We start from the raw sequence: 288,358 nt of genomic DNA on the forward strand, positions 1-288,358 counted from the left end.
AATGTTATCAATTAATAAAAAAAAGTCTCATCAATACTTTATTACTAAATGTTAATTTTTCACATTTCGCATGAACACAGTGCGCCATTTGTCTTAACCTCCTAGCTATGCTGAGGTTTAAACATAAGCCTGAATTTTGCACAAATCAAGGGCAGATTTATTGCAAAGCTGTCAAAAAGGAGTCAAAATGGCGCACCATTTGGAATGATTAATTAATGGATAGATACAACTCATTGTTCTGTAAATTGTTAGAACTGCTTTGGTTCATGATGGGCCTTGTCATATGAAATCAAGAAAGTAATCTCAGAAAACTTGTTAGACTTCTAGTCTATGTGAAGGAAGTCAGGCACAAAAAAGAAATTGAACAACTCTTGGAGGCAGTTTTAAGTAGTTTTCAATGAATTTGTATTTCCTGCATGCAGTGGGATACCAAACTGTTCCTGCTCATTCCTCATATCTATATTCTATGGGTGGGTTTCTCATGTGTAAAATGATCACCCTGGGGCTTACTGGCAAACCAGTTCCTCTTGTTACTTGGAAGGCCACTTGGAAACACTTCTATGTGAATTGAAGCAGTTGGATTGGCTGGATGTAAGCCCTTAGCTCAGGCAGAAGGCAACTCTTATCAGCTGAATCTAAGTGCAGTCCTCCCTGTTCCTGCTAAAGAAAATGGATTAACATCAAGCACCATGTTGGTTAGGCAACCCAAAAGAGAGCTGAAGCTCTGTGATTGCTAAGTATTATTGCTGTCTTCTGGCTGAAGGAACACAAACTCAGTAACATTACGTTATTTCTGCTCCTGACTGGATGACTAAATCTTTGAATGGGTGAGTAATAAACAAAAGAATGACAAAGAGTAAGTCATGCTTTCCAGACTCCATTTTACAAGAATAATCACAGGTCAAAGTTTTGAAATGTTCCCTATTTTGCAAATGTTTTCACATGGAAGTAATGATAACCCCAATAATTTAAGTAAAGGATGTCAGCAGGTGATACAATCTGTCCATGTCTACTTATGGAAAAAATATCACCATGTCTGAATTTATCCATTTTCTGGGTTTGTAGAGGCTGTAAGCTCTAAGCTCTCAGCCACACAGCTCAGGATCTTACCCACTTCATTTAAGTCTAATCAGCCTTTCTCAGAGAGGTTACAGCAGCATTATACAGGGTTCAAAGACAGGTCATGAGAGTAACTAAGGCAGGTAAAAGTCATATACAAAGAGACTGAAAGTTCTTCTGCTTTGTAGTATTTGCTCTTGGGCTTTTCTAAACAGCTTTACTGAAAGAAGGGTGGTAAATATTACAGGGAAATGGTAAAGCCTTTCTGCCTCTATAGGGAAATACATATACCATAGTTTCTGGCTTCTATTCCTTCTCCTTCTTCTCCCCATGTAACAGTGAAGAAGCAAAAATGCAACTTCCATTTGACTTTTTTTTTCTGTCTGCAGGTTTCCCTGGAGGAACTGCAATGGCTTTGACCTGGATACAGTATTAATATATCTATATTTAATTTTTTTACCTGTTTCCCTTTGGAGGAAGTGCTGAACACGATTGTTTCTACTTCACTCAAAGGTTGCTAACGGTAGAATTTTTGTAAGGGAGCGATACAGCTATTTCTGTCTATAAATATCAACAGCAAGCCTAGAAAGCTCTCATTGTTTGCTACATGGCAGGTGATCCGTGTAATCCCTTTCCAGTGCTGGCAGTTTTCCTAATGCACTTTTAGAGGGGAGTGATTTCCAGACACACATGTGTATGCATGTACACATATTTACCCATGTTCACCTCCATCTCACACACGTGTATGCATGTACACCTATTTACCTGTGTCCACCTCCATCTCCACACACACTCACACATACACAATGTGTATACATGCACACATATTTACCCTGTCCATCTCCACACATACACACACACAAACACATGTATACACGCACACATATTTATCCTGTCCATCTCCACACATACATATGTGTATACACGTACACATCTTTACCCTATCCATCTCCACACTCACACACACACGTGTATACACATTTTTACCCTGTCCATCTCTGCAGACACACATGTGTATACATGTACACATATTTACCTGTGTCCATCTCCACACTCTCTCACACACACACGTATAAACACGCACACATATTCACCCTGTCCACCTCCACACATACAAACAACACATTCACCCTGTCCATCTCTGTACACACACTCACACACACAGACGTGTATACATGCAGACTTCTTTACCTTGTCCCTTTCCACACTCACACACACTCACACACGTGTATACATGCACACATATTTACCCTGTCCACCTCCACACTCACACACATGTATAAACACACACATATTTACCTTGTCCATCTCTCTACACTCACACACGTGTATACACGCAGACATCTTTACCCTGTCCATCTCTGTACACTCACACATACGTGCATACACGCACACATATTTATCCTGTCCCTCTGCACACTCACACTCACACACTCGAGCATACATACACACACACATTCACCCTGTCCCTCTCCACACTCACACACACGTGTATACATGCATACATATTTACCCTGTCCATCTCCATCTCCACACTCACACGCTCACACGCTCACACACTCACGCACTCACACACATACGTGTTACACTCACACGCTCACACTCACACACTCACACACTCACACACTCACACACTCACACACTCACGCACTCACACACACACGTGAATACACGTACAAATCTTTGCCCTGTCCCTCTGCGCCCCCCGCTCTACAGGAGCCGCCGCCCTCCCGGTCCCCGCAGCCGCCCCGGCTCGGGGCTGCCCGGCGCGGCCGGCAGGTGGCGCTGCGGGGCCGGGCTGCCCGCGCCGCCCCGCCCGCTCCGGCCGCGCTCCCGGGGCCGCCCCGCCCGGGCAGCGGGGGGAACGGGAGGGAGCGGGAGGGAAGGGAGCAGCTCCCTTTGGTTCTTTTTGCCACTTTGTAAACTCAGCGAACTTCGGTCGGCCGGCCGCGTCCCTCCGGGCTGCCGGCGATGAACGCCCCTTCCCAGTCGGGAAGCAAAACAAAAACCACCTGGAGCCAGGGCAATGCTCACCCTCCCGCCTCTGCCGCGCCTCGGGAGCGATGGGCACCCGGTGCTGCCAGCGCGGCCGGGCGGCAGGAGCGGCTCTGCACCCACTGCCTATCAGACACGGCCGCCGGGGGCCGGGCAGGGCAGGGCAGGGCAGGGCAGGGTGCGGGGCCGGCCCCGCTGCCGGGGCAGGAGCGGGGACTCCGCGCTCCCCAGTGGAGGTGTGGGAGGAGGGAAAGCGGAGGAGGGAGGATCCGCGAGGATCCAGGTAGATCCAGCTTTTACCGCTTACCAAAAGCCACCGGCAGCAGGACCTCCGCCTCCTCCCTCCCTCCCCCTCCATCCCTCCCTCCTCCCCTAACTCCGTCCCTCCCTCCCTCCCCTGCCCCTCCGCGATGAGAGAAGGGCCAAGTCGGTCTCTGCCAGCCAGCAGCGGTCTCTGCCAGGGGCAGACGGATCGCTTTCATGTCGCAGGGTGACTGCTAGCCCTGCGGAGCTCCCCCGGCGGGGCCGGGCCGGGCGGGCCGGGCGGGCCGGCGGCGGGCGGGCAGCTGCCCCGCTCCTGGGTGCCGCCGGCGCGCCCCGCGGGATGCTGGCGGCGGGGGATGCGGAGCCGGCCGCGGAATAACATGGGGGGCGGCCACTCCCACAGGGCGCCCGTCTTCGACGAGAATGAGGACGGTGAGTGCGGAGCTGTCCGCGGTACCGAGCCGCGCCTCTCCCGGGGCCGCGGCGGCTCCGGCCGGCCCGCTCCGTGCAGGAGCCGCGGGCGCGGAGCCTCCCTCGGGCTGCCAGCTGCGGGTGCGCTGCCCGGGAGGCAGCGCGGAGCCCGCCTTTGTCCTGCCATCCGCACCGGGAGAGCGGCAGGCTCGAGTCTAGCACATCGCCAGCTGGGCTTTAAGCACATGGCAGGTGGCTTCAAACCCACGTTTATGAATGGGCATCGTGTGTGAGATGGATGCCCACGCTTTTGGTTTTGTTTCTAGTGTCGCTTTGCCCACCTGCCTGTTTTAAATGGTGATGCCTCTCGTACTCTATACTTATTCCATCACCTTTACTTTCTGAAACTTTTTTTTAGCACGTTCTATTACTCTGAGTTTCTACTCCCTACCTAGATAATGTGTCATAAGAAAGTGTATCTTGTAAAGTTTGTGGAAGGCAATGGAAAAGTTTGCCTAAAATGTGGTGTTTCTTTGCTCTTTATGCATTTCAGTGTAATTTTCCAATGTAGAACGTATTTGATCAGAATTATGTGAATGCATTTCAGTTAAAATAATTTTGGGTCTTAAAGCAGAGAGAACACAGCACTCTTAGAGAGCAGATATTTGTATATTAATGTAGAAATGTTTTTAATGTTACTCATGGGATAGATGTTGCTGCCTATCTAGGCAATCGGTGCTTAATTTTGAGGAACTTCCCCAGAAGTTCCCAATATAATTTGTTAAGAAATGATTGTGCCTTAATAAACTCACGTTGGCTTTCTGGGTTTCATAACAAGTCAAAAACATGTATGTTCTGCCCTGTGTATTCAGGGCACATGGAGATATTTGTATTGTTTTCCTAGTAGGGGGGAAATGTCTTAAATGCATGTAGAGTGCTTGAAAGGGTGGCTACATCTTGCATTTCAGATGAGATTACCATTTCATATTCCTTTGCAAAGCGTAATGAGGTGTGGTTTACAACATTCCATTGTTTGTGTGGGGAATGGGACAGATTGTGTACAATTTGTGTGCTGTGGAGCCATAGCAGCCATTTTCTTGTACTGTTAGAAAATTTCAGACCTTTACCATAGGTCATGCTGTGTAAACACACAAGTGGGAAAGAGCCCCCCTCACCTCCCCCCAGGCAAAGTCTCAGCCATGCTCAGTTGGGGCTGTAAACCTTGAGGAAGCTCACTGAGAAATACTCCAGAGTGAAAGCATAAAAAGTTAATCTTGTCCAGACACCCTAAGGTAAAAAGAGACCATACTCCTGCCTTTGAAGACTTCTAATTGGGCTCTCTTGAGTTAGCAGCTTCCATGAATTATTACCACCTTTATTTTTTTTCCCCATGCTACAAAACTGTGGTCAGTTTTTGAACAAAATGAACAAAGTTCAATAGTAAATTATTGCAGAAATGCCTTCATGGCACTTAGTTCTCTTTCTATCCAGAAAGCATTTCTGCAATGCAGCCATTATTAACAGCTAATGAAAAAAGAGCACATGAAGTATTTATGGATTTCAATTAGGCCATTATTTATTCTTTGCATGGTTTTGTTTTATTCTGAGGTGGTTTTCCCCATTATGAATGTTGCTAACATAATCCTTTATTCCTCTTAATATATTTTGCTTGGCACAACCATCTAGTTCAGAAGAGTCCATTGCTTTTGAAACAATAACCAATTTCCAATAGTACTTACAAAATATTATTCAGGATGGCATTTTCCCAAGTACCCAAACAATATGGGGAAATATCTCCTCTTTGAAAATGTATCTGACAGAATTTAATGCAAAATGAAGCTGTTTTTTCATATTCCCACTGGTAGCTATAAAAGTCACCATTTCCCACAACATTGGACTCAATATATAATTAAAAAAAAAAAGCTAATGAAAAGTATAACAAGAGAAAGTGGATTTGTTTCTTGAGATGATATAATTGCTCAAGAATAACAATCAATTCATAGAGAACTGGAACTGTTAGTGTATGAAGATGTAGGAATATTAGAAACTAATCTATTTAGTGTATTGTGTATCATGTCACAGCTGCCTCTTAAAATTATAAAAATGAACAGAAAAAAAAGTATTGCCATTTTATATCCATGCATGTTTATGATGAGTATGGAATAAAACATGAATTTTGGAAGTAAAGGTTTAAAGCAATTTATCTTCACTCTGGAAATCATAGGAAAAAAGTTACTTACTCAGTGCATTAGTTAATAAATAAATATATGGAAATAGTGTATGAAGAGCACCCAGGTGCTGCCTGAGAAGCTTATGGGGTTTCTGTTCCAGAGTTACCTCCTGCTTTCTGATGAGAAGAGGTGTTGATCCCCTGAGTAGATCTAAAAACTGTACGCTGAATGTAGACTCCCCTCCATGCTCAGGGCAATAGAAAAAATATTCTATAGAACCAGAAGCCCGAGCTACATGCTGTTAGTTCCCAGTTATTACAGCCACTACAACACATCATTATCATACACTAATCTTTTTAAAGGCAGTAATGCATACCATTTTTACTAGCTACATTAGTTCTCTGTGTTACATTTTTATTAGAAGGTTCTTCCAGAACTTCACTCTTTGAATGGTTAGAAACATCTGTTTTCGTGACTGGGTTTCTTAACCTACTTACAAAATTTGTGTTTAATTCAAGTTTTTGTTAGTTTAAAAAGCTCTCCCCCTCCAGGATTATTCTGGGGCCTTTGATAGAGAGCAAAAATGTCCCCTCTCACTCTTTGATTTGCAGGGAAACCTTTTCTATTTTTCTATTATTTCTACTGCTTTCTCATTTCCTGTGCCCTGCATCTGTCTGCATCTGAACCTGTCTTGATTTCACATGGATAACCCAAATTATACACAGAATTGTAGCTGAGTTTTCCCCAGGACCATGTGTTGGAAAGAATACATCCTGTTCTCTACTGGAAGTAAGTTCTAGCACAGTCTATAATTACATATGCCCTTTTCATGGACATACCATGTGAATAGTTCTGTCACCCTGGGGTCAGTGCCCTGCTCAGTAATTTCCACTGATCAACTCCAATCCACATTAGAAGATTTGGTGTTCCTATGTACATGGCCTTTTGGAGGACTGAATTTTGGTCCACTTCTATTATTCATAGTCTCAAAGATGATCACTTACTTCTTTCCTTGCAACAGTCTGATTCTTTTTAATACAATGTTTTAAATTATGACCACACTGACCATGTCAGTTATATAGACCACTGAACACTTGTGTTGAGTATTCAGCTGGATTGTATCCAGATTTAATCTTCTTTGCTTTTAACCCCTGCCAGCCTCATATTTCCCTTTTCTAAATGATATTTTTTCCTTTGTTACTGCCATGGTTTAACCCAAGCAGTAACTCACTCAGCCCCTCACAGCCCACTCCCCCCAGGTGGGATGAGGGAGAGAATCAGAAGAACAAAAGTTACATGGGTGGAGGTAAAGACAGTTTAATAGGGACAGCAAAAGCTGTGCACCCAAACAGTGCAAAACAAGGAATTTATTCACTGCTTCCCAGGGGCAGGCAGTGCTCAGCCATAGCCAGGAGAGCAGGGCCCATCACGTGTGATGGTGACAAATGACATTACACTGAATGTTTCCCCCTTCCTTCACCATCCAACTTTACATACTGAGCATGAAGCCATAGGGTGTGGGATATGGTGTGGGATGTGGGATATGGTGTGGGATATCCCTGGGTCAGCTGTCCTGGCTGTGTCCCCTCCCAGCTCCTTGTGCAGCCCCAGCCTCCTCCCTGCTGGGGTGGGATGATGGACAGGAAAGGCCTTGGCTCTGTGAAAGAGCTGCTCAGCAATAGCTAAAATATCCCTGAGCTCTGTTTCCAGCACAAAGCCCAAACACAGCCCCACACTTGCTGCTCTGAGAAAATTAACTCTATTCCAGCCAAAACCAGCACAGCTGCCCACCTTGCCTTTTGTCAGTTTATCCTCACTTTATTCAGCTTTGCTTGTATTTTCTTACATCTCATTCCACTGAAACTGAGAAAAATTAAATTTAAACCAACTCTATTACCTGCAAAATAAGTTTGTCATCAAAGAAAAATGTCTGGTTACTCATGTGCAAAAAGCTTCCGGTAAAACCCTGTTGTATTTATCTAATTTTCTCTTCTTAGCCTAGGTTAAGGCACAACAACAGCTAGGAATAATCCAGGGAACAGAGCCCTTTGTTTGCCTAGACCTTGTACTCTGCCTAAAGATATAGAAAAACATGTTTCATTTCTTGATTTTTATTGCTGTATAGGTTGGATAGAGAACTACATCTGGTGTTGTGCACCATCACTACCCCTTACCAAAGCAAGACCCTTATATGGTGTGGAACTATAACATTTTTTCAAACATATAAGAGGTGCTTTAAGCAAGGTACTAGCACAAATTGTGCAGTCAATTCAGGTAAAAGGAAAACAGGTTTTTTTTGGTTAATACCACTGAAGCAAAGGAACCTGGTTCTCTTTGCCTTGAATATTTCCTATTCCCATAACAACTACCCTCTCCTGAATATGTATATCCAGTGCTACTACCAGGAGAGCAAAGAAGTAAATTTTTCCTCATGTTCAACTCTTCAAAAACAACAATATTCTCACAAGAATGGCAATAGAAGTGTAAGTCTAATATTCACCATTGGTAAATTCTCCTTGCAAATTCTCAGTAAATATCACAAGTAATGGATATATTAGCAATAACCTAGTAACTCTAAAGAGTGTCTTTCATGCTGGATTTGCTTGACTGTGTTCAGTTAAAATTTCAATCATATTCAAAGTGTGAAAATTAAATAGTCAAAAAGAGTAATTTAGAAAAGAGCTGACTCAGGAGAGATATTACTACTATCAAACAAGAATAATGTATTTGCCTACATTGTGGTGGAAGATACAGAGGAAAGGATAAGAAACAAAGTGTTAGAAGCTAGAAGCTGGTCCTGCCAAGTGATATGGCAGTTGTATTTGATTATCTGGGGCTTAAAAAAAATCAGCTTTGCTACAGTTACTTTTAGAAATAAGTATACTGAACTTTTAAAGAGCTTGTTTTTGGTGTACATGACTTTACATTTAAGGTAAATACGTATTTCCAGAGAACCTTCCACTGAGCATCCTGAAGCTGCAGAGCTGGAGCACCCCTCTGTGGAGGTCATTGTGACAGGCTGTGCCTCAGGAGTGTGGTCTTGTCTGTGGGGAATGAGGCACAGCCTTGGCTTATTCTCCATGGCCAGAACCTGATTCTCTGTAGTGCTTATTTATCTACTTCAAGGAAGTGCTCAAGTCCCACTTCCCTGCCTGAGCCACCAGGCTTTGTTCTGCTGCACTGCCACAACTGCAGAGCTCAATGGAAATCTTATGTACTAGAGAATATAGCATCCATCCTCTGGAGTTAAACTTCCAATTTGAAGTTGTAATTTAAAATTGATTTCTACCTCTCCTCTGCAGAAAAGCCTTCAGCTTAAATGAAGGATTTAAAATTGTTGGTGAGTGTCAGAAAACATCATTATTAAATGGCCAGCTGCTGCAAAGACTTGTACTAAAAGCCTAAAACCCAGATAAAGAGCCTAAGAAAAATGCCTGAAATTGGTATGGATTCAGGTAGCTAAATTCTGAGCATAATGGCTGAATTTATGTATAAGTGCAGTAAAAGCTGAAGAACCATAAAGTGACATAGGGAAAAATGACAAACAAGGGTTTTACTTGGAACCAATTTACAGCAATGGTTAGATGTCAAAGTGAGTCAGATTGAGAACAGAGTATGCAGTGTCCAGCTATTGTCAGTGATCTGATGGTGCTCCTCATCCTGCTGGCACACAGCTGTAATGGACAGTGTCTGAGGCAGTCACAGAGCTGCTGCACAACACTCAGATCATGAGGATAATAACACACTCTTTTCAAACTACTTGTTTCATAAGATGCAGCCCTAAAGAACAGCTAAATAAAGGGTTGGAACCTAAATACCTTCTGCTAGAGAGAGCAGCAAACATCATGTGGGATCAATATTTCTGCTGGATTTTTATTTCTTCATGAAAGTTCTGTGGTGTGTTACATTGCATTTTATTTTTTCCCTTGCAAAGATGAATATTCCAGTTCCCTTTAGAACTGAATTGGATAAGAATACCATAATGTGGTTTAAAAACTGCTCAAAGGCAGTTCTGTTGAAAACCACAGCTGTCAAAGACATTATTTTATGCTGAATATCAGTATTTTGGATAGATTAGATACAGACCACTGGATTTTTTAATACTTTGTTTTATGACCGTGTTGAATTTTATACAATTTTGTTTTGCATTCATTGAACTTTAGACAGTAATTCATCATTATGTGTTGTGAAAAACTTCAGAAACCCTCATACCAGTGTCTGTACAATCACAGAGCAAAATAGATCAGTGTTGAGATTTTTTTACAGCATAATATGAGACAGTGGGAGAATAGAGACAGAAAGGAGAGCACAGAAAAATATGATAATTTCAGGTAGCCACAGAGGTACCAAATGCCAAACTGTTGTTGACAGTTTACATGGTCTGTGTCCAAGGAGGTTCAGAAGGAATATTGTGATATTGCAATCACCATCAGCTCTTATCTTCCCGACTTGGGCTTTGGTACAATGCACACAAATAATGTGGACCTCTTCAGGAACTAAATGATAATTGGAGGTGAAGTTTAATACTATATCAGTTTACCTTTTTTACAGGGAACTCTAAAGATGAATCTGGCACTTTCATTTTAGCTTCTTGCTATCTCAAATGAGCTGCATCTCTGTTCCATTTGAATATCCTAAAAAGGTTGTGCAATATCAGATTTACCTCACACTGTTAGGGTTAGAACAAAGATCCTTTCCAGGGACAGCTAAAGTATTTGTCAGTTGTAGTTAACTTTACATCATCCAGATTCAACAAAATCTCTGCCAGCAATATCTTAGAGATGGTCCAGATCAATTTTCAAGATCCTTCCTAACAATATTTACTACATTTCCAAGATTTAGTTCTTCAATGGAAACATCCTTGTCAGGACATCCATCTTAAACAAAGGCACCATGGAAGTCATTGCTGCTGCTTTTGCAGACTTCCAAAGTTTGCAGAAGTGGTTGGCATGACACCTAACTATAAGAGTGTGAAGGAATTTCTTGTTGGCTTCTTATTGAGGAAGTGCTCAGGAGAGGTAATATTTACCCTTGTTGCAATATGTGTTGTGTGGTGTGCCTGGATATCAAGATAGGCTTTTTGTGAGTAAGTAAGTATAAATAATTCAAAGTTAATCAAGCATTGATCAAGGTAAACTTAGAGACTCCTATTCAAGATCAAGGAAAAATCGGATTGTGAAATAAACTCAGAAAACAAGATTATTGTCTCAATCTCAACACCATTGCTTTTACAATCCTTCCTTCACAAATTCAGACATTGTCTCCCATCCCTGTCCACAGCTGTTGCTTGAAGTGAAAAGGCTTTGCTCCTTCAGCTGTGCTGCTGTTGTTTTCTGTGCCTAAGAGCAGACTTTCAGAGAGCTGTGTTCCTTGAAAAGCTGAATGGTGGAAGGGGTGGCAATCTGAGAAGTAAATGTTTGGTTTTATCCCAGGACAAATGGTTTTCAAATGTACAGAGATATTAAACTGACTCTACTGCTCAATATTGGCTTCACTTCCAGTAGAGTCCAAAAGATCTGACAGCTTCTGACAAAACAAGGGAGAACAGAGCTACTTCACCCCACCTGGCTGCAGTGGGACAGACACTGAGCCCTGGACATGAAAGTGAAAGAGTTCCTTGATGTGGATGTGTGAATGTAGGTTACAAGGCCAGCAGTACCTACTAGGGGGCTTTTTGTGAACCTTAGGTACCATACTGTCCAATGAATGAAGTTTAGCCTAGAATCAAATGTTGTACCTGGCTGAATTAGAAAATGGCCAAGAAAATCTTTGGGAAAGAAACATGGTAAGGAATTATGGTCTTGTTCATGGATCCTCAGAGAGCTGCCTCACCAGAACTGTCTTTGTACAGTATTTTCTGAATGTGGGCATAAATCCAAAGAAGGCAGGGTTTTGTTGGCCAAGCACAAGACTCACTCTTTTCTACATTTCCCATTAAAAAAGCAAGCTTGAGAAGGCAGAAGGTGAAACCATCCTGCAGCAAAACCTAGTGGGCAGTGACACCTGTGACTAAGCACTGAAGGGTGGGATAGAGGAAAGAATGTCAAGTTATTTTGGTGGTTTCACAACATTTTGACGTAGCCAGAGTGAGCTGATGGGAAAGGTGTGGAAGAGAAAAGGTTGCTACTGAGATCAATCAATGCAAAGTAAGAATTCTTAGATAGTATTCAATTAAAAAGGAAAACTTCTAGTTCAATCTGCTAGAGGAGCTCCACAGCATCCTGTCAGGGTAAAACATGTGAGGAGAAGGAACAAGAGGTACAGGACACCCACCAAACTCAGCAGGAAAAGCCTGGACCTTTTGGAGGGGGAAGAGCAGCATAGTGAACAATGTGCACATCAGAGGGTGTGATCTCTCTTGAGCACAGTTCCACTTAGTTTCAGGAGCTAAATTGATTACCTTGAATGATATTACTTACTGCCTAATGTAGGCCTATGCTGAACTGTTCCTGATTTGCTGTTGTACTTTTGAACACTGTGTATGTGTGTACATGTAAGCTTCCCTGCAACAGGAAAAAGATTATTATTAAATAAACATGAAAAAATGAAGAGATCAATAAAAGTTATTTTCTTAACTAAATCATACTCTGAGGTTCCTTGGACTCAATCAAAATCCAGCATGAGTAGCAAATACAGGGTCTTAGAAAAAAATAACAGGCAAATGTCTTTTTTTTTCCCCTGTGGTTAAAGAAGAACAAAGTTGGTTTACTTTCTAGGCTACAGTGTCTAATACATTAAATGTTTTGAAGAATAACACTGGTTTTTATTTGGCTGCACTTGATCCCAGGAAACTATTTTCTTTATCAGAAATGTATGTTCAAACCATGTTGTATCTGCAGATGAGCACTGGTGGGGTCCGAGATGCCTCCACCTTCTCGGTACAAGAGGATGTTGAGCATAAATATCAGGACTTAGACCTGATTCTCTTAATACAGTATTTTATGGAACATCCTTGTATTTCATTTTAGAGCCTTAGAAATTAGCATTATACTGTTTAAATTCTACATTACACGTATACAGTACAGTTTTATAGGTAGGCCAATACATACTATTTATGTACTATACTACAGTACTGTACCTTTATAAAAAACACATTTCTGGAGGAAAGAGGAGAGAAAGAAGGCATCTGTTCACTGGTGAGTACTACCAGGCTTTCCCTTTCAGATTCCTCACTTACTAAAATCTGGCAAATAGAATGAAAGCATCGCATGTGACGTGTGTTCAGCTTGTCCTCAAGAAAACCTGAATGTTATACGTTGGTACATTCCCTTAGGCAGTCAGCATTCGCCTCAATATCCATCAACAAGGGTATGAGTAGGGTTGTACTTTGTATGACAGAAATGAGGCCTTCTTTCCTTTTGCTCCTAAATAACTTATTTTCCACTCCAATAATTAGAAGACCTATTTACACGCAGCTGTCTCTCACATGCTCAGTTGGACCTCATCTTTAACTCCTTAATTTCCGCTTTGACTCTCATCAACCTGTATTTTAATAAGGAAATGAAACAGTCTGAATGGAAAGGCTAGGATTTGTGAAGTCATGGACAGATCTGGTTTTAATCACTGAAAACTGGAACTCTACAAAAAGGTGTTTGTAGAAGTCTTAGTTCATCACCTCTCTTCTAAAGACTATCAGCTTTCTGTATTTTCCACCTTGGCAAGGAAAGCTTACAGGAGATTGGGGCCTTATGGACATGGTTTAGTGGTGGACTTGGCAGTGTTAGGTTTATGGTTGAGCTTAAAGATCTTAAATACCTTTTCCAACATAAAAAATATTTTCTGATTCTTTGGTTTCAGTTTATTTTACTGGTAGTATCTCAAGGTTCTTCTTCCAGTTTTGCATATGATTTATTTCTGCTACAACTAATGGAAGATTCTTTATAATCAGTTTTTCTCCTACACCCTTTTTCTATGATTGCTGTCGCAGGTCTTGACACAAAAGTATCAAACACTGTAATGCTTTTGTTCTTAGAAATGTTGTATTGTATTTTCTGATATGGGCATTAAATACAATGTAGACACCTAAGTTTCATTCATCCTGTAATTAAAACAGAGATGTTTTCCTTTTAAATTGAAGGATGCTTCTTAGAAAGCTTCACCAGGGTTGTTGGCAGCTTATTTAAACAGGTTTTTGAGGCTCTAATGATAACTGAACATGGCTGATGACTCTGAAATTTATTTCTCAAATTTTATATTTCCATAAATATTTTCATTATAATATAACAACATAATATGAAACTTTCTGGTTTATATTTCATTAAACGTTTTCTATTTTGGTCTATTTGGAAAAAAGCTGGTTTAGATATATTCATGAAATCTACCCTAGAGTTTGTTTATTTGACTCAAATGATGAATTAAATCAGTACTTTTACCTTCTATCTGTTAATATTTTATTGATTTTGTGTTTATTCCCACTTTCTTTCTTTCTTTCTTTCTTTCTTTCTTTCTTCTTTCTTTCTTTCTTTCTTTCTTTCTTTCTTTCTTTCTTTCTTTCTTTCTTTCTTTCTTTCTTTCTTTCTTTCTTTCTTTTTCTTTAAGAAATAAATATCAATTCTAATTCTTTGAAATTTAGAAACATTTAGGTAAGTTCTATGCCTGATGTACTTTTCTGCCCTGTCACTTTTTTGCTTGGTATGACCCTGAATAAAAGAGCAGTGATTTCATCATTCTATTGTTAACACTGTTCTGTGTGAGAGGGTGCTGCATTTAGTAAGATAAATACACTACAAGGCAATCTGCTGCAGCGGACAAAAAATACTTTCCTTCTTTTTCCTATTTTTGGAGCGATAAGGGAACACCTTCTGTTCCTTATTTAAGATATAAAAATGCAAACTGAGTTAATCCTTCCAGTAATTACTATTTCCTTTTGAGATTGTTCCACCTCCCTTGCTGAGCAATGAGAACTGTTCTTAGCTACCTTGTTGAAACAAAGACGCAATATAATCACAAAACCACTGTCAGCCTCCTGAGTGTCCTTCACACCTCTCTGAAACTATCTTCCACTTCCCCCTGGACTGCTTTCACATTATTTTAGGAAGATTGACTTTGTGCCTTTTGGGGTGAGGTTTAGATAAATCTTTTTCCAAGCTGTAAAGCCTGCAAATGCTTTTGGGGCAATACCACATCTTAAGGACTGTGAACTGCTACACAGAGCTTGAAGTCAAACAACAAGAGATCATCAAAAGATCACTTTGAGAAGTAGGAAAAGTCATTCTCTTAAGCCCAGATCATATTAGACTGTTTTAGTATGTTGAAACTACAGAAATACAATCTTATGAGTGGGGAATTGCTGTAAAACCAAGTTAGCTTTTATTGAGATTGGTTTGGACATAACACGAGGAACAGATTAGCCAGAAGTTTTATGCAGATTCATGAGATTCTTCTTTGCCCTGCCTTTTAATGTGATTTTTCAGTAACTGCATGCCAATTATACCCTTATTGCCACATCTTTTCCTGCCCAGTGACATGCCTTTGAGATCTCTTGCTGCATGTTTTTGTGCTAAGTTATTAAACTAGAGGTTTTTGTATGGTGCAAATAATAATAGCAGATGAAAAGTACTTTAGAAAGAGAAATATTTTTAGTGTGAAATTCTCCATAAAAATCTCAGTATTGAAAGACTTTCTGGAAGGATTTATTGGCCTTTATTGAACAAAATTGTCAGCACTAAGTGCTGTGCAATTTTGCTGGAAAGGAGTCATACTGTAGTTAACACTTGCTGTCGATCCAAATGCCAGCAGGGCAATAATTTTTCTTTTTCTTTTGGATTTAGTGAGCTCTCTGTTGATAACAGGGGAAGAGAGCAGCTACAATAAAGTTGCCTGGGCAACTTCAAAATAGCAAAAAAAAAAAAAAATTACAATCATCCAGTCTATCTTGTCCTTTTTTTTCTTCTTTTTTTTTTTTTAATCATAGTTTGGGAAAAGGACTGGGCATCAGATTCACAGGTGTTGTCTGTGGCTGTGGGAGGCAGGACATCCAAGTGGAGGCAAATTCCAGCTGTTGCTGGGATAACATCTGCTCTCTGAATGGCTTTCACAAGGCTTTTCTGAGAGTGAGGAGAGGTTCTGTCTGCTCTTTAGAAAAGATTGAGTAGTGTGTGGCAGTGCAGACATCATGTTTTCAGTGGTTTCAAGCACTTAGGCTGAGTGCTGCCTTGACTTCAGGTCCTTGATGCTCCCGAGCCAGGAGCCGTCGGTCTGTCCCAGCGGTGTCGGATGAAGCACAGTCATGGATTGTAAAATGCCATAACAGAAGGCAGCCCTTTCACTGTTGTAGCTGTTCATTTCAGAGAAAAGATTGTGGCATTCAGGTTTCTCACTTGTGAGATGCAGAGAATTTTAAGTGCTTCCCTGAGCATACAAATACGTGAGAGTAATTGCAGGCTGCTCTCAGCCCTCTAACCCTCCTCTGCCAGGTAGTTCATACACATCCTGTGATCCACAGACATATGTGGATCAATGACATCCTGAATTTTTGAATGACAGGATGTCCTGGATATTGTAAAGATCTTCCTGAAGCACTGCATTCCAATTTGGAAAAGAAGAATACACGCCAGCAGATCACCCAAGAAAGATTACTGGCAACTGTTGTATACAAAATGTTTCTTCTAGTCTTTAATGATATGATTTCCAGTCCTTTTCACGACCTGTAAATAAAAAAAATAGCCACAATATTTTTTTGCTATGTTGTAAGCTTTCCATTCTGTACTGTGAAGAAGCCAAGGTTGTTTAATATTATTTTCATATATAGCCAGAAGAAGCTCTGTAACATGATTTGCTACTTTATTCTAGTTAAGAAAATATAATATAAATACACATATATTTTAGAGACTATCTCTCTCTTTCTCCCTCTTTTTCTCTATATATACACAGATTTTTTAAATGTACTTTACTCTCATCAAAACAAACCCAGTGTATGCAGTAGGAAACTCTGGAACTGAGTCACCAATATTCATTATTTTCATCTAACATCTATAATTAAACTTATTTGAGGTTCTATTTCTGTGATTATACAGAACTGGTATGGCACATTTAGTGCCACTGAATGTTTTAGGCACTAAGCCTTCTGCTACATTGAGCAATTTTATCCTCTGCAGCTCACTATTTGTTTGTGCTTTGCACCTAATAACTTCTGTGGTTAAAATTAGAACTTGTGTTCTCTACATTAATATCTATCAGCTCCCCACCCTGCTTGCCAAGTGAATAGTTTTATTTTTGCCTGCTGTGGGATGATATGAGGTAAATCTGAATTGTAGCTTAGAGTCTACTGACCTTCTGCTGTTAATGCCAACACCCAGCCATAACCTGGGAATTGTGGCTGGTCTGAAGTCCTCCTCCTCTCCTTAGTCACCTCTGTACCAGCTCACCTGACGGGGATTTGGTTTGTTTCCCAAGTGTATCTATGTTTGCTTTGCTTGAAGTCTTTAATATTTCACTTCAGTTGTGGTTTTAATCTCAGATGCCAACAAAATACCTCACACCTCCTTGCTCACTGTGCCCCCCTTCTCAGCTGGATAGAGAGGACAATCAGAATAAGGTAAAACATGTGGGTTAAGATAAGAATATAATTGAAATAAAGTAAATTATAATAATGACGATAGCAATAATAATAAACAACACTATAATAAATATAAAGAAGAAAATTAACTCTATTCCAGCTGAAACAAGGACAACTCCTAATCTTAGCAGTGGGCAGATAAGATAAAGTGCCTGCTTTCTTTATTCATATTTACTACTTTCTTCAGTGAACAGTCCTATCAGCTTTGGTGTAATTGCTTGTGGAGTGTAAATAGGCATACTTATAAATAACTTGTAAATAAGTGTACAAGGATTTCCCAGAGGTAAGAAGCACAATGATGAGAGAATAAATCACCAGCACCAAGTAAAAAAACTTCTACAGTTAGATCGTCATTTTCTGTACAGCAGTCAGCCCATTTTTTTGTCTCCATAGAAAAATTACACATTCCATTATCAAATGGAATGTGTAATTATTATTATATTTATTATTATTATATTATATTTATAATTTTAATTATTACTATATTTATCTGTAAACTCTGAGATGAAGAAATATGCCTTGCACTGAAATTATAGAAGTTTTTGTGAATTAAATATAGCTGTTATAATCAGTTTTTTCCCCTAACCTTTCTATACCACCCTGAATAGAAACAACCACAAAAAAGTGATGTATACAAAGGTGTTAATGATGATTAATAGGGCAGGACATCACTTCATCTGAAGCTGGAAAAAATTGATCATATTTGATCAACAATAATTTAGTCTGGAGCATATAGGTAAAAAAAAAAACCTTCTGTGAGACCTGCTTTCCTCCAAAATGGCAGAGAAGGTGGAATGATTCTTATGCAAGTAGATGATTCACACAGAGAAATATTATGAACCCTAGCTAGAATCAAAAAGAAGCCTCTTCCTGGCTCCAGATAACTCTAAAAATCAGAACTGCCAAGATGAGTTCAGGTCAGTGCCTTTACAACCTCAGAGGCTGGGATTTGAGGTTCCACCTCTAAAATAGATTTTATTTTTCTAAGAAATATAACTTAGCCTGAAATACTTGCAACACCTACAAATAAAATGCAACTTGGGCCCTGAAGTACATAGTGAAAGTCATTTAACTGCAGAGGATGGGTAACCTATGGGTAGGCTAACAGATGGAATTAATGGAGGAGGTCAGCCCTCTTAAAAGTGTGCTGTGTCTTTTATTTAAACAGCCAATAGAAATCTGGCCAGTTTAAGAGGTATCTAGTGTCTGCTGGACTCTGAGGTGCTACTCTGTGGTCAGCCAGTAATGGAATAATTGAAATTTTCTTTAATTCTCCTCTACTGGAGATCTGGCCCTTCAATGTACTCACTAGGTGTGCTGTGTATTTAATTAAATACTGCATTTTTCCATGATGAGGAGCAGCTTTTCCTGTTCCCAATCCCCATTGTACCCACAGCTAATGCCTGTGCAACCCCACTGCCTGCAGCTGGATCCCCCAGGCAGGCCCAGGCTGTAGCTGGGATGTGCCACAGCAGCTGGAGCAGGCAGGGACGCTCCAGGCACACCTGCTGCCAGTCACAACTGGTGTTGTTTATTTGAAGCCCACGGTGATGGTTTTGGTGTAAAATCACTAAATGGGAGGCAATCCCAATTGAAATGGGAATAATTCTGATCTTTAGTGTCCTTACCCACCCCAAGTGTTTAATTTGTAGTTGTGGTTAAAAATAGAAGAGATATTTTTTCAATATTCAGCTCTAGAGAGAGACTCCTCATGTCTTGGGTTCTGAATTCATAAGAAAAAGAGAACAACTCATACTGTCTCTGGGTGTTTGAGTAAAATCTTCTTCACATGGGTCCCCAGCCTCCCACTAACACAGCACCAAGACTCATTTTGATCTGCAAGAACAATGCCTTCAGAGCCACTGCCCTGAGGAGCGGAGAGAAAAGAGGTTTATTCACTTCTTCTGGCATGTTTGGAATTACAGAGACCTTTGCATGGATAAGATTGATGGATGTCTCACTGAGGATTTTGTTGTTAACTTAATTTAAAGAATTTTCCTTCACCTGGGGATCATTCTGATAAATTTTATTGCAGGATAAAACAGTTTGGTACACTGATATTTGACATTTTATTCCCATAGCAACTTCCCTCAGAGAGCCTTCCAGTTCAGTTATTAATGAGGTTATTTTCATAGAAACTCTCAGGGAGGAGTGAATATTCCCACTTTCCAGCTGAAAAAGATGCTTCATAGTCCATTATGTGTATCCTGATCTCACAGGGAAGTCTATTACAGTAAAGGGAAATTTAGATTTTCTATATTGTAGCAATAGATTTTCTCAAGGAGTATCTTTTCTGCTGCTTATACCTGTCAACCTGTTTCTCCTTGCAATGATTTCAGAGATTGTTTTTGTCAGCTCATCCATAAGAGAACAACATGGTCGATCAGAATCTCTTTTCTCAACAAAAAAGGTGCTACATTTTATCACTTAACAGGGGTCTTACATTTTATGTTGGAGCAGGTCCTGAAACTTTTCTCCTTAGTTTCAATGTCAATGTCTTTTGAAAGAGCTATGAAAAGCATGGAGACTCTCAGAGGCTTCCCTGCTATTCACTGGCTGTGATAAGGGCCAGGACATCAATCCAGCTGTTCCTTGGCGACTTCTGATGTTTCCAGTGGTGCTGCTAAGTTAACAGCTTCTCTGCACCAAATCCCTGTCCTGTCACAAAACAAAACTGTTTTGATGGCAACAAAAAGGGATCTTTAATTGACACTTTCGCTGGTCTAAAAAATAATTCACTCTTGTGGGTTTATAATAGTAAAATTTTGTAAATTGCTGGTTATAGTAGGATACATGGATGAGAAGTTCCAATTACTTTCCACTGAGCCAAATGAGTCAATGAAAAGAAACCTTTCTACTGGAAAATAGGTTACTTGAATGCTATAGCTAACAGAACACAGAAGCAGCCAAAAGAGCTCTGTTATGACAAGCTAACCTCTGGTCATACTGAAGATTTGACACTGCCTGAGTAAATCCTGTTTGTTTCTGTGTGACAGTGAGGTCAGGGCTATGGACTCTGTTGGCCAATGCATCAAACCTTATTATAACCTAATAATTCCAGTTATTCATGTCACTTAGCTGCAGTGCCAGCCTAAATAGAGAGAGAATCATGTCCTTCATAGAATCATAGAATGGTGTGGCCATTTTCACTGGCCAGCTCCAGTGACCAGTCACACTGAATCCTGTGCACAAGAAGTGAACATACCTGCCATGCTGTGTGCTGCTTACAGCTACTAGCAAATCTTTTCTGACTTCAGAAAAGTGTTAACCAGGCTCTGGTCATTTCCAGACATCAATATCAGTTATTTAGCAAAGGTGAGGATTGTTACCTTATTTCAGTCCATCCAGAGGAACATCTGACCTCTCATGACATTTTTCATAGCACTGAGTTATACACCAATATGTAAAATCCCTGATCAGCTGCTGCAGGCTTTTCACAACAACCTAGTGCTATTTGCTCTTTGCTGAAAAAGAGTCATAGATTTGATACTCCAAATTCCTTTTGCTTTTCTGTTAAATCTAATAGTAAAAGCCTATGTATTTGAAGTCCAATTGTTTTGGGTTTTTTTTAGCTCAACTTATGGATGTTTAACCAGACATCATAACAGAAGATAATGAGATGTTAAAAAGGTCTGCTTTAAAATTACATTTCTGAAGGATTACAGCAAACTGACCCACACAATCAAGATCATCTGGGCTGACAGCCTATCACAAATATTCAAATTCTCATTCTCAGTCCATGGTATCACATTATCAGACTGACCAGATCAGTGACCCTCCACCTTCACTGGCATGGAAGTAATATTAAAAGAGTGTTATTAGTGGTTGCCCTGCACAGGGTCAGCTCTGCACAGATCTCTCTTCTTAGTCACAGTCTGAGTCTTTCCCAATTTGTGCCTTCGCTATATGCTAGTTCTATCCCCTTCTGAACTTGCCTTTCAATTGATGACATCCTGGGACAGGAATTATTATAAATTTAATTGACTTTTTGCAGTGTTATCCTCCATTCATGCTTGCCTCTGTTGTATTTTGTCTCTTTTTCCTTTTAAGCCATCTCAGCTGCTGCTGGTTTAAATCTGAAGTATTTGTCAAGGGAGCTTCACCTTGGTAATTGCCTGTACCATTAGTCATCCTCAGGATTTCTGAAGATCCTGCATTATCCCCCAAAAAAGACAATTAAAACACATCATTGCCTGTGCTAATTTTTTTGCAGCTGACATCATCAGTGGTGACGTTACACAGACAGTCATTCTTTCCTGTTTTGTACTGCACTGCCAATGAAGACATGCTATGAATTTAGGCTTGATTCCTACTAGATTGTCCAGATGACTTTTTGCCATGATAACACATATTTCATGTTCCTTATATCTTCTGCCAAGCCCTGACAGCAATATTTGACCTCCTTTTTGTTGTTGTTTATTAATAAGAAACAATTTAAAATTCATTAAGGATTAACTTTGCCTTCAAATAATAGCAATTGAACTTTATATTAGCTTAAATTTTTCTGGCATAGGATGTTTACTACCATTCTTACTTATTTTCAGGAAATTAATTTGTTGCCTTCCTGGAATTGCCATCAAAGTCAAAAGACATGCTTAGCAGATAGTTTTAAATTTGTCTTTATTGCCTGTGCTCACTTACATGTGAGGGAGAATTGGTGTATATTAACATGGCAGGGATCAGTTTGATCTCTACTTCGATATAAAGCAATTCCTGTTAAAGTAAAATACACAAATTCTGTACTGATAGGCATTATACCTTCCCTGTGGAGGTGACCATGTCATTTCAGTGCCCTTGCAGCCAGACTTGTAACCAAAGCAGCATCACAGGTGTGTCACAGGGTGTCACAATCAGATTAATCTAGTCCAAACACCCATCCTGCCATCAAAAGGGACGTGCTTGTGCTCTCCTCTGTTCCCGCTGCTGCAGCATGCCAGACATGGTGTCTCTCTGATTGCCTCATTTTCTTGCCAGTTTTTCAAAGAACAAGTCTTTTCCTGGATGGTCATGTGCTCCCTTCATAGCATCACATGGAAAGGTTCATAAAGGGCTAAAATACAGTGAGGTGGACTGTGAGAGATCTTTAGTGTGGTGTAGGGCCCAAAGCATATGTTTCTGATGGTGGGAAATATAAATATTTTCTACTTCCGCTCATTATTATGCTGTGTGAAAATAGAAATCTTTCCTGTGAAAAGCTAAAAGCAAATAGAAAAGTAGAATTTCTTCAAATGTTCTCATTTCAGAAAAAAAATCAAAAATGCACTCACTCTAAATGGACACAGACAGCAGTAATAGTGAAGCAGAAATCATCATGAATCAGTACTCAGAAATTTTTCATTTCAACTGAGATCAGTGAAGACCTTTTGATTTTGTGGTTCCTTCTATTCCTTCTCCAATAAAAAAGATGAAAATGGAAACAAGGCACAAAGCAAAATGATGAGAAAGACTCCAAAAACTAGGTAACTTTCTGTTTGCTTTCATTGGAGCTGAAGTCACTCATAGGAACAGAACTTTCATATTGCTTTGTATGCTTCAGACTGAGATTATTTATTTATCATAATAGTTTTATCACTCACCTCCTCCTGGATTTGCTCACACAAACCATCACAGGCAAGAATTGGCTTTTCATTTACTCTACTTTCCCCCCAGCCACCTGAGAGTACTGCTGTATGCCTCTGAAAGAGAGTAACCTGTCTGAAGATGGAGGCAGCACACTAAAACCTCCAATGAGGAATTGTTACGGTAAAAATTTGGACTAGTTTTAAAGAGGCATAAAGATAAAAAAAATAACTTTATTTTTGAATCTACAGAAACACCATGGGAGAGAGATGCAGACACAAGAGCTCTTCTGATCAGTACAACTAATCTTTGCCAGTAAACACCTGTTTGTGCTCAATCCTTCAGAAAGAACAGCCAATTTCACCCTGTCTGTGCTAAAATTCCTGTGGAGCAACGCAGCAGCTAAACATCCCCACACCTTCCACAGAACAAGAAACTTCTGTTTTTCCACTGGATAACAATCACAGCAGCCCCTGGAGTCACTGGTGCTGCTGGTGAAGCCTTCACTGGGCTACCAGGGGTAACCTCTCTTTAGGCAAAACTGATCATTGTGTTCTTAGACCAAAACCCATCGATGCAGGACGGCCCCATCGTGGTGAAAAATGTGCTCTGACTCCATGATTTCAGAAGGCTGAAGAAATGCTTTATTAGCTATATTATATTACACTGACACTATACTGTAACTGCACTAAAGAGATACTGGAGAAAACCCTGTGACTGTCTGGTGACAGCCACGACCCAGCTCTGACCCAGCTCTGAGCCAGCTGGCCAATCAGTCCAAACAAGCCTCACCTTTGGTAAACAATCCCCATAACACATTCCACGTGTGCCAAACAGCAGAAGCAGCAAGCGGAGATAAGAATTGTTTTCTCTTTGCCCTCTGTGCTGCTTTCCCCAGGAAATATCCTGGGAGAGAGAATTATGTCTCTCTCTGTTCAGAGAATGTGAATACCACAAAATCCTACAGCAGTTTATAGCTGTAAGATTCTGTCCTGACTTCAGTGGCTGGCAGACAAATCCTCCCAGTGGCTCACAGAAGCTGACATCCACATCCCTAAAAGCATCAGATGTCTTTTCTTGATTTTTGGTTTGGTGATAGACCTCCAGTTTCCCAGGCAAAGTCTGGAGATTGTGGGATGGCACTCAGGAGTTTCAGTTTAAACTTCCTTCAGAGAAAAGCTGTAACAATTTGCAGTCTCTTCTACTTGTGCAAGGAGAAAACTTTGTTTGACAGGCTTCAGGTAGCTGCCTAATACATTTTTCAGAATAGATGTATTTAATGGCATTATCATTTTAATTTGGCTTATTGGCTTATTTAATAAGCAGCTCTGGAAAGAAATTTTCATTTGATCCTGGGTTCGAACAGATTCTTGTTTACCAAAGACTCACAGTTTCCTTGTGAATGCAAAATCTCATCTTGTCTTTTTTTTTTTTTTTGCAGCTTTTATAGAATAGCACTAGAAATACAATTATGTTCTTTTACAGAATTAAAAAGGAAGAAGAGTTTTGAGAATCAGTACTTAGATCTTTTTTACTTAGCAGCTTGGTTACTTTCAAATGCTAATTTTCTTTAGAATTTCAATTTTACTTCTGGTTGTGGCAACACATGCCTGTTCTGTAACAGTGCAAATTATTAGCTGATTCACCAAATTCTTCCAGTCTGTTTTTATAGCATTTTGAAAAATGGAAGGCTCTTTTAGTTCTTTCCAATATTCATTTTCACTAACACATTCAGAAAATTTCCCAGCCGTTTAGGGAAAACCCCACTCATTTTAATGATGTGATGTGAGGTGGATTTCACTAATTACAGTGTAGAACCCTATGATGCTGACACTGCTTTGGATGAACAAAACATGCATGGTCTAAATATTCTGTGAATTTCATCAAATGTGTACTAAATTGCATGTGAAGTACTGCCTTGTAGGAGGATTGACATAAGGAAATCAGAATGTCTGTAATGCATCACAGCAGATGTTCTTTAGCCCACTCTTTTATCTATGGTATCAGCTATTTATTTATAGAATATAGAAATAAGAGAGGTATAAATAAAATCACATTGCTGCTTTTCCAACACCCTGGTACTGAGAATTTCTCCCCATGTTAATAAGGGAAAAGGTTACTTCCCCTATGTCTTGTTTAAATGTGACATATATGGAAGATAAGAACTCTGTCACCCTGTTTTCTTTTTCCTTTTGAACTGACTTTCCCTCTGAAAACAATTTTAATTGATAATTAAACTTGTTGCCAAATTCAAATGCTGTTACTTTCCCAGATAAAAATTAAGCCTTATGCTGGGAAAACAAAACTGGTTTTGACAGTTTGAATGGAATTCAAGTTTACCTTTTCAGATCTTCTGGCCCAGTTCAAAGCTGGACTGCATTTCTGTGATGTGACACTTCTTCAAAGGTGTTGGGATCTGATCCTTGTATCCCTTGTGCAGAGCCAGCCCCTGTTCACAGCTCCCACAGCCCAGCACCACCAGCCCAGGGGAGCAAAGCCCAGGCCATGCCCAGGACAGCTCTGACAGGGAGATGCAGCCTCAGATCCCAGCCTGCAGGTGCCTTCACAAGGAAAAAAAATACAGAATGAGCTGTTGTGAAAAAGCCACTTTGGATCAGTCAAGAGCTCTGAAATGAAAGTCTTTTGACGGTACAAAAATTTTTCACTTCCACTGAAGAAAGTGAAGTATGCAAACATGATCAGACTGAAATGCATTGCACAATTCAAAACAAAATTAGCTGAATTCTAAATAAAATATGTTTTGCATACAAAGATCTAAAATTCTTTCTAATTGCAAATAAATTCTGAATAATTATAAAAACATATTACCATAATTAGTTTATATTGAGACTAAAACACTTATTAATCATGAAGAATTGAGACATTGTAATGCAATTTAAATACAAAGGCCCTAAATATGATTGGAAACATCATGATTCATCATTAGTGAGATAAAACTTGCTCTTAAAGTTCTTTTTGATTACGTATCTCTATCTAACTAGCAAGTTTCCCAGTCAAATAATGTATAGCAATGTTCAATTTTACTCAGAAACCTGTGGAGCTATGCAGATTTGTACTCTTCCTTCACTTCAAAGGCATGCCTGGCTTTATCATTCTGTCAGCAGAAATTCATTTCTTCCTTAATTTAAGCAGAGTCTTTCTTCACTAATGCTCTTATCATGAACAGAGCATGATGGAATGTGACTCCTTATGACTGCCCAAACCATTTTATGATCCTTAATTTAATTTTTAGTCTCTGTTCATGTTTCTCCTATCTCTGTCCATTCAAGCAGGGGATTTTATTAGTAGTATTGAATATGTATGTCTGTGTATACTTGGTTACTCATCCTATGTATTTTGTGTGGAAGGACAGCAACAATTTTCACAAGATCTGATAGCTGCTGGGATCTACTGATGTTCTGTCAGCACAGCCTGTAGCCCTCCCTGGAAAAAGCTGGAGCATCTGAAAAGTAGACAGACATGGAAAGAGGACTGCAGAACTAGTTTGAAATCCTAACAGCAGAGCTATCCAATGAGTCTCAGGTCAAACCATACAGGCCAAATCTAGAAGGAAATTTGGTTTAGTTATTATTCTGTTTTCCAGATTCACAGTAACAAGAAGCATTAAACCAACCCCAAACAGACCTGCAAGACAGGGGTCAGACTTAAAAAAAAATCTGTTTTCTAGGCTAGTGGCCACATCATATCTCCTTGTTTCTGTTTTCTCTTGAGATCAGTGAGAATGAATCTCAATGTGTTGAAAAGCTCATTGTGTTAAAAATATGGCTTTACTGTACACCTTCTAATGCCTTAGTGCTCATATCTGGTTCTGGCTACTCCCAGACAGTCCAAATAAATCAGTTGGACTCAACCAGAGAAGAAGAATCTGAATTTAGCTTATCAATTTGTTCCAGAAAGGCCCCTACTTCATTTTTAATTCTGCAAAGCATGTGCATGCCAGTGCTTTGGCCACATTCAGTTGGATATTTTCTCTAGGAGAAACAAAGTTCTTTCAGGTAATGGTTATTGAGTGTATTTGGATTAATCACATATACATACAATTAATATTCCTCAGCTGCAGTGAGAAAACAGATGTCAGCTCTACCTAGAATACACTCAATATTGCCTCTTTAGCTAAATGTAATTTACATTTGAACAAATATTGTACATGAGAATATTTTGAACAGTAAAACTGCAAGTGAAAGGGTCAAAATCTTATATTCCTTTGTAAGATCATAAATCAAACACATAATACATAATGGTGTGTTGCTGATGTAACTTTGGGTTTCTTTGGTTCAAGTAAATATAGTATTTGTGAATAATGCAGCAGAGGTGAATGCATATACTTCATTGTTTTAACATATATCATTATGTAGATAGTGCTGATTAAAAAAAAATAATAGACATTTCCACTAAAACTATCCAGTGTTTTTGCAGTGTGGTTGTAAAAACACAAGTCTGTGATGTGAATATTTTCTCCAAAGTATACTTTGTCCTCAGGGAGCAGTGGAGAAGGAAATAAGTATTTTATCTTTCACCAGAAAGTTTGATACCAAATATCTGTTCCATCAGGGCTTGTGCAGTTTGGAGGACATGCAAGAGAAGGTGTGGTGTGAAATGGAAACTGGGTTCTGTTCTCAGCTCTGCCACAACCTCATGTGTGGGGTTTGAGTCAATCTTCTGATCTCTATACCTCTGCTTCCACAGTGGTGTAGACTCCTCACACTTTAAAAATGGCTTTCAGTCTTCATGGTGCTTTTATCACTATTACCTGAATTGGCTTTTACTATTCTCCCAATTACTTGTGTGTCTGAGCTCTAAGGTGCTTTCCATACCTAATTTTACAGCTGCCTGGAGATGTAATAATTCATTTTTCTACAGAGAGCAGCAGAAGATTTTGGAGCACTCACCTGAGGTCACATGAGAAGACTGTGGCAGCAGAGATGCTCCTGTGTATAACTCAGGCACAAACCACAGCACCATCCTTCTAGATAGTCCTGAAAGTTTTTGAGTACACTAATACATTTGACCAATTATCTAAAACAGTTAGGACCCCATTTTTTTGCTTTTCATGGCAAGCAGGATGAAACCTTTAATTCAGTTGTGCATCCTGTTGCCATTATCTGGCTCTTATTTGTTCAAGATCAAACTACTGGAAAATGCTCTACATGGGGCTAATTTGAAAATATCTAATATTCTAATCCAAGTGAGGTATGCTTGCACTAATAGTCATTAATAGAGAGTTGAATTTGTGCAAAGGGATGAATTGAAGGTTTATTTGAGTATGACTAAATGGAAAGAAACAAAATAAAGTATTTATATGTATATGTACAACACATTGCTGAAATTAACAGGCATCCACAGCTCTAATACCATACCATGAAACAGGTGTCATAAATGCTGATCTGTTTTCTCTCTTAGTTAGCAAAATATCTGGTTTATTCTATATTCCTTAGTTTTGAATTAATGGTGACATTTTAAAGGATGAAGGTGGGAGATGAGGGAGTGGAAATTATGATACTTGATTTTTCCAAATTGATGGAAATAAAAAAAAATGGAAATAAACTCTCTCATGGTCTTGTTAATACGTTTAACTGTGGGTTTACTTGCATGAAAAATTACTTGAAAACAATACAAACAAATTTTGTTTTCTGAAAATAGTTCATATTCTTATACTCAAATTCTGAGACAATGTGTAAAACCTCCAAAGTATGGTGTGGGAATAAAATGAAAGAAATGCTCAAAGAGTTGGAAAATATTTTTTTCTCTGTAAAAGAAAGTATTCTCTTGAGAATTGAATTATTTTCTCTTGAGTAAAGAAAGCTATTTTCAAAAGAATAATAGTCATATTACTGACACTGAAGAAAATGTCCTTCTGCCGGCCATACCATTATCTCAGTGGGGCTTTGCACTAGAAAAATGTCATTAGCTACAACACAGAGAAAATGGCAGTGTTTGAACTTGATGGTATTTTCAACATTGGAAAATGACAGAGGTCATGATGAGCTGTAATTCTTCTCAGAGTAAGTGGTGATATTTTGGCATTGAATTTTCACCAGAAAAGACACAAAAAGCACATACAGAACATGAAAAAAAGATTGAGATGAACAAAATTAGCCCAAAATTTTGAGAGTGTGAGATTAAAAACCTCTGAGGAAAACACCTGGGGTGTATGGCTAATGTGGTACCAAGGTGGCAGGGAACTTAGCTCAACCCTTCACTGCTATCAGGGAGGTGCTGCTGTGTCCTAGATGGGAATGTTGCTTGAAGCCCCTTAGTGTTACTCAGTGAATTTGATGAAAACAGTGAATTAGTCTCAGCTGCAAGGTAGCCCACTTTTTATTCTGTCCTAATATTAAAAAGCAGGAACTTCCTCAGTTTGTGAATCTGCAATGTTGGGGGTATGTTTGAATGATCAAAAGAGACTGAATTGTCACACTTCAGTGAATTATCCCTTTCCAGAGAGCCACAGTGGCTGCAAGCCTTGCTCATTTTAGATGCAGGCTCAGGCATGTTTACATATTTCCTCAGTCATTTAAAATTGGCTTTATTTTCTCTTGCAAAAAACGCATTACAATAATTGTACCTTAATTTAAATAATGCTCATGGGACTGTTAGCTATAAAATTTTTTTTTCTTTATGAAGATATGAAAATGTAGCATCTCACTTTTTTTCAAGTTAAACATAACCATTGAGAAAATTTGATCAATTAGTTGCATCTATGATTTTTAACCACTTATTTAGCTTACTAGTAATCCATCTTCAACTCCATGTTCTAGTGCCTCATTTAATAATTTCATTTGTATGGAAGTCTAATTTACAAATAATCTAATTAAAAATTTAAGTTGTTCTAGTCATTCAGAGCAATAAACACAGGAAAGATGGAAGTGCAGAGAAATAGAAGTTGTGTGGACAATAAAAAATATCCTTTACATAGCTACAGATAAATGCTTAAACTTAGTTTTACAAAAACAAAATCATTATTCAAACTGATGTATTTCAAAACATGTCAGATTTCAGAATATAATACAGTCAAGTATTACTGAAATGTGACTTGACTCAAATTGAGATAATTACAGACTGATTCTACAATTTCTCACTTGTTTTGGCAACTGGACTCAGCTGAATGACTGCAAGGTAAAGAACAAATTCAAAATAAGCTTTTTTAACGAATGTGCATGTTAAATACTTAACAAAATAAGCAGAAACATGAGAAAGTTTGAAAACAGAGGAGTGACACAAAAACCACCAGCATGCTGTGCTGAATTTTAGGATTATTTTTTCCCATCAAAGAAATTAATGAGATTTACATGTTGTTTAGGATATTTTCTACACTGTGTTGAATTCCTACCTAAATTAAGGGTCATCTTAGACAGCCCAGTCATGCATTTGGGAGGGATGAGTGGTAGGCACAGGATTTAAGTGGAAGTAAGTTCATGTGGAAGGGGGTTTTGCAAAACTGACTATCTTGTTCATCAGACCAGCAAGAACTACAAGAGATTTTACACTGTAAAATCTCTCAGCAGAGACCCCAGCTGCAGGTTGCTGACAGACAATCCTGCTTCTCAAACATCTGGGCAGCCCCAATTCTCACAGGATACAGCTCAAATTTTTTTTCTTAATTTTCAATTTCCAAGCAGGTTATAAATCCTTTCCAAGGTCATGCATTTTTATTTCAGTATCCAAATTCTAAAGCTGCTTTATTCACCATCTTTGTTTCCTGCAGAACAGAGTCTGCTGCTCTCAGCCCTGTCTGCTCTGGGCTTGATTTGTCTCCAGCAATTACCAGGAAGGTGGTTGCTATGCTGCACTAATGAAAAGAGCAACCATGTTTCCTTGAAGGCAGTATAAGCAAGCATAAATAAACAAATTCTTTGTGGTGTTAATAGTGTAAATGAGATATTATTGCACCAGAGAAAGTAAGATATTAACCCGTTTTAGAGGCCTGATAGCCATCAACCTTTCAACTTTCTATGCAGAGCTTAGCTTGAGATGGATAACTTTTTTTGGCAAATATTTATATTATGAGTTTTATAGAATTTTCTCCTTCATCTTGATGTGTCACATTTTTGTTGTGTTTGTTCTTGTTACCACACTTTTGGGTGGACATGGCCCAGGTTGCCCAGAGAGGCTGTGGCTGCCCCATCCCTGGAGAGCTCAGGGCCAGGCTGGATGGGGCTTTGAGAAACCAGTGCAGGGAAAAGTGGCCCTGCCCATGGCAGGAGGGTTGGAATGAGATAATCTTTAAGGTCCCTTCCAACCCAAACCATTGTATGGTTCTATGACTTTTCCAGTGGTGGTCTGTCTCCACAATTTTGCTAGTTACTGTTACATCAATGACAGGTGCATAGATGAAGGTCCATGGCCAAAGCCGGGAACATAAGTTTTAAATAAAAAAAAAGTCCTGTTATGTTGCACTGAACCTTGTCATCTCTGGTTCACTGAATTTAGCTCTAAGTGTGATTTTTTCTGAGAAGTGACTGTAACTGTATCACACATTGTTGTGTTTGTATTTCGGTGACTTTGCATCAATTTTGTTCAGGATGCTGGAATTTTTTTAAAACTACCAGATATACCAATGAATATTTGAAGGTCATGCTGTGTTTAAACTCATGTAACGCCAATAAAAATGGCATTTCTGAGAAATGAAATCTCATTCACCCTACCAGCAAAGCACTTCAGTATCTAGAGCAGGCTGTGCTATCAGTTTTTCCTGAAGTGCAAGTAAATCCATTCCACTTTCAACCTAAAATGCAATCTCTCAAAACAAACTTATGCTAAAATTACGCAATAGTCTTACAATATTAGCATTATGTATTGCATTAAGGTGGAAAACTTTGGTAATCATACTGCCTCATCAAGTATGCAATCTTCCATCACTGTAACAAAATATGGGAATTATCTTGAAGAATGACTAATGTAAAAATACTAACCATATGTTATTACACATCTGTAGGTAGAGGGTGTTACTTGAATTATTCAGTGTCCTTTTAATAGATCTCAATATTTCTGGAAAATGCTGAGCAATTTTTGCTAATGGCTGCAAGATGCTAACTTTTGTCTTGTTACTTGGTTAGAACACAGATATATTTCTTTTTGGAGATACCAGGCACTGAAGACATTGGTCCAAGATGAATTGATGAACAAAATGAATGCAACATATTTTAAAGCAAACTTCTTTTTTGCTAGCTATTAAGTATATTTGGTGTTTTAAAAGGAAAAATTGAATACCACATTGTAAAAAGACATTAGTTGGACACACCGTAATTTCTTTTCTTATCTGATGTCTGATTCTGACTTAGCACACTACAAACTATTTTCCTTTTCTTCTCTCCTTTATTTTGCAGTTAACTTTGACCACTTTCAAATATTGCGGGCTATTGGGAAAGGGAGTTTTGGAAAGGTAAGAATCAACTTATTCTTAGCAGTTAAATGTCTAATAGGGAATACTTTTGTGTTTTTCTGTCTTGATTATGGTAAAAGAATAGGTTTTGTAGTCTTTTCCTTCATAAGGACATCTGGCCACCAGAATCAACTGTCTCTTCATTAAATTATTTCTATTATAATCTATTCACTAAAATTAATTGAGCCAAAGTTATTATAATAATTGATTATTCCAAATGGAGATTAGCAGAATTTAGAAATCTGTCCTGGAAACAAAAATTAACAAAAAGGTAGGAGCAGACTACTTCTTTAGACAGTCCACCAAAGTGATCTTGTTCTTAACTCTCTGAGCTTATTTGAGTCTTTAAAATAATTGTAGTATTTTAAAGGTACTTTACATAGAATAAATCCTCTTGGCACTGTGTAAACTGACATATAATATAATTATGATCACTGAGTAAATGTTGATTCAATTCAACAGGATTTTTCTGAAACAGAGAAGATTAATGGTTTGTTTACACTTGAGTAGACAACATTTCTTTCCTATAAATAGTGATTATGACAAGGTTTTAAATTTATAATACAAAGCCACATAGCCCCATATAATGCAAATACAAAGCCACAAAGTCAGAGAAAATACTATTTAAAAATGTTAGAAACCACTTCTCACAGGAATAGATCTGAAGGTGAAGTATAACTGATACTTGATCAGGTGACTGATGGAACAACAGCTGTCTAAATCTTGATTTCAATGATTCCTGAGTAAATGCCAGCTCAGTGCTGGTGAGGCACTTCTGTAGCCATGCATTAAGAACACACAAAGGATTTTGCTGGTTCTTGGCCTCCATGCAGAACAATGACTTTAATTTTAGAGAGGCCAGAAATACTTCTTGCAGAACAGCATGGTCCCTCATGGCACAGTCCTTATTCAATTCAGTAGTTTTCAGCAGAAACTGTCTTTGAGGTCAACAGGAGTATATCCTGCTTGGGCAAAAAAGTTCTTAAAAACCCCTTAAAATCAGGGCAGCAGAGATCTGTGATTGTTTATTATCACAGTACAGAGGTGGAATACCAAGTCAAACTAAATGAAGGTCCAAGAGTACAAGTTATGTACAGGAAAAAAAATTAAAGACATATCCAAATCATGTTGACCTTCACAGAGGAAAAGCTACTTAGATCAGAGTTCAGCATTGTTGGTTTCAAGGTGCCTAATTCTGAATTCACTTGGCAAATTTTTAACATACAAACAAAACTTGTTTCATCAGAATTTCTAACCTGCCCTCTTCCAATGTACTCGGAATCACTAGTGACTGGAATATGCTAAGCATAACTAGCGTAAAGGTCTTCCACAAACAAACAAACAAACAAACAAACAACAAACAAATTTTTAATAAAGACCAAAGCATAAGCAAAGAGCTGCCTTCACCTGCTTGGCAAAGCAAGGTCACTGAAGCCAGAAGGCTCCTTTCAGGGTAGTGCCCTGCACGTCACTTGGGTACCACTGATCCCTGCCCTGTGCGCGCCTCTTTGGGAGTGCAGCAGACAATGCACCAGGTCTGTGCCAGGTGTGTCTGCACAGATAATACCCCAGGAAGGTCTGCATGTGCCCAGGAGTGTGGGAACTGCTCCATGAGTGGCCACACACGTTCTGCCACAGCTTGCCCATCACTTGGCTTGAGCAGAAGAACAGCCAGCTCACGCAGCCAGCTCAGCTGTGGCTGAGATGGTCCTAGCAGGCTCAGACCTCACCTCCTTCATCTGCCCCTAGAAAGGACACCTTTGAAATGAGACTGTTTGTTTCCAGAAAAAAGAGCATGCTTGTGGCTTCTCTTCTCTCCACAAGCCTTTCCTACCCTCCTCAAAACTGCTGTGGTGTATTTTTTCCTGAAAAATATTCAACAGTGTCTACGAGACTGCACCTGCTCTTAAGGTGTCCCTAAGAAGGATTGGGTACAGAGGCAGCAGCTGAAAGCAGGTGGCCATTTCTCAGAAAGGACGAGAACTTGAGATACAAAGTATTTGGTACCAAATGGCCTAGGAGTTCCTGTGACAGCAAATGTTGTGACTGTGAATTGAAAAGGCCAAAGGCAAGGCAGGGAGCTGATTTCTGACCAGCTGTGGGGACAGATCCTAGGTGCTGAGGCAGCCAGCCCCAGTGGAGGAGCTGAGGTGCTGAGCATCACCTTGAGCTCTGTGCACACGAGTGAGCTGAGCAGCACGGAGGCTCTGCCATACCAGATACCTCCTGCAGCAATATCCTGCACAGGTTGCTGTGGCAACCAGAGTAATTTAAGAAATGTTGAGAGAGAGAGAGACAGAGATATTGTACCAAGAGCAATAAAATAAAAAAATAGAGCATGTCTTAAAACATCCTATTTCTCTCAGAAAACAGAAAAGGCCACAGAGGAGCCATAAAGGAAGCAGGCAGTTTAGGAAAGCGTGGCGCTGAACATGGTGTTATACACTGCAAGATGCTAGAGCACAGCAGACCCCGAGCAGTAAACACCCTGCAATAGAGATTAACAGTCTTGCATCCTTTTTTGACATTTTCTGCTGCCAGGTACTTCCAGAAGGACAATAATAGGAAAAGTTGCCAGCAACACGGCTTCTAAATGAACAATAAAGGCAGGACTGACTCACAGAGATAGACATTTGAAATGGTGACTGATTTACCATGTTGTGCTTTTGGCTATGTTATAATAGGTCATTTTAAAATGGGCTTCTTTCTTTCCCTTGCCCATGGAAGGAAAAACAAGGTGATTTGTCAGAAGCCTGTACTCATTTGGGAAAAAGAAACCTGTTACACCAAGGACTTTCCTGTTGCATTTGACAACTGCAAAATAAGGATTTAAGTTTAGAGGGAACTCATACTTTAAACTTGTTCTCTCTTATGCAACTCCATTTTCACCAATACAGATTCCCCAAAGCAGGGAACCATACTCATATAAACCTGAACCTTATAAACAAGAACCATACTCATATAAACCTGTAAAAAAATTAGATATTTCTAGAAATGTCATAGAAACATTCACCACTTTCCTGAGTGCCATGCAGAAGAGTAGATCAAAATCAACCAAGCCTTCAAAAAGCAGGCTTGTTTTATTTTCCTGCACGATGTGAAAGGGCGAGGGCTCCTTTGCGAGAGCAGAGACAGTAGAAACAGGGACATAAGATATGTTAGAAGTGCTTATGTCTCCTGCTTAATCTGGCTATCTTTTTTCACTATTGTTATATGTAGAGCTATCACTCTTCTCAAACATAATATTGCAAAAAATTATATATTTGAAGATCATCCAATAAGTACAAAACCAACAAGGATTGAAATACAAGAATTCTCATTGTCCTTTACTGCAACAATAACCACATAATTGCAGGGTTACTGCTGCACAATAATTTGTATTCAGGTGTAACAACTAGTTCTCAGAGATATTATAGTAACAATTTTCTCTGACTTCTCTGTTCTTGGGAGCAGTTATATTAAACAATCTAACATCCTTAAATTGAATTCAAATTAAAATTTCAAGGTACAAACTCTCTCCTGTTTGTCAAAATGCTGAGACACAAGACTTAGTTCTGATTAATTTGGTTGAATAAAACAGTGACTTCCTGTGATGAAGTAAAATTGAAATTACAGTGGTGTAAACCAGATGGGAGCCCAGAATCATGTCTGCACTGATTGAGAGTACTTTAGTAAATAGTATGCAAAATACTTCAGAAAAAAATATGCTTCTACCCTAAAAGCAACATAACACACCACTGCAGAATATTAATATTGTTTGACAGTATTATGACCTGTTTTTTAGCTTCAGTTAATATGAACGGATACTAAGCAGATGCTTTGACTGCTCCAGATGTCATGCTTTGCTCAGGGGAATCTGGGAATGAATCTCCCTATTTAAAGGAAACCCCCTGGCAGCCTAAAGACATCCATTCTCCAGCCTCTTTGAGTAAATCTTGCCAGCCCTGCTTGTAGGCTAAGACTATGAGAACCAATTTTTCAGAGCACAGGGGTAGGACAGACAAGGGAGCAGTATTTCAGGCAGATGCTCAACAGCAGGTTCATCAATTCCCATCTGGAGTGCATCTGATTTCTGTCTTGTAGCCCTCTGTGCTGGGTGAGTGCCACAGCCCCTCTGCTGGGCTGGGGCTCCTCATGGCAGCCAAAGCTGCCCCATCCCATCTATGGTGTGAGATGTAAAATATCCTACAGCAGCATGGGTGAGTGAGCACCCCAGCTTCCAGCTCTCCACCCAGCAGTAGCCTCATGCAGAGGTTCTTCTGGCTGTGGGTTTGCCTCTCTCCTCTTTTATCATCTGTTGTGAAACCCACATCTTGTGGCAGTCTGAGAGGTCTAAGTACTCCTGTGCTAAATTTAGACCAGAATTGACACTAAGTGCACCTTGTTCTTTCCACACCATGCACATAGCAGCTGTAAGTCTCTTCTAGTGAGAAACAGGAAAGATCTGTGTTTTGCAGCAAGTCTGATATTTCAGCCTTCACTGTCTTTTCTCTGGGAAGAACTTTGTGGAAGCTACCCATGGTTGCTCTCTGCCAACACAGCATTGTGCAGCTTCCTTCAGCAAGCTTCTCTGTTTTTTGCATGTGAAATCAGAGGAAATCCAAGAAGGTAGTTTAGAAGTGGGCCACAGCACATGTTGCTCTTGAAAAATGAAGATTAGCCCTGCAGCCATAATGTATTGTCTTCCTTCCCCAGATTCTGCGGGGAAGTGGCCCCAAGTCACTCTCTGGTCAAATTTCTTCTAACCTGATAGGTTTTAAGACAACTCACTGCTACCTTCTACCAGAAATAACAAAGACACCACCCTGTGATAACAACTAAGATACATAAAAAAAACCTTTAGAAAGGGAATATTTTCACAGCAGATTTTTAAAAATAGCACTATACCATTCCAGAGAAAATTAATGGGGCTCATAATGCCTGCCTTTAAACATGTACCACACAGATGCCTATATCCAAACTGGTAATCTACAGCCTGTTTAGGGGACATTAAAGGGAAACCATTCCAGGTACAGAGATAGCCCCCTGTACCTCTTTAGATCCACACCTTATGAAGATGGTTGCTGTCCTTCTCTACTGACTATGAAGCTGGATAGTTGTTGAGTTCAGAACACATATTTGCTCTGAATCATCACACTGTCTGGCCTTTGGTAAATGATATTCACAGAAAAACGGAGAGTGTGAGTGTCACAGGCTTCCATACTGATCCATGTAAATAAGGCAGTTCTGCACAGACTTTCATCATAATGAGTCATCACAGAATTTTTTTGTTGAGGCTCCAGAGCACCTGTTTATCCCTATTTAAAAATTGCTCCTTTGGAACAAAAAAACCCCCAGCTTAAACATTTTCCATTAAGACTGCACATGTGAGAAGGGCTCAAGGGCTTTTCTTTTTTCTTGCTTTAGTGGAAAGTTTCAATCCATTGCTGTCCTGCTCGGGAGAAGAGCTGACAGCCAGCAGGTAGACGTGCCAGGGAGGATCTCCAATACAATCCAGTGCTATCATAGCAATGTCAGGCATTTTTCACAATAATCAACATGGATGCAGGTTGTGTTTCCTGATTTTGAGTAGGAAGTAGCTTCATTATATTCATTAAAATCCTATTGATTTTGTAACTGTGTTAAAGCATTTGTGTAGGTACACATTGCTAGAAAATGTTTACTATCATTCTGCTCTGAAGCGTGTGTTAGGCAAGCTTTTACCAACAACAGAAGGTCTGTTTCAGCTGTGCTGAACACCCTTGTCTTTACTGCCAGGTAAGAGAGCTGAGTGCCTTCTGGAGTCCCAGCAGCATTGCAAAACTGGTTTACATTGCATATTTTGGTGCTACATATGATCTTGGTTTGCCACATTGATCAAACCTGTAATTCTCAAACCCATTCTCTCAGCAGTCTCTCATGTCAATCCTTCAGTAGGGAGGCTTTTAATGCAATGGACTAGGAGGCTTCTGCAAACACCTAACTCTTGGCCAAGTTGTACATGAAAATCATGATGCAAACTAATGCACATGGCTGAATTTCTGGACTTAGGTTCTGAGCTAAAATCCCCAAATGTTGCACTTTATACTGTGACTTGCTAAATTGAACTCTCCACATACTCTAAGACAGGAGTCGGTCAGGATTTGCCCCTGAAAATTCTGCTTATGCTTTTGAAGGACCTGTGGGAGCTTGAAAAATTCATTTTCATCCCCACTTTTCCCACTCTGTTTCAGCTCAATCCCACTTGCTACTTTTTCTTCCTCCAAAAGGCCAAAGACAATTCTCCATTGTTCCACAGCCAGGGTTCTTTCCATATAAATGAGAACCTTTAGTTATCTTAAGAGCATCAACAGTTTTCAGATCTTTAATAAATGTCCAAGGTGAAAAATGTAACAAAACTTCTGTACTCAGCATGGTGCAACAATTAATGGGCTCATAACAAAATGTTACCATCCCTGATTTCCTTAATAGCAGAATATCTCCTGATACTAGGAAAGGTAATTAGAAACACTGCTTAATCATGCCTTATCATTATATGTTAAAGGTACTCTATTAACTCCTCTATTTGGAGTAGATTTGTGCTCAAGGACACACTTTATGAAAATAGAATTTCAGAGAAATAGACATGGTTTGACTTCACTGGCCCTGTTCCTCCCAGTTTCAGCTGTGGGAATTTGCCTTAGTTACTCCTGATTATTCCTGAATATTGGGTGTATAAATTCCTTAAACTTATGTCAGTCACAAAGGATTTCTTTTTGGCTGCCACTCTGTTGTAATCTGATCTCTTAACATGAATTTATGAGGGTGTAGTATAAATTTTTGTGTGTAAAATACGGGAGCATGTATGTGTGCATGTATGTGTATGTATTTAAATATACAAATAAAAAAATAATGCCCACACCAAGTGAATCCAGAATACCTTTGAACTTAGACACTGCAGGCCTGGGATACCTAAATAAGATGTTTCCAGTACATTCAGAACAATTATGCATTTCTCTGCTGCCAAAAATTGTACTTAACCTGATACTTGGTTGTGGTGCTTGTGCCAGTCTCCAGCTCCATTCTCAAGGTAAAATACCATGACAAAAAGAAAGCCAGAATTCCTATGGAAGTTCTCTTGACTAAGATTTTCTTCATGCATTTGCATTATTTGGCTTTTGCCAAAAAAAAAAAGATAAAGTAAAAGCATAGACATTTACTGCCAGAGACTAAATAATTGTAATGCTCTCTTGTGAATTCAGAAATATTATGACGAATACCTGTATAAAAATTCTTTGCCTTTCAACAGTAATTAAGGGAGCTTAATTCTGATATTTAGGTGAAACATTGAGCCTTGGGAACACAGGCAAGGTTTATGATGCAATAATCAAGATGTGAGTATTGACTTGTAGGAATGAGGACAATGACTGAGCATTTTCCTAGGCAGGAGGCAGTAATTTCTCTGAATAATTAAATAGCCTGTGATTTCAGCCATTGCAGCATATTACTCTCAGCTTTACCATGTAGGTTCTGAAAGTTATGATATTTTTCTGGGTCCCCATTTCCTCTTATACAGGGTTGGGTTGGGTTTTTGTTAATTTTTATTTGGAGTCTATTACAAAGGATCTTGCAGAGCTGTGAAGTGAACTTACTGAATGTGTTACTCAGTTGTAATATCCAGATCTGAATTATTGAAATATCATTAAAGACCTCTTTTTTCCAAAGTCACAATTGAATTCACTTTCTCACGGTGTCAAAATTTTTCTTTTACTTTGATTCCAATTAGGTGTGCATTGTGCAGAAGAGAGACACCAAGAAAATGTATGCCATGAAGTATATGAATAAACAGAAATGCATTGAGAGAGATGAAGTCCGCAATGTTTTCCGGGAGCTGCAGATAATGCAAGGCCTGGAACATCCCTTCCTGGTCAATCTGTGGTAAGAAAATCATTCAAATGCTTTCATGGAGCTCTCATCTTCTCCTTGTTGCTGAATCAGTTCAGAATATGGAAGGCTGGAAAGCTGAAAACAACAAAAGATTTTTGGTGACTTCCTGTGTTGAAGGTAGTAGGTTTCACAGGGAGTTTTATTTTTCATTACTATTTTTAAGGTGTCTTTTTTAATTGAAATATTTAAATATCATATTCATCTGTCAATTTCTGCTTTGGTTTCTCTCCAAATTGTTACAACACTGTGTTGAAATGTGTTTCCTGTCCCATTTGTTTTTGACAATACCTGGACTAAACCTCTCTAATAAAGCTGTGGAATATCAAATGTTATAAATGAGTAAATCTGTAGCCAAATTTACAAAAATTTATTACTAGACATTTATTAGATCGAATAACAAAAAAATAGAGAATTTCGAAATCCCACCACAGCCAAGACAGCGTCAGCCCCGGGTGCAGCCGCTGGGTGACCTTGTGCTCCTGCTGACAGAGTGACAGCGTTCCCCCTCAGGTTCACCCCAGTGCTCTTCCCAGCCAGCTTATATACTGTTTATTCTGCCTGAGGCGGAGATGACCACATATTTCTTTGTGTCCCCTTGCATGTAAAGTTGAATCCATACGTGTGCAGAAACAGACAAGACAGTGCCCAAGACCCAGACAAGTGTCTGAGTACCCAGGCAGAAGATGTATTCACATGGAGTAGGTGATGCCAGCTCCTTGAGTACCGTAGATTTAATCAGTCCAGGTGCATGGTCTTGTGAGCTTCTGAGACATTCCATTAATCATCTCCAGGAAGGTCCAGATGATATCTTCCAAATGCTGGTGTCAGAGGAAACCCCCTCTGATAGCTCCAGTCTGTCCTATTCAGGTCTGGTTCCGGAATCGGTTACAATGTGCATAACTCCATTCCCGGTCAGACGTAGCTCATGGCCCAGGGCTTCCCCACTCATACGGTAACAGGTTTGATATTATCTTAACAAGTTTGATATTATCCTAATGGGTAACAGGTTTGATATTATCTTAACAGGTTTGTTATTATCTTGACGGGTAACAGGTTTGATATTATCTTGATGCCGTCTGGGAATTGGTTATAATGTGAATAGAATGCTGTTCCCGGCCAGAGTGGTTACAAATATAGGCTTGATTTTCTCCTAATATTTTATACATACATATATCTATTTCTACAGCATGAATTATCTGTATCATATATAACGTCAAATACAACCATTATTTTCTTTTTTAAAGTTGATTCAGAGAAAATTCAAAACTCAATTACTCTCCAAAAATTACTGTCACAGGACAACAGAAAAGTGCCTTTTTGTCACCTAGAATTTCCCTTATCTTCTCCATGCTAGACACAATCTTTTGGTCACACATGATTGTGAGAAAATGCTGGTCAAGCAATGACTAGCTTCAACTACATCAGCAGCTCAAAATATTTGCTGGCTCTTATGAAGTGTGATAATACTTGCTGCCTTCTGTAGTGATAGTGGTAATGGGATGCAGAGTTTTCCTCCTTATCTAACAACGTGTATCATTCAGAAAATGAAAAGGTGGAGGGGACATAAACCCCATTACAATATGAAAATTATTCAGTCTGGGAATAGCTTGATTGGCTGCAGATGGTTACATTGCACGTTGATCTTGTGGTTTTGAGTTTAGCTGTCTTACTTGAGGTCACTGCCCAACCTACAATGTTCTGCCCCTCCCTTAGCTCACTCTTGGTGCCAGGTTAGCACCTTTTACAAATTAAAAGCCAAATTGTGTTCTGTCTTGAGTGAACACAGCTTTAGTATAATTGCACTCTGATAGAAAGCATTTGAACCCAAAATTGATTCCAAATTAGGTCCAAAAGGACCTAATTATATAAATACATATGTGTTCTTCACTCGATATGAATGATCTGAACTAATCTAATACCTTGTTGAAGGCTTAAAAAAATTACATCATTGTGACTGCAATACAAAACTTTCCCAGTATATTTTCCAAGGTTCCAGTAAGCTGGGATTTCTTTACCAAAGCTATGGTACATATATATCTGTGCTTAGGAGCCTGTGGAGTTCTCTGTTATGCATTTGTCTACCTTTCTTTAAATCCCACAATCTTTTGTTCTTTAATAGGAGGTGTGGAAGTTTCCACTGTGTAACTCGACACTGCACAGAAACAGTCATAGGTTAATGTGATCTGAGAGATAAACATAGCAGTGCTGAAAGACTGAAGATCAAATATTTATTGTGAAAGAAAAAGAATGCTAGATTCCCATTACTGAGTAATACTCAGATGATAAATATTCTTTCACATTTTCTTTTTCCATGCCAAAGATTAAACTTGAAATAAGCAATACCTTAAAATGCACTGGGCATTATGATGCCTTTTATTCTCCTACACTTCTAAGATACCATCACAGGATATCAAGACTCAAATGTAATACTATATGCGTGTATGAGAAATGCAGAAAATGGAAGAGAAATATAGTACTCTAGAGTTACAAAACATTTCAGGCAAACAGGACACTATTCAAGATGCTTCAATGCACTAACAATGTTTTATATTTGATGTCTCTAGCAATGGTTATAGTTGACCAATCCATCTACAAGCACTGATCTCTTCACTCTCCTGACCGGGGACAGGATTTGAGGAAATGTCATGAAGTTGAGGCAGAGAAGGTTTGGGTTGGATATCAGGAAAAGGTTCTTCACCCAGAGGGTGGTTGGGCACTGGAACAGCTCCCCAGGGAGGGGTCACAGCACAGCCTGACAGAGCTCAAGAAGCGTTTGGACAATGCTCTCAGACACATGGTGTGACTCTTGGGGATGTCCTGTGTAGGGCCAGGAGTTAAACTCAATGATCCCTGTGGGTCCCTTTCAACTCAGGGTGTTCAGTGGTTCTGTGATTTTGTATGAGGCTCTACTGACATTCAGGGACTCAAAATAATACAATTGGAATTGTAGAAATTAAAAAAAAATACTTTCATTGACCCTTATTATTTTGACCTGAAGTGCTCACCTCAAACACTTCAATTCAAATGTCTGGTGATTCAAAGATCTGACTCCAGAGCGAGCTCCTGAACTGCTGGAGAACCTGTATTTCACCCTGGGACAACAAAGGGAAATCTTGAACCTCAACCTTCCCAAAATTAATCTAGTCTACCCTGAATAACTCTTTCCTTGTATCAGGCTTAAAATATGTTTCTATAAAAAATTAGCCTTGAACAATCCTAAGTTAATTTAAATTAACTTGTGATATATTTCTGGAGTGTCTACACTTGCAGGCTGCAGTAGAATTTTCCAGACCTCTGACTTCTCTATCTCAAATTTCAGCTGAATTTCAGGATATTCTACACATTATCTTCAAATAATTACTTTTGTTATTGAACTGCAACAAAGGCAAAGAACAAAAATCATAAATGATCCATGAATAATGGTCACATCTGTTCAAGCCATATGAAGCTTTTAAACATATTAATTATATTTCATTTATTTAATATTTGAAACTAAATTTTTATTTCTACCATGGGAAAAGAAACACTGCATGTATGAATGGAATAGTCATTAAATAACTTTGTTCCCAGAAATAATTTCTTAAAATAACATTTTCATTGATTGTTGGTGAACTAGAACTCTGTTTAATGTATTTCTACTTGCAGTTTAGATGCAATAATGATTTGCATCAAATTACATTGTAGTTACAACTTAGATGATTGGCACGAATCCATGACTTTTCCTCCTGAGAGTCAATTCCTGACACACTAATGGAAGGAAACAGTTGAATCTGCATTTCTTCTGTAGTAATTTCAGCTAGGTTAGTTTCATTTTTCAGAGTTGGATTTTGCTGTTTTGTTCATGGCACTGTAAATGTACAGAGGGACTGTAATAGGAACAACTAAGCCTGGATTGTTTCAGGAACTGGAATATCAATCTAACAATGAACAGCAATGTGTATGGGGAATTAGACAACTTCAGCTTGTTTAAATGCCAAAGTTCTTTTGGCCTAGTCTCTCTTTCCAGGCTCTATCACATTCTCTTAGGATTCATATCAGTTTTTTGAAATCCTGTCTGAGGTAAGATTTTGGTGACTAAACTCCTGAAATTAAAATATTTATATTTTTCATAAATATAACTTTCTGTAAGAATAATTTCAGTGTCCTATTTTTTTTTCATTGTGATAAATTGAAATTGAATCCTACATCTTTCAATTTAAAATGTCAAATCCTAAATCAATATTGAAAAGTATATTTGGAGGAAATTCCATCATGATAAGCTTTTCATGAGTTTGTGGTACTTTCCCTGATGTGAGCAGCTGATTTTCAAAAGTTTATCATCTGGATTTCAAAATAAAATTAAAATAGCAATAAATCTCCTAACAACTTCTTGAACATATTAATCTTTCTTTGAGAAATTACATCACCAAAAATAAAAGCTGGCAGTTTAAGAGCAAACATGAATACTGGAAAGTCCTTTAGTTTTTCATCATGACTGAAGAAAGTAATGAGATGTGTGTATACAATCCTTCATCAGTTAAATTCTTGTGGAGAGAAAAAGAAGAGGAAAGAAGGTAAATGTTCTGTGGTGGGTGGTTCTGCTGCATCTATCACTAACCACAGCTTACACAAGAGTACAGAGAAGCTCATATAAAACAAGAGTAGCATCTCAACTCTGAAAGATCTCTATTAAGCCTTTTGAGGCTCATGCATCTTCTCTGAGCTTTATTAAATTTAACTTCACAATCTCAACTTATCACATTATTTCAAGTATGAACTGTCTTTCATAACATCTGACACAGAAGGAATCATTCTTCCGTAAATGCTCATAAAAGCTTGGAGGATAACAGTGTTTTTCAGGAAGGGTTTCGGGTTGATTTATAACCTTCATTTTAGAAATGAAATTGAATAAATGCTTAAAGCCACTTTTATCACCATTAGAGGCATTTCTGATAATAGAGATTCCTTCTTAAAATAAAATGCAGTCCTGTTTTTTATCACACCCTTTTTTTTGTCATGGGTATTTCAAGCATAGATGAAGACGAATGGGCTGTAGAAATGTCAGCTGCCAACTTGGTCCCACCTTGAGTCTGTTCCTCTCTAATATTCAGCACTTTCTCCATGTTCATCCTTCCCCAGATACCTGAGTGTCTCCTGGCCAAGATAAGTGGTGTTTCTGAAAGTATTCATCTTTTAAATACATTTTTTACAACAGGCATTAGGATTGAGCTAAGAGCCAGGTTACTTGCCAGGTAGCAGTGCAGGCAGATTTGGTAATATGTGATTTGTCCTCAGTCATGGAGAGATATTTGAAGCATCCCCTGGCTGCTCTGAAAACAACATGGTTTACCACAATAGACAGATTTTTTTTCTCAAAAAAAATCATGGGTCAAAGTGGTTTCTATGCTGATGAGGAACTGAAAAAAATGAAAAGAATTGGACCATTTCTCAAAAGTTTTGAAACATTGATTTTATTTTTAATAGCCTTGCAAAAATTTTTTAACTTGCCAGAACATTTTCTAAAGCAACAGAGGGAGAGGGACAACCATTTTCTTTTTTCAGCTTATAGGTAATTTTCCTGGTATAGACAAAATAGTATGTTTAATTTATTTAACAAGCCATGAAGAAGTGTTAGCTGCATTCTCTGAGTGGCTATATACTGTGATGTATTTTTCTTCTCACTTATCAGTCTATGGAAATTGCATGTGTTCCATGACAGAAGTACATTACTGTTGCAGCTGCAGTAAGACTAAGTTTCAAATCCAGTGAAAACTGAAGAACACACATTGCAGCAAAAAAGTTCATGGACTTCTAATTTCATCTAATAGCCCAACATGTCTTCAAAAGAAAGAGGAGGTAAAAAAGAGAAAAAAAGGATTCTGGAGACAAGAAATTATTTGTTCAGTCTCATGTGTTGGGTGGGTTGCTCAATGTACACATATATACAGACACACAACTGGAAATTAGCACCTCCCTGTGAAAGGTGCTCTTTCTAGAGTATTTTGGGAGCAAGGTCACCGTGGACTGCCCCATAGCATGGCTTTGCTCTCAGGCTGGTATCAAAATGCACATAAATCTACAAACTTAGGGAAGCAAGAACACCTGACCAAGTGTTTTACTGCTGGGTGGAGATGAAAATGACCAGCCAAAGAGCACCAATTACCTATCAGAGACCAAAGCAAAGAGAAGAGGTGGGTTAGGTCCATCTCAGGTGAGCTTGTTCAGTGGCTGTGATCTTGTGGCTGTTTAACTTGCCTTGATATAGGTGGTCTAATGTAGAATGAAAAGACTTTATGGGGGGAGTCAAAATTTCCTTTCTGACATATGTTGTGACTGGTTTTCTGAGCTTCATGAGACACCACAATAAAGGCTGTGACTAAAGTTCATGATCTAACAGAATAATTGCATTCTGGGTTTGGAAGGGAGCAGTGCGGTTGTGTTGTTTCCTGCTAGGACCCAGGCTGGGTGTTTGTAATTGGCCTGACAGCCCTGTGAGCAGTAAGAAGTTCTGATGAAAAGGAAAGGTAAACTGTACTGATGTCCGTCTGTCCCTGTCATATTTTGTGAAAAATCCCTTCGCCAGGATTTCTTCTCCTGGGAAGATGAGAAGCCTCAGAGAAAAATCAATATTATCTCATTTGCTTCTCCCTGTTTTGCTGCTTTGGAATGTGGCTGGAGATTGTTTACCAACAGGTGCATGCTTGATTGGTTTCATGTAAATTGTTTTTACTTAATGACCAATCACCATCAGCTGTGTTGGGCTCTGAGGAGTCAGGCACGAGTTTTTCATGATCATTCTTGTTAAGCCTTCTGATGTATCATTCCTCTTTCTTTAGTATAATATAATATAATATAAATATAATATAATATAATATAATATAATATAATATAATATAATATAATATAATATAATATAATATAATATAATATATCAACCTTCTAAGAACATGGCGTCAGATCCACTCATCTCTCACCTCGTCCCTGGGGACCTCACAAACTCAACATCTGTCTTCATAGTATGTGGTGGATTCAAAAAATTCCTGACCCACATTTTCAGTTTTCCTTGAGAGTAATGAAGATGCTTAATGATCTTTGCTCTCTGGCTTATGACTTGGAGCAGCTGGGTACAACCAGAGAGCAAAGACTTCAGTGTCATCCTCACTGGCTGTGTCTATACCAGTAACATAAAACTAGGTATCCTCTCTGGGCTCTCAAACCCAATATTTAATATTGCAAAATGTTTCTAGGCTCACTCCCAGCCTCACTGTGGGCTGGGGCATGAGCACCATCCCAGAGGAGCCCAGATGCAGCCAGGCTGTTCCCAGAAGGTAGGAAACCTGCACACCCTGTCCCTGGGTTTGGGAGCTGACCAGGAACAGAATTTTCTGTGCCATTTGGACATTATTGATGCAATGTGTGTTTCTTACTTTTGTGAATTTAGCTGAGGTCATGAATGCCAGGCTTGTGATCCTGGTCCTTTCCAGGTATTTGACAGTGTCTAAGTTTCTTTTCCAGCCAAGAAAAGATTGTAAATCAAGGGAGGAAGATATATTTAGCATCCTGCACAGATCTTAGATGGGTGAATTATTTTTGCTAGAGATGAAACAAAGGGTAAGTAGCTTTCTCAAATAGCTAGATTAATTCATCATTGCATTAATGTTAATCTGAAATAGGTGAAGATATTGAAAAAGACTGAAAATTTTTCTGTTCTCTAGAGACTTAGAAGAGATAATGATGGAGGAAAAAGGGCAGAGAAAGATGATGAGGCAGTAGGAAGGGTAAGATAATTGGAAGAAAAGAGTATAGAATAGATTTGACTTGAGTTGCAAATGTTCAGGATATTATTTCTAGCTGTGGAAATTACATTGGACTCAACACTTCCAGCTGGTGACCTCTGGGTGTTTTTGCTAAATGAATGTTAGTTGTAACATCATGACCAACTGATGAAAGCATGATCCAGCAGTTATTTATTTTTTGTGCTGATTTTAATAACCTAAGATAACAATTGACAGGATTGGGACACAGTCTGGATAAGTGTTATTCTGGTGACTAATTGTTTCCTGTGAGAAATTGCTGTCACCTTGAAATATATATATTTGGGCTCAACTTTAATACATTCCTCTTAAAAGTGAGAATTGGCCTTTGGCACAGTTTAAGTTTTGATCTTTTTTGCATTAGAAACTGCTGCACGAGATATTTCATCTCCTGTGTGTCTCTCTGCATCCTGGGACCCTTAGGAGTGTGCCTTCTGCATCATTCTTACTGGCACACACGCTTTATTTGCTGACCCTGAGAAACTTTTCTCACAGAAAGCTTTCTCTGCAAGAGGAATCTTATTATAAATATTGATAAATATCGAACTGCTGGGAAAAATAATCCCTTCTGTTCTAAAAATTTTCATTTCCAGCCATGTTCCTCTTATGAGTTTGCAATTCTTACCTTGTTTGTCCTTCGCAGTGGGGCAGCTGCTCCCCAAAGCAGACCCTCTTGAGCTTGGAGGGAGTCTTGGCCACATCTCACGTTTGTGGTGCAGAGAGCAGCAGAAATCCTGTGCACATTTATGGCAGGAATGAGTGTTATTCCTTTTAGGCAGATGCAGAGCTCCAGTGCTGTGGCAGGGGTATTCTCAAGAGAGCATGAGAGCAGGGTTTTGGTGCTGTCAATCTAATGCAATGTGAAATAAAGAAGAAAAGCACTTAGATATTGCTTCAGACTCCTCAAATGCCACTTTAGCAAGCAGTGCTTTTTTTTTTTCTTTTTCTTTATTTTTTCCATTCTATGCTTTAAAGGTTATGAATGCCAAACACAATAGCTAGAGTGTGCAATTAGACTGATAGCCAAGGTCCTGTAGGTAAAGTGGTTTTTTGACAGAATGATGAGTACATCATGTAAATCTACAGTATTCAGTCAGGATCAACTCTTACCTATGCTGTGGAAACTGGGACTGCAATCACCCTCTAGTAAAGGCTCTGTTAAATGTAGATTGCACAAGATGTAGCTCAGTGCTGTGTTAACAAAGCCCAGCCCCAGTGGAATGGCCATCAGAGGGTAAAACTGTCTTGGATGCACCTGTAAAATCATCTCAAGTAGGTGGTCACTGCAGAATAGGAATAAGTCCTTAACACTTGCTCTGCAAAACTTTGGTACTGAACAGATCCTACAGATACACAGCTAGTCTGAAAGTGTTACAGCTGTAACATTTATAGAAACTGTAACATTTATAGAAACATTTATAGAAACTATAGAAAACTTGGTTTGATTTTGAATATATTTGTGGTTTTAGTCATGATGCTTTTTTGTTCAAACCAGACAAAACACATAGGGGAATTCCTTTTTATTTATAACAGGCTGAAGTAAAAGTCAGAGTAGTGATACTAAAAACAAAACCAAAGCCCCAGTGGAACTAGCAAGAGATATCAAAATAGTGGTAATTGAATATCTATGTGCTTCAGGTGGTATGTTCTCTCGCCAAGTAATATTTCCTTTTTGTTTCTGCAAGGATGTCAAGGATATTTTTTAAGTTCCAAGTATTAAAAGTTGGGGATGATTTTTGCCAACTGTTCAAAGGACAGAACAGAAGCCAAAAGCTTGCATATAAGGGTAAAAGAGATGTAAATACATGATTAAATAATAATTATAAAGATCCAGAGTGCAAGGCACTTTAAGATGTCCATTGTTAGAATTGTATCAGAGTGAATTAAAAATGGAAAATAGTGCAATTAAACCCAAGCAGGAAATTCTGTAATGCATTAATTTTGCCTGCTTAGGAGAATCTTTGCTTTAACTCATTAAAATTTATCAAAGCTTTTATTAATTTAAAAGTCAACTACAGATTTTTACAGCATAAGTGCACTTTTAATTCCATTTTATTGAACAAAAATTATATTTATTGTACTTGTAAAGTGCAGTGAGAAGCTGATACTAAGACTTGAGAAAATTATTAATGGCATCCTGTTTCAAGATTAATGACAGTTGTGCAGTGTAAAGTTCTAATGAGACGAGGATCACTCTCATGTTTCATAAGTACATGACACATAAGGGAGGATTTAAGGTTCCTTTTCTGTGGTGATGTACATTTTACAAATTAGCATCCAGAACAAAGAAAAGTTATGAAGATGACTACTTAAATTCCTCTGCAAAATGGATACGGCCAGTAGGAAAATTACTTCTGCCCATCAAATTCTCTCTAACTACCTGAACCAGAATTTATTCTGGGTGCAGAGAGTGAATTCTTTCTTGCAAAAGCTGAGATGGTGGGATTGAACCTTGTTGATAAATGAGTAAGTGAAATAGACCTAACAGAGAAAATTCTTCCTCTTGACCGTAGCTTTCAGAGCCTCACCTTTCACCCGGACTGGGAGAAGGACAAGAGAAAATACAGGTGCAACCAAAAATGGCAACGGGCCTGGTGAGAATGTGAACTGTGGGCTGAAAGGAGAAGGCAATTTTCTCCTTCAGTGGTACAAAATCTAACCTAATTAGAAAGTGTAACCAATATCATAAATCAGATTCTTCAAGGTCTGGACTTTCTTTACTGATATTTGAAAATAAGGCAGAGGAGAAAATAAGGTATTGTTTCTTGTCTCTCCAATGAAAGAAATATTAACTGTAGATTTCTGTTCAGTTTGCTCTTTCTGTGGAAGTGGAAAACTCTGAAAATTTTTTTAAAAATAACCAAATATGTTGTAATATTTGTTCATCTTAAACTAGAGCACTTGAAATTCTCTCTTGAGGAAAATGACCTTTATTTGAAGAAAATATTCAAAACCTAGCTATTCCTTCATGGAGAAAATTTGATAATTGGTAAATGATCAAATGATATGATAAGAAGGAATAGGAACTTTCCCATTTAAAAGGAATTTTAGGAGTTAAGCTTCATAACACACTAAAAAAATGTAGAGATATAATTAGAAGTGAAGATATTGACATCAAAGAAGAATAAAATACGTTATGCTGGTCTCAAGTATTATCCTTTTCATTGTTGTTCATTGCTCAGTCAATGGTGACATCTGTAGCCTTGGCAGTAGAGTACTGCATTCCTAAGGGAAGGATGAGCATGGCTTCTTTCCAGTCACTACAACCAGCTCTGTGGAACTGACAGGGAGGACAATTTCCATTTCTTGTACCAGATTTACTGATGATCCAGGTTCATGTGGTGAGCACCTGCATATTTTTGCTGGGTCTGGGAAGTCTGATGCAGCAACACCTTCCATCCCTCTTCAGCCATGGTGGAGTTGTTGCCTGCATTTCTGCAGTCTTTAGCAAATTATGGTTTGGGCCAAGCTACCTGCAGTGGTCCTGTCTCTCCTCTAAAAGTGAGTGGAATAGGGTGTATGACAAAGTCCCTATGAAAGAATAATGACAGAACTCTGATTGTGATCCATATTTAGGATCACTAAATTGCAGAATGGTACTAATGAAGCATAGGGTTTTCTAGCATTTGTTCAAGTGGAAAGTGGAATTATAGTTGTAATGAAAAATTGATACTAGCAATTAGCATAAAAAGATATAAGAATGATAAGGCAGTCTTTTAAAAAGCAGTGACACATGGAAAATACCACTGTGAGTGTCTGGAATCACAGAGCACAGGGTGCCTTTGGGACTAGCTCTGAGGTGACAGCCTCATGCATGTGGTGCTACCAAGAAATGAACAGCCCTCCCTCCAAACAGCAAGTAAAAATCTGTTTGACCATTGTGCACCTCAGCAGCCTGAGGGAGCTAAACAGCACAACAGGATCCATTCAGACTAACAGGGAAAAAAAATACTCTTAGAACTCTCTAATAAAATTCAGTGCTGAAGAAGACTTTGCACTTTTCTGCTGGCACTACATTTTCAGCAAGCTTGTATTTAAGTTTCCTTTGAGCTCTTAAAAGAACTCCACACAGTGTCTGTCTGTTCCTAATCAATCATGATAGGGATTTCCCTGCTTGGCTAGGTCTGTCACTCACTTGTGACATACAGAGAAATAATTGCTCAGATGTATCCCTGTGTTTCCTCTGTGGCTGGAGGAAACACGTATTTTTTATTTATCTCTCTCCTTCTATTTTCCTTTCTGCAGATAATGCAAGAAAATCTTATGACCTTTTCAATAGGGTTTGATATGCCAGCTTCAGGATGGCCCATCAATAAATATAGAGCTGCCTGTGGTTCTTTCTTTAGCTGTCTATTTAGTACAACTGATGCCACGTGCACAGTATCTGCATAACTAGTGGCAATGGTCGATACTCCCAATTCAGAAGAAATTTATTTTAAATTATTATTATCACAACCTTTGACAAGTATAGCCTGCTTTAATGGCATCCTATATTCATTTATCTGTACCTGTTCTAATGAACGGTTTCATTTCACGCTTTTTTTTTCTTTTATCTCTCTAACTTGTGAGACAACTGAAAACTTTTTGTCACCGAGGCTCGTGTGCTCTCCTGGTATGTCTGTGCTCTTTCCCAGGGACAAGAGAAAAAGAAGACCCTCCAGATTGTTGTCCAGCTTCTGTCTAAGTAGGAAATCCTGGCTGAACAATGCCTCTACAGCCTTGCAAGCATGACTTTGTTATAAGCTATGGAGCACAAGAAGCTAAGGTTGCTGTCAGTGGCTTTGGAGTGGTGGGGCTGTCAGACACGATGAGGCTGGGGAGCAGTGCTGAGCACAGGAGGGACCAGGAGTCATGGCTCAGCCTCTCAGCCTGGCTGACAGCATGAGGCAGCTGGAACCAGGGTCCTGTCACTGCCACTGACAGACAACTTGGTGCACATCAGCACAAATCAATATGCTCAAACACTTTTTTCCCTGTTTAATCAGTTGTGTGTGAAGTGATTCAGTTTAACATTGGGCAGAGTCTTTGTTTTATTCATTCATAACTCTCAGAAGAAGAGGATGGATAGTTATAATGAAATTAAATTAGAGTGTCCAATAGGCATCTCCTTCCCTGAGACATGGTGGGTTTTGTTGCAGCCCAGAATCGTGGTAAAGAAAAAATTCTCTAACTATCCATTGTCTAACCTAGGGAAAAAAGTATTATTCTTAATCTCCTGTCTAACCTACTTGCAGAACTTCATTATATAGTAAATAAAAAGTTCCATTTAAGCTTACAGGACTTTCACCCATGCTATCCTCTCGCATATTCTCTGTGAATACTGAATTTGTAGCACGAAGCTGCAGCAGGGTATAAAAGCATTATGTGTGCCATTGTGTTTACAGAGCCTTCTGCAAAGGAAAAGACTGGAAAAGCAAGATGTGGTGGTTTGTACCACTTTAAATACAGAATCTTTGGGGAAAAAATCAGATCTGGAAGTAAAGTACAGAGGTATCACAGTACACAGAAGAATGAAACCTGGCAGGTGACAAAGAGTTTAATGAAGAGAGAGTCTTCCTTCTCAATTATTGCTTTAACACCCTCTTGCCACCATCTTGATGCTGCCTCCCTCTGCCAGCACCCACACCCTGACATCTCTCATGGCAACCTGACAGGCTCTTGCTTCTAACCCAAGGTGATCCTTTATCTTAAAGAGACACTGTCAGGTTGCAGGGTCTGAATGCAAGAGCATTTCAAAGTGGTGTTTCCTCCTCTAAATTTACCCTCAAAATGTATCTGGGGGAAGAGTGGTGGGAGAGACTCTCCTTTATCTATCTTGTACTTCTGACTTATTTCTCTTTTGAAATATTTTAATAGCAAAACGTTTGTTTTGGCAGAAATCCTTTAACTATGCATTTGAAAATCATGTTGTATGTGCTGCCATAATGTAACCAAGTATTGCCCTGTCCATTTTCTGTACAGGAGAATGAGGAGACATTAATTAGGTTCCATTGTTTCTTTGCCTTTAATGCAGGTTTCCATGACAGCAGAGAGAGAGAAATCAGTCAAAGCCAGTAGTTAAAACTGACAATTTGCATTCTGGTCAGTAGTCCTAAAAATGCAATGTACATTTGAATAATTAGATTGTCTGGGTATTTGGTCCCATATTATACTGCTGTGTCTTTATTTACAGAGGTCTTCTGTAAAAATGTAAACTATTATGAGATGCTGATCTGCAATTTTGACTCTCTGCTCTTTGCAGAATAGGCTATTCAAATCCAATAAGGGGTTTTATCCTAACTAATGCAGTAATAAGGGGTAATAAAACCAGGGTAGGAGTTGTTATGCAGTAGGCTAACTACATAGATATATGAAAATCATGCATAGAGATGCCTTAAAATAGTTTTAACAGAAAATGGCATTCCAACTAAAATCTATTTTTTTTTCTTCTTCTAAATGTCTGTCTTCTACTAGAAAAAAAGTCTGAACTCTAGAATCATCTAGATTCTCCAATGTTGGCATTGATTCTACTGCAAAGTGCAGTCTGTTGCATTTGCTTACTGTTTCAACCTAGAGACAAAGATGAGAGGAGTTTAGGCACACACAGCAATCTAATTTGCACACATTGACAAAGGTATTTTTAAGAGAAAGTCTGTATCCTGCTGTAAAAAATGCTTAGGAAAAAAATTCTGGAAATATATATGGTTTCTATGCATGTTCTTAACCATCAATATTATCCTTTAGCACAGGTATTTGAGATAGCTGCAGATTTCCCCATGGAGAACTGCTAAGAGTGAAACTATGAAGTCTTTTCTTAAGTGCTGGTAGACAAGAAATTTGATTTTAATATTCTTTCTGTCAAATGGACCTGATATGGGTCTACGTAATAAATCAGTGTACTCCAAGACATTCAGCTGACTTTGGTGAACAGTGTTTCCCACCTTAAAATTCTCCTTCTTTTGTGTGTGATGGAAAGCACTGGCACATTTTGTTGAAACACACACATAAAATTATTCCTCCTATTTTCAGCTGTCTTTCTGGGGCATCAGGGTGTGAGTACAACTCCAAAAGTTACATCTGTGTTTCATTAGCAAAAGCCAGAGACATTTCCACTTTTTCTAAGAGAAATTTCAAGCAGCAGAACCTTCTAAATACAAAAGCTGGGGTCAGCTACCTGCGGGGCAGTTGTCACATTTTATGACAAGGTAGGCAAAGTGCCCAATTCAACTATTCAATATGCTCAGTAGAAATAAACTTGTTAGCAGCTGGGGAGAGCTGGCTGAAGAGGATGTGACTTCATCAGACCCAGTTCTTGGTGGTATTTAAATTACCAGATTATGAAAATTGTGTGCTCCACCCCCTACCCAAACACCCTCAGCTTCACCCTGGGTCCCTCTAGGTGTCATCTTAGGGATGTCTCTGAAGGCCCAAGCAACTGACTGCATTATTTATAGACTGCAAGATACATTCCCACCCTGCTCCTCCAAAGGGGTAATGTGCTAGGCATTAGAAATCAGATTTTGTACCTTGCATCACTTTCTGCGAATAAGGAAATATTGCATCACAAATGGTAGAAAACGGCACAATTTAAAATACTAAAGGACCAAACAGCTCAAAGATGGACACTCTGGAGGGGGCTTGAGTTGCTTGTTTAATCTGGATTTTTAAAAGGAAAACAAACACTGGAAATAACAGCAGTGGAAGAAAAGACAAACTATGCCAAGGATTTTTGAGACAAATAGTGTCCACAAAAGGTTACCAGGATTGACATTATAAACTTTCATTGAGTAAGAAACAGTGGACTGGAGAAAGTGGTTTCTGTTATTACTTGCCTTTAAGGAAAAATGATTTATATAAATTCTGCTTTTGACAATTACAAGGTTTTCTTTGGCACACCTGTTACTTCTGGTAACATTTTAGAAATGCAAAGCTTGGCTGCTGGAGAAAACAATCCATTTGTAAAGCCCAAGGATGGCTGGTAGCTCTGTAAAAAGAAAACTCTGAAAGTGGTTTGATGTGTAAAGATGTGACGAGAGTGAAAAGGATCACAGTGAACCCCAATTGGAACCTCCTGGTAAGGATGCATTGGAGAATTAGGTCATTACAAAAATGACTGAGTTGAATGGAATCTGATTACAGTGGTGACAGCCTGCCTTCAAAGAGAAGGAATTACAGGGGAGGGTTTGAGATGTTTCTGTGTTTGTGGGGATACTCAAAACCCTCCCCTTTGGCTCATTTTATTTTGGAATAAATCTGCCTCTCCCTCTATGTGCTGCTGATATAATTTGAGTACAGATAAATTAAAAGTAGAAATAATGCCAGTGAGAATGGCAATGGGGTTTCTGGAAAAGGTGAATGTGTTGGATTGACCCTGGCTTCACTGCAGGTGCCAGTCTGTCATTGCCCTCCTCAGCTGGATGGGGGAGAGGAAATAGAATAAAAGGCTCACAGGTCAAGATAAGGAAAGGGGAGATCATTCACTGGTGACCATCACAGGTAAAACAGACTCAACCTGGAGAAATTAGCTTAATTCTCACAGAAGCCACACCTGCAGCAACTGTTACCAAAACCTTGCCACGCTAACCTACTGGAATAAGTTTTGGAGATGAAGGCTGGATTAATGTTTGGCCTGCAAGGGGAAATGAAAAGAGTGTTTGGAATCCTCTTTTGCTGTACTCATGAGACTGATCTGTAGAGGATGTGGTAGTGTGGGTCATCCACAAAATCCCCACAGAGAGCACAAGCGTCAGAGGTAGAAAAAAATGGAATGGGCCTTTTAAAGAAGTAAATACAATTCTAGAAACTTTTAAGTTGTATGAGGCATAGCAGAGCAGTGTTGCAGGGGCTCAGAGAAATGGGAATGGCTCACAATTTAACCAGAAGCATATTTACTATGAGTAATTCTGCTGCAGAAGGAAAGAAGTGCTCCCAAACAGCTGGGAAGCAGCAAATACTTAAACCCCTTGCCCTTGAAAGAGCCCAGATATTACAGTCATTTGAGGACAGGAACAATCATAATTCAAGTAAATGGTATCTTCCCTGCAGTGATGCTGTTTTGGCCTCTGACACAAACCAGTCTAAATATCTCTTAAAGACTGTTTTGTCTCGACTCCTTTCTCTCCGCCAGAGAGAAGGGAGAAAAAAGACAACATAAAATGCTGTGTGATGTGTGCCCATGCCTGCCACCTCAGCAGCTCCTAGTGCTTGAAGAAGCTGTTGGCAAGGAGGGCTCCTGTAACACCACCCTCTGTGGTGGGGCAGGCAGGAGGCAGGGCTGAGAGAAGGACTTGTCTGGAGGAAGAAAGTCAAGTCAGCCTCTTGACTTTGGCTGTATAAATTGAGGGAGCAGGTGGAGCTGAAATCCAAATATGGAGAGAAAACTCAGGCTTCGTGCCAAAAAATGGCTACAGGATGAAATATTTTATTTTTTAAAGCAGCTTTTATCTATAACTTTCTTTTATTGTCCAAGGTATGTTGACAGTCCTGACTTTAATTTCCCATACAAGGTCGACTTATCACAGCATCTCACTAACTCACAGAAGAGCAACACCTTACACAGTTGGTATTGGGGTCAGTTTGGGTAAAATACAGGGAAGACTCCTTTTTTAGGTGGGGTTCTCCTTGGTTTTTTATTTTTATTATAAGATTTTTTGTTTGCTTGTTTTTAAGGGTATTGTTGTAAAGCAAAAGATGCTGTAACTCTTCCTTCTACTTTTCTGAATTCTTAGCCTAATAAGTGTTTTATATTCTGCCTTTTGGAAGACAATATTTTATATCCACATATCCTTCTATACTCAATCAATTTTTTGTTTCATGGCTTTGAGTAAAGTAGTTAGAGCTCTTTCTTGTCTTTTGATTCTGTAGCTGTCTTACCATCTAAGTTGCAGCAAGTTGTTTATCAGATGAGCTTCTTCTAAACCAAGATGTCAACTTAGTTAGCTTCTTTTGCCTAAAAAAAATGTAAAGGGAAATAAATGTCCAGTGTTTGAAACTACTGGAACACCATATTTTTAGTACAGACCTCAAAGATTCAAGGTTTTGGTTTCCCATAGCTCAGTTGGTCTTCTAGAACCTGTGGGCTCTTTAGTTCAGATCTATTTCAATGGAGAATGAACTGTGATAACTCAAACTGGGATGTTTTTGTCTTATTACAGAAAATTAAAATGCTCATGAAGTAGTAAATGAATTTACCCATAGCACAGGACCACGTGTTAGTCCCTCTTGGAGAAAGATGAAAAATTGTTGCAGCCAACCATCAACAGACGAGTGGTGGCTGAAAGGTCTGACTGTGTTTTGTTTTTAGTTCTTTCAGGCTGTGTCTGTAGCAGCCAGGAGCACACTGCTCACCCTCTAGGAATGGATTTCTGGGGTGAAACAGTGGTTGCTGATGTTTGAAGACCCATGCTCAACTCATTTCAGGGTGCTTGGCTTCAGTCTGAGTTTGGGGACTGGGACCATGGTGTTGGACACTGGCACTCTCTCAAACTCCCTGTCAGTGGTTTTTTCTTATGATGGCACGAGCACCCCTTGCAGCCCAGGTGCCCTTGTTGTGTGTTGGCTGGCCAAGCCCTGCAGATCCATCATTAGCTAGTGATTATGGACCATGTTATTTCCAGGGCTGTAAAGTTAGAACCTTCAAGGGCAATGTGAGAAGATAAAGCTATGAGGGCACTCCACAAACTCTATATTGAAGAATCAGGCAAAGGCACATGGGATGGTTTCCCTTCAGGCAGAGCCCTGCCCCAGTGCCTTTGGGGTGTACAGGTAGGGCAGGCAGGATGCTTGCAAATGAAAGGTCCTTCCTCAGTATCACAATAATTTGACCACCATGCAATAAATATTATTTTGGAATTGGTATTCAAGGCCCAGGTTCAGAGCAGTGAAAATCTTTAACCCTCATTAAGGAGTAAGAACCCTTTCATTTTGTAGATAACTCTCTCTGGCATTTCGGACATCCACTACTGATTTAAATGTCATTGTGTTCAGCAAAGTCTCCTGCTAATTGCTGGTCTTAAATATCCATATTATACTGCTTCCAACACTGTAAAGTTATTTGATCAATATTTTATGGTGGTGGCTTCTTTGGAGGCAGAACCATTGATTTTACTAGTTTAAATCAAAGATAGAGGACTGTCACAATTCAACAGCAGTAATTACCTGATAGTAATTAGATTTAGGTATGTAGTGATAAGCAATAATGGAAGAATACAAAAATGATAACTGGAGGCTTTTATAATTAAAATTGCTAATGGTGAGTCATAAACAGCTGCTGAAAGGGAGGAAATGAAAGATGCATTTGTGGAGCACTTTCAACAGCCAGATCTGCTTCTGCTTAAACAGGACGCAGGCAGGTTACTGGAGCAAAGTTAGTTTCAGAGGAATAAATAGCAGAGAAGGAGCTGGTACCTGTCCATCCTTCAGTGAAGCATGTGTCTCTCTAATGAAGCTGCCTACTTCAGATGAAGTTCTCAACCATATAAGAAAAAAGGAAACGTCTGTAATGCCAAACTTATTTACCCCTGGTGTAGACAAAAGATCAGGAGCTGGCTGTGGAGAGAGGAGTCATTATTTACCCTTCATCTTCCTCTTTGAATTTCTTGAGTGTCAGGAGTCTGCAGCTGAGTGCTGTCACACACACTGTCAGTGCATCACTGGCATTTGGCTTTCCTCTAGGTGTGTGCTCTTTGCTGGGGACCCCACACTCCTCCTAAACCTTCTGAGGAGTGTTGCAAGGAAAGCACACCTCAGGAGTTATTTCACCTCAGTTTCTATAACACTGAAGACACATATATATGGAATAAAGATGAAAATTTCTTCCACTTCAGGGAGAGGCACTTGAGATCCAGTGAATTTACTCCTAACAGTTTAAAAATTGTAATTTTTGTCTTCCACTTAAAGTTGCGAACATCCCAGAATGAATTTAAATATGACAGACTTTTTCTGTTTTTGCAGAAGTTTCTGCTGTTTCAAGCTTTATATAAATTCCCATAGAGAATGAGTGTGAAATTATTTCATTCATTCATGACAGCATTTTTATTGCAATTAGCAACATTCATCACTCCATAAGGGAAAGGCTTACAGCAGGTTAAAGGCAAGAAATTACCAGACATAGCTATTACATATTTTGGGGTTTGGTTTTGTTCTAGATATATGGATGAGAAGATTTGCATTAAGTCTGAATTGTATCACCAGTTTTATACATTTTCTGAGTTCATAAGGCCACTGTAATTTTGCTCTTAGCTCAGAATACTTATTCTAATCTCTCTTTCCTTCAGATGAATATCTGAAAGTATAGCTTCTCACAGAGAAAGTATTTCTATGTATTTAAAACCAGTTCTTACAGTTTTCTTCTTCAACATTTCTGGTTGTGATGTTGATCACAAAGCAATTAAAATTTCTTGCTGTGGAAGCAAAGGTTTGACTCAGAATGACAACAGTTCCTGCCACCACAGAGCTCTTCTCCATTTTCAATAGGTTCTGAGACTTTCTGGTTGGGGATTTATGAAATTGAAAGCTGTGGAGGGCACAATTTCTCTTGTGTGCCAGTATCTGGACCAGTTATCAGAGGAGCCTCAGCTGATCCAAGTGTAGCTGGCTCATTCTCTAGACCTGACAATGTTCTGCCTTCTTGTCACCCATATCCTTTCCCTGCCTTATTAATGTACATCTATTTGTATTATTAATGTAATAGCTTCCAGAATAAGGGAAGTATAATCTCCCTTTCCCAAAGCTGCAAAAGTCTTACCACTCATACATCATCCTGTTATGCATATTTCCTATTATATAAGGGACTAAAATTGTTGTATTTAGTCAATAATCAGCTCTGTTGCTAGAAAAGAACCTGCCAAATATTGGTACAAGAAAGACACTTAAATATCTGAGAGATCATTATATCTATTTTTAAGGATCCATCCCTGTTCTTGCTGTTGGTTTCAGCCTGGTGTTGCTGTGGTTGATTCACAGGTACCGTGCACACTCACGGACTCTTGTTTCTGACTGTCCTTGCCTTGCAGCACGTAGCCTCTGACAGCTGCACAACTCTGCCCCTTTCTCTGCCTTCCTCTGCTGAAGCTGTGGCTGTTTTTAAGGGGGGCCCGGCTGAAGGGATTCAGAGAGTCCAGCCACCTTCAGTTACACCGGCACTCCCCTGGCACGAAGCCAGTGGCATGTGCCGACCGTGGGTGGGGCGAGAGGAAACAGTCACCGATATTAAAGAAACCAGGCCGCAGGAGTGAAGAAAAGAGACGGCCCTCCTCTGCTGGGTGAATTAACTTGGTTTAATCCAGGGTAGGGGAAGTACAGGGTGGCCACCCAAACGTGGCGAGCGGAGGAGGAGCCCCAAGCCCCTCCGGGGACCGGGTTTTAAAGGGAAGGGGGTGGGTACACAAGAAACCAATCATAGAACGAAAATTTGGATACATTGAAGACTGATGGGTGGTGTGGATCAATGGGGATAGGTCAGGGGAGGAGCCCAGGCCTACCAGCCAATCACTCGACACCCTAGCTGGAAGATTCTGGAACTTGGGGCAGGGTGCCGGTGACTGGCAGAAGGCCTGGGGAGGGGATACAAGGACAAATAAGGGATAATGAGGGAAAATGAGGAGGGGAAAACCGTGACTGACATAACTGGGGGTTTGAGCCAGACCAACTTGCCAAGATAGGAGAGAGGAGAACGGAACAAACCAAACACAAACCACAACACTCTGCCCCTTTCTCTGCCTTCCTCTGCCTCTTTACAGCTTATTTACAGCCTCAGAGCTTGTCTGTAGGAATATTCAATGCTTCAGTAAAGGTCAGTATTGGAAACCCAGTTTCACAGCTATTATTTCTTTTTTAATTTGGTCAGTTTTATTTTGGCTAAAACTTTCTGAAGACTTTTTTTTCTTATTTAGACTAAGACTAGTGCTGGGACTGTGTCAGCAATGTGCAAATGATCATAACAGACCAAACAGGAGGAGTTTATTTTCTCATGAGTATAAAAGAAATGTGCCCTGTAAGAGGAACATGCAAGGATTCACTGCTACTTAAATGGAAAATGACATCTGAAAAACTTGGTTGAATAAAATAAACAATTAATTAATCAAATTAACTTTGATATTTAGTAACATTCCACTGTAAGCATGAAGGCTTTAAGGCTGTAGAAATATTTCTGGCAATAAAATTTGGTCTTTTGTCTTATGTTGTCCATAACACAGATCACGGAAAATGCATGCAACTTTTTGAAGTGCCTAAATGGTTTGCTTCTAGCAGACTCTACATAGACTTGGATTTTAAAACTGGTACATCTTTGTCAGTAGGTATATGCCATTCTATAGCCAGATGCTCTCTAAAATTTTCAGATGTGTGACTAGTTGGCACTGAATCTTTTTATGAGAAGAATGCATTGACAACACTTCCAATAACAAAATGTTAGGTCACAGTTTATTTGAATTTCCTTCATTGAGACATCATTATTTCCTTGTATTAACACTGCACAAAGAACACAGTGCTGCATTAGAGCAGCTTAATAACTCTGAGTCAGCTCCAAAGTGTAAATGGTGCTCTCTCATGACAAATTAAATTTCTTTTTCCTGAGGGCTACAGCAACGATACTCTTCATTGTTTTCTAGTAAGACCATACTGATTTTGGGACACTTGCAACTATTGTATGCTCAAATCCCTGATTTTTGAAGACTTTGTCATGCTACTGTTTTATTATTTTTGTATTTTTCAGTAATTTTGATATTTATTTAGCAAATATTTCTGTAGGTCTCTTGAACTCCATTGGAAGATGGAAAACAGCATCACTTTAATAAATAGTCATTGTTATTCCTATATAATGAAATATATAATACTACAACATCTAACAGTCTATATCACACAGTTCTCTATAATAACACCTAATATTCTGAAATATTTCATATTCAGTCAAGAAAATGTTTATATAATTATTATAATTTATATAATTGTTTGTTACAATTGTTACAATTTATATAATTGTTTAATATATAACATCACAATAAATACCTGAGTAGAACTGGGTGAGTCAAGTTAATTTTTTCATGACTCTGTAAATATATAGGGAAAATAAAGATAGGAATGGGACAGTACTGCTTTAAGTCCACTGCCCAAGTATTCTGTTTGTTTCAGGAATGCCAGAGGAAAGCTGGTGTCATAATTGCTTTTTCTGCTCTTGTGAAGTTTGCCCTAAAGGGTTTTGTGCTGCTGACAAATATCCATGATGCTGGCAAAGTCACAATGGCCAAATGTGTTAATCCTTTCCAAATTCATGTTCTGGAGTAACTGCTCAAAAGAATTTTTGGGGTCAAGTTGTTTGCATTCATGGTATTTTGGTGTGTGATCTATCCCTGAGCCAGAATCTCTTTGGCATTCAGACAAGTATTGACCTGTGGTGCATGGGTCCTGCATCTGAGAGAGGGAGTCATTCTTCAAGGAGCTCATTTTCTGGTTCCTTTCAGGAAAGGGTCACTATTCTGCAGAAATCTTTTAGTTTTAAGAAACTATAAATCAAATGCCTTTTTTCCTAGTGGAACAGATCTTTCTTTAGTAAGAGTAAAAGAACAGTATTTATGTCTCACTGTGAAACAAATTACTGATATGGATCCTCTTATTTTATTTCCCCCTGTAATTTTGCATCTTGAAAAATGGATAAACTGCCATTAGAAACTGTTTGTTAAACCTTCTTTCAAAAAACCTCTCAGGCCAACAGTAGAATATAAAATATTCTCAAACACCCAGACCCCCTCTACCCTTCTATGAAAAGAAAGCATATGAAAAGAAACCATGTAAATGAAAAAATATGGTAGAATAAAAAGCAGAGAATTAGCAATGCTAATGGTTGTCATTTCATATAAAAATATATTCTCTTTTTACCAGACAGAATCATAATTTTATGTTCTTCAGTCTTTTACTGGAAAACTTAAATATATTTCTTGGGGATAGATATATTTATTTGTCAAAAGAAAAAATATCAGTGAAAAATAAATGAAAATTAAATATGGATGTTTCGTCAGATTTTTCCTAGTTTACAATATATGCAAGTTGTAAAGAAATCCAATAATTTTAATATATTGTGCTACCAGTCAAAATGATTCATATTAGTTTCTTAAAACATCTCACAGAATTCAGAATCCCAAAATCCCAAATAAGGAAAAACTTTTAACAACTTAGGATTGCATTTTAAATGGAAAGCCCATTTTCCAAAAGTAATAGTACTCACTTATTCCTCAGACCACGCTTATTTCTTCTGTCTTTATAATTGTATCCTGGCACCAGCAATTTCAAAATTTGATTTCATCCAGAGAATCCCCCAGCCTGTTTCAAAAACCATTCTGATGCAAGACATGGTTCTAAGCTAACCTGAAAAGGTAAGGTAATCAGGGCTTCTGCTAGGAGCTTGTTGTTTGTTTTCTTGCCATTCAAATACAAACATAAAGGAAACAGGAGCAGAAGTGACTTCATATGAATTTTAATCATAATCCTAGCTCAGTACTATGGCAAGTTTGCTTTTAATAAATGAAAATCTAATGACCCATATAATGAATAAATGAAATGATTTTACTCACTTTGCACATGTTTCCTTACAAAAGTAATCAGAAATGGAGAAGCTTGTTTAGTGTCTTGTTGGAGGGGATGTTTATCAGTCTCCCAAATGTAATATTTGCTGTCAAAGCCTCGGCACAGAACGTGTGCGTGTTTGGCTATCAGCGGAAGTTGTAGTAACTGAGCAGACCCTTAATTAAAGTTCTGTCACATCTCAGGCAATGTTTCTCTGGAAATCAGTTATTGCTATGCAGGGTACAAAGGTGTTTCAGCAAATTTTTTTCAGAAAAGCTGAGAATGTCATATTCTCACTGGGGAGGTGAGTGCCCCACAGACCAGCACTCTCCCTTAGGGGCTGTGGTAGTGGTTTGAAAGATGTCCTTGTCTATTGCTGACATTCCCTTTGCTTAGCAAATACTTTTGTAAGAGTTGAGAGATTTCACTCTGACGTTGAGTGCAAAAACCAGGTGGATGTGTTACTAACTGCTGCTGTTACTGTTACTTCAATCTTTTCAATTCCTTTTCCTCAAGCTGTGTGTCCTTTGGATCATCAGCAGGAAGAGGAGGGTGAAGTGGAATCTTACAGATAAGTCCATCAATGCCGGTATAGACTTCAAAAGCTGAGGGGTTGATCATATAGTCTCATATAGCCTGACCCTTTAGCATACAAAAATATACAGTTACATTGCCTAATGTGGGCACTTTTTATTGCTGTGAAAGTTAGTGATTTTCTGAATGTTTCATATTAGTTACTCACTTATAAGTTTAGGATATCTGATTTTAGCACTTTGCTTTGGTCAGATTGGTCTAAATTTTCTGATGGGAAGCACTTTCAGGAGGATTTGGAGAAAAAAGTTAACTTTAGTCAGAAAATCTTATTGATGTTTTTTGCCATACATACCTAACTTCAGGATAGACCAATTGGGCTGAAATGATCTTTAATTTTTATGTTCTTTTTTAAAAAAATGCATATTGATCACAAAGTGTCACATAATATAAACTATGGTAGCATGGTTTCCTTGAGATCTTCAAATCTACAAAGTCCAGGTAGAGAGAGAATAATGTATTAAAAATTACATTTTCTGGTTTCTTTATAGTATCCAGAATGCAAAAATAAGCATTGGTTTGCTCCTTTTGGCCTTAGATTATCTTGATTAGTTTTCATATTTACTTGTAATAGGTCTGTGTTGTAGTAAAATAGGATATGAGCATTTTTAGGGCAGAATAAACTCCCATGTGTTCAGTTATCACATCTTGTAGCAAAAATCTAATGTCACTGATATTCTAAGAGTGGGATTTTTAAGAAAAAAACCAGCATAAGATGATGGTTTTAATCATCAGGCAAGTACCATGAATTTCTTGCAAGACCTCAGCTTTTAATCATTTTAAACCTGTTTGCACACACATGACAACTTTCTGCCTTCTTTTGTGAATACCAGCTAACGTGTAAACTCAATTTGTTTAAATGCCTTTAAACTAATTTATACAGTCAAATATATAGTCAAATACTGATTATTACTCTTAGTAAATGAAAGCTTGAGTAAAATGCTTCTGACTTATGTTGTGCAGTGGGCGAGTGGAAACAACCCACTGGTTATTTCTAAATCCAAGATACATTCACAGTCCACAAAGAAAATAGGACATACATAATGAATTATGGCAACTATAACAGCAAGAGTAAGAAGCTGGGCATCTAGGATATTCTGTTTTCCCCTTGTGCAGCTCTTTAAATTACAAAGTTGGGAAGTGATTGATCAAAATCAGAATTAATTGAATTCTGAGATTTAATCCCCAAGACATTATGATAATTTTTCTGTATAGAAAACCTATCCATTTTTATTGACTGGGGACTTTAGGATGAAGGGAAATACTTTGTCTTGGAGAAAAATTGAAATGTCTTAATGTCTTGCTCACAAAATTTAAAATACTCCAACAAACATTATGCAGCAAGAAGGACTTGAATCTAGCGTGCAAACGTGAAAAACTAGAATTTCCATTCTGCTTTAAATGCACATCACAGCCCAGCAATAGAAAGCAATCACTGCCAACACTGCTTGTTTGATACTTGCAAATGTTGCAGAAGGGCACAGCAATAGAAATGTAGCAAATTTGTCTGTGCCCTGGGCAGCTGTGGGTGTAAGACCCTGTGCTGGTTTTAGCTGTGGTAGGGTTAATTGTCTGCACAGCCCAGACACAGGGCTGAGCTGGGATTTGGGCTGGAAACAGAGCTGGTGACCCAGGGATTGAGCTGTTGCTGGGCAGTGCTCACACCTTTCTGCTCCTCACCATCCCACCCGTGAGGAGGCTGGGCAGGGACACAGCCAGGGCAGCTGACCCCAGCTGACCCCAGCGATGCCCCAGATCTTATGGATGGAGTCATGCTCAGCACGTGCAGCTGGGGAAGGAGAAGGAGAAGAAGGAAGGGGATAACATTTGGAGTGATGGTGTTTGCCTTCCCAAGTCACTGTGATGTGTGATGGAGCCCTGCTTTCCTGGGGATGGCCGAACCAGCCTGCCCATAGTGAATAAATTCCTTCTTTTGCTTTGCTTGGGCAGGTGCCTTTTTCTTTTCCTATTAAAATCACGTCTCTCAACCCACTTTTCTCATTCTGGTTCTCTCCCCCACCCTGCTGTGGGGGCAGTGAGTGGCTGAGCTGCCAGCTGGAGTTAACCAGGACAGGTACAGTCAGCACTGGCTGCAGGTGCAGTACACATCCTCCACTGAGACAGAGGAATTAGCTCAGCAAAGCTTTTCAGCCAGGAAACCCTGCATTTTTCTCACCATTAAATAATTCAGGGAACTTAAGAGTTTCTGGTAGATTTCCAGCACCTCTGACTGGTCTCAATCTGTGTCTCTGAGTCTGATGTGGTTCTATTGTTCCAGTATCACTGCTCTTCTACAGAAGTATCCTGCTGAGGGATCACCAGCATTGTTTACCAATTACTCTGAAAACACAACACTCCATCCAATCTACAGCAAGAAATTGCCATGAACGAGGGCAAAATGTATTTGGAAATTATTTATTGATGACAAAAGGTCAAAATTATTTAAAAGGGTACTCAAATGTCACCATCCCTGCTAGAAGAACACCCATAAGCATATTAATGTGTGTTAAAGTCTGGAAAGTAACAGTAAAATGACACAATGTCTTGTCTTATCTAGATTTTGCCACTGAAATAACATCAAATGGGTTTGTTAAAATCAGATCTGTAAGATGCAGATAAGTAGGGATTTAAAATTATTCCCATTATAAAGGAAGTCTATTGCAAAATCTTACTGTTGCTGGTGTAATTTCACTTCTCTGAAGGTGAAATATCACTGTTTCTGTCATGGGTTGCAAAGTGTAGGAGTCCAGTAGAGCTCTGTGCTTCCAGGTCTCACCAGGAGCAAGGCTGAGCACATTTTCCCACCAGGCACATGTAAACAAACCCTGCACCACACACATACTTGGGCAGGCACAGGGATTGGCACAGGCAGAGCACACAGCACTCACAAGCACCACCAGTGGCCTTATCCAGGATGACAGTCTCCTGCTGGGAAACAACATACATGTAAATGGGTATACCCAGTGTGGATCCCTTTGGAAGTGGGTGGTCCATCAAGTAGTTGTATTTCCTGTGCTGCAGCTCTGGGAGAGGCCGGGTGAAGGAACAGTTCAGTTCTCCCCTGTCCTGTTGCTCCATTGGGCTCCTTTGGCTCCCTACGTGTGGAGATCACTATGGCTGCAGAATTTCATGGCTTCCTCATCAGTTGAATGGACTTGTAAGAAAAGGTTTGGGTTTTATACTGAATATTAGTTCAAGTCTAGATAAATAGAGCTTGAATTGTGCTTCAAATGTGGGCCATCAGTGACGTTTCAGCCCCAGGATCACTTTCAAAGTGTGTCACTTTGTACTGACTACATTCAGAATGGCTGGGCATAGAGGGGATGCCAGGATCATCCAGCATGCCAGGGGGATTGATGGAAAATCATTAGGACATGGCTAGAATATGGATGAATCCTACTGCTCTATAAGGCTCAAGAACAGGAAAGGTCTTTTGGCATGGTAGCACAGTGCAGGCTGATTTCTATTCTACAGGAAGAGTCAGCACCTGCTTTCCTGACCATTAATGCAAAACAGATGCTGTCTACCCAATGTACACAGCTGCCTACGTTTTGAAATTAAATGCTCCTTTTACTCAATGGACCAGAACCTCATAAATTGCCCTTTCTCTGTATGTTAGATCTCACAGGAAGGTCAAATCTCAAAGTGACAACATCAACAGACAGTGCATGAAGAGCTGGTTTTGGCTTGCTTTTTTTGTTAGTTTGTAGGTTTTATTTTTGTAACAGGTTTTTTTTTGTCTGTTTGTTTCGTGGGGAGGGATTGTCCTTTTTTAAGCACTGACAAGTCTACTCTGAGAACCTTTTTTCAAGAGGGGAATCTTCATCTCTCCTCTTTAAGATAATCCATGCATTTAACAGATTAAGCATGTCTGAAAGTAGCGAAAAAAACAAAGCCAGAAGCAATTTTCCTGCCTTGAGGTAATACTGTATGTACTTGCAGTGTCTGTCATCTCAGGCTTCACTGCCTGTGATGAGGGATGCAAGCATGGTTTGCTGAAGATCAGCTCACACGTGTTCTGTGGCTACCAGTGGCATCTCCAGCTGTTATCTTATTTATAAACTGAGAGATCTGAAGTTCATTTAAATGCATACAAAATGACTTGTTGTGGTGCTGTTCTTGCAAAAGTATTCTCCTTGTGCTCTGGTCTTTGTTTGGGAACATCTTCCATTTGTTGGGAAATTGTTGACTTGTTTCATACATCACTATCTGCCTAGCTTTGACAAATAACTGAAGAATTCCCTGCTGAGAGATTTTTTCCCCCTCACTGCTCTCCCTTTATGTATTTTCATGTGTTTTCCTCTTCAAAGTATTCTTCTAACATATAAATTAATCTTGCTTGCTAGATTTTGTTTTCCAGTCTTCCATAAAAATTGAAAACCGTGTAAATTAACTTCTCTTGTGTATGTTGATTCTGTTGCAGATTGTTAGCTACTACTTTGCCTTTCTCTTGGTGCAAAGATAATACAGCCATTTGTAATTCAAAAGCCAGATTTGAGCTTGAATCACATTCTGCCTCCTGCTACAATTCTATTTCATTCCATTAAGTGAATAGTCAAGTAGAAAGTTCAGAACTAATAGTGCAACTGCTACTCTGAAATGAGGATATACCCCAGAGTTTTATACTTTACTTTGATTCATGTGTGTTTGTCCTCCAAATGGAGGCTTAGGTGTTCAGATTGAAGTCAGAATATGCAGTACTTCATCATACATTTTCCTTGGCAAGTGGAAATCAAGTTTCAGGGGTCAGTGACTGGCAAATTAGACATCTTGACTGCAAAAACTGCATCTATAAAACCAGCAACCACTTCAATCAAATATAGTTCAGGGATATTTCTGGTGGTTTTTAAGTAAAACAATAGAGCCAAGAGACATTTATTGACTGAACAGTGTTTTGGACAAAATACATTTTCACCAGGGGGAACAAACAGTTGAGTGACATGTGTCATTCAGAAGCATTTCTGAACTATCCAAGTGCTTATAGGAGAAGAAATTAAATATTGTGGGAAAAGGGAGAATGAACCCTGATGAAGTATTCATAAAATATGAAAGAATTTTTTTTCCATGCATTGTTTTTATTTATTTATAAAATCCTGCAGTTGAGGAACTGTGGAAAATTGACTCACGTCTGGAGCGCATCACTTAATGTGTGACTATCATGTAGTGGTGAAGAGCTCAAATATACTAATTAAAAGCTTCAAAAAAAGAGAAGTCTGAAAATATTTCTTTGTTTTTAAGATCACAATATTTTTCCTCAAATACAATGGCTCAAAAGCATGAGAGTGTCTCTGGTTTAATCAGTACTGTCAGTATTCCCTACTGCTCAAATTCTACTGTGTCCTCTGTGTGATTAACAGAGAAAAAATACTGCTGATCAATTAATGAAATTAACCCTGGAATTTTTTCTTACTAAATTTTATTCCAATAGTTAAATTCTTTGGTCAGTTTCAAACAGCTTGGTTCTGAGACAGAACAAGTGTGAGTAAAGAGTGAATGTGGTACCATCAACCATCCCTTCTCAAATGTGAAAATGGGACCTTGCAATAATTTATGCTGCAGGAAAGCTCACCTTATTGATTCCTCACAACCAAAATACCTACTTTTGTCTTTGGTGGCCTGAAAATAAGGCATTTTTATATAAATGGGTGATTTAGATCACTTGAATATTTTAGTTAATGGTCTACAGGTGGACTGATGTTTTGTTTCTTTGACAGACTCTCATACACTTTACCCAAAAGTTATACATTTTTTGAAATTTTTACATTAAACTTCCAGGTACTCTCTCTAAATTATGTGAAACATGATGTATATGTCATCATAATGATGGATATTCATCTTAATTGCTTTTTTGTACTGGCTTGGAATAATTTTCCTGAATAAACTTCTATTTTGACAACACTCACTCTGTTTCCCATGCTATAAAATCACTTACAGGTCAGTTGAGTGGTAAGAAGTAGCACAAAGTGTTTGTTCAGCTAAAGGATGTGCCAAGGTTGATCAGCCATGATTCAAAATGAACATCCCAACAACTGCAGAGAATCACATTTGCAGATGCAATAGCCCAGAAACCATTTTGTCAGAACAACATTCACATTTCTATAAGCAGTAGCTGGTAATTATTGACTCCACTGATTAAAATCCAACAACTCATTGAAAACAGCAGCACCTTATTTACATTATTAAATCTAACAAATCTCATTAGACTTTTAAACTCATGTGTTGGCCATATCACCTCTTTCACCAGTGAATTACAAATATCCTGACTCTTATATCTCATCAGTGTTTTAGAAATTTGATACAATATAAACACTAAAAACCACAGTATTACAGCATAGAATCAGATCATCTTTCTGCAATAATTGCCAAAATCTGAAGTTTTGGTCATGAAATTTCCCTTTTTTTCTTTTGTAACCCATGAAATATCAATAAAGAAATTTTCTACCAGATTATTTAAAGAAGAGCTGTGACATACTAATGAGCTGCTGCCTAATTAAAACCAACCATTAGAAAGAAAAGGAATTACAGTTACTGAGTATTTAAAATAATTGAAAGATACACACCAAGACACTGAACATCACTTCATTGCATTTGATGTTAGAGCTGACCTGATCTCTTCTGGCAGTGTTCCCACAGATAGGAATTGAGAAATCCTTTCAATATTGGATTCCACTAACAAGATGAACAGTTCTCAGCAGCTTTAGGTTATCTTATTATTTCAAATGTATTAGTAGAATGGAGACATGAGTGTTACCCATGTAATTCACAGGGATGCTGTGAAACCCATTAAAAGTCACTAATCAGTATTGTACTTGAGGCCTATTAATTCTTTAATTCATATCAATGTGATACTCCTCTTTAAAGCCTTTGAAGATTTCGCCCTTTCCTGCATTAAGATGATTGCTGGGAGGAGACTTGCTTCATACATTTAATTTTAAAAATCTCAGTGTATTTGTGCTGTATCTCATGACTCCTGAGGTACAGGAGCTAAACCCTGGACATAGAAACAGAGGGATAAGCAAGGAGTGGACTTACACAGCAGCTTTTCTGCTGATAGCAACAAGTCCTGCCCTGGAAAAAACAACAACCCTGATAATTCCATATGAATAAACTGCTCCTAACACTGACACAGGTTTCCTCTGTGGGTAGTGTGGGATGTGGAGAGAGGAAAAAAGCAGAGCGAGGAGCTTGCCCATGTGCCTCATCCTAAGGGCATTACTGTGGTTAGCTGACCTTGAACAGAGCAAGGGAAAAGAAGGATATTACTTAAGATGAAAAATCAGTGTTTGGAACCACGCAGATAAGTGTGGGGGAGAGCGGGTAAGAGATGAGAACACTGACAAGAAATGGGTCTGTTCTGGGAGAGGTGACAATTATGATGATTTAATAGACAAGATCAGTGCTAATGAGTTGTGAATACTTCAGTTTCCTTTTAATGAAGGGATTGATTCTCTGAGCTGGCACAGTCCCTGAAACTGGGTGTTCTCATTTGGAGCAGGAGAGGTTGGAAAATGAGATGGGTTCGAAATTGCTTGAATTCATGTCTTTTAAAATTTGGAACTAGTGAAAAGTCACTGGTGTACTGATGTGGTAAAAGCAGTTTATTGTCAACTTAAGGCATTTTGCAAATGGTTTTTCTTACTCATTTGACTTCAGGAAGTAAACTCTCAGTTAACATTATCTCTCTTTCCTCTGCTTCTTACTATGCTTCATTTTGACACTTGTAGGATAGTAATTTATATGACTGATAAAAAAGGAAGAAGTGGAAGGTCCTAGAGAGTTTTACCATTCAGAATTCCCCAAAATTAAAAAATTCAGGGTTTGACCCACTGTCTTGAAATGCAGAAGCTGAGAGAGCAAAAATGAAACAAAACCAATCAATGTCTTCTTGTGAATTACTGGTCAAATACACACAAAATTCTATTAGTAAGCAAATGAATAAATACTCGGTATTCTGTAATTATATATAAGAAAAGTTATAAAAAAGCAAATTGGATATTTACCAATTGTTTAAAAGCATTTTGGTAATTTTTTTGTTGCACAGTGCAATTAAATGCCAAAAACCAAGGCAAATCCACCTGTTGGAGATGAAATTATTAACCATCTAAAACACTTCTTAATTGCCTCCCAAATCTTAGCTCTTGATAGCTATAAAAATTCAATCTGCTTTAGGAGGGAAGAAGGTGCATATTTCAGAATATTTATAAAATTCAAATGTACATGTCAACAGATCTGATAAATGTATGAGCTACATCAATGCTTCAAAGGTTTTGCTACAGAGAATTTAGTTATAACCCTGATGTGGAAAATGGCTGAGGACTTGGAGAAAGTACTGAATGATTTTCCCAGCTGTTGAGCTGTTTTTCTGGAAATATTTAGTTCAAGGTGTCTACTGCCCTTTTTGTGTGCTCTCTGATGAACCCATGGTGCTTCAGAAAACTTCCTTCCTGCCTTTTCAGTATTAATTTCATACACAATTTATGACATTGTCATGGAGACCAAACTTCAATTCTGCTCGTATCTTGATGGCCTCATGCTGCCATCAGCTGATTTTAATTTTCACCCTATTAACATTCCACGAAATGCTGATGTTCTTCTGTTCCCTTTCCAGCTCCCACTAGATCATCCTTCTGAGAATTGTCACCATTTCTGTGCATCAGCAGTGCCAAAAACAAAAGTAGCAAGTTATCATGGTATCAAAGGAACAAACAAATAGTTTATCCTCCCTTATAGATATCTAAATAGGTCTTTTAATTGAACATTTTTTTTACTTCTTTAGTAATTGCTTTGTTTGCTTTTATCCAGTTCTTTGGGGTTTTGTGTGGTGGGTGTGAATGCATATTTTTGTTATTAAATATTTTTCTGCCATATTGTGAGAGAGGACTTGAGGCTGTGAGATAAGGTGATTTACAGTCTGGCATTTGGGAAAATAATTATGTAAAAATGTATTAGCCCTTTTTTATTTTTTATATTATTCTCTTGATTATTCATTTGAGGTGAATTTTTATCTCATACTCTGTTCTTATATTTCTAAGCACAGACCATCATCACATCCACCTCACTATAAATGTTATGTTACAGATGAGACCACTTTTGAGCTTTTCTGATTAAATCGTGTTTTTCTTTCCTCATTTCATAAGTAAGAAAGTGCCAGTCACTTCTATGCAAAAAACTACTGGGCTTCCTTTTGAATGGCCTGCCTCCCAGCAGGTGAGAAGGTTTGCTTAAAGGTTCTGGATCTGCTTTTCTACATGAACTATATGCACTTAATGAGTCAACTTAATCACTGCTCAGTAATTAAGTCAGAGGTGCTTCACTGGAAAGCAATTTGGGTGGATGTGATTTGGCACAGAGCCAAAATGGAAGGGAGATGCTTTAGTACAATGTGAATCTCTAGAAGCAGTGACCTGGGGTGGAGCCCTTGGGACCCAAGTTGAGGACATCAGGGAAACAAAGGGAGAATGTGTAGTCCACAAGCTGGATGTGAAAGAACAGCTGGGCAGTGTCACAGCCCAGACTCCCCCCTCCCTGCTGGCCGAGGGAATCCTTTCTCAGGACCAAAACAGGGATAACCAGGGATAATGACAGTGGTCCATGGGGCACTTGTTCTCTCTCTTCTATGTAATAAGCTGTCATGTAAAGACAAAGAAATTTCATATTGGTTTTCTCATAAGTATCCATTGAAACAGACTGTTTCATCTCTAACCAGTGGAGTCTGGTTGTTCCTGCACTGGGAAGTCAGAGTCAAAAACCTCTGACCTGGGGATCTGGCCAGGCACAACAAAGAGCTGTGCTCCTGTTAAAGTGGGATGCTGTTGACAAAATGCAGGGCAGTGACAGAAGGCAGTGTGTGCCTTGCCCATTGTTAAAAACCTTCCTTTCTTTTAATTTCTGTTTTGCAGAGCAACCAGTCCTACATCTTGCAATACAATTTCCTTTCCTGGGGCAGAATCACAAACCTAGAACAGTGGGCTAACAGCCTCAGTAGGATGTGCAGGATGCTCTGCACTCATCATTTCCTCCTAAGGACAAGTTTGTGAGGGTGCTGAATATTGTCATCATGAGAAAAGTGAAGAGAGATGACAGATTTATCACACTGGTGTAGTGCTCAGGGGTGTGTACAGGTGATTCCATATTTGCCCACAGATGAACGTATAGATACAAAGAATTTCCTGGTTTTTTCCTGCCTTTTTAAAGATGTGGCCTAAGAATTCAGAAGAATGTGAGACCAAGAAAAAAAATAAATGTCCCAGCTAGTTTTGGTTTTGGGCTGTTACCCAACTTCATTCTCAGAATTTCAGTTTTCTTGACTGCTTCCACTGCATTACCATGCGTGTACTCAAGACTGTAGTTAATACATGAATTCAAAAGGAAACATCCTTTTTCTGCAGCTATTTGCCTCCCTCTGTCAGAGGATAAATTTACATCTTCAGTTTACATATTTGAATGCTAAAAGTATCTTCCCACTTTCTGCTATTGTGTGTAAATTGCCATCAGCCTCTGCTAGAAGCTTGGTTAATGTGTTCAACAAAGGGATGTTTCTTTCTTGGTCCCAGTCCCAAATGCAAATGTTTTTCAGTCTCATAGAGCTTATTAAAGGAATATTTTTTTTCCATCGTCCCATTCAATTTAGCTACAGCTGCCAGCCTTAGCACTGAGAGTCAGATCCAGTTCAATTATTGCTTCAAATTAAGACAAATACTACTTGGGGGACAGCTTATAATAATTTTCTCTTCATGTGGAGTAAGATAAATTTGCCATTTGTTTGAAGCTGGCTGAGACTTTTACAGAAAAATGAGAAGAACCTCAATTAAAGCGAGTCAAATGTTCTGAAGACATGTCAATTAAGAAAAAAATTTGTCAGAAACTTTCCCCCTACTTGTCTTGCCTGGAGGACTGTTAGACAGCCAGACTCTTGACTCCTTTGCTAGTGGGTTGTGAAGAAGAAAGAGCTCCCAGGTTGGATTTCTGCCTTCTTCTCCCATATGCAGGCTGCTGGATTGCCTGAGCCAGAAGATCTACACCCACCTCAGTTTCTGGACTGCCCTGCTCTGAAGTTGTCATGTCACCAGGCTGGTGCCTTTCCCAGCTTTTGTAATGTTTGGGCACACGTTAAAAATAAAAATAAAAATCTGATATTTCCATGGACATTTCTAAGTATCAGTGAAACTAATTTTGAAGCACAGTTGCTTAAATTTCCTTTATTTTCTTTATAAGGAAGCGGGTTAAGAGAGATTCAAGGTAAGATCAGGACATAGTTGTGCAGAGGCAGGACAGGTCAGGAGAGAAGCAACATTCCATCCTGTCTGGAGTCCCTGGAAAATGCAACTGCCCAGTCAATGCAGAGAATGGGCTGTAGCTCTTCAGCTGTACATTTGGCCATCCACAGGCATTGCATCCAGTTTATTCCTTGTCTCATCTCCTTAACCAATAGCACAGCCTGTCTCTGGCAGGTGGCCTGCAGTAGTGCAGTCAGGGGAGTCTTCCTGATAGACACCAGTAAGGCCTTTTAAATCTACTGTGTTTAATTAATAACTGCTGCATTTTGTTGCATTCTTAACACAGAAATGGTGGTTCAGGAAGCCCTGTATGTGGAAGCTGAGAAGTAATGCCTGTGAGGCAGATTTAGTATTGCTCCTTCATGTCTGCTTCTGTTTGCATCTGGAAAAAAAGATGTCTGATGACAAAGGCCCTCTGTACAGCCCTGGATTTAGCTCATGATCCCTCCTCAGTGCAATGGTGCTTTTGAAGGTGATGTTCTTTGCACTCATTGGGGTCTCTCCCTTGTTCCTGACAGTTTGTCATGCTCCTCCTCTCTGCACCTCCATTAACCTAAGCAAGGTTACCACAAATAACATGACTCTGACATGTTAAATTTAGAAAAAGAGGAAACACTGCAGACTTGACAGACGATTTTGGAGAATAATTTAAATGTCTGGGGTGAGATAGAATGACAGTAGTTGGCATACAAAGTTGCTTCTTTGTGATTGCTCTGAATCAACTTGATAAACTCAACTATAAATTAGAAAGGCAAGAGTTATCTCAGCTTTGTAACAAATCTTAACATTTATTGTGACTATAATTGGAATTGAAAAAACAAGACGCTGAATCTAAGGGTGGCAGTAAGGTTTGATTATTCATATTCTGAAATAAATTTCTGCAATGACAAAGACATTGCTCTTTGGCAGCAGTTACAATGGATAAAGAAAGTGAATCATTGAGATCCATTCCCAGAAAATTTAAACAAAGAGAATACAGGCAGAACTAGAGTTTGGGTTTGGGGTTTTTTTTCACTTGATGAGATCATAAATTCCCATTTAGCACATCGTCTCTGAAAAATATATTTGTATTCAGAGATTTGCCTAATTAATGGATAAAATAAAGCAGTAAAAGGGCTTCCTTCCTTTTATTTCTTTAGCGCTACAGTTCTAACCATGCTCTAAGAACTGTATTAAACAACTTATCTATCTGCTGAGAGCGTAAAAGAATGTTCCTAACAGTACTACTCACATTTCAGAAAATAAGAAGACCCAAAAAGTCTACCAAGGGAAGATGTCCCACTCCACATGCTGGGAAAAGGAGGGGACATGAAGATGTGGCACACACACAAAATACAAGTGGAAGCCTCATTGCCTCCTGTGGCAGTAACCATGGCATGAGCATGGCAAAGAGCTGCCATGAAACAGGACACCAACAATCATGGGCATGGATTATCTGAGTGCTTATGCTCAAATTAATGAGCACAAGGTGCTGCTGGCTGAGAAATAACCACAGACATGTCCTGGTCTGGATCCTCACACTGCTGTGAGCCAGTGCAGGTCACTTTGGGACCAGCTGTGAAACTGATCACTGCAGTATCTGGAGAAAATCAATTGCTTATCATTATGTGGGAGTAAGATGTGTTAAACAGAGGAGATTTTTGAGCAGCTTTTCTTCCTTTGAGCTTCACTGATATGCTGGGGTTAATGTAGAGACAACAATATTTAAAAAAAAAAGCACAGAAGAATTGCCTATGTTTATTTAATTTACTTATTCCTATAATTGCCTTAAAGAATCTTCTTAATTCAGGATCCCTAACCTGGAGGGCTTCTTACTCTTTCCATGTCTCTTTGCTCTAAATCTTATTAAAGAACAAGGTGCCCTTTACATGAAATTGAACATTAACAAAAAGCTTCTTCAGGTGAGGTTGAGCAACATAGATAGAAAATTAGGGAAATTTTCATTATTTGCCTTTTTTCCTGGCTTATGCATCATAATGTGTTTGCAAGTTAATGACTTTCCTGTCTTTTTAACCTGAATAGATGAAGGTTTATCTTCCTGGAGTTAAATGTAAAATCAATTAAGTGATCAGAAGCAAGGTATGCACCAGTTATGGAAGGAACTCAGAATTTTTTAAGACCAGCATAACTCAGAAAATCTGTCTTATACTTTTCTCTGCTGATCAAACAAAAACCATTTTCTGACAGTCATAATTATCAACCTTTCTGTACCAGTGAAAATGTACATGTGACTGTGATGTGATGCGCTGAGCATATCAGGGACTTCCCAAAAACAAGAAAAAACAATCTCTAGAGAATACTTGAATACTTCCCAGCTTGCTTCAAACATCAGCCTCATCACCTTGGTCTGCCTCTGTAATCAGTGGGAAAAAGAGAAATTCCAGAGGGCAGTTACCACAGCTGTGAGCAGGACCATAGGTGTCCTACTTACTGTGCAGTGACCATAGAGAAACCACTTTTCTAACCCAAAGTACATTAATCATGTACCCAAAGGTAGTCTGGAAAAAACTGGGTCTAAGAAATACAGTTCTAGTAAGCTGTTGAGCACCTGCCCATTTGGATTTTTAAGGTTTCTCCTAGATTTGGTATATGAGTGAGAAACAACAGTAAAAAGAAAAGGTTCTTTTATGTATGCTCATGCTGCTTGAAGGATCACTTAAATCACACTGTTATTTTACATTCCCTCCAGAAGACTTGGAAATTGAATTTTGTAAGGAAATTTTTGTATGAAAGAAATCGTCTTTCAATTTAAACTGAAAACAGCTTTCTGTCCTTGTTTAAAATGACAGAGAAACAATAAGCCTAATTTGTTTTGCACTACATTCTTCACATTACCATTCAGATTTTTGCTTCATCTTTTAAGTTTGGAAAGCTTGCAAAATAACTTGCATGCCAATTAAGAGGGTAAGTCTAAAATGAGCTAGTGAAGATTTGACAGAGTGAGATGTGCTTTGGTCCATCTTGTTTAATTTAACATTTAGAAATACCCACAATTAAGAAATAAGGTATATCATACTAAGAGGAATGTCTGAAAATGTTTGTAGGCATCTACACGTGATTGAAAGCATCATACATCAGCACCACAGCTTTAAATTAACTATTTTATTGACAAAAATTAAGAGAAATTGCTTGAGTGAAACCTTTTGAGTAGCTGGCTTTATTCACCAGGATTATACTGGAGTGGAGGAAATTCTCTGGAAGCTGATTGAAGAGTGTTTGTATATTTTTAACAAAACCAAAACAAGATGAACACTTATTTCAGTAGCAGTGAGAAATTGTCCTTTGCAGTGAAGTCAGGAAGAGAAAAGGGATAATAGGAAATTTGTCCAATTCTAGTGAGTAAACTAACCATAGAAGGTGTATGCATGCAAGGAAAGACTGATCTGCCTTTTCTAGGTTCCATCCTAGGAAAATGAAGAGGTTTGTGTAGCTCAGAGGAAAATCTCGTTCATGCCTAAATAAATGAAAAAGAAAAGCACTATTTTAAGCCTCTCAACCCATGCAGGGTGCCAAGCACACAGAGATACACCTACACAATCAGTGCAGTGTCTAAGGTTACACACAGCAAAAACAAATACCTATTCTTAACTCCAGCATGTGATTTGTTGTTCATTCAATGAATCTTGTGCTGAAGATTAAATTTGTTATGATTGAAGCTTTATGATAAGTGCTGCAATTTTGATGTTTCTTTGCTCCATAAACCTGGAAAAAAAAAAGGACACAAAATTGTCGCTAAGATATTACAGTGTTTTAAGTTAAAAATAGAGAGAGTTTGGAATCGTTTGTGGTAATCTATCACAAGTTTAATTGCTGAACTTTGGATTTCAAGAAAGCCTAAGTCCAGACCTAATAGTTATCTTTCATTAATTTCTGTTGTGCCAGCACAATTTTATTGCTCTGTGCTCCAATTACTTGGGTTATTTCATCAGGTGACATCCTTGTTTAGTAGTTAGCTATTAGCATTGGTAACTAATTTTTTTAAAAACTTTCACTAAATGAAGAACTGTGAACCTCAAATAATGAGGTTGTGAGAAAGAGGGAAGAGAAACAGAGGAAATTTTCTATTGTCTCCAGAGACAAACCTCTGCTCGAATTCTGTTCTTCAATATTCCTTTAATTGTATGTAGTTTAGAAAGCCAGCTAGCTGCTGCGAGGAAAAGGTTGCAGACTGACAGAATTTTTGAGCTTGGGAATGACATCTTGAGCTCACCTGATGCAAACCCTCAGCTCAAGCAGAATCACCTAAGACAAGTTTCCCTGTTGGGATTTTAGTATCTTCTCAAAGGAAGACTCCACAGCCTCTCTGAGCAACCTGTCCAACCAATGTTTGACAATCCTCACAGAATTATTTCCTTGTGCTCACATGGGATTCATGTGTTTTAATTTGTGCTCATTACCTCTTGTCCTGTCACAGAGCACCACAGAGTCTGTCTCCCTCTTCTTCATTTCTGCCCATCAGCTGCTTGTACACATTGATGAGATCCCCCCAAACCTTCTCTTCTCCGCGGTGAACAGTCTCGACTCTCGCAGCCTTTTCTCACATGAAAAATGCTCCAGTCCTTTATCCATCTTTGTGGGCCTGCACTTTACTCTTCATGGACTGGGGAGCCAAGAATGGGATGCAGCAGCCCAGGTCAGCCTTGGCTTTCCTAACCCTATCTGTGCAAGATTAGATAACAACTCTATGTTCCTCCTGGATCACCCACCCCTACTTCTACCTCTTGTACACTTATTTTTACTCTCTGAGTTCAGCTGGATGTCCTTGCTCATCCATGCTGGCTTCCTTCTTCTTGTGCTTGATTTTCTACTTATCAGGGCAGACCATGTCAAGCATTGGAACATGCTCCCCTGGGAAGTGGTAGAGTAACCATCCCTGGAGGTGTTCAAAAGACATGTAGATGTGGATCTTAAGGACACGGTTTAGTGGTAGGCTTAGCAGTCCTGGGTTAATGGTGGGACTTGATCTTGCAGGTCTTTTCCAATCTAAAGGATTCTGTTATTCCATAGTTTATTAATATATCAAGGTCTGCAAGTTACAGACTGAGATCTTGACCTGCATCTCAACTGGGATACAAGTTTTTGGTCCATTATTCCCCATGAGCTTTTTCCTCACCCACAAATTTCTCCGGTATCTATTTTCCTAGGTGAGCAGTTTCCTGTATTGGTAGTGGGCCCTTGTTTGTGTGAGTAGTTTCCCTGAGTTCATCACACAAGCTGTCTGTTGCCTGCTTTAATTGGAAGTGTTTGAGACAAGCCAGAGACAAGAGAGACTCGTTGGCATGCAGACATAATTGCTACTGCTGTAGTGCCACGTGCACATGAAGTGCTATAAATTGGCAGTGATAATAACACAAAGTGGTAATGAAGAACTTGGTGAACATTGGCCAAGTCACAGCACATCTCCAGCACAGCTGAATGGAGTTCAGAGGCTGCATTCAGATGAGAGTATCAACAAATCCCAAGTGCCTTCTATATATATATGTTCTAATTCACTCAAACAAAATAGAGCTCTCATATATAATTGTGATGTATCTATTTTAAAGACTATAAATAGAACACAAGATAGTGGAGACTTTTCTTTATTCCATTCAACAAAAGATAGATGAAAGATAAAACACTTGGAAAACAATTGATGAAGAATGAAGCAGACTTTGGTCTCAGAGAGCAAAACTGAGTGAGCTTGGTGAAAGCTGCCATGCTTTTCATGAGAGCAGAACAATTAAAATGAGCTTTGAGGATATTGCATCCAAGTCTGCTAAAAATCCCAAACAAATAGACTGAGAAATGAGCCTATTTTGCATTCATTTGCAAGTCTTACTTTATCATTGGTCTGATAATATTTGAGAAAACACAGACTTTATCATGAGACTGTGTCATTAAGTCTACAAGTATATGAGCAAATGAGCCAGAAAAGTAATTAATTTTCTCCTGAAAAACAAATTATGAGAAAACACTTTTAGAGACCAGCCTTTTGCAAAAACAGAGCTCTTGATACGTGGGAATAAAAATGTTTCCAGAGTCACAGTAATTGATAGCAGTGTGGTTTTTTTCCTCCGTTTCATTGTTCATAGTGTACCAAAAATTCATCCTATTTGTCTGAAATTTTCTAGGCCTTAAAAAGTGTTCATGAAATTTTCAACTAATGTCACTTATTTTCTCAAAATTTACCTACTGCAGTGGTCTTCCTTGGAGTAAGTTCATCCATCCCTTTTCTACAAGATCTGAGGAAGCATCAGTGTTCTTAGGTTGGAGAGCAGAGCAGGAACGTGACACTGCTGAGCTGAGGGAGGGAACTAATTACAGCCATTGCCCAAAGGTGTGGTGGTGGTGACATGAAGGTGGAGAAAAACTCATGTACACTGAAAGGATGAGTGACACATTTCATGTAAGTGACATAGGTCAGGAAGATAAATCCTAACTGGATATAAGCAAATGTCTCTTTGAGACTGAATGAGTGGCTGGAACATGCTTCCCTGAGAGGCTGTGGAATTCTCATCCTTGGAGAGTTTCAAAACTGCCCTGGATCAGGTCCCAGGAAACCTGACCTAGTTTGAAATTAGCCCTGCTTTGAGGAGGTTGGAATTTGGAATTCCTGACATCTGAAGAGCTTTTCCATCCAAAATGGTTCTGTGTGTCTATTTTAATGTTCAGTGAACATTATTTAATCACAGTGTAAAAGATCTCACATGACCATGGGTCTTATGCAAACCGTGGATCTAAGCTCTTTAGTCCCAGCCTCAAAGGAACAGAAAATTGTAAGAACTCTTCTCATGTAGTAGATGACCACCTACATTTAATCATATGGTTTCTCTCATGGTTTCTCTACCATTTCACCAGGATGAAAGACAAACAAAATACCATATTTTCATAGAATATGAAGGCTAGGGTTGGGAGGGACTTTAAGGATCATCTACTTCCAATGGGTAGGGACACCTCCAACTAGATCAGGCTGCTCAAAGCCCCATCCAACCTGGCCTTTCACACTTCCATGAATGGGCCATGCTCACCTTCTCTGGGCAATGTGTTCCAGTGCCTCTGAGTAAAGAATTTCTTCCTAACATCAAATCTTAGCCTGCCCTTTTTCACAATCTACAATTATTACCATAACCCACATCTCAAATGACCTCTTACTCCCCTAGTATTTGGAAAATCAGAGGCAGAAATAAAGAAGCTTCTTTTAGGTGGAGCAAAACATTCATTGATTAGAACCAGGTAGAGTGAAAGAAAATGTGCTCTAAAACAAACCATCTCAAATAATCAGGACTCAGAAAGAACTGAAACACTTCAAAACAGCATTGATCAATAACTGTAGTTTGTGCATGCAAGAATATAGTAATGAGGTTTATTTCATCAGCTGAAAGCAAAATGCATAGTAATAGAGCAAGCAACAAGTATTTTGCATTTTGCTTTTTCACGTTTAGCTCATTACCCCTTGCTGACTGCCCACGGCATGGTCATGTGAGTTGTGCATCTCAACTGAGCCAAATGTTGACAGTGCACATGGGAATGATCATCAAATCACAGAGAGGCATGGGTTGCAAGGGACCTCCCTCAAGTTTCATCTAGTTCCAGCTGCCCTGGACAGGGATGCCTTTCACTATAGACCAGGTTGATCAGAACCACGCCAGACCTGGCCTTGAACACTTTCTGGGTAGGGGCATCCACAACTTTTCTGGGAAACCTGTTCCACCCTCACAGTAAAGAATTTTTTTCCTAATATCTAATCTAAACTTGTCTTCAGTTTAAAGCTCTTCCTTGTCTTGTCCCTACATGCTTTCTTTCTTGTAGGCTCCCTTCAGGTATTGGAAGGCCTCAGTTAGGTTACCCCAAAGCCTTCTCTCTTCCAGGCTGAGCAATCCCAATTCTCTCAGCATTTCCTCACAGAAGAGGGGCTCCATCCCTCTGATCACCTTGGTGGCCTCCCCTGGGCTTTCTCCAGCAGGTCCCTGTCCTCCCTGTGCTGAGCCCTGCAGGTGGGGTCTCAGGAGAGCAGAGCAGAGGGGCAGAATCCCCTCCCTGGCCCTGCTGCCCACACTGCCTTGGATGCAGCCCAGGACAACTTTGGCTTTCTGGGCTGTGAGTGCACATGGCCAGCTCATGTCCAGATGATGAACAGTTGTTTCCTAGATCAAAGAGGATTTGTGGTCTTCTCAACCTCCTGGAGAGAGAAAATTTTCTTCCTTGTGAGGATAAATACTAAGCTGTCTCTAATTAATAATCCTTGCCTGCATGGGAGATAATGCTAAATATTTACTATGCTAATAAGTCTCTTACTATCTTTGTTGAAACAAATTCTAGCCATCTTTCAACCTAATTTCAGGCTACTTTTTATTTAGGCGTTTTTCTTACCATTTTTTTCTTTGTCACTTCAGCACTAAATAGAATTTGAGAAGGTGTAAGCATGAACAACCAAATTCCTTATAGAAGAAATTCCCTGTTCTCAAAAGTTTTCTTAGAGAATATTGAGATATTTACATATCTTTATAAAGAAATATAAGAAGAATAAAGGAAGTAATCGTCCTTCATTCTTAACAACATTTGTAGAAATTACTCTTGTCCTTCTGAGTTTGGAAACAGGCATATTTCCTTTTCTTTTCAACAATGGACTTCTATTAAAGACTTTGCAAGCACAAATCTCAAATTCCAATAACTAATGTTTATCCATTTGCCAAAATAACAAAGAAATCTATAGAAATGCAAACAAAACAGCCATTATGAAGGAACATTTCCAACATTCCTTCAAAATACTTGCATATTTATATTTACAAAGTGCATAAATCTTGAGGCTTTGACTCTTGAGGCTTGTCCTTGGCTGGCAGAACACACAGACTGCAGCAAAAACATTAATTTGCTTAGCTTGGACACTTCATTTTATGAAAAATGTAATTCAAAGGTAAGTATTTGCTATTTGCAGTCACAGTGGGTGTTTTCAACACACCTTCTCAGCCCAGGGCAGTTTGAAATGATTTGATGTTTGACTGATGAAAGTTGCTATTTTTTGACACCTATATTATATCCTATACTTATACCACCTTATACTGAGTGTGTATTTTATTCCACCATGCCCATACAAGAGAGCTCTGGACTGTCATTTTTCTGCTCTAACTGTTCTTTGGCAAATGTCAAATTATTCAAGCCTTTAAGTGACCTGTTCTTTTTCAATGCAGCAATCTTTGTTAAACCTCTTGCTGCTTTACAGTGGGTGAGGAGTATTCTATAACATAATTACACAACCTGGACTGGTAAGAAAAAAAAAACAAGGTAACCATATCAAGAAATGGCATCTACATCTACACTGGGAAAATCTCCAGTTACTAGTGGGGGGTTTATGTCATTGAAAAAATTACCACATCCCTTTAGTGTTACCAGGAAAACTGGAAAAGAACCCCTCTTTAATTTTGTAGTTAGGAGACACCAAGGATCAATCATTTGTCATATTCAGTGGAAAGCAGAAGTGTTATCTGAATGTATGAACTGTGCATATCTTGCTTTAACTGATTACCTCAAGATTATGAAGTTAGGTTTAGTCTTAATGATGAAATTTTTCTAATCTGTTTCTAATCTTTAATTTAAGTCATATATAAAATATCCATCACTATGTCATTTTCCCCAGGTAATTCATATGAAACAAGATATATGAATACTGGGTGTCTCAACTGGAAGGATTTAAATGAAAAATTACCCTGGTTAACTAAAAAGAAGAAATGAAAGGGGGGGAAATTATCCTAATAATTCATCTGTAATTGCTTTTATGAAGACAGAGTTACAAATAATAAATAAAAATATGATATAAATACAGAAAATTATATATTATTAAAACAAATATACAGATATAAATGTGGAAACAGATACAACTTATTCAAAGAGTACTTTGTTTCCATCAAGGACTATGTTCAATAATAGTTTATCTTCCAGTCTGAAGACAATCAAAAACTCAATTCCCTGTTTGCTATGGGCTTTATTATTTTATCTTAATTTGGAGAAAGATGATTATAATGCAGTCAACCTTTTCTCCAACCAAGTGAAAGCAGAGGCTGGATCTGTATTTAGAACAGTTTTCCTATAACTGGAGAACGACACTACTTAGGAAACAAACAAGAAATATTATTTCATGTCATTTACTCTTTCATTTCAAGGAGGATTAAAATGTTGTCTTTAGTGTAACTAATAATGTGTCATTGGTATTCAATACCAACTGATTTATCTTCAACCTAAGTCACAATGTTACAATTCATTTAGAAGGTATTTCTCAACTACCTGGTTAACATAAAAATCTCAAACAACCCCTGAATTTATTTCAAAAACCAATCAACCCTTTTCTATGTCATTTCCCTTTGAACAGATAAGAAGCTTACAAAAGTAAAATTACAGTGTTTGCTTGAAAACTAATCTCCACTGGTCTGATTTGCCACCAGACCCTCCCCAGCCAGCAGCAACATTTTCAATGATTCTTTCTCCCATGTCCAAAACTTCACTTGTGTATTTCAATTCTTAGACCAATATATCAAAAGCTCTTTTTTCTTAAAATACTGCAATAGAATAAAGAAGATAAAGGTAATATTTCATTTCTTATGTAAAGGCAGGACACTAGATTTGTGTGAGGGAGATAGGCATAGGAATAGATTACTTGTGACCATGACAAACCAAATTTGTCTAAGCTGGTACACAAAGTCCTGTTAGTCCTTAAAGCAGGGTAGGAGGAAAATAACACCATTTGTTACCCAGCTGCACAGCAGGACCTGGAGAAACTCCTGCTCTGCATTCAGTAGCTTAGAGACTGGTAGCTGCAGGATCTGCTTAGTGGAATGCCTGACAGCTCCAGGGACCTTCTCCTGTTTGCCATGCCCAAGTTGTCCTCCAGGTCAAAGACACAGTCTCACTAGGGGAAATTTCTTTACCTTCTAGAAAATGTCTTGGAGTGTTCCTAATCACACTATGGTCTGATCCAGACAGAGAATCACACCCATGAAGGTTTGACCCAGCTGGATCAACTGTGTGGGGAAGACACCACTGCCCATGAGAAGGGGTGTAAGAGGAGCATAATGATGGGTGTCAGGTGTGAGAGAATTTAGAGGGGATGGAAAAACCTGCTGATACCATGCTGAATATGTGCATTCCTTTAAACTGTGCCTGTACAGCTTTTGTCTTAACCGAACCAGTATACACAACACTTCTGGCAGGGTTAGCAGAGTTACCAGAGACACATATCAGTACAAAAGAAAAATAATAACTGAGTGCAAGAGCAGAACATCAGAGAGGATATAGGGAGCTTCACAACCACTGTGTCTTGGTGTACATCATTCTACCTTCAACATCTAAATAAAACTGACTTGTGCTCCCTCCACAGGTCATGAAAGATCACAGAACCATAGAATAAAAGGGTAGAAGGGTCTCAAGGATCATCTGCTCCAACCTTTCTTAGCAAATCATGATCTAGTCAAGATGGCCCAGACAAATCTGAGACGTGTCCTGTGTGGGAAGGCTGCCTAGTGCAAACATTAGCTGTACTTCTGAATGTCTCCCAGTTTAGTTTTGGTGTTGTTGGAGGTTTTTTTTGGTTTTGTTTAGGATTTTGTTTGTTTGGGTTTCGTGATTGGGTTCAAAGTATTTTGTTCTAGAGGTACAGTTACTTCTGGAATGCCTTATAGCTCTGTCCTTAGGGATTGCACTTCATGTGTTTACCTGAGAGGCAAGGCACAGTAGCAGGAGATTGATTCACTGGCAGATCTGACAGCCCCTGGACAAAACCCATCTGTTGTCATCCCAGCCTGGATTCCCAGAGATTCCCTGAGGGTCCTAAGGCAGTGAATGGGTGCAGGTTGGTTGAGCCCTGTAGGAAAGCTTTGTTTGATCTCTCTTTTAAATCATTAATAATTACAAATGCACAAAAGCTTGCCTGGCAGGTGACAAAGAACGACCATTCCCCACTCACAGGCACAGAAAACCAGAGTACATCAGCCTAAAAACATGTTTGGAGTGAAAACCTTGTTCCACAAAGTGTTAGCATTTATCTGGATGTGAAAAAGATTGCACATTCCATGGATGATTCTCATGGGTCTTTTGGCTAGACTGAACTTTCACTTTGAAACATACTCAACATACTCATAATTAAAAAAAAAAAGGGAATAATCATTGGATTTAAAAGCAAGTTCATGGCAGTCATTCTTTACCCTGCTTTCACACTCCGCCCAAAAAAAAAAGACTAAGGACATTTATATCTCAAAACTAGAGGTGCATCAGTACCATTTCTACTGACATGTCACCATATGACTTTAGACACCAAGAGTGCTCTTTAGTCCCAGACAAAACACAGTGTTTCACTTACCATTTAAGTAGAGTTTTCAATCTGCAATTTTTTTCCAAAAATTATTTTAATAATATAAAAAAGAAAGAAACAAAATCTGTACCTTACTTAAGTGGTAACTGAAGAGAAAAATTAACATTTTTCAGAGGATGATGAGGCACTGGAACAGGTTGCCCAGAGCAACTGTGGCTGCCCAGTCCTTGGAAGTGTTCAAGGCTAGGTTGGATGGGGCTTTGAGCAACGTGGTCTAATGTGTGCAAGGTGACCCTACACATGGCAGGGGGCTTGGAAGCAGATGATTTTTAAGACCCCTTCCAACCAAAGCCATGATGATTTTACCACTGCTCAATGCTACAATTTCTGCACCTAAAACAACAAGTGTCAAAAAAGAAAAAAAAGTCTTAAATGTAACTACACTTTTAAGCTTTGCTTCTGCAATTGCTCCAGGCTCAGTAATGCACAATGCTTGGCGGAATTTGAATATATTTGAAGCCTTCTGTTTTGTTATCCTGCTTATATGTTTGTGTGTTACAAAATTCTGCCTCTCTAGAGGTGAGCAGACACCATGTGCCACTTACTTTGCCATTTTGCTTCAGAGGTTTCACTTATTGAGAAGTAAGCTTAATGCAAATAAAATTACTTTCCTCTCCTGGCATTTGGCAGTCACACGGAAACGCAACAGAAGAGCAGAGTATGAGAGAAAGTCACTTCTCAGAACTGTGTTCAGAAAGAATAACAAGCATTAAATTCAAAATGAACCATCTGTGACAACCCCTAAGCAGTGCCTCATTTCAGTAAGTGCAAGCCTGGGAATGAAAGTGAAACTGTACGTAACTGTCAATTAAAATAATCTAATATAGACTTTTCTGCCTCTGGGGGGGAGGTTGTGCACAGATTTTCTGGAAGCCCTCTCTTTTCCATTTTCTTGGCATAAATTTTAAAGTTCAGGAGAACAGAATTACGTCTGTAGCCAACATACATTACAGACCTCACGGGAGGAAAGGTGCTGGAGAGGCACGATTGTTGTGGATCACCTCTCAGCACTCCTTATATATCTGCTGTAAGATAATACAACTTCACATCAAAATTAATTCTAAAAAAATTTATAAAAAAAGAGTGATTTCACATCAGAAATAAGGTATTTACCATTCCCCATTTGGGAAAACTATCTTATACAGTTGCATTTAGAAATGAAACCCAGAGAGTTTCTGTCAGTTCACTCAGATCACAAAAAAACAGAGCAATGGCAGCATAGCCAAGGCAAGTAGAAACACATGGAAATTCCTGCTTGCCCAAACACTATATATGTATATATATACTGTACATTTACTGGCTACACCTTTGGATTTACAGGATTTAAATCACATCAAAATTTGGTCCTCAGAGTGTTCAGCAGGCAGTTCTGGGAAAGAGTCCAGAAGAATTCAGTCAGTAACCATGAAGACTCTGTCATTTTATAAGATATAGGGTGCTGACTGAAAAAAATAGGTATTGTTAGGCAGTAAAATTGCAGTTTTAGTCCTTATTGAATTTGGACCTACACTGCAAGCTGTAAAAAATACTCAGCTAATAGAACATTGTGTATTTTTATTGAATCTGGAAAATACCCCTGAGACAGCAGCTCTCAATGCTGCCAGGATACTCTCCATAAGCACTGAACTAGAGTTGTATGTGTGTAAATACCAAGTGTGTTTCAAGGCCTTCCATTTTACTGGTACTACTTTGTAAGATATTTTGTCACCTGAATGAGTATATGGTTATTTAAGAATGTAAAAATCTTAAAGGTACTTTAAATTCTGTTTTATCAACATTCAGGTGTTAATCCATGTTTAAAATGAGAGAGTAGTATGGCAGTAGCTCAAGCTCTGCTTGCCCTCATGTTCTGGTTTCAGCTGGGATAAAATGAGTTTTGTTCTTACTAGAACAGTGCTGTGTTTTGGATTTGGGATGAGAATAATGTTGATCACTCTGGTGGTGTTCACAGGGGTCTTAGGATGAGGGAAGAGATGAGAATGTTGACTCCATGTTTCAGAAGGCTTGATTTATTATTTTATGATATATATTATATTAAACCTATACTAAAGAATAGAAGAAAGGATTTCATCAGAAGGCTAGCTAAGAATAGAAAAAGGAATGATAACAAAGGCTTGTGACTGACCGAGACAGTCCAGACAGCTGGACTGTGATTGGCCATTAGTTAGAAACAATCACATGGGACCAATCACAGATGCACCTGTTGCATTCCACAGCAGCAGACAACCATTGTTTACATTTTGTTCCTGAGGTCTCTCAGCTTCTCAGGAGAAAAAATCCCAAGGAAAGGCTTTTTCATAAAACACGTCTGTGACAGATCACACTCTGATGTTTTGGCTGCTGCTCAGCAGTGCTCACCCTGTGTCAAGGACTCTTCAGCGGCTCCTGTCTGCCAGTGAGGAGCTGCACCAGGAGCTGGGAGGGAGCACAGCTGGGACAGCTGGTCCACACTGTCCAAAGGGATATTCCACACCATCAACTATCATGCTCATATAAACTGGGGGATTTGGAAGAGAAGGGCTGATAGCCACTGGGGGACAGGCTTGACATTGTTCAGGGGGTGGTGAGCACTGGTGTTGTGCATCACTTGTTCTTCTCAGGTTTTCTTTCTTTCTCTCCTTTTCATTGCAATTATTAGTGTTTTTATCCTTAGTACTATTATTATACTTTCCTTTTTTTCAATTCCTAAACTGTTCTTATCTCAACCCACAAGTTTTTACTTTTTTCTGGTTCTCCTCTCCAGCTCACTGGGGGAAAGAGGAGTGAGAGAGCATCTGCATGGTACTTAGCTTTCACTGGGGTTAAAGCACAACACTTAAACATTCAGAGTCCCACCACAATCAAAGTGTGTTTGCAGGACTGACCTCAGCAGTGAGAATGCCTCTCTGTGCATGCCTTTTGAGCAAATCAGGGACCTACCAGTATCTCCTTAATGGGAGCCAGCCCAAGGCATGGCTGTGACTGCATCATCCAGCCTGAGATCTCAGCTGTAACTCTTTCCTCCAGGTATTCCTTTCAAGATGAAGAGGACATGTTCATGGTGGTGGATCTCTTACTTGGAGGGGACCTGCGTTACCATTTGCAGCAGAACGTGCACTTCAATGAAGGAACTGTTAAACTCTACATTTGTGAGCTGGCCCTTTCCTTGGATTATTTGCAGAGATACCACATCATTCACAGGTGAGTGAATTTCATTTGAGGAGTGGACTGCTTGCCTTTGGCAGAGCAGAGGAACTTTATCATATATCTGATTTTGTAGTTCTGTTCATTCAAAACCCCTGTAAAGTTCCCATTGCTTATTCAAGGGTGGAATTTGGGTCTGAAAGGTTTTCTTTTTAAGTGCTTTCTTTCAGTCCACAGCCATTCAGTAGCCTTGTATCCTTCTCATACTGCCCTTTTCTCCTTCTGATCTCATATTAAGATCTACATTTTCCACTTTCTTCAAACACTAAATACAACCCATAATAGCATACTGATTGCTTTTAATTTATTTTTAATTCTCCAGTGCCCCAATGTTACTGAACACAAAAATGTTGTAATCCAGTACCAGAGTTTACCACAACAAGATCAGGGAGCAGTTATAGAACCTAAAGCTGAGAATAATTTGTTTACTGGCAGCATCTGCATGAAGGTCAGGAGGAAGAGAGGTGAGAAGTAGGAATAATAGTACAAATCAAACTGGAACAATGATAGATGCTGCATCCTTTTTGCACTTTTTATATTACATCAATCTGTTAGGTTTTCTGCCATACAGAAGCAAAGATAGTATTCACTTTGAAAAATGTGTCAGGAATCAGGGTCTGTTTTCCTTAAACATTTTGGCATTTAACTGAAGTAGCAGGGATAACTTCTATTTTTATGTCAACACAGTAACTATGAAATTATAAAATTATGGGCTTGAATCTTTTTTTTACTCTTTTTTAGGCTAAATTCAGAGTTACCTTTTCTGATTTAGAGTGGTATGAATGCAAAAATACAGTTTTGTGTATACAAAATCTGGATGTGACTTTCAGAGACCAAACTAAACTAAGCTGTGTCACAGATCTCCCAAAGACCAGTTTGAACAAATTCCTTCAAATACATTAATGGAGAGTTTCCACCCCATCCACTTGCCAGAGCTCCCTCCTGATTTTCAATAAAGATACAATAAAAAGTATGGTCTGACTTTCAGAGGAGGAATGGCCAGCATGAAATCTATCTGAGCAGAGATGCAGTGGTAGGTGGATATTTCACGTTACTGAAACTGTGCTAAATTCCAGTAAACATTGCAACACTTGCTTGGTTGGCAGTTAGATCTCCAAATATAATAAAACTTGCAAATATTGCAAGAAAATTCTTCAGTACACTATTTTAGTATATTTCCATTAATTTTGCATAAGTTTTATTTTCTCTGTGAGTATTTTAAAAGTGGAGCTCAGAATTATAGCATGACCTTTGTTCCTAATCCCTTAAGGAATGTTCTTGGTGGAAAACAGATTGATGAGATCTTTTATGCAAATAGGCTGGCAAAGTATTCCTTAGATTATCCAGTTTGCAGTCAAAACTTGCATTTTGCTAGAAGTCTGTAGCTTAAAAATGTATCACAGAAAAGCCTGAGAAAGGTGACAGATGTCTTGAAAGAATGAAGGACTGGATTGTAATTGTGGTTGTTCATAGCTTTTTGTGGCAATGTCTGCTGTGTCGTGGTCCCAGGAGGAAACGGGGCTTGACTCTTTGATCTCTTTTGTATTAATTAATCAAGTGAACACTTGCTTTTTTTTCTCTCTTTTTTTTTTTTTCTTTTTTTGAGTCATAGTGATTCAACACTTGCTGATTTGCACTGAGGTGGGGGAAGGTATGGTCATCCAGAGCTGGTTGTTGGCTCCGTTTGGGAGCAAGTTCTGGGATTTGGATTTGACTTTTGCTCTGCACCAAAAGTTTTGACAGAAAGATTGGACAAAATAGCTCTCTCTCAGCCTGCAGAGTGTCACTGACTGGTTAGCTAGGATTTTTTGTCTAGGGATCTGTTTCAGGACTCTGCTGTGTTATGGAAGAAGTGTTTATTTTGAAGCTGGCAGTCCTGAGATCTGAATGTGTCTGTCCCACTTCACTGCTCACTGCCCAAATGACACAACTGTGGCACAAGGAGTCTTTTGCCTCTCATCTTCTCACAACTTGCAGCAAATCCCGAAATGATCCACACACCCATAAACATGTTATTTAGGCAGGTGAGACCCAGAATATTCTGCCTTCTGTCTCACCAGCACCTGGAACAGCAGTCTGTGGGATGGGTCTTCAGCTGCCTTGAATCTCTGTAGCATATCTGGCACCAAGAGTATAGTGCTGACTTAATTTGGTGCAGGAGCAGAGCCAGCAGTGATGCATGGTGAGGGTACATCTAGTCATTCCTTTATCACTGCAAACACACCATCTTGTTTGGAGATGAAATCAGTGATTTGCTTGGTGTTTATACCTTGTGGTAGCAGGCCTCAGCAATATCATTGTTACCAAGTGCTTCCAGTCAGCATTCACATGCTAACCTATACTAGATCTTCCATTTTAAAATGAATGTGATGGCAGCAAAAAGGAAAAAATGTTAGTAAGTCAGAGAGTCATTGAGAGAGCCTCTGAGAGACAACATCTCCTACATGTTGTCTTGGCTACAAAGAAAGAATAGTAGAAGGAGTTTATCAGACTGAGTTGGTGGATTTTCAAACTGCAGCATCATAAGGAACTGAATATGTGGGGTGCGAATTAGGAGTTTAATTCCTCCTAATATACCACTGTGTATGAAATATGTTCAGATTTCCATTACTATTGCATCCAGCACCATGACAGAATGGGTTTCTCTAGGTTAGCCTGTGTCCCCAGGAGTTTGCTAGAAAGGAAATGGTACTGAAGGGGACAGGAATTCCCAGCATGTGAGAATGGATGCAGGAGTGCAGGGATCAGCACTGTGCCCGTTCCCCTTGGGGATCCCTTGCAATGCCTCTGTGTTTGTTGATGTGGTTAGTGGTGTGTACTTTGAATGTGGCAATCATTTCAGCAATAGGACTTTTGTTACTGCAGGGACAAATTTAGCCATAAATAGAATAAAACCCACTACTGCTCTGGTGTATTTATGAAACTTGCAATTTTTATTAGTCACATCCATGTGTATAAAATCCATATTTGTCATGCATAATTCTGCTATAGTGGATTTATTTATTATGGTACAATAATGAATGCTGCTCTGTGTCTTGAAGCTCTATTGTAAATGTTTGCATTTGCATGGATGTTCACCCAGAATTATTAAAACTTTAAAAAGAAAATATCTAAGTTTCAAGCTATTATTAGAAGGCTATTCTGAGTAAATTTTTCACTTATACAACAGCTAACTTAATATTGAGATTGCTGGTCACAGCTAAGAGTTATACCAAAATCTCTTATTTTCTCACAGCCTTGCTGTGGATATTATCACATGTGGATAATGTGATATTTTATCCACATTTCTCACATGAAAAAATTATCATTTTAAAGCTGGATGGGTGGCATTTCTTATAGACCCTTGGATCCCAGTACACCCAGAAAGGCTTCTTACAGTATACATCATCTCAAACATTGTCAAATTTTGGATCAAATCTGGAATTCTGCCATTTCAAGATGGTATGACTAAACACATTCCTTCCAGAACTGGTTGTATAATGCCAGTGAATAATGTATTGGACAAAAGTTTTCTCATCAAAGGCTGAATAAACTTATTTCAGCCATGAGTAACTCAACCTTCTCCTTTCACAAATGTTGCTGTTCATACATTTCAATAAAACCACCTGCCTCCTGACCAAAGTAGGCTGCCTGTTTCCATTCAGAGAGTTCTTCCTGCAGTAGCTCCAGTGTTGCCTCTTCTAGGATGCTCTTGCAGCTACAGCCCTGGCTCAGAGCAGTGCTGGCCCTGCAGTGCTGTGGCTGCTGCCCTGGTAACATGCTCATGCTGAAAAAAAATCACATTTTCTCTTTCTAAGGGACAAATGTTAACTGCATTGCCCTCACAACTTTTCATCATCGTCTGGCTCCACTGGTTTTCATCTGCTTAGAGAGGAGGCTGGATGTGGCAGATGTCTGGAATGGAAATTGCAGTAACCTTCCAGCACAATTTTAGGATACTGGACTAGCTCTTTGATCAGTGTGTCCAGGACACTTTTATTTTAGTGGGGTTTGTTTAATGCAAAACTGTTCATGTGTGTATGTGAACATATATAAGCGTACATATAATTTTTTTTTTGAGCATGATATGGCTGGAATCAGCCTTGCCTGGCAGGTCTGTGCTGTGTGATCACCAGTCTGTTTTCCATTCCTCCAAGTTTCTGCTTCCAATGGAGAACAGCACCAGGAGTTATTTCAGCTCTGAGTAACTCAATAGCAGTGCAGGGTGGGCCAAAGCTAATGGAAAATGGTGGCAAATTGAGCATTGCATTTTCCTCTGCCAGATGATCCAGTGCAGGGTAAGGCTGTCCTGCTGCTACCAGCTAGACAAGAGTTACTCTGTGCTCAGGACTGAACCTGTTTGTTCATTATCATTGAGTCTGCCAAGTTGTTTGACAGACTGGTGAAATAAGATACTACATCTAAATTATTAGACACTTCTCTAAAATGGGCCTTCCCTGTCTCACTTGTGGCAACATACAGCAAAAGAACAAACTCTGTTTAAAAGGGTGCCCTTCACGCATTTTCCATTTAGTATGTAAGCAGTAAATAGTTTTGAAAATTACTTGGAGATGGAAAATTTGCCCCTAGATTTTCCCAGGTGTCACAGGCAGAATAGTGCCAACCTGAGATTTAGCTGGATATACTAAATGAAACACAGTTCCTTACAGATTTCTGCTCATACTAATAGTCTTTTACTTTCTGGCAAGTGTGTGTAGATGGAGAAAAAATGTAGTAGGGTCTGAAGTAGATGAACTAGGGAAAAAATAACCATCATATGGCTACAGTTCATAAGCAGTATCGAAGATCATAGCAGATCAAGAGGCTCATCCACTGAATTTCCTTAGTTTGTGTTCCCATGTCTCTTCCATGGCATTGTATCATGTCCTTTAAACAAGTGCTAGCCCACATTATTCCGAGGAAAAATTACAGGAACTGAGCAATGAGCTACGTAAGAGAAGTAAATCAGAAAACATATCAAAATCAGTCCAAAAAGACTGATTTTGGTCCATGCAAACCATAAATCCCTGAACACTTGCTGAATGCTTATGAGCCAGCAAAGAGGAAAAAAGAAAGTGATTCATAAATTCTAGGCACAAAGGGTATTTAAATTTCAGTCATGCACTTAACAAAGAATTAGACACCAGAAGACACAAATACACAGAGAACAAGCCTTTCAATTTCTGAACAGAGTTCTCTCCCTACAAGAACAAATTAATTTTACTTCTGTTTAGCTACAGAAAAAGTTATTTGATATACCAGATAAGATACTGCTAATAAATGAAGCTGGTTTGGAAATATAGAGAATTCCACACACAGAGTATATAAACCACAAATAAAGTAAACCAGGCTGTATTTGGAAGGAGACACAGGGAACGCTACGAGATGCATGACGTCCCATCAGGTTCTCCAGTTCCTGCCACTGGCACAGATACAATCTTTTATTGTGGGCCTGATGGGCTCTCCCTTCCTTACTGAGGTGAAATACCAGAAGGTGCCCATCACACCCTCACTCCTTCAATTCCCCATGGCTGAGACACCTTCACTGAAGACAGCAGGGAATTGTTTTTTCCTTACAGTTTTCAAGTGAGTAAATGAAGTCATCTCTTGTCCCTTTCTTTCATCTTCCCTCTCTCATTATTGGGAATAATAATAGGAATGTGCTTATATGAAATCTTTTGTTTAGCCAAAGAAAACTCATCTCACAAGCTCTAAATAATATGGAATTTACATGTCTGGTCAATAGTGGGAGATGGACGATGTGACTTATAGACTGAGCTTGGCTGACCATCTTGCATTAGGCAACAAAACTAGTGGCTAAATCAAGGCCGTCTTAAATGTGTGTTTGGGACATGCACAGCACAATAATTGGTTTTCTTATAGATTGCATCTCTGTTTAAAATCAGAAACCCAGGCAAGGGTAGATATGATCTAGACATGTAGAAGTCCACAATACCCTAGTGATGGCATTCCGATTTTAGAGATTTCTCATGGGTTTTCTGCTGGTTGCAGCTAAATGACAATGAAGTGGGGGAGGATTCAGGAAACCTTTAAATCAGTGTAAAAAAATTATGATTTAGACAACATTGTTTGAAATTTCTAGAAGAAATTTCTAGAAGAATTAATAACTCTTTCTTCTAAATCCATCGTACACTCCTTTGTGTCTAGATCATATCTACACTTGTCTGGGTCTCTGTTTTTAAACAGAGAAGAAATCAATAAGGAAACCAACTATTGTGCTGTGTACACCACAAACACAAACATTAGTAGCACCCCCATGTAAATCAGCTGCCATCACCTGTCTGTGTTCCTGCTTTTCCCTTCCTGGTTTTCTTCGATAATCTCTTTACATAAACTTTTAGGAAAAGCAGGCTTTAGGGCTCATGATATGTATTAAAATGCTACATATCCCTCATCTCCATAATTTAGCATCCTATTGATGGATAATAAAATTTAATGCTTTGTTTCCTTCCTTCCTCCCCCCACTGCTCAGTATTGAAATTTCAATCATGAATCATTTTTAGACATTTAGACACTGAAGCAGAAGATGCTGAAAGAATTAAAGCAGAGCTTTATATTCAAGATTATCTCAGGTCTCCACCCACAAATCTGATCTGGTTAATGCCAGTTTTCTGCTTGAGCATACTGCTAGTTTCTTTGTGGCCAGTTATAAGAGATACCTTTCTTTTACAGAAATCCATTAAAAAATTATTGGTGTTACTTTAAATCTTCAAGTGATTTTTGTATGGGTGTCTGCTCCCAGCCAATTTCTGCCAGCAAAGACCACTTTATTAATAGCATGTTGATACTGTTATGCTAAATATAATAATTAAGACTATTAATAAATACATGCAAATAATTTTTACTAATAATTAAGATGATTAGGCACTCTTTCTACAGAGGCATAACAGTGTCAACTGTCTCATATGGCACTGCCTGGCTTACCCTGCTTTTTGGCCTTCCGCCTCCTACCCCAACCCCTCCATGCATCTGAAAGTGGATGAAAGGTTGATCCAGAGAGATCAAATGAGCAATGATGGGAAGTCCCAGCTAACAGAGGAGAGAACGAGAGCTAACCATATGTGATACAGCATTAATCCATTTTCCCCCAAAGCTTTAGTGTTCGTACTGTAAGTATTCTGATATCTTTGTATCCTGGAAATTTCACACCACCATGACTCTGAGCAGGCATACTCTCTCCGCTGAAATGGCAGATTTGCAGGCAGTGTGCTTGAATCTTTTTTGTTTGCAGTCAGTGAAGAAATCTAAAATCTTTGATTAAAGTATGCAGATGGAAAATGGAATATGAAAAAAGACTGTAAATTTAATGCTAAGCAAAGTATGAACCAAGAGAAACATATGGACAATTGTTTCCTTCTCCTGTTTCTGCTTCAGTGGTGACAACATATTTTCAATTTGGATGAGCAACACGTACATAAAGTATTCTATCATTCCCTTGGAGATTTCCTTACAATGTAAGTTTTTCTAATATATGGCAAAATAAAAAAGACTTAAGAAAAAAGTACACTTTTACTTGATTTCTCCATGCCTTCAGTAGTCTTCTGTATCTCAGCTGTTGAGTGAACTGCTCATGGTATGGCAAAAGATATTTCATCAATGGATATTGCAATTTGAGCTTCCTTCATGCCTTGGAAATGCATTCAGAAGCTTTCAATGGTTTTGATATTTCAGGTGAGATGTGGTCTCCTTTGCAAAACTTTTGACTCCACAAAAGAGTAAGAGTTATAATTGTGATCATCTGACAGTTTCTTCTTTAAAAATAAATTATATTGTGAGCAGGGACTGCAATTAAGACACAAATTGCCATCAGTTTTGTTATGCTGAAGTTGCCTTTTCGATCTTTTCCCCTTGCATTTCTTCTCTCTACCTCTCCTTGGATGCTCCTCACAACAGTCCCTCAAGGTTATTTTCAAACATTTCTGTATTCTCTGTAAAATTCTGTCCCAACTCCCCTGGATGGGTTTTAGAGAGGAGAAAGCACAGCAGCTCAAAGCTTTGATGTTGTATGACAGACAGTGCTACTGATGAGCCTTTGCTTCTCCCATCATGTGCTACAGCTTACATTTAGCCCAGGGGAGTTTCCCAGGATAATGCAGTGTGGATAATCGTGCTTTCCTGCAGCAGAGGAGACAAGGCAAACCTGCAATTCAGCAGCTCTGGTGCTCTTGCACATGAGGAAATACTGTCAGTGGGGAAAGACATTAAAACACTAGATCAAACTGGGACCTTGCAAGGTGGGAACAGCACTTGGTAGGCAGTGCACTTTCAATAAACCAAAATTTATTAAATTGGGTTCAGATTAATTGGGTCATTCTTTATAGTGATGATCAAAATCATCTCTACAGTCTGACTAATAATAATGAGAAATAGCCTCTATCCAGTGGCTACCCATTTTAATTCAGGCATTTAGCTCTTCATTTTATGATAAATGTGAAACTTTTGTAGTGTTCTGAATGCAGAGGAGTTCCTTTCTAGCCCAAGAAAAACACAATACAAAACTGGAACATCTCTCTTTTTTGGCCTTTCAGAGTGACTATTCTGTCTCTAATCCCATTGGAGTTTCAAATTTTATTTCAATCATATTCTTAGTCTACATGCACAATTTTTAAGGTTTGGAGTTTTAGTTATAGACACAGATACATTAGAAGATAAATGTAAGGATTTTATGATAAAAATGTGGGCCCCCTTTCTATACTCAGATACTGTCTTTGCTATCAGGCTGAGTTTAGATTGCAAATATTTTGGGCATCTAGTCTTTGGACAAACAGAAGCAATAAAGAGAAATTGGAGGTAAGATAGATGAATTTGAGCACACCAAAACAAGGATATCATCTACCTGCATCAAGTGGGGCAGAGATGTCCAGAGGGGAACCAGGATGGCTGGGGCAGAGACCAGGGAGTGCAGAGTGTGCTGTAGCAGTGGGTAAGAGAAAACTGCCATGGAAAGAGTCAGACCCAAAAAGCCAAAGTTAGGAGAGAGCAGAGAGAGTGAACAAGGGGTGCAGTAACAGAGGAAACAGGGGCTAGGTGGCAGTGTGTAAATTCCCAGTCAGTGGGATAAGATTTACTGAAGGCTCAGTGGTTTTGCATATGTCTTTTCTTGTCATTGTAGGGGTCAAACAGCTTTATTTACCGCTGTGCTCAGAGCTCTGCAGATAAAAATTAAAACACAGACATAAAGATCAACATGTCTGTGTATTTCTAGAAAGCTGATGATGTGGGGAAATGCAGTTTTACATTTCCTATGTTTCTCCCCCAAGTTGCTGCAATAATTAAGATATGATCTTCATTAAAATATCAGACCAACAGGACTACTCAATGAGTGTCAGAGGTCTATTTTCAATGAAATCCAATAAAAAATAATGGATGTATTTTCAATAATCAGTAACAATTACTAATACAGTCACTTAACAAGACTTGCTGAGGGGAAAAGTAATTGCCAGGATGCTGCATTTCTCAGCTTTTATGCTAATTAAATGTATTAGTTATCTAGAGTTCTGCCTTTAAAACCCACAGAGAGTCACAGCTTGCCTCTTAATTTGAGATGCTGCAGAATTTTCCCCTGGTGGTGCTCCTTCAGCTGTCTTCTGCAAATCTCCTAAGCCACAGAAATGTTTTACAGATGCACCCCAATGCAAACACATGCACTGACATATGTAAAGAGAGTTAACACTAATTAAAGTACCAGCTTATTTCCCCGAGTCCCAGAGTACCTCTGCTGCCGAAACTAAGAATTATGAGCATGTACTTAAGGAAGTACATTTCCAGCAAACAGTCTTTTATCCTGTCATTATTGTTTAATATTTGCTTTTGGAGGAGACAGTGTCAAAAAGGAATAGCATATGAGATCTGCAGCTGAGAAATGGAATTATTAAGCTTTAGTTGTCTAGATTTTTGAACCTATACATCAGACCACTGTAACTCTTCAGTTAATGGGGCTGGTAATTCCTGTTGTTCCCTCCTATGGAACACTTGCTGACAAGTTTCCTTACACGAGACAAGATCTTAACTCCCCAAGCTGAAATGTGGCTCCAGTTCCACATAAGCAACAAAAAGTTGTACTACTGTGTGGTATTTCCAGGTTCCCTGCATGCCACAAACAGCTGAGCTTGTGAAGTCCACTTGCCTTGGAGGGAAGCAAGGAACCCCCAGGCTCCTTCCACAGATATCTCCCTCTAAGCCTCACACAGATGGAAGACAATACAGAACTTCAGAAGGTTCATGCTGCTAATGAGAAGTATGGGGTTTTTCTTAAAGCAGCAACTGAAAAAATTCTGAAGTGAGCAAGGTGTTTTAAATAGAGTACAATTAACCATGTATGAAGGATTGCGTTGTTCATGGTGTGAGATGACGTCAAACAAGACAATGAGAGCTCGGAGTGTGACTCCTGCAAGAGGCTTAAACACCTGCCTGCACTTCTGTGATAACACCTTACAATAATTTGACTTGAGAACATCCCCAGTTGTTTTCATAATTTCACACAGCATGCAAGATTTTTCTTATGTCTTTAAAAACTTAGTCCACAGCTCAACAAGATTTAAATGAAGGAGTCTGTACTTTTATAATTGTCTGTTCAAAGAAGCCAACCTAGCCAAAAAAATCTATACAACTAAAAGAATCTATAAAGCTTTCAGTTCATCTAAAAATAGGCAGTCATATGAATGGCTTCTGCACTCCATAGACTGTGATGTTTATACATCCGAAGGCAATAAATGGGGATATAGATGCCTAATTCACAATAGAATCCATGTTTTTACCTGACATCAGAATCCCATATCTATTTTCACTTGAATAAATAGCAAGAATAATCCTCATAATCATTTCAGTGCACATAGTTACTGTAGCAGCAGTTTCTCTGCACAGAGCCTAAATTCCCCTTCAACCCTACTGTATTCTTGCCTAGTTAATCCAGTTAACCAGGCACTGCAGTCTGTGGGCCCAACCAGTACTGCCAATTCCTGATTCCTCATCCAGATTCTTCAAGAGAAGTTAGAATACTTGGCTGCTTGATTTCAGGCAACAAGCAATATGTTGTTGACATCTCCTAGAATAGAGACATTTCTTAGAAGGGTGGTGTACTGAACTAGGAGTTGGGTTTGGGTCAAATGCTGCCCATCTTGTCTCATGTACTCTAAACAGCAATATTCATCAATACACATATTTATTGCTCTGTGAGTTTGTTTAAAAATGTTCCTTCTTAAAAGCATACAAAATTATTCTTACAAGTAGCTTATTACTAAGATATGTAAAGCTCAACACAGAAAAGTGTCATGGGACATGCTACTGATGTTTCAGGTAGTAGCAGGTCAGTTTTTTAACCATTTGTGAAATATAATTTTCTTTTCTGGAATAGACTTCACCTCCTTTCCTGGTAAACCACAGCAAACTTCTGCATACATTAAATCCATAAAATAACCCAGAAGGGGAAGCATATGCAGGACATCAAAGTTCACTTGTCTGTGGAAAGCATTCAATATCCTCTTGGTGATATCTTCTGGTTGTGTATATTATGGGAGGACAGACAGTCAGTTTGAGGAATAAAGGTCCAAATACTCATACCCATGTCAGAGGCCCAAGCCAGCAGGAGATGCTGTCAGTGGTGAGGGTGATTTGGGGCTTCAGATCAGAGTGAACCACACAGCTTCATGTGGCTGTTTCCTGATTGCTGGTCTGCAGCCCTTCTCCCTGCTGCGCTGCTGCTGAAACTCAGATCAGCAGAAAATGTGCTTATTGGGAAGTTTCACTGCTGCATTGAGCCCAGGCACTTGGTGAAAGCCTGGAACCTTCAGAAGTTGCTGTTTCTTTGCTTGCCCTGCGCATGAAGAGCACCGTACTGAGCCACACTTTAGCTGCCAGCCATGTTGACTGTAATTGGTTGCACTGTGGTGTGGATGAAGGAAACAGCTGTTAAATAATGTGGTAATATTGCTGTGGGTACTGCTGTTCTAACAGGTGGCACATGAGCTTTTAGGTATAGAAGTTGGTAGAGGGTTTAAGATAAATATTAGGGATATTGTACAGTAATTACACACTTAAGTACAGTGGCTGACAAGCACGCCTGTGTGCTTGGAATTTTGTAAATTTTCCTTTTGAATTTGCCTGATAAGCTGAGCAAACTCTTGGGGATGCAATACATCTGAATGGATCTATTCCATATTTCATGCAGAGAAAAACAAAGGAGCAGCTATATGAATTTCAGTCATTACAAAACAACACACTTATGATGCTGGCTTTTTACAACAGATGAAGCCAAATGTGCTTATCAGTAACAATATTCTCCTGATTTGTCTTTAGGCAGAGGGCAAATGTCATCAATTTCTTCTCTCATTTACTTTCTCACATGGACTTCTGCCTGTGAAAGTTGGAAGAGAGCCTATGCCTTCTACTGGAAGGAGACTGATAGTCTTGCAATTGCTGGCAGAGTACACCCCAAGTACATTCTCCCTTATTTCTAGTCAAAAGCCCTTTACACAGGGCCATGGAAGAAAGCATCACCATTGCAGTGCATACACTTCCCTGCTGTACCAGATAATTCTCTCCAAGTGCCACGCTCCAGTTAATGCCTAATGAGTCGTGCCCTTCCCATGGTTATCAGAGGTGTCACCTGCTCTTAAAAGCTGATTCACTCAGAGTGGTTTGACCCTTGGACATGTACACACAGAAGGTCTCAGTAATACTTGACTCTACAACACAGAAAATATTAGAGTCATCAGCTGTGAGATTATCAAAAATAACTGCCCTGTGGTGATTTTGCATGACTCCTCCATGTGATCTGAAGAAGGATTTGGCTGAAGAAGCTTTTTATTTGCAATGCAGTGATGCTTGGCATCATCTGTGTAGACAGCTGTCCCAGGTTCCCTTCAGCACTGTGTGGAATTCCAAGACCTGTACCTGTGTAACATTAACTCTAGAAAACAGTTCCAGCAAAGGAAGTGTAACATTTGTCATTACTTTAAGTCCTTCAGGCAAAATGAAAACTAAGCATTAGATTGCCTGCAAATTGCTTGTGCTTATAAATGTTTAGTTGAAAAAGAACTGTTGTGGCAGGAAGACAAATCCTGGATGATATAGCCTGGGCTTTGTTATAAAAAAGCTCAGTTTATAAGGATACAGTGGTACTTTCCAATCCCATTCTCTGAGATATCAGCACACAGGAGACAAAGAACAGATTCACAGACTCCTTTGGGCAAATCTTTCTAGCTTTTATAATATTTAAGAATCTTTGCCTATTTTTCTTGCTACTGCAGTATATAATTACCTCTGTGGTAAAGCAATTTTGGGTTATTCAATAAGAGCAATATAATGAAATAATCTGTGTTTAATATTTTTATTTTAATTTGACATCTGTGCAAATTCAGAAGTTGAACATAGCCAAAGAAGACTATTATCTGGCTATATGTACCCAGAAATTTGAAAGGTTAGCTATAGGATTCCTTTATTGTAAAAAGGTAATTTCCTTCAAGCTGGGATAACAACATATATTACAACTATTTATCCAAGATAAAACTGACAAATACAGTGTTTCCAAAGCCCAGTGGCCATCCAGACAAATATAGATATCATTACTGCCACCTATTGCTGCAAGGAAAGAATTGAAGATGTTTTCATATTTGTATATTTCCACATGGGGATAAAATTGGAAAATAACAAGCTTGTTCCAGATAAGGCATTTGTAAGTAAACATGTTTTGATATCTTCTTTGACAGTGTTATTTTCAGAGCTATATAAATTTGGCTAGAACAAGTGTTAAGTGAGTTCAGCATTGTCATGGACACCTGGTAAAAAATAGTGCTGGACTAGAAAGGAACTCCAGGCACCACACAACTCAGCATCACAGTTACTTGTTTCTGTATAACTGGAGCTACAATCCCAAGCCTTGAGCCAGGTGCCCAGATATTATTCAAATGTACTTGGGGAGATGTAGGGCCTCCGGTCATAGGTGAGAGCTTTTTCACTTGTGAAAATGATTACAGAAATTATGTTTCATACAAGCTAGACAACGGTCTTGCCACACAGGTTGTCCCACAGAAGGAAAAGGCTCCAAAATGTGATAATGGACTGGATGATGGGAGTTTGATTAGAAATATGTAAATGCTTGCTACCAGACAAGTAGTTGGAAGTAGCTGTGGAGGTTTTTTTATTTTTGCATTAAAGACCAGGAGGGGAAATTGCAGAGAAAAACAGAATAATCTAATACCTCATCTTCTCAGCTTATTTTCAGTTTTATCGAATTGTTTAAATTTCAAAATTACCGTGATGCAGAGGGTCATATACTGTCACAACATTAATTTGAGTAGGAACAGAAGGCTCTGAAGATCTTTTTATGAAAGGACAGTAAGTGGCAGCAATTACTGCTGAAATCTAAGTGAGTGGTATGTGAACAGGCAATCAGAGGCCTGGAGCTGTCAAAGTCTTTCATTCCCATTTGTCTAATTGTAAATAACAGCAAAGAACTCTGAGATTCTTACTATGATCTTTTTTGAAAACCATTGAGCAGTTCTGGAAACTAGAAACAATATTGGTCAGGACAGAAAAATAAAAAGATAAATGAGTGATGAGGTGTTGACAAAGGGAAGAAAAGATTCATCACACTTCATTAAGGCTTTTTCTTGAGCCAGTCCTCCTGGTAGGTGCCCTGCACAGTTCAGATCTGGATGATACCTCAATTCTGGGCTACCCTCACAGAAGCAAAACATGTTTGGAAAAATTAATCTCTGGGTGTACAGTAGCTAATATATATTGATTTTTCCTTAATCCAAAGTGTCAATAAATTCAGCTACAGAAAACTTCAATATCTATGCAGTCACTTCTTTTATGAACTTCATGACTTGGATATTGGTATTATTTGGGAGTGTAATAAAAAAATAGGAAGGAAATAAGGTCCCTCTCTGTGAAAATCAGAATTTGTTTACATTTCTTTCCATAACTAGGAGAAAAAAGCCTTTATCATACATTATATGGTTCACTTCAGTGCTCTGATCCAGTTATGTCTCATGTGAACTCAAATAATCCACAGCTGAAGCTTATATTTCCCAACTCATTGACCTTTTTATGGCTGTTGAGAACTGTTTTGCACCTAGTATTAATCTTAATGCCTATTTCTATGTAAGGAAAAAAATATTATCATTAGACACAAACTGCATGATTAAGAAAAAACCTTTAACTCAATATTTTAAGGTTTATCCTACACAACAGTTGGGTTGTTAGCACTAAAGAGAAAAATATACTAGAAAATCTTGATTAGAGTGGAAACAATGTTGGCTGAAGCCAGTGTAATCCTTCCATTGACCTCAAGGGCCTTTGAATCCTTATCCTTTGTCTGAATCCTAATCCTTCTTTTGCATCCTTATGAGAATGCAAAATCCATCTAATTTGATTTCTCTGTGATGTGTTGAAATTATCTTTGAGGAAAAAAAAACAACCCTTAGCATTCTGCAAGAACATGGGTTGCCTTCACTGTCAGCCAATGGATTTTCAGTGATTCACATGTGAATTTTGGTTTACTACACCCGGACTGAGACAAACATGTCTTGTGACCCAACTTTTGTTGTCCATGGGCTCTAGGCATCCCCACTGCCCTGGAGGAGGAGGTAGACAGTGTCTGCATTTGCTGTAGAAGTGCTTTCCTCAGTCAATTAGATTAATCTTAGCTGGAGTATCTCTAGCTGGTAGTTCTGTTATTCACATCAATGGCTAAATCTTTGCTTAAGCCTCAGAAGAATTTTTATGAAATTATGTCTTGTAGTAATCAATTTGAGTTTAATTCTCTGTTGTAAAAATAAAACAATGTTTGTTTAGCTTACCTTGGTTTTATGGAATATGAATTCACATTCATGTTCCAAAAGCAAATAAAGTTTTTTGGCTATTATTTGTCTCATCACACCTTAGAGGTCTCTGCTGCTAACTAAGAAATCTAATCTATTTGTTCTTTATTCACAAGGAATTTTTTTGTTTAGCCTTAGATCTTTTCTTTTTTGACTGTTTTCTTACAGATCCTAAGAAATTGTATAACCAGAAGGATCTATGTCATTTAGAATTACTGCATAGCACCTTTTAAAAATAATTTTCTGTAATTTACTTAAAGTTAGTTGTTTTCAATGTGAAGTGGTAGCCAATGAACCAGCCATCAATTTTTTTTTTTTGTGAGAAAAATGGGCAATTAATGGTTGAATTCACCAGAGATACTGCTTTCTTTTGTAGATGGATATTTCAAGTCCAGTCAGTAAAAACGGAGACAAAAAGTTATGATGTCCTGATTGATCATATCACATGAAACTTTTTTTGAGATTGTATTAAATTTCAAGCTTTAGAGCAAGTGGCATCATCATATGTTTTTCAGTCTTTTTATTACAATTATTTAATCTAATAAGGAACACAAAAGTGTGACCTCTGGAAGGTTATTTATGGTCATTAATCCAGGTGAGCAATTCAGATTCTTGTCTTTTGATGTATATATATATATATATATAATTCCTGTCACTTTATTTGACACTAGCAACACAGTCATCTAGATTTAGTCATTCCTACTGTGATTTCTCAGAATCCTCTTCAGGTGATATAATCCCCATTCTTTTACTACTTACATAGATAATAAATACTGTGTTACACCTCTCCAGTCCTGAACTGCAGGGCATTTCAATTTTAGCCTCATTTCAGGATGAAGATAGGCTATTTATTCCTACCATTTTCTTCATGACCATTCAAGCCCCATGATAGAATTTAAGAGGTGAAAGCTCTCACTAGCTGCCCACTGCTATGGACTATATCAAAGACTCACTAAATTCCACATATTCAGTTTTCTCAACGCTTTCTTCAATTTTTCATGAACTTCCTAGCAGTAAAAGGAGGGGAAGTAAGACAGTCTTTGAACTTGGATACATTATTTTTCATAGACTCAGACTAATTCAGGGTGGAAGGGACCTCCAGACATCTCCAGCATAATGATCTTCCCAAAGCAGGGTCAGCCTTCAGATCAGAACAGGTTATTTGGGATTTATCCAGTCAGGTCTTGAAAACCAACAAGGATGAAGACTGCATGACTTCTCCACCTCATGACTTTGAAACCTGCTTCTATTTCATAACATCAGAAGGAAACTGATGGAAAAGGCAATTAAAACTGCCGATTCTTGAACCCAAGTCCTTTATAAGCATTGTGAACCTTTCCAGGGAAGATACTCTGACTTGGCAGATGCAGTGAACATGAGTTGAGCCACATGCATGGTTTTACTCCATGCAGAGAGAAAAATCTTCAAGCACATGGGATGCACACAGAGCCTAGATACTATAAAAGATACAAGTAGATTATTAATCATTCTTTCCTACTTGGAAATTATAGCAGCATCTTCTAACTCAACTTTCATCCTCCAGGCAGTTTTATTTTGATATTTGTAGCTAAGGCAATTGAAGAAATCTAGAAATGGGGCAATATCAAAAATAGCAATTAAATTGGGAGGGTCTTCATTTTTTTTCTCAATTGTTTGCACCTTTGAGTTTCTTGAGCCAGTTTTTATGTTAGTTATGCCTTGTCCCGTCACTGAGCAAAAGACTTTGAAGGTTTCTCTACTCTCATTTCTATGTGGCCCTGATATTTCTGCATACAAAAACAGTTGGAGTAGTACTGGTACAGACTGACAAAGTTGTATTTATGAGATCAGTGTCAAGGATGCTTCCATAGCTCTGTTGGCCATTGCTTGATGAATGGTGAGAGAGAAGCCCAGGGCATGTCTGAATCCAAACCATGGTGAATGTAATCCTTGCAAAAGTCCTTCGACTTCTCCTATGAGCTGGTTCAAACAAAGTACTTGGATTATGAAATGAATGTTTCAATTAATTCTCTTAACTAGGGATATTTGTAACAGGAAAACCCTGAAGTTAAGGTGCTGCTGTTTAAACATCTTGCTAATGGGAAATTTTTTTCAGAAAAATTGATGTGTAATCAAACCAAAATTTCACTTACACAGTATGTTTGAATTTAAACTGCTTAACTAAAGAGGATTTATCTTTTAAATTCACTAAAACAGTGGTTTAGCGAATTTAATTAGAGTATTTATCTAGAGAAACTAAATATAACACACTCCAGAAGTCCTCAGTTCTGAGTACATCCAGTAACTTGTGATGCACCTGGGCCTGCCAAGTCTTCCCCTGGACCCCTTTGAACTTCTGTGCCCTGCTCCTGGCTGGCAGTGCTCAGTGCAAGGGCAGAGCAGTGTCTGTGCTTCTTCGCACTCATTAGAGCGCTCAACAAGCTGCCTCTGGAGAGCAGAGCTTTTAGTGCTCGCTGCAAACTGGGGCCAATCACCCAGCAGAGAGCTGCTGGAGGGCACACTCTGTGTGCATGGTGGCACTCTGTGTGCATGGTGGCACTCTGTGTGCACGGTGACCCTGTGCTTGTCCTTCTCACCCGCCTTGTGAATCCGCGCACCTCGCGCATCTCCAGGCGCGTGACCCCAGAGCAGCAGTGTCTGACTTAATAAACTTGTTTACCTTCTGGCTTTAAATAGCCCACGACTTTCACTTGCTGTAAGAGCAGTTTAAAATATCCTCTTTGAGGTCTGAGGCAGGGCTGTGAGCCCACCAGGTTGCCTCAGGGAGTGAGGGGTTTTGCTGCTGTGCGCAAGGCCATACGCCCTGTGGTGCCTGCCCCCAGCTACATCCTGCCCCTGAGCAAAATGAGCAAAGCCAACAGTGAGGAACATCCCTTAGGTGGGAAAGGCTTTATGGTTTGTGCACATCTGTATCAAGTATCAGCCACTGCCTGAATTAGTCATGGAAGGATAAGCACAGATCTAATTGTACCACTCAACTTTCTGAACATTACAGGCACAAACTGAATGAAGAATATATTTGATGATACATACAGTTGTCAAGTGGATTTGTCAATGTCTTTTCTGGTGGCTTTAAAAATGTATAGACTGCTTAATGATGAAATACCATAGCAGATATTCAAATTGTTTGAACTGATCTTCTTTTAAAAAAAAGACAAAAAAGGCATTGTCTTGTAATGAGCAATCCCTGGGGGCTGTATTGTCATACACATTGCAGTAGCTCATAAAGATGAATTTCTCCTTTAGATCAGTTTTAGTCTTGGTGAAGTGCTAATGACTGTATAATTCTAATTCTTCATTTTCTTAAACTGGGGAAAAGAGTTTGGAGTGCTGTTGAATGTATCACTGATCTCAGGAAGCCACAAAAAGACCCAAATGTACACGTGTATGACCTCAATCTTTTTACCCACATGAGAAGTGCAGAGTCAGTTTGTTCTTGTTAAAGTTTGTGAAGGCAAAGTTTAAAATATTTAATTCAGGTGTCAAAACTATTACTTACTTCCATGGAAAGTTATTGCTGTATTTTCAAGTCATGAATCAACCACAAAGACTATTCAACAGGAAATCACAATTCCAACTCTTATCACAAAACTGTTATCAGAAACCAAAGACAAAATTGCCACTGGAAAATATAGAAACCATCTGAGCAGTAGCTATTTCAAAAACCCTCTCATCACTTGAGAGATTAGATATAACATTACATTTAGAATTGCATCGAATCTCCTATGCTAATTTAACCAAATTCAACAAAATACAAAATTCCAAATTTAAACAAAACACAAATATGTTTCATAATATAAACAAATATATTTATCTCTACAGTTTTTCTCACAACTTCACCCATATGAAATCAGGGAAGGAAAGATTACAGTGTGGTACATGATATGGCAAGTGATTACAGGGGAAAGGAAAGAGAACTCAGAGTCTGGAAGATTTTGGGTGAAATGGGCTCTAGGACAGATGTTCCTTTTATTATACAAATAACTGCTGCTTATAACGTTATAACATAGAACTGCTCCTGAATCAGACAATTATAGGTAGCCAGTATTTCACACTGAAATATTGGTATAACTTTAAATTTCCATGCCAGATAGTTCTTCATAATGAGATCCTGTTCTTACACAGATATATATATGCATTCTACATTATTTCCAAATGTGCAGAGAATTATTCAAAGTAATTTCTTATTCATACTGTGTTTCCTCAGCTTCCACTACTCAAATTATAGACATAATTTTAGGATACTTCATAATTTCATATGAATCTCAACAAGGGCTAGAAAGCATGGAATAGAGAATGCTAAGGAAAGTGTAGGTTTCCTTCTTCTGTCAATAAAGATGTGAAACTTAGGTAAGCAATAAATATATTATAATTGTTTTTGCTATCTTATTCCTGTATAATGTTTACTTTAGAAGTCCTTCTACTTTAAATTTGGAAAAAAAATATGGTGTAACATGTTTTCCTTTTGCAACACTTTACTTTTTTGAATATTCCATTTATGGGCATGTTGGGAAAAAACTTTCCTAGGAAATGTTTAAATTAGAACAATCAAGACATCTCTTCTCTAAAAGAGATTTCAGAGGTGGGAGTGTTTGCAGTTCATTTGCAGACATTCAGGAACTTATTTTGCCAGTTTATGGTTCCTTGTCTTTTGAGGTAAGTGGAAAATTCAGCCCAAGGGCCAAAACTGTTGCTCAAGTTGTTCAACTGCTGCTCTGCCACTCTGGCAATGCCTCACCAAGAACAAGGAGTTTCAAACCTGCATGAAGTGCAGACAAGGTGGTGCCACCCAGCACTGCCCCATCAGGCTGACCCAGCCCCGGCTGAGCCTCACCAAGGCCAGTTTAACCAGCAAAGCCAAGACGTGAATTTTCCCTGAGCAGCTCCACACCAGTGGCAGTAATTCTGGGCCAAGAAAGAGGGTGGGAATGCCTGACAGTGGTGGGGAGAAGTTGTTTCCATCCCTCCTCACAGCAGCATCAACTTGGGTCAACAGAAAATAATCCTGGAAGTGCAACTCTCTAGGGTAATATCGTGGCACTCTTGTGCCAAGAATGACAGAGTTGAGCTGATGCTTCAGCCTGTCATAATCTCCACCTTCCCTTATCCCACCTTCCCTTATCCCTGCTCCTTTTCCCAGCATGGTACTTGGTTTCAGACAGCCAAGTGGAGATCTGGGAGTGACAGCAGAGCTTCTGGACATACTCAATTAGCACAAGACAGATCACAGGACTCTGCTGTGTGTGAGTGACCATGCATGGCAGATTAGCAGGGTCTGCCAGACAGGGTAAACCACCTATGTCTCCAATTAAATTATTTCAGTCAAATGTGGAGTCCCTGAAGCAATCAGGCACCTTCTAGATGCAAGTCTGCCTTCTCATTTTACTGCTGCTATAAAGAATAAAGTACATAATCCTGAAAACCATACCTATGTCAATGCTAACCATATGAAAACAAAACTACAATAAATGGAAACCCAGAGAGCCTCTTTAGTATGCATGTTTTCTCAGGGCAGCAAAAATATGTAGATAAAAATAATTTGCCTTTATGTATTATATAGCTGTCATTTGGTTTGTAATGATTTAAGTGACTTAGTCCTCATACCCAAATGGGGAAAACTTTAAAATTGCAGATTTCCTTTGGGTATAAAATGTAATGTTTTCCTTTCCTTATTTTCCAGGGACATCAAACCTGACAACATACTACTGGATGAACATGGTGAGTATTGCTTTCTCTCAGAATCTCTAATTCCTGAGATCCCAGTGGCATGCTCATGACACACTTTGTAAATCAACCTCCAATGTTGAATTCCTACCTAAATCTGGGCTTTCTCAGAAAACCTTGTGGATTTCATAGTGTTCCCTCCTATCGCCAAAGAAATGTGCAGATCAGAAATTTTCAAGTTCCGAATACAAAGGAATTTAATATGAATTGAGATAAGCAGGGACACTTAGTAAAAAGAAGTTAGCATTTTATTAACAGGATTGTGTGGATCACCATAACCCCTTTTTAGGTCCCTACCAATAGAACAGTACCAAGCACTTTATTTTCTATTTTAGAACTTCTGAAGGGCTAAGAAATTCTACATAGCAAATTATTTCTCATGTAGATATCTAAAATTAACTTTCTAAAATCTAGATAGGGAATTTGGAAATTTGACTGAAAAGTTTCTCTCCATACATGTAGCTCTGGCTTAAATAGCATAAAAAGGAGTAGACAACAATAAACAGCTTTGAACTTTTACTACTAATTCCATGTTCTTAAAGATAAAAGACATGGTATGAAAGAAAAGCAGCTGATTCTTTTAAACTGAAATTTTAAACATGTTCTCTCTCCAAGAAGTATTTAGTTAAAATGTCATGTATCTTCTTGCAACTGTTTACAGGGAAAAACTGAGAAATTTAGGTAAAGAGGGCATTAACCTTGTATCAGTTAGAACAGAAATACATAGAGGAAAAAGCCTAGGTAGAAAAAGGAGATGTGTGCCTGCTACTGTGGGAAAGTCTTGTTCTTTGTTTTTGATTTGCAGAAAATCTCTGAGAAAATATAATATTGAAATCATGCCAATGATGGCATTATGTTTCAAAATCCATTGTAGAGCTGCTGAGTATACAAGTAAAAGTTGATTAAAGAGGTAACATTCTGCATAGATGATGTTTGTTCCTGGGAACACAAAAGCTAATAAAGCTAAGTGATATTGGAGTTTTAAACCATCTATAACTTCAGCAATTTAATGCTTCAGATCCATAAGTGCTAATGTTCCCAAGACTCTGGTATCAGCAAACAAGCATGAAATAGAAATATCTTGCCTTTAAGTCCTGGTGAATTAAAGATGTCAACAGCAACACAAAATGAGTATGAGTGTGTCAAATCTCTGATTGATAGCCTTGGAAGCACAGTCACCTTTATCTCTGCCCTGCCCCTCATCAAGGTCAATTAGTGCACAAAACCAGCCTCTTGTGGCTAAAAAACAAACTCTCTTGTGAGAGCCTTCCTATGGGGACTCAGGCATCACAAAGAAGAACCTACACCAGAGTGAGCGCAATGATGCAAAGTGAAGGGGATTTTTTGTGATTATAAACTATTCAGCAACAAAGTTATGTGCAGATGGCTTGGAAATTTTGGGATGGATGGCCTCTCTTCTGCAAAGCAGCAGAATACTGCTCCCTCATTGCACACCTGCAGACAAGGGGTGAAAGAACAGATCTCTCCAGACAAGCACACCAATCTTGGTCAGCAGAATTTATCAATTCATGGGTTCAAACAAGTTCAAAGAGCTGTCACGTGGTTGGGGAAGGAATTCCCTGAAGCCTGTAAAGGGTCTATACACTTCAACTCACTAAATGCGCACAGTGTCTGTCCCGTGCTGATTACCTCAGGCTTACCTTACAGAAGTGAAGCTCTTTTGCAAGAAAAAAGCTATTCTTGAAGTCTTTAACAGCTCTGATTAAGCTGCAACATAGCAACACCATTGTAACAAAATCATCAGATTTCACTCAATGGAAAAACATGCTGAATATATGCACCACAAATATATTTGGCTGCAGAGTAAGCATAACAAATTCACCTAACATGAGCCTAACCAGGTGTACAGGAAGGAACTTTATTTTAGCCTGTGGCCTCTAAGTTGGCTCAACAGTTTCCTATATGCTTGACTTTACCCCCTAGGTCCTCTTGCAGTTCATTAAACAAATTATGCTTACACAAATTATCAAGTAATTGGATATGCACAACATTTCTGACTGAGACAAATTCTCAGTGACTCAGATTTCCTTGGCCTCACTGAAGAAACCTATTCTGGCTGAAGTCAAAATTTAGTGTTACACCATTCATATTACCTTACATCTTCAAGCAGTTAAATTGACTAGCTTTCATAGCATAGACCAAGAACACATATTATAGATATTTGTGCTCAGTAAAACTAGTTTCACTGTAATTTATCTGTATGGCTTAGGGAACATACCTCAGGAGTACAGAAGTAATGAAAACAAAAGATTTTTCTTAAAAATGATCAATCTAATTTACAAATTAAAAAAAAAACACAAAAAACAAACCACAAAAACATATACAACATATTCAAAATCATTCTGGCAGAGGAATTCTGGCAGTCTGAATTTTCCATATGCTTTTCATCAAAGCCACATCTCAGGACTGGTCATCTGATGCCTGCTCTGATGGATCAGTGAAATAAATGTTTGATGATCCTGAAAAGCAAAATGCTACATGAGAATGGGATAAGCAGCCATTAAAAATGGTGTTCAGCCCCTGTCAGAGGTTGATTGCATGGTCTCCTGGAGACAATACACATCTAATCTCTGAGGAGAGAAAGTAGGGATGGTTTCAGGGTTCATTCTCTGAACCAGAATCAGACCCTCTAAGGAAATTAATTCAATCAATAAAGCTCCTTTTTAATGGTTTTTTTTTTTTCTCAGCTTTCCCAGAAAGCTCTTCCTCTTATGACTAACACTAATCTCTAATATTAGTAGTAATTCTCTGTTCTGCTAACATATATCTGAAATAGAATTATTCCAGTGACAGCTGAAGTGACTACCTCATGTTTCAGGGCAGCTATTACAATTGTATTGCACAGAGAAAAGCATTTTAGAATTCTCTCAATGACAGAATTCTGGTTCCTCTTCTATTCCTTTCATTTTAATGGTTTAGAACAATATAACTGAAATGACAGCATTTAGATCTGGAATCTACTAAGTCTGGTCCGTGATGTATTTTTGTCTAAACATCAAAGAAATTAAAGATGTCTTTAAAAGTTTGCATGATCTATTAACTATGATGTCAAAGAGACATAGAATTTGTCAAATGCAATAAAACAAGCAGTGGTAAACAGAGTAATAAATTGAGATTTTCATGAGTGATAACATTGTTCCTACATTGTTCCTATTTGGTAGTACCATTGAAATTACCATTGCTGATGGTTCTGCAGAAATTACAATCTCTGCTTTTGCATCCAGGCTTGGCCTTTTGCTTAGTGACCACACCATCAATACAATCTGTTTACAAAGAGCCTGCAAGAGTTTGAACACCTCTCAGGCAAGCTTTCCACAACATGGTTTCATGCAGCAAAATCCATGCTTGGTTTACTGAGCAAGGACTCCCTGCTAGGTCAGATCCAACACCTTGGCCAGCATTTTGTTGCAGCTGGGGACAAAAGGAAGCATTTGTGGAACATGCATTTTCCCACTTTGCCATCAGTGTTGCCTATCACCCACAATTTTTTGTGGTAGGATATCAGAGCATCTTTGCATATTCCATTTAGAATGTGAAGAAAGTAACTTGTTACTGAGTTAGCTGCCTTCTTGAAGCTGCAGCTGATATTGGCCTTTACAATCTCCTGGAGCAACAAATTGTAGAAGTTTACCATCCTTCAAGAAAGAAAAGTGTTTTCTTTAATATGTTTTAAAATATGCTTAAAAAAAAACAACTGAAAAAACCCCAAAAAAACAAAACAAAAATGAAAAACTCCAAACATCTAGAATTCCAGGGTTTGATGAATAATAACTTGCAATCACCAGAGTCAAGATATTCAAAAACTCCTTCAGCACCCTCCTGTCAGCAGAAAGAAGACCCTCAGCTTTTTCAATGTCTCCCTACTGGGGAGAAGTTTTCTCCCTCTCTCTCTTGCCATAGGTGGAACAGCTCAGTGATGGGGAAAAGCAAAGGGGCAGCTTTTCCAGCAGTAAACTGTGTCCTACCTCAGGTACAGGAGCTGCCTCTTGCTGTATGGGCAGCAGGATGCAGAGGAGCTGTGCAGAATCTACCTTCATGATCCATCCCTTACCTTCCAGAAAGGCATTTCTAACAAAAAAACCCACAATGTAAACAACATTTCATGTGTGCTATTCTGGTTTTGTTAAATGAAAAGAAATCTAATTAAAGGGAGAGAAAATAATGCACTGCAGGAGAGGCAATTTTCACTGCAAATCACCTGTTTGGATCAGTCTGAATGGATGGATGCAAGAGATGTTTTGCAATGAACAGTCACACAGGCACTCTAATGGAGCCTCACTTACAATGCTGTCATTTAAGTGGAAGAACTTCATATATATTTCTATTTCTATTATCTGTCAAAAAAACAGAGAGAATATTGGGCTACCAAAATCCTTGCAACCTTTCATTCTACAGTGTACATAGATTGCTTTAAACTACTGCCATGAGGTTGTTTTATGTTTTTCAGTTATCATTTCCAAGAAGCCTTCAGCCACAGTGTTTTATGATGGCAGAAATAAACTGCAAATATGCTACACTCCAGCCAGCAGGGAGTAGGACACCACCTTGGAATTGTTATGTCAAGCTGGGCTGTGAACACTGATTCTTGTCATGGCAGCCTAACACTTCCCACCTTTTATAAAGGGATGCCTTTCCTTGGCTCACACTTTTTCTCTGCCATGTGTAGAGGGCTTCCTGGCCTGGGCATCATAGGAAAAAAGTGTTAATAAAATGCAAGCAGTTTTTTTGAAAAAATTGCAGAAAAGTGGGCAAACCATTTCATTGAAGACTTCTACTGTGTCTCATTTGGAGAAACAGCTTAAAGTTTAGCAGTGGGAAGTACCTTCTTAAGTACTTCCCCCTTCAAAATCAGGTCAGATCTGGCCAAATTAGGGCCCTGTGAGAATTTCAGTTCACACATGCACAGCTGCACAATTAGAGGTTGACTGATACACTTCCTCTGGTCTTTGAGCAGGATCTGGGTTAGATTGTTGGAGCAGCCTGACATTTTGTTGAGGCTGCTCTTCCTCCATCAGTCACCAGGGTAAAATCCATCAGTCATTTGTTACACTCTTTTCATCTTTGGCAGCAAACATGATTAAAAACCTCCCTTGCTGAACAACTGCATCATGCCCAAAGCCTGATCCACTCTGTGGATTGAATGAGACTGAGACCTTGATAAAAAAAAACCCACACAAATTTGTCACTCAGAAGTGTAGCTCAACACATGATATATTAATCCTGATCTGAGTGCAGAGCTAAGATGGGGGAGTTCCTTGTCCTCCATGGCACTGCCAGATGTATCACAGCAAGGATAGCATCTGCATCACCCCACAACACTAGTCCTTGAGCAAAGATACAAAACCTAACAGAAGACTTGTCAAATTAAAGCTTTACATATTTTCAAACTGGATTTCTATCCAGTTTATCTGCCTATGACAAACCAGGATCAACAGCTATTACTTCACAGTGGTGGAGCAACTGAACCTATGCTTATCATAAACCATCCCAGGAAAGGAGTAATGGAAGGTTTGGGCCATTCAGCCTCATTAGTGCAGTTTGAATCATGTCTGGCTGGTCAGGCAGCACATTCTCAGGCTGACTTCTGCCACTTACTGTTCATCTTGCAACCTGCTCTCAAATGAGTGATGATTTGGGATCTGCTCCTGTTATATGCACATCTTCTGCGACTATGGATCTAATACTATACTTATTGTCTCATAAAAATGCCATTTGTCTTCTCCTCTCCCTCTTTGCCCTGAGAAGACTCAGAAAAAGGCTGATGGTGACCTGTAGTGGATGCAATTGTAGACAGTGTCACAAGTACCTGAGATGTGAGGGGTGACTGTAGCTGGAGACGAGGCAAATTTCACACCCAGCTTCACATCTGCTTCTGCATGTTACTTCTGAGAAGACAGAGGGAATAACAGAATAACAGAATGGTTCTGGTTGGAAGGGGCCTTCGAGATCATCATGTTCCAACCCTCCTGCTGTGGGCAGGAACACTTCAATCAGACCAGGGCTCAGAGCCCCACCAAGCCTCCCTGAACACTGCCAGGGATGGCCCATCCACAACCCCCTGGGCAACCTCTGCCAGTGTCTCACCACCCTCCAGGGGGGTCTCTTAAGGACAGAAAGAGAGAAATCACCTCCCTCAGCCTGCTGGCTGTGCCTCCTTGATGCAGTCCAGGCCAGAGTCAGCCTTCTGCAAATGCACCCTGCTGGGACATAGCCAGGTTTTGGTCCTCCAGAGCCCCCCAGCTCTTCCCCCCAAGGCTGCTCTCAATGAGTTACCATACCTCCCAATGTGTGTTCGTGTCTGAGATTGCCTTCATCCACTACCTTACACTTGGACTTGCTAAACTTCAAGTTAAACTTGCTGAACCCAACTTCAATGGGTTCTTGTGGGCCCATTTCTTATCTTTGTTCATGGCATGAGAAGATTCAGGAGTGATCAGCAAAAACAGTTCAGGAGTGCAGACAGGTAGTGGGTGACAAGAAAATTATTCCATCACTGTGCTTCCAAATTGATTTTTCTAGTTCAGAGTAACATTTAATATTAAGTTTCTATTAATGTGACATATATTTCAAATTGTGGGTTTTTTTCCAATATCACTTAAATATTAGATAAAATGAGGAATATTTGTATGATGTGCTATTTTAACTTCTGTTTTTACTTTGTGTAATTGCAGGACACGTTCATATCACTGACTTTAATGTAGCAACCATAGTGAAAGGCTCAGAAAAAGCTTCTTCTATGGCTGGCACAAAACCCTACATGGGTAAGTTTTCAGTACATTTAAAAATGCAAAAAAAGCCTATATTAAGGCTGACTAATGGTATAGCAAAAGGATTTTAAGTTGTAAAAGCATAAAGTAGATGTGATCAACTTCTTTTTTTGACAGGATATATATGTGTGTCAGCAGTGAAAATCTTCAGAGATGGAGGATGTTGTTTGGATGTTCTTTTATACAGGAGCTTGATCTCTACATTCTTCTAGTCAGGTTCTGTTTGGTTTTCTGAATTCAAATTCAGGAGAATTTGTGTGTTACTTTCTGTAAATCCCCACACCTTGAGACCAGAATATATGATATATTTGCACCACAAGAATATATGGTCCATCTGCTTAGGTGAAATGAGCAGCACAGGCATGGCATACAGAGCATTAAGAGGTCAAGGGAAAGATGGGAGACAGGGAAAATATTTAACCTTTTCACACTAATGGATCTGGTCTAAGTTCACCTCAGCTCATGTAGTTGTTCCACTCCTGAAGCCTCCTCCCCACTCATCAGATCTCCACCATGTCCATCAACCTCACAAGAAGAAACAGTACAAAAAAAATTCTCTCCTTTCCTTTATGAAGGCTATCACACCATCCACCAACTTACTTTCTCTTCATTGCACCTTCCTCACCTCCTGGAAATGTGAAGATGCTGCAAAAGCCCCAGTTGCAGTCTTTACCATTCAGAAAGAGCCAAAAGAGTCACCCTTGCATTTATTTGGAGCTGTAAGAAGACAGCAAAGCTTTTAGAGCTGTAAAAATCCTGTTTCAGATGAAAAGTGACGGGTAAGGATTCTCTGTTGCACAGTTTGGATTACAAAGCTTCAACAAACCAAATATTAAGTGTGTGACAAATATGGTCAGATATTCATTGGTGCTGCTTTCGCCTTTTAGTTTAGACCTTTTATTTTGTGAGGAATTCTAAATTCAGTGAAATTCTACAAGGACTGTTTAGTAGCAGTGACTTCTTATTGTAAGGCTGTATCACTTTCCATGTGGCTTCTCCTGAGAAGTTTAGACTATGAGACAAATAGAAAAAAACAAAACCAACAGAATTAGGGAGGTTGGCTCTGTGGTTGCTGGCAAGCTTCTATTACCAGGAATTCAAAGCACAATTTAACCTTGGCGTAACAAGACATGCAGCATGACAAAATAAAAATGGTTTCCAGGAAAAAAAAAACAGAGTGAATTGATATTGTGTTGTAAAAATGCCCTAGCTGTTCTGATTAAGATGACTATCTTGTAATGCTAAGCATGGTGTGAGTCAGCTCCTGCAGCCTTGCTTAATCCCACTTCACATTAGCCCCAAATATTTCAGCCTGAAATATTCCCTGCCTATTTCCCTACTTATTAAAAGTTCATGCAGAATGCACTGTACCTGAACCTGAGTGTTTCTCTAGAAACTCTGTCAGTTTTCATATTCCCTCCCTCCCAGCCAATTCATTCAGACAAGTGAAATACCCACCACACATAGGAACAAAGACAGGGCCAGCAGTATGTGTGAAAAGAGCAAGGCCAGCAGGCTGGCAGTGCAGGACAAGGCAATGCAGGACAAGGCAATGCAGGACACTTCCAGCTGCTTCTGCTGCTTCTGCAGCTTTTCCTTGTGGGAATCCATAATATCAGAAAGTTTTGGGAAAGTTGCAAAAGGCAGGCCTCAGAGATAGCAGAACTGTGATTAGAGCTAAGCAGTAGCCATGAGACAGGTCAGCAGAAAAGTCATGTAAAATGTAAAAAAGAAAGGACAAATAGAACAATGGTCTGTGTACTAACGCTTGTCTAGAATAAGTCCCCTTAGCTACAGAAAAGTTTATCTAGCAAGATATTAGGAAATTTTAAGCTCAGTAATGGAGCTCTGTGCATTGTGTTTTAAAGCTTACATGCAGGTATTGTATTCAAAATAAGCAGGCATTGTTTTAACCAAAGGTCCATGTGCTTATAGTGGCAGTATGGAACTACTGTCAATATGCTTTTCCTTTGTGTGATTGGTTAAACAACTTATAAAGTAAGTTGTAACATAAAGTTCTTGGTCTGCTGCCTGGGATGTGAGCTGGTGGCATCTTCCCATTGTCATAACCATGTAATGAGACTGATGCTGGAAAATAAAACAGCTCAAGGCATGTTCCAAGCAGTCCGGCTGGCAATATTCCTCTCAAAGCCAGTGACCTGAAAAGCTGAAAGGAGATCAGCTTCTTAGAGTTTGGGGGTCCTCCAAGTTTGTCTTATGTTTTCAGGTGGCTGAGACTGGAAAGCAGTGTGTGCCCTCTGCTGATTTGGGAAACCTGTGTGCCACCCGTGCCTGATGTTACCTTCACAAGTTCACTGCTCAAACCTTTTACAATGCCTGTGACTGAGGGTGTTGTCAAGGCTTTGCTGTAGGAATAGCTCTTTGTAAACTTGTACAGTTTCAGGCTGTCATCCTGCCCTGGCAAGCAATGCAAAATGTCCTTTGGGATCAGGCTGGCTTTTGGCAGGCACAGCTGCTGCCAGCAAATGACCACAAGCACTGTGGAGGATCCCTCCATTGTGCAGGGGATGTGGGGAGCCAGGGCAGGGCAGGACGTGGTCCCTGGTGCATGGGCTGCTCTGTGCAGCTGTGACTCCTTCTGCCTGCAGAAGGATTTTACTTTGGCCTCTTGTGAGAAAGGGAAGTGTGTGTTTGCTGGCTGGAAGCACCTCTGTAAGGCCTTGCTACTTTCAACACTGTTCCATCTTTATGAGTGAAAAAAACCCCAAAAACCAAATAAGAGGAAATTTCTTCAATTTCTCCCTTTTGAACAAGGCTGCAAGAAATATTTGTGTGTCTCAAATATGCTCTGTGCTGGGCACCCATATGCAATGAGAGCACTCAACCTGAGCAATAGGGTGCACAGCTACAGACTCAAAAGTTAAACAGTAAATCACTTCTAAAAAACATGACAGGTGTCACCTTTCTTTTATTCCTCACTTTGGTAAATTTATGTGTGTTTGAGTCCTATAGCATATGCTTTTTCCTTATTGAAACATTTTGGAATGATCAATTTCTATAGATCTGTGTATGATTTCTGAGTGTTGCAAAACCTTTCCATTCACAAGCTATATTTCAGGGGGTTTAAGGTTCATTGGTTTGTTGTTTTTTGTTTGTTTTTTTTTTTTTTTTAATGTGGGTTCTTTGTGTGGTTTTGCTGCTGTTGTTGCTTATTTTTGTTTTAGTATTTGGGAGCTTTTGGTTTTAGTGGTAGGAGGGTTTGGGGGGACCAGGCAGAGTCTTTGATGTTTTTCTCAGCCAGAGACTGAAGGTATTCAAATGATGCACTGTGACTTTACCTCAAATTGAACCAATAAAATACATTTTGTTACACAAATACACCTGACAAAAATCCAAAGTCAATAAAATCAGTCATAAATTATGTGAAAGGTTTCAGCTACCCCATTCCTATCTCACAGGCTTGTTATCTCAGGTTTTCACAGCTCCTTTCATAGGCTGCTGTCATGGTGAAGAATGACTGTATGCCTGAGATTACCAAACTATTGTGGATTTACACTGGTCCACTGAACTTCTAAAATGTATGAGTCATCCATATTTATTAATTAATATGCTGTAGGTGTACAATTGAACTCAGAGGAAAGCAAGTGGATGTCCTGGTATAAACATTTCTCATGGAAAAAATTATCCCATAGAGCTAAATTTGTTTCTCAGATGCTTAAAATATAGCAGGGAAAATTTTGAACTGAGTTTTCAAAAGTCATCATTCTTTGGTCTTTCTTGGACTCAAACAGTGCTCTGAAATTAAATGCTGTTTTGCAGCTCATTGCCTTTTGAATGCAGTTAAGGTTTAGTTAGTGTTTAGGTTTTTAAAAATCCTACCTTTATCCTACAGGGGGTTTGACTGCCTGTCTGCAGAGTTTCTCTGGTCATATCATTACCTGGCCTTTTGATCCCAGGGAAATCTCATGATGTTAGCATGACAAGGGAGGCTTCTCTTTGTTCTGATCAGCAAGAACTAAGAGTGGTTGTGTGAGACTCTGAGGTGCTGAAATAAATATTCTCCACACTGATTTTCAGCTCGTGCTAGGAGCTACGTGGCTGAAGGGATTAAACACACACCATTCTTTAATCCCTTAAACACTGTGATGTTTACACACATGTAAACATGTGTGATTAAACATAGTCAGGTTTTGGTTCCACTCTGACACTAATGAGTAGGAGCATAAGCAGCTGAGGAGCCTCAGGAGATCAGGAAAGAAGTTACTACCTCCAGCTGCTCTTCAGCTCTTTGTGCTCTCTGACCCGCTACCATCCTTTAAGATCTTCCAGCAGAACTAGTAATAAAATCATTTCTTTGACTATTTCAGTTAATAAATACCCCACTCTGAGTTCAAGAGGTAGTTTTGGTTTGGGCTTTTTTTGTTAAATCGTTTGTTTGTTTATTTATTGCCTGCCTAAAAGGGCCAAGTGTGCTGTGGAGCTCTGGAGGCAGATCTGAGGGGAGAAGAGGTGCAGCAGAGATGGCAAACAGGCTCCAGCAAGGCCCTGCTGCCCCTTGGATAACTCCTGGTTAACCCCCAGGTTTTTGCATGCATAAACTGGTGCAAAGATATTTTCTAACCTGCAGGGAGTGTGTGATGCAGGAGCCTGGAACAGTCCTTCTGCTGTGGCAGGTACAGTCTGTCCTGAAAATCCCATTACACAGACCCACTAGTTTCAGTACTGGGCAGAACAGCTGCTGGCTATACACTGGAACAATCTTCCAAACACCAAATGGATATTTTTGGACAAAATCCCTTCTAAAAATTGCTAGAAAAACTGGCCCTGCAGCCACTGTGAGCTTTTTGTATGGAGTAACAAAGGTGCTTGTGTACAATTCATGTTCAATAATGGGAGACCATGACTTGCTCGTTGCTGCTGGGCTTTCTTTCAGCAGGGGCAGCAACTCAAGGTTGTTTCTCTGGGGCTGATCCAGATGCTCAGCCACCAAGGGCTTCTCTGTGCAAGGTCAAGAAGTGAGTTCTGTTCAGTGGTTGAGTAAAGCAGGGGGTTGTATGAGGATAGCAGGCTGAATAAGGGCAGGAGAGGTTGTATAGCCATATGGAAAACTAATAAGGCATTCTAAATGCCATGTCTGTTTTCAGGTAATGGTATCTAAATTATTTACTTTGATTGAATAATTGCATTAAGTATGAGTATTAAAACTGTTGAGGTGTATAATGTGAATAATGGTGCAAAATCAGTTACATGGCTATAACAAGTAAAAACCTCATGCTAGAAAATTGCCATCCCAGCATGCCCAGGCTTTAAGCAGCATTTTGCCTTATAAAATAGAAGTTAGCAGCTGGCTAGTCTAAAGCTCTGAGTCAGAAGGCTGACCACTATAATTTAGACCTTTTTAGCACATAAGAAAGTAAACACTAGGAGCTAAATTGATAGTTTACCAAATCCACATTTCTATTCAGGGAGAGGGAAATTGTTTTCTTCCATTTTGCTCTTAAAACAGCTTCTACTCTGGATAGAAGATCACTGGTTATTATTGTAGTTTGATTTCTGTTTTTTATTTAAACCATGATCCAGAAAAATTACTGACCCCTGAATTTACTTCTCAGGGGAAAGTGAAAATTACATTATCATCACAGTGCTGAGAAAGCAATTAATATTTCACTGAAACATCTCAGTTCAAGGTTCTTGGAATATTATTCCAAATATCAAGTTCATTTTTTATTCAGCTCAATCTGTCATGCCTTAAGCCTGATTCAGCAAGGTGAAACTATAAATGTGTTCTATACATCATCATTCACAAGTTTGTTAGATGTAAACATCCAACCTTTTAACAGCTTGTCCTGTGCTAGTCAATCAAAATATTGCTTATGCTGTGTGTATTGTATATATGGGCATATATCAATTTATACACACAATTTTTTCCCCAAGACTGGGGACTAAGATGTGGAAGGAGAGTGATACCTGGAAGTGTGATATTATGCTGAATCTCAGCTAATGACTCTGGAATGTATTTTCCAATCTGAAATCTCGGGCACTGCAGTAAGACCCACACCACTGAAGTGTGTTTTGCTGTAATGACTACAGCAGAATGTGTTGCTTTGCAACCCCCCCAGTAAACCACAAACCTCTGATTCCTCTCACTGACATGTAGGGTGTCTGCTGAGATGCAAATGGACATCAGAGAGCTGTAGCTCGACAAGTGGATGAGCACTGTCAGGGATTTCATTCTTAAGAAATGTTTTGGACTTACCCACCTGAACTGGATCAATTAAAAAAAATACAAAACCAAAAACACTTGGGATTTTGTTTGGTTTTTTTTTTCATTTTCAGTTTCTCATATTGATAACACTGGCACAGGGCATTGTGCAGGAACTGATGACCAGAAGTCATTGGCAATATTTAGCTTTTCAACTAAATTACAGCTCCTTACAGTAATCCTTCCTGCAAGACTGACTTGCAAGTTATGGCTTAAAGAGACTGATTTGTTAGTTTGTAGATGCTCCATCAGAAATAACAGCAGCTTTTCTTTTTGCCAACCAAGAGAGAGACCTCAAATTGATCTTTCTATCATGGACAGCATTTTCAAACTCACCTTTGAGCACCAAATTAAAAATAGTCTGAATTTCAGAGACCCAGATCACTTACAATTTATGAAGTTGTGATACCAATGAGTACTCTACAGATTTTCAGAAACCCTACTTAAAACACTTTATTCTTTGTACAAAATGGACTTTTACAATAGGAATAAAGAGCGAAAATTTTGTTTAGCATTATTTGCATTGACATTGATATTCTCTTGTATTTCAAGCTCATGAATCACATTGTTAGATACTAATATCCTTCCACAAATAAAGATAGATAATTACCAACCAGCAACATAAAATTTCCTTTTTTATAACTTTATTTTTGTTGCAGATCTCTAGGAAAATATGTATGCAATATGAGATGCATCATCTACATAATTCACACTGCAGATCATATGCAGATCATATGAAAATTCCAGTGGATAGTTATATACATGGATGGATTTGTCAGAAATTACTCCCTTTTGCCTACAGCACAGGACTGAGGATATCTCAGTATGCCATTACTTCTGAGATGGATGCAGACCCACCAGATTTGCTTTCACATTAAATTTGTTCATAGGTTGTCCTCTAGTATGGTTTCATTTTAGAGAGAAATAGCCATTTATTTACTTTCTACACTCTGCAGCAGTATGGCATTATTAAAAAGATACAGTGCAAAAGCATCAAAAGATACATGTCTGAAGAGGATTTATTTTAATTTATTAGTTGGAAAAAGTATGGACTGGAAATTTTTATTGGGGACAACCAAGAAATGCACTGAAGCACGGAATACATTACAAATGTGGATTATTTATATAACTTTTCAAGAAAGCAAAGCAGGTAAACAATGAAATAATGAAAGTGTATTATTAATAGAAAAATATAGATGCAGCAAAGAAACAATTGAAGGACTTTTAGCTTGGCTAGTTGCCGAAGTCAGTATGTGCAATTACTCATTACTATATAAGACAAAGAGACATTCCTGAGTTTATTTCCTCTGTTAAAATTAGTACAGATGTCCCATCTTGGAATGGCATTGATATTTAAAGCGTGTTTCTTTGTCATTTTCAAAAAGTTGCATGAAGGGTGTCAGATCACACTTTGCAAAACATGAAAAGCAATAACCCAAACAAAAAAAAACCACGTGTTGCTTCTGAGTTCCAGACTTGAAAGTCCCAGTTCTTTGGGTGACAGGTTTTCCAGGTGTCTGAGCATCTGGGCAGAGGTGAGGAGCCAATGCAGTTCATGATGACTGCCCAGAGGAAGAAGCTGTACAGATCCCACTGAGGCTTTCTGGCCTCTGTTACCCCACTCAGATGTGCTATGAGGAGCTCTCTGAGCTCCATTAGGGTCACGGGACTGTGAGGTGAGTGGTGATAGCAGGGCCCCCAGGGGCCTCTGCTCCAGCTCTGCTCAAGACATGGTGGGCAGTGAGGCTGGACCAGGCTCCTGCTGTTGGGTATTCTTCAGGACGCTCTAGGAATATGCAGTTCCCCACCACATCAAAGAAATTGAGTCAGGGGAAACTGTGAGGACCTGTGGGATCCACCAACTGCAACACTTCTCTACTTTTCTTTGAATTCACTCTTGCTGCTAGACTTGCTATTACTTGATTTATCCTCACTGTTTAACAGTTGAGCTCCTGCCATGCAAACGTCAGCTGCCTTTCTCCTAAGTGTGTGTGATTGCAACTACAGCTCTTGGCCAAAACCAACTGCAGGATCACACCTAATATTAAACCCATTTATTTTCCTGAAAAGCCTTTGTTTAGTGGAAACTTCTAAAGGAAAAAGATATGAAACTTTTTTTCTGGCAGGTATTCTTACTCTTGTTCACTCAAACTCTTAAAGGCAGAATACTTCTGCCTGTGTAGATGCATGGGGGTAAAAGATGAAGTATTCTTCTCATCCTAAATCTGTTATGGCAAGAGAGGATATGTTCACAACAGGCACACACAGCGGAGCTCTTGCCTTTGCTCCAAGCTGGCAAACTCAAATCTGATCATCCTTTGGAAGAACCTACCCAGAGCAGGCTGCAGGATGGCTGTCCAAGCAGATCCTGGGATCAAGTTCAAATTTTAAAAAATTACAGATATTTAAGTAATGATGTTAAAGAAAATCAATGCAGAATGTAATCTTTCCTTATAGAGTTTTTATTTGCTTTTATCTTAACCAGTTTGCACTCTGAATTGGTTCCCCAGGCATAGTTATTTCTTACAGAAAAATCCAATATTATGTCCTATATTTCATAGCTCTAGTTCTTCAGAGCTTGGTTAATTCCATGACTTGGAGGGTCTGCTGTCATTCTGTAAGATCATGCTCTGTTTCTGAATGAGCAGGCAAACGCCAAAAGTCTGCACACAGCCTGGAACCCTCTGTTTGCACCTAATGTCTCAGTTAAAAAAGACTTTTAGACACATTAAGCACAAGCTAAGTGTGAAATGGGTATTCAACAGCCCTGTCCAACTAGAGAAAGGTCTTTTGGCTTCAACACGGTTGAGATTTCACCCTGAGAAAAAAACTGAATATAGGATACTGCAAATCATATTGCACCCTCTGCCAGTCCCCCCACCATGGGAAGAGAGTGTTTACAATCACTTCACTGGAGCTGATGGAATACAGAGAGGCATTCCAGCTGGACTGAAAATAATGCTGTTAAAGTGGGCAAAAAGGGGCTTTAAAAATCAGGACCTTAACTGCTCAGATTCTGTCCTCAGAATGCCATCAGCTTGAGGTGAGAAAACAGCTTTAAAACTCCAGGGCAAAATAAAGCACTTTCTGCTGATCTGCTTAATGTAGGATGAGTTGACCTTGAGAATTTTAGAACAATAAAATAAAATAAAAGTCAATAGCTCAGTCACTAAATTAGCAAAACAGCTGCACCAGCCTGGCAATGTCATAGGTTACATCAATAAAGTACTTTCACCTCTATCTCACAGAAATCAGATAGTGATCTGTCTCATTAATAAAATGTTAAAGCTATAAAAGAAATAGTGAAACCAGCATTATACCTGTGTAGTTCAGTAAAAATGCCAAAAGGCTATTTTCTGTAATGAGATATTGTACATCATTTAGGCACAGTGGGCAAAAACCATAACAAATGGGGCTAAGTCAAGCAAACCTTCACTACAAGGTTTCTGTGGTGATAGCCAAAATGTAAGTTTGGTGCCTGATGTGCAATTTAAGTGCATTGATCCACAAAAGTAATACAAAGGATCCTTCTTATGCTCTCACCACCTATGTGATACACTGCACACCTGTAGGATGTGCCTGCACACCAGCAGCACACAAATAAGAGTTAAAATACACATGAAGATATAGCATGCCAGGGGAAGCTATGTCATCTGGATGTGAGAAAGAGTTAACTCAGTGTAATGACTCATGGCATTGTTGTTTTATGTCATACTGGATCACAGCACAAGTTGTTTCCTCTGCCAGAGATCCATGGTCACCTATTCTCCAAACACGTGTATTCCAGAAAAAATGTTTATTTAGGTGCCTACAGATCTCATACCAAACATGTTTAGACATGATCCTGCTGGTCAAAGAGTATAAGACCACTTTCATACATTCACTGTTTTTATCCCCCAGATCAGAGTTTTGCCATAACTAATGAATGGATGCTGAAATCTTCTATTCTATTTGGCTCTTGAAGACTTTCTCAAGCCAGCTCTGGAGCTGTAAATTATTAGGTTGCCATCCATAATGCAAGGACTGCAAAAACTCCTCTAAGAGGAATGCCTTTCCATTTATTAAAGGTGCTTCTCTAAATGCCATAAATAGTCAAATCCCAAGCTGCCAGTAAGAAGTGTGACCAGACTGCATCATTCAGTGCAGTGTGCACACCACAAAGTGAGGCCATGGTAATAAGTGCTAATGTGGTAAATTAGCCTCACTATCATGGCCAGAAGAGGCTCACATGGTAATTGTAATCTAGCATGATGTTACAGCTGGAGACAGTGCTGTTTATAAAATCTCCAGTGAAAATGTTGTTTTAACAAAGTGTTGTGAGATTCTGCTGTTAAATCATTAGAAAAGCATGACCAAGTTTTCATTTCACTTCATTTCATTTCATTTCATTTCATTTCATACCCACTCTTATTTATATCTGGTTTTCTGAAGAAATTACAGTAACGTTATTTAGTACAGTTTTTTTTTCATAAAATTAAGACAAAGTGGACCCTCATTTTGAAAATATCTTTTCTTTTCATCCACAGAAGTTTATGGAAGTCATTACTTCATTGATAGAGTGTTTTCTTCCAGTTGTGACAGTTTCTCACATCATAAAATCAGTGTCAGGATTTCTAAGTACCAGTTTCCTGTGTTGAACACCTTTAAAACCTGTCTGATTAGTTCTATACAAATGTAGAATAAGGATGAGATTTACCATATTCAACACCTTCATCAATCAGAAGAACCACCTCACTTGCAGATATTTCTCCTGTAAAATGTTTACATTACCCTAAATGTACTAAGTCACACTTCAGACCTAGAATTCCCCTCCTATTACTTATTTTTATTCACATAACTTAAAACTTAAATGAACCAAGTAAGAATTAACATATGAAATGACTGAATTTGAAATACCCTGTCTGGCAAAGGTTGCTTGTTATGAGTAAAACAAGGCACTGAAACTTCACCCTGAAAATGCTGTGCTTCTAAATCTATTTAATTCCAGTTTGTCGAGTCCTTGATCATTTTTCAGCTGTGAAATAATACCCATAGTCTAACCTTAATGAAATGCTTTTTTGTTCTATTTGATTTACTGTTTTAGCTCCAGAAGTGTTCCAGGCTTTTATGGATGGAGGTCCGGGATACTCGTACCCGGTAGACTGGTGGTCGCTAGGAATTACAGCATATGAATTACTGAGGGGCTGGGTAAGAATGATGGAGTTTGTTGTTATCTTACAAAAATCTCAAGTTTGCAGTGGCCCTGAGTGCACTCTTCAGGATAAAATTTGAGTGTACAAGGTCCAGGTCAGGAATGTTGTCCTGGTTCTTTCCCAGCTGAAAACACTCTTGGCAAAGTTTCACCCCATACTCAAATACATTATGGAAACTTGCCTCAGTTTGGCTAAGGAAAGGCCTAATGTTTAACAGCTTCTTTATAATGCTGAATTGCAAGCAATGGTATTTTTTTTCAAATAGAAGTTGAGTTACTTCACACTCTATTTTCTCTTTGATTCTCTTGGCTAATACCATAAGAGATCTAATCTAATTTCCTAAGATGCTTGGCCCAACTACAGAAAATGCTTAGTGCCTGTGCATTTGTTTCTTATCTAATCAATTATGTGAATAAGCTTAATGAAAAATCTTCCTGAGCATGGTCTAATATCACAGAAGATAATGGAAAACTCTTTTCCATTTTGTTTCAAAGGATTTCAGTCAGTTGCTTCAATATTTACTATTCCCCACAGAAAACAGTAATTTAGATACTATTTCAGGATGATGACGTAGCTAAAGCAGCTGTTTGGGTTTTTTTAAAATTATTTTTCATGCCTGTTTTGGAAAGTGGATGTTATTGCATTGCAGTATGTTTTTTTATATTATGACACTAATACAGTGTGGCTACCTTGTCTTGCCAGACAATTCATCCCACAAAGATCTCACAATTTCATCTAGAAGAACAGAGAAAGGAAAACAGAAATAAGAAATAATTATTCTTACTTTTAAATGGAAAATTTAATTTCAGAGTGTCTGTATACTGTTACTTCAGAAGCTAATTTTTTCAAAGGCCTAAAATTTGGCCAATCTATTTTATATTTCTGTAGGAATAACAAAAGTCATGCTCCTGAGACAAAGATCTTTCCCATGCAAAGATTGTTTCATCACTCAAAGTAGAGGAGTATTAAACACCTTTCTTAGCAAAAACAACAAACTAACAATTATTATCAATTTTTCTCTACCATAATTCTCAAACTTTAGGGAGTTTTTAGACTGACATTATTCCTGGAATGGAGGAGTTAAAGTCTGCCAATGATAAGCATAATACATCCTCAGTCCTAGTCACAAACAGTAGTTCTAGCTGCACTTACAGTAAATTAAGAGATCATTTTGATAGTTTTATATCAACCCTTTCACCAGTGACTGTCTCCAAGAAAGGAGAGCAATGAATGATTGTTAATGAAAGCTGAACTCCCAAGACTAATCACAAAAGATCACTTTGATGTGACAATTCACTTTAAAAATGAAAAATTATATAGGATGATATCCATTTGCCAAGATCCATACAGTCTTTCCTGAATAAGTCAGTCTGGCTACAAACAAAGCACAGTTGAGATTGAATCAATTTCTTGTTAGGTTTTTTATAAAATAAAAACATTGCCATCTGAACTTGCTCAAGTCACCCAAGCCAGCTGCTTGTTTTTCTCCTGACGAGCAGCTCTTGGCTACCAAGCCAGCCAGAGGATGGCTTGGCAGCCCACACCACTGTATGGACAAGGAAAAGGTGTATATTTTCCAAATTTTTGTAGTCTAAACAAGGCCTAAACTGACACTAGCGATGACAAGAGAAGCAGCAGTGGGTTGAGGAGATGTGCTTAACCCGAGGCACGCTGCCGTCAACAACTGCGAGCTCCGAAGCCCCATCTGCCACAGCAGCAGATGGCTCTGGAGGCACAGTTTGCACACAAGGCTGAGAGCTAAACCTGCAGGCATGCAGTGCCTGCTCCTCCAGGTTCCCACAGCTCTGTTCAGCAGAGGAAACAGCCAGAGGAAACAGCCCCACTGCCCCCTGATCATGGGCAGGCTCTCGGAGCAGCCCACCCGAGCCAGCAGCAGCAGCCCTGGGCAAGGAGGAGGCTGTGGCATGGGGCAGAGCCACAGGACACAGGGCTTTCTGCAGCTGGAGCCTGGTGTGTGCTGCTGCCTGGGAAAGGCAGGAGCCAAGGAAGGAAGGAGCATTAGAAATAAGAAACATCACAAATTTCATTTTCTACCTCGGAGCTGTGCATAGCATATGATGCTGACAGCCTGAATTCAAGAGGTGATAAGTAAAAGAAAAATGAGTAAAAATTAGTTGTTTTTCATTGAGCTGAATTTTTGGTTTTATTTGCATCTGCTGCTCAGGGTAATCAAGGCATTCCAGCCATTCTCATTTCTGCCTTCCCACTGCTGGGCAGCCAAAACCATGTTCTGCTTGAAATGGACCTGTAGATAAAAGAGCATGTTGTGTCCAGTACAGAGCTTCCTGCACCATTTTTGGTTACCCATAGTACAGCTGACATTTCTCAATAAGTTATAGGTACATTTTTCTCCTTATCCAGCTGCTGGTAAAAAAGCTAGCAAGAAAAAAATAAGTTCATACAGCTTTGCATCAAACATTGGTCTTTTCACAAAGTCCATGAAATTAAACTGTAATTAAACTGTATGATGCAAACCATGCCACTTGTCAGTCTGTTCCTGAGCTATAGACAACTGCTAAAATGCTGCAATAAATGTATATACCGTGAATTCAGTAGAGACAAAGTGAAGGAATGAGTAGTAGGTGGGATTCCCAGATTCTGACTTCCACTGCAATGTGATCAATTAATAACAAACTTTGATACAAAATCCTGAACAAAAGCAAACCAGATTTTTTTCCTTTTTCCACAAAATATAACTGAAGGGATCTTTGAGTGGATTGAATAGCTGAAAAACAGGGGAGACAGAGGTATGAAGGGCCTCAAAAGACCAAACTTATAACGGCCATTTATAGTTCGAATTAACTAATAAAAATATTTAAAATCTCTGCAAATCTCAAAAAAATCAAGATTTTAGAATGCCAATAATCTTGAAAATAAGGCAATTTTTAGAGATTTTTCTGTCAGGAAAAAGGCATGGGCAGAAACATTCTTAACAGAAAAACTTTTGATGATTCATAATTCCTTATAGTTGCTAATTTTGGAGTGAAAATTGCCATTTTCAACAATTGATGTACATTCTGTCTCGATGATCCCACTGATCATTGTTATATCAAGCTAAGTCAGCAGTACATTGCTTCTAGGTGAAAGAAAGCACATAAAAGTTTCATTTTTAATAACTGTTTTATGGCAACATTACCACATGTAGAGGAAAGCACATAACAGACTATTTCTAATGACAATTTTGAATCCAGTTCAGGAAAATTATGCATTTAAAGCAGACACTTAAGTACTGTGGAATTCATATGGACATGGTATAGCTAAATGATAATGGGCTAACTGAGTGTGAATCAAAGCAAAAAGATTTAGACCCTCTATGAATTTCTTTTTAGAGCACCCCAGTGCCTTGGAATGCCCTTGGTTTCACACATATGAAAGTTAAATGTATGCATGAATTGTCCCAGAATAAAAACATGTCCTGGGTATTTATGAAGAGTGACCCCAATTCCTTAACAGATTAGATAATTTACACCTAGAAATATTCTTAAATTATAATCTTCTACCAGTACATACTAGCAAAGGGATGATTCATTTCTTAGTCAAGGTAATGAGCGTCTGCCCTTTGCTGTTCAGAATATTGGATTAATAGGTAACTCTATGTTGATTATGAATTTTGATGCATTAATTTGCACACTGCTGCTAGGATGGCATTTAGCTGCAGATCTCATATCACATATTTATCACATGCTGGATACAACTTAATTCACTAGCAATCCACTCTCTGCACTTGTTTACAAAAATACATTAAGTATAATTATAACAACTTGCTTCAAATACAAGCGTGTGCTCAGAAAATAATAAGAATATAAATTTATATGTACTATTTTATTTCCAAATTCTGCATGTGATAAAAGATAAATCAGAAAAAACTTAATGAACAAAGCACTGCAAAGAACAGAGCTTTTCTTCATCTATAGAAGAATTTAGGCACTGCAAACACATGACAGCAGATCCATGTAGTGTGTTAATTTTGGATTTTAAAAAAAACGGAGAAAAGTTGGGATTTGGAGTCCTCTTTTTTACTGTGATTCTGACACAGTCTTTTGTAAGCATTTTTTAGTTTCTTTATCTATTATACTCAGTAAAATTAGGATGACAAAGCTCCTTTCAGCCACCTCTTTATGATTTTGTTGGTTTAGGTTGCAAGAACTGATCACTAGTATTACATGCAAAAAGTAGTAAACAATCCACATTTCACATGCAATGCCCCAGGAACAAAATTATTTATTCATCTCATTTGAACTGATACTTCCTTTCATGAGAGAAAAATTTGCAGAGGAAATGCATCTATGAGTAATTACATTCATTGCAACCAAAGGAAATCACACATACAAAGAATTAGACTTAAAATTGTTATACAACATTTTTGTGGTTTTGATATTTTCAAGACACTCAACACTGAGCTCAGGAAAATGTCATTAGTCTGTACTTTTTTATCCATTCTTTCTGACTTGATGTTGATTTAATTTTATCCCAGAGGCCCTATGAAATCCATTCAGCCACCCCCATTGATGAGATACTCAACATGTTCAAGATCGAAAGAGTTCACTACTCATCCGCATGGTGCAAGGGCATGATAGCACTACTGAAAAAGGTAAGAAAGCACAAATACCTTCTGTCCTCTGTTCTCTTCTCTTCCAGAAGCCTCTCCAGCACTGGAAAAGGCATCAGACAAACACACACATTGGGTAGTCAGCATCTCAAGGATAAGAGAGCAGAGCTTATCTCTAGGCTACTCTGAATGTGAGTGGTGTGGTATTTTCTCTTCAGAAGGTGCAGTGTTCTTAGGCTTAGACTCAGGCTTTTCATGGCTTCAAAAAAGTAAAAATTTTAAATTTCTTTTATTTTAAAGCTGATTCACTAGAGATAGTAAAAGTTTGGGGATCAGTAATTCCTCGTTTGTGCTCTGGCCTCATTTCCCCCCAGCTATGGATATGCAAGTGGGACAGGAAAGGAAGGACCACTCTGCCCTCTGAATTTCTGCTGCAGTTTCCAGACAGGGAGATTAGAAATTAGAATGGCTGTATTTCTTCCTGTCCCATGTTGCTATAGTTGCAACAACAAAAGTTGAGCCACTTTGCTGTAAACATCACTAGACCATGAGGCAGGGCTCTTTCTGAATGCATCCAACCCTAAAAATTGTTTTCTTCCTAAAATCCAAGTTTTTTGTTTGCTTTAATTGTCTGTCTACACCACAAAGATAATCTCTCTCTTTTAGGTATTTCAGATCATCAATATTGATACTTGAACAAGAAATATTTGTGAATGTCTGAATAGAGTAATAAAACACGTCTTTAGTAGCAATTAGCAATGTAGTCTTGAATAGATAGAGCAGTGAGGTGGATAATTTTAATTGCTTCCAGGATTCTCAATGTAACTGTATTTTCCAAAAAATTAAAGAGAAAATACAAATTGTTGGGTGGCATTGATCTGTGATGTTTCATTTTGTGAGGGCTCTTGTGTATTTGTAAGCAGACTTGTGTTGCTAATACATTTATACACTTCATGCCTGCAACAGCCATCTGGTGGCAATTAAACTGTACTCATATCCTGTGACTTATTACTTTTAATTTTTTTTCAAAATTGGGACTTCTAGCATCTGTTAGAAGATTCCCTAGCCATTTTCTTACCTAAAAATATGTATCATAAAATTCATGTATGTGATACATTTACTGTTCTATATGGCATGCAGTTCCTTAGAAAATGCCTTGTGCTTGATCACAGCTCCTCATTAAGGACCCAGAGTGTCGCCTTTCAAGCCTTGCAGACATCCAGAACTCTCCATACCTAGCTGATGTCAACTGGGATGCTGTTCTAGAGAAAGCTGTGACCCCAGGCTTTGTTCCTAACGTAAGTTGATATTCCAGGTGAACAGTGTTTGTAAATTCTGGCTTCAATTATCACTGCTGTTTTACTTGTTTATGCTTGTATTTATTGCTCTTCAGTGATTACTTTGGTTTCTGCTTTCATTTACTCAATCACAGCTAAGGGAAAATTTGTCCCATTTCAATAGATCACAACATAAACTAATTAACCTTGGCTCACTTTTTGTTCCTTTTCAAATAAAAGAAAACCTTTTCCAGACTTTGCATTTCAGCTGTTAGAGCAAATGATTGTCAGAGTTAACTCTGAGACAAAGAATACCAAGAAGACTGTTGTGGCTGTGAAAGTTAGACATTTGAATAATGTTTGGAAAACTTTTTAACACCAGAATGTTGTTACTTTTTCACTTAAAAAATAATAGTGTTTCAAAAGACTGACCTATTTTCTTTGTGACAGTTTCTTACAATCAAACATTCAGATTCTGTGAGGGAATCTGGTGGTTTCTTTTTTACTGTGGTCCCATTTTGTTGGTATTTTCTGGATATTTCCTTTTTGCTCATTTTCAAGTTAAATGTATTTGAGGGCCATGAATAAAAAGCAATGACTGTAGTGTTAATATGCTGCTTCACTTTTTTCAGCCATGTTGCGCTGTAATTGTTGTAGAAACAACATATTTGAAGCACACCAAGGTTTGTTTCTGGGTTTTTATATTATGCATATATTTTTATATCATGTAAGTAAAGATGAGGAAGGTGGAATGGGTGGACCCTGTCTTCATCCAGGTGCACATCAGAGTTCCTGATAAACATGATGGGGACAGGATCCAGCCCTTCAGAAGCTGAAGGTGAGAGAGCATTGCCTAATGGTAGCCAGGTGTGTTGCCAAGACACTGCTCTCTGTGATTGCTGGGCTCCTTGGCACCTGACCAGAGCCTTTCTGGAAGCAACATCCTGCAGGAGAAGACAGCTGTGGGTGTGCAAGCAGGCTGTCCCTCAGGGAACAGGGAGAAAGGACCAGGAACACAGCAGGTAACAAGCACACAGGAGAAGGGAAGGGCAGGCCCCTCTTACAGGCACTCTAGGGCAATGTTCATCTGTGGGGAAATTCCTTCCTTTCACTTTGTAGCTCAATCCTAGCGCAAGAGAGAAGCTGGAGAGGTGAATGTCATCTCTACCAGGCCATGACTCTTTCACTCTTACTTGATGCCCATGCAGCTGGAATAATTGCTGTGCCAGGCCAGGATTCTCTACACCCTCTCAGGTCACTGTCCTAAGCAAAGCAATGCAGAACAAAGCCCCTTCTTGGCCTCCATTCTCCTGGTGTGTGGATCTACAAGATGAGTGGAGACTGACTTTCCTTTTTTACTTTTTTTCAAGTTAGAGCTGCTCTTTGAGATATCAGAGGTGTGGACTTGCTTTGCAGGCAAAACTCAACCAATTATTTACTTCCTACTCCCAGCTAAAGGTTTAATCCACAACGGTCAGGATGTGGAAAACTTCACAACATAGTATTTTACAAGGGAGATCCAGCTCCCTGTACCCAAAGATACAACATAGGTGGAGTTCCAAGAGTTTCAGACTCTGCAAAGACAGCTTTTCTTTTCACATTTGGATTCACTTCATTTGTGTTTTGGCAGCATCTATAAAACTGAAGGAGAAATCTATAATATGTGAAGCAAAATAATATTCTTCATTTAAAGGGAAATAGGAGTAAAATGTTTCATTTACCTATCCAGATTAATCTGAAAGTCCCATTACAAGCTCTACCAGACTCTTCCATGAAGAGTCTGATATTGCAGGGCTTGTTCCACCTGGTTGATCAAGTGTGTCAGGAAAAGCAGTGAGGTGAGAACCAAAGTGTCTTTTCTAGCCCAACATTTCTTTTTATAGAAGCTTTGCTGTTTCATGAGACCAAGTTTGGTCACACATTTTCCAAGAACTTTCTCTTTGTAGACCAGCAAAACTTTCACTGATTAATTGAGGCCATACAACATAATATTTCTTGTTTTCCAGCCTTTGGTGAGAAGGTGAACTGGGGCCCCTGTGACCTCTGTTTTGAACCAGAGAGTTTTATAAATTTTGACAGCTTGCTTTGACTGTCAGGAGCTTGTCTGCCTTCTACAGCTAGGAGGGCACACAGGAGGCCCATGGGAGCAATGTCCCATAGCTTAATTTCTAACAGCTTAATTTGATTCCATAAACATAGTTCTTACTTAACTAGCACATGTGTTTCTTTATGGCTTAGTTAGTTTCTTCATTTTCAGCTTGGAGTCATAAATTGTTGTAGGGTTTCTTAAAATACAATTTGCTTTTATTTTTAAAGCTTTGGAATTAAAGTGATATATTTTTTAAGTACTCAATCAAATCTAAAAACTATGGATAAAAACCAAATATGTTCTACTAAAGCTGGCTGGATAATATACAGGAAAAGGCATCAGATATCTAAATAATTTGCTCTGACTATAGAGATTTTGCTAGGAATAAAAATGATGGAGTGATCTCTAAACCAAATGTTTCATGATGGAGTGATCTCTAAACCAAATGTTTCATTGTAGGACACCACAAATTATACAAGTAGTTTCTTATGTGATTTTGCTGCTTAGTGTCTTTGCTTGCTATAAATATCTGTCATTTATATATGACTTATTTTAGTACTTCCACCTTGACAGTGACAATGGTGTGATTGAAATCTCAGAAGTCCCAGAGGAAAATAGGTTGCTTTTAACATCTTCCACTACACAATTCAAATTGTTTGCAAATTTTCTGTGAAGGACTTTCTGGTATAACAAAGAATCTTAAAATTTGAGTCAAGCATCAGAAATTAGCATGGCATTTTTTAAATAAAGAATCCAAAATATTTAAGTAATATGTGTAATGGATAAGGAAAACCTCAATATAGTGGAAAGAGTAGAAAAAGAATAATAGATTAGAATGAAGCACCTGATTGGGAAAAGCCAGCAGTGATTCACCAAGGACAAATGGGATTTTCCAAACTTTATCATGACAAGGTAACCTGCTCAGTTGATATGGGGCAAGTGGTTCTCATTGTTTACCTGGATTTCTCTAAGGCTTTTGAAACAGTTTCCCACTGTGTCCTTTGTGAGAAATGTATGTGTTATGGTATAGAAAAGTGATCCATGTAATGGGTGGGAACTGGTGATGGGCTGCACCCGGGGGAGGTGGAAAAATCTCCTCCTCAAACAGGGAGCCTGTCACAAGTGGGGTCCCCCAGAGATCAATATTGGGTCCAACACTGCTTAAAACCCTACCAAATGATGTGGATCATGGGATCAAGTGTACCCTGAGGAAGTCCTCTGATGATACCAAAGTGAGTGAGAAAGTGGACACCTTGGAGAACTACCCTGCAGGAAGACCTCTGTAGGAGTGGGCTAACAAGAACCTTATGAAGTTCAGCAAGTGTAAGGTCATCAGCCTGGGAAAATATAGTCCAGGGTGGGATCTGTCCAGCTGAGGAACAGCTCCAGCAGCTCTGGAGGTCCAGGTGGACAGCAAGCTCAGTGTGGGTGACCAGGGTGCTGCCATGGCAAAGAAAGCCAAGGGGAGGTTGACTTGCATCAACAAGTGCATCACCAACAGAGACAAAGTCATTGCCCCACTCTATTCAGCACTTGCCAGGCCACACCTGAAATATTGTGTTCAGTTTTGGTCCCCACTACACAAAAAAGCTGTGGACAGGCTGGAGAGGGTCCAGAGAAGGGCCACAGAGGTGATCAGAGGAGTGAGAAATACGCCATAAGAGGAAAGTCTGAGAGAACAGGGCTTGTAGAGCCTTGAGAAAAGAAGGATTAAGGGAGACCTTATCACCATGTCCCACTACCTAAAGGTTAGCTACCAAGATGGAGACTCCCTTTTACAGGGAGTCACATGAAAAAGACAAGGGGTATTGGGTACAAGTAACTCCTGGGAAGATTCCAGTTGGACACAAGAGCAAAATTTTTCATAACAACAATCAGCCATTTCAAGAATCTATCCACAAAAACAGTGGAGTCTCTAAAACTCTTTGAAGATTCAGCTGGACAGGTTGCTGTGCCATCTTGTCCAGACTGGGGACTCTGGTTTTGCCCAGAAAAGTTGGACCAGATGATCCTTGAGATCCTTTCCAACCTGGGATTCTATAAAAGTGTGAACCCTTTTCTATATGACTGCTGCTAACCTAAGCAGGCCTGCTCCTTCCTTTGTTCTCATGGACAACATCTAAATAAATGAATCCACTGCAACACTTCAGCAAATCAGATTTCAGCAAGGTCTTAGAGGTACTCCCCAGCTCTTCTGCACTATTTCTGGTGTCACTACTACTCTACAGCACTAACTGATATTCTGATGAAGACCCTGGGCCAGATTAATCTCTCACAGGGTAACATTTGTCACTGTAGGAATATATCTGTTTATAACCAGGAAAGAATCTAACTCTTTATAATTGCTTTATAATATGATTTTTATCTTATCTCCTTTACTTAAACTTTGAGCATCACTTCAGGCCTAAAAAGACAGTTTTCATTTTACAGATGTAATTGAGGAGCTGTTCGTTATTACCGCTGTTAACACTTGCCAAGCAAATTAAAAAAACACAACAATGCTTCAAAGATTAACTTTGAATCCTTTTGTATCAGAAAGGAAGACTGAACTGTGATCCCACATTTGAACTTGAAGAAATGATTTTGGAGTCCAAGCCTCTCCATAAAAAGAAAAAGCGACTTGCCAAAAACAAATCCAAAGATGGAGCTAAGGAAACCTGCCCACTGGTAAGATGGGGACTGTGGCTGCAGTCAGTGGCATTTTGTTTACACTCTAATAGGCAAACACAGTTATGTTCAGCTTTATCATCTCTGAAAATATACTCAACCTCTCCATCTGTCATTTTATACATTGCATAAATCACCTCCAAAGCAAGATGAAAAGCAACCATTTATTTCAGTCAAATAGTAACAACATCTTTAAACTAGAATAATTTTTAAGATTATCACAGATGCTCATTTAAAGTATGAAAAACTGTTGCCAGTTGCGAAAAACACTTCCCACACATGCACAAATAGTTACAAAGAGTATTTATTTGCTACTACTACCCAAAATGAAAAGTATGCAGTGAAAAGGCTCGTTATTTATAAATATGTTAAAGCTGTCTCTTCCACTCTTGACTAATGTGTGCCATGTAGAAAGATGCATTGTATGAACAGTCAAGAGTACCGAGAAGATTAATAATAATTTCCAGACTTGAATTATCATCCCAGTGAGGTTTTATAAATTATGCTGCTACTCCTAATGATTTTGAATGTTCATGCAAGCTGTTCTTCCTAGAGCTATCAGATGTAAAAATCCTCAGGAATTCTTTGTGAAGAACTTCTTCCAAAAGAATGAGATTGATTGTGCTATCACAGCCCAATTTAATGAGTCTTCGAAATGCCTCTTGATAGCATTCATTCATAAGCATTTTGTTCAGTGTTGTTTGTGTTGTTGTGATTTTTGTCTATGATTCCTCATCTTTTTTAATCAACCTATTCATGCTGTTTTTTAAAGAACGTACACCTGCAGCAGTGCTTGGAAACCGTTAGGAAAGAATTCATCATATTCAACAGAGAGAAGTAAGTGCATTTCTTAATGCCTCTTTAGCATTCAGTACTAAAATTAAATTGAGAACTATTTTTTTTCTCACAGTGTAAGGGAAGGTGATTAATGATCACAGCAGCAGAGCCTAAAAGACTGGATTTCCATTGATTTCTTCCTCTTATAGTCTCTGGTGTGATGGTTTTGTAGTTCTTGCATCTCTGCAAGCAAGCAGAAGACCTTGTGATGAAAGTATGTTATGAATATGAGGTAAATGTTACTGGAACTCCCCAGAGAAACCATCAGTAATTAAGCAGAGGAATGCAATAAAAGGTACTACTTTTTCACAACTCAAACAAAACCAAGAGAACTCATAACTCATGAAATTTTAATGCTATGGACAGCACTGTTCTGACTTGGAAAAGCTGTTCATACTTACCCACTATTTAAAAAAAAAAAAGTGTATTCCAACATTAACTATCTCAACAAGGCTAAGTATTACACCTCTACCAAACATGAAGCAAGAACTTAAGAACTTCTAATCTCAGTGTCAGCCAGGGTTGACAGAAGCACAAGACTGATTCCCAAGGATATCAATAATCTTCCTGCTTCAATTAATGCACGGCCTTTCTCTTAATTATGGCCTCTGAGTCATTGTGGACCTGTTTGTATTAGCAGATACAAGTCATAACAATAGACTTTTTTGTGTCTTTGGTCAAATTATTGCATTTCATTCAAGTGTATTCCATGTTTTTATTTGATCTAATTATATATGCAAGCCTTTCTGATAGAGTTGTGAGATGTTAAAAATTAATTTAAAAGTTGTGACTATTTTATTTAATGCATACAGTGCAGGTAATTACTGTCTCTGTAATTAAAACTGAAAAGGAACTGTCAGCTTTGCACAGTTCATAGAATAGCACAAAGGAAATTATGCCACGATCTACCTTTCTTCCTGTTACAGAAATGTCTGTGGGACATTTCTGACTGATACAGACTGCTCACAGAAAATACAAGGCCTTAGAAAGAAAAGGAAGGTCCAGCAGATTCTTCATGTTATTTTGCATGATCTCTAGCACAAGAAAGCTGGTTTCTGTAAAAGCCATAAAGAAGAGAACCCAGACCAAGTCAGCCCATAGAAAGTTTCAAGAAGCATCTTGGTGGATTCCTTGAATCAGTTGACCTACTGAATGCTTGAACTTTGTAGTTTAACCCACAAAATTAAAAATTATTAAGATCATAGTAACAAGATTAGAAAAATATTACATTGGTTAATCAATTTAATGAGTTTCCTAGAAGCTGTTCATACAAGTAATTAATTTCCAGGTATTAGTCTCCCACCTACCCTAGAGTCATATATGAGGCATATCCAATATGCAGCAATTTTTGGAAGTTAGAACACCAGATTTTGTAAGACACTCAAAATCTCATTGGTGCGTTCACTACCTTGAACAATGTTTCTTGTCATGGTTTTACTGCGTTATTCTTGAATCTTTTTATGCATAGAAATTTTTTTCATTTGTTTCATATTGCACAACTACAGTAACAACACAAGCTATAAAGAACTCTGAGAGGCTGATGAGAAATCAAGTTTAAATGGAGTACAAGCAAAATGGAAGCAAAAGGTAAAGCACATGCACTTCAACCAGAAAAGCATGTGTTTTGGTCATTGCTTGATTGGCTTTGACAAGGTAAAGGAAGAAAATTTAGTTTAGACCTATAAAAGATCCTGCATTGTCTAAAGCCAGATCACAACCATTTCTCTTTTCAATTGCATCATAGCTTAAGAAAGACATGGAGAGACTTCTGTAATATTTTTCAAGGAAAAAAATGTTAAGAAGGGGGGAAGCAGATGTCAAATGTTTGAAGTGCAAAGTGAATTCAAGTTAATGAGAACAAAACAGGAGCAGTGGCAAGCAGACATGCCATCATACCAGAAGCTACACGGCATACACCAGAGGAACTCAGGGTGGGTTTCCTCAGACCGTCTGTGCCCTCAGGACTGGATGTACAAGCTGAGGCTGTGCTTACATGTGTTTCCAAAGCCACATGGCCCATCAACTTCTTAGGAATAGCTGAAGATGCTGAAAGATGTGAACCATTTCTTCCTACAAATATAATACATATTAGAATGTGATTGTATCATTAGGTGAGGTGCCAATCCCAAACAGGGCTTTAAGTCACTCTCAGATTAAAGCAGCCAGATGTTTTGATATTCTTCCATGTTCTTCTACACAGAAACTGTTGAAAGTATCTGTGTATTTCCTTAGATCTTCATTATATTCAGCAGCAAAAATCTACATTTTATTGTCACTTAAGCCTTCTGCTCAGTTTACTTCAGTGTCACAGAACACTACATAAATACTAATAAAGGATGGGAAAAAAATAGCATGTGTTTCAAGGGAAAAAAATGAGACTCCCCATACTACAAGGATGCAAGGAAAAAATCCAGATGCTTCTAACTGAGCAACATTAGTCAGGTATTAATACATAGGTAATTTTGTGGTGCTAGCCATCACAGTTACCACAACATCTTTCAATTCAATAATTGTAAAATATCTGCTATTAAAAGCAAAATCTGATATTTTTGAATGCCTTGCTGGCAGCTCTACACGGTGCCTCTTTTCTACTGTGTGTCTTTCATCCTGCAACAGACACTGCAAATCTTGCAACGTGTCATCCTTGCTTTCTTCTCAAGAAGCTCAGGAGACTATCAGAAACTCTTAGATTGTAGGCAAGAGGAGCAGGGGCAGGCAGGGAAAAGGCCCACTATGCTAAAAAGAATTTAAACACAGTGAAAGAGACTGAAGTATGTTAAAAGTTTTGGTTAATGAAGACAAAGACAGAATGTGCACATTTATTCTGTTGCTTTCTGTATTTAAGTAATGGAAAACTGGTATTTGTAGGAATGTTTTAAGCAAGGGTTTTATGGACAAAGACATGAAGTTAGTGATTGTCAGCAGTGGGTAAAAAGTTAGATTTGTGTCCCTTACACAATCCTGATTAGAGGGCATCTTCTGTTGAATATTTCAGTGGATGTGAGCTACAAATTAAAATATCTCTGTGTGTGTGTGTGTGTGTGTGTGTGTTGATGTGACATGGGGGTATGGAATCTGTCCACAGTGACATTATCTTCCAGTACCTACAAGAGAGGGGCACACATTGCCCTGATCCAAAGTAAAATAACATAGGAAAATCCTTTTGCAGGATTTGTTTTCTGTTGTTAAAAGTGTCAGTGTAGTCTCTTAGTTTTAAACACATAAACTAAATAAACTCTGATATACAAATGACACTGATTAGCTTGAAAATAGTATCTAAAGTAGTTTTCAGGGATCTGTTTGGCTCCTGTTTGTGGCAAAATAACTAGTTTTTTAATTTCATTTCTGTATATAGATTTTTTTTTAATATCCAGAAACGCAGCACCAAACATTTTCCAGTATCTTAATGTGTATTTCCATAGACTTGCCAGCAATTTTTCCAGAATTTGCTATAATTTATTTTTCCAGAATTTAATATAATTTATAAGTATTTGATATAATTTAGATAAATGTAGGCTACATTTTCAAGTTTTCTTTTTTTAATTTTGTGTGTGTGTCTGTGGTGTGGGAGATTGTGCAGATAAAACCACATTGTTTGCTTGTAGCTTTATTAAAAAGCTGAGCAGAGATTATTTTGCCATTTTTGTGCTGTTATCACTAAACAGATCTTCACAAAGAACTACATCTCTTTATGAATATCCAAAATCTGGAATGACCAGAAATTAAGAAAAAGACCCAATATTTGCATGTAATGAAATAATATTTCTTACCCTTTATGGTCCTGAGTCTCTTCTTCGCCCTGAAAGATGCCTTTAAGATTGCAGATGTGAGAAATCAAAGAGAAGAAAACACAAGAAATATTTGCTTATCAGGCAGAATAATCTTTCAGTTAGATGCTTCACAAACTTAATCAAAATTATCAGCCTGCTAAAGAAAGCAAAATCAAACATCCACATTTTACTGTCTAGAATATGTATTTCATATATCCAATGTACATGAAAATGGGTTAGAATTCTGCAAAACTATTTTAACAAATGCAATGAACTGATTAGGAAAAGATCCATGTTTTTAATAATTCCAGTAAAAACTTTCAAAACATTCCTAGTGATTTTGAATTTGGAGGTTTTTAACTTAATACTACTATGCTGCAATAGCATTGTTATGATATTCAGCTGTCTTGTTCCCACTGATCTGAACAGATTTGTCTCTGCCCTAAGTACTGATACACCTTATTCCTCTTTTCAGTATTTATTCAATGCTAGCACACTAAAAAATGTGCCACAGATTGAAGCACATTACTCTGTCTTTTCCTGCTATCATTCCTTCCATTTGAGCATATCTAGTTCTCTCATAAATGATCCTGAACAGCTTGAGGTGAACAGACAGCTCTCTGTTCCCAGAATAAACACCAAAAACTTGAGGGAGCATATTTTAAGCTTACTATAATACTTAAAATCCTCTTGTCTTATTTTTTCCATATCATAGAGGAAAAGCTTACTTAATATTCTCTGCATTATTTATAAGATGAAATTTATTATGTCTCTTATTTTAGTTCATTTTCTTTCCTTTTAATTGTCTTTTAAGATTCAAATCCAGAGTCCCTGAGTACTCCCTTTCATTTCAGTTTGATTGAAATTGAATATTCATAATGATTTGCAGTGTAATTCATTGAACGTATTTTTCTAAATATGTATTTTATGTCTCTTAGTGTCTCTGGAGATATTTATCATAATCCTTCAAATATCCGAATGCTTTTTGGATGAGGCTGCAGTCCTTTTCTTGCCCCTTCTGCTGACCTTAATTCAGTTCAAATCCATTTCTTTCTGAGCATTTCTAGAGGTTACACTGCTCTTCACTGAACCTTTCTTCTCCCTTTTATAATGGATCTGTCTGCTTTTGGAGATTGCTCTTACAATTGGAAAGATGCTTTTCTGAATGTGATGATTGAACCTGGTTGGTGTTTGGGCAGTAATAACTGTTGCTTGCCCACAGAAGCCCTTTCACTTCTGCCTCTGATTCCTGCTTGTCATTACTGGTTTAGAATTACCAATGCAAATGTCACTCTCTTCTTAGTGAGCCAAGCTACCTAAAAGTTTGAGCATAACAGTCCCAAACTGGTAATTTTTCTATAGGTACACCTTCAAATTCACTTTTTTTGGAGAAAGGAGTGGTCATACAAATGCCCTTGTTTCTCTTGTTGATGTGTTCTCTTCACTGTTTCATGGAGGGGAAAAAAAAATTACAAGGGTAACCAGTATCTGGAAGCTCGTTGTAAAAGTCTTCCAGGAAAACTGGTCAAAGTGCTCCCAAACAAGTGCTGACATCACTATAATGGCTGCACTCCACCATCCAGCTTTGGGAATGAAAGTTGCATGGGGGTGCATCTGTCAGCACATTCTCCACCTTGAAATGTGGTCCTGGAAGGATCAGGATAACAGATAAATCCTCAGCACTGGAGGCCAGAAATGAGTTTCTATTCACAGAAAACTAAACACAAATACAACTCATAAAAACTAATTGGCAGTCAATTCACAGGCAGAGGAAAGAGGAGTCTTCATTTGTACATCTCAGATTTTGGAGGGGAAGCACAGCTGTATAATTCTGAGTACCAATTTTTTTTTAAGCAGGTTACATGGGACAAATCATATCTGTGATAAATAAAGGCTGCATAACAAGTCATGACTGTTCCATTGCCATAGGGAATTACCTCCATGAGGTAATTACCTTCATCTCTCTTTATGTCCCACACTAACATAAATTTTCACTTGGTATGAGTCTCCATAAACTGAGTCATGAAGACTGAACTCCTTGTCCTGTTTTAAGACAGCAATTTGTGCCCAGTTGCTGAAGCAATGCAGAAACAAGCCAGTAATGAGATAAAATGAGATAACATTATTACTGCCAGTCACTCTGATGTCCATGTGTCTGTTGCACACATTCATAGACGAGTTGGAAAGCAAAGTGAATGCTGAGGTCACAAAGTTCACTTATGATACCAGAGTAGTCACAACTAAATGTGAGTGAAAAGAGCTGCAGCAGATAATGATAGTCATGGTTCTGAGTTAAAGACAATGGCAGCTCAAATGGGTGAGAAAATGGCAGCTCAAATTCAGTACTGATAAATGCAAATACAGTCAGAAGAAGAAAATCTAAATTTTATATTTAGGATAATAGACTCAAAATTAGCTTCAGTTATGAAGGAGGGAGAGTTTGAAAAGACTGTGGATAGCACAATGGTTAGGGGAAGACTGAAAGATATATATATATGTTCCTGCAAAAACCAGCCACAGATAAATGTATGTTCAATACATACACCTGCATCTTCCATTCTGTGTACAGCTCTGCTTCCTTATCTCAAAAAGGTTAAAAAGGACTTAGAAAGTTTTCAAGAAAAACAGGATTGGCCAGGAGGGTGACATGGGTCATGTTGAAGGATTAAATAAACTTGAACTAATTTAAACTCAGAGAAGAGGCAACTGAAAAGAGAGAAATAGGATAAATAATAACATGTTCTGAAACTTATTGAGAAGATGACTAAGCAATGATTATTCACTCTTTGTGGTAACCAAGGTCACAAAGTTATCAGGCAGCAGGTTAATAAGAAAATCAACCATGCTTTTTTGTGAAATGCAGTATGTTGCTGAGTGGTGATTTGGATGTTAAACATAGAAAAAGATTCAGAAGAGGATTAGAGAAATTCATGGGAAAAAATCCATCAAGGTCCTTGAGATATGAGGCTTCTGATGCAGTCATTGTTTCAGGAAATCTGGAAATGTCAGAAGCAAGGGGAATATACCACAGCAGACATTTGTCTCCACTCAGCCTATTGGTCAACATCCTGCACAAGTGTCTGGGCCACTGTGAGAGGGGGGAATCTCTGTTAGGAGGGATTGCTGGGCATGTGCATTTATGGCTTCTCACAGCTTCCAAGGTTTCCATTTTCATATAGTCGTCACAATAGCACAAGGGTTGAACAGTAAAATATACATATTTATGCATACAAGTATGCATATATTGTATATATGAAGGTATGCATGTATATATATCTGTGTGTGTGTGTGTGTGTGTGTATATATGTATGTATGTCTGTATATATATATCTCTAACCTTTTGGAAATAGGAAAAGAAATGCAGACTTAGGTCAGTAAGAGATTTAGGTAAGATTCAGACTGTCCATTGCTGTGTTCCAGGACACATCCCCCATCCTTTGGGGAGACCTCCCATTTGGAGGTGATTTTCCTGTGTCTCTCCTGGGGCTCAGTTCATGCTCCTGTTGTGGGGGCACCTCTCTGACTGACCTGGGCACGTGCTGTTCAGTGGAGTGGCTTCTGCAGAACCCTGTGGTGGGCACCACCTTTCCCACACCTTGTGCAGGGGTTTGGTGATTCACTGAAGGCTGCAAATTGTGCTGTGCAATCACAAGTGAACTCCTGGCTCAGTCTCCTTTTGGGGAGTCCCCCCTACAGGGAATGAAGGACCTGCACAGCTGATCAGACTCCTTGTGGAGTTAAGTTTGGGACTGGAACAGAGAAATCGTGCATAAAAAATAGCTGAGGAAGGATGAGCCTGCAGAGAGGTCAGTGCAGGCTGTGGCTGTTCCCTGGCAACTCCCAGCCTTTAGTTCCTGGAAGTTGGTGCTGTGAGAAGGGCAGGGCTGAACCTGCTTGCTCCCAGATGCATATGCCAGCCTGAGAATGTTTATTGTCAGGTCTAATAATCAGGCTGAGCCAGACTGACTTTAGGGGTGTGTTGGCTCTGTCTGGGTGCCAGGTGCCCACCAAAGTCACTCAATCATGGCCCTCCTCAGCTGGGCAGGGGAAAGAAAATACAACAAAAGGCTCATGGGTTGAGGAAAGGACAGGGAGAGGGAGATCACTCGCCAGTTACTGTCGTGGGCAAAACAGGCTCAGCTTGGGGAAGGTTAATTCAATTTATTGCCAATAACTAAAAGACCACGATAGTAATAAATAAACCCCAAACCTTAAATCCACCTTCCCTCTATGCCTCCCTTCTTCCTGGGCTCAAGTTCACTCCCAAAACCTCTGTCTCCTCCATGACAGGGGCACATGGGGATGGGGAATGCAGCCAGTTCACTGCATGTTGTCTCTGCTGCTGCTTCCTCCTCACATTCTTCCCCTGCTCCAGTGTGAGTTTCCTCACACAGACTGCATTTCTTCATGAACTGCTACAGAGTGGGTCCCTTGACCTCCCTGTGATCTATCCATCTATCCATTAGCTGAACAAAAGGGTGAGCCTACACCCTGCAGGATACCAAGGCAGGCTAGGAAATTAATGTCTTTTTTAAAAAAATGATGGTTGGCCCACGCTGCTGACTCTGCCCTGGTCTGCCCCAGGCTTCCTCTGGCACAGAGCAGGATTGTGCCTTCCTTGTTTACTCAGAAATGCTTAGAAAATTCATACACTTTTCAGTGATTTCTGTTTTCCTGAAAAGACTTCTGAGATCACTCTGTGCTGAGGCTGAAGAAAAGAAAAGCCCACTATAAACTCTCCCATGCTTTCTTATCCTCTGCTAGGTTTAAAGTGGGAATTTAATAAACAAACCAAAAAAGAAATTAGCTATATACAGCTGTCTTTTGAGATAGTTATAATTAGCTATATAATTACTTAGTTAAATTAATTAGATCTCCATGGTTGAGATTCTTTTGAATCCTTCCTCATTTAAAAAGTGTTTAACTCTCCTTCTTTCATTTCTACTCCTTTTTTTCCCTGCATTTTCCACCTTCACTGTTGTTTTCTACCTGTTTTTCAAGGTAGTCTTCCATGCTGCTCTATTGTTAATGTGGTTCCTGGAATAATTTTTCCCAGGCCAAAATGACTCTCTGAAGCAAATCCCTTCATGTTTCAGGGGTCATCATAGACCAAAGGCTGCCCAAGAAGCAGCTGGAATACACCAGCTCTGGTTGCAGATTAGAGATCAGCCAGGAGGATGTGAGGCAGTCTGTGCCACTCACTCAGCTCCCAGGCATTGATCCCTACCTAAAATGCAGGAATTAGATTCCCATGCAGTGCTCTGTTTGCTGCCTGTCATGAGAGCCCTCCCAGACACAACTGGGCAATAGGAAATGGGTGAATAATTTGTCAGATGTTCAGGTTAGCAGGTAACCTAAGCAGGATTAAAAACTATTTCTGCTATATGTTGTTATGAAGTTAAAGCACACGTTTTCAAATTGGAGGATTTCATTGTATTTGGACAAACTTGACTCTGTTCCTTAAGATTTACACTGAGCAAAGTTACTATTTTCTTCTTTATGAATGAAAGTGTAAATTAAGCAAATTGTCTGAATTTCTGATCAACTCATAGGCTCATTTTTGCTAACTTTTTTTTAAAAAAGAGGCAAATCTGGAAATTTTCAGTGCTTTATGACAAATTTTATGGCTACTTTGTTTTGAAAAGTACAAATACTCTTCCCAAGATGCTTATTCAGTTAAAAATACCTTGATCGGAATCCCTTGCTCACTTCTTCCTTTTTTATTTCACCTTTTCACTGAAAGATATAGTTGAATAAAAACCTGGCACAAGAGAACTAGTGAGCAGAAAAAAGGAAATATAAGAGAAAAAGTGACACTCATTTACAATTATAAAACACTGTCAGCTTCTTCCATTCTCACAGAAATAGAATACAGCAAGGACCAATTTATAAGAGAAACCTTAAAACATGCAGGCAGAAAAGTATTAAGTGACTGTGTATCAAAGTCCATTCTTATTCTTTACAGAGGAAAGCAGATGACAAGCCAAGCTGCTCATTGTCCCAGAAGCCATGCTCCACTATCAGTATTTCCACAATCATTGCCTGCAGTCAATATTAAAATGATGGCAGAAAAATAATGGGTGATGTTTTCAAAGTGGAGTGTGAGATGCATGAGAATACAGCCCATTATTTTTGAAAAGAGATGTGTGCACTCCAGGACCTACATTTTACTGCCAAACCCTTGCCCTGTTTTTGCAGTGTCTGCTTTACTGAAGTGCATGAGCTGCTATAAAGGTTAGACAGGGGTTTTATAAATGATCAGGTTTTGCATGATTTTGGAGAAGTGACTCTTCTTCTGGCAAAAACATGAGAGATCATGGGTGCTGTGAACATTTATCCTCAGTGCCAAGCCAAGGGAAGAGTCCTTTTGGGCCTGCTGGGTGAGCTGATGCAGAAAATGAGCTGGTATGACCAACATCATTAATTTCCACCTGTCAACCACCCACTTACCACTGAACACTTATTATTTAGGACTGAAAACCAAAACTTATCCCTTTTCATGAGGGATATACCAACATGTACCGTTCAAACTACCCAGCAGCTTTGTGGTTATAATTTTTATCACACCCAGTGTGAGTCCTTTTGAATCCTCACCGTCCAAATATTTCTGGTCTTTCTAGAACACGTTTTTCTGCATAATGCCACTTAAAAATGTGAGTAACACAGAGATATAGTCTGTACTTGTTCCACAATAAGGAAATCTTATTGCCGCGGTTAGACTCCAAAGTCCCATTAAGTTTTCCTTTTTATACCTTTTGACTGGAAATAATGGAGATGGATGGGGATATAGTCTGTGGAGCTCCAGACTGCCACAAATGTTACAAACTACTTGGGCTAAGCATTTCATATTTCTTTTGTGTGGAACTAAGCCTTGAAGCCAGTTTCAATAACCAGCTGCTAACAACTTCAATTTCCTTAGGAAGCAATTTCTGGACCATTTGGTAAAAGTGCTTAGTTATCAATCAAACAAATTAGTTGTGTTCAGGGACAGGCAGTGGTGGTGTGGGAATAGTTAAAGAGTCACCAGCTTGAGGAAGAAATTGTGCTGACCTGTTGTGATGTATTCATCCAGGCATTTTCTTGGTTCTGTTTGTACACAAATTTGGATGCATCAATACCACACAGAATAAAAATTAAAATTAGAAACAAACAGTGGGAAAGAGCAGTGGTTACCAAACTGACACCTTGCCTGCCCTCAGTGCCAAGAAATCTCTCACTCCATCCTTGGCTATCTTAGCAACTTGCTCCCATCTTGGCTGGACATGCTGGGTGTCCCCAGCTCCGGCAGGATCCCTGTGAGACATTGTTACTGTGGGGATCTTCTTACTTTGTGGAGTCCCTCTACAGAATTACACCACCCTGTAAAAACTATTTGGATGAAAGTTTTTCAGCATGACAATATCCAGCAATTTTAGTTATATAGCACAACTTCCAGGTTTCTATTTTCTATGGCTGGGATACAAAAAATAGTGTCTGTCTCTGTCCTTTTTCCAGCTTCTTTTAAGTCCTTCACAAAATGTCATTGATAGATCTTTTCTATTGAGAATGAAAAGTTTCTAGTGCTATGTTATTTGCCAGCTAATTCTAAAAATATGGGATTTGGACATTAGGACATTTACTGCTTTTTAAAAAGTCCCCTTGTGACTTCTGCATCTGTGGTCCAGTAGCCAAAACACATGACATGGTCAGAGACATGTAGATTAAATAGTTCCTTCCTGAGCACAGTTATCCCTCATGGCAGATCAGTCGTTTTTTTTCCTCTAATTCTGACATGTTCAGAATTAACTTTACAGCAAGGCCATCTGCACAAGCCACCAGCATTACTTCTGTGTAGCTGCTAAATCATACAACTGAGATGAGTTTCTGATTATTTAGCAAACTATCCTCCAGGATTCATGAATTTCAAAAACCCAACATAGACATGCCTCATCTATTCAGATCTCAGTCCCCATCCCTTGAGAAGAATAACTGGGATAAATATTCCACAGATTTATCTGTTCCTCAGGACTTATCCCAAGGAATGTAAAAGTTTTCATTAATAGGCTTTTGTTTCCTACAATAAAACGAGTTTCTAGAATTCATTTTATTAAGCTCTTCTTTTCCCCAAACCAAAAGCAAATGCATCTGTTTTCTCCAGCAAAGTGAAATATCAAGAATCCAAGGTAAAATGCTAAATCTAGAAATGGCAAAGCAAATCCACTGCCCACTCAGACGGTTCTATTTCCTCCACACTCAGGACACTTGTTTTGCAGCTTTGGCAAACTCACTTGCAGATTTTTCATAACAAAAAGAGTTTTCTTTAGGAGGTGGCGAGTGTGGGAGTCTCAGGGGAGGGGCAGCTCTGCCTGGCTTGATTTCTCTTTTCTCAGTGGAAAGTCTCTTTTGTCCTCTCATGGTTGCAGAGAGCAGACTCACGGTTTGAAACAACTCCTGGCATTTCTGAGGCTTCAGTTTCACCCTGAAAGGTGCAGCCTGGCAGGACCCACTGAGGAATGCATCGGCTGCACAAAGGTGGTACCACACACCAGGCAGTGTAACAGCCTCCACATGGCTCTCAAACACAGCAAGTACATTTTGCAAAGCCTGATGCCAGTGCTCTATACTGCTGTAGTGGGCTTGGATCCAGTATTTCTCCTTCTCCTCTGAATTCCCTTCCACTGACTGATATCAGATTCGAGATCCAGTATCAGAAATCAATGCGGCAGGAATGCTACTATAGTACCTGAGTATTGAGAAAATAAGAGCCTTAAAAAAAAAATTATGGCTCACACAGGCTCTTTCTCTTTGCCAGAAATACTGACAAAACCAAGATTTGACTGGAGGTTCAGTCACTGTTCTTGGTGCATTCCTGCAGAGGCTGGAACAGCCTCTTTCCTCCTCGCTGCTGGAGAGGAGTCTGTGCAATGCTCAGTGTCACACACTGTCAGTATTGCATGGATCAGTGGTGAAGAGAAGGAAAACTCTTTGTTGGTTCAGCAGAACCACTCTTAGTTCCCAGCATAATTGCCTCTGAGACTCCTTATGTATTTGTACAGAACTGTCATGGAATAAATGCAACAGACACTGTTCAAACTCATTTTCATCCTCTTTTCCCTGCAGGTTTTTTTTTGTTCCATATGACTGTATCCACTAGAACCACTTGTTCACTTTTTCATCCATAGCTGGCCATTTTATTATTTATTCTTAGCCAACAGTATTCAGCACAGGAACAGGCACCTGCTTCAGATCCACCACATCAATCCATTCATCCTCCCTGGGCCCTTATAGAGTTATCACAGCCTGTAGCTGCACCAGCTTAAAGGCAAGATAAGTCATTCAATGGAGAGCAGCTTCCTACAAATGATTTATAGCACTAGTGTCATTTTTGAACAGAGTGGCCCAGACTGCATTTATTTTGCCATGATTACAGGAAACATGTCAAGGTACTCACATTTTTTAAAAGCTTAGAACATCTGACAGAAAAGTGCTCTGGGTTTGACACTAAGGAATCAAGAATACACCAAAAAGAGAGAAATTTCACTTCTGTAACAGTCCAATATTTTAACTGAAGAGACTGTGCACACATATTTCTTTGTGTCTTGACCTGAGTCTGCAGTTTTGAGGTAAAGAGAAATATAAACCAATTGCTTTATTTTATTTTTCTGAAACGGCAGTGCTGTTGGGAGGAGGGCTTAGTCTTAGCAAATCTGAAATTTTGACAGTTATGTTGAATCTGCAACTTTTCATTCTTTGTCTTTGTCATTGAACTTATCCTACTATGCAGCCTAAAGACAAACTTCAATATTCTTCTTCATCTAGAGAACAAAGCTGAGCTGCAAGCAATTCCCTGCTGGTCCCAAGTTATCTACTGTCTTTCATTAAATGTTTGTGATTTTCTTTCTGTCCTGCCATAGCTGTTGCAGACTTTTTCTGTTCAATATTTTATTTTCCATGGTAGCTTTTAACCAGTCTGTTCTCTTTACTTTTGTATTTTTATATATTCAATAAAGCATACAGGCATAATTATACATGCAGCATAATTACATTTTGGTTGATTATACATGCCACCTTCTTTTCTAATTATCACAGACACCAGACTGTAATTCCTTGTTTCACTCAGGGCTGTGAGACACAGAGCAGCACTTAGAGACACAAAGTTCTCAGCTTCCATCATTCTTGACAGCAGCTGCTTGATATCTGATGAGAGAAGCTGAGACACAGAAATGTGTTGCAATTTGTCCAAAGGGTGACAGAGGTGGAAACAGAATCAGCATCTCCTGGTTCTTAGTCCAGTTTCCCAGCCCCAAGGTACCCTTGTAAGCAGGTTTTGGTGTGCCCATAATAAATAAACCCCTAGAGTGAAATCCTTAATGTAATTTTAATAACTAAATACAGTCATTAATAAATTATCAAAGAGTTAAATAGCAGTTATTTTTTACCTCATCATCAGGTTATTAACCCATTGCTTACTTTGATAGTTTGAAATATGCAAGAAAAAGTGTCTGAAAAGGGAATACAGTAAAGCACTGCTAAAACAATATATTTCTTAAAGACTTCCAAATCCTCATATTCTGTTTCAATAGTAGACCTGGGAGTAGGAGCAGGATAAAAGAAAATAATGGAAATAAATCAGTATTATTAACCACCTCTGTAGACAGTGAAAAAATTGAAGCTGGCCAGAGGTATCTTTTGAACTCAGCATGGGCTTTATTTCTCTCCTTTTTCCACTGTCCTCCTTACATGCATTCTGCCTTTGTGTCAGTTTGAGTGGTTCTCAAAAAAAATTATAAATTGGTGTTTTCTTGCTTCATGTTGAGAGAATTCTTATTTTCCTTTTAAATTGAGCACTGTAGTAAATGCCTTCTAGCCTTCTTTTTCAGCATTTTACAAACAAAGGAAATAGACAGTTCCAGGAAGAAAGCACTTACATGTCTTAGCCTAATGCAATGATTCCTCAGAGCTCTATAGACCCAAAGTTTTTCTCACTCCACTGCTTAGCAGTTTGCAAGGTTTGCCACCCACATTTTGCAACATGAGTTTCCAAGCACTGCAGTCTTTTCTCTTGATGCCCACAAACACAACAGTCTTGTACCAGCAGCTCAGATCCCAAGATGTTTCAAGTCTCAAGTTGAAGTCTATTGCTCTCCTGGTAGTCCCTAGGGTCTTTTTTGAAGATCTTGTTAAAAAAACCCCAAACCAACAAGCAAACAAAAAACACCCCAAACCAGCAAACGACCAACATCATCACATCTGCTGTCTTCCACGGTGCCAAGACAGTTTGAAGAGCTACACTCTCCATTCATCTGTGCAAAAATTACAATTTTCCTAAAGTGCTTAGGGTGAAAATCCATTGTCTTGATGCTTTGTCAACATTAATTTAAGCAACTGGTTTTAAAGATGTGTCACTGATGTTTTAATTGGAGATGATGGACAAATTTCTCATAAGGAAAGGAATCTTCCTCAGCTCATTGAACACTGGTGAAGACAATACATTAGCTTTTCAGCTGGGGACTCGTATTTTCTGTGCTACCCTCTAATAATTCACTCATACACTGACCTATAGATTCAATGGTGTCCATTGAATTTCTGCTGGACTTAAAAAACTTCACCAAAAATGCTTTTGGCAATTTGTTCCTCTAATTTGTTGTTATCAGTCTCCCTTACAGCTTTTCATTTAATGTATCTGCCCTTTTACACAGTGTTCCCTTTTTTTTTTTTTTTTTGCTTTAATAGCCTCCCCTATTCATCTGTTTAATTACAGTATTTTCATGTCCCATCACATTCTCTTCTGATTGTTCAGAAGTATGGTGTCTCCATATTGTTTATGCCACCTGGAAGTATTTAAGGCTTTGAAATTGACCTTTAAATTTAATTTTTGCATGCTTTTCCACTAATGACTATTTCCTAGGTATTCTATATTATTTGCAAAGTTGGGATTTTTTTGGGGTATAGCACATATACCTTTTATAATTGCTGTACCAAAGAGCTCTTCCATAATGTCTCTGGTGCCAAGTCTTGGTGCCTTTTTGAGGAATACTATTTCCCATTTTGAGAAAAAAAAACAGTGAAAAAATCCTTCAAAAAAGTAGCTGTTCATGTTTCCAAAAAAAAAAAAAAAGTGTCCCACAACATCGCATAGCTTCCCCATGAATCTTTACATCTTTTCTGAAAGTTACATCTTTATACAGTGTTTGGAGGAAAATACTGAATATGACATGAATCATAGTAAAATCACAGAGATTGCTGTTGAGCAGAAATGCTGAGAAGCTCATTGATAACACAGTTGGTGGGGACTGCATGTGATTCTAGGGCTGTTGCTGTTCTCCAGAAAATTATGTCAAAAGAAGAGAACTTTGCAGTCTTTAAGCGTAGGATTTTGTTGCTGATGTTCCTTGACACCACCCATGAGGCTTTGATAACATGAAGTAATAACAAGAGGAATACTGAAAATACTTTCATCTCATGTTTTTTTTTCTCTTTTACTGATGAGAGTTACTGATAATTTTGTAGGACAGCAGAGGGGAGCAGCTGTTGTGTGCCCAGTCAGCAGCTTCCATCAGCCTCCAGCTACCTGGAGGTTTTACCAAGTTGCAGCCTGAGCAGAGGTGCTAAAACCAGCACTATCCTGTGCTGGCTCTTTATGGCAGGCATTAAGGGCAGCAGGATTTGTGAAGACCTAATTGCCCATATTTAGGAGGAAGCAATCATCAGTGTTTAGAGGAAATGGCAGCTATGAAGCTCAAGCATTGAATACAGGTGAAATGATGCAGGAATGCTTTATACCAGGAGGATGTGGCTATCCACAGGGCAGGCAGCAGCTTTCCTTCCAGTACAGCTACCTGCACATGACAGCTCTATCCATGTTTTTAACCTCTGGCAGGTTAAGAAGACAGCAGGATCAAAGTGGACAGACTTCCAGCATTGACAGCAGAGCATCTCTCCAGAGCCACGAGAAGCTCCAAGACGGGAGGAACAACAATTTGCTGGGACAGGGCTGCACCAGGGGCTGCAGCAGTTAGTGAGCCCAGCCTGCTCCCACACAGGCAGGGAGGGGGGATCCTCTCTGCACCCCTTTCCCTGCTCCCCTGCATCCATCCTGGCCCATCCAAAACAGGATCCCTGGCCGAGGACAAACCCGCACAGCACACAGGCTGAGATTCTCCACATACAACTCTGCTCTCCTCCTGACTCTGCCCCTGGAAAAATGACCATCAGCAGCAAAATACAGTTTTTTAAGTAAGTGTGACTTTTGTTTTCAAAATCCTGGAAGAAAACTTGAAACAATTCATTAGGCAGCCTCTCAAAGATTGCCACATTCCTGGATATTTGCAAGAGACAACTGGGGCCAGCTTATCTTGAAGGCTTTAATATTACCCCCAATCTCTCTGTTAATTAAAACAGTCCAGTTTGAAATTTTGTGAAACTGCTGGACACAGCTGTCTCTAAGCATCTGCTGTTGAGTTTATAACAGATGTACATGATGTAAATACATTAATGTAGTGTCAAATAGGCCAAACACTGAATAATTTCATTTAAATACCTGAAACTCATTGAAAAAGTTGCAGTGTAAGTGTATTCACCTTGTTCTTTAACATCCTGTGTTCTGCTCTGTAGTAAAAGGTGTGACCCTGGCCAAGTCAAAGTTTTGCTAGTGACTTTAATGGATGCAGGATCAGAAACACCTTTTTATTTGTAACAATAGGCTGACTGAGCCAGAGCTGAAAAGCAGCTTAGTAAGGAGAGCTAAAAACATTAAGAATTTGCTCAGATCCATAGCTAGGTGTTATAAAATGTTAAAAAGTTACATGTGTCTCTGTTTTCATGGATCTATTCTGGATGAAACTATCTTGAATAGAAAGAAATGTACTTTAGTCAAAATATTGCTGACATGAAGTCCTTTTATTTTAAACAGCAGCCAAAATTCCAAACATTTATGATATTTTACAACTTGTACATCCACATTTTTATAATAAATGCATGTTTATTCTGTCCCATTGTGCTTTTGTTTTGAAGGGTTACCACCTGTAAGCAAATTTCATTTCAACTTTTTAAAACAATTTCGTTAGGGTTTTGGAAGTGAGAAACATTTTATTTGAAATAATCTATTTTTACAGCATCATTTCCATTCTTTAAAAAAAAATTATTTGTAATTGAATCTATTGTAAATTTTGTTTCATGTTATATGTAATTTTGGTGACAACTTTTTCACAAATACAGATTTTTATCACTCCATGAAATGTTACAGTGTTCCATATCATCAACAACAAACAGTTTACAAATGTACAAAGGTAAAGATTTTATGTCTGTCACAAGCATGGTGTTGGTCTTCTTTCTTAATTTGGTCATAGACTGAAATAATCATACAATCAAACAAAGGAGCAAAATTTTTCTGGTCATAAGATGATAAATTTCATCACCCAGAATAAACTATTTCCCATCCATCCTTTCTTTATTTTTTTTTCCTTGATATTAGTTTTGGGAAGGACCAAACTAGATAAGATTTCAGATTATTTCTGGAAACACCTATTTTTCTGTTCCAATCAAAATGCATGGTGATCTTGGACCTTGATCTGGATCTGAAAGAAAATCTTTATTTTGAGCAAGAAGAGCTGCTCTGGGTGATTTTGTACACCAATCACATATGATGCCACAGTGCTACCACCTTAACTGAGGCTGGGAAGGCATTTTTGAAGTAAATGTCCTAACCTTACAGCCCTACTGCATTTTGGTACATATTTTAGCACCCAAATCAGATGCTTTTTGGATGATATAACACCCAAAGATGTGTTCCATGAGAGCACTTATTGCCTTTTTCCCAGTCTTGAGCCTGTAGACCACAGGAATAGGTGAGAGAAAATCTGAAATGGAACTTCCCCAGATGTTTCTCATGTGGATGTCAGGTCAGCAGAGCCTCTCCTGTCCAGCTGCACTGTCAGCCAATGCACACACAGCCCCAAAGAAGCCTGGGTTTATAGGATGGAAGTGGTAAAATAAAAGAGCTACATAGTGCAAGACCATCAGTGACTGCACTAAAAATTGGAGGAATTTACTGCAGATAGAATTTAATTAGCAGCAAGATTCTACCAAATATTTGCAGCCTGCTCTGTCTCTTGCTGGGTGTATTTGCCAGTGCCTTACTGAGCTGGTTTTGAGAGGAGATTGGCTATTCAATAGATTGCATCTACTTAAATATATTTGCACAGAGTACTGTGCATGAATGCAAGCTCACTCAGACACTTTAATTTCACGCTTGTTGCCCCACGATCATTTCCCAAACTGTACTGCTTGCAAAAGACTGAAATCATGGCACCAATCAGCTTTATCCATAGTCCATGGCACTTCCACTGACTGAAGCTCTACCTTATGCTGCATATAATTAGCTGTGTCAACTTATTACACAGATCAGTGAACGTCCTCAGTTATACCATGGAGACCCAATATTGAATCAAAGAATCATGGAATGGTTGGGGTTGGAAGAGACATTTAAAGGTCACCCAGTCCAACTCCTCTGCCATGAGCAGGGACACCTTCACCTAGAGCAGGTTGCTCAGAGCCCCATCCAATATGGCCCTGAATGCTTCTAGGGACGGACCCCCATCTCTCTGGAACACCTACACTCTTATTTCAGCTTTCAACCAACATAGCTGTAAGGATCTGTCCTGCCATGGGAAGCTCTGATAATGGTGCAGAAGAAAACTGAGAGGTTATTTTTAATAGAATATGATTTGTGGGGATAGAACACATACAACAAGAAAAGTCACAAAGCCTGGAAACACGCCTGAGAGAAATGCTTGGTTTAGACTTGTTTCTCCTACTTTAGATAAAAGAAAAATTAATTATCCAGATCCAGGCTCAAAAATAGAGATGAAAAAGGGGAAAAAAAGCTTTTAGGATGTGATGAACTTTCCCTGTCTCAACTGTCTGTTTTAGCAGATGGTTCTCCCTGTAGCTCTGCCTCCATGGAGTAAACATCAGTGCACCCAGCTCAGATGTGGACACGCACATTGTGCACTGACATTTAGTCAGATGAATCTGGTTTGTGATGACACAGGCAATTTGTTGAGCTGCATTCTAATCCTTATGAAAAAATGGGATCATTTCTGATCTATTCAATGGGAATAAGAGACATTAAACAGTTTTCATCCTTAAGTGCAGAAGTGGTATTAGAGTGACAAGGAAATACACAAACATACTCTCATCTGGCATTCCAGCAGAAATGAAAACAGGGAAGTCCTAAATAAGACACAGAAGGTTTTTACAATAAACTCAGCAAGATGGAGGACAAAAAGAAAGCAGGGCTGCCCTAAAACCAGAAGAAACTCTTTGGGACTCATTTATTCTATACAGCTTTATTGTCTTGCAAAAGTGGACAGTGATCTTGACTCCCAAAATCTCACCTAGTTTCTCTAAGTCATTTAAAAGATAAAAATATTTTCCTTATTTCTGCTCCAGGGAAGAGATGAAGAAGTCTAACACAGCTGGAAAAGCAGTTTGCTGCTGCCATAGTTTATTGCAGTGCCTCTTGCTCTTTGGTGTTGAAGTTCTGATCTTGCATGCACATTCCTACGGCATCACTCCACATTAAACTCTGCCAGATTTACCTTCTGTTCAGTTTGCTCCTTCTATGTTGTGTATTAAATATTGGCACAGTGCTGTAAATGTTTAATTACCAACTGTCATAAAGTACAAATGGCTCCATTCATCTGTAGTCTTGACAAAAATGATTAATGTAATATTTCCAGAAGATTTTCCTGTCGATCTGGGGGAATAGGAGGGTTGGTTGTAGGTTTTGGCACATTAAATGACAGCTAAGTACATTATAGAGGAAATAATAGGCACTGATCCATCCATTCCAGTCATTTAGATGTTTTCTGCTCATAGGAACATGTGATCACAATTTCAAACATTTCTGACTGTTTAAACTAAAGCTAAATAATGCTGTAATGGGGTACTGGGAAGCTGAAGTAGGCTGAATTAGACCCAAAGCATTCTTCTGTTTTCCACATAGATAGGTGTGCCAATACTTCTGCTATGAAAAATATGGCTGCCAGCACAGGAGAAGCTTAGAGGTTTTGGACAGGAACATTTACAGTTTTGGTGGGAGCTGGAAGGCAAGGAGATATTGAAAGTGTATTAATCAAAAAACCTGCAGGTTTAATAGGCTGTCTCTGGAAGCCTCACTGCTCTAGCACTGGCCCCAGGAGGAGACCTGGAACAAACCACTGCCCTGCAAATGATCTCCATTATTTCTATATTTGACCCAGATTTCATCCATGAAGAAGTGAGTCCATCTATGCAGACTCTGATTAAGAAGCAAAGGAAGGAAAAACCCCCCTGTCAGCAGTGTTGGGCTGCTCACACTCTGCCTTCCAGGGCAGCAAAAGGGACAAACAACAACTTATACCACTTGCTGCAGCTGCTATCAGTCCTGCTGGGGACAGCAGGAATTTTTCTTGCACACCCATTACAGTTCAGTCCCTTAGCACATGCTACCAACACGTCCTGTGATGAATTTTGAATGAGGGATAATGTAAAGCTTTTAGAGAGCCTTCGGCTGCCACACAGAAACTTCCATGATAGACTGGTGTGATTTTTAAAGAGGAGCTTTGTGGTTCTTCTCCTGGAGAGCACAGTACCAGGTGAATGACTGATTTCTTATGCACACTGTGCTTCATCATCTCAACCTTCATCAGAGTAGTTATTTTTCTTTATCTGTATTTTACTGATTGAATCAGCTATGCTCTGGCCAGCAGGGAAAAATGTTTTGGTATTTTTAGCCTTCATTTAGCAATGCAAATGATCCTCCTATAATCTTGTTTGTGAGAAAACACATGCTACAATCAGGACCTCAATAATGACTGATATTAGCTATGCTCCATACATCAATGAAATTGGCTCAGAGTCAGAAGCTTCCTTTTTTTGTTGTTTTTAATTAGAAAGGAGCAATGTATCTAATCAATTGAACAATTTTTTTACAAAATTGCCCAACTGTCCTGGTGAGTCCTTCCAAAGATTCAAAATTGTAATATAGGACAGAGAGCTTTGCTGTTCCATGTTTGTGGGTTTCTTTAAGTCCATTAAAAACAACAAAGCAGGCATAAAAACACTACTGTAACTTTCTATATCCATTAAAGGAAACACAATCATGAAATGCAAGTCCTTCTAAAATGTATGCCATGAATAAAGAGTTATGTAAAACCAGTGTCCTTTAGATGGAATTAGATTTAGCCACAGACACTTTCATGGGCAAAACTATGTTGGAACTAGTGCTCTTGAGAATTTTTTGTTTCTTACTATCCATTTTTTTGATGAGTGCTATAATAAAGCTCTGGAATTTTTTCACAGTGATAATTTTGTACTTGAAAAATCCCTTTTGGAAGAGTACTATACAATTTAATTATGACTTTTCTACATAGTTTTGTCGTGACTATAATATTCTCCAGCCTCTGTGCAAAGGTATTGAGGCAATTTTGTTGTGTTAATTAGTAATGAGAGAATGCTCTAAGTCTGCTCCAAGTTCTGAGTCCTATCATAATAAATGGTTTATCCACACATTAAGGTAAGTCAGACACTACTGCAATGAATTTACAATTTGAGCTAGCTTTGTAAGATATACCTTGAAACCAGGGATAAACCAGAAAAAGTGTTCAGGCCAGCAGACAACAGTGAAAAAAGCTTAACAAATGTAACAAGCACCCATATAATGCAGATTTATGGATTATTTTCTACATTCACTTATATTCAATATCTCCTTTAAGGCCATAAATTTCCCATTTATATCCAAACCCTCAGGCATTACAATCTTGGAGAGTACAGCAAGGGCTGGCAGAGCCTGCTGCAGTGACACCAGCAGCTGTAACCTGTGCCTCATCCTCAGGGCAGCAGGAGCACACAAGGCTCCTTCTGCTGAGCACAGGATCGCTGCATCTGCAGAACCCAGCTGCAGGCAGATGTGGAGAACTGAAATGAATCATGTAAACATGATGAGAGCTGCTGAGAGCTGCCAACAGAGCTGGCTTGCTGCTTTTGCACCCCCTTGTCAAGACCCCGGGTGGTTCTCCCTAAATCCTGCCTTCCCCGGGGCCTGGCAGGGCACTCACTGCTCCAGGTGTGGGGTGTAAACCCCTGCATGTTTGTGCAGAGAAACAAACCTCTGCATGTTTTTGCACAGAACAAACCTCTGCATGTTTGTGCACAGGAACAAACCCTTGCATGTTTGTGCACAGAAACAAACCTCTGCATGTTTGTGCACAGGAACAAACCCCTGCATGTTTGTGCACAGAACAAACCTCTGCATGTTTGTGCACAGAACAAACCTCTGCATGTTTGTGCAGAGAAACAAACCCCTGCATGTTTGTGCACAGGAACAAACCCCTGCATGTTTGTGCACAGGAACAAACACCTGCATGTTTGTGCACAGGAACAAACCCCTGCATGTTTGTGCACAGGAACAAACCCCTGCATGTTTGTGCACAGGAACAAACCTCTGCATGTTTGTGCACAGGAACAAACCCCTGCATGTTTGTGCACAGAACAAACCCCTGCATGTTTGTGCACAGGAACAAACCCCTGCATGTTTGTGCACAGAACAAACCCCTGCATGCTTGTGCAGAGAAACAAACCCCTGCATGCTTGTGCACAGGAACAAACCCCTGCATGTTTGTGCACAGAACAAACCCCTGCATGCTTGTGCACAGGAACAAACCCCTGCATGTTTGTGCACAGAAACAAACCTCTGCATGTTTGTGCAGAGAACAACCCCCTGCATGTTTGTGCACAGAAACAAACCTCTGCATGTTTGTGCAGAGAAACAAACCTCTGCATGTTTGTGCAGAGAAACAAACCCCTGCATGTTTGTGCACAGGAACAAACCCCTGCATGTTTGTGCACAGGAACAAACCCCTGCATGTTTGTGCAGAGAAACAAACCTCTGCATGTTTGTGCAGAGAAACAAACCCCTGCATGTTTGTGCAGAGAAACAAAGCTCTGCATGTTTGTGCAGAGAAACAAACCCCTGCATGTTTGTGCAGAGAAACAAACCCCTGTACGTTTGTGCAGAGAAACAAACCCCTGCATGTTTGTGCAGAGAAACAAACCCCTGCATGTTTGTGCACAGGAACAAACCCCTGCATGTTTGTGCACAGGAACAACCCCCTGCATGTGAGCACTGCAGCACAGAAACCCACCCCTGCTCAACAGCATTCTGACTGACACACACAATTCCTGCCCTTCCAAAGCCCTGCCAAACTACACCCCCAGACACATCCTCACCTCAGCCATGACCTGTCATCCAAAACACCTGGGCTTCCACCTACTCTGTTACTGTTGAGTCACAAACTCCAGGAATTAAAGTTCTTGGAAATGCTTAGAGTCTTCTGAAGCCCCAGCAAGTCCATCAGAGTGTTTCAAAGTGTTTTCTGCGGCCAGAATTCCTCTTTCATCAGTGTTGAACTTAATGTTACATTTTTCAGAGGCACACATTAATACTGAACAGCCAGTAAAATAAAAATAAGGCTGCTTGTCTTGTGTTTCAACATATATTTTAAAGAGATTTCTGAAATGTTTTCCCCATCTTGTAGGCACAGCTATTCAAGTAAGTGCCATAGTGCCATGGCTTTTTTTTTTTTTTTTTGCAAATGGGAGGCATAACCACACAGTGTGGGCAGAGAAATCAGAGAAAATGTATAAATGTATGTGACTGACAGGGTACTCTCAGACCACAGCACTAACTTTCATTACCTTCTTCTCATTATTTTCTTCAAGATAAAGTATCTGCTAAAGCTTGTAGCAGCAATATTGAGTCCTACAGGTCAAATTGTGGGAACTGTATTTTAAAGATAATACCATATCATATTAACAGTCTTTTATTCCACTTTTTCTTTTTATTTGGAAGACTAATAGGTGCAGACAATATGCCTTTTCTGGATCCTTCATTACTTCATATTACCCTCACTGTAATTTTTCCTCCTCGATAAAAACAAATATTCCCCTGGCAACACACACCACAAACATATTCCTCTGTTTTCCCCTCACAGTATTTTCAGTTTTCCCACACAAATGAAGATTTCTGTGTCTCTCAGATATTGTGCCATCCCTCTCTGGGAAAATCTTCTGTGTGAATTATGCTGACAGTTTACAATCGCCCTGTAAACTGGAAGTTATTGATATGAGGCTGCATTATCATATTTAAGATGCATGAAGTTGCCAATACTTCACGCTATCATGTTCCATAACACTGTAGGGTCTTGGAGAAAAGGGAATTAAAGTTTTTTGGGTTTATTTTTTAAGTGTGAGTATGCACAACAGCTAAATGCACAGCAAAGCTCTGGGTATTTTATTGCATGGCTTCAGCATGTTTGTACTACAGCAATGTGTTTAACTCCCTGAGCCTGCTCCTTCCCACCCTGAGTGTGTCAATACTGATTTTCACCTTCCACTCCATAATTCTGCCACTCTTCTTGGTAGGACCAAGATTATTGGTTTGCTGAGTCAGTATCTCTAGCAGGGACAGAGCCCTGCTGTTTTTGAAGAGCATACATATGTATGAACCAATTATTTGACTCTATTTTTCTCTTTGAGGAAGGAATATTTATTTGTACTAGCTGAGAAGACCAAATTAAATCTTTTTCATTTAGTACACTTCAAAAATAATTTTCTCACTTCCTATCAACTGTTTAAATCGCTTCCTAAATGAATGCTATGAGATTTAAAAGGTGCTGAAAATATGCTTCTGTTTTTCTTAAAGACATTTATTCCAAAACTCTTTCCATTTAAATAAAGCAGCCATCCTTCTGATCTTTATCTGTGATATGCTCATTATGTAGCATATACATATTAATCTACAATTAAAAGGAGTGGCTGTGAGACATAGTTAATTTTCTCCATGTTCATCAACAGATTTGGAATATATATCCCTTTACAAATCATAAGCCACACCTACAGGAAAACATACACAGGATAACAGTTATAACATAGAAAACAGATTTTTCCTGTCCATGGATGACAGAAGCCTCAATCTTCCAAGCTAAAAATGTGCTGAAGTATAACAAGACATAATGCAGACACATCTACAAGTGTGTTAAAAAATAAAATCTTGCTTTCTCTCCAGGGATTTGAGAGCTGCAGGTTTCCTGCCAGAAAGGTTAGAAATGTATTTAGAGTGGGCTGGGGAGAAGGCAGTGCTTCTAGGAGACAGAAAAACTGCACTGGCCCAATATTTGGAAGCTGACAATGTTTCTTGTTAAATCATGTCTTCCCAAATAAGGGTGTTTTGCTTAACATAAACCAGCAAGACTAGACATAAAAAATAATTTAAACACATTTGTGTTGCTCCAGCCATAGCTTATTGTTTCCTGGAGATGCTGTATTAATAGCAAAAGGTTTTTTTGCAAAAAGCTTGCACATGATGAGCTTTCTCTCATGCTATCAGATAAATATCTGTCTGTTTACATCAGAATTTAATGAAGTTCTTTTAAACCTCCCTTCTGCACCTCTCCATTTCTGCCCACTTTCAATGCCCAAGTGTTAAAGACCTTCTTCCTCTCAAAAATTTCCCCTCTGATCTGCACATCTCTGCTTCCCACCATGCCTTATCTTCAAGTAAAATAATTTTTAATTATATTTAATGACAGTAATATTTTGTACTTCAAAGAAATGTCTTCATTAACCATGCTGGATGCCATTTCTGTTTATCCACACATGCTGGATGCCATTTCTGTTATTGGGATGTGAGATCATCTTTGGCAGCCCCTCCTAGAAACAGGCTTAGCTGGGTCCTTCTGGATCTTCTGGATGCAGAATTATTGAGGTAGCTCTAATGAGGGATTTGAGTGGCTCAAATATTCAAGTGCCACAAATTTAGATGCCCGAGGCACAGAACACAGGGAAATCCAGGACCACGAGCTTAGAGCCTGCTCTTTTCTTTTGCTTCACAGGGAGACCTCACAGCCCTGCAGCTGTGTCAGACATACAGAGCTCACCACCAGCATGTCCAAGGCTCTGGGGGATGTCTGGAATTCCTGCCTTTCCTGGGGGAATGAGGTCTCCATCCAGCTCAGCCCTACAGCTGTCCTGGTGATAGTGCACTCCTACACCAGCAACTACCGTGACAGCTTAACACTGAGAAAATTAATCCAGAAAATTAAAAACCTCTGGTTTGAAACTTTCCAAAGCCCAGGGAACTTAAAATATGTCCTTCCAGGAGAGGGGGCCACATGGTAGAAAGAAATGGCTTTTTTTTTGTTGTTTTTCACCAGTCTCTGAGGAATCCCAGATTATTTTACAAATCTTCAATTCAGGGGGGAAATGCTATGAAAGAAAACACCATGTCCTTATATAGAGGACTGTAAAGAAGAGCACAATGAGTGCTGTGCACAACAATAAATTAAGGAAAACTCTCTGTTCAATCATTCTGTTCAAGCATCATGTCTACATTACTTGCTCTCAAGATCAACTACAGGACAAAAAGTTACTGCTCTCTAATCAGTATTCATATGAAAGTGTTCAAACTGTAACTCAGAATCCTGAGAGACTGGAACGCTTCTCAGTTCCATCTTTTTAAAATGAGAATGAATTCCATTTCAGTGGTAGCTTTGATGTATTTCAGGCTTTTTTTTCCACATCAGTTAGAAGAAAATTATTTGCCTCAACAAATCTTAATGTCTGTATGTTTTTGGTTTTGTCTTTCATTAGATGACAAACATTTTCTTAGATGGCAAACATGTTTTTTCAACCATTTTATGAAAGCACATTTTAAACGTATCCTGAAATGAGGCTTGGTTTTGAATTTATATTATTCAAAACACAACCACATTGAATGACCCCTCTTGTTGGATGAAGAATATGGCATATTGAATGAAGTGAGTGTGAAAATAGTTTCTTTTTAACAAAAAATGCAACTGGCAAGAACCTTCATTAACACTCATGCAGAATTTAGTTTTGCAGAAAGAACATAAGTGTGTATCAGAGCTACGATGGGGTGCATAAGGCCAAGAAAATTAATTTCATTTGCTGCAAAAACAAATTGGCAAGTAAACACCATTCAGCCAGGCTGTGAGGTAGTCCATCCACAAAATTTAGAGGAAAGAGAGGAATGTGCAGTGACCCAAAATAAGGAGCACTATGTCCTTTTCCTTTTATCAAGAAATCATGTTACTGAAAAGGTCTCTCCACTGTAAAGGACACAAGGGAAGTCACTAGTGCCATTATAGATCTATTTCCATTGGAAGATCAAAGCAGCAACATAAAAACAAGTGTCAGCTGAAGCATTTGCTTCTACTTTCAAGGTAAATGGTAAAAGCTGCTGAATGGAAATTTATCAAAATCTTTTCCTCTGACATGTTGATGGCAATTTTCCTGACTGATATTAACCTCATTAAATAGCCATCAGTGTCTGCTACAAAAGTGAAGAGTCCCTTCCACAGTCCCTCTGAAGAAAAATGGCCAGTAATGAAAAATTCAAGTCTTTTACTTTCTCCTAAGCATGAACAGATGTATAGACAAATTAAACATGAACAAATGCATAGAAAAACATCACTTATACTGGAAATAGTTTTGGTCCCTTGTTTACTACTTCATATTTTAACCACTCAGTGATTGATGCTCTGTCCAAGCCTGGTATATGACTGGAGTTGATTTATTTTTGAGATACACCTTTCTCCATTCACCCCTTACTGAGAAGGAAGATAGAGCACTGTATTTTGCTATTCTTCTCTTTAAGGAATGTGGCTTCACTCTAACACCTTTCTCACCTGCTGTCCCCAACACTGCAAATTGATGCAAAGAAATCATCACAGCAAAGTTTGGGCTTTTTTGCAAAGGCCCAGTCTAACACACATGGCACCTGAGCACAACCCCAAGTTTACACTGTCTAAAGAATTGTGTAAAATCCAGGCCAAATGCTACACTGCCTCATCCACAAGAAGCTCTCAGGATCCCAGTTTATCCCATTCCTGTGGCATTTTTTGCACCCAATTGAAAACAAGCTGCCACAAGCTACCTGGGCAGAAGCACACAGGTCGTAGATCCTGCCTGATCCTCTCCCACTGGCATTTTTGCATCAAATTCAGTAAAATCCTAGGAAACCTAAACCCAAAATTCTATCCAAATATTCTTTGGTTTGTGGTTCACTGAATGCTGCTGTGGTGTGTTTGTGAAGTGAAAAAGCTGGAGCAATACCTGGAGAAGGAGCAGAGGTGGTGGTGGTGAAGCAGAACAGAAAATACCTGGGCTGAAAAGCTGAAAAGAGGAAGAGAAGAGCAAGGAATGAGGCTAAAGTCTGAGATTACACAAGGAGATTGGGCTGGAGGTTAAGACTGAGACACTCCAAGAGATGTGGAGCCTGGGACTGCTGGCAGGAAGAGACAGCACAGATGAAGGAGTCCAGGGAGGGGAGAAAAAGCACAACAAGAAACAGTCCAGAGGGCTTGGGGTGAGAGTGGATCTGTCAGGCCAGAAAAATTCTTGTGCAATGGATGGAAGAATTTCTGCCCAGCAGATCACATTTCCCTGCAGAGACTTAATTTTCTACTGTACATGTTCTAAAATGATGTGAATCTTTCAGCAAAGTACATCTCATCCTTCTATAGTTTCCCATGGAGAAATAGAGGCAAATAGGGAAAACCACAACCACTGGCAACAGAGGTCTGTGCAAAAGAACAAGTTCTTCCAGACTTGCTGAGGAACCATGAGTGCACATGAAGTACTGGATGATTAGAGCTCACCACCTCCCATGAAAGTATTTTCCAAAAGTATAATTTCAGGACCAGAAGGCCTTGAAACAATCAAAGCACTCTCACAACAGGGGCTTTTGGTGTCTCCAAAATTGGAGGGCAGGAAAGCTGTCACATAAGAAATGCTAGGACTCAGGGAGATGGGGAAAAGGCTGGTAGGAAAGGCTCCTCGCTGCATTTCATGGAAACCAAGACAGTCCTTGGAAAGTGCAGGAAGCTGCAAAGATTCATTATCTGAAAGGATATGTTCTCTTGAAAAATTTCTACCAGCTGCAAGCAAAAAAGGAATCCTGGTTTCCTGGCTTCTTGACAGATTTAGTTATTTACATGCAAAAATATTATTATGATATGACTATGGAAAAATAGTGAAAAGATAGAGAATGCCAGGAAAAGGAGGATCAGCACAAGAGCCCAGAAACACAGGTTGGAAATCCAGAGGAAATTTAGCAGACCCAGTGGAAAATTTCTGATTTTCTTTCCTTTAAAGACCAGCAATATTTTCCAGAAAGGTTTTGTCTCTTCTACAGGAGATTGTTTAATGGTCAGAAATTATGGCCAGTGTTTCTTTTATCCAAGTAATGAGAAAAGCACCATCTCAGACTTATAGCAACAAAGATTTTGGGAACCCTCAGTAGAACTTAGATAGAAGCAGTAGGTGGTAAAGTCCCTTTCCAATGTCAACATCCTCTCTTCTCATTTACTTATGAGTGATGAGGCTTCGGTGAGGGTCCCGTCAAATGCATCTACAGAGAAAACTTCTCTCTGTCCAGGCTTAATGGCCTTTCCTAGAGACTGGATTGGACAGTCCTCAGGCAGAGGAGAGCACCAAACAAACTCCTCAGTTTATGTGAGGTCCCTGATCATGGAGCTGTTGAAAGGGAAGCGCCACCTTCACTTTGGAAGAAAGGTTTTAAAAGGAAAGGTCTCACCTGCATGGTACAAACAAATGCTCTTGCCTACTTGCATCCCAGTGCTACAGACCTTGAGTGAGAAACACATATTCACAGAGTCTGAGGCAATCAGAGCCTGTTGAAGGCACTCACTGCTCAGGTGAAGTTCTCTGAAGTATTCACATACTTCAGAAATATCATGAGTACACATTCGTTTTGAATACAAAAAGCAGAAAAGAAATGAGTCTTTCTCATCTTTGATTCCATTATCTGTCAAGACTGGATGCTCCTAGTTTTGCCTTTATTTGTTTAGGAACATGTATTATTTCAATTGTTACCACCTGGTCTCAAAAAGCCCAACAGAAACCATTTGTAAAAACCAACAATTCCCAGACTGCAAATGCCATGGGACTCTGGGACTCTGCAACAGAACAACATTCCACTTCATTCATGTATACTGATGGGAAAGAGAAACTGCAAGCAAAAGCAGAGCCCAGCATCCTTCCCAAGGCACCAGATGGAACAGCAAAACTGCACTTGCAGAGTCCCACAGACCTAGTGCACAATGAGGTGTGAGAGTCCCGTGTCTTGTGAAAACAAGCAGATGATGGACAGTGATTTGGGGCAATTTTCTCCTGAGTAATCAGCAGTCACTTCACCCCAGGGGTCAGCTGCTGCTGTGCCTCTGCTCAGGGAGAAGTGGCTCCAGAAGGGATCAGGCACCCAGCTCTGATGCAACAGGAAATGAGCACTGTGCTGGCTGATGCCATCAGAGCCCAAGTAAAGCAGGAGTACAGGATTTTTCATTCTCATACTCTTCTAATCAATGTCTGGATTCAGCAGGAAGGGAAGTGAAAGAAATCCCAATTTCCTAATCTTCCTTCAGGGTGATTTCATAAGGTTTAATGTGTAAGTTTTGATAGTCTTTTAAGTATATCCATGGTAAGATTAACTTCTTACAGTCCTATATTTTATACAAGTATTCAGCACCTGTCTTCCTCTAATTTTGCTTCTATTTCTGAAAAGATATTCTACCTTTTAATCTGGCTTTATTGCACAGTTTTATCAAAGGCAAGACATTCACATGGAAAGTAGCCCACAAGGAGGAAACACTCCTGGGCACTGCCAGTGTCCCAGTGGATACTGAAGTGGAAAATTGCTTGACCAGATAATTTCAATGTCTCAGTTGGGATTCAGGAGCAAGCATGGGTGGTCCTTGTTTGTGAACACAATTGGTCACTTGTAACAGGAGCCCCCCAGCAAACACACAAATACATGTGTAGTGGTGTGCAGCAGATCCTGCACATAAATGCTTAGAGGTGCAAAAAATAAGGGACAGCTGAGGGTAGGAATAAAGCCAAGCCTTTCACCTATAGCTTCAGAGATCATCTATTCCTTTTACACACAACAGCCCTGTGAAAGGAGATGAGGGATGTACTCCCATTTCACCTGTTGGAGGTGCCTGCTGTGTGCCTGAGCTTTAGGGACATGTCAGACTTACCAAGTGAGTGGTACTTAACAAAAGTGAGGTCTGTCTTCTCCTCAGGTATGGCTTGAAAAAGAAGTGAGCCAACAGTTCATAAAAAAATGAAAAACCGTGTAGGGACTGCAGTCCAGGAGGGCAAGGGAAGCAAAGCCCAGGGAGATCCAGGGCTCCCAAGCTCCTCCTGTGCCAGGGGGGCTGATGCTGGTGCCCACCAGCACACATGCTGCTAGGGTGGGGCAAGAGTCATCCCCCAGCCCCTGCTTCCCCACACAGCAGGGAATAGGAGGGAATGGCTTTGCAAAGCCAGGCGTCTTGGGTCTGATCACTAATGTTTTATTCTGTCATTATATATTATATTATATTATTTATTCTGACATCACACTGTCACTTTAAGCCAATATTAATAATACTTTCTTACCTGTGTGACTGATGATTAATTGTTCTGATTTCCTGAGTTTGCAAGAATTCATTCTTGTCCTGTGTTCAGTTACACTTGGAAATTCAGCTACAAAGGAATTTTTAAGTTCCTTGGAAAAGGTTAATGATTGAGAAGTAGTTTTCTATTTTTAATATTTTCCTGGGGTCATCATTTAGGATAGCAGAGGATGTTTTGTCAGAATCACACATGCCTGCTAATGTCAGCAAAGGGAACAGATGGAGTATTGAATTCTCAGATGTGTAGGTTTTTAGGACACAACTCTCAGGTCCTTCCATGTACTCTAAAGACTTTCAGACTTGCCTAGATCAAATAGTATTTCTAGTCTTTAGCTTTCTTGTAAAGTGCACAAATGGAAGCTTAAAGCAATGACTAAAAATATTTTATTCCCCTGTACTGTTAGTGTCAAGACATTGTGTTTACTATTTTTGATTCTTCCTTTTAAAATCCTACCCTTTTCATGTTACTATTTTTGTTATGTGTCTTCCTTCCAAATAATACAGCTGTGTGTCTGTTGATTTTTTCTCCTAGCTTATTAGGGTCAGCAGGAGCCTAATGCATCCTACTGGAACTGCTCTCTTTAAATGGAATTAAAATTCAGCTGTCATTGAAGATCTTTTGCTATTTACATCAAAAGAAGGCCACATAAAGCTGTAGAGAAAATTGTAATCCTTTTGAAATCCATTCAAGTTTTACCACTGATTCCCATGGAACCAGGATTTCACTGTCCCTATAAGCTGTGTTCTGTCCTGGTAACCTCCTTCCTGAAGTCTGAGAGCCCTGGGATGTTACAGCATTCCCTGGGGGAGAGTGATCTGCAGTGCCTGCTAGAGACTGGGAGCAGCTAAGGACAGAAGGCTCACCTGGAGATCAGACACATAAGGAGCCAGAGCCCTTTTAGAACTCAGTTTTAGGAGTACAAAGCCCTTTTTTGCTTCAGGTCCAGGCACTGTGGTCAAAGAGAAACAGGTCACCTACACAGAGAGACTATAGCAGCATCTCCATTTCACTCTGAGAAAATCTGGTTCAAACACCACTTGTGAAATCCAATTGCATGTAATTTGAAATTACCCATTTCCTTATGGGATAGAGCCTTTTTAATTTTATCAACTATAACTTGTCTCCTATAGGAATCATATTTAGATAAGAATTTTTTTTAATGTTCCATAAGAGTTATGTGTAGATGGCAAAAATTCAGACGAGTCAGGTTATACTGAGCATGAAACCCATGCAGAACAAAGAGTCATCACTGGGCTAGTTTGTTCTGGGAGTGGATTCTATGAGACAATGTCATAATATTTTTTATTGCATCTTCTCTAAGGATTTCTCAGAATAGATGTCTAGTTATCAATATTGTTCTTAAAATTTAAATAAATGTGCCGTATTCTAATAATATTCATCCTTAGACTTCATTGGAATTCATTCTGTATTAATATTTTATTTCCTAGCAATAAAATTCACTATTTTTTCACTATAGAGATGAAAAGGTGGGGGTGAAAACCAGCTACAGAATGTGCAGGAGCCTATGGCAAATATAATGATTCTGAACTAAATCTCTGCATTTCAGCGAAAATTCCAAGTACATTATTGCTCAGAAAATTCATAGAAGAATACTGGCAGATTCAGAAATCAAAATTTCTCAGAAAAAAAAGTTCATTTCTACTTAAAAATTAATTTTCATAATTCCTTATTTTTTTTTTTAGGAAAGAAAAAAAACTTGGGTTCTGTCTTTTGGGAAGAAGGAAAACCAAACCTAGGCAATGTTAACCTTTTTTTTTGTTTTTTTTTTTGGTTTTTTTTTTCAGAGTTTTTCAAAATGAAAAACAAAAAGTTATTGAAGTAGAAGAATATCCTATTCTATGGTTAGAAACTTTCTAACTATGGTTAGAAATTTTTCTAACTAATTTCACTGTATAATCGCAATGGTTACAAAACTCCAATTCTTTTAAAATCATTTTACATACTTAGCATGCTGAGATTTAACTGTTGCTTAACAATGGTCCACAGGTTCCATAAGCACCTATACTTCTGAAAAAACAGGCTCATTTTCTGTATTTCACTCCTTCAAATGGCTCTGTCTCAGCCAGCTGATGACAGTAATAGCCAATATTGTGCTACAATTTCAGGGGCTGTGTTACACAAACCCTACAGCAAACACGGGGAACAGGTCTGGTATCAGAGTGAGTCATCAGCTGAACAATTTACAGAGTGTGCAGGAGAGCAGCTGAACAGTCCCTTGAGTATTTAAGATGCACGTTCTTTTTTTCAACTGCAAAATACCCCTCCCTCCATTAAAATTTAATGAAAGGAAGGTTAGAGATATCTCCAAAACTTGGTTTTGTATTTTGTTCTGTATCATGTAGTTTCCTCTAGAGGTGCTACCCAAATCTGCTGCACTGCTGACCTTGCTTAGGAAAATGCAGCCTCAGCCCAAGCTGGCCTGACAGAAAACACAGTTCTTGTTATCAACATATTTAGTGCTAAGGGGAGAAAATGTAGGATGTCAACATTTTTCTTCAGGGACATACTAATCTGGAAGTTTGTCACTGTTCCTTTTTGATCCTCCAATTGCTGTTAAATGACACTTGGTTTCAGCCATTTCTCCATATTTTATGGGGACCTTGGAACAAAAGAAAGAAAAAAATTAACTTTTAGCTACAAGAAAATCAGAAAAAAATCTTGATTGTTCAGCCCAGGAACTTAAGTCTATATGGGATAAACAGAAAAATGAGAGATGCAAGACTTACACCAAGCAGCCTGTGTCAAAGCTAAATGAAATTTGACAAGTTTGGAATCTGGGGAGACCTGGAAGAAGTAGAGAATGACAGAAATAAAATATATGGACCTAGAGATTCAGTCCTCAGAGCAGGGTTTTAAAATAAGCCTAAACTAATTGAATTAAGTCACTTAATTAAATTAATTGAAGAACTGAAATTAATTTCCTGCTGTAATAGATTTTGTAATAGCTTCAGCTGAGTAATTTATTTGCTCTGTTTGAGGTTTTTATGCAATTGATTGATTAGTGAACAATTTTTCAGTTTAACACTAAATATCTGTAGCGGCTTGCATGATTTAATAGCCAAGGAATTCAGCACTAATTTACTATGAGAGCAAGAAGGACAGAAAAACATTGTGTTTCATTGTTGGCAGTTGCTGTGGCTGAGTTACATAAACACAGGGGCCAGCATCTCTCCAGGAACAGGGGAGCAGTTTGAACACTCATCTGTGCCAGGCCCTTCAGACTGGCTGACAAACTGTGCTTCCAAAAGACCAGAACCCAGATTCTCTGAACTGAATGGAGAACCTTCCAATGTCATTAGGAAATTTTGAATCATTACATTTCAGGAAATGTTTTTTGCCCATCACATTTCAAAAGGCAGTAATTCTTAGTAAACACTGATTTTGTTTCATTAGGACTATTTTTGTTCAGGATTCACTCTGCCTAGATTTTAGCACAACAAATTGCCATAAATGTAGTTTGGGTTAAATTAGTTCTGTCCTACTCTTGCAGTCATTTGAAAGTACATGGGCTGTGTCATCTAAACCCATAGTGCCATTTAACAGCAATAGCTGCTCTGCTGAGAGTTATGATCCCTCTGTCCACGATTGCTGTTATTCCCAGCAAGTTCTGAGTATTTCCTATGACTGTTTCAGCAAAATTCACCCAGGAATCCATCATTCTTGCTCATATTCCTCATTGTATGTGCTCTCTGAAACTGCATCCAGCTTTTAAAAGGAGTTCAGGAATATATCTATGCTACTAAAATTTTTATCACTGAATATAAATATAGTAATGGATTACTCAATTGAATCAGGAAGAAAAAAGAATAAAATAAGTAAATTCACAGTAACCTTGTGGAATATTTTGGGAGAAGTTCATGAATTTTTAAAAATGACATCTCATGCAGTGTCCCAGAAAAAATAAATTGATTACCCTGCAAAGAAAATAAGCACAATAAGAGCTTTGAAAATATACCTTTCTCTGTTTGCAAAACTAAAATCATAGAACAATGGAATAGTTTGGGTTGGAAGGGACCTTTTAAGTTCATCTGCCCGAGACCCCTGCAATGAGCAAGGACATCTTTAACTAGATCAAGAGGTTGCTAAAAGCCCCAACCAAAATAAGAGTTAGAATAAGAACAAGAGGACAACTATTCTAAGACATTTCTTGATCACATATAAACCTCAATTTTACACAGGTTGTTGTCACACAAAACAAATGGTTAGAGGATTATTTATCAATGGAGAAATAATCCAGGATTTATAAGCAGAGCAAAATACAGCAGCTTACCCTAACTGATCTACTTCAAGAAAAGAAAATAACAGTCTGAGATTATATTCTTTATATTGATCTACAATGCTTTATATTCCCACAGAAAATGAATCACTGCTCCTTCACCCACTGATCTCTCCTTTTGCAAACTGCACTTTCTATCTGATTGCAAATATTAAGCAGAACATACATACCAAGTGCCAAAATATTTTAATAATACATCATCTTAGAGATGTAGGTGTATGAGCGAATTCTGACAAGTGAGAACACTCCAAAAAACTGCAAAGATATTGAAAAAGAGGGAGAGAAATGGTCCAGAGGTGAAAGTACTGAGCTGTTATTCTGTTCTTGGCTCTGCCAGACTCCTGCTCTGACCTTTAGCAAACAGGTTTGTCATCAGCTTTCTCAGGTGCTAAACCAGACCTCGAATGTCTCAGCTCTCCCTCCATAGCACAAGAATGATCCTTCTCTAGAAAGCAGTTGTGATGATGCACTGTGAGAGGTTTAGACTCTGTGGTGATAAGCACCGTACAAAACCAAACTGTAGTGAGATAAAACTTGTACTGTCAGTCACCAAACCATGAGGAGGTGTTTTTGAAAGAGACATTTTCATATTATTTACTCTAAAAATAGGGAATTTTTGCTTTTCTCTTCAACTGTACAACAGTTGCACAGTAAGCACAGCAAGCTTAGAAAGCAGACAGGCACAAGTCAATGTGTAAGCCCTGAGGGATGTCACACAGTGCTCCCACTCATGCTCAGACCTTTGGCACCCACGTGTGCTGAGGAGGTGTGTGGCTCCAAAGAACAGCTCTGGCCAGAGTAGAAGACAAAGATGGACAAACTGCAGAAGAAACTCATTTTGGAGAAACTTGGCATACTTATTTATATCCCATGTAAGCCACTGTTTATTTAAAACAAACAAATTTTCCTCTACTTAGGAAATACACCTGTGGATCTCATTGCCAAAGGGTGCTGTAAGTCCCAACATTACATGGGCACAAGGGTGGAGAAATAGATGAAAGAGAAACTCACTGAAAACACAGAAAACACATCACACTGTCAGAGACTTAAACTAGCTGCAAACTGGGAAAGGGTGAGACCTGCTGACCCTGTTCTTGGTTTTCCCTTGGCACCAACCCTGGGGAGATGACACTGACTTAAAAGACTTTCAACTGGACCACTTAAAGCCTTTCTTAAGGCATTTCAGAATAAACTTCCAAGGACACACACACTCTCTTGTTGCCAAGACCCAAACCCCCCTGGTGACAAGGAGAGCGTTCGTGGTGATGAGCTTAGGCTGCACCACCAAGGCCAAGAGACCTTCACTCCCACTGATGATGTTCTGCTCTTTCTCCTCTAATACAGAAGCCCCCATTTATGAAGCCATCCTCTCCTTTGAAATGAGGACACATTTTTTAAAGTAATCAATAGGAAACAGCCTGTATTTTAGAACAGGTATGATTAGCCAGTGATGAAAATATCCATGTCACAGAAAAAAATGCTGCCAGGTCACATCAGAACAAATGCACATATCACAGAACCCCTCTGGAGTTGTATTTCTCCAGATTTACCTCAGGAGAGAGGATAACAAATATACAAGCTAAATCCACTGGTACTAACTAAACAAACCACACTGCCATCAGCTCACAAATGGAGGAAGAGTAGAGAACTACAAATAAAAAGATGTACAGCTATCAGAAAGACAAGCTCTTGCAGTTAGTGATATTCACTCATGTATTGGTGTAGCTCAACACATCCTGTAGAAAACAGCAGCACCTTTTAATTCCTCTGCAGTTCATTAATGCTAATTTGAGCCCTGGCCTTATGGTGTGTTTAGAAATGTATCCATCTTACACTGTGACTTCAGTTGTAATGTTTCAAAATGCTATTACAATTAATTAATTATTAAAATAACCTAATTTGTCCTCTGATTTGCAAACATTGCCAAGTACACCATCTCTTGTGTTCTCTGCACATGCATATTCTGAGTTTACAAAAGACTTGAGAAGTGTTATAAAAAGGCCTGCAGACCTTTCACATTGCATTTATTCTATGTCTTCTCAAGGCAAAACCAAGCACACATTCTTTACCAGCTGGGGTGCACTGTATTAATTTTGATAGAGCAAATAGATCCAGACAGACAAAGATGTAAACATGCACAAGAACTAACCAAGGTTCAGCGGAAAGAGTGCAGATACCTTGATATGAGCACCATAGCAACAGCCTCCTTTTTAATCTTCTAAAAATCTTTTTAACCCTCTCTTGAAGATATAAAGGAGAAGAAGAAAACTCTTAAAGCATTTGAAAAGTGAAAGCCAAAGTGAAATTAAATTTAACAATGCCACTTACCACTTTCCCTTTACCTGTACAGAAGAACCCTATTGAATGAAAAATACATTTATTTGCCACTCTTTTCAAGGGTATTAAAGCATTTAACTGTCTCTTCTACAAAAAGAGACAGGAATTAGAATTGTCACTGCTCTTTGAGACTGCTTTTGTTTCCCACAGGACAAAATGGGAGCAGACAAAATACTAACAGAGATTCTCAGTGCTTGTCCAGACCTGATAAATCTCAGACTAGGGGAGCACTGCAGAGAGACCTGCTTTTGCTGCCTCTCTGGCTGTACAGCTGCTAAAGATACCTGGCCTTTTTATTTATTTTTTATTTTCCTCATTTTATTACCTTTTCTTTTCTTTTTTCTTTTTCCTTTTTTCTTTTTTTCCCACCCTCTTTCCTAAAAGAAATCAAAAGGAGATGGATGCTGCAAGCAGGGAACAGTGCAGGGAAGGGACAGATATGAAAGAGAGATGATCCAGGTAAGCAGAGTTCCAGGGCTGGGCCAGGGTGCAGGTGATGGCACACACAGCCTCAAACACACCCTGCCTGTTTCAGTCACCACTGAGGAGCAAAATGATGGTGTGGAGATGTAGCACAGTGGTGATCAGCAAATATGTCCCAGAGATGGGCTTGCTCTTGTCAGCCCCCTTGTCTTCTTCACACCACCTGAAAGATTATGGACCAAGGGAAGGAACTGAGACAGGGAACAATATGTTTTCTCAATTTTTCTGTCAGTTGAGCCTGAATGAAAGCTTGATTCTTTTTTCATGTTGCCTTCCAGGTAACTTTTGATCATAGCTGGAGCAGTAACCTTTTGGTTTTTTTCTGACAGGTTCAGAAGTTTATACTGCTTGCAGAAACATTTATAGAAAAAGGACTCACAGTTTGGCCAGCTTGGGTTTTAAGCCTCTCTAAGTCTTCTGTTCCCAGAAACTTCTTTTGTCTCACTTTGGTGATATGCACAGCCCAGCAGTGAAATGCAATGCAAATGCTAAAGTGAGGGAATCCTTAAAATAAGAGGGGTTTGGAAAAGCTGCAAAAGGTAGGCTTTAGAGATAGACATTGCTTTTTCCTGTTGCCAAGTCAGTGAGCCCTGCACAGAGCACAGGACCATGACTACAGCCCTGAGCAACAGCCCCAGGGCTGCAAGCAGACCTATTTTTAATAAAAGCACTTGAAGTTTGAGCAAATGCTACTTTTGTGATCTTTCTGGAAACTAATCAAAATTTGATTCAAGAAAAGGCAACCAGAATAGCTATTTTCCCACTATCAACTACAACCAACAATTATGTTGAGAGAAAACATGAAGTGACTAATCCAAACCTATGTAAGCAGTAACTCTGAACCCATCCCCTACTCCTGCCTCAGGATTACTCCTGCCAGGCCAGGACTTTCATTGGTATTCAGGAGCTGCTCTGTGAAACAGAGCTCCAGGAGGGCTGTATCCACACACATATTTTTCAAGCTGTTATACTCTCTGCATGCTGATTGAAACCCTTCCTATCTATCTATCCATGCTCCTGAATTTTAGATCTGACATTATATTCCATTAACCTCATGGCAACGTGAACAGGTTTCTATTCACTGAGAAGAAACTGGCATCTCATCCCCAGCTCTTTCTTCACACTATTTCCCTGAAATAGTAGTGTAAGAATTGGCTGGATAGCCCTTAACTCCACACTAACTACTTTGCAATCATATTCTTTTTTAAAGTGATAACTTCCACAATAGAATTGAAAATAAAGCACTTTTGAAATGAAAATTATTCTCAAGAAATAACTGAAAGCCTCAGTAAAAAAGGCATTTTTTTTAATGACAACTCTATGTTATCTGAAGTGAAAGACTTTCAGTCCCTCATTTAAATTGTTGCAAGCTCAAGAAATTCATACTGCTGCTTTTACCCCCTCAATTGTTCTTCCAGCCCTTCATGTTTAGGGCACTTGTGAAATAGCATCAGCTGCTCCTCACCCCTTGCTGGGAAACAATGGCATCATCTACAATGTTCATGGGATAAATGCCATGTGGTAGCATCTGCTGGAAAGACCACTCCCTATTTCCTTAAATCTAGTTATTTTGTGCTTCATTTCCCTCTCTGTGAAATGAGAGTAGTGGTAGTAATTTCCTTACTATTTTTAATCAAAACAAATTCTGGAGGAATGGAAATATTGAGAAGTCCATATTGCTAAAACACAAACAGTTGTTTTATAAAAGAATAACAATCACTGAAAGTGAGTAAAAGGAAGAGATGGAAATTATGTTTTGATGTACTTGCCCACAGTGTGCAGTGCTGGGCTGGTGGCTGTCACCTGGTAGTTGTCATTCCACCTGCAATTCTGCACACCCTGCAAGCCTGAACACAAAGCAGTTAGAATTATGCATTTTAGCTGTAGTGGGAATCAAATGGAATGAAAATTCCCTAGACACTGGGAGGGTATGCAAGGATGAATAGAGCAGACATGGACTTCAGATTTAAGGATTTGTTCCCAGTTAAAATGCACAAAGTATGCACAGATGTATTTATTTCTCATATTTATGTGATTAGGCTAAAGCAGAAAGAGAAATTTTTTAAAAACCAGCAATGTAGCAGAAATGTATGAATCAACAAAAGAGCTTCAAGGGTTACCAGTCAGGAGACATCTGTTCACATTGGTGGATCTGTGCTCAAGATCTGGCTCCAAGTGAAACTTTCACAGACATGAAATATAACACCAGTGTCTCACCAAGCACATCCACATTCTTAGCTTGCTGCTTTTTTAATTCAAGCATCAGGAAGAACTAAGGAAAAAAACCCAAAAAACCATAAAATTTCTTGTTGGGAGTGATGGAAGATAGGATCAACTATTAATTTCTATAATGCAATTGCATGGCATATGAGTAACTATTTGCATTTCAGCTCATGGCAGCAGCAGTTCCTGCACACAATGGCATCATCCTCAACCAGAGGGAGCAGATTTCTTGTGTCTTTACAGCTACAGAGCCATGCACTCTCCCAGGCAAATCTATCTCCAAGATAGCTTTGCAGGCTCTGTAGATATTAACTGTCATGAGTCTAAAAATTTGTTGGTATTCATTTTGATTAACACAATCTCTAGCAATAAAACCAAGACTCTCTCCTCTTGTATTTATGGAGTTCCCAGATGAAGGGAGGAATGATGCATCTGACTCCATGTTCTTAGAAGGCTAATTTCTTATTTTGTGATACTAGAATATATTAAAGAATATTTTTTACTATACTAAACTACTAAATTACTATACTAAACTATACTAAAGAATAGAGAAAGGATACTTACAGAAAGCTAAAAGATAATAATGAAAACTCGTGACTCCTTCCAGAGTATCAGCACAGCTTGGCCATGATTGGCCATTAAGTCAAAACAATTCACATTAAATCAATGAAACAAACACCTCTGGTAAACAATGTCCAAACACATTCCAAAGCAACAAAACACAGGAGAAGCAAATCAGATAATTATTGTTTCCCTTTTCTCTGAGGCTTCTCAGCTTCCCAGGAGCAAAACCCTGAGTGAAGGGATTTTTCCAGAAAATATGACAGTGACACTCTCCCAGCACTGTGAGTTACAGCTGAGCATGGCAGCATCCTGAGCATATTGGCCTCATAATATCCTTCAGTCTCCTGTAAAGTGTCTGTGCCTGACTCCCCCAGGGCTCAGCCCCAGTCCTCACTCACAGCAGCTGGAAGAGGAGCAAGAGCTGTTGGGCATGACAACTGGCAGCAATAAGTTAAATGCATTTGTAAAAAACATATTTCTCAGTATGACAATGTCAAAATTCAACTGTTTGCCAGAAATCTTTCATTCACTCAAAAATCTTGTCATGATGCTTATAAAGTGATAGGCTAAAGTGTTGCTTAACATCAGCAGGTAAAGAGCACAGGGGTTACTGAGCTTCCCTTCAGACTGACTGCTCCAAGGGTCCAGAACAAGCCCAGTGCAAAGCCCAGATGACTGTGCTGCCTCACTTTCTCTGCCCACTGAAATTAAGGCACTTGAACAACTGGATTTTCAGACTTCAGACAACTACACTAAGGATTTTGGAGGATTTACATTTTAAAGGCTACCTCTCTGGCAATAACATAACTCAGCCTGGTGGGGAGGAACCCCTTTGCTTTCAAGCTTACAGTGAGTGCCCCCATTCATACAGGCAGGAGAGGGCTATCAAGTTGCATCTTCACATGATTTCTAGGACTGTTTTATATATATCTGACTGTTTCTGGAGTATGAAACATTAAAATAGCTGGTTTAAAAACACTCACCTTGTAAAGCCCTGATGACTCATTAGGAAGGAATTAGAAAGAAAAAACCCAAGTCTTAACTAAGAAAGTACATGTACACCTATGATTTCCCTAGCAAGTGTGATCTGTGTCAGCCAGTCAGCCACCCCTTGGCCATCCCAGTCCCTCAAATGCTCACACATGAAATGCTGCTCTGGGAGCAGCACAGAGCTGGAGAGCCTCCACTGAGCCAGCCTCACCTCATTTCTAGATGACAAAGACACTGCAGGATCAATCAGACACTAAGCTCTGTAGCTCCACTGAGACTGGAATACTTTGGGACCACTGGCACATACCTGCTAATTAATATTTAGGTAACTGGGAAAATAACAGTTCAAGGCTTCTGAAATGTAGGTGTCTTTAGAGAAGAACATAGAAGATCATATTTTGGATGCTGGATCCCTAAATACATCTCCTACTATTAGTACTAATAAAAGGTGACATGATTGTGGATTTAGCCATGAAGAACTGGTTTAAAACTAACAACTCTTTCATCCAAGCATTTTGTAATATGTTTTGCCTCTTTAAATAAAATCAGGAAAAAGGGAAAAAGATTTTCAGTTATTTAAAAGAACTGAGTAAAAGAGGAAAAGTGAAAACAAACCAGCCTAAATGTTTATTTCATTTTGTTTATTGTGTGCTAAATGAGTTTTGTTTTTAAAGACATTCCTTCATTATAAACATTGACCAGTTCTAATACCATATTTGTTTGAAATTGTTCCCACAGCAACTGCCAAGAGCTGAAAAGTTCTGGTTTTGTTTGAAAAACAACTTAATAGCAGTAAAGCTCCTCTGCTTTGCCCAATCGTATTTGTTAGTCTAATAAAACATAGTTGTTCTCTCTCCTAACCGTGATGTCTGGGACTTAGAATCTCTTTTGCAAAAAGGTTCTGAGGTGCACCATGAAAATGTTCCTCTGCCTTGCAGAAGCCATACACAGCAAAAAGGTCCAAGAGAAGGAGAGACCATCCCAGGGTGGGGCCTGTACTTGTCTCAGTTATGAGGAAAGACATTTTTAGCTTCGATTAGACACATTTAGATGGTCAAAATAAAACAAATTGCAGCACATACCCTGTGCCCAGAGCATGCTCTGACAGCCAGATCATACTAGCAGGATTTTGTGCCACTCTGAATTACTCTCTAGAGGTACATGACACTGAATCACTGTCTGCAGGGGCGGCATTAACCAAACCCTGACATCCTTATTTATGTAAATAGGATCACATTTAAGGAACTATTCATATATGTAAAAATTGGAGGAGCCAGGAAGATGCCCAGTCATTTCTGCAGGAGTTTTTTTCTCCCCAAAATTTATAGGGTTTTTCATATCATAATTTTCTTATCACATGTCCTTGGCAAATATTACTTCCAAATGAAGTGCCCTCTTCATACACTTCAATTAGGAAGAAAAACTCTCAAACACAGACACAAAGGCAGCATACAGTTGCCCTCAGAACAAAGTCATTTCATAACCTCATTGTATTACTTCCACAGTCTGGCCTTGGTATAAGAAATTAACTTTACTCTTGAAAGCAACATACAAGATGCATTCAAAGATCTTTTTCAGCACATGCACCATTAGTGCTACAGCTTACTGCTTTGCATCAAAAACCCAGAGGAAATCTGCTGACCCTAAAGCTTTTCTATGCCTGCTTTGGAGAAGACAGCTCATAAATCCCTTTTCCACCACTGCACTGCTGTTTGGGAGTGAATTTCCATGAAGGGCCATGCTGCATATTCAACAGCTGGCTGCAAACCGCCTTATTCCACTACTGGTAGGATTTTTCACTTGTTCTATTTACAAGTGAAATGAAGTGCATCAGGGCCTCAGTTCCCAGATCTTTATTCATCCACTACTGGGATTCACACAGGCTTCTTGCTTAACCCTCACATGACAGTAAACTAAAACTGAATGAAAGGAGTTGACAAAAACACCCAGAGATTTTCTCAGGTTTTTGGATCCCAGTACATGTGACAAATTGTCACTACTCCAGCCAAAAAGTCAGAGACTCCAGAGGGCAAGGTAGGAGCTGATCTGTAGGGAATCACTTCATCCTGGGTGCTTTCTGAGCAGAGATGACACAGAATGACTCTTTGGGTTTGCAGACACCAAAGATAAAACCCAGTGTGTATAAGCAGCTTCTTAGCACTGACACAGCTTGGACTTTTCAAGGACTGCAAAGTAAACCTACATTTATATACTGTATCATAGACCTCATTAAAAAACCCCAAAAAACAAAACCAAACACATCCCCAAGGATTACCTTCTTCAGCTGGGAACACACAAGAGTTTCTAGAAAGCTACAGACTTCACTAGTTGCTGCACAGAAATATTTTACTTCTTTTGGAACAACACTACATAGGGATATCTTCGTGCAGCTGAGTAACTATAAAACCATTCACATATTGTAACCAGCTGTCCTTTCCAACTACACAGTATCAAGAACTAAATTCCGTCAGCAATGCTCAAATCGGCCAAGTTCTGAGTGCAATTATGTCTTGGAATGATACATGCCACTTCCAGGTTTTAATTTATTTTCTTATTCAGTCATCTTTTTTCAAACAAAAGTGGTTGAAAATACATAGCCTCTTTTTTGAGATAACTTTTCTGGCATAATTGAAGAAGATGCTCCAGCAATGCTGACTTCTTCAAAATTCAGTTCCCTGCAAGTATGTTTTCTGTCTCCAGAAGAATCTCTGAACCTTGGAGAAAACTGGTTTTGGTCTCCGCAACAGCTGAGGTGAGAAAAGTAACTAGTGGTTTTAGATAACAAGACTGCTCAAATACAGAGGTGGACATTACCAGTTCTCATGGAACATATTAATGAGATTAAATTTAGGTCACAGTTTGTCTGCATCACAAAGGCAAACAGTGAGCCTGCTGTACACCCTTTCACAAGGGTAGAATCTGACTGACTTTCCCTGCCTTGCTCCCTGTGAATAAAAAGAAAAGAAGTAGGAAGACAGTACTAAAGACCTGAGCTGGTGGCCTTTGCCAGTCATTTTTACAAGAGACCTTGAGTGGAGAAGCAGACTGTGGAAAAGGCTGGATACTACCTGGAGCACTCAGCTAGAAGGACAATGTTCATCACTCACACAGCATTGCTATTCATATGAACTCACACAGCTCTCAACAGCCTGTGACAGCCCAGCTTAACAACTCAGCAAGGAAAACAAGCTTTATGCTGGTACCCCTAAGGCTGCACCAGCTACATAAGCACAGCACGGGGCAACAGATGAGTGAACCTGGCATTTGATGCTTTGCAAATCCCACTGTCGGTCTCCTGGGAAGCTGGAGCTGTTGACAAAAGGCAGTGTAATTATTGGCACTGGGCTGTACAAAGGTAACAGCATAAAAACTTAACATTCCCCAGAAGAAATGAAGGTGTTAAAATAGCAGCTGGGTAAATACCAGATAATGAAAGAAAGCAGCATGAGTTCCCCAGGTTCAAATAAGGCAGATAAGTACTTTGTAGAACTGACCTTATTAAAGAGACATTATCAGTTTAAAAATTCATCTAAACCTGAAACAGTTACAGTAATCAGTGAAGATAGAAGTTACCTATTAAATATAACAATTATTTCCACTAAAGTGTCAATCCCTGTACTTCCACTTACATTTTTTTGTAGTGAAGTGCCAGGTCCATAAAGGTATTCTCACTTTTGTTTACAACAGATTGACTTTGACACAGATAGTCTCTTCCAGCACATCCAGTTATTCACTCTTGGTATGAATTATTCTTCATTAGGCCTAGCACGTATACTCTACTTCATAATAAATTAATATGCAATACCAAGGTTAAAGAGATTTAACATAAGTTTATGATAAGAAGTCTCAACCCACTTGTTTCAAAGAAGTATTTTCATATCAATCACTGCAGGACATTTTAGTACATCTTTCCTGAAATATTTTTCGTCATGTGGGATCCTTTTTATTAAAAAACACCAACCTTCAAATGTATTCTTTTAAATAAAACCTTAACAGCGTGGGGAATACATATTCCATGCTAATCCACTATCCAGGTATCCCAAGCAAAAAATACAGCAAGGTGAACAGAAGAGTGGATTGTTGTTAATGCTGAAGAGCCTGGGCATAACTAAACCTCCTGAAAATCCTGAACCCCGGACACAAGGGCTGTTAGCTGCAAGCTGACATTACTGAAGCACATGTTGAAAAAATCGTAACAAAGTTACAGTTTATTAGCCCAGCATGGAGAATAATTTCTTCAATAAAATTTACCATTGCCAGTAAGTTGTTATTTACTGTATGGATGAAATCATTGGCCAAGGACAGTTTTTTGCTTGTTCTTTGTAGGTTTTGGCTCCTTGTGCAATGGCTCCAAGTTGAGGGAAGACAACAGTGCAATGGATATGGGAGTACACAGGGAACTGTCAAGGGCAACAGAAGAAGCAATGAACTCCAGGGGAACACATTGATTTGGACAATGTTTCAAACACTGAAGAAGTTGGCCTTCTATTACTTCTTGCATTGATGACTGTGAAACGAAGTGGGATGAATTTGAATGGCTTGTCCAGCACACACATTCTTTGGGAGACTTCAGCTGTGAAATAAGGATGGCAATACCTATGGCACACACACAAAGCTGCACAATCAACAGCTGGCCCTCTGTCCTCATGAGTGACTCAAAGCTGAATGCAAGCCAACTCTTCACTGAAGTGGGCTATTTCCTAGTTAGTACTCTTTCACAAGGCACAAGAGATGTCAAGATCTGGATGTTTCCTTGAATATGTATTGCATGATATGACAGTGACTCATAGCAGGGAGTGACTTTCTCTGCTACAAAGTTACAGTCACTGAACTGCTTCAAATTTGTAATGAGGTGTGAGAGACTTACAAATCAGCTTTCTATTGCTAGACACAGAAATGATTAAGGATAATAAATTGATATTGTAATCAATATTCAGATGTTGCATTTTATTATTGTAACCTCTTAGCGCTATTGGCCTCCATGTCATATCTGTGATGAGTTAATATCATTTCACTCTTATATTGTAACAGTGAAGAGCCTGGGCTTGCAAGGACATCCTGAAGGGACTGACATTTAAGAAGGTACTTCAGCCTTCAAGTGCTCCTTGCAGCCATGAGCCCTCCAAGTTTTCCAATTGCTTTCTTGCCTCTTCCTGAAACACCTGAGGCTCCTCCTGTACAGCTCTGGCCCACTTCCAAGACAGAACCTTCTCTTTACCCACTCCTGCCTTGGGGATGAAATACCAGACACAGTTAAAACAGCAGCTCTGAACTCCCACAACCCTCACAGACTCACTTCCTGTGATAGCAAATACTTCCATGAAAAGACTGAAGAATGCAATCAAATAATAATTAGGACTGTCAGTCTAATCATTGCATACATTTTCTAATGCTAGTAGTGATAGGAAACACTAATTGTCTTCTGTGGAACGAATATTTAAACTTGTCAGAGAAGTGGGAAAAAAAATGCCAACTGTAGATACATGTATATTATAACATTTTAATTTTCAAATAATATGGCACCCTATTAATAAAAAGGCACTGAAGATCTGTACAAGAAATAATAGAAAAGATATGATCACAGTGGCCTCAGAGCACAGCGTTCAAATACAGTTACAACACCCTCAAAACAGGCTTGAATAATATAAGATATTAATAATTACATGTGGTTATTTTAATTAGCTTTTCCTGTTCTTCTTTTTTGGATTCATATTTATAGGACTCTAGAGTCAACCCAAACAGGTTTAAAAATTAACTCTTTCTGAAGTATAAAATTATATTCTCATCAATTTAGAGAAATTCAGGAATAAGAACTTCAAAAATATCTAAAATTGTGAAAATTGGCAGCACTGCAATCAAAAGAGCTTCTGAAGCAATTACATGTCCATTTACATTTTTCTACCGAGCAAATGTGATGACACTGCTTCACCAAGGAAAAGACTGCAACAGGTTGTAAATATGTAACAGTCTGGAACTGTAGCCACACTCATACAGTTCAACTGAATTAAGTTTAAAACAGAGAATCGCTGAAGTTACTCCAGGATGTAAGGCTCAGTACACAAGTGTATGCTAAAGATCTGGACTATCAGCTGTCATTGCAGAACACAGACTGCAGAAGTAACATGCAAAGCCTATTAGGAACACAGTGTTAAACAGTACATTAACTACAATAACATAAAATCAGAGAAGAGAGGACATGTGGTTCATCTACTACATCTCTTCATGTCATCTGCTATACTGCAGCTTACCACAAAAATATAAATACAAAAATAGTAAATCAGTACCTACTATAAACAATAAATAACCTTTCTGTATAAATTATGAAAATACAACTATGATAAAATCAGTGCAAAAATGACCAAAATGTAGTGAAGGAACACAGAGTCCTGCCTGCCAGAATGTGCATCATAGAATACCCATATTTACCTAGTGCAACAAAGCACTGACAAGAATTAAAAAATGCAAGATGCACATCACCAACTGTGCCATTCTAAAATTACATCTATTTCCAATATCAGACAAATCAGATTAACACAACACATGTTTTTTGAACCATACACTTCATCCTTCATCATTTTACTGAATTTGAAATTACTTCCTCTTCTCTAATTGATACTCTAAATGGAAGTTGCTCTTGTGAGTCCACGTTTGCACGAGCAGCCTTTTTAGAATTAAGAAAGTTCTTTTTCTTTTTTCTTGGAAAATTATGCAAAGAAAGTTTTGGATCACTTGGCTCACGGAACAAGAGTATCTTCTCCCCTGTGTCTAACAGCTCTATGGCTTCAGCAGCTGCAGAGTTCAGAGGAACTGGTAGATCAGGCTGTTCCACAGGAGGGTGTGCAGGTGAACATCCCAGATGAATGAACACTGCCTTTTCCAAGACAGCAAGTTGCTTCTTCTTTATCAAACTACATTAATGAGAAAAATTGAGTTGAAAAGTGAAAACTGAGGCAAAAAACGCACAATGTCCTCTATCATACCTTGCCACAGAAGTGGTGACTTTGGAAGCTAAAGAAAATCATATTTCAACAGAGAGAATTGTAGTTTTCATTCTAATTCCCAGTAATTCATGTATCATTTTCTGAGATATAAAGTTGCAAAAGGGAAGGCAACCTCATAATAAATATAGGGAAGATGAGCATTGTATGTGAAAAATGTGAGAATTTTGTGGATATGTACTGAAAAATCTTTTTAGGTATTTACTATATTGCTTATTATGTGTAAATATGTTGTAGGAAACATAAGCACTAGATAGAGCAGTGTTAGAAAATGCATACTTATGAACTAATTTTCTGATTTCTAAGAGCTGTAAGAAGATTCTTGGGACATTAAATAAACTATAAACAAAAAAAAACCCAGGTATGTTTGGTCTGGTTTTCTCCTTACCTGTCTTTTCTCTTGCTTAGAGAAGGGATCTTTTCTAAACTTCTGTTTATCAGATCTTGCCTTATTTTGTTCTCCAGTGCTTGCCACAACTCTTGGCTCTTCCTGAAGGAGCAGGAAAGAAAAATTCCCAGCAGCAAATCCCCAAATATACACATTTTTCTTCCCTCTCTGACTATAGCTACCAAACCCATGACAGCAACAGCACAAATGCAGTCAGAGTGTTCAAGTTCTTTTGCTGCCCTGCCACAAATCATTTAAATCAGTTAAGATCAGACCTCAGGGCATGGTACCAAGGACTCTTATCTGCTCCTTGAGAACCCACATCTGCCAAGGACTGGGCTCAGTGCTACAACATCTGCTTTTGTCTCCTGCCCAGGTCATGGCAGGGAGTTGGGAGAGAGCAGGTCCTGAGCATCCCTTGGTGCTACTGCACAGATTTCAGTTCATGTTAATGGGGCTAAAGGGGAGTGACAAAGGCCCTGAGAGTCTACCAGTCTGTGAGAAAAGGGAAACTCAGTGGCCACTTGGAACTTCAGTAATTAAATACAAAGGGACAGACATCTGCAAGGTTGCAACTTCCACTATTAGGAAGGAGGATCTCCTTTACATCTTTAAGAGCTATAGACACCTAAAACCCACTGTGTCATGAACATTACTAAAAAAAGTGGAAAGAAATATTTTAACAAACTCCAATTCAGGCAACAGAAAGAAAATTATCAGAACAGGATTTATAAATCTGTGAAATAACTGTTTAATTAATGAACTTATAAAGTTAACTTTTTATTAATAAATTTATTATAGTTAAAACATTTCACAAAATAAGTAGCAGTTTTAAAGTATTTTTACCCCAGAAAAATAGTTCAAAAGGAAACTTATGCACCTGTGATTTTTTTCCTATAGCTGTAAATCTCATTGTCCAGCAGATATACACATCTTAAACATAAACATCAATCTTGTCTTGTAGTGGTCTACCAGAAAACATCACACCTACCTTTTCTTACAGCTGCCAGACTCATCTGCATTACTGTCACGTTCAACAGCACCATCTGAATATTTACTGATGGAATCAAGGACAGAAAGAACCTCACTTTGTGAGCTGGAGGGCAGCAACAAGTTCAGGACCCTGTGCAACGCCCCCACTGGCACCCTCGTCAGTTTAGCTAAATAACCTGCCAGACGGAGCTCCTAGAGGATAAATGAGTAGAAGAAAGATAAAGTCAGCATTGAAAATGAATGGTAGCCAACCTTAGTTACTGTTACTAAATAAATAATCATTACGAAATAAAAAATATTACTGAAGATTATTTTAGTAGTGACAATTTTGGCATCAAGGGCTCACACTTCCATGTTCACTGTTTCTACCCATAGTGGCCCATGTATATATTATATAGTTGTCCATTTCATTTAGAATTTTGGCAATGTAAATGCTAAATAACCAGTTGATCTTGGCATATTTGCTTAGGGCATGTACTTGATGCCTTTTGGTTTGAAAAATCACAAGACAATTACATTCTAACATGTAAGGCTTAATTAATTTATGGATTCTACTACTATAAGGAAATAATTTCAAGATAGCAAGGAAGCAATATGGCATTCCTTGGTCTGTAAAATTATGGAGAGAAAAACAGTCTTGAAAAACTTTACATGTTGTCATGGTAGATCACTTCATTGTTCAGCTTCTCGTAACATCAGATTCTGTGATAAGCTCAGAGAACAGCTTGGAACACTTGTTAAGAGGTGAAGGAAAATACCTGCTTTTCTTTTGGTAATATTTTTTTATTTCCAAACATCCTGCCTATTTCTTGCCCAAAGGTCAGTAGTAAAGCACATTCATACAATGTTCAAATAGACTGAGTTCAAATTTAGCTGTTCCATAGACACTCACCCAAGCCCTATCTCCTGCCCCACTCCAAACATCAAATTTCCATTGCTATTTTATGCTCTTTTGTCATAAATATACAGTGTGCCCAGGTCTTTCTGCAGATCCCATGTGTGCATCAAATATGAAAAGTCTACAATATATTGAGGACCACATGGAAAGAAAAGAGTAAGGCAAATGAAAGCAAGTTAAATGTCTCAAAGAATGCCAGAAAAAAAGCTGCTGTTGTCTATTCAAGCCATACATGTAACTCAGGTAGCTGAAGTTAGGTAAGACATGCCAAAGATGATGACTCATGGCAGCTGAGTTATCAGCACTCTGCAGACCCTCCTGTAAGTGCTGATGGAGGAGATGACTACAAAGCCCATGTCACATAAAACCCAAGGTCCCAGGAAGACAGCCAGGTTCTTTGTCCACAGTAGTTTCAAAAAGTCACAGCAAATGTTTGCCTCCTTTTCTGTATGACAACTTTTCAGAGGAGTGAATTCACCTAGGAGATCCCTGGATTATCTGAATCTTCTTTGAAAGAAACAAAGCATCACCAGCAAAGCAGTCTTAAGCCAAATTTAGCCACACAAAATAAAGAAATCAATCAACCTCTTTTCTCCATAATTGTCCTTCAAGCAGAGAATTCTCTCCGAAAGGTAAGATAACACTTTCCAAAGTTTTCTGGCCTCTTTAGTGTTGGTATAAATTTTACAAGGAAACCACTGAGATCACACAGACTTAACAAGACAAAATCCTAAGACTGATGAGAGATTAGTAAATTCATACAGTTCTTAAAATATTTTCAGCCTGACTAGGCACCAAAGTTGAACACTAAAGAGATGCTTGCTCAGGCTACTTAGTGAAAGAAATTATTTGATTCTTTTTTGGAGAGGAATGCAAATAAGAGTGTAAATCTTAATACAGACACCTAAGTCTAATTTCTATAGTACTGTCTTGTACTTCTGGTCTTTAAACACTGTTCTTCTCTAAACTTACAAAATGCAACATTAAGTGAGAAATAAACATGACAGATCTCTGAGACCTATTCTGCTCTCTTTGGCTAAATGTTCTCAGGACCTTTAAACCAGCTTTGAAAAGAAGTATGAGTAATGATACTAGAAAATTCAACTAGCAGCCCTGCTATCATTTAATTCTGAAACATATTGAATGCAAATCTGTCTGCTAACCAGAAAATCAGGCACTTCAGCTCTCCACAGAATGAAATGCAAGAGGACAAACCCTGAGAAGACTTGTAAATGAATAAAGAAGTATAACTCAGTAAAATTCAAAAGGCTGAAAGTAGCTCAGAATTAGCTGAAGTGACTGACAGTGTAGGCTGCAAACTGGTAGCAACTACTAGCAGAGAGTAACTCTAAATACATTTAATGGTTCCCAAAAAAGAAGAAAAGGTGATATCCAGATACAGCTGTAATTTAAACTTGGAACTTTGTTCAATTTCATGCTTACCTGACTATAAATTGCCAAAAATGCATTCGTTTCTATATTTTCCAGGAGATCTTCAAGCACCACGCAATTCCATTGCTCATCTCTCAAGCTGAAGAGAAAGACAGAATTAACATTGAAATCTTCCCAGGTGCAATGACTGTATTATAGGAAACAAAACTGGAAGGTCACCCATTCAGGACGCATATCTGTCTGTCAGCAAATCTGCTGGGAGCAGCCTAACTTCTAAAACATGCCAAATTCTCTTCCCTGCTTCCCTGAACCTCCAAGCAAACACCAGAATCTAAGGCTATGCTATTGCACACAATTCAAACCTGGAAACACTCCAAAGCAATGTGATTCAACCTGTTCCCATCCTCTTCTCTCCTTTTTAAATTTCATCGCACTTTAAGGCAAGTTGTGGATCTTTTTGTAGCTGAAATACGACATTAGACAGTAAACTTCCTCATTGCTGGTGATTATTTTTCTTTTCTAGACCAAAACATGATGACATCAAGTACAAATCCTGCAATGTACAAAAGTACAAAACTTGTTCCTTCCAGTAAGTTCTCAAGTGAAGCCTAGTTGCAGTTTCTTTGCAGGTTTCCCTGATAGGTTACCAGCTTGTGGACACTGGTGCAGAGATTTGTCTGATCCTCTACTGACTCTTGACTTCTGCAACAGGAAAGTTGTTCATCTAAACCAAGCAGGGCTCCAGGTTTTTCAGAATTAAAACAGACTTACCACTATCACAGCCATTTTTAATATATCAATGGTTTTATGGAAAACCACTTTCTAATGGAAAGCAGCACACTTTGAGGATGTTACACAAAGCTTGAAATGTGTTAGGCTTTTAATACTGTGCAGTACACATAGAAATGTCATTTCTACCTCCTGTAACCCTAATAAAAGTAACACAATAGGCTGCAATTTTGCAAATTATCACCCATTTTTGCTAGGCAGCCATTATGACAAGACAGATATTTCTATATACCTCCCAAGAGGCATTTTATTTGTCGCTGATATCTTTACTTAAAAACTGGCCAGGGAAAATTGAAATTGAAGAGGAGTTTATACATCTCATCAAAAATAATTGTGTGCCAGGGAATTCAGTCTACAGTACAACAATGGAGATGGAAATTCAATTTAAATTGTCTCAGCTATTTCCTCTGGCCCCAGCAGATCTTGCTGCTCTGAAGTCCCTCCTTATCTTCCTGGGAGACAAAGCAGTAGGAATAAAATTATTTTCCTCCTTAATGCTAAGGAGTATCATTATTTTTCCACTATCCCTGTCAAAAAAATGGTGACTGCCACGCAACACACAGCACCATTTATATGCTACTAAGTTATTATTATTTCATGTTTCTCATTTCAATATTCCCAACTCCTCAGTTATGGTCTGGGCCACAGCACAAGAAGGCAGAGACCAAATATAGATGTATGGTCCCTCCCCAGGACAGCAGAACATTCCTCCTGCTGCTTCTCCAGAGTCCATAAGAACTGCAGTAACATAGTAAAACCTGAGACCAAAGAACTTACCTTTGCTGGTACAGGTTTATAAATTGTCTACATTTATTCATGGCCTGTCTTAACAGAACTGTCACATGTCTTTCTGCATTCGTGTCCACAGCTTCATTTGAGAGTCCCAAACCATCCAGAATCCACCTCTGCCTACTCATTAGATGCTGCTGCACTGACTCCTTATGCAACATCTCATACTCCAGCTTCTTTTCAAGTTCTTCAATCTCCTAGAGGTTGAAAATGCATGATGATAAGAAGTTAAATTATAACTTGAAAGAATTTCATTTGGAGTGAAGAAAAAAGATGATGGTATCAGATTTTCTGATATTACTTTATTCATTTCTTATTCTACCCAGCCACTTGCAGTCATTACATCATTTTCAATTCCTTGCACAGCCTCAGTAAACATGACTGGCACATTATGAATATCAGAACAATGAGGAAAGCTATGACTCAATTTTCGTTGAGTAAAAAGTCAATGTTCTCTGAAACCTTCCACAATAGAGGACCTCCAGCAACTAGACTGTCAGCATGGCTGAGATCAAAACTAAGGAACCATTCAAATTCACTTGTGAGCTGCATAAACCCACTGAAACAGCTTGAGAAACTCAGACTAACTAATTTTATTTATACCAAATTTACAGCTAATATCAAAGGGATTTAAAAGGCAGTAATTCATAATTAGTCTGCTAAAGTCAGGGTTAAAATAAAATGCTCAGAAAATCAAAAGGTTAAAATCCAAAGTCTTCAGGGGACTGGATCCTCCATGCTAAAAAATCTAACTTTTTGATCAAAAAGTCAAACTAGACACCAAAAAGAAGGCTCCATATTCCCATTTCCAATGTCATTGTTGTCTCACCTCAACTTTTACATTGCTTACTATCTCAAAGCCCCACTTCTTAACCTGTACATTGGAGAAAATGCTGAATTTTAATCCATTCCTCTGCCTCACCAGCTGTATTTAACCCAGTGTTAGCTATTCTAGGTCTAAATTCTGCCCTTCTTCAATCTTTTTCTTCACCTGCTCAAGAACAGAGAAGGTAAAAGCAACTTCTCTGAAAAGCCCCCTCACACTTAAGGCATAAAAGGCAAAAAACACCCTTCCTACGTTAAACTTTCACTATTTCCTACAGCTCTAATACAAATTCAAGAAAAACTGGAGGCATATAAGCATTCTAACTGCCACTCTCTGAAAAACTCTGTAGAGATGACCACATTAAAATTTAACAAGGAATTTTCACAGCAGTAGCTGTCTAATGATGCCCTCTAGCAAAGAGGTTTTTCTCAAAAACCCATTTTGTTTGTTCTACTCCAGTGCTCTCCCCAAGCCTCACTTGGATGGCTTCAAATAGCAGATGCAGAAAAAGAAGTCCTTGTGAAAACGGAGCACTGAAGTATTAAAAAAGGATTAGAAAATTGGCAGATATCAAATATGTAATAACTATGGTGAAGGGAAGAGGTTTTCCCAGATTTTCTGCTATTTAAACTGCATGAGTGTGCCTGGAGTGACACAGGTAGGAGGCTGTATAGGTAATCTCTAAAAACTTGACAATTGAAGCATATCATGTGGTTATGGATTTAGCATATGGACAGCATTACAACATGAGTAACTCTAAGATAGACACAACAATTTACTCTTCTGTCATGAGTCCAAATCACTTCTCAACTGTCTCTTTCAATCAATAAAATACTAAGTAGCCACCAAAATAATTCCCTTCCTGCCTGCATGCAACTGTAACAAAAATAAAGACAGTAATACACAACCTTCCTTGGCTCTCCTTCTCTTTATGTCTTTTACTGAATGCATTGAAGTGTACATACTCAGAAATTGAAGTCTGGGCCACCAGAAGCTGCAAACCAACAGCTAAATCAAAGATACTCTAATGGTGGCTGTTTCCTAAAAGGATTTTTTCTTTTAACAACTACATTACTTACAGGATTATGTGCTTCTAAAATTTGAATACATTCCAGTTTTGACAGGGTTTTTGATGTGTTCAGTTGTTCAAAGAGCAAAGCTTGCACATTTATGATAGCAGTATACAGCTCCAGCATTTTGGATTTTTTAACAGTCTTTTGAAAGGCTAAAGAAGCACTATACTCTCCAAGTTTATTTTCCAGATTGCGCAGGTGACACTCTTTTTCAAGCTGCAACTCATACTTAATCTAAAAAAAAACAAAACAAACCAAAACACAAAATATAGATTAACAGAAACTCTTGCATGCACACTTATGATTTTAGTACTCTGTAATTAACAAGCAGGATTATGACAGCAAAGAAATCAGTGCTGTTATCTTATAATGTAATATACTCTTTCAAGAAGTGCTTTTAACCTTCAATTCCAAGTTCTTACTGTAATCAAAAAAACTACAGAGCAGTCAAATACTTTAAAGAGATCAGGCTTTCTTTTTGGGTAGTCAAAACTGAAATATTAAATACTAACCCAAAACAGAGGATCAATATAATTTTTAGTATGATAAAATTAAAAGCTAGAAACACAAATCTATGGTCAAATGGAAAGATAAATTATGCCCTTTTGCTTAGAAAAAAACATGGAACTTATAGAAAGACTGTATTTAGTTTCAAATTGGCAAGTGTCAGTTAATGCTGACTGATGACATTCAACTATTCTTTGAGCAAATAACAAAAAATCTTATATAAAACAGAGTTAAACTGTAAATCAAAAGTCTATTGGCAATGGATTTCAAATAAGATTAGAACTGGATTGGATCAATATCAAACAGCATAAAATCAAAGAGATTTAACTCACTAACTGTGTTGCTGCCACACATTTGATGGAACATCCCCAGGAACTATTGAAGGGTGAAAGGCAAGTGCAGCATGTGCAGGCACACGATCCAATGCATGAGCTCTCCATGCTGTGACTCTGAGAGCCAAGGACACTGCACTGTGACTGCTCTTCTGTGGGACAATGTCTATAGCAGCCAGCTGCCATAACCTTCTTTGGGTGCTTCCATCTCAGCTTGTCACTCTTAAGCTCCCTTCATACTCAAAGAAAAGATACTTCTCAGTCGGTTTCCTATCCTAAAATATGGATTACCACTGACATGTAAGGTGGATGTCTAGGTTAGACACTGGTGGCTACACTGCATATCTAACATTTAGGTAGCTGAATCTTCAAAAGACTACAGTAAACAATTACCAGTTAGTTTGTATTCTCTGCCCCTGTACCATTCACTTGGGCCCAGAGAGCTGGATTGTCAGAGAGAAAAGACACAGATAGAGAAAGCACATGCAGCCCTGAGAGCTCCAACTCCACTACTTGGTGTTTTAGAACAATTAGAAATATTTAATCTTTTAAAAGATTATTAATGCATACTTTAAATTATACAATTAATATAAATATTTTAACATAGGAAGAAATATTTAACAGAATTTTACAACGAGGGTGGTGAAACACCTTCAACATTATACAGCAAATGAACTCCTCTTAACCAAAATGCTGCATCACTCAACCGGTATTGCTATCTATCCCCAGCCACATCAGTTTCTTTCTGACTCTTGCCAGCTCTGAAACCAGCCATACAATTAGAATGACAACAGCTATGCCAGATGGTGCATATAAAACTGGAGCAAGGAGGTTTAGAGAAGCTAAATTTCCAATTTTAAAAGAAGATTCTAATAAAAATGTAAGACAGCATTTACTGCCTTACATTTACTAAACAAGTATTCAGTACTTTTTTGCCTCTAAAGCTTAGCCCATAATCTGACATACGTTCAAGGAAGAGTACCAAAACCACCCAAATTTTGAAGATCAGGGCATTAGGTATTGAAGTCAAAATTACAATGCCTCTGTTAAAGGATTAGAACATTCTCAGACCACAGTTATTAAACTCTTGAAGAGTGCTAGAACATACTTGCCTTCTTGTTGCAGTCTTGCCCAAGCACAATTTTTTTATCTACCAATTTTAATTGCCAATAACACCTGCTTGTCATGCATAGTTTCTACAGCTGTGCACCACCCGTGTTTAACAAACTTATCATTGCAATGTCCTCCTGACATGCAAACCTGATATTATCCATATCATACACATGTGAAAGATCTCTTGGAACATCTACTAGCAAGGCAGTAAAAAGCCTTCAAAATCCCATATTAAGGTTGGCCCCACTCATTTCTCGAGGATTAACTTTAGACTGGGGCTGTGTGTTTTTAAAAGGTACCCACCAGAATCAAGACTTCCTTTCAATTAGTTCTGTACAAATAAACTCAGACCCCACTCAAAAAGCTTTTGGATCTAAGAATCCATTTTTGGATTTTCAGCAGCATTAGCAGATGTCCAGCAAATAAATGCTGCTGAGCTGAAGCATGCATTGAAGCACCTTGCATGTTTTCCTAGAAAACCACAGGATCAAGGGGAGCCTTGCAATCTTGCACACACCAAGCCCCAGAACCATTGGAAGAAAAAGAAGTGAGACATGAAACCAGTTCTGTAACTAGGATGCAAAAATTAAAAAGGAAAAACTATTAAGTATGAAATGCAACATCTTGATAAAGGCAGGCAATAGTAGGGAGATGCATCATGCCACTATACCTTACACCTTTTTACTCTGGTTCTTACATCGATAGAATACTGTCTTCAATTACTAAAGATCTAAGTTTTGACCTCAGTCCAGAAAAGACTGTACTTACCCTACTCAAATTATCACCTTTCACTGAGTCTTCATAAATTAAAATTTTGTCCTGTAAAGATTTCTTCAGAATATCTAACTTATGTTTATTCCTGGATCCTGTTTTTCCCATTTTAGAATGCTGCTGGAACAAGATGAGCAAAAATGCTTTATTTGTAAGAAGTATACGAGGATGCTAATGTTAAAATTATTACTTGGTATTATTAGCACATCTACCAAATAATCAAAAACTTGGAAAATATGACTTTCACTGAGAAAGTACATCTGAAATTAAGGTGCTGCCTATTCATTCAGAACATTCATTTTGGACATTCAGACAAAGTTAGAATTTTTAAAAAAATTTCTTTCAAGTAGAATTATATATTCATCCTTTCCATGAAAACTCATAGCATATAAATTTGATTTTAAACAAGCTTCAGCAGTGACAATAAGAGAAGATTTTAACTGATATGTTGTCTCCTCAGCACAGTTAAAAATGAACAAAGAATATTAATTTAAGATCTACATTGTTTTCAACACACAGTCTGTGAATCACAAATGAACCATGATAATATTAAGAAGCACCGTTCCGTGTAATCAAATCACTCTTGACCTTTCTATTTCTTTACAAGAATACCAACTAAGTATATGTACTCTTGGGGAAATGATAACATCTGTTCAACTGTAAGGTTTTGCAAAGTCATTTCCCTCCTTTAGTACTTTAGAAACTATTAAGGCTTTGAACTAGGCTAATTCCTAGCTCAATTAACCCAGCATAGTTTACATGTTTAGAAAACATAATCGAACCAAAACAAAGCAAGGGCAAGTCCTCCTTTTTAAGATGGCATCAGATACAACTAATACAGGAAACATTTTTGGCCCCCATCCTTTATAAGAACTGAAAACAATTTATAATTCCAAAGCTTTTACACTTTACTGAAGGAATTAAAGACCCCTCAAAGGGTTCTTTATAAAGTGCTAGACTCAATAGGCAGATAGACTTCTTGTTGGAAATATTTCTCTAACTTTAAGTAAGCCTCATCTTCCACATATTTAGATTTTGGGAAATAACACCAAACTGTCTGCATACACTTAAATCTTTGGCAAACAGAAAACACAAATCATGCCAAATTTCTTGCCAAGAAAGGCCATCTAACTCAGGAACTTTATTTTTGTAAACAGACAAAACAACGTAGAAGTGTCTTTTTCAGAAATTCCCATAATTTTCACAAAAGCAACAGAAATACACAGATGTATGTAAAAAAAGACCTATTTATCCAACTGCTGCCCAAACAATTATCTTCAAGTCCACTGGTCCATGCAGACAGGAAAAGTGTACACTGCTGTTGCACCTGTGAAGAAGCTACAGACCCAGATGTGCAGCCAATGCCAGATGCCACAGGTACCCCCAGGATCCCCTTCCACATCCCCACACTGATCCCACACTGCTCTCACCTGTTCGTTGGTCATTGCTAAATTCTGCTCAACTTTCAGCACCTCAGTGTCCCTCTGCTCCACTTCAAAAGTCTGAAGCAAGGTTCTTGCTCTTATCTTGGGCCAAGCCAAGCTGCTGTCCACCTGGGAGAAGCAGCAGTGCAACTCTTGCCTCATTCTAAGCAACTCCTCTTCTGAGAGCGAGAGGGGTAAACTCAGAAGTTGCCTGTTAAAAAAAACACAAGAACCATTTGCTGTTTAGTGATTTAGACAATATTGCATAAGATGTAAGAGACATGCACACAAACACTTTACTCATCCTTATTTGGTCTATTTCATATATCAGTTAGTGATTCCACACACAGCAATGAACTGCTCACCATGTACAAAATACTCTTGAGGTTACCTTAAATACTGCACACAGAGCTTCCTAGACTGTAAAACTTCATTTGCAAAGGAAAACAGCTTTTGAATATTTAAAAAATAAATTAATATTTTTAGCACATTTCCTATGCATAGAATCCTTCCACCTCTTCAGACAACACAATCCCTGAATTTCAGCTGAAATAAAGATAAAAGCTTCCCATAAAGCTTCCCTGTGCTGTTTCCCAGCACTTAGCAGCCAGAGCTACTAAGAAAAAATAAAATAAAATCTCTGTTATAAATGCATATGCCATCTCTCCAATCCACAGATAACAATGGTTCCAGCTGTTAACTGTAAAAAGGCACTCTGCAGTCTGAAAAATGCAATATATTTTAAGAATAATTTGAATTACTCAAAGTTCTCATTTTGCAGAAATAAGGTTCTCAACACAGATCTCTAAGGAACTGATCACAGGGTCAAGCTGAAGTTGACTTAAAAATAGGCATGCTCAGTTCTGATTAACCATAGACTACACTCATCTTCTCACCTTGTGTATCTTGATTTCCTTAAGAATATTTCACAAAAAATAACATACTGTTATTTGCTTGGAAATTTCTTTTATTCCACAAAAATGTTTCTATTTAAAATATGAACAGCATGTTTTTCAAAGAGGACTTTTCATTGAAAACAGTATTATGCTGCATGTTTCATGATTACTGATACTTCTATTTAATGTATACCAGGCCTATACTGCCTCATCATTTCACTAAAATATTTGAGTTTAGAAATCGTTTTTTCTTTCTACTGGATCAGCAAAGAACAGTTAAAAACTTCTAATGCATGAGGATTTTCCCTTCAAAAAGTTGTTTACTTTAAGACAAGACTACTCCAAACTACTCCAGATCATTTATAGCATACTTAACCATTTGTCATCTTGTCTTAGACTCATGGAAGAAAAATCATGCCATAAATCCACATACATAGAGAGAGATGAAATAAAATACAGCAAATAGAGTTTTGCTATATGTCTATATTTAAAAAGGACTGTAAACATTAACAATCTTCACTAATATTTTGGACTAATGCATGGTGTCTAATAAGCAACAAAAATGAAAGCTATCATTCAAAATAATGCTTTTTGCAAACTAGATAGCAGGTGAGAACATAAACATGAGAGCTGGCATCTGTCATCAAAATACCATAACTGACAGACAATGGACTGCAAAAACCATGACAGATTTTAAGGGGCTATTGGTAGGACAGTTGTTGCTGCATTTTTCTGTATGTATTTTCCTGCATTTTACTGAAAAAAAAACCCCAAACAGATTACTGCTGCTTCAAATAAAGACAGCATCTAACAAATATGACAGGCACACTGCAGGCTGGAACAGAGTTATTATGGAATACTAAGATAGAAACAGTAAAGTCCTGCTGGATCATACAATCTACCTCCATATTCCTGCAGGTCTGCTCTTGGCAATGTAGGCAAGAGATAGTTAAGACAAGCTAGAAAATGCAGATAAATGACTCACAGAAGAGTATTTAAAATGCTGAATAAAATACAAAGCCCTTGAAATTAGAACCAAAACAATGGGAAAAATGCAATTTTCTTCTTTAGCAGAGCAAATGCAATGGGTAAAGTTTCTTTCTATATTCCTGTTATATGGTTTTACAATATGTGGCAGGAAAACTTATTCTGTCTGGATAAAACTGCCCATACAAATCTATTTCGCTTTAAAGAAGAGGTATGAAGGAGAAACTTTTACCAGTGTCTTATTTTTCCTTTTTTTTCTCCCTCCCTGTTCAATCTCTTATGCCTGGTACATTTCCTTCAGAGCCACACAGCTTATTATAGGTTTGCCTGTTCCAGCTGCTTCCCCTAAAGCTGCAATTTTATTTTTTCATGTTCCCATGTCTCTAACAATGTCTCTTATTAAATAGACATTGTATAGGAAATGTAGTACTGCAAATATTCAAGCAATCAAACAACCAGACATAAATGGACTTGAAAGCGAAGAAAAAATGCTCACCAACATTCCCTGAATCTCTCAAGGACTCTGCTGCCCACTATGAGAGGCACAACCACTCCTGGCCACAGCCATGGGCCTCTCCCTGTGCAAGGTCTCCCAGCCGTGCCAAGGCCACCACCTGCTTTTCCACCTCCTCAGGGTCCCATTGTAGCAGGCAGCAATGGCCCTAACATTTCCTAACAAGGGGCCAGAACTCCTCTCTGCAGCACTGCCTGGGCCATGATGCCTGTCTGGCTCAGGGCTTGGTGCCAGGGACACTGTCCACAGCCCAGAGCAGCCCAGTCTGACACGTGGAGCCATGAGCTGGACAGGCAGATACTGCACTGTGTACTTAGGGACTACTTGTGCCAAAGCTTAAACCAAACCTGATGAGTAAGGTTTGACTTGTGGTTAGAAGAAATATATTCAACTTAGACTTAGGGCCAATTAGGTCTGACATTCTAAGTGGCATTTCCAAAGTGTGGGAACTCAAAGAACAGACTGAGAATAACAATGAAAGATGTTTTAAATGATACCTCCCATGGAATGAATGGAAGTATCAAACCTTTATTCCACATTTTTAGCTTCAAGACTGCTGCTTCCTAGAATTTCCACTGCAGTGTTCACCCACTGGTACTGCATGGGCTGAGCACTTCAAAAAACAATCAATTCCTAAGTGCCCAACAGAGAATTGATCATTAGGAATTACAAGTGGACAGTGTGAAAACTCCTATGGCAAGTTCTCTTCTACTTGCCATAGTAACTAAGAAAAGAGTGCAGAGAGATACTTGCATGAATATTGACTGTTCCAAGCTCCTTATTTTCTTTTGTTCTGAGATGCCTGTTTCCAGCTCTTGGCTTAGCTTCTCCCTGGTGAGCTGAAGCAGCTCTTCAGCAGCCATGCTCTTGTCATGTTCTTCCCTTTCAAGCTGTGCATGTTTAACCACCATCTCTTTTTTGTGCTCCTCCACAGCTTCCAGCAGGAACGACTTTGGCACATTGAGCTTGACCAGCTCTTGCACAACCACTCCACACTGAACACGTTTAAGCTCTTCAATGGCTTTCTCTGCTAAGCTAAATAGAAGCTCCTTCAGCTCTTCACTGGCCTCATTGTCAAGCTTTTCAGTAAGTTCTTCAAATTCAATGGTGTGATCACTCAGAAGATTTTTCCAGTGTCTCAGGTAGTGAGAGATCTCATCAGTAGTTTTGAAGGGGTCTCCAAGTGACAGCTGCTCCTTCTGATGCTCTTTCTGGGGATTTATTAACCAAAAGGAGGAACAAAGTTAAGAAAAAAAGAACATCTTGAATCCTAGCTCCTCAAGTATGAATTTCATAGCAATGCAAAATTTCATACTTTTGCTTTTCCATGTTCTCAAAACTTCTTTTCAGCGTCCAGAGGCTCACCTAGCCCTCAACAGATTGGCTTTGTGAGCACCCAGGAGGTCTGTGATAACTCTGACTATTGCTAGATACAAAGGCTGTGATAATATGGACTGTTGCTAGGTAAGAGAGCTAAAACCTAAACAAATGCATCATCATGTGGTTTGACAGCTATGAATTACTGCATGACTAATACACAATATGGTGGTACACAGTTAAAACCAACTGGTGGTACACAGTTAAAACTAACTGGCCCTTACTTTAAACTATGCTCCTGGCAGTGCTGACCTCTGCTATAATAACTACATCTTATTTTTCAATTAATTCAATTTCTAATTCATTATAAGCCCTATGAAAATAAAAACATTGAAAATAATTACCTTTTGCAGCATTTCCCACCTTCGCTTGGTAATGAGTTTCTGGCAAAGCTTCTGCTTTTCTTGTTTTACATCATGATCAAATTTCTGTTTAACAAAATTAATTTCAGTCTCAGCTCGGTCCAGCAGGACTCCCAAATGACTTTCAGGTAGATGACCTGCTCTGTAATAACAGTGTTTGAAAGCTGTTATCCCAAATTCTTAAGAACAAAAGGATATGAGGCAATTAGCACCATAAAAAGGCTCAGCAAAATAGACACAAAGAATGATCTTTGTTTCTTCAGCAGTAATACCCAGGAGAATCAAACAAAGAAGGGGATAATCAAAGGACAATCTCAGAGATGAACACAGAATTGAGGCAGTTTGTGAAGGTGTATATAAAGAAACAAGAAGGATGGACAGACAGGAAGGATAGACAGAAAGGAGGGACAGGAATGACAGGCAAGTGCAAAACCAATTACACATCAGTTTGTAATGTAAGTGATATTCAAATTAGACATTTTAAACCTTATATATTATGTATATTTAATTTTTTCCATTTAATGGCCCTGGAATGCCATTTTATATGTCTTTTACAACTCCTTCTCCTTATTAAAGGAAATCTCTCTTTAAAGTATGTAATCAAGTAAAAAGAAAAATTCTTTTTAATAGAAAAAGCAATCATATCCACAAAATACTTATATTCAGACTTTCTGCTAATTTTACATCAGAAGACTTATAAAAAATTCAAAATAACAACACAATTAAATTATCTGAAACAGCAAATTGTCAGTCATAAGCCCACAGTGCTTTCAAGTGCAAGTTCAACACTATGGTCTACCTCCAGTTGCTACAGTATTTAATGTCAAAGAGAAAATGATCTCAACAGTGGCTGCAACAGTTAAAAAAAAATCTCCACCTCCATAACCTCAAACTGAATGTCAGGACTTACCTGCTATTACATTTACACTACAAGTTCCCCAAATCTTTCTTATTCAACAGAAGAATAAAAGAACATCTTAATTCAGTCCAGGCTGTTGGACATTTGTGAGTTATAATTTCTATTAAGCACAGTTGACTTACAAAATGTGGTGTCGAAAAGGTCAACACGAAACTTTGAAGTGAAAGCACTAATTCCTGACCTGAATTTTGAGGTTATACAGATACCTTCTAATTTACCTATCCAGTCCCCATTTTCTCAAAGATTACAGAGTCAGGACTCAGATGAATCCAAGGCTTTCAAGGTTTCATTCCACTGTGATATCTGGCCCAATTCCTAAATTCAAGTTTTATCTAAATGTGGTAAGCAAGCCCTTCTCCAGAGAGGAGAGTCTTATTTTGGTTTATTAGGATTTATTGCTACTGTGACAACCAAAATCCTCAAAATAAGTGCTAAAATAAAGCAGATTACCAAATTAGCTTATTTGCACCCACTGCACTGTAACCAGGGTGGCCAGAACTCATAATTCACACCTCCCCATCTTCTGCTCAAGCATCCACAACTATCTGAGCAAGCCATGAAACATCACTCCTATATAATGTATGTGCTGGATAGAAACTCAGATGTGCTTTATCACAGTTATGGCAACAAAACAGATCCTCCTTTTGCAGAGCTTTTTCAAAGTCTATCTATTGCATTTCTTTAATCTGCAAAGAGGATTAAAATACCTTTCAGTATTTTGAGAGTAATCCACCAAGCATCATTCTTGGCCAGGTAATTTCTGCCCTGAAACTAATCAATCTTAAAATTCAGTGTTATGTCAAAACCTCCCTAACAGCACCAAGGTTTTTTTGGTAACTCTAAGTCCTCCCCCTCCTTTTTTGACTGAACCCAAGGCAAAAGATGTGCGAATAAAAGTAATTAATTATGGTGAGAAAGTGCAGAAAGATAATAACCAAGATATTATTTTTAACACCTTCATCTTTTTTTGTACTGAGGAAATAAACCCAGGCTTGCTCCATCCAATTAAAATCCCTGTCCAGAGCACTGAAAAGAGTCTGCAATAGAAAAAGATAGATGTGCTGGAACCACACAGCAAACGAAAGTTTGAGAAAAGTCATGCAACACAGAATGATAGGAAGATGATATATAGCTACCTATTTTTAGGATTAAAAAAAAGGTCTACAGTGTTTCAGTTGGTTTATTTAGAGAACCAGTATGTCCATAGCTAAAACTGCAGGTGATGCAGTATCCCATCACAGAAGCCTATGTCTGTTTCTGTGCCAACTTCTATTAATTGGTGCTATGGTAATTCCTAAAAGGCTCAATCCTGGCAAGACACCTTCATTTCTGGTTTCATAAAAATACAATATAAAAACAATTACAGTATTAGGAATAAAAGATGTCTCAAAGGAATCCAAACAGAAATGCTACACAAAAGGAGAGGAGAAAGGTAATGAGATAGTATAGACTGTATGGTAAAACTGCCTGGTCTCAACATACTGGAAATTTAATCACTGAAGAAATGTGCAGGCACATATCTTTGAACAAAGAGACTTTTAATGGAGGAGAATACTGTGGTAATGCCAAGGATGTTTACAGGGAAATCCTCGCAAAGGCAGTGAGCACCAAGGAAGGTACAGAGGTGAAGTGTGTAGCCAACAGCAGCAGCATCACAGGTCAGTCAGAGAGACCTTGACTCCTCTGTATTGAATGAAAGTCAACAAATTAAGGAGCAAATACAGAGTGAGAGCACTGAAGTAAAAATCAGGACTTTGTATTTGATGTTACAGGGAATCAATGTTCCAGGATGCTGGACCCCAGCAAAGGAAAATTGTTTCATGAAAGCTAGAAAAGGAACAGGAGCACACTAAAGCAAAAGGGAGATCGATACAAAGCAGAAAAGCTGTACAGGCCTAAATGCACATGGAGGCTGAATCACATCACCATACAGAAACTACAGAGAGAACCTGCATGACCCTGCCCATGGTACTCCAGCTACATCAGGATTACACCTGCTGAATTGGCATCCTGCTGTTGTCCAGAACACAATTCATGTTAACAATTTAGGGCAATAAATGCCCCCCCCCCAATATAGCAGAGTGCTACAACCAGAAAAGGTTTTAAGAGATTATTAGAAAACTTCATACTGATGCATTACTGCTGACTTCCACAAATATCCAGCCAAGACATTGCTGGAAAACTACCTTCTATGGACAAGGTCCATATAAATGATGATTATTAGAGAGAATGAGACCAGCATAAAGTGCTTGCTTTAATCTTTTGACCATTTTAGAAACAATACACAAGAAATCCTTGGGGTCTTAAAAAAATTTAAGCTTTGGGAGAAACTCATTAGGTACAAATGGTTGTAAACTTCTTCATAAGTCAGAAGAACTGAATTCATTTTAAGAGACTGAAGAAAGACATTTCTCGTGAACGAGAAGATACTGGCAAAAGAATTACACAGTGTTTTACCAATATTATAATTTAAAACCATCAAGAACCTTGCACCTCTGTTGATAGCAAGAACAACCCAAGATAAACACTGCACTCAAGTATTGCCCTTTTGCCCATTAGTCTTTAAGAAAAAACATAAAGAGCCTATGTAGCCATCCCTCAAATCCATGATTACAGATTATATTTTAAATTCTCCTTTCCTGCTTTTTGGCACTGCAGTCCAGACTTCATTTTCAAAAGACACTGAGTACTAAATACTAGTCCAGACAAATGGGACACTTTATTTAAATACAACATGAAAACTCTGGCTGCTCTATTTCATTTAAAATGTTCACAGCCCTCCCTAGAACTGGCTTGGGTTTATTTTCCTTTTTATAACATTCATTTCTAGCCACACAGAATCCTTTTCACATTAATTTGAAATTGCCTTGCTATTTGATAAATTTTAAACATACTAATAAAGCTTCATTTTAAAAATACTTTTCCCATCAATATCTACCTGCTGGTTTATCACTACATCTATCTGTGGTATATCTAATCTATTTATTTTCTCTTCTCCATTTAAGTTTTGTATTTTAGAATTCCATTTATAACAGTAAGTTTAAGGCACTCTATTATAAAGCTGGACAAAATAGATTAAGACAGATCTGTATCTATATTTAGCAAGCAGATTCAATCATAAAGTGAAAAATAAAAGGATACTATCGTTACAAATTTAAAGTACTGTTTAGACCTGACTGCTCTTGCTGCTCAAATTTTAGTGCTCCAATTTGTAAACATTCCCAAAATCACTTTCTAGTTACAAACTGAAATACAAGCCTATCTTATGTAATTATGAATTTCTCACGAGTTATACTAGGCTATTCCAGTTCGCCTGCAGAAAACAAAACAGTAGCAAATAAACTGAGATACTACATTCTGGAGTTTTATAATCTCACCAGCTAAAAAAGGAATTATAAGAGTTTGGCCAACATTTGTCTGAAAGGAATTACTGCAGCAGCAGGTGTGGGAAGTTACAGGAAAACAACTAGTTCTAAGCCCAGAAAGCCAAATGGGATTGCTTCTCTCCAAATGATATCTCCAACTGTTGGCACATGCCCTTTCTCCACAGACAACCAACCAATGCATACGCTGAAAGTTTTATAGAAGAGGGCTAGAAAAATTAATTTTTCATCTTGGTAATAATACTTGCTGCTTTTGGAAGTTTGGGGGGTTTTAGAAGGTTTTTTAATACATTTAATTAATTTTTGGGGATGAGATCCATGAGGTCTTCAATTAACTAACACTATGCCTTTCCTTTCTGTTCAATAGTTGATTTGTTTGGTGACTGTTAAGTGCAATAACAGTCATTAAACAATGGGTGAAACTGATTTTTCCAGCTCAGAAAGTCCCATTTGTTCACTGCAATGGTCACACAGTGAGGTTCTCACAAAGGCTTTTCACATAACCACATCATCAGAGAAAACATCTCAGACCTTATAATACAATTCCAAAGAGAGGCATGAACTGATGGAAGGGAACTATCTGTGAAAGACATGTCTGAATTAGATTTCTTATTCCAGGACATCTTTGTCTTTAAGCCACACAGCTGCAGACCTTAGCAAAACAGTGCAAGACTACTGCAAAAAGCTCGCTTCAACCAATGAATCTGGGGACAAGACTCAGGGTGATTCAAGCTAAACTTAGAGTATGATTCCAATGAGGCAGAACACAGGACAATCAAAAAGAAAAGCAAGGAAAATATACTTAAACACCCTGATAAATTATTTTGTCAGCATCAACAGATGCAATCTTTGACACCTTTTAACAGACTTCCTGCTTTCTAATATTATATTACTTTTAAATTAAATTGCATTATGGAAGAAAAAACACACTGTAAAGATCAGTGTTCGCCGAGTTCTCTTAAACCATATTTCACACATTGTCAGTGATTCACATCAATACAGACATCTCAAATATACAAACAAAGCTGCAAGCACAGGACTAACAGCAGCAGTGCTAGGTTGTTTATCTGTACTCTGACATATTTTGCTGCCCTGGCAGGCTCCTCACTAATCTCTCCATATGCCAAACGAACATAGTTCCCTGGGTGGCAGCACAATGTCTCCCTCGGTGCTCCTCACAGCCACACAACTCTAAATAACTATGTCTCTGTGTGTCTGCTGGGTCACCAATTCTACCTCTCTACCTTGATTCCGAGTATCCCAAACAAATTAAATGTGTGTATTACAACAGTACATTTCCAGGTCTACTTCTTACTTCCCTGACATCTACCTTTTCATTTTCTGCAACAGGTGTATTCTCTGCTAGTCAAAATCCTCCAGATAAATTATTTATAAAATTCATCTATTTTCTTTAGAAAATATTCATGATTTCCAGCTCAAAAAGAGAAACTGTATGTCCAGCTCCTCAAATACATTCAATCACAAGTGATCCAAAGTTATTCTTTTGTTAAACCCAGATATTTGTGCATAAAGCATGTAGACAAATCTTCTTCACTAGTGCATGTTGCAATGGACTCTGGCATGAGTTTTCACATGACTGACAAGTACTTACACAAATAATGGATATATAAAGACACTGAGCGTCTTACATGAGTCTGGCTCCCACTGAACTCAGAATTACAACCAGGTACTACATATGTTTCCAGCAATTCATCTCTGTGCCATACAAAACGGACATAGACAACAAAACCTCACCTCAGCACCTGCTGGGATTTAACTAACAAAGGCAATCAGCTGCAAAGTATTTTCTTAGAATTAACTAAAAGATAACATTTTATGCAACTCTCCTGCTAGGTAACAGAAAAAAGACTTTTTGAAGAGTCTGTTGTCTGCGAGATAACACAGTCAAATGGCTGGCAAGGAAACCAGTTGAGTTCTTTACCTTTCTGTCTTGTTAATGAGACTCAATATCTGGGCTGCTGCGGCATTTATAAGAGCTGAGACACGAGAATCTCTTGACTGCATTTTACTTATAAGATATTCTCTGTAAGAAAACCTTTTACCCAGATGATATTTCTTGCAAGCTTGCAAAAAATCCATTAGCTCTTCAATGTCACCCTACAGGAAAGAATGTGAACATTTAGTTAGAGGTAACACTAATTTCAGCTAACACCTGTGAGTGTCAGAGCAGATTCGTTCATTAATAGGGCAAGGTTTAAAAATTTCTACAAGTGTAAAATAATAAGCTTGTATCAACTTAACTCTAGTGATCACATCAAATTATTATGGTTATTTCAACAAAACAAAATAAATAGTGTTCAGATATTTTGGCCTGATTACCTTAATACTGTGTGTACTTTCCTGAACAGTTAGTGCATGTCCTAAGTGCCCTGAGTTAACAGGTCATTTGATCAGATATTCACAGATATTCACAATTACATAGACATGCAACCTACCAGTGTTAGCAGAACTGTTCTTTACAATGTACTGTATAACTACATAAAGGGTCACATCTTCAAAGGGGTCTATAAGCTGGCTTCAAAGCCAACTATTCCATGTATGTAGAGTATAGCATAGGGGAAGCCAAGCCCACTGCACACAGGCTGGCTTAGAAGGTCCCCCTTCCAACAGTAGCAAACAGGAAGGGTTTAAATACCTACAGACAGGTCTGGGCAGAGACCAGAGTTAGGCACACAGTGCTCTATAGCAGACATTCTGTAAGCATAAATAACCAAGACAAGGTCTGCTAGTTACATGACCCATGTCTGAGCAGCCAAAACTCAGTCAAATCTTTTTTCACTTGCTCTACCTCTTTGATCTGGCTGCTTAACTATCTTTTGCACAAAGTGCTTGCTGCATCTCCCTCTGACAGTGGCCCATGTGTAGCTTCTGTATACAAGCTTGTGCATCAGGTTTTAGGAGTGGGCCTTACATGCTCTGACACCTCCTTTCCAGATGTTGCTTTTTAACTTCCCCCCTCAAACTACAGGACCACAACAATCCTAGTCTTTCTCAAGAAGCAGCCAGAAGAAAAATGCCCAGAACTTTTGTAATCCAGAGCACTAACTTTCAACACAAATGGGGTAAAAAACAACCAAACAAAAAAAGCAAACTATGAGGAAACAACTTAAGCTACTCTGTTGCAAGAGGTTTAAAATGTAGCTGAAAGCAAAACTTAAGTCCTGAACATACTCTCCATCAGCACCACTTGGTAATAGAACCTGGAGATACTCAACCTCTCTAAGTACATAATCATAGTACTTCAGACATACCACAATTTCAATAATGTACATATTTAGATTGGAGAGCACAGTACATCTTCTGAAGTATATATGAGCACTTGCTGCCTAGGGGGTTTTGAACATGTGCATATACCTCAACGTTACAGTTGTGTATATGTCTAGATGTGCATAATGAATGCATTATATTTTTTAAAATACTTTCTAGAAAAGCTCATTATGAAAGTGATAACAGTAATCCTGAAACAATTCTCATAAATTACTGCAGGTTTGTATTCTGTCTTTAGGTTAGGAATGGAGATATCATCCTATTACCTGTATTTTAGAGTAACCTTCAACTAATGTTTTAGCTGCTTCCACCTTCAGTTCTCCCTTTGAAGTGGCATTTATTATTTGTGTAAAAAAGATAGTATGTAGCTCCTTTCTTTGGGTAACAGCCAGCTCTCTATAAGCCTTTGCAAAATATTCTTCCTGCTTTATGAAAAGGAACCTCTTCAGGCAGTCCTGCTCCAGCCTGTGAAGTTTGTCCAGAAGACTTCTGTATTCTATAGCAGGCTGCAGAAAAGGAAGAAATAAATGCATCAGAAGTGATTTTTCAGAATTCAACATACTTTAAAGTATCAGTGCTACTAGTTCATATAAATTTTATAAATACTTTAGTTACTGTAATCCCAGGTTTATGTGAAGGCTAATATTGAATCAACTGTACACTTTGTATAGGTTTCACCTGTTTGGATGGCAGGGCTGTACAGCTGCCAGTTTCTAATCCAGATACTACTTCCAAGGCATAATAAAGTCCTTTTAAAATTCACAAGTCTTATATAACAAATTATATAAAATGCCATGAAATTTAACACAAAGACAATATATTAATTTTTTAGGTTTAATCAATCCTAAAATCCTATTAAAATTAAACAGACTCAGACTCACATAATGCATACCAGTTTAAATAAGCATAATTTAAAAAACAACAAATTGGAAAAAAAACCCTATTCTACTAAAAATCTTGAGAAGATTTTTATTATTGGTGACCTTCTTTAACCATCAGTTTCTACAAATTAATCCAAGAGCATTGTTTTAGATTTACATTTGCAACCATGGAGTAGAATTAAATGGCAATTACTTTAAAAGCTTCTTTTCCAGAAATATTTCCTCTTCGTTCTCCAGTAAGACTTACATATTCATTGTTTTAATCTCAGATGGCATAAAGTCATTACAGAATCAAAACATATGTGTCCCACAGAGCAAAGAATGCTTCTTATGCCAGCAGAGCTACCCAAGAGTCACAGTGTCAGTCTTGTTCTAAATTTCATACCAATTATCTTGAAGAGAACTGCCCTCTGCACTTCTCTCTCCCAAGAGACACACTGCAGGCAGCAAATAATTAATCAAAAAGGAATAGAATCTCTATGTCTTGGCTGAGAAGGGGAGGAGGTTCTTGCTCTAGTTGTTTTCCACTGCCATCCCTTGGATGTCAGTACACCTGCTGCCCAGGAGAATGGCTGTGAGCCAGCCCTCATGCTCAGAATATCCTTCTGCACCACACACTGTGGCATGCATAAAATCAGGTCCTTCTACAGACAGAAAAGTCAACAGCAACAGCAATGATGGGATATGTAAATGGATCAGGACAGGTACTGGACTGGCCTTAACTGCTTGCTTGACTCCTACTATTCAGGATTTTCAGTACAAATCAGACTGACCCAACACCAATACATTTCATACAAAGCAAAGCCACATGTCTGAGAGCATATTTACTGTGGGTTCACACTGAGTTTCAGTCAGGCCCTTCTCTCTGCAAAGGCAGGACTTATCTCAGTGAGGTCTAGGCTCCTTCTATATCCAGCTGAAGGAGAAAGTCTCCAGCAGAGTACAGTTCAACTCATCCTTAAAAAAAGTGTCCACAAGTATCTCTTCCTTCCCACCTCTTGTGTTTCTAGCACCTCTAGGGAGTAGTTCAGAACAGGCACATCCTACAGGCATGGAAAGCTCCACAGAGTCACAATTTAAAATCCACCTGAAAACAGAGACATTCTACTGGCTCACTAGCCTTGTGCCATTAATTTTCTCTATGCAACAGCCTGATAAAACAAAGTACTTCCTGAGAGCCTCAGCATACTGGAGTACATTTAATGGGTCACTCGCTGCAAAAAAACCTTATTGTGTCAAAACTTTAATCATGAATTGTCATAAAAGACCTAAATAATTATGGGTATGTGATATGCAAATACCACTTGTGATCCAGAAGCAAAGCCCCACCAGTAACAAACTGCACTATTTGTTCCCACCAAGTCACCCTCTTAACAAATATGAAACACCAACTTGGGGCATTTTGGCATTTTAAGCTTACAGAGATGAACTATTCAAAACTTACCAGAATCCTTCCAGGCCACAGGAAGTTGTTAAAAATAGTAATAAAGAGTGGGGGAAAACCAGCTTTATTGTAAACATCCAATATACTCAAAAAAAGACATGCGAGACTGGAGCATTATAAGGAATCTTCCTCTGACTTCAGTTACTTATTTATTACAAAGAGGCTATTTTCAAGCAAAGCCCACCCCTTGCTCTATAATACAGATTGTTCTGCTTGCCCTTCACTCATTTCAGCGGGAAATCAGCCCTTGGTTTTGCTTATATTCTAATTTTCTTCAAAAACAGAACATAAATATTGGAAGCTTTTTACCTAGACTGTAAGGTTTATGATGCAGGGAGTTTGTTCTGCTCTGAATGTGCAAAATACTTCACAGAGTGTCTGAAATCTCAGAAAGTGCTGCAGTAAAATACAGTAAATAAAAGTACACCACTTTGCAATAGTATAAGTGATTATAAAAAAACCCCAAAACAAAGAAGGTAATGACAACCCTTTGTCTTCAGATGTCACAGATTGTCTCAGGAAAAATAATTTTCTGGTGAATTAAACACAATTTCTTAATAATAACTACCCTGATTATGATATCCGAATTTCTGAACACATTTAATTGTAGATCTTTACTCTTCTAGGAGGATAACTAAGCTGTTCTAGTCTAAAAGAGAAAACATCTCCATAAAACTACCTATGATGCGAAGTATCTTGATTTAAAACCAGATTTACCTTTTCATTAATTTTCTTCATTAACTCCTCAGCCTCTTCATTTGCAGCTCGTGCTTTTTGGCATTGAGCCTCCATTGTCTTCCTAGTTTCCAGATTACATTCAGCTGTTAAAGCCACCATCTTCCTTTCGTACTCCTCTTGAATCTCTTCCTCCATTGCAAGAAACTGCTTTTTGAGAACTGAACTTATTTTCTTCTCCACATGAGGAAAGAGGCTGTGATTTAAGACCATGTTCTTCAACATCACAGCAATCGCCTCCTTACAGATCTGTGTTCGACTGGCCTCCAGATCCGCATCCGCCCGTGTCAGGCTGGCAACCTCCAAACTGCGCAAAGGTAATCAGGACTGTTAGAAATCCCAGATTATGGGAAATTTCTGTCAGAAAACAAGATCCTGGTATCTAGAGCATTTAATCTCTAGATTGCATCTAGAGTCACTCAACACTGGGTAATGAAACAGCAGTCACAGATGTGCAAGAATATCACAGTATATCTGAGTTTATTAATCATGACAGTAATCATTCATTAACAACAGGGTGAGTCAACTTATACTACAGCAACTTTAGGTATGTCCACACTTCTCTTTCCAATTCAGACAGAAGAAGAAAAATCTTTTCTTTACTAATACTCAAAACACTACCTTAGATAAAAGCCAATAGAAATGTCTGACACCTCCCTCCAAAAAAACCCCAACAAAATCAACTTGCTATCTCTGTTGGGAAGCAGATCAAATGGGCACCTGAATAGACTATAAAATTTACTGACTGTAAATTAGTTCTAAACTCACTGACCCATCTAGATTGATACATCACTGTTTCATATTCTTGGCTGGTGTACTCCCTTCTCTGCAAGGAAGAGGGGAGAGTTTCAATTTCATGCTAATACAAATAAAATAGCTGGTATCTGTCTCTCATGAACATTAATAGAGTTCTAGAAAAGAGATTAAAACCATATAGAAATACAAGAGCTCTTAGAAAATGCAATATGTTACATATAAATACATTCTCATTTATCTGTAGAGTTAAATTGGAATTATAATTATTCTAATTTCATATACAATGTAACTACTCTAAATTCTACACCTGAACTCAATTCCACACTGGATGCTCCTGCATGTCAAATTACATGAATACACAACACTGTATACTTCTGTTTGTGGACCACATATACACAAATTTCTTTGTGTCCTAAAAATATAGTTCAGGGGCTTAAACCCATTTTTTTTTCTTTTTGCTTACACTAAATTATTTGTCTAATTATTCTGCAGAAAAATCTCAGAATACATTTCAAATCCATAGCCAAGATCTTGGTAAGACTTGCAAGAGAGTGGAACAATACACTCAGAATCATATAAATGAAGATATGCAAATCTAGAAACACTGGTTTTTGGTCAAACTTTCCTTATGAAAGCAAATAAAGTTTAATTAAAAGTAAACAACTGACATATCATCACTGCCTCCCTGATAGCACAAGAGATGTATTCTCCCCATCCTGAAATTTGTGGGGTGGAGATGTTCTCTCACAATGACTCAAATACTTGAAGTATTTGGGAGACTGGCTTTGAAATGTAATCATCTACCACAGATGATTTCCTGTTGCAATTTCTCCACACCACAGGAACACACTGGTGATGGCTGCCCTCATCATGGCAATCTGCTGCAAGGCTGGCTGGTTGGCTGCAGCTGCTAAGCCTCCTCCATTTTACCCCCTCTTCCTTCCATACAGGAACAGAAATTCCTGCAATCGAAGTACCATGAGCCTGAAACATTTCTCACAGTAATCTGAAGATCCTGTAAGAGCTAATATTTGCTATAATATCCCCAAGGCAACACAAGCATCCAGCTTCTCTGTCCTGTCTACAGATGGACACTGCAGCTGGAGGCACATGGCTTTCTTGGGGAACAGTCATCTACACTCATGGTAAAGTACCTCAGGGCACTGATTCCTGGGCAGAGTCCTTCTTGCTCCAGGAAAGAGGGCAAGTGATGGCAGGATCAAGGTATCAAGATGTGTGTTTTCTCCTAAGTAATTTTTCTTACAGTTTCAGGACTTCTGCTGACACAGCCAGCTATTATCAAGCTGTTTTTGACAACTTGAAAAAAAAAAAAAGAGTTGTGTAAATGCACTTAAACAAAAACAAGGAATCAGAGAATGGGAGCTTTTTGCTATACTATTTCTCTAATGACTGTGAGGCAGTGGTAGGAGGCTTTCCTTCATAGATTCACAAATTCATTACTAGCCTGTAAAATCCAAGCCACCAGATTTATTTTTCTTTTTTACTTCCTACTTTAAGTTCAGCAGCTCTAATTGAAGCATATCTGTCTTCTGTGAGAAACATCCTGACTTTCAAGCATCCCCTAACAAAGAACTCAACATTTTAATCAATTGTTCCACTAGGTAATTTCTCCAAAGAATGCCTCATCCTCAGAATTTTATTAGTTACAACTTTCAACTCTCTTTGTTTGCCGGAACAACAAGTTCCTTAGTCATTATTTTTCTGTTCTTCAAGCATGCAATGATAGATGGCTGCCCCAGCACCCTCTAACCCTTTCTTACTGAGATGTGAAAGACTGAGTTCCTCACCTCTCCTTGGAAAGTAGCACTTCACAGCTCTACCACATTATTACATAGTTCAAAACACATAATTTATTCCTTATCACAAATACAGGAGTTTTTTAAAGCATGCCTCAAATAAGATTAAAGCTATTCCTCACCCATCTCCCTATTACTTTTCAACTCTTCATCAGTGATCCCAAGAATGAAAACCAAAATGAAGCACCATCAGAACATTTCCTATTCTTTCCCTCAGTCTTCCCACAGCACTTCTTCCTACTTGCTGCAAGTCATTACAGACTCAACCTGATTCCATTTCCAGCAAGATTCCCATGCTCCTTTTCACACTCAGGGAGAACTACAGTACCCCAGTAACTCCACATGATGCAAAATGCAGGAGGAGCAATGGTAAGAATCACCTGATGCTGCTGTGTCAGCAAGTGAATAATGAGGCTCCTGGGATCTCAGGTGTATTTAACCTGCAACTCACACTCTTCATTTTCCTGACAGCACATTGGTGAAGAAGGCAATGGAAGAGAAGTTTATGAACCATTCCACCAAACAAAGGGTATCAGCAGAGAGAAAAGTCATTACAATCCATAGCTCTCCCAGGTCACATCTTTGAAGACAGCACCCACACCATCACCTTTTGACAGTGGCAGCTGAAGAAAGGTTGTGGCTGTAAAAACATGAAAGCTCCCTTCCATCTGGTGTACTCTGCTTCTGGTCTGTGAGCTTCATACAGCAGCCAGCAGAAATGAGACAAGCTCATCACACAGATCAGAAACCTTGCTTCAAGCTCTTTACTCAACACAGAGAGGTTGAGGGCACCCCTAGCATGCTGCTTCATACCAACAGTCAGTAAAACAGGAATCCTGTACATATAATAAACTGAATGCTTTCATTTGGTTTCATTCAAGTCCCTCAGAAGAACAATGTTTACAATCAACCAGATTAAACATTTCACATCACATAGGGAAAAAAAATTCTAGCCAGACACTCTGTCTCCTCCAGCCAAGGTACATTTAAGAATTTGCTTTAAATGCTCTGCACTCTGCGTGCCACAGTAATTGATGTTTAAAAGGTCTTGCCTCACTTCCTGAGCATATTCAGCATCACAGAAACATGAAAGCTAATGAAGTACAGGTAGCTGATGGCAACCTATTGATGAAAAGGTTGAAAGCTTTTGTTGGACAAAGCATGCAGAGACCGGTAACACAAAAGGGTAGGGGCAGGAAAGCTGAACTGACACATAGAAAATGAAAACTTCAAACAGCAAGTGTAAAGCTTTTTCACTCACTTGAAGAGAAAGAGGTTTTAAAAATCTGTTAGAGAGATCTGGAAGGGGAGAATCCCAGACGCCAAACAGAGAGAAGCAGAAAGAGTTCCTGAGCAAGTGATCTCCTCCACAGACCTAATGAAAGAATACAGGAAAGCAGCTGAGGTCAGGAAACCAAATATAGTAAATTCAAAAAAAGACAGACCAAAACACAACACACTACAAAAAACTGAAACCTCTCATTAACGACCAAGTATTTGTGTCTTTAATTCTTATTATTCAAATTACAGGCCCACAGAGAGAATTATTGAACAGGAGAACTTAGAGCTGCTGAATGCAAGAGCCCTAAAATTAACTATTGGCTTTCAAACACATTTTTAAAACTAATTCTGAATTTATAGTTAAGAAACTACTATAATGCAACTTTCTGAAGTCTAAAAGGAAGAGAAGCATTAAACAAACTCCCCTTCGATGACATTTTCTCATCTAAAGAGAAAAGCCTGTCATTCTCAGAAGGCTCATCTCTCCTCTGCCAATGCCAGCTAATTAGTACCACACGTATTACAAAAGTATCCAGAGGAGACTGAGCCCTGTGGTAGCTGTTTCTGTAAAAGTACTGCTTCAAATACACAAGGCTTCTGAAAAGCTTCTAATAAAGTAATTTAGAGCCATTAGTGGACACTTTGTCTCCACTGTTTCCAGTTCAGCAGTGACTCAGAGCCCCAAGGCACAGCAGCCGCACCAACTCCGGATGGAGAGGAGAATGGAAAGAGGGAAGGACAAACAGACAGACAAGCACCCCAGCCCAGGGGCATCCACTGTTATAGACAGAGCAGCACATGTGCTGTACCCATGGGCACAGTGATGGTGGGATAGCTGCAGTGAGGAAAGAAATGGGAGGACAACATCGAGACATTATGATCCATGTTGCCTTGTCACACTTCAGAGGAGTGAAGATGGAGAAAGTCAGACAAGAGGAATCACAAAGAAACAGTTCCTGCAGTGCTGGCTTTAGTCACAGTAAATAAAGAAAGTAATTTGAGAGTAATGGGCATTAGAGGTCTTCAAAAGCTGTTGATGGGATGTTTCACAAATTATCCATTTATTGATGGATTAGTAATATAGTATCAGTAAGCTGGGCTGTCTTTTAGTTTTTTGTCTGTTTAGGTTGTTGTTGTGTTTTGTTGGTGGTTCTTTAAAGAATGTCAATGGGACTCCTCCGTGCAGCCCCGTACCTTCCTCCCTTCAACACCTCCCTCCTTTTTTCCTTCCTTTGCATTCCATGCTCTTCTGCTGGGCCCAGTCTCAACAGAGGCTGTAAACAGGGCTTCAGGGCTGGGATTTACACAGCTGCAGCACAACAGGGCACAAACCCCTGCAGGAGATTCAAACTGCACTAAAGGAGAAGCAGAGGCAATGGCATGAGGTCTGAACACCCACCCACAGCTACTGACTGCCCAAATCCAAATTCTTCTGGCACTGCTGTGCCAGAGTGGGATGTGTTGCATTTCCCTGGTCCCTGTCTGCTGCCAGGCTGTGTTAGCACAGGTCTGAAGGATATTCTGTCATACACCAGTAGCTGTACTGGCCTGCAGCCAGCTCTGAACTGGGGGAGTTCATCCATCAGTCCTGCGGCACTTACACAGCCAAGCATGAACTCAGCACAGCTCCTGCAGCAGCCTTACAGAGAATACAAACACCAGATCAGTAAAAAGAATTGCTAAGAAAGGTACATGAGCACTATCTAGGGATTATTTTACATGGGTGAGTCACAGGTTAAGTTTAGCTTTCCAGAAGTCAGAAAGCTGACAAGACCGAAACCAGGATTCCTGATATACAGCCAAGAAATAATAATTAAATAAAAACTGGAAAAAGATGAAAAATTGAGCTGAGAGACCAGAAGCTCTTCAGAAAACAAAGGTACATGAAAACCTGATCGAAAGTCTAAGCATTAGATCTGGCAGCAGTTTCACCTATCAAATTCCTTTAATTCTCCACACCAATATAAAGAGAGTATTTCAATTCTTACAATTATCTGTTTAGAAAACATTTTTAAAATACAGCATTTAAGAGACTGAGAACCTCTGCATTGCTTGCAGAAAATAAGAAATATGAATATGACAAACTGGTGATCTTCAGAAAATCAATTTAAAAAATACATCTACCTATAATACTGCTGCTGCAACACAGTTCAGAAAATAGTTATTTCACTCTTTTGCTCAGAAAAGATACTATACAAAAAGAGTGTGTGAAAGACTCCAATTCTGCTTCTGCTGAAGTCATTTACACATTTCACCACTGACTTCAAAAACACCAACTTCAGCCTAGATACTCACAAAGTAATAAATAAGTATTATTGCTATATGCATTATGCATTAATGCCTGAGGAGCTTCCAGCTCTGCTATGATTTCCTCAGATTCTTCTGATCTACCCATGCAGCACGAGTATTCAGATGACAGAAATAGTAGGACATATCAATCTTCATTAAAAATTATATGGAATAAAGCATTAGGAACAGCACAACTCTCAAAAGAAGACTCTTCTGGATGAGATAAATTGTTCCAGGTAGACAGCAGAAATGACCCTTATAATTCCAAACACTTTATAGTTAGCCAATACCAAGGAAAAGTGGCATTTTTAAGATGAAGAAAGATATGTATTTATCAATTTTAAATTACTTGCTTTCTTCAGCTCCCCAGTCTTACAGGCTCCTATCATATATTAAGCATTGATATCTGATAAAAAAAATATGGTTTACACACTTGTGAAGTTTCTAGCAGCATTCATAACACAGAACCACAAATGCAGGGTTTAGAGTTCATATTGTGAGCATTCACTGCATCTTACATCAACATGATTACTATTTAGTCATATTTCCGCATTGTACACATTTCACAAAAAGAGTACTGAATATGCTCTCCCTTCAAAAATTCTAAAACTTTTAATTACATTCTTTCCAAGTTATGAAAAACAGAAATTTAGCTCCTAATTTTTTTTTGTACTAACTATGCAACTATTTCTCACCATTTTCTATGTAGGAATAGTCAAGTCTAGGTGCTATGACAACATGATCATTAATTCCTCATCCCTGGCAGTGTTCAAAGCCAGGCTGGATAAGGTCTAGAGCAACCTGGTCTGGTGGGAGGTGCCCTTGCTTATGGTGGGGGGGTTGGGACTAGAGGATCTCTAAGGTCACTTCCAATCCCTTAAGATTCTATGATTCTGTAATTCTTACCTTCCATTAAAATTCAGGGTTGAAAAAAAATAGAACATTTGCTCCATAGCAAATCAAACTGGCACGTACAGCAAGAAATTTAGATTTTAAAATAAAAAGTGAACTTCTAAGATTGTGGTAAATTGCTTTTATTTTTCTATCAAGGCTTTTTGGATAAAATTTAATCCTGTTCTCTAGTACACTGGCCTCAGTGTGCTCTACCACAGGAAAAATCAGCTGCAATACACACACATTACTTACTCATTTACTAAAATAATTGGCAGTATGTATTGTGTACCAGCAAGCAGGTTCAAATTCAGGTAAAGCTTTAACAAGCTCAAGGAAGCACAGCTTACAAAATGAAGATTCAAAAGAAAAGGTGTAGTACTGAAAGTCCATTTAAAGAAACCAAATTCCCTTTAACACATCTGTATCTTTTGAGAGTATGAGAATGGTCAAGGCTCCATCACACTGGACACAAACCCAAATTTCTCAGCTTTCTTTAAATTCTCCTGCAGACATACAGAAAAAGAGACCCACATCATTTTTGAGCATGATCTTCTAGTGCGCATGTCAAATATCCAAATCATATAGCTTCCCCTCATTAGTACTCACTGCCCAGAAGCCAATAGTCAGTAATACACACAGCAAGGAACCTACTGAGAATAAAAGCCAAGCTATTTTGCTGCAATAATAAACATCAAGGAGATGAGTTATTAAGACAAAATTCACAGAATGAGTAACCAAGGAGCTTCCTTATGAAACATTAAAAGTATGTTTTGCTCTCTAGCCAATCCTCCTGACACTGCAAACTGTCTACACTCCAAAGCTGTCCCTGTCCATAAATATTGAACACATGCTCCTGATGTATCTCCCAAACAATTTGGCACTGTCATTTCTTAGAAGACAGAAGAGCTTTATGTTGCAAAGAAGAAAACAACACGTGGCTCTTACTTTTCAGAGTATTTTTCTCATTTGTATCTGAAAGACCAGAATGATTCCAACCATGAGAGTGCAATGAAAGGATGCTATCAATTATGCTGGCAAGCTTGTATGTGTGTCACACAGACAAAAATGAAACATACCTGCACCAAAACACACAGAAAGAATTACCAAGCTAGCATACAAGCAAGATGATGTTGGTTGGCTGAAAATACCTATCATCTTTCAATCATCTTTCATAGCAGGAATCACTAACTCTGGATACCTTTGTGGTCTATCTACTATCCTCACCCTGGAAAAGGAAAAGATAGCTTAGGAGGTAAAGCAGGTTAGTGAGTGTTGACTAATGGGCATCTACTTTATTCACTGCAATACTCCACCTCTTTAGAGGTAAACAAAATAGAAACTGAGGAAGGAAAAGGAACTAACTTTATAAAAACAGTAAAAAACTTCAGCCCCTGGACACATATTCAAACAAGGTCACAAATCCTGTTTTATAAACATAAACCTTTAGAAAGGTCTGCAAGAATATTTACCTTTTTAAATCCATTATGTATCTGAAAATAGTCCAGCAATGTTTTTCAACCTAGCTACATATTAACTATCCCTGAAGTAAATTAATGCTAAAGTGATATTAAAAAAAATCTTTGATTCTGTTCTTCTTAATATTCACAAAATTATTTTCAGGATAAGCCTTCTCAAAGCCTGAGCTGCTATACAGTTATAAAAGCAAGGACCAATGTGCAATTTATAGAGATAAGTTCCCAATTATCAGGGAAGGCAGAAAATAATAATGCTGTTAGTTACCCTTCAAGAAAGAAAACTCCATCCATGGTTCTGTAACTTTTCAGCTTCTACAGATTTTATAGTTGCAGAATACTGCCTTTAACCTCACTTATCAGGAGGTAATGATAAGGCTGCATAAACAACATTTGCTCATCCTCACACAAGACCTTTTATAAAAATTCAGCTGAAGAACAGATGACCTTTAGCAGTGGCATGTTTCTGTCAAAAAGCCTTTCAACAATACCAAGAGTGTTTCTTTGCTCTAGCAAGTGGTCCCTGCAATCACAGGTACACGGTATCTTTCTGGCAGCACCACAAACTACCACACCTTAGACTCTGATCCAGCTGTTTTCAAAATACACTGCTCAACAGTAATGCTGGCACTCAGCAGGGGCTCTCTTTTCTAGGACAAAAGCCACCCTTTTGAAAGCAGAATGTGTTAAGCAATAGTAGAATACTGTGTTTCAGTATTTTCTTGCACACCAAGAAGTTTCCTTTCACATAGTGAACCACAGAGCAACAAAGCAGGGTGTTTATTTGGATTGGAAAACTTGCATGTCTAAGGCCTAGATGGTGTTGTAACTTCTACAAGTGAATCAATATGAAATATAATGACTCTCCCTTCCCATAGATGATTGTCTAAAGCAGTTCAAAAACCTAAGGTAGTTCAGTAATATGCATAAACAAACACTATAAAAAAACCAAAGAGGAGATACTCAAAACATATTCAAAGGTTTGGCTGATGATAAAATAATAAATGTGATGTACTAGCAGTGAATTCTTACTCTTCCAAAGCCTGATGCATGCTCCCAGGTTCTTCCAAGGACAGAATATCAATGATTTGGTCATTCATAATTGTATCTTCACTAAAGAGATCACCTGAATTAAATTGAGAATGCTCCAGTTTGTGATTTGGGCTGAGATCAGGTTGTATCTCCTAAAAAAAAGAAAAAAAAAAGGGAGAAAAAGTAGCAAACTTTAGATTATTAAAAAAATGTCTAATGAGTGTCTGATCTAATTTTATTGCTGTTTTAACACAAGGTGAGAAAGCTTCTACTAATCATCATACTGTAAATCCGCAAAGGTTAGAAAGAGGTTGTGCAATTCAGATATGTATCTGAAATCAAATATGCTACTTTTATCTCAGACTGATCTTTTTTAGTATATATCTGATCTGGAATACAGATTAAGAAATGGAGAACACAGAACACTTGTGAAAGTCATCCAGGAAGTTGCCTTCCACTTCAAGCTTTCTAGGTAATTAAAAAAAAATTGCCATGGTATACAAATTACATATGGCAACATTACAGTATTATTACTGTACACAAACAGTAAGCAACATGGAAAAATGAATCCTATCCATGATGGAAGTGACTCAGTTCACAGAGACTTCAGGCTGAGGGCTAATAATATTGTGTAAAAACTCCACTATAAATATCTGATGCTAGAGCAAGCTGGACCTTTTTTACTCATTCATTATCACTATTTCTTTTGTAAACAGAAACAAGTCACATCCTTTTCATTTAAAGAGATTAATTTTTCAGACTAAAATAAGTAAAAGTTACTGATGGTGTAATTTTCAACAGCAGAAAGGCTGCAAGTGATTTGTGAGCTACTCTGGTCAGTCCAGAGGGATGAGAGATCCACCACCCTTTTGGCAGACAAGGGGTTCAAAGCTCTCAGCACACCTCTCTTAGGACTGCTCCAATCAATGTAATAGTCTCACTAAGGTCTCTAGCTCCTTCCCAATGAAGTTGTTATACTTTACATAAATACAAAAATAATAGTAGGAATGGTTGCAATTGCACCAACTTGATTAATATCTATCAGATTCTGTATTTTCTCTGGTGCAATATATAGTGAAATACTTAAAAATGGCACAGAACAGTGAAAATACTTCACCCTCAATCCCATCTGTCTTGCTTAATCACTGAAGATATTATTGCACATTCAAGAAACTAACACCAAAACTCAAATCCCAATTACTGATAATAAAAAAAAAATTTGCACCAAAGTTGCTGTGTTCAAAATAAGTTGTCTACTCCCTTGGCAACTTCTTATAACCCAGAAGACATCCTGCTTCTTATTCTGAGGGATGGGGGGAGGAAGAGAGAAATAAGGAAAGAAATGAACAGGCAAAGGGTAATCCCTCTCTGATGTAGAGCAAACATCCAGGTACTGACAGCAGCTTTTTTTGATCAGGGTATCATTCTTACACTCACCTCTAAACCTGATTGCACTAAAGTTTAGAGGATGCAGAGATTACATTACCTGTGAGCCAAATCCATCACTTGGTGGCTTCTTTTTCATCTTCAAAAACTCTTCAGACAATCTTAGCAAGTTATATCATCACATATGATCAGTGAAAAAAATTAAATAACCTACCCTGATAGACAGTACAACTCACCTGGTTTTTACTACAGCAACTCCATTTTAATATTTGGGTTCGGTAAATGATGAAAACAACAGCACATGTCAACACAAGGGAAATGAAAAAAGCAATGAAGAATGCTGAAGCACTGATAGCATGGCTGTATAAAATCTGAAATTAAAAGATCATTTAATTAAAATGTTATTTTTATTACATATAAAGATCAGATCATAACTGCAATTCAAAGACTAACTGTAAGCAAACAGCAAATTATTTTTAAATGGCTTCACACAACTTCAGGATTTCTTAGTTCTATATTATTACTACATCTTGATGAATATTTTCAAACAAGTATGTATTTTCAATAGGTTTCCAATTCAAGCAAGAGAACCCCACAGACAATTTTTTGCTTTGACTTTGGGTACCTTGGTACTTAATACCCTATTTTCCAAAGTTGCCACTCTCCTATGAAGTCTCATTGAAATTTCTGGCATTTGATGTTGCTCATAGGCTCTGCAAAGTCAGTTAGATGTTGGCTACTTAATTAATGGCCCAATCTGTGTGCAACCTTGCAGCTTCTGCATTAGCCTGAGTCAGAAAAGGCTTGCAGAACTATGAGCCTCAAACAACTTTTTAGACCTTTCACTTTAGCTCTTAACTTAATCTTTAAATGGAATTGCATTAAAAATTAATTTTTACTTCATGCTCTATGTAGCAAAAGTTAATTCAGTGTTTGTTTAGTTCTATGAGATCTTTCAATGAAAAACATAGCACAGCTATTAGTCTAATGTTTCACCACTGATCACTCTGCTGGGGCTAGGAACTGTAAATAATTAACATGCTTCTTGCAAGATAGGTTTGGTTTTTCTTGCAACAGAAACCTGACAGCATTCCATAGAGTCAATGGTAATTCTGCATAGGAAGTTATATTCAAGCATGGCCCACCATTTGAAAATAATTTATTGCATTTGACACCTCTGTCACATCAAGACTCTGACTGAGATCCCTCCACCTTCAGGGAACAGGAGATGCCATAGCAAATACTTAGGAAAAAAAAGCTGCTTTGAAACCACTTCATCATTTTGTCTGAACCCACTTACATTTGTTTAATTTCCATGCACTCTGAAATTCAAGGATCTCTCTAGGCTTCTGGGGAAAGCAAGGATCTGGTGAGGCTATGGATTCAGTGAAGCTGGAAAGAAGCTGCTTTTCTTTTGGTGAAGAAAAAGCACTGGCTATGACTGTGTGCTTTCTAAGGAAGAGGTGAGACCCATGGGGGGACAGTCACTCTGCATGAGGGCAGGCAGTTTTGTCTGTGCTTTCATATTTAAAGAAAATGGGCTCTGGAAGGACAGTCCATGTCACTGGGGGGCTGGTCAGTCCAAGCAGAACACAGAGGTGCTTAATGCCATCTGAAAGCACCACAGCAGATGGTGCAGGAAAGGTGCCAGAGCCCTGGCTCAAGTCAAGCCCAGTGTTGGCCCTGCAGATCATCCTTCAAACCATGGACACATCAGCAGGCCTGAAAAGCCATTCCTGAAGCCAACCTCTAAAGCCATCCCAGCAGTGGGAAGAGCCATTACAGGCCCAAGAACTGATATGCTGCCACTGCTTCGCATGATGCTGAGGGAAGCAAGCCTCATAAAAATCAGTGTAAAGGAATTATTATCATCTCTCTCATGCAACAGGCTTAGATGGGAGAGCTTCCCTTTCCACCAGTGTCCCATTCAGCATCAAAGGTCCCCCAGCCAAGGGCAGAGGCACAATGTACTGACAGGCCCTGAAGCGCTGTGGGGTGACATCTAGCACTGACACTCAGATGAGCAATACTCCTATTTTTTTCATAACCAAAAAAATTACCTTGTTCCAGGCAACCAAGCACTTTCTTCCAGTGCACAGAAGAGAAAGGGTTTGTAAAACTTTAAAGGACAGCAAAGTATCTAAGTGTTCAAACAAATCATGTGAAAGCTGATGGGACCAATGTAGCATGACACTGTCATTACTGCGTAATTAATTCTTCACTTGTCATTCAAATACTGCCCACTTAGTCACATATGTGCCTTGGCTTTAACACATCCATGAACAAATTTATTTTTAATAAATAAATTTGAGATTGAGAGCATTTATGACAACTGACAATATGAATGAAATAAAATATATCACACCTTCTCCAGCTAATCCTAATTTCCTTGCACAAACTAGTTTCATTCCAAAACACCTTATGCTTGGCCACAGCTCAAAGTCAAATATTATGCATGTGAAACATGATGTGTAAAATAATTTCTAAGCTTTATTTTTCAAAAATTTATGGTATTTTCCACACATCTTTACCACACATTTTAGTTACCATGTCTTTTGATTTACTAAGTTCAAATGCAGCTGAGCTAATTTTACCTCCCTATGGAACAGCTCACAAGAACTTTTTGAGGTCTAACTATCAAGTTCAAATTGGAAAAAATAATAAGCACAGTAAAAAGGTTTTATGTATAATAACAGATTGCAGAAATTTTCATGATCAGTTGAGACCAATGTAGCTTACAGTCCCGGCTTAAGACATCAGCAACTGCTGGAAATCAATTCACACCAAATTTTACAAAAAACATTCATGAGGCTATTTTTCTAACCCAGTCAGCTACCTCATGGTTAACACCTCTAAGAGTTTCCAAAAAATAGATTTATGGCAAGTCCATTTGTAATTCTTAGCTATACAAACATCCAGTCTTTTAAAATATTACTAGATCTTTATCCAGGGACTATGAGTTCTTCCCCTTGCAACAGCAGCCTGTCAAACTAATGAGAGGCTGGGGGAAAGAAACAAGTCTGGGAAAGGGATTACTCTAGCAATGAAACTGATGGATGAAGTAGAGAGTTTTTTAATAAAAAAATTATCTAAAAGAATAATAGTGCTGCAATGTAATTTTGAAGGCTTATTTGCCTGTTAAAAACTACGTTTCAGAATACTTCAGAAGCCAAGAACAGGAAGTCATACTGAAGAATGACTAGTTAAAAAATTAAAGGAAGCAGAAACTATGCCACTCTTTCCACAGTTTTATTTGTCAGGCTTGAGTATGAGCATCATACAGAAACCTTTCCTCAATGCGTGGAGGACACTTTTACCCTTTTGGAAAAACAAAAAGCTTTCTCATGGTGGCTAGGCACAGCAGCCCGTGAGCATAATCCTCATCACCATTTCCTATGCCTGGACAATTCCTCAAATGAAAGGACATGGCAAGGAGCATAATGGCATTTTTAGATTTTCTGTACTAAATATTGCTGGTTTAAGACAAAAAAACCCCCTTATGTTGAGTCTTGCTTTCTTCGTCTTAAAATCTGAGATGGCAGAACCCGTGTATGATTACTAGCCAATAGCTGAGTGATGAGACACAGGCACACATGTACATCCTTTGCTCCTAGGATTTACTTTAGATTGTCCAGAAATATAAGCAGGAGAGTCAATGTAATACCAAATCATAGAATTTACCTTGGTCTTCTCTTCTTCCGTTATGGTAAGTGATGCTGCCAATGATACGAGATGTGTTTTATTCTGAGAGAGATATAAAAAATTACCTGTATTAAAAAAAAACAAGCAGAATCCAGTGGCAAATAGCCTAGAGTCTCTAGAAAAACCTCTCCTTAGAAGATTAGCTATACTTCTCATTAAGCTTAAAGCTGAAATAAATCTGATAGGAAAATGCAGTGTACTTAGGGGTAACACTAAAAAGACATGGAAGCAGCTGCTCTGTGGGATACACTCTCCATATCCCAATGCACAATATATTACATTTTTCTTTGCCTATAAAATCTGGGTTGACTGAGAACGCACAGAACAGGAGCCACAGTCAGTACAAAAATCTCTACTTTTACCATGCCATGCCCTGTTTTTTTAAGTTTTCCTCTCCACCACTCTAGTACCACTCCCATACACATGGAACACCTTTTCCTCCAAAACCAAGGAGAAAGGCAACTGAAATGAAAGTACATCTGCAGGTTATAATTACATGTAATTATGAAAACCACAGAAAAATCATCAAGCCATATTTAAGAACTGAAAAATTTTACTTTGGCAGAAACCACTTGTCCTGTCTCCTACTCAAAGCCAGGCTAATTCCAGCATTAGAACCAGTTGTTTCAGAGCCTGATGCAACAGGGTTCTCAAAATCAGCAAAGATGGAGATTTGTCAGCTTCTCTGAAAAATCTTTCAAACACAGAAAACTCTTATACTAAAAGGTGTCTTATGAGCAATGAGGTTTTTCCATGGCTGCAACTTGTTTTTCAGTTAAAATAAACTATTTTATTATAAAAATATGGCAAAAATTTCAATCTCTCTGAGACTTCAAGAATACACATATAAGTATGTGGGACACTTATTTCCAGGACAGATCAATAAACTGGAGAGAAATATGAAAAGTATAAAGAAAGGCTACAAGACAACACACAAAAATACTTTACTTAAGGAGGTCTAGGACTTCTTAAGCTATGAAGAATAATTAATGCATTTATAAATTCATGGTAAACAATCAGAGAGCCTAAGAGTTTCATTTCATTACATGATGGCCTCATTGTTTAGGCAGGCAAGAACCACCCTGGAGACTGACTTTTCTACAAAACTTGTGAAGAGCAGAATAAAACTGTGAATAAAATACCTGTGATGAACTCCTGAAAGTTAGCTTTGCAGGCAGTGTCAAGACCCTGCCATGCCACATTTCTTCTGCATCAAGAAGTGCAGAGTAGTTGATGGCAAAGTGTTCTCCACCTATTAAAACAGAGATATGGAGAGATCTGCTTTCTTCAATGAAAATTTCTCAAAGATCCCTGGGGAAGGCTTGGGACAGCACTGGAGCTTCTCCTTTCTGACACAGCAGATGCCACACATCCAGAGTAGACAGTTCATCTGAGCTCAGCAACATCTTTCATATCTATCTACTGCCTCTAAGAATTCAAACAAATTCAGCCCAGGATCTGGAAACTGCATTACATGATGCCCTGACCTACCCAAACACATTTTTTTTTTTTAAATATACTTATTACAAAATGGACTGCCTACATTTTAACTACTACTTTGTTGATTCTCCCCTTATTGAAACCAAAGAGAAATCTGACAGAATTCAGGTGAATTTTCATTCACAATGCACTGAAGTATGGAAAAATTATTATGGCCAACATTGAGCATTGAGTACAGAGGCCAGTGTAGATGGAGCCTTTCTGCCCAGCCCCTGTAGCAAGGTATGGGCTGACTTCAGGATTAATATAGTAATGACCAAACCTCAAACTATTAAGAAATCTCGTCTGCTGGATTTTTTTCAACTTCAGTATTTTTCACACTGATTTGTCTGAAAAGCTGGCTTCAAGTCCAGATTCAGTAATTATAAATAAATTATGTAGCAGCTCCAACTTGGCTTACTATGATCAGATATGAAAGCCATTTTTCTATTCTTTTTCAGGGATAATTGTTTCCAGGAAATCTCTGTGGAAAGCCATCAATTCCTTCACATTTCCAAAAAGACCAGTCCTGCAATCACTGCTCAAACTGCTGTTAACAGAAATGGAGTTTGGGTATCCAATTGCAATCAGACAGCAGCCCCAGGTCTATTTATTTCCCTTTTCTACATGGAAATCTTTCACTATAAAACTATCATGCCAGAGACACTTCCATCATAAACAGGAATCAGTGAACACTTCTGAAGCCCCTGGAGAAATGTCGTGATTCCCAAAAGCAAGCTGCTAATTTTCTACATGCTTGTGATTAGGAAAAAGGAGATGAAGAAATCAAGAAAGATAAAATTTAATGCACGTGCACTGATTAAACTGCCACCAATCAGAAAAGGAACAAACTGACTTCACAACTGGAAGAGGATTATTTTTCTATTACTTGCTTTGACTTCATAATTTGTTCAGTTTGGAGAGAACCCATACTGAGAAGAGCTGCCTTATTTCTGGTGAATCATCTTCCCTGTTTGTATGGCCTTTTACAATTCCAATGCACCTCAATACCTGAGCAAGCTGAGCTGCTACACTTGTCTGAAAATGCCTCAAAAATATTATTAAAATGCCTTTTGCAGAAATTTTTAAAAATACCCCAAATTAACAAATACAAATGTGAAAGATTCTCTTTCATTTTTGATGGCAACCTTTATAAAGTAAAGGAGGCTCAGTTCTGTGCCTGGAAGACTGGAAGCAGTTCCAAGGTGGGGGTCAAAATAGCTAACAGTGAGCTGACAGAATTGGAAACTGCAGCCTAAAACCTTTCCCAGACTTTTTCACCTGTATTAATTGATAATCAAATAATTTACACCACTATAATTAAATAAAAAAAATAATAAAAAATAAATAAATACTGTGATTTTAACAGATGCACTCTGACATATTTTATGAGGGGTATTTTACTGGAGATTTTGTTACCTTGCAAGAAACTTTTCCTGTAAATCTGTATGCCATTTCTGGTCTTATTCCCACTGGTTTTTTGAACATGTAGACCAGTGATGTTGTCCATGATGATAAGATCTGTGATGTTTGTTGAGAGCAATGTGTTGGTGTTATTAATCACAAGTGTAATGTATGCAGTTTGAGGGTCATGTTCAACATCCACCTGAAATCAGAAACATTACTATTAATGGTGCAAGATAGCTGTATGTGCATCTTAACAGTAAAATTCATAGCCTTGATTACAAATAAAACTTCATTATATGTGCAAAGTTATTTTTGAAGGTATTCTGAGTGATCTGCAAATGAAACTACACTCAGTTTGATCTCACATTCCCAGTGAGATTTTAATCTTTGGTATGTCAAGCTGTTGCTTGGAGACAGTGGCAGAAAGCCAGAAGGTGGAAACTCAGCTCATACAGGACCAGAAGCGTAATCAAATTCTGAATATCCCCATAATAACTTCATACAACACAAAACTGGATCATAACTTTATAACCAGAGTTTGGAAAATTCTTAAATTTGTACCTTTGTACCACAAGGATGTTTCTTTTGCAAGCTTCCTCACTGCACAGTATTTCTCTCCATGCAGTTTTGGTCTCTATTTTCCTTTCTTTGACAGCAACCCCATTCTCTGAAGGACACTGGCTGTCTTGACTTGCCCTTCCCATGGGAGGGCAGATGGAGCCCCCAGTGAACTTGGGAGTCCATGGCTCTGCTTCCAATTAGCAGTGATGGTCATACACTAATCACCCATCTCTAGCAACATGCACTCATGTGATTTATTCATTCCATTAGGCCCTTAAGTCTCATTGAGCAATTATACCCTCTAAATGAAATTATTCAGAGTTGCTTACTGACCTCTCACCTCCCAAACTGCCTTCCTCTGTAACTCATATTAAACTAGAATTGTCTAAATCTTTATAGGATCTACAGTAACATGGCGATCTATAGTATATTCATCATGATTTATGAGGTTTCAAATAATGACACTAAATTAACAGTCTTTAAACCGACAGAATTATGATTCAGGCCAAACCTTTCTCTTTTTAGATCTCCCTTTTAAGGAAATGTCTACATTGTATCTGGACACTAGCAAATATAAAATAATAAAGCAGTCCTCGTGAAAATTGAGTTATAAAAACATGGATTGTGGTAGACTTCATGGTATCCAGAGTTCACCCTATTGAACCATAGGGTTCAATACATGCAGCTATGGTCTCATTGTGCACTGATCTCTGCATTTCATACTAATTCAGCATAGAACCAGATGACAGTTTTAGAAATTAAGGGACAAAATTCCCAACTATTTATTGTACTAGAAGCTGCAGGCAATGTATAAAAATGTATATTAATGCATGTACAAAATGCATGTATGTATTAATGCATGTATAAAAACAGACTTAGTTATCTGTCTGAGGAAACCATTGCCAATATCACATGCTTGTATATCATGAGTTATACCCCAACTTCTGAGAGTTAAAAACATCAAGTGTTAAAAATGTGTTATATTTTGGTCAGAGTTTGGTTTCTGAACTGGCATGATGTAGTCAAAATGCCTTTCAACATTTCATGTGCAATCACAAAAGCTAGATACCTGCTTTAAAAAGCAAAATCAAAACGAAACAAGAAAAAAGTCTCAAAACCCTATTTCTCATTAATAATAAATCCATGTTTTTCATTCCTTATTTTTGACTGGTCATCAGACTTCAGCTCAATTGCAAAGGAGTTGAAAGAATTTGGATTTTTTCCCCTGAAATCAGCAGATGAGAATCAAGCAACAGGTATGGTTTGCCTGCTCCTAGAAAGAACGCTACACAGTGCTGCCACTGTGATCAGTGACCACTGGTTATCTTTTTTAAATTGCTCCTCTAATTTCCCTGAAGATGTTTTTTCTTGCTTTTGGAGCAGATGGTTAGGCTGCCAGGCACCTACAGGAACCAAATCCAATGGCAGCCACTGATGATGCATAAGCACCTACTCTATTTTCTCTCTGCTGCTGAAGTGTCCCATGTGTGTCATCAACCCCTGCAAGAGATCTCACACCAGGTACCTGGGAGAGTGAAGGAACCAGATCAAGAGCATGGACATGACAGGAGGAAAGAGAGAAGGAAAGAATTGCCACAGAAATTGAAAGGAATGGAGGATCCTTGTTAGGAGTAAGTTAGAGCAACTAGAAACAGGAAAGAAAGGAGAAAAAAAGATTACAGAATGATTGATAATCTCCAATGCACGAATGCTTAGGAGATTAAGAAACAAGACAAGCAAAAGTGTTAGAAGGCAAGCAATTAAATTGAAAGATTTATTTCAGCTCTGCTAAGGATTATTGTCACTGTGTAGTACTGTTATAGAAAAGTTCACGTCATACTATGGAATGAAGCTCTTGAAGAAACACATTTCTGGAAAGAAGGAAGACAGTGGGTGCTGGAAGCACTGGTAAAATTTAAACACCTCAGTTTCAACAGGGCTATTTCTATGTTAAGATGTTGGAAAAATTCTGACTCAAAGAAGCAAACATGAGACACCTCCATGCTCTGAGGAGTGACTGATTGCAGGAGGAGGAAAATGTGCAAAATGCACTTTTTTCTATTTAAAACAGCTAAAGAGCACCATATGGCCAGTATGTCTCTTAGCATGAAAGCATTTGTTCATTCAAAATAGGACTGAAGCAGAAGACAATATAAGCCAAGGAAAATTAAATGTGAACTGGATTTGCAGGTGGAAGACAATTACATGTAATTGTACAGTTTTCAGTAATTTACAACTAATAGCACTACAGAAGTATTTTCTGATAAAGACAACATCTACAACAGATTACCTTTAATCTCCTAAAGCAGTTATTTTGCAGTTTTAATGAGCCTGTGTGAGGCTGTGTTGAACACAGCAAAAAAACAACATGGGACTGGTTTCAAAGTCTGTTCTGAGAGGCTTTGGTAGAAAAACTGGGGATCCACAGATAGAAAAGCAGAAGATTCTGTGTTACTACTTTTATGTCTGAAATGCTTACTATTCAGCCTCATTAATCATGATTTGCTGCCATTTCAAAAACAACATTAGAGGTAATTAGCACCATGAGATGTGATGCATATTCATTCTTCTCTACACAGCTGATCTGGTGAAGGTTATAAAGTCACCTCTTCTGTACTGGTTACTGAATCCTCTACCCTCAGGCACCATTTCAGTGGCTGAGTTCAGCTTGATCCTAAAGTTGGATGTGTTCTCTCTCTCCAGGAGACAGCTAAGTGGAACTGACTGTAATTAAATAATAAAAATTCATACCTGCTTCATCAAGTGCAAAGAAAGAGAAAATAAAGGGAAAAAAAAAGGAAAAATAACAGTCTAGTAAAAATAAAATGGGAAGTTAAAAAAAATTCCTTATCTTGTAATTGTGTAATGCTCCTTACAAGCATTTACACAAGTCAAATGAAACCTTGTTTCATTAAATATTGTGCTTCAGGTGAGTCCCACTGAATACTCAGACATGACACAATAGATTTGCTATGATTGTGTGTTAGGATGGCCAAACACACAATGGGTAACACAGGGGTCAGTGCTTCATCCTTCAAAAGAAGTCCACACTTGACCCAGGTAGGGCACCCATGGCTGGGCCAGGGGAATATCTCAGAAGGTTTATCTCATCTTGTAAAATTTGTGTCTATCTCTACCCAGCCTCTTGTCTGATTACTTGGGAGTTCATTGGGATTTGCCCATTTGCAGTTTTAGAATTTGACAGTCAGGTTTTTACTTCATTTTACCACAATCCAAAATGCCCTGAAGCCTGAGATTTCACTGACTTCTGTTTTGAATCAACACTGCAAAAACAGTGCCTCTCAGAGAGTGGGACCATTGTAGCATTAAAATGCACATACTGCCAAAAACTCAGCATGGGAACGTGCAGTCTTCCACTTTTTAAAGGTCATTTGGGCACAAACTTCCTACCAACAAGAGAAATGTAAGAAAACTTACCATGCCACATTTCTGAAGAGTTATTCCAAATTCAGAAGACACTGATATATTGGACACATCTTCAGGCTATGGAGGAAGGGGAAAAATCTACATAGTGTATGAAAACACAATTCACAAACTTCAGCAACAAGTTAAATTATATAAATAAATAATTTAAAAAACAATTAGAGGTACCAATTGGCTTCAAATTTAGGAGTTTTATTATCCCAACAGTTTAATCCTTTTTTTAGTCCAAATGTCTAAAAACTACTTATTCCCACAAGTAATTATTAGAATCTTATTGATATTTTCATCTTTTGACTATCACAATTCAAAAAAAAAAACCACACTTTGCACAAAGTTCATCAGACTATACAGCTTCTTTTCATTTCTTAATATCAGAATTTACACAGCAATCACACAGCTGTACCTGTCAGAGGAATTCTTTGGAAATCCCAAAACTAGTTGGTGTTGCTGAAGTCACATCAAATGAAGACAACCATCTGAGACAGAACTAATGTACTAACTGGATAGTAAATTCCCAATATTCAGTTTTACAGAATTGCTCCAACCCTGCCAAACACTGAAACTGGCAAAGCATCTGTTACTGACCGGGAGGTGGCTGAGGTCAGACTCCCGTTTGAACAGCACCTTCTTGGTCCAGGAGGGGATCAGGGCAAACAGCGAATGGCTCCAGGGGCTGTCCGAGGCTGCCGAGCTCAGCACCTGGGCAGGGGCTCTGCTGGCCTGAATGGCCTCAGGTAAGGGCACTGCTGAAAACCAAAGCAACATCCAGCATTAGAGCTCAGGCTGGGTCCTGCATGGCAGCCACTTGGTGCAGAGGCCAGCCAGGGAGAGGGCTCAGGCCACCAGTGCTCTGTGTGCAGGCAGAGCCAGATATTCTCTCTAAAGGCACTCAAAATCATGACAAGCAACAGAGACTGAGGCCAGCCAAGAAACAGAGATGGGATTTGTCCTGCAAAACCCAGCAGGAGTCAGAACAAAACTCCAAACAAAGTTCCTCCCTAAGGGACTCCCATATACCCCGAAGAAAACGTCCTGCCATTTAAATGTAAAGCATTTAATGCATGAATTAAAAGGTTCAAGCCTTAAATCAACTGTTAATATTTTCAACACAAAGAAACTTTCAGCAAAGCATAAAGAATTCAAATAATCCACAGAGTGAGGGGCATCAGTGCTCAAGATGTTCTGCTTTAAAAATGCAGTCTTCCAATTAAGCACTGACCTTGCCAATACACATTCAGAACTGAAATACTTCTCACTTGAAGAGGGGTCTCAGTTGAAATGCCATCAAATCAAATGCTCATAAATTTAGTAATAAGCAATATAAATGCTAGCTTATACTCTTAAATTTTTATGAAAGGTTAGTCAGTGATATTACACAAAGTAACAGGCATAGTTTTGAAGTCATATCACTTTGAACTGTGAAAGTAAAAGCACTTATGACATTAATAAAAGAAGCTTATACTAAAAATAAATAATTTAATATGTTAAATTGCCAAAAGGTAAAGCAGCTGAATTAAGAGAAATATGTTATGAAAATTTAAAATGATAGCTGGTTGTCTGTTCAAAGAAGTTATTTTTTTCATTTTTTGCTTAATATTATTCTCATTTATTACTTATTTTTAAATCAATTTTCAGGGCTATACATTAAAATGAACACAAACTCCCATTAAAAAGGCAAGTAATTTTTTGAAATGACTTTTCTATGAAAAAGTCTATTACATATTAATAAAATATGAAAATCAAATCTCATCAATATGAGTAGCAGCAGTTTTTCTGAAAAGCCACTGCTCTGTAAGAAGAACAATATAGGGAAATACAATTAGTTGCAAATAGAAAAGCAAGGACAGAGCATTCAGAACTGGACCCTTAAAAGGGGCCTTAAAGCATTAATGCACATGAATCACTAAAAATAATTCTCTTAACAGAATGAATGAGATGCAATCCTGTTGCTTACAAAACCCACGTGGACACGCACTTGGGAAGTCTCCTTGTCTTCCCAATGTTTGTTTGGAAGGGAGTAGCATATACTTGACAAAATGTGATTATGTAGGCCAGGGAAAGTTGGTGTCTATATTTTATGACCAGATTTAATTCACTTTTCTAAATTTTACTTAAGTATTTAAACCATTGTTAAACAACATGACAGACACAGACTAATTTAGGAAGTGTAAAAACAACATGGCAAACTCGGTGAGAACAGGAACATGTAGAATTATAACAAATGTCCACATATCTTTGGGGTTGGAATTTTTTCAAGACAGTCATGCATGGCTTATTTCAATTTCAAGACAAAGCAATACTGCAAATCACTCAGAATGAAACCAGTGCTGAATTTTCAGTGCAGTACAAATCTGCTAAATACCAATTTGAACTCACCTAGCCATGAGACTCCCCAGCAGATCCAAATATACTGTATCTCACCTCCAGTGGCTTTAAACCTGTTTCTGACTACTGAATCAAGCCTCTCTGCAGTTTTGTATAAATATATTCATACACTTAAAAAGATTAATTTTATGTATGCTATGTCTCTCATACATTAATGCAACTGTGGCCCCATTCCTATAAAGGTGGGGCACCAATTCTCCTTTTTGTTTTCTTTACAGTAAACAGGAACCCTGAATGAACTTCTTTGTAGGGCTCTGTAAGTCAGAAGTCAATATGACAAAATGTATGAACTCTGTTGAGCAACTACTACCTTTAAAGTTCTTCTTGTCTAGCAGATCATTTCCTTCTGAATTTGGGATGAGGGCAGTCAGTCAACAAGAAGTGTGCTATTGCTTCATAGGGTATCTTTTGACCTTGTGTCCTGTGTAGTATAACATCTCCATGAGCACAGCCAGCTGCACTCTACATGTGACAGCAAAGCCTGACACTCTCCCTCTAAGGAGTATCAAATCCACAGTAACCAATTTAATTAACTGATCATGCTCCCTGACTGGGAATGAATCTCTGTATTACTAATTACACAGCTGAGTCTGTTTTCAAGCCGTGCTTTGTCACCACTTACAATCCCAAGATAATGTTCCCAACTCCCAGCAGAAGTCTCCAGGCATGGTATGTGGCTGCTCCATCATCAGTCACTGAAGTAGTTGAACTTTTTATGTTAAGCAGTCTCCACACTGATGATGATGACAAGGATGTTTCTGCAAATCCACTTGTATATTCCCAGTGGAAGGTTTTGCTTAAACAGATTCAACCAGTATGATGCATGTCCATACAGCAACTTGTGCCACTGCTTTTCTCCAGAATTTTTCTCATCCTGTCTATTAATTTTTAACATTACAAACTGTTCTATAATACCCTGAAGCCACTGCCAGTAAAGCTGCACTTTTCTGTGGCATTCTTGTTTCAAGTATTGACAGTCAATTAAATAAAATAACTTTTTTCTGATCCACAGATATTTAACTGTCACTGGAACAGCTAATCTACAAGAACTTAACTGCTTTTCCACATAACTTGCTGCATATTCAACATCAGCCAACATAATTGTATTTATCAATTCACCTACTATCTCTTTTCAGGTAAGTTCCTATTGTAGATGTTGGATTGCAGATGTCTGCTGGGTGCTTGAAAAGCTAGACTCTAAATATCTGAGAAAGGATGGTACAGCCATAATACATTCTGTCTTTTTCACATATAGTCTAGATTTGTGTTCTGAAACTTTTTTTTTTTAACAAATAGATTAATCAGATTTGGAAAATACTAACACTTGATTGCTGAAACCTTTCACTAAAAAGCACTGGGCTTTCTTTTGGATGCTGCTCAGAAGTGCAATTTGTTTCCATGGTGCCATCAACATTGCCCCTTCAGAGATGCATCCCAGTGCTGACAGTGACTCTGAAGTCTCTGTGTTCCTTCCACTCTTTTCTTCCTACAGCTTCAATCTTCATAATTTTTCTGGCTGTTTCAAAAAAGCCATTATCAGGCTGCAAGGTCATAATTTTCATTGGTTTCTAAATGGTAATGATTCCCACCCCTTTTTGAAAGAAAATCTCTGCAGCGCAGGGGAACAGTTTCAGCTTTGCGCACAGCCCAGGCAGCCCCTCTCAGCTGGGCTTGCCAGGCTGCCACCAGGCACTCCCTGACTACAGCGCCTCAGGCCAAAACATTTCCCAGCAGGCAAACTACCAGAGCATGGGGCTTCGTCTGGGGCTTTCCTGTAAACATCTCCAAAGATGCCAAATCAAACAGTTCATCAAACAAAGACAGTAATTTCACTTTCTTTCAAGCTGTGAGACAATATCACAATCTTAAAGAAAAATTTTTTTTTTGCTTTTTTTTTAATTAAAAATTCCCCTGTTTTACAAGGCATTATCAAGCTGTTAAATATTTTATCTTACTTTTAATTAGCACATTAATAAAACGTTTTCCCATTATTTAATTCTACATAAACCCAATATAAGCGGATACATCAGAACCCTGTCTTAAACTGTATATTCCTAGCTAATTACCAGTGCTGGTAGGTAAACCTTGCATTGAATTTCAAAATGAAAACACAAGAAACATATTAATATAGCTGCAACAGCTGCAATATTGGTGTAACATTTTACCTCTCACATTCCTGTAGCATTCACCCAGTCCCCCATGTGCACCTTCCACCACCTTACAAAATGACAAATGCACAGTTGATCAGAGCAATCTCTGCTACTTAATGTTCAATTTTCTTTGCTGTTCTCCCTAGGCTGTTACCTGCCACTCCAGCTCTGTGCACTATTGCCTTCTGGGCAATATTGCTCTTCTGGGCTTCCAGCTGCCACTCAAGGCCCAGGCAATATGCTTAGGAAGGAGAGCACCCACTGCCAGCCCTCACCGCATTCACTTGCTGCTCAGGGAGTGCAAATACTGAGGATCCAACCTGGTACAAAAGGCACCTGCTGCGTGAAGAGTGTGGTGGAAGTGGATCTGTGTTCATACAGACTGGGGGTAGAAGGATGGGCATTCTAAGAAAAGAAATTTTTCCCTGATCGTGGTCAGCACACTGCCCTTTGAAATTAGTTCTGTGTAAGGACATGGACCTGGCACAGCACAAGCCTTGACCATTGGATTCAGGGGGCTGAGTCCTGAATGTGTCAGTGCCATCGACCACCCACCATCAGAACTGCACACACAACATCACAATAGAAGTTAAGGTGAAGGTTACTCTTGGCTACAGCAATTAAATAGGATAAGAGAAAATTAAAATCATCTTAAAATAGGTTTACATCAAAAACTACAGTATGTCCTTAAGGCTCCTATACCTTTACAGCCCATTCTAAGCAGTAGAATGCCACATTACAGTAGGAAAGCAAAGACACTGACAAGTTTGTGAAATTTCAAGTTCAGAATTAAAAATGAGAAAAAAATCCCAACAATTTAACTAAGACATTAATTCTAATTTATGGCTCTCAAGGGCTGAATATTTCAATTCAGATTCCAGAGTCTCACTTGCTTACCCACCACAAATTTATCAGCAAAGCTTTGAACAATTTTGCTTTATTTCAGTAGATAAGACAGGAGTTAAATATACTCACTTGCTATATTTTTGTTGTTGTTGTTCTAAATTACTACCTGTCTTGAAAACCATCCAGGATACAAGATCCAATTTGAAGTCCTTTCAATTACACACAACAATGAACAGGCAAAGGTAGCAATTTACAGTATTCAGTTTTGAATGTTGCCATTAGCTTTTCTTGTTACAATGTCAAAGAAACTATGGGCATCAACAAGAAAAAACGAAGCTACTTTCCAGGTCTGTTTTGAATAAATCAGAGCAGACTCAAATACAGCTCTGAAAAATCCACTGTGTTTCTCAGTCACAGGAATAGTCTGGGGTTGTCTTTTCTCATCTTATGTAGAAACAACTCAAAAAAGCTTCCAAAAGAAACACTGAGATCAGTGTGCTGTCACAAACCATTTCACACTTCAGCACGCTGCCAGACTCAATGACAAAGGTTTTATGCATCAAGAACTTCTCCAGCAAAACCTAAAGAGTGTAATACTCTGATTAGGCAAATCACTGAAATCTTAAGTTTTAAATATATTAAAAATTGATATTTACTAGAATGGGACAGTTTTCAGTTATAAAATCAAGCATATATAATTCAGTGCTTGTTGCACTCATTTAACACATACATTTACCTACTAACAAAATGCCAGAATTTCACAGAATCACAATAATTGAGTTTGGAAATGACCCTTAAGATTAAGTCCAATTGCAAACCTAGCACTGTGAAGTTCACCACTAAACCACGTCTCGAAGCACACATCTTTTAAATACCTCCAGGGATGGCACAGTGACTCAACCACTTCCCTGGGCAGCCTTTTCCAAAGCCTGGTAACCCTTCCCATGAAGACATTTCTCCTAATATCCAAACTAAATCTCCTCTGGCACAACCTGAGGCCATTTTGTCTCATCCTGTCACCTGTTACCTGTGAGGAGAGGCTGACCCCCACTTCACTACAACCTCCTTTCAGGTAGTATGGAAAGTGAGAAGGTCCCCCCTGAGGCTCCTCTCCAGGCTAATTAACCCCAGCTTCCTCAGCTGCTCCTCTTAAGACTCATTCTCCAGACCCTTCACCAACTTTGTTGCCTTCCTCTAGACACACCCCAGTATATGTCTTTCCTGTTGTGAGGGGATGACTGAAGACAAGATTTGAGGTTCAGCCTCCCCAATGTCCAGTTCAAAGGGACGTCACTTCCCTCGTCCTGCTGGCCATGCTATTTTAACCACTAACAAAATGGTACTGCATATCAAAATCCTCAACCTTTTTTTTTAGGGCCAGAAGATTTTCTTAAGTATAAAACCACACTCATTTCCTCTCTTGGTGAATGCTACATGAATAATTTGCAACCCATCACAAAGCAGGATGCACACAGCAAAGATGACATTGAATAAACACTGGAAAAAAACAAGCTCAGCAAATCTGAATTACTTGCTTTCATATTTAAATTAATAAACTCATTTGTGAATTAGCCATGGCACCAGGCAAAGAAATTAGAGGTATCTCACTTGATAACTGCTTCAAAGCATGTAATTTCTAGGCAAACACATGTCATGAAATAATCTCTTGGGGAACCATAGTGATGGAGAGGTTTATTTAACACAGTGCTGCCCTGTTAATGTGCTATATGAGGACATCCCAACCTTTCAGGATATACTCGTCTCTACCATGCTCAGGTGAAGTAGAACACTATTTATAATACCTACACAGAAATTAAAGAACAGACTCAGAGAAACAGAGTGTTTTGCTCAAATTTACATAAAGAGCCTGTGGCAGTCAGCCCTCAGATGCAGCTACACCAAGCTCAAAGTGACTCCTCTAAGTTTTGTGGTACCTGTTTCAACAAGATTAGGCAACTACCACTGGAGATGTTCACTGTACATTGAATAAATACTGGAAAAAAACAAGCTGACAAAAATACTTGATATCTGCTGTGAAGATTTACCAACATCCCAGCAGTACCTCTAGACCCACTATATCTATCAGTCTTTAACCCACTACATCTAACAGTCTTTAACAATCAGTCTTTGGTCCAGGACAAAGTGGTCCAGCCACTGCAGCTCCAGAAGTCTATAAAAATAGCTTCAAGAATAGGTATTGCAACACTGCTGGTAAATGCACAGGGGTTAAGCTAGCTTCTGAAAACGAACATCTTGATGAGCTTTAAGTAGTCTGGGTTTTTCACAAACCTGGGAACTCTGGACATCAGAGGGTGCTCCCCTATACCATTATGTTTAATAATGAAAAAAGGCTCCTCCTGAAAATGGTGCAGAGCAGAGTATGAAATGAAGCCTTCTCACAAGGGCTTCATTCTAGATGAATGAAGATGAATGAGCCATTAGCCAACCTAAAGCACCCTTGTTCCTAACTTCTGTGCAAACACTCCCCTGTAGCTCAAGACTGAGAGTCCCACTGATGTCAGCAGGCCACCAGGGCACAGTTCCAGGCCCCTGCTCACCTTCTCACACATGCCCTGTGAGTCCTGGGACCCCACAATGCTGAAAAGAGAGAGGAAACAGTTGCATACCTGCCATTCCTATGCATCCCATCTCTTTCTGAAGCCACAGATCATCTTCAAAAACCTGGAAGAATGCAATTATTAAAAAAATACTTTTCATAAATATCTATTATTGAACTTTTATGCTGAATTTATGCTTCAATTACACAATTACACAGAAGCCTATCCTACAAAGCCTTGAGTTTCTCCAAAATTAACTACCAGAAGAGACACAACTTGGCTCTAGAGGTCTCCCACAGCTTGTTAAGCAGTATGAGACTCTGTAGCCCAGTGTGGATATGCACACTTGGGGCTCAAATAGTACTTACACTTCATATTATCAGGATGAGTCCCTGCACAATAGTGGAGCTGGGCTGACTATTAGTTTGCTTTCATTAATCTTTCTTTGCCATTTTCAGAGGCCTATTTAAGGACACAGGAAAATCTGATCACTAGGAGGCAGCAGGAATGTGTCAATATGAGATATCGAGCCCATTGACATTACACTCATTTTTCCTCCAGAGAACTACACAGACCCTTTCAAAGGGGCCACAGGCTAAAACTGCAGCTTACAAGGCAATCTGTGACAGCCTCCTGCCTGTGCCTGGACCACAGAGACTGCCACAGAAATCTCAGCTCAAAACATCAGTACAAGAAACCAATGTTTTTAAGTAGTTTTATTGCCCAGTGTTTTGAGCAAGATGTAGTAGTCATACAAGCAAGTTCTTGTTTATCAAAGATTCCTCCTTGCAGGAGCTAATAGAGAGGTAGGAATGTGGGTAATTAACAGGGATCTAACTCAGCCTGGTGACATCAGCCACATTGACTGTTTGTTTGCTACCAAGCACTGCATGTGGGTAATGTTAAGTACTGACTTATGTCAATACCATTGTTACAGTACAGCATGTTAGGGGCAATTTTCCTCTTTGCATTCTTCTGGTAAAGTAATTTGGTGTACTGTTTGTGGGTTTTGGGGAGGGTCCTGGTTTTGGGAGGGTTTTGTTTGTTTGTTTTCCTGCAATACTATTTCCTGTTTATTAGTCTTTCTGTAATCCTACCAACAAACTACATTTGTAACTCACTCTAATCCCCATTGTACAGTAAGGGCAAAAGATAACTATGTCAACACATTTTGAGATGGCTTGACAGACACAAGCCTAGATAAGGAGAAAGAATGAACATAAAAGCTCCATCTTAACAGCTACTGCACTCCTCACTGGAGACTGACACTACTGAGCCGAGGTGCTGTGACTAGATAAACACCAAGGGCCTCTGCTCAGAAGCACAGCAAAGCACAGACACAGCATCATTAGGGTTGGAAGGGAACTCTGGAGATCATCCAGCCCAATCCCCTGCCAAGGCAGGTCACCCAGAGCAGGTGACAGGAACACATCCAGGCGGGTCTGGAACATCTCCAGAGAGGGGGACTCCCAAGACCTCTTTGGGCAGCTGTGCCAGTGCTCTGCCACCCTCAACAAAAAGTTCTTCATGTTGAAGTGAAACTTCTTGTGTTTTACTTTATGGCCATTGCTCCTTGTCTTGTCTCCGGCTACCACTGAAAAGAGTTTGGCACCATCCTCTTGACGCCCACCTTTGAGATACTCCTATGTATTAATGAGATCCCCTCTCAGCCTTCTGTTCTATAGAATAAACAGGCCCAGCTCCGCTAATCCCTCCTGGTAAGAGAGATGCCCCACACCCCTCATGGCTTCCGTGGCCCTCTGCTGGACCCCCTCCAGTGTACTGAGGACCCTGTCCAGAATCTGTCGGCTGTGTCACCACGCCGGCGCCCGGCAGCTTCCCGGGCCGTTCCCCCAGCCGCAGTGCCGGGGAAGCGGCCGCTGCCGGGCCGGGTCCCGCTCCCGAGCACAGCCCTCCGCGGGGGCTGCTGCACTGTCCCGCGGGCCCGCCCGGAGCCCGCCGCCGCCCGCCGCGCCGAGGGGCCGCTCACACCCGCGCACCGCGGGCACCGCGCTTACCCCAGCCGCCGTCCGACCGCAGGGCTGCCGGGCCGGGCCCCGCCCGGTGCCCGCTGCGAGGGGCTGAGCGGGCGCGGAGGGGAGCAGCGCCAGCAGCAGCCCGGCCAGCGGCCACCCCATGGCAGCAGGCGGACCCTCCGCGGGTGCGGACGGCGCAGCGGAGATTTCTCCAGGCGTTGCCTCGAATCAGGCCCGGCCTCAGCCGCGACATCCACCCGCCATCGGTCTCCTCCCACCGCGGCGAGGGCGGAGGGGAGAGGGCCCCCGAGCAGCGGGACCTCCCCTCATGCCCTGCCCTCTCCTCGCCGCGGGCCGGATCCCGTGCGATGGCGGCGGTGGAGGGCTGCCTGCGGGCCGTGGGGCTGCAGTTCTGGGCGGACTCGCTGCAGGCCCTGCCCGCGCTGCTGGCTCCCGCCGCGCTGCTGGGGCTGCTGCTGGGCGCCGCCGCCGCCGCCCTGCTCTGCCGCTGCGCGCTCGGGCCGCGCCGGGGCGGAGAGGTACGCGGGGCCGGCGGGGAGGGGGCGCGGGCCGGCCGCGGGCGAGCAGTTCGGGGGAACAGGAGGGCTTTGGGAAGGTTTGAAGGGCGGAGGGCCCGGGAGGAGTCGCCTGCCGGCTTTGCCCTCTGCACGGGACAGCCGGGGCTGCCTCGGGGTGAGCGGCGCGGCGGGCGTGGGTACCGAGCCCCGTAATTCCTGCCGCACCTCTGCTGGAATGGATTTCACCACTTCCTTTTAAAAGTTGCTGAAAGAAATAGACTAACTCTAAAAGGAGGCCGGTGAAAGTGTTGAAGTGTTCTGAGTGTTGTCCCCCTGGCCTGTATCTCTAACATTTGTGACCGGCAAGTTGCTTCTCGCAACCATCGCTTCGTGTACGAGGCAGTGTTGCTTTTGGGGATAATGGAAGATGTACCTGGTTTGCAGAAGCTTTGTGAGATAATTGAAAATAAACGCTAGTTTTTGTCCTAAACCTGTAATTTTATTTCCAAAGTATTTTACAGACTTTTCCAAAGTTCATGTTACAACACAGCACAGAATGTTAGTACTAACCCACTGCAATAACTTAGCACTGAGAGTATGCACATGGATACCTAAAGAAATAAAGGAGCCTGAGCACTGCTGATGGTTTGCTTGATGCCAAACTAACATGGTTTTCTAAAGTGTGTGATTTTGTTAATAACATACTGGGTGTTCTCTTTTAAGTACTGTGGTTTGTATCTCTTTATTTCATAACGTTTCTTTGGACTCGAAGTTTGCAGAGGCAGCATGTGCCCCCCAAACCAGGCAGGCACCCATCTACCAGGCAGATATATTTTCTGAGAATTGTTACTGATTGATGCTTTATCCTCCCATCTCACTTAGACCCAGGTCATGTTGGACTGACTGGATGCAGTGGTTGGTGCTGGCACAGCAGTGGGATTTGGAGTTCTGCAGAGTTCTGCCAGCCTGCAGGTGCAGGGTCTGGTCCAGCTTGGTTTTTCACCACACCTTTTTTGACTTATAACAGCTCTGCTGCATGTGTGTATCTGCTAGTGTTGATCATCATTAAACATGACATAGGAGACAAATTCTCTAGTTCCTAACTGCTTTTAAGTTGGAGGATTAAAGTTCTGTTTGAAGCCAGACATCAGGCTAGTAATGGAGGCACTTCAAATGCTGGATCAATGCATCCTGTGCAAGTACAAGCCCTTCTGATTCAATTGCTCATTTTCCATGCCTTAATAGGTGTATCTTTATTGTACTGCCATTACCAACTCAAATGTAGTCATGTGCAATTTTATCCTTTATGTCATATATGTCAATAGGGAATAGAAGCTGTCAGTTCTCCCTGGTCTGGATCTTCAGATGCATTTAGATATTTAAATGCTATTAAAATCACTGCTGCTGCCCTAAAAGGGTTATTTATTTTGAAGGAAAAATAAACTGCTTGCTGGTGCATACAGAGCACATTGCAGGGTGGGAAGGTTGTATCCTGTAGGTCTGATTTCCCCAATTGAACAGGGCAACCTTAGACTGTTCCTCCTTCCCACTATCTGCCCCAGCAATGCTATGGAGCAATCAGGTGCTGAACTGCACATATTGCAGCCTTCTGTAGCCAAAGTAAAACAGGGATAGTATTCTTGAGTATATGTTCCATCCCAAGCAGCTAAATGATCCTTAGTGTGGTAGCAGGGCAAGTACCTGGAGCCTGAAGCGGCTTTAAGCACCACAGTAAGCCAACACATTTGTCACTCAGCCTCAGTTAATCTCGCTCAGGCTAAATTATAGCCTAAGTTATAATAGTTATAACTATTTTATAGATTACAGCCCGAATCCATGGGACTTGGATGCATGGAGGATGCATAAGTCCCTTATTTGTTGATTTGTACGCAGGATACACTGGGATATTTTTAAGAACTCATTACCGTGGTAACAAATAAATTACAAGATTGCTGAGGGAGATTTGTAGCTTTCTTTTCTCATCAGTAGATTTTTAGGAACCAGCATCTGCACTTCAGCACATCTAAAAGGCTAACTCAAAAATATAGTCTGAATTATTGCACTATCTAAGATCCAGAGAGGTGACAGAGGCAAGTCATACAGGATTAAGTGTGTTCCAAAGCTGGGCTGTTCTCTGTGTTCTGGGAAAATGGACTGCTTTACCTACCAAATGGCCAAATAATTTAAGGTGAACCTTTCCATAAGAGAGTGACATGCATAATGTGTGCAGCTGTATCATTAGACTACATCCAAAAGTAGTCAGTGGATTGAAAACCTGAAAAAGAATTTAAAAAGTCATCCATGTAGTGTGGCTGCTATCTTTTGCTTCACTAAAAAAAATAAATATCTTTGCAATGCTGTGTTTGGAGGGAGGCACATTAGTGTTGTTTTCTGATCTCTACAGTGTGTAGGGAAGATCAAGTATAGCAGGAGGTTTCATTGCCACAGAATCTGTATCCCTACCAGTGGCTTCTTGTGTTTGTGAAGTGAGGCCAATAATATGGGCTACTTTTGGAGAAGGAAGGTGATGAACATTTTCTGATAGTTACTTCTCCATGACAGGAACTTCCACACACATAAAGCTTCATTTAGGAAGTCTCATGGCCAGGGACAAAAAATACTTGGCATTCTCTTTATTGCTGGTAATTATAGACAATTTTAGTTAACTTGCTGTAATTGAGATGTTTGAGCTCAGACTATGAGGTTGACTCCACAGTCTGTAGTATGACATTTTGAGAGCAGATGGATTGATTTGACAGGTTCACAGCCTCTTAAAACTTTTTCAGATTAAAATTCTACTCCTGGAATGACAAATTTAAAAGTTCATTAATTGTAATTATTCCTATCTGAATATGTAAAATTTTCATCCATTTTCAGATTGTTTTTTTCCAAAATTTTCAACTAATACTGGAATAATTTTCATGATGGAGACATGAATGTATCCAGGCTGCTGTGGAAGATGTTTCCAGTTAACCTGTATGATCTCATGTGTTACATTTTATGTTTTCTCTTGGAATTTCAGAAAGATGATTCTCAAAGACTTCTGGAAAGCTTCAATGCTGATGAAAAAGAGCACACACTCATGAAAAGTAAAGCAGAACCCTATACATCAAAAGAGGAGATGGTGCTGGAGGTAAAGCTCTGCTCTTGTAGGTGGATGTCCATTTTGCTGCTTGTAACAGTGAACATGTTCAGGGCCTGCTCCAAATTGTCTTATTTTTAGTGGCTTTGGAGAGAGACCTTTAAAAGTGTTCAGAAAAATGTAAGATGGAGAGTGGGAGTTGGTTGCTGCTTATGAATGCAACCATTTTGAGCACTTATTCCCCTTATGAATTCCATTTCTCCTGAGGCACTCTTTGGATATTTTAATCAAGATCCTGAGTTCTTTTTGGACAGAGACTTCTTTGCTTTCATCTCTATGTTTTCCTTAGTTTCAAAAGGCTGATGGGATAAATTAACACGATTAACATAAGAAAAAGTTTGTAAGTGCTGAAAGACCACTGTGGTGAGCTGGGATTCAAAGACAATTAGAGAATCTGTGAAAAAAAGTAGAAATATAAATTTAACAACCCACTCTCAATGGAAACATCAAGTAATTTAAGTAACTTTTTTTTTTATAATCCCAAAATAACTGGAAACCAGTCCTACTGTGTAGTCATTAGAGCACTATTTTTCACCCAAACCTGATTTGACTGGTCTTGCTGGAGCTAAAGATTGGGATTTAAACTGCTCATTTAAAAATGTTCAGCTGACTCATTCAGTCTCTTATACATAAATTAAATACATGGATAAAATGTCAGTCATAACCAGCCATTCTAGTGCTTAGCTTGTAACAAGAACTGGTTTCAAGAAAATGTTATTGTTAACATTGAAACTGTTGGTTTAAATCCTGACAGGTAATGGATCTTCATTTCACCCTTTGATCAGGAGTGGTGACACAACATGCTTGGTCATTTTGCTTGAGTTAAAGTAGAATATAACAAGTGAGCATGGATTAGGTTATTTTTGGAAGTGTAAATGTTGTGGGAGAGCTCAGACAATTTTACATCTTTATGCTTATTACAGTGTTTTTGAAATCGGATCACAGTCTTTTAGAGGTGATAATTCACAACTCTATCCATTTCCATAACATAGCTCATTTATAAGACATTAAGAGGTAACCATGTTATTTGAGGGGACTTTCTCCCACCTATCTGTCTATCTACTGAAATTATATGTATTTTTTTCTACTAATTTGTTCTGATTTCCAGAGGCTTTTGCTGTTACTAGCATCCAATTGACATTTTATGAAGAAGCATAGATGGAAAATGCTTTTAATTAGGTTAGAGCACTTCAGAAAAACAGGTATTTTCATTCTGAGACTTTTCACATTGCAGTAATACCATAATTACTGTATTAATAATAATTGTGTGTTACTTATGCCTGCTGAGAAGCAGGATGTGTTAGTTCTAGCTGCAATACAGCTTTCCAGCTTTGCACTGGCTGCTCTGCCTCCAGTCACTGCAGAGCAATAGCTCTGTCCACTCCTGTCCCTGATGGGATACTGCAGTGCTGAGACTGCTCACCAGGGACAACTTTATCAGTAAACCCAAAAATGGAAATAAATGAAGTGAGATGGAAAAGTGCAATGGTAGAAGTCCAGTGAATTACATAGTTTGCTCTTCTCTTTCTATTTCCATTTTTAGACTCTATTAGTGCTTTGATATTTCCTAGAAAAAGCTTTATGAAAAACCCCGTGTTTTGACAAATCAGTCTTTCACATTTCACATAACAAAACCAAAAGAGATAAAATAGGAAGTCCTAGAGCTTGGATTTACACATTTTATCTGCTATTTATAGCCAAACTTTTATTAAGCAATACCTAACCTCTGAAAACAAATTATGATCCTATTGTTCCAGCATATAGAAGAAGGTAGTAGTAGAAAGTCAGATTATGTGATTATGTGATTATGTGATACAGAAAATTGTGTGAAAAGAATTCAGTATCTGTTAAAAGTTCTTTGGAAAAACATGGTTATTTTCTCTAGATTTTGGGTAAGGGTTGTATTATAAAAGTTTTTCCTAGGGCAAAATGATGACTGTATTTGCTTAATTTATTGTTTCTTTATTTAAATTGAAAGACAGAATTTATGGCCATGATGATATCTGTGAGTTTATTATCCTTTAGTGGTTTTTAGTATTAGTCTCATTTGTAAAATCTTTGGCTGTTGCTAAGGGTACGGAGGTGGTGGCAAGACACGAAATGAAAATACTTTGGAAATACCAGATACTACCTGTTTTCTCCTGAAGAATTAAAAATATTTTGTAGCAGTGGCAATGACAAGAGTTCCCTTTTCAAGTTTTCCTACTTGGAATGAGCCTTATGAGAAGACTTCTTGCACCAAAGCAGGGACAATCAATGAACAGCTATCAATAGGAACATTTAAGCTGTGTAACAAAAAGGAGCACACGATACTTAAAGTGAATAATTGCCAGATCTGCTGTTCTCAAATGTTTTTTGTTCTTTTCCATACAGGAAGGTGAGTCTCCTCTGAACAGTAACATTGCAGCATTTGCATTAAAGGCAAAAGTGATCTATCCCATCAACCAGAAATTTAGGGTAAGGTTGTAGATTCTACTTGTAAAAATTAATGGCAATCATTCTGTGTCAGAGTAAATTGCAGAGTCAAGTAATGGAAGAAAATTTACTGCCAATCTGCTTAGTAGAGATCTTTCCTTTTTTAATAGTCCATTGACTCAGGGCTTATTCTGTAAGGTGTCAGCTGCTTTCAGCTCCCCTTCATTGCTGGAACCTGCAATGCTTTACATGGTGTCCAGTCAATTTTCACTGTATTTAAGAGAGCTTGTCTGCCCCTTAACATTAATGGGAGTTGGATCTGTCTAAGGAGCCATAAGAAAAACACCACAAGGATCTGAAAGAGAAAGCATACACCAAGCAGCTAACTACAACAGAAGAATGCTTTCCTGGGCAATACAAAAGCCTCTCATGTACATGGAAACAGTTTTGCTGTGTACACTGTTTAACTTTTCCCTTAAAAGTAAACACTGAAAATTGATGTGATGTTTGTCTCCTTATTGTGTTGTATTAATTCACCTTGTGAATTTCCTTTGACTTGTAGCCTCTGGCAGATGGCTCATCCAATCCATCTTTGCATGAGAATCCAAAGCAAGCAGTTCTGCCTAATCAAGTGGTGGAGACATCTATGTCAGGCAGCCTGGGATCCCTGAGCCAGGGAGACAAGGAGGACTGTAGCTCCTCCACAACAATCCATTCCACAACAAGTGATGACAGGTTTCAGGCTCGAGCCTTTCTAAAGGTGGCCGGCTTCCCTGAAGTGCTGACATGTGAGAGGTAAGCAGTAAACCTGACCTTGTTTGGTCAATTCCTGTGTTTTTAGGACAGTCACTAAAGGTAAAAGGCTGGGTATGAATGCACACAGTCACCACATCACAACAGGGTTATCTGCTTATAACCCTAAAAAAGTTGTTGGGAGATTATTACATTAAGCTGTTGGAAGTCATCCTGTTCTTTGTGAAATTTTGGTAATCAGAGCTGGCCAAAAGCTGTCTCATAAAGGTGTTAGAATGAGGAGATGTCTTTGTTATGTCTCGTATGCTCAGTTCACCTGTGTTGGGGATGGAGTTCTCTGCACTGTACAATGACATCTCACACTGCAGGTGCCTTGAGAACACTCAGTGTTCTGTTCTCTCTGTTTTAGTGAGAGCTACTCATGTCTTACTCTGGGAAAACAGTTCCTGTCTGACACTGCTGATGAGCAGGTAGAGGTAATTGAAACGGACTGTTAGCTCTGATTTCCTTTCAGCTGCACCAGGGCAAGGTACCCCTAGATGAATACATGTGTCTGCACTCTCATTAGCAGGAATAACAAAATCATGTTTGTGTCCCTGAGCTGGGAAAGGTACCAGCAATGAAGAAGTTTACAAAATACCCACTCTTACTATGTCTGTTTCAATTTAAAGCCCTGCTTTCTCTGGTTGTATCCACTCATGCCTATGTTCAACTTGTCTTTTTCTAGAGGAAACTTCAGCACCGACTTAATTAAAAGCTCTGTTTGTTTACTTTTACATACAGAAATCTTTTCTGAAAAAGGAGGCAATGTAAAAGTAAAGTAACTTTACTTCTGTTTTGGGGCAGTGTTTTTAGGAGGATCTAGTGGTTAAATGAACCATATTGTGTTGTCTTTTTGTGTAACTGTCATTTAGATTGCAATTAATGCATTTTTAATCTTTTTTTTTAGTTTTGATGTTAAGCTCTGCCTTTGCAGTCTTACTTTACAAGATCTCATGCTTCTTGGTACTGAACTCAGAAAAGAAAAAAATGTGGTAGGTACTTATATCTCATTTATAGCTCATTGTTTTGAAAATCTTAGCTGAATATTAGTTTATGAAATAACATAAACAGCTGGCTAGGTGAGATGTAATGCAGCAGAGTTGCATTTCCACATTGACTTTTTTCCTCCTACTCTGCATATATATGAGCTTCCTAAGGAAGTAAAATGTGATGAAGTATACTGGTCTGTGAAATACCAATATAGCAAATACAAAAAATTGGTTTAAGTATTACTTCAGAGATTAACATACAGCACTTGAGGCTCATAAGAAGAGGTAATAAATTATTTAATAGGTGAGTTTGTCTTTAGGACAAACTTGCTTGTTTGTGTGTTGAGACTCCAGAAACTTAAAGCTTTTGGAATAAAATGGAAAATTCAGTTCATCTCCATCAGTACCATTGTAGTAAGTACAATAGTTCTGAATTTTTAAAGTTGTAGGATTTAGGTACCATTTAAACCATAGATAACTACCTGCATCAAGTCACAGCATCCAAAACTGACAAGGAAAAAAAAAAAGAAAAGAAAAACAAAGTACAATTAAGGTCATGGGACATTATGGGATATTCAGTAATGATTGTTTGTGGTGCCTAGCCATGCACCATTACTGCTACTGAGGTTTAGCTCAATAAATATGAATCTGGGCATAAAGTCTATAACTTTTTCCTCCCCTCTTTTCTTGAGCTCTGTTTAAACAAAATTGGTAATTTCTGTTATAATTTACTAAATCCACTGAGAATATTTCAAAGGGTGGGATTTTCTGAAGAAATTTCTACACAACCTAAAGGAGGAAACAGGAAAGTAAACCTGGGAAGCAGTTTCTCATGTAATGGATTACCCACATTAGTTAAATGAGAAAGGGAACTTGTGATCAGATTCCAGAAGGAAGTTTAGCTTGATTATAGAAGGTTGAACTTGATGTCAAAGCTAATAATCAATTTCTAAGGAAGGTAAGTAGCAACATAGTGATGTAATCACAGAAACACAGAGAAAATGAGCACTTAACACGCTTTGTGGCCCACTAGAAATACCCACAAAGGACTTAGACCTTTAGCTGAATATTTAAATAGCTTTATATTTTTGTCAGAAGGTAAAAAAGGGAAAAAATAAATCAGCCTGAGAATAATTTCTACCTTTCCCACTCTGCTTTCTCTGATTTCAGTTTTTCTTGGCATCAAGTCTAAAGAAATACATCCTTTTCTATCAGTCTTCTCCTGAACCCTTTTTTTTTCTTTTTACTGTATATGGTATCTTGGTAATGTGTCCAAAACATTTGCAAGTGAGATCCAAAACATGACTGCTATATGGTTTTCTCTTCTATTGGGCTCTAATTATAATATATTTCCAGATTTTGCTCACCTGACATGAGCTTCAATAACTGTTTCAATATGTAAATATGTATTCATTTATGTTTTTATATGTTTTATGCAGGGAAGTTTTGCATCATCTTGTTTTCAAGATTATAAGGAACAGGCAGGTGGCTGTTATATTTCATGTATTTTTATTTCCACACTGGAAAATGCTGCAGCAGTTACTAATGAAATGAATTAACCTTACACTGAAACTCTAATTGAGGGAAGAGGGGAAAAGGTTAAGCAAAAGTTTTCCCAGTGTTAAAAAATAAAAAATGTCTTTTTGAAGACACTAGTATTACAGTCTTAAAAAAAAAGGCACACAAATGGGAAATAAGTATTTTTCTTGCAAGAGAAGCTAGCTAGAACTTGAGATAGTTTCTTTTGGGTTGTATATAAAAATGTTTGATGTATTATGTGGCTGAGTACAGTTGAAGTCAGAGTAATGAGTCTTTAGTATCTTTTGAATAGTTACTGTCTTCCAGTTTAGGGGTTCATTAACCTTTAGAAAAATGGGCTTTGTATTTTCAAGTGATCTGCATTTTCTCCAGTCAAGAATAGTTTAAAATGTGTCTGTCTGGTTATAAGGATTTTTGAGATTATGTGTAACAACATCTTCCAGTATCTCACTGGAGCCAAAACCAGAGAATTTTTCACAGTGCAAGTACTGGAGAGTCGCTGGTGATAAATCTGTTCATTTGTCTGTTGTTTCTCTTATGATTCGCTATAATCTCCCTGATTGATTTAAATCAGCAAAATATATCACAAAGATGTTCTTACAATGACAGACAGGCACTTAAACTGGAGGTTGTTTTCTTCCTTTTAAACAGATGTTTATTCAGATTTTCAAGATATACCTCACAGATTTCCATCGTAAAAAGAAGATTACTGATGGTTTGTTGAAGAAGATCCTTTTAAATCAGGAAAATGTAAGTGGGTTTGTTGGTTAGTACTTAAGACCATACAAAATAAGAGTTAATTTTATTACCACAGCAGGCCATTTCACCTATTCCTTTTGAACAGCCATGTCATTTGTAATCTATTTCTGAAGAAAATGCAAAGAAACTCCCTTGTTAGTTGATTTTCTACATTACCTTGTATGCTTTTCCTCCTTGTTGCTGTATGAAGTGATCTACGTAATCTGTTAAAGATAAAATATTTTGTAGTTGAATCCATTTAAACAGAACATTTTGAACCCCATTCACTCAGATTTAATAATTTCTAATTACCAGTGGCTTTGTTTGGTCCCAGGTATCTTGCTGATAATAAAATAGCAGGAAATAAAGTAGCAGTATGACACTCAAGGCTTTCATCAGGGAAAAATATACTTATTTTACTCATCATCCTTTTTTCTTTCATGTACTTGCATTGTAGTCCATATGCCACTTCTGAACTGGAAGACATATATTGACAATCAATGTATTTCAGGTAGTCACAATACTATTGTCAAGGTTGTTAGAAGGATCAAAAAGCTTTACAAAACTATAGAAAATAGGAGAGCTATTGGTTCCACTTTCTAGTTTAGAGGCACAGAAAAATCTGGATTGAGAAGCATATCTTGAGATTTTCTGGCCCAGCCTTCTGTAGGAAGCTTTGTCTTAGGTAAGGTTATCCAGTGCCCTGCCAATCCAAGTCTTGAATGTTTGTACTGAGAGCAGCCTAATCACAGCAGCAATTATGCTTTTCTTACATGTAGATGGAATTTCACATCTGGACATTTGTCTATCAGCTCATGAGCACTAGTTGTCGAATACTTTGTACAGTCTCACAGTCTGTGAATTACTATAACAATTTCTGTAGTTGTACCCTATGATTTATATCAGAAGGTATTTTGCCTTAAAGCACTTTTCTGCCTTGAATCCTCAGGTTTAGTATTAAAACTTATTGTATTTACTAGATGAAAAGTGAGAATAGATGTGCAAAATCCTTTTACTGGTGGTCTTCTGGTAATGACTTCAAATTATAAACAGGGCTGATCTAGAATAGGCATTTTTCTTGACAGAACCTAATCCTCAGTGAAGTTTGATGGCATCACTGTCCTCATGCTCCTAGGATGCTGCAAGACAAGGACTAAATCCACATAATTAGGTGCAATAATTGTCAGAGAAGTCCAGTTGTTTAAGTTCCAGTACAGGGTTTCTGTGTCCTATATGATGGAGAGAAAGATCTTGTAAACCTGACAGTCTTAGAGGACAGGTATCATACAAGGAACAAGGCTGGTTATGACCACCATGTAAAAGAGATGTTACATGTTTCATTGCAGACAGCCTTTTCCACTTTTAATTCTGCATCATAAAAATTCATAGGATTTTGATGAAATTGTTAGTGAAGCTTGTCAAACTCTACTTACATTTCTTTAAGGCATAAAGGTATCAAGTTAATGCATTGATAGCCAAAAGTGGATGGTGTTAGAAGTCAGTGCTTGCTATGTAAGGCATGTTGCAGTGAAGGAAGAGTCACCCTTTTCACTATCAGCTTACTAGGCAATGGCATCAGACTAGTATTTGTCAGCAACATCAGCTTTCATAAAAAATCACCCTGGTTTCTAAAGGACTGAAAAGCTGTGAAACCTCATGCAATCATGCAACCTATAATGTGTCCCTTATGAGCATTACAGGTGTGTTCATCCATGTGTATTCATCCAGCACTCTGCAGGAATCACTATCTGATTATCACCAGGATACTTACCTGAGCTTTGAAACACAGCATGTACACTCGTAGCAGCCATTTAAGATGGGGCGCATGCATTTAAATAAAAGCATTGGTAGATAGATTGTAGGGATTATTAATGTAAAAGCTCTTGAAGCAGTGTTTACTGATGAATTCAGCAGAGATGGATTATGGTCTTGACTACTCACATCCTAGTGGAAATGTATGTATTTGTATTAAGTTTACTTCAGAGCTGCCATATATCTGGAGATTTCCTTGCTTGCTACAGAAAGTACATTACCATGAACAGAACTTTCTGAACACTCCATCTTCATTAGCAATGAGCCAGAACTGACATACAAATCCACTCCCAAATTTAGAAGTTATGTCTGTTTTTCTGTTTAAGTAATCACTTGATTTTTTTCCCCCAGGATTTTGAAGAATTACAGAAACAACTTGACTCTAGACTCCAGAATACTGAAATGTCAGGAGCCCGTAACTCAGAGTTCCAGACTCTAGAAGACCTGGAAAGGAGGGAAAGGGAATATTCCGAGCACATAATAGATAATGTAACTTTCTATTTCTTTCTAAAATTTTACTTTAATGTTTTTCTTTTGGTAGGTAGTTCTTTAGTGTAATGGTTTTGTTGAGTAGTCCACAGTTAGTATTTTATATGTGTCCTGAAATTATTTTTACTTTGCCCCAGCAAAATATTTCCAGCTCCCTTTGGTTGTCGATATGTTTTTATAAATAAAACATTTTTTATGCTTTTTGTAAAACAATACTCTTTTATCAGCTGAGAAATGTCTGGTGCTTGTCTGAGGATAAGATTTATTTCAAGCCTATGTATAGCCTGACTTTTAGGAATGTTATCCTCGCACCTTGCTTTTGTCAATCCTTGTAACTGAGTAAGGGAGTAATAAGAGCCTACAATTTTTTTCCAGCAGAAAGAAGTACTAAAACCATAGTTGCTGGGCAATGTTTTAGTATGTTTTGTGCATTTACTTTAGCAAAGCCTTTTTCTTTAGCAGCTTTCCATGTGAGAATATATTTACCTTTTTTGATGTGAAAATACAGTTTGATAGCAGGCATTTGGTTTTTTTTTTCTCTAAAGTAGGTTCACTATGTCAGTCTAGATTCAGGCTAGAAAACTGGAGGTTAAGAACATTCTATGTCCTATTCTCCAGTAAACTGAGTAATATTCTTCCCAGCCCTGTTTTGGAAGTTTGAGCAAATTGACTGCTGATGAAAATGAGAGAGTGACAGCTCTGTGAGCTGCCTGTGCTGATTGACTGTGCCACTTTAGCCCTGGACCAAACAGCCCATCACCTCAGCCTTGGGCCTTTTTCATACAGGAGTTAATATTTTCTAATGTCTGGTGATTAAGTGCTTCCCTGGGAATTCTCTCTGCTTTCTCTGAGCCCTTCACTTTATAGTGGAAGTCCTGGTAACATTGGAACATCTGCGTCAAGTTTCTTTTGTACATTAACTTTGCTCAGTGGAAAAATGATTGTTTAGAGTTTTCCAGGGTTAGTCATGTAAAAATAATTGCTGGCAACCTTGCTGAGGAACATGAAGCATTTATTCACCAGCAGTGATCATCCTTCAGTGGCTCTGTCACTCTTGTGCCTGCTGATGCTTTTCGTTGTACTGAAAATAATTTCCCTCTATGCAGATTTGTATAGCTCAGTACCTCAGTCTTCCTCTGAGAATATAAAGGAGTTTTTGCCATACTCACAGGTGCCATAGTCACTTTTTTCCCCCCAAAATTCATGGGTACTTAGTAGAAATCATGGTGATGGATGCATTTTTTTTACCTTCATGTGTACGAGTAATCCCACAGAGCACAGAATATTGCCAGTGTACACAGTCATGTTTATGGAATCAGAACCTACAACTAGGAATTGTCCATATAATAATCTATTAGAATTGGCACATACACTGTGCTGACATAAAGTATTTGTGCTTATGTAGCATTTAGCTGTGAAAGACTTTGATGGTGTAAAACAGTAATAATTTTCAGTTTTTCTTTTTTTGGTAAAAATGTTGTTTGACTAGAATACCTGCTCCTACAGCTAAATAAACTTCCCAGAATAAAAGGGATGCAGTTTATCTTCTAGGTTTTTACCATCAGTACTAAAAACACTATAGGGTCTTATAGATGCAATATGTAGAGAATTAACAAATTAACAAATTGGTGGAGATATATATATCCACCACCAATATATTATATATATTATATATAAGTCTCTTTATCTTTGCAAATTGTTCAATATAACTAATACTGAGATCTGTCTGTGACTTGTATTTCAGTAGACTCATATATATGCCTCTTTTTTAATGAAATACCAGATGATTAATGAGGGAACATGGGTTGTATTTTGATTCATATTCCACAGATGGAAGCCTTCTGGAAGCAGACTGACAAAGCCCAGCAGGATTTTTTGGACCAATCAAAATGCTCAAGTGCCAAAGCCACAAAGATAATGATGGATCTGACTGAGAAGATGATTGCAGTAGAAAGCTTGTTAAGTGAATCTCAAGACTTGCAGGCGATGGTAAAGTAAAAAAGAAATAAAAGTAGAGACGGATTTAGTCAATATGAGCAGAAAGAATTATGTCAGTGCAGAGTCTGTCAGTCGTGCCTCAGGAGTGATGTAGACTGCTTAATCCAGTTGTCTGTTTGAGCTTTATTGCTGAGAGCTCAGCTTCCATTGCACTTTAGGAGGATTCATAGGAGGGTGAACTCTCTGCACTTGAGTTCTAATTCTCAGAATACTGTTTAGGTAGTCATAAGGAAAAAGTATTATTGATGCAGATGGTGAAGCAGGAGTGAGAGCGCAAGATCCAATAGATGGAGAATTGTTACTGCGGGCATTACAAAATTTCATTTTCTTTCAAAACACTTATTCCACTTTGACTCATAAATCCTAATTTAAATTTGAGGGTGATTGTGTGTTCAGTGATTTTAATTTGAATTGAAAATTCTTATTCTTATAGGAATATGGTCTGAGGAGGGAGAACTTTGTTCATAAATGCATCAGCACTGTGCTTTATGTTGTGTTAAATCTAACTGATACCTTCTTGTTTTTTGCACAGGATATGCTGAAAGAGTTATATGTAATTTATATATTAGCATACAATTGGAATCACTGCATTTATTAGTAATTTGGTGTATAAACAGATACAATAATTATTAGCTTGTTAGTTTTGCATTGGAGCAGCTCAGTAGACTGAGATATTCCTGCGTAAAGTCACTACTGTGATGATGCTGAAATCTCATTGCAGAGGTCATTGTAGGTACATCTCTATTAATTACAGTAGGTCAGAGAATCATAGAATCATTTGGTTTGAAAAAGAGCCCTGAGATCGAGTCCAGCTGTTAACTTAGTACAGCATTGTCAAACTCTCTCTAACCTTGCAGCATTGCTTAAAGCAGCTGCACTTTCACCCAGGAAATCTTTCCCTACTGTGATCATGGGCTACTTCTTTAATAGTGCAGTGAAAACTGCTAGGCAGTAGGCAATTATACTGATTTTTAGTATATGTATTGAACTCTGTCTGACTGTGTATTTGAAGGAATCACAGCATTATCTGAATCAGGTATGTGTCCTCATTTCAAAATGAGAACCTTTACTGGTGTGCCATATAGTATCTTGAAAAGAAGTCCAGGACTTCCATGTTGTCTTCTGTCCATCTATCCTCCTTTTGCATTTAACTTTTTTCTGCAAGGCTGTTATTTTCTTTTCCAGACTTAATGTCTTCTTGACAGCTAAAAATAATGAAAAACACCAATAATTTTAGATTAGCTCTTGCAACTGAACATGCAATAAACCTACTGCTAGCCTGCACTGATCAAAATTTTCAGAAGTATTTAAGTACACGAAGATGGTTATTCACATGGTTTTGAGAAGCCTCAGTGGTTTTTTTGTGGTTTGGGAATCAATAGTTCAATGAAAGGAAAGCACAACCTTCAAAGATACATTCTTGGTTTCTAAACAGGACTTTATGTTTGGTTTAGGACATTCAGGAAAGGTTATTCAACTGGGAGCTTATGGTGAAAATGATCGATTCACTGAAGTCCTCTATACCAGAAGAGTGTAAGGGCAGATTAAATACTGTGTCAAATATTCTGGACCACTTAACTGTAAGGAATAATCTTTCAGTCGACAAAAGGAGGAGCTTCTAACAGACCTGCACAAGGCCTTCTGGGAACAGCTGGCACATTACAGTAATGGTGAGTTCTTAGACTGGATCTCATGACTTACATGAATTCTCATTGTTTTAAAGAGTAAAAAAAATGACAGCTTCAGCTGTATATACCTCTCTGTTTTAAAAAGATACTAATGAATTGGCCAGGATTGGTTTTATTCTGGAGGGTGTATGTTTAGAATGGGAACTTTGACTTCAGGCTTTTTATGTCTTGTTCCAGGTATGACTAGGTACTTTGTAATTCACATAATCTAATTTCATTAATTTGAATTGTACTTGCTACAAGTATTTGTGATACTTCTCCATTTACTGTTCACATACCTGGCATTGCTGGTCATACTGGCTGACATAAGACACTGTCTTAGGATTTCTTGATAGTATGTAAAGCCAGAAGCAATTGTGCCAAATACCAAGCAGTCGTGCTATCACTCTTCTGAAAAGATTATGTTAAAGCTTGAGATCTTCCTATAAATCTCTCTTCTTATGTCAGACTAAAATACATCTAAAATGAAGTATTTCCTTGTCCTTTTACACCTCTTGATATTGCCTATCTGAAAAGTACACAGTCATAATAAAGCCTAGGCTGACTGACCCACTGATTTAAGGTTCTCCCTGTGTCATTTTGTATGTTACCTAATGCCCAGTGTTGAAAAATATAGCCCTATCTTCTCTGAGAGGTGCTGTTTCAGGGCTCAGTGCCTCCCATCAGTACTCACAGCAAATAATGGTAAACATTTAGTCAGAAGGAAAATAATGCAAACCACTTCAACACAATTTCCAGAACCATTTCTGGTATTTTTGGACACATTTAAAGAAAATTGTCATAGCAAAATGGCATTAGGTTTAGAGTTCAGTGAACTGAATAGTCAGAATGAATGCAGTGTTGTTGCAGTATGTTCTTGCTGCAGTGCTGCTCACTCACTTTCGGCTCTTAGTGATGATAATTTGTGCCTTATCTCACGGTTATAAATTCACAGAATCACAGAATGGTTAAGATTGAAAGAACTTCTGGGGGTTGTATGGTCGACCCTGTCTGCTTAAGTAGGTTGAGCTACTGTTGGTTGCCCAGGATCATGTTCAGACAGCTTCTCTCTCCAAGAATGGAGACTCCACCTGGGCCACCTGTCCCAGTGCTCAGTCATCCTCATGGTAAAAGGAACCTCCTGTGTTTCAGTTTCCTGTGTTTCAGTTTCTGGCAGCTGCCTCTGGTCCTTTTGTTGGGCACAACAGAAGAGAATGGCTCTGTCTTCTTTGTACCCACTCTCCAGATGTTTGTATACTCAGGTGTTTATATACTTATTATGCTCAGATCCCCCCTGAGCCCTCTCTTCTCCACACTGAACAGCCCCAGCTCTCTGAGCTTTGTCTCACAGGGGACATGCTCCAGTCCATTCATCCTTGTGGCCCTTTGTTGAATTCTCTTCAGTATCTCCATGTCTCTCTTGTACTTGGCTGTGGAGCACAGAACTGGACACAGCACTCCAGGTGTGGCCTAACCAGAGTTGAATGGAGGGAAAGGATCCCCTCCCTTTATCTGCTGGCTTACGTTCAACCTGGTGTCCACCAGAACCCCAGGTCCTTTCCTGCCAAGCTCCTCTCCAGCTGGGCAGTCTCCAGCATGTGCTTGTGTGCCTGGGGTTGTTCCTCCCCAGGTGCAGCACTTTGCACTTCCCATTGTTAAACTTCAGAAGATTTGCATCAGCCCATTTCTCCAGCATGTCAGGTGCCCTGTGGATGGAAGTACAAGTATGTGTGGTGTATCAGCCACTCCTCCCATTTTTTGTGACCTCTGCAGGCTTGCTAAATTTGCACTCTGCTCCATCATCCAGGTTATTAATGAAGCTACTGAGCAGAATTGTACTCAGTATTGAGCCCTGGGCTACACCAATAGGTGCTGGCTTCCAGGTGGACTTTGAGCAAGTTTTCAGTCCATCTCACTGCTCATCCATCCTCTTCTCTGTGAGGATCTGTCAGGAGACTGCATTGAAAACCTGCCTGAAGTCAGGGTAGCCAATATCCACCACTCTCCTGTCATCTACTGTGCCAATTATTTCATCACAGAAAGTGCTGCAGACTTGATCCTCTTTCAGAGCATCTAGCTGTGTGAAAAGTTTGCTGATATTCACTAAAAAAATGTATATTGTGGTATAGTCTCTTTCGAGGATGTTTGTTTCTAAAACTGTCTATGCCTAGTTCATAGTTTTCACATAGGTTCAGCCACCAACATTCTTTAAGCATAAATGGTTGTCTCTGGGTGATTTTTCCTGCTTTTTGTCAATTTTCACTTGTTCCTAAGCAAAAATACCTCTGTCAAGGCCTTTATTTTATGCAAAGTAGGTTTTTATAGTTATATATAGCTATATATTATAGGTGGTACGTCCTGTGTAGAAGAACATTATCAACCTCCTGGTTTTAGATAGAAATGAAATGTGCTTTAAAAAAAATTATCTGGAGTGCAGCATTTATTCCAATAGAGCCTTATGTTGACCTTTCTTATGAGCTTCTAAATACAAAAGTTAAACTGTACCTATAATTCACAGAGTACAAAGCCAGCAAGATTGTGTTCCTAGGGTACAAAATAAGGAAGTATTAAAGAATCAATAGTGTTTAAAAGTAAAACACTGCTACATTTATTTAAGTGATATTTTCATTACAGGCTTTCCTGTACTTTTGGTGCACCTTCAAGTGTTCTGTCAGTGCATCATCAGCCTATGGATAAACACAATAAATTAGCATGGAGAATAAATAACATTCTTGGTACTGCAGTACTGTGCTCCTTTTGTTTCTCTACAAAGTAATTTCTTGTAGTTAAAGCAGCTTAATATAGTGGCAGAACAGCAGCCACAGGTAACTGTTCTTTTGCATCTCCCTTTAGCTGCTTGTGTCAGGAGTGAAGTACTGCTCTGGGGCAGGGTAACTGGGGGAAATTAGTAAAATTTTTCTTAGGTGGACAGGCAATGAGACATGAAGTGGCAGAACATTTAAAGCAGTGATTGCACTCAGCAGCCCAGGATGCAAATAGGCTCTTTAATTTATATATCACTTGGAGCTACAGGGGGAATGAAGTGGGGAAGAATTTAGTCCCAAATAGTTCCCATTAGTAGCACGAAATTGGAGGGACCTTGACAACTTTTACTGCAGGTTCTTGGATGAGTCACTTTAGAAGTCTGTATGTATGGGCTGTGTGCCAGTTCAAACTAATCTGAACTAGCACTGCTTTAGACCTTTTCTCCCCGCCATATGTTACTGCCCCTGTCCTTGCAGCAGCATTTGCATATCTTCAATTAGGTAATGAGACACTTACTGACCTTCCTGAAGCAGGAGGGGGAGGTTTGGGGTGCTGCATGAGGCAATCTGTTTCTTGGACTAACACACTGCCTTTGCATAAACAGCAGCACCAGTGAAAGGGAGGGTGCAGGATGGTAGCAGTCCAAAAACCTGATAGATTTAAGTGCCGTGTAACAATTTAGAAGTTCACATCTAAAAAGGCCATCAGGGTAAAAAGTAAATTTCAAATCCTGCATGGTGATTACTTGCCTATTTCACTCACTAACAGATCTCCGTGAGCTTATGTTGTGTGACAGCAGCAGATGTTGCTTTCTCCCTGTGGAGTTGTGGTGCCTAATTGTTTGTGGTTGATGTTCCAGAGTGCATGCAGCTAAGTAAAGAGCTGATCTGGAAACGGCTGGAGTGCCGTGCCAAGAAGAAGGAAGAGTTCAAACGCAGACAGGAAGCTGAACAAAGGAGTCTCCTTAGCAAAACTTTTCTTACTGAAGATGTTCATAATTTTCTCAAGGTGAACAAGTAAAAGCTTGTTTTCCCTGTTCTAGTAGTTTTTAAAGCCAAATGTATTGCAGATTTCTCCCAGTTCCGTAAAACTGGGAATTTTGGGTCCTTGTGAGAATCACGTGTGGTGGAACAGGTGGACAGGGTCAGAGCCCCTGTTGCCATGGCTGTTCCTGCAGTGTTGGTGGTGTTGCATTGGAAGAGAATGCCAATGGGGTTAATGCAAAATTGCATGTTTGGTAGAAGACATCTTTTGCTTACCTACTGTGTGTTTGCTTTAAGACAGGAAATACCTGGAGGAAACTATCCAGCCTGCATTACAGAAGGAAACAGTCTGCACTGATCTAATTGCTTTCCTATGAGTGGGGTTACTGAGGCTCAAAAGATTTACCAAATTTCAGAGAAGTAGAGGAAAAACTAATTATGATCTCTGGCAGGATGCCTTAGAGAAGGCTTTCAGTTGATAATTTAATATGGTATACAGTGGCCAGTGTAATGTTTTTGTGCTCATATTTTCTATAGAGATTTGTTGTTATTGTTCCGAATGAATATACAAAATTAGAGTTCTTAGCTGTAAATGCTGAGAGCTGCAAAATTCAAGTAACTGCTGGGAGCTGCAAACCCAAGTTATTAAGAATTAAAAAAAAATCAATATTCAATTTTCATGAAAATAAATAATTTAAGTTGAAAGTGGTTACATCCAGCAGCATTTAACTTTTGATGAAATCCAATAACTTAGATAAAATTATTGTATGAGAAGACCCAGATTCCAACTGCAGCAATCTATCAGAATTTATTGGTCTTAACACTGCAGTTTTGTACTGTGGGGCCATATTCTTTAATTATATTGTATGACTTGGATAAAGCAGTTACTATTTCTGTATGCACACCTGCCTGGCACCACCTTACTCCAAAACAAGTAGAGCAATTTTACACCTTTGGCTTTTCATAAAACCAAACTTGAGACAAGTCTGTCACACATTTTTGTAGCCAGTGTGCACTTGCGAATGTATTTTCCTTTTAGACATCATTGGACACTCTTGGATACATCCCAGATTCATTGAACAAAGCTTAAAAATGTTGCTGTAAGACCCCTTCCACAAAGGTAGAGCCACACAGCTTTGTGCAAGAGATGCTCTATTCTGTACACCTGATGAGCAGATCATTAGTCTAGAGTTTAACTAAGGCTACTCAACAGCTTTCTGACAGGCTGAGCAGGGAGGGGCAACTTGCAATTCATGCTGCAGGACAGAACACAGCTGAGTTTTAGGATTGTGAAATGCCTATGTACAAATTAAGAAAGTCAGAAATGTAATTCTTTCTGCCTGCACAGTGGGAGAGTTTTTTGTCCCAGAACAGATGGGGTCTTAAGTGCAGAAACTCTTCAAAGAACAAGAAAAATTTGTACCTGCAGCTCCCATGGTTTGAGTTAAATATTTAAAAATAACTTAAATAGTCCAGTAATTATTTTGTGAGAACAATCCAGTTGGCACTGAGGAGCTATTTTAAGTTTGTTTCATAATTTGACATCCAGCCCAACAGTAAAGGAATTGGTCGGAAAGCCTCACCATGAGCACAGAGCTGTACTCATCAAAAACACTTCTTTCCTCTGCCTTTCCCCCTTCACCTCATCAAGGGTCACACCACCATGGTAGCAGCCTTGCCAGTAACTGACCTTTCTGCTGAATTTTAAGTGGTTGCCAATTATGATAGTGGATCTTGCAATAAACTTCATTCACATCAGATTGCTCTGAACACAAGTAGGGTGGTAACAACTGACTTGCTGCAGATCTGATTTTTTTATGACAGAATGAGATATATAGTAAAGGTTAGAGTTCCTATATCATTCTTTCTCCTTCATCTATGTTTCTGTTGGAAAAGGAGGATTTTAATTTTGTCTTTTACTGCAGAGAATACGGGAATGACCAATGAAGAACACAAACCATAAAGTGTCAGTTACAGTAATCCAGTCTGGCTCTGCCTACCCACGGTGGAAATACAAGTTATAGCAGTTAATTTGTCAACTTCTGTCATAAAGTATGACTCCATGACGTGTGTGAGCTTTCAAGTCTACCTCTACAAGAATGCTGAAGCATTTATGGGCACTTAGGTCCTCTTTAGAAGAGCTCTATTGACATACCTAATGAAAAAAAACATATTTACCATGGGAGTGATAGGGAGGACTTGGCAGATTAAATCAAAATATAGAATACTTATGTATAATGCTACTCATTAGTCTGTAGGTTGAGGTAGTCTTTGTCTGTGAAATATAATCTTCCATGAGCCTGCCAACACAGTCACAGTCCTTACATGAAGAAAAAAATTGCATCCCTTCTCAAACTGGGACCAAGGACTAAGTCAGGACCACATCATAGATCAGCCTTTTAGGAACCACCATGGAACATGGTGACCAACCCCAGTGCAAAATCCCTGTACAGTGTGATACAGCTGCAACTCAGGTGTCTCATGGTGATGTCACATGGCTGTTCTGCACCTCATAGTTATGGCTATGATGTAGGGATATTCATACACTGGAAAACAGGTTTCAAGTCAGATCATTTCACGTGTTTTGTAGTAGTATTTATATATTATTTGACCCCATATTGCTGAGGCTAAGGAATTTTATACTCAAGACTGGAAAAGCTCAAATTAAGGTGGTAAGGCAAGTTCCATTTCCCTCTGAGTCATGGTTCCAGGTAAACAATTGCTGTTGTAGTGATACATGGGAAGAGCATCAAGGAAGAAAAGGGAAGCATCTGAAAAGATCTATTAAGATCTTTTCAGCTATTTAAATACACCTACTGTGTTTCTTTTTAGGCTTACCATGGGCTGATGGAGAAACACAGGCAAGCACAGTGGGATCTGGAGGAGGAGGATGACTGTGAGAGCACAGAGGCTGTCGCTGATCTCTACAAGGTGCCGCTTCTAGTGATAAATGTCATTTTCTAAATTAATTTTGAAGATTGCCTAACCTCACTGCAGTGTCAGGCCTTGGGGAGGATTGGGGAATTGCAGGAAGGATCACCTCCAGGAGTTACAGCTCCAGAAAGCTAGGCTGACAAAGCAGAAGATGGAGACAGGACAGTAGTCTTCCATATTAGCTTGCCTTTTCCATTATCTTCCCAAAACACTATGTTTCCTAACCTCATATTAGTCAGAAAATGCCTGCATGGTCTGCCAAAACATGCTGCCCAGGTGGCTGACAAGGCTGCAGTAATGTTGAGAGCATACAATGTCATTACTACAGGAGGGAGATTTCATTTATGTGGCATAATTATCTCTTCTGCACTGTCGTGGATGGTACTATTCTAAATGAACTTCACTACATCTCCAAAGACAATCTTTTCATTCATTACTCACAGAGAAATTTTTTTTATTTATAGTTAGTTCCCTGAAATAGGTTCAGATCTTTGGTGTAAGTAATATTTTTACACTTCTTTTTGTTACTGATTTGGAAAATTCTAGGTGCTTCATGCTTTTGCATCATCTTTAATTATTTTCTGTCTATGCAGAAAAAATTGATAATATGATCTGTCTGGTGAAGCTCAAAACCATAGTCAGTAGTGACCCTTAATTAGGCTGGAACTAATCACTTTCAGCTCAACAGGATCCTTGTCATGATTAATTATGACCAGATAGGGATATTGTGGAAACTTGTGGTCCCTATCACATACAGCTAATATACCCATACAATCTTAATTAGCAGTAGTCCACATGCACTTTTTCAAATTCATTTGAAAAAAAAAAAGTGAATCAGAGGAGATTAAATGCACAAAGCTGTGTAATATAAGAAAAATCAACACGTTTGCTGATATTATTGTCCTCAGTTCATCATCCATAGTTACTAAGTCTCCATCCCCTGCCTCAATTCATGTGAAGTCTGAGACTAAACAGTTTTTTTTTATCTTACAGAGTTCCTCCTCATTTGTGAAATTATATTGCTTTCCTTTATTGTGTACTCTACTTTAGTTACACTAAGGACTGAAAATCCTATTTCTTTCAGTACTAAGCTAAGTTTTCTTTCCCACTAAAGAAAAATTGGTTTGGATAAATTAAGTTTTTCTAGAATTGCCAGGTTGCCAGGAGAACTGCACAAACTTGAACTCTGCCAGTTCACTGAGCTCTAGGCCATTATATTCCATGTTACAGCTGCTCTCCTATGACTAGACCCAAACACTGCCAGACATGAAAAACTCCATGGACTGTGATCCAACTGGCATCTGTTAAATGAGCATCCACAAATCTTTATTTCCACTTTCTTTTTTCTGCAATAAAACATTTTTACTGTGATATTTAATATAATGAGCAACTACCCTTCCTCCCCTTAACCCCGAATAGAGATCCTAAGAACTGTTTTAAGAGAGGAGGCTGCTTTTGAATATACCTTATAAGCGAGGAAGAAGAGATAATACAAATGAGCATAGCCCCACTGAAGGTAAGTGGGGTAAATGGGGCTGTTCTGACTTCTACAGCTGAGGACAGTGCAGTGGTTGCATGTTTTCCATAGCCAGGGGCATAAAAGCAAAAGTAGACTTGCTGTTAAAGGAAGTGCAGCATGTACAAGCACAAGTCTTTCCCTGGGCAGCAGGACTTTGCCTCTTCACTTATTTGCTCCAGGTTTGTTATAGGAAGAAGCTCTGCTGCTGTTGGGAGAGGCAAGGCAGCAGTGGGATGATGACAGGGATTTGGGATCCTCCCCAGTGCCGTTGTGTGGCTGCAGCTCAAGTAGAGTTAAACAAGCAGGCATTAACAAGCTGGGAGCCAGCCAGCCTCACATGGCAGCAGTCAGCTCTGTGATACACACCTATGTCCCCACTGGGTTTGCACCACAGTCCTGTGTAGAACCAGCTAGTTTGGGCATTTGTGTAAACACTGCAAAGCCTGATGTTGCCTTTCCAGAGGATCTGCACTCCCTGAAGCTTAGCTGACAGTCATTTGCCTTCCAAATGGAGAAGCTGAAACATGATCTCAATGAAAAAGGTGATGTTAAAATATAAGGAAGAGGTTACCATGTGGCTGGGGAACCAGTGAGTATTCTCAGGACAAAAGAAAAGGTGTTACTAACCTGTCAGTATTCTCAGGACAGAAGAAAAGGTGTTACTAAGTGCCACTCCCTTGTGGAAGATCCTTAGCTTGTTCTCACAGTGCTCTTCTAAGCCCTTATCAAATTTCTATGCCTTTTTCATTTTTTCATTTTTTGCTCTTTAAACAGATCAAGATAGATTTATATAACCCTCTAGCACTAGAGAAGTCTGTACTGCTACAGTACATGGAAGAATTATCCAAATTGGTGAATAAATATGTAAAAATTCAATGATCTGGAAGCTGAGTGTGTTTGCATAGAATAATTGAGTAGGTTTGTTTTGTGTACGCATGAATAAATCAATTAAAATGATTTAACCAAGGTCAATGGAATCTGTTGATGCCTGAGTGAATGAATGAGTTATATTTGGAGGATAGTGTAGGACTTTTCAGCCGCACTACTGGATTAAAAGAGTGTGCTGTAGGTGAATAGTCTGTGTCTAGACACAGGCTCCATAACTAGTTTTTGAAATGTGTGTTGAAGAATGAGGGCAAATGATTTTTGATTATCACAGTATATCATAACTGAAGGGAAAATTGTGTGAAGATAATTGAATGGATCAGCTTAATATTTTCATGAACAGGGTCTGCACAGTTATTGTGTATACAAGAGATTTTGTACTGTTTTAACCATAATTTTCTTTTACATGGCAGCAATAACACACCACCCACCCCACTCCCTGCCCCTCTATGTCAAACCTGTCTCAAGTTTAACATATCAGATAATCACCAGCATTTAATATTTTCCCTCTTTTTTCTTTTTGTTGTTGTTGTGTGAACGACCTGTGTATTTCAGTAGGGAAAAGAGAAGTGAAGAGGTTGGGGGATAACACTATTATTAAGAAAACAGACATGCAGATTGCACAAAGGAAATCAATTAACAGCTAGTAATGTACTAGTAATTAACATTACATAGTACATGGTAAGATAGGTCTTTTTCTTCTGCCTTAATTTCAAAACCATGAAAGCAAAATTTGTTGTCATTTATAATTCCCCTTTGCTGATAGCCATTCTCCAGAATGTTCCTTAATTTGGCTTGGGAATAAAATGCACAAAAATTTAGACTAAAAGCTATTGAGTCATGAGTGTTATCAATGAGCAAGGCAGTAGACATCTTTTGAATGAGTAGACATAAATGTGAGTTTGAGGAAAAGGATTTGATTTTGTCTGTTGTTAATAAAAGGGAGAAAAAATATTTTGGACAAGATAAAAAGCGGAGATTCCCAGAGACTTACTCTTTCATTACTTTCCTTATGTAATTTTATTAACATGAGATATAGTTAGGGATGCTGGACTGCATTTTTGGGTACCAAGAGCTGGCATCTTTTTAGGGGGAATCAGTTTGTCTCAGGTGGAAATCCCTATCAAGAGACTTCCACCTCAAAAGCTCACTTTTGAAATTTTTGCCCTGTAACTTCCCCAAAAATACAGCATCATCTGATAGATTAAATCTGTGAACTCATGCCATGGGAGCCCATTCTAATTCTGGATTTGAGCACTATTAGTTTTGTTTTGGTTGCTTCAGTCAAAGCTGATACAAGATATCTGGAAGGGGTAGCCTTCATTCTGAAGTCTTCCTCTTGCCTTACTGCATAAGAAAATGGATTTTACCACTATACAGATTCACAATTGGCTAATAGTTAGATCTCATGAGGGACATAACATTACCCACAAAGGCATATTTCTAAAAAAGGAGTACCAAAAGAGAAGATTGAAACTGCCTCCTGAATAAATCAAAGACCAGTGAGGGGGCAAGACTGATATTTCAATAGACCTCCATTTTAAATGTGTGGAAATCAAACAGTGGAGCTTTTTTATTAACTTGTGCAAAGGATGACTTCAATGTCACTGTGCTTTTTGGATGTTAGGATGCTTGAAAGCAGGTAGAGTTTTCATTTTCCAATTGACTTTCCAGAATTCTTCACCTGGAAGAAAGAAGTACATGCAATCAGCTTTTCCCTGTTTTGAGTGGTGTATCTGCTGAGACTGTACTGTACCTCAGTATCTTCTGAGTGGGTGTGAAGTATCTTGTAGTGGCCAGTGGTGTGTGTGTCCAGTGTCCCAGAATTTTTGATGTATTTATGGGATATATGATGTGAGTTTGAATCTCTGTCCTTTGTAAGATACAATATGGTTTGGGAGATGAATCTCTTACCTCCTAACCGAGTGTCCTAACCACTGAGCTTCTGGAGGTACATGCAACAGTATTCCACAGCTTTGATCAGGTACTTAGTTCCTTCAGTAAAATGTTCTATCACATGTTAACAAGTAGTTGTGCAGTTGCCTCTTTGAGATAATATATACTTTTCAGTGGCTGGCATATAAAATAAACTACAACCAGCCTTTCTAACCAGCCTTTTCCTGCTTCACAATTTCACTATTCACTCATCTATATGTAGGGACCTTTTAATCTTTTAGGTTTATGAGGGAGAATTAATATTGTTCTTTGAGTGAAATCTGATAAGCTATTTATCTCCCCTGTATTTTGACAAAATTATATATGCCTTGTTTAAAATTCAGATGCACTCAACATTTTAATCTAAGCCCATTTTATTTCCATGTGTACCCCATGGTATTTCTTTATGCTTGATGTATTTCTCTGGGGATTTTTTGAAAAGCTTTGAGATTGACTGCCAGGTACTACAAACAGGTTCATTCAATACTGCAATCAGCTATTCTATTAATAGAATCAATTTGAATAAATTTCATCAAGTCAAAACTCTAAAAACAAGAGATGGTATATCAGGAAGCTTGTAAAAAATATTTGTAGAGGCTCTAGTCCAAAAATAAGATCCTGGAAGCACTACTGATTTTCCTTTTCTTTCCTATTTCTTTCCTGTGAAAAATAACTTTCCTAATACATCATGTGCCATCCCTGCTCACAGACAGACTTTATTGCAGTTTGAAACCAAGTACATTCCTTAGAGTACAAATAGTTTTGCACTATTTTGTTAGTTTGAGTCACTGGGTAGAATTCAATCACATCTGCAATCTTTCCTAAATGTAGACTTAGTATTTCCCCTCCCAAAGTTTTAAAGGCCATTTTGCCACATTTTTAAGTGCTGCATTAAACAGCATGGCCACTGTGTTGTCCCTGTGGTGTGGCCTCTGGGTACAGCATGCAAGGGCTGCCTGGGCTCTGATGTCCATGTGATTGTCACATTAGTGAGGTGATATACATAAGTAATTCTGTGGGAACAAGACCTAACCACATTTTTCTTCAGTACCTGTCCCCACTGTGATAGTGCCAAAGGTAAGCATACAGTGTAATTTGAAGGTGCAGGGGGTACAGGCAGAACAAAATGTCATTGACAACAAGGAACAAAATACCATATTTTTGTTCTGTGCAAAATATTTCATAGCAAATAATAATAACAGGGCTGTGAGTGTGCCAAGGAAATGCTATCAGTTCCACAGCAAAATGTGTTTAAAAGGGATTTAGCTGCCTTTGTTAAAGAATAGAATTCTTAACACCCTGTCTGAGATCTTTTGATCTAGTGCAGTAAAATACCATGGGCTCCTCTAGACTCCTTCTGAAGTATTTCAGACCCAATAGAAATTCTTATATCAGTGAACACCCAGTAAAGGCAGGAGAATTAATGTGTCCTGAAAGGCTGGTAAAGCTCACAGGAGAGATTACAAAGATAGAGCCATTATTCTTTAAATGTTGTATGAGATATATAGATTAGAAGTGCAGTTTCTTTGAGTTTATGTTAAACCTGAGAACTTGGAGTCTTGGATTTTAAAATAACAGCAGAGAATTGAAGCAAATCATTTGGCATTGCTTTTTCCAAGCTAAGCCAGGCCCACAACTACACAGATTATTAGGATGGTATAAATCATGCCTCTTGTTATAACAGGAACTTGTAATACAATAATTAAGGAGTAGGGGCAATAATCCTTCAGCACAGGATACACCTGTGTAGCAAATGTTCCCCTAATATACTGTCATGTCTAGATTGTGAGCAATCACTAGAAATGGGAAAAGTATTATCAGAAGTTAGATATTATGTTGGGTCTTTGACTACTAATTCTCATACTTACATCCAGTAATCATTTTCAAAAAGCTGTAGTCCAATTTGCAAGAATTTAGAATAATTTCAGATTGAAGAAAGCCAGTGGGAGCTGGATTCTGAAAATCCTGCCTTCTTTAAACAGGTAAGAGAGTGGAAAGAGCTGAGACAGCTCATTTCAGAGGTGTAGTGAACATGTTTTTTAGTGTTGTGCCTCAGTTTTATCCATAAGAAGAGGTTACTGCAGGGAGCTGTTAAGCTATTTATTGTTTGTGAAACAGCTAATTAATATGGTGATTAGCATCCTAGAGGGATCATAGGAGGAAAATAATAATTTAGTACTCAGTGCACAGCTTGTATATTTTACAATAAATGAGAAATATTAAAATATTTTTCAGAAATCAATCAGTTCAAAGGATATTTATAAAGCCAAACATGGAACAGATAAAGGTGCTGTGAAAACATTACATGAACCCCAAATGTATCATTATGGGGGCACAGAACTGTGTTTCATATTCAACCTAAGTTCTGGTTTTTATTTCTTGAGTTCTTGTCCTTGCACTTTTTTATTATTATTTTTTAGTATTTTGTATTTTATAATGCAATATCTAGCAATTGGAATGGGCTCTTACACAACAGTACATTATAGCAGTATATGCCCTCCCCCCAAAAAAATTCCACTGGAACTTCTGTTTTCTGTGAGCTGCAGACAAGCATATTTCACATCTAGATAAATATCCCTGTGTTTCTGTTGAGAGGTTCTATATTTTGATCATCTAAGAAACTGTAATTCAACCTGTATTTAAAAGAAGGCAGCATCTAGAAGACCTGACTTGTTCTTTTAACAGGAAGCCTTCAGAGAGTTTTAAAAATATGATCAGTATTTTAAAGAAAAGAAAGAAAGATACGTGTTTCCAAGAGGGTTAACACTGGTTTGCAATGAAAGCAAGCCCAGCTAGGCAGTAAAGCTTCTTGGACTGGTAGGATCATGCAGAGCTCACACAGAAATAGCTCATCATCCTGCAGAAATACTGCAGTGTCCATGTGACTTTCCAGTGTGGTTTTCTTCCCTTTTCAGCTGGGAAAGCTACCTGTCCTCACTCCTGCCCAGAAATAATCTCAAATGGCACCCAGTTTGCCAGCACAGCTCCTGTCCCCACTGTGTATTTGACAGTGAAACTAGAGCTGAGTTTTTAGCTTGGATGCCGTCTGACTAAATCACCACAAAACTTCTTGTGAGTGAACCAGCCTCAGCAACTTAAAACTGTTCATATGGGACTAGTTTCATTAAAACCACCAGGAGATGTTTGTTTTCCTAGGCTTGAAACTATTCTGCACCAGGATGAATTTGAATAATTCTGTTCTTCAGGCATTGAAGAGTGTCATATTTTGAAATACCAACTACTGACATGACTAATGTCACTTTTGTCTAGCTCAATCCATACTATCCTTTATAACTCTTCCCTCTTTCTTCATTCATTTCATATCAGCACCTGAGAAAATGTGCCTACAAGGTGTTGTGCTACACCAGATTGTTTCCACAGCCACTTTCAAAATAGGTGTTTTTATAACACACCACCATAGCCAGTAAAGAAGATATTCTTTTCTACTGCAGTCACATGTGAGCAACAGTTAGGGCACAGGGTCTCATGTGCTCTTGCCACTGTTGCATTTTAAATGCCTTGTGTAGCTTGAACCAAAACATTTTGTTGTTCCATCTACAAAACCTGGTCCTTTTAACTCAAGCCTTAGTGGCATTGGATTTTAGCTCTAGGATTTGGACACCAGCCCAGTGTATTCACATGGTTCTCTCACTGGCATCTATTGTGGAACATGCAGGAGAACAGCTCCAAAGGGCTGAGGATTCACTTTGTCACATGTTTCTCTCTGTCCCTCTCTGTGCCTCTCTTAGGAGCTGTACTCTAAGGCTTCCCGTGCTTTAGCAGAGTTGGTGACAGAGCTGTTTCTTCAGACCCTGCCTGTGGTGACCAGCCTCTCTGTAAGAGAATGTGAGCTTCTGAAGGAGGAATGGCAGGAGAATTTGGTCCCTCAGCTGGAGAAATGGGAGAACCACCGCCAGAGACGCTGGAAGCTTTTCCAGGAACAGCTACTGCAAGAAAAAGAAGTAAGATCCATATTATGCTTTGAGATCTCAGTGTCTTAAAAATGGGATACAGGAAAAAATGATCAAGATACTTCTCTGTGGAAGTGTTTAGTCTATAATTATTTAGCCTGGTCCAGACACAACTCTAGGCTGAGGAGAAGCAGTTTTATCTGCAGCATGGAGTGAATATGTATGCTGTGCATGTAGGCTTGCATAGAGGAGTCAGAGAGTAATTACTGAACATCTGTCCACAGTGTTTGACAGCTTTGTCAGCACATAAACACTTTCTGGCAAGGCTGCTCTCTGATGTCCTCAGCTCTTGGCATCTACAGAAACACTACAAAAAAACCTTCACCAGGTCTCTTTGGAGAGGATACATATAAATGCAGTTTACAGGCAAGGAAGCCTTGCAATGATAAATATTTCTTACTAATTTTTATGTATTAATACTGTAATAACTGGAAACAAATAATATGTACTTTTATAAACTTACTCTACTCTGCAAAGGTGGAAAAACACACATCCAGCTTTCCACACATGTGTGTGTGCCCACCATAGGGGGCATTGACACCCGAGGAGAAAACAAGAGTAAGGTGAGACAGGTGTCTTCAGCATCAGACTGGGGCTCAAATATGCCTTCAGGTTATTCATGCAGTGCTGTGTCTCTGTTAACACTGCTTCTAACACAGCTTTGTCAAAGAAAGACCTTCTCTATTCAAAAGTGTGTCCTTTCCTAAATGTTGTGTGCTGCAATGTACAGAGTAATTGGACGTTCTTAAATAAAAGGTTGGCAGATTTCTTTAACACTGGAAGAATCATACTTTACCTTGCCCTCCTTCTGCAAAGTGCCTAGACAATCCAGTACATTGTTAATGAGTTACTGAGCAAGTCCCTAATTATTGCAAACTGCATTAAGGTGTTCAACTTTTTCACCCACTCACATTTAGGATTCTGCTGTAAAACACTGTGATTCAGGAAACTGTGGGCTCCCTATTAAATCTGGTGGGGTTGTTTGCTAACCAGTGGGTTTAGAGCACCATTGGCAATACAAAAGTAAAATTTTTCATTGAAAACATTGAGGCATTTTCTTTTTTTCTTTTGTATTTTCCTTAATCTGGAGTTATGCAACGAGCACCTTGCTAATCTTTTTATTTTTCCATTATTGTAACTGACCTGTGTTGAAAAGCAATTCTGTTTTTCTGGTTTGGCGTCACAGGGCTATTGAGAAAACTAAACTAAATTGTGCTTGGGAGCAACCACTGATGCCTGTGGATCTGCTTACATGCTCAGTTACATTTGCATTTTCCAGGACTGTTAGTTGGCATTTACTGTTTGATTTTGGCATACCTGTACCTTCGGTGATTAATGAAACAATGTCTGACCTCATTTTTTTTTTTTTTATTATTTTGCCCCTTTTTATCAAGGATTAGATTAGAATACCTGACTTGTCAAGTTTAAACCTTGCTGTTGATTTTCACATTCATCAAGGGTGCACAAATTGCCTGTCCTTGTATGTGCATGGCCTGAGCAGCCTGCTCTGGTAGGTGAACTACAAGCACATCTTGTAGCACACAGAGCCCTCAGCAATGTGGTGGACTCACTGTCACAGAAAAACACAGAGAAACAGGAGGTTTGGTGTGCAACTTGTGAATAATGTCATGTCAGAGAGCACATTAGGGCACCTCTGCTGTGTGCCTTCCACTGTCCCATTGAACCTCAGCCATTGTTCAGGGCTGGAGAGGATGTATTTAACAAACAAGAGACTCCCCACAAAGGGGAGACATCTCAAGTCTGATGTTTTGGTCCAAAAATGCTGTTTGTACATTCCCCTGTTGCTATTATTGGGCACACTGTTGAGTGGAGAAACCATACCCTGGGAATTTTTCTCAAAGGATTTAAAGGATTAGTTCATCTCCAGCACTCAGCTGCTAGATAATAGGTCTTTGGACAGCACTGTGTGATGGATTCATTGTATGTCAATTCAGATGTGCTGGTCATGCCCAAGCATAGTTTATTTAAATTATTAAATCGATTTTCCCTCAGTTTGTGTACCCTAGCATGCATAATGTAAAGGAGATGACTTCCTAGCTGGAAAAAAAAATTAAAATAAAATAATAAAGGGTTTGCTGACATCATTAACAGTAATTACTGAGATATAGAGCTATAGAGGAATTAACTTAGCAGTGACAGAACTCTCCCATTGGTCTCTGAGTCATCAGCATTGCAGCTGGGCTTTATTCAATACAAAAATTTCCTGAGTGGCAGACAGAGCTGTCCTAAGGACAAGTGATTCTGCAGGATAAATTCCAAGAAGAGATAAGAGTTTCTCATCGTGAGAAATTCGTCTTATGATCCCTCAAGACAATATTCTGTGCAGGAGCCTAAGTGCCTTTTTTAACTTAATGCTTGTGGCTTTTTGGAAAGGATTTGAACTGGAAAAAAATCTGCTTTATCTCCAAAGAGAGCATGCAGGGAGAGAGCTATTCCACCAAAGCTAGGCGGGCGAATTTTCATGAATCTGAAATATAACAATGCATTATATTGTGTTCAAATGCAATGTGCATTTATTTCTTGTCCCTTTCCTACTATAAAACAGCAGCATGAACATTTAAGCAATAAGCTGACACTTGCATCCTACAAAAAGGAGCACTTGGTTTCCACCTTAAGAAGAGATATTAGACACTTGTGCCAGATGATTATGTCATTTGGGAGAGCCCATAGATGTTAGAGTTCTGGGTTTGACAAAAGATCCATAAATCCACAGTCATATTGTCAGGCCTTTTAAGTTGTCAGGCATTTTGCAGCAGGAGATTTGTCTTTCATTTGCCTCTCTATAAATGTGCTATGCTGGGAGTTACAGTCACCTGCTTTACAGGCCTGGGAAGTCTTCACACCAGAAGACTTTTCACCAGGGAATTTATGTGTGCTTTTCAAAGTGTCTCTAAAAGACATTTTTCCCTTTTACTTGAGCCACCTTTTTTTAGATGATCTTTCCTAGCATTTATACATGTCTGGAATATGATGTCCTTTGGGTGAAAAGAAACACTTTTACAACTGAAAAGAAAAAAATCAGTATCATATATAACTTTGCCTTGTAGGCTTGAAGAGATGAGTGAGGCACATAGGAATAAATGACTAATGAAAATAAATTTTGAGCATTTTCCCACATAGTCCCTAATTCATGATTTCTGTAGAGAGCAGTTCCAGGGAGCAGCCTCCTGCACCAGGCTGAGACTTGGCAGTCAGTGTGCATTGCACCCCATCTACAGGCAGAGACAGAGAAATCACTGTACTTTTATTCCCTGAATAATCTGTGCTAAAGATGTCACAACAGAAAGGAGAGGCATATTCCTCACCTTTATTGCCAGAGTGTAATACTTAACTTCGGCAGTGCTTCAGAAGTGCACCTGTGACCGAGAAGCAAAATATTTGGAAGCCTACAGAATAAAAATGGGATGAGATTACCATCCATTCCCACATCCTTGCTTGTTACCCAGAAAGCTGAACTAGCACCTGCTTACCAGTTTTGACAGGGTGGGCATTTTATCACTTTCTCTGGTTAATTTTTTCATAGCAATTGGAATAACACTTCAAGATGCCAGACATTCCTTAGAGCTTTACTCCCTCATTTACCATACTTTTGTCACTGTTTTTCCTGGTTGAATGCAGGGATCAGAGAACCTGAGCTCCATTCCAGCCCCTAAATTTGTGCAGCAGCATGAGTTTGTCCCATCCACTCAACCTATCTCTGAGCAAAGTGAGGCTGTTCCCAGGAACAGCAAATCTTGGAGATGTGCCTGGTGACTTGACTCAACAGTGGAGTATGGGTGCAAGCACAAAGCCTGACCTTGACACCAGGCCTGAAGAAATTTTGAAAAGGTTTCTGTTTTGCTGGTTTTTAACCACATGCCAGCAGCCTCAGCATTCCCAGAGAATCTTTGCTGTCACATTTCTGCCTCTCTGTGAGATGTTCCTGTATTTTGGGGGTGGAAAATACCCAGCTCTGCTAGCCCATCCCGGTGAGCTGCCTAGGTGTTGTTTCCAATTAAACATACAATGTCCTATTTATTCCAGCTGATTCTTTCTATCTTAATCATCTTCCTAATGGCCTTTTTGAGATGAAACACTGAGTTAGTATTTGGTCTAATTCTCAATCTTCCTTATTTATCCTCTCATCATGAATGTGTAATGATTCCCCCTCCTTTCCTCTTGTTCTCTTACTACTTACATGACCGAGGTACTTTTAGTGTTCAGTTTATTAACTGTCTGCTGGAGGAGTTTCTGCTGTATTCTCAGTTTCCCATTGATCTCAAGAAGGTCCAGAGTAATTTTATAAATTCTGCATACGGACTACCTTAAATGCACTCTTAATGGAAAAGGTGATTCTTTATAAGGAACTCCTCACTACTACAGAACTAGGCTGTTTCTTTGTAAACAGAAGTAAAAAACAACTACAAGAAGCACTGTCATTGTTATCACTGACAGTGACAGGATATACTTTTGGATAGGATATACTTTTGGATAGGATATACTGATAGCAAATGAGGTGCTATATTTTGCGTTCTTGGCTGCAGTGTTATATCATTTACTATTCCGACTGCAATTCAGGTATCATCTCCTGAAGGTATTCTGTCTCTTGGTGATACATACTCTCATGCTGTTTCACTTGCCCTTCAAGAGCAACTTTTCAGTAAATAATCTGGTCTCCAGAAATTATGGAAACCCACAGCTGAACCACATCCAGCCTCTCATTGGAAATAAAATTACTTCTGGAAAGTAAAAGGTCATTTTCAGACTTTCTTTGAACTGCTGAAAGAGACATTAAAGTACACAATGTGATGGATCTACAAGGCACGTGCAGAGAGGTGTGAAACCCTAGGAGCTAAATCCACAGGGCTGCTAAAGGGAAATGCTGATAATAATTATAACTTCAAGCAAGTCTTTGCCATCTGTCATGGCGATACCTGAAGACCTGATAGACCTTAATTTGATGCTTGCAGCATGCAGTCAGAGAAAACAGTGTGCTCAGCTGTTCTCTGTGATTATCAGACTCACCTAGCCTCAGATCAGTTGAGATCTGGCTACACAGGTACATCTGAGGCTCTTGCCAAGAGCAGCCTGGTGGGTCTCCAGTGCCATGCAGTCTTTGGGACTGTGCTTCTCATGCTCAGCTGCACTCTTCCCATCTGTCACTTGTTGTTGACTGCCTGCCCTCCCATCCTTGTCAGGATCCTGCTCAGGAACATGTGTTTTGGTAAGGTTTTCTACATGGTCTACATGGAGAGAGGTCAGTTAGATTTATCACTGTGTATTCCACAGGGAAGGCACTAGCCATGAAAGAAATACATTTTTATTTTGAAGCCAAAACAAAGTTTCTGATGTTCTCTGCACTTCCCAGGGGAGTTCATTCTGTGCTCACAGAGAAAGCCTCTCTCCTGCACAGATCACTGCTTCCCAATGAAAAAACTCATATCCAGCAGAGATGCCCAGTAGCACTCCTAATTTCTAAAGCTAAAAATTGTGCAATTATACATTTGTGCTGGCTTTAGCACCAGATGGAAGCTAAACTACAAATGAACCACTCCCCCTCCTCTGCCTGTTCCAGTAAGGGAGTGGCAAAAGCAGAGAGTATGGGTTGAGATAACACTTTACTGAAAGCACAAAGCCATGGAGTAAGAAATTCACAATAACAACAGCAATATTAATAGCAAAGGCCTACAAAAAGAGAAGGTATTTTACCCAGCAAAAAAGAGTTCATCACTGGGAAAAAGCAAACAGATGGCAGATGCTCCCTGTAGGTTGTGTCCACTTGGTTCCCCAGACAAAGGTGATATGGAGACCATTCCCACTCACTACCTATGTGACCATCAGGAACAAAGGCAGTTTGGCAAGGAAACTCCCATGGCTAACATTTCCCACACCCCCCATGGAAGCCAGTGACAAATAAATCCCCTGAGTCAGGCTGTGCTGCTGGGCTCACTTCTGCACAGGTGTCTGTGCCACTGTTTCTCCTGCCCCACTGTGCTGGTCCTGCAGGTCACTGCCACTTTTCCAACCATTCTGCCACCTCCTTTCAGCTCAGCTCAGCTCAGCTCAGCTGGCCCAGCCTCAGCTCAGCTGTTGACAATGGGGCTCCTCTCAACTGGACTAGGGTTCATTCCCACCGATCCTTCCCCCGTGGCAGCCTCTGCACAGGCTCTGTCAGTTCAGCCCTGCTCTTATGCTGTTATACTGAATAGTACCTCAGAACTTCTAGGTAAAATGGTTGTTATATTTAGATGCAGAAAACACACAAAATATTATCAGGATCCACTGGCCTCTCTCTCTCTGTGTTAAAAAAAATTACACAAATAGCTGTTCCAG

The 288,358-nt window shown here is 38.9% G+C and overlaps 3 protein-coding genes across 4 annotated transcripts in view; 2 read left to right on the forward strand and 1 right to left on the reverse strand.

Moving 5' to 3' along the window:
- The first annotated feature begins 3,457 nt into the window (after positions 1 to 3,457).
- Positions 3,458 to 161,421, forward strand: STK32B (serine/threonine kinase 32B). 2 transcript variants are annotated; one of them, XM_036382792.2, is made up of 12 exons: positions 3,460 to 3,750; positions 32,364 to 32,419; positions 40,164 to 40,315; positions 91,864 to 92,037; positions 113,545 to 113,582; positions 120,281 to 120,370; positions 131,683 to 131,786; positions 136,287 to 136,403; positions 137,534 to 137,659; positions 142,263 to 142,394; positions 143,167 to 143,231; positions 159,861 to 161,421. In XM_036382792.2, the coding sequence occupies exons 1-12, from the start codon at positions 3,675 to 3,677 to the stop codon at positions 159,997 to 159,999; spliced, it is 1,269 nt and encodes a 422-aa protein (XP_036238685.1). In that variant the 5' UTR covers positions 3,460 to 3,674; the 3' UTR covers positions 160,000 to 161,421. The 2 variants fall into 2 exon arrangements, with proteins under 2 accessions (XP_036238686.1, XP_036238685.1); XM_036382793.2 differs by lacking the exon at positions 143,167 to 143,231 and having other exon boundaries at positions 3,458 to 3,750.
- A 30,735-nt stretch (positions 161,422 to 192,156) lies between these two features.
- Positions 192,157 to 251,267, reverse strand: EVC2 (EvC ciliary complex subunit 2). The gene is made up of 22 exons (XM_036382117.2): positions 250,973 to 251,267; positions 249,024 to 249,078; positions 241,601 to 241,761; positions 241,010 to 241,075; positions 237,023 to 237,209; positions 235,267 to 235,376; positions 234,104 to 234,166; positions 230,659 to 230,793; positions 229,037 to 229,188; positions 219,478 to 219,802; positions 216,702 to 216,941; positions 215,090 to 215,265; positions 208,828 to 208,987; positions 207,860 to 208,317; positions 204,716 to 204,920; positions 203,283 to 203,405; positions 200,569 to 200,796; positions 198,652 to 198,860; positions 197,137 to 197,224; positions 194,794 to 194,987; positions 193,803 to 193,904; positions 192,157 to 193,324 (listed from the first exon to the last, which is right to left on the reverse strand). Exons 1-22 carry the CDS (start codon positions 251,090 to 251,092, stop codon positions 192,988 to 192,990), a joined length of 3,894 nt encoding a protein of 1,297 aa, XP_036238010.1. The 5' UTR covers positions 251,093 to 251,267; the 3' UTR covers positions 192,157 to 192,987.
- EVC (EvC ciliary complex subunit 1) overlaps positions 251,034 to 288,358 on the forward strand; it is a 50,311-nt gene continuing 12,986 nt past the window's right edge. Inside the window, 13 exon segments of the mRNA XM_036382118.2 lie at positions 251,034 to 251,469; positions 254,471 to 254,581; positions 256,964 to 257,047; positions 257,568 to 257,800; positions 258,708 to 258,792; positions 260,980 to 261,078; positions 263,230 to 263,367; positions 265,198 to 265,356; positions 266,820 to 266,961; positions 266,964 to 267,035; positions 270,658 to 270,806; positions 273,614 to 273,712; positions 281,804 to 282,016. Coding sequence (XP_036238011.1) covers positions 251,299 to 251,469; positions 254,471 to 254,581; positions 256,964 to 257,047; positions 257,568 to 257,800; positions 258,708 to 258,792; positions 260,980 to 261,078; positions 263,230 to 263,367; positions 265,198 to 265,356; positions 266,820 to 266,961; positions 266,964 to 267,035; positions 270,658 to 270,806; positions 273,614 to 273,712; positions 281,804 to 282,016 — 1,755 coding nt within the window. The 5' untranslated portion in view covers positions 251,034 to 251,298.

This window comes from Molothrus ater, chromosome 4 (genome assembly GCF_012460135.2).
Source record: "Molothrus ater isolate BHLD 08-10-18 breed brown headed cowbird chromosome 4, BPBGC_Mater_1.1, whole genome shotgun sequence".
Lineage (NCBI taxonomy): Eukaryota > Metazoa > Chordata > Aves > Passeriformes > Icteridae > Molothrus > Molothrus ater.

Excerpts from the sequence above, each read along its gene's own strand:
- STK32B (XM_036382792.2), top strand. The coding sequence starts at position 3,675 with ATGCGGAGCCGGCCGCGGAATAACATGGGGGGCGGCCACTCCCACAGG. Across the intron at positions 3,751-32,363 it reads CTTCGACGAGAATGAGGACG|TTAACTTTGACCACTTTCAA; the intron begins GTGAGTGCGGAG and ends TTTATTTTGCAG. Across the intron at positions 120,371-131,682 it reads TGGCACAAAACCCTACATGG|CTCCAGAAGTGTTCCAGGCT; the intron begins GTAAGTTTTCAG and ends TTACTGTTTTAG.
- EVC2 (XM_036382117.2), bottom strand. The coding sequence starts at position 251,092 with ATGGGGTGGCCGCTGGCCGGGCTGCTGCTGGCGCTGCTCCCCTCCGCG. Across the intron at positions 249,079-250,972 it reads GCGGTCGGACGGCGGCTGGG|GTTTTTGAAGATGATCTGTG; the intron begins GTAAGCGCGGTG and ends GCATTCTTCCAG. Across the intron at positions 198,861-200,568 it reads TTTTAGAAGCACATAATCCT|GAGATTGAAGAACTTGAAAA; the intron begins GTAAGTAATGTA and ends TTCAACCTCTAG.